Source organism: Bubalus bubalis, chromosome 7 (assembly GCF_019923935.1).
Source record: "Bubalus bubalis isolate 160015118507 breed Murrah chromosome 7, NDDB_SH_1, whole genome shotgun sequence".
Lineage (NCBI taxonomy): Eukaryota > Metazoa > Chordata > Mammalia > Artiodactyla > Bovidae > Bubalus > Bubalus bubalis.
Window position 1 is genome coordinate 15,468,867 of NC_059163.1, and position 241,906 is coordinate 15,710,772.

The window sequence follows — 241,906 nt, forward strand, 5'->3', positions numbered from 1 at the left end:
TCGGCTGCAGTGGGTCTTTGCCATGCTCGGGCTTGCTTTAGTTGCCTTGAGCAGGGGCTGCTCTCTAGTTGCTGTGTGCAGGCTTCTCATTCCTGTGACTTCTCTTGTTGCAGAGCGCCGTGCTCTAGGGCTCAGTGGTTACGGCTCATGGGCTCCAGAGCACAGGCTCAGTAGTTATGGCCCATGACATGTGGGATCTTCCTTGACCAGGGATTGAATCCATGTTCCCTGCCTTGGCAGATGGATTCTTAAACCACTGGACCACCAGAGAAGTCCTGAATTTTGTTTCTAAGTGGTGTATTTTCAGACGTGTATTTGATTCAATCTGTTCCTAGGGGCTTTATCAACCCTTCCCTGAGGGGCTTCCCTGGTAGCTCAGACAGTCAATGTAGGTGACTTGGGTTCAATTCCTAGATCTCAAAGATCCCCTGGAGAAGGGAATGGCTACCCACTCCAGTACTTTTGCCTGGAGAACTCCATGGACAGAGGAGCCTGGAGGGCTACAGTCCATGGGGTCGCAAAGAGTCGGACACAACTGAGCAACTAACGCTTAACTTCAGGGGCTTTATCATCGACTTGAACTTTAACTGGTTAGTTTTGAACGTTCACTGGTTAGTTGATGAGGCCCAGAAAACCCAGCCCATTCAGACCTGCCTCAGATCCTTTGTCCTATTGCTATCAGAGAAGGCAAAGCACCTTCCACCGTCCAGTGCTGCTCTGGGGCTGGACCTCCGAATCTCTCAGTGAGTGCCTTTGGCTCTTGTTCACGTACTGGTTGCTCATACACATACATACCCTCTCAGTTGTTATTAACATTGCAGAGGTCTCATACCTGCTTAAATTGTGGGGTTCCTGAAAAGCCTATTTTGATTAGGATATTATGCACAGGTTAAAAAATTTTTATCCTGCTTGCCCTGGCTGGTTTATGCTTTTGGAAGGGTGAGGATTAAGTGGTCAGAAATTTTACCAGTGGTGGTGGTTTACTTGCTAAGTTGTCTCCGACTCTTGCGACCCCTATGGACAGTAGCCCACCAGGCTCTTCTGTCCATGGGATTTCCCAGGCAGGAATACTGGAGTGGGTTGCCATTCCCTTCTCCAGAGGATCTTCCTGACATAGGGATTGAACCAAGAGCTTGAACTCTAGTCCCCTGCATTGCAGGTGGATTCTTTTACTGCTGAGCCACCAGGGAAGCCCTATAGTACTACGTCCCTCTGTGAAACTTATCTGTTGAGTATCTTAGTAGACCTTAAACTTTTTGGTCCCATATATTTGTCATGCCTAAAGTTTTTTCTCAAATTTAGATGGGGAGTTTTTAATTCATAAACTGTAAGTTTCCTTGGTATAGCTGTGTCTATTACTTTGTGCTTCTCTGCCCTGAATGTCTCAAGTATGTGATTTTATTATATACACCAGTACCTTTTAACAGCAGTGTGCTAAATCCCTTCAAAATACTGATGTAGATTCAGAAAATATTTGTGTTCTGCCTGAGACTTTGCAACTTCCCTTTGTTAAAAAAAAGTTTCTGCTTTGGCTTTTGGCCAAAAGTAATAAAGTTCCTACCTGACCATAAATTCCCTGATTTCCCCCTATTCGTCTGCAAACAATTATCTTTTTTCCTGTCTGGAGACCAGAGCTCAGGACTGAACGACACAGTGGCTATTTGTACTACATTCTAACACAGTCCTCTAGGTTCCTCCTCCTCGCTTCATTTCTTCATTATGTATTTTAATGCAGTACTAAATCAGTGTGCTTTCTTAGGAGCCAGATTTATTGAATTGTAATTCATATGATAAAAAAACTGACCCACTAGGTTTACAATCTGTGGTTTAGTAAATATAGAGTTGTATCAAATCAGGGCTTCCCAGGTGGCACGAGTGGTAAAGAACCTGCCTGCAACGCAGGAGACATAAGAGATGTAGATTCGATCCCTGGGTCGGGAAGATCCCCTGGAGGAGGGCATGGCAACCCACTCCAGTATTCTTGCCTGGAGAATCTCCATGGACAGAGGAGCCTGGTGGCCTACAGTCCATGGTGTTGCAAAGAGTTGGACACAACTGAATTGACTATCACACACGAGCCAACATCACCATAACCCAGATTTAGTTCACTTTCATCATGCTCCCCAAATTTTCACGAGCCCCTCTTGGGGTCAGTCTTCACTCCCTCCCTCTTCCTCCCTGCTTCTCATTCAAGGCAACCACTAATGTGGTTTCTGCCCATAAACTTGCCTTTTCTGAGTATGTCATGTAAGTGAAATCAAACTCTAAATATAGCATTTTGTACCTGTTTCACTTAGCATAATCTTTTGAGGTTCATTTCATCTGTACTGTAGTCGTTTTAATATTGAACAGTCTGTCTTACATTGTTCAGCCATTACCAGTTGATCAGTTTCCAGTTTGGGGCTATCACGCAGAATGCTGCCATGAATGTTCATAAACATGTCCATGTGAACATGTTTTCATGTATCTTGGGTGAGTCTACACAAGTGGGATTGCTGGTTTTTATGGTTATCCACAGGGGCTGTACTATATTATATTCCCATCAGTACAGTAGGAGGTTTCTGCTTTCTCATCACCCTCTCCAACACTTTGTCTCTTTGATTACAGCCATTCTCCCGGGTGTGAAGTGGTATCTCATTGTGATTAAACCAGTGTATCTAACAGCATTTTTTCCCTAAAGGAAATAGTTGTTGGTTGTTCAGTCACTTATTTGTGTCCGACTCTTTGAGACCCCATGGACTGCAGCATGCCAGGCTTCCCTGTCTTTCACTTTTCTTGGAGTTTGCTCAAACTCCTGTCCACTGAGTTGGTGATGCCATCCAGCCATCTCATCTCTGTTGCTCCCTTCTCCTCCTGCCTTCAGTTTTTCCCAGCATCAGGGTCTTTTCCAGTGAGTCGGTTCTTCACATCAGGTGGCCGAAGTACTGGAGCTTCAGTCCTTGCAGTGAATATTCAGGGTTAATTTCCTTTAGGATTGACTGATTTGATCTCACAGTTTAAGGGTTTTTCGAGAGTCTTCTCCAACACCCCAGTCAAAAGCATCAATGCGCTCAGCCTTCTTTATGGTCCAAGGAAGTGGCTGCTCTCTAGTGGTGCATTCCTCACATTGCACTTGGGGAAAGGGCATTAATAGGAGCTTGAACATGCATTTCAGGTTGTGCCTGCACCGTTTAGCTCACTGAGTGCAGTTTGAGGCCCAGGTCCAAAATGTTTTCCTAATTACCTTTTTTAATAATCTTCAGAACCTGGCTGAGGCTTTTTACTTAATCCCTGGAGGTGCATTATAATCGAGCCAAGTTTTTGTGCTTTGGATCTCATCTACTTTACATACTCAACATCTTGTGGCGTAAAGGTTTACACCTGCGGAGTGGCTAATGCCTGTTAAGATGGGGCGGAAAAGGCCAGAGACAGTTCTGTTGACTCAAACTTACCACATCCTTTCAAACAACAGCCAGAGGAGTAAACAATTCTTACCAGTGGAACGAAAGTAAATTCTTTTTAATGAATTGCACACAAATGGAATGTCTGGAGGTTCCTGGTATTTTCAGGTAACACTTTGTAAATATGCCTGTAGAGAGCTGTAAAACTTGAGGAGAATGGGTCTCAGCTGCCCCAGGCTCTTGGGCTCTCAAGCAATGAGAGCACTAGGCACATTAAAGATCGTGATGAAATTGAGCTCAGGAAGGAACCTGGCCAGCCACTGGATTAAGGAATGTGTATTTGTGAAGTAAAGATGTGGCTTCAGGAAATCAGGGTAGAAGGAACTCTTTGGCCAACCCAGTACATATGGAAGTTTGAAACTTCCCTAACCTTTTAGGCCTCAGCACAGTGCATTTACCCAACAGGACATTTTGCTCTCTTGACATGTTTCTAAAATGATCATGTTATGTGTCTGTGTGTATATATACATACACACACGCCTGAGTACAAAGCAGTAGAAGCATGATGGATGGTCCGGCCTGCGGCTGATTTACTGCTTCAGTCAAATGGAGAGGCCGGACCATCCACCTGTGACACTTGACTACACAGTAATTCTACTCTACAGTAAATGAAATTATGTTATCAGTTGGGTGGATAAGGGGGTATAAGATTTAGGGTAGGTGATACATAGTTTATTTGACTTCAGGATACACACTGGATAGGAGGGAAATTGATATTAGAGAATTAAAAGTTTTAAACATGCATCAGAACTTTAAAAATGTGGTGATTAATTGTCACCTTTCAAAGGATTCATATGTGGAAATTTTTATTAATCTGATGTCATCACTGCCAAAACAATTTATGGAGATACTATTATTCTATGAGGACAGTTTTTATCCTCTGCCTTTGTTTTGGAACCAAGTCTGGTGATTTATGTGAAGAGTATTGTTTAAGCCTTCCCAGAAAAACTATCATAAAGTAGGGTTGTGTGTATGCTTGCCTGTCTAGTTCTACAATTTTAAAGACGATTTTATAAACTTGTGATCAAGTGTGTTAGAACCCCACTTTATCCGCCCCCACCCTGATGATGATCTTGAAGGACAGTGGTCTTTTAACTCATGTTTAATAGGGAAATGTTTGATTATTAATATTTTTACTATGTAGACTTTAGGATACCATTTATTTCAACCCCTTTTTTTGATTACAGATGAGGAACTAAATATAGTACATGACATTCAGGTAACTTGAGAAGACAGATCGTGATAGTGGTTTTGCATAGACACTGATGAAAGTGAGCGGAGTCCAGCTGGGCCCAAGATACTCAAAGCCCTCAGTTTCTGAGTTAAAGGTTTATTTGGTCCCTTTACTGTGAAACTTGGAGGACCCAAGGGGAATTCATGCTGCTGCCTGTTATAGCTATTTTAAATTTGCTGGTACTTTAACCTTTACAGGTTACTTTACATTGTTCATGACTTTAAAAGTTTTATGCTAATTTCTTTAAGGGTTTATCACATCAAAGTTTACGCTCTTATTTTTTATTTAATTTATTTATACGCTTTATTTATCTATTTATACTCTTATTTATTACTCTTTTATTTTTTAAAATTTGGCTGTACCACTTAAATTATGAGATCTTAGTTCCCTGGCCGTGAAAGGGCAGAGTCCTAATCACTGGAGTACCAGTCCCTATTTCTCTTTATTAAGAAGAAAACCTGTCGATCTCAACAGTCACTGGAAGTATACTGCTGTCTTGACTAGTTCTGGTAAATGGTGAAAACCCACAGGACAACACGTATAGCAACATCAGACAGGGTCCCTCCTGTCGTGCTTCTTAAGTTTCTATGACGGCAAGATTCTCAGGACTTCCTGCTTTATAAAACCTAATTCCTGCTCACAATCCAGTTTTCCTTATTGTCTCTAGCAAAATTCAAAAATAGTTAAATGTTAACAGTGTTAGGATACTGGTTGTGGATGACATTTTAAAAGCTTATAAAAGTCATTTCCTTCAGTTCCTTCTAAGCAAAGTTTCTAACTTCAATCAAGATCCATATCATAACCTGAGTTTCATCTATTACTAGCTGTTTGACCATGGACAAATGAGCCTAAATCTCATCATCTGTAAAGCATGATAATGAAATGACTAATTTGAAAGGTTTTTAAAAATATACACCACGGGGCTTCTCTGCTGGACTAGTGGTAAAGAATCCACCTTCCAACCCAGGGGATACGGGTTTGATCCCTGATCCTGGAATATCCCACAGAGCAGCTCTGCCTGTGCACCACAGCTACTGAGCCCACATGCCCCAGAGCCTGTAACGAGAGACGCCACTGTAATGAGAAGCCTGCTCGTTGCAACTAGTGAGAAGCCCCCTCTCGCTGTGTAACTAGAGAAAGCCCGGGGGCAGCAACGAAGAACCCAACACAGCCAAAAAACAAAAACGACTATGGAAAGTACACGGCACACAAGGTTTAACACATGTTCTGACCATATTTCACTGTCCAGGTCTGTTGTGCAAAGGGGATGGGAAGGTATCATGGATGTAGTGAATGAAGGGGAAAAGGCAAGGTGGCTCTGCTTTGCTGTGAGGAATTCAGGACCAATACACAGGCATAAGAGGGCTGTTGTCCTCTGCCTAACAGATAAGCTGGCTTATGCCATGCTGTCCAGCTTGAAATAATCTCATCAGTGTAGCCACAGTGGTTGGCTTTAAAATAGCATCTAGGTTAGCAAGTGCCACTGAGGGCCAGGACAATAGATGTTTGAATGGAAAAATACTTGATATGAAGTTACCTGTCCCCCGCATGAAGAAGAGACATGACAGGCGGTTCAGAAGCTGGGCACTCTGACATACGCTTTATGCCAACGTGCATTCTGAATGGGTGGGAGAAAAATCTCACAGGGATGAAAGATTAGTCTTCCCTTTCACCTTTATTTAAAATCAAAAGAGTGACTTCCCTGGTGGCCCAGTGGCTAAGATGCCACACTTCCACTGCAACAAGACACAGGCTCAATCCCTGGTCCAGGAACATCCCAGGAAGATCCCACACGCTGAGGAGCAACTAAGCCCGTGGGCCACCTCTGCAACTTCTGAAGCCTGCTCACCTCGAGCCAATGTTCGAGAAGCCACCACAGTGAGAAGCCCACATACAACTAGAGAGTATATCCCACTAGCCACAACTAGGTAAAGTTGTTCTTCTGTGCAACGAAGAAGACCCAGTGAAGGAAGGAAAGAAAATAGGACTAGTCAAGTAAGGCACAGGAGTGACGTATCACAGTGAAATTTTAGACTAGATCCATGTGGGCCACAGAGAAACCTATGGTGAAACTCATCCTGTACCTCCAGTGGACTTCAAAACTTCACCAGTATTTTACAGCTTCTAGTTCCATCCAGGATGAATGGCATTTGCTTGTACCAAGAAATAAGTTTTAAAGATGAATGGAGCTTCAAACCCTAAGGACCCATGTCAGTGATGTGAATGGAGTCTCACTCACTCAGGCATTGGCCCTGGCCTTCAGTGTTAGAAACGATGGGAAATGCTGTAAGCAGCCCGTGATGTCTCCCGAGGTACAGGCAACAGAACAGATTTGGGAAGAGTCATGTAATCAAAAACCTAGTCCAAGTTTCTTAATTTACAAATGATTCTTAATTTACAAATACGAAGGAAAAGATAATCTTACAGAAATGAGCTAAATATAGGACTACACACTCCATAGAATCAAACGCCACATGGCCAAATAAGTTTGTGGCAAAATGGTTAATTTCAGATGTCAGAGAATGCAAATTGAGGTAGTAAAGACTTTTACTTTGCAATCGAAGTGGGCAAGAACGTAAGCTCATCCACAGTTGGTATAAGAGTTTTTGGGGATAAGTGGTTTGGTAACAAATTCTTTAATTGGTCTTTTGACCCAGACAGTCCCCCTTCCAGAAATTTATTCTGTAGTAACACTTGTAAGGGCTTCCCTGGTGGCTCAGATGGTAAAGCGTCTGCCTGCAATGCAGGAGACCCGGGTTCGGTCTCTGGGTTGGGAAGATCCCCTGGAGAAGGGAATGGCTACCCACTCCTGCATTCTTGCTTGGCGAATTCCATGGACAGAGGGAGCCTGGTGGGTTACCGTCCATGGGATCACAAAGAATCATGACTGAATGATGAACACATGCATGCATAAAGGGATGATAATGTTTAAGTAAATGATTTATCTTTACTTGCACAATATTTTACAGCCAAAATGGTTAACATAGATGACATAATGTGGGGAAAAGTCTGAATATAGTTCATCTAAATTTGTGTTTAAAAATAATGTTTTAAGTGCCCAAAGGTCCTGGAAGGAGATGCATCAGACTTGATGGTGGTTTACTCTGGGGAGGAAGGGATAAAGTTGACTTGCTCTTAGACTTTTTTTCCTGTATGTGGTTCTGTGTCATCTGACTATTTGTAAATCAGTTTGAAAACAAATCTTTTAAAAACTTACAAAATGGGGCTTCCCTGGTGGCTCAGTGGTAAAGAATCTGCCGGCCAATGCAGGGGACACGGATTCGATTCCTGGTCTGGGAAGACCCCACATGCGGGAAGGAACATAAGCCTGTGCACCGCAACTACTGAGCCTGTTCCCTAGCGCCCAGCTGCTGCAGCCTTCGTGCCTGGAGCCTGTGCTCGGCAGTGAGAAGCCACTGCAGTGAGAAGCCTGCCTACACAGCCGGAGAGTAGCCCCTGGTCGCTGCAACTACAGAAAAGCCCTCAGCAACGAAAACCCAGCACAGCCAAAAATAAATGTAAAAATTCCAAAAATGATACTTATAGATATGTAGGCTTCGGAGAGCTGCAAAACCACTCCACCCAGTCACTTATTCCCTTGAGATGCTTGTAAGTCCTCAGTTGTGACCTTGTGTACCAAGTCCTACCTGCAGGAGGAGGACTCTCTTTAGAGGCTACAGAACAAAGATGAGAAAGCAGGGAGTTGAATAGTTAACTAAAGACCTTTTCCTAAAGCCCATGCAACTGAGTACAATTGGTTTTCCAATAGCAGTGTGCAGATATGTAGAAATGTATGAGTGGCGGGGCTGGGGCACAGGTGATAATTTACAGGAATATTTAGCAGTGGAGAGATACAAACCCGTAATTGTTTCTGTCTCCTAGAGATGTTGGGGCTGGGCCCCGGTAGTAGAGAAGGGTGATAGAAAGCACTTATCTGAAGCAGGCACATGGTCTTTTCAAGCTATAATAGAACTATGTTTACAGAGTATTCAAGGCCCGCCCTCTAGTCTGTCCAAAGGGCACAGGTCTTTATTATCAGAGCCTAGATGTCTCGCTAGAGTTTTGGCTTTCAGCTGAGCATGGTCTGTGAAGAAACCACAAACACTGAAAGAAGCCTAAGACAAAATACACTAGATGGGTACAGTTATCTAATCACAACCAGAACAGCAGATAAACCTCTGATTATATTTGGGTAAAGACCCACTGGCCTTCAGAGCTGTTTAAAATGGATTGAAGAGTTTTGACCACCACTTAGGGGTCCTAATTTAAAGCGGCCTGGACTGTGACAAATCACATTTCCGACAATCATGGCAAATAGTGAACAAATAATCATTTAAATAGCTGAGGCTCCAAAAGTGCCTAAATACGTATGAAAAGACCAAAGGACACAGAGGGGTTTGTGTCTTACCTTCAAGTTGCTGCCGGTGATCAGGAGCAGTAAAATTGTCTTCCAGTGTCTGGCAAACTGTCCTTACATACCTTGAGATACCAAAAGCAGACTGCAAAGACGTTGGTATAAGTTGGCCTACTTAAGACTCAAGAAACTTTGTTTAAAAATGCTATAAAAACTGCAGAGCAAAAGATAATTTGGAGAGAAGTATTAACAACATAGTAAGAGGTTAACATCCTGAATATATATAATAAATCAAAAGGAAAAAGATGAATATCCTGGAGGAATAATTTGTTCCTTTGTTTTTTAAACTGCTCAGCATCCTCTTCCTTCATTAATGAAACCCTTCCTAGTGGTGAACTCATTCCATATGACTTAAATGAAAACTTACCCCGTATGTATCCAGCTAGGCTCTTGAATTGGGTCTCGAGTATTGGTAACCCCGTAACCTCTGCACTACAAATGGCAACTTCATTTGTAACGAAAAACGATATAAATGAAGATATCAGATTTCCCACCGATCAAACTGGGTCACTTTTTCCTTTTCATGTTTTCCAAACATAATGGCCATGGTTAGTAAAGGATCAGATTATCAATGTATGCTAAAACCTCTAAGTGAAGCATGGTTGGCACAGGGAAAAGCCCATATTTATGAGTGTTGACGATTGTATCCTCACCACAGACTTGAAGTTAGCAACACTAATAGGAGGACACGTAGGGAAAAACGAATTCAAGATGTAGGACATTGCATTTGGAAATGCACGCTGATGTTTTTAGGGGTGAAATATAAGATACATGCACCCATTTTACATAAAATATGGGGAAATACTGTTGAATCTGCCCAACTAGCGTGCTTCAGGGATGGCTGTGGAAGCATCCTTTATACTAACTCCAAATTAGAGGTAATCTCAGTGTTTAGCAGGGTAGTTGGTATTAAATAAACTGGCTACGAACATACAATGAACAACTACGGAAAATTCGTAAGAGACAAGCTATGACATGGCAAGGCTTTGTGAAAATTCAGACCCATGTTTTAAGGCCTAGTTCTAGCTCTTGTCTGAGCTTCTCTTAATCGGGGCTACATCACCCCCTTTCCCCCCACTTGCCACTGCACACTTACCACCGTCATTGCTGGCTGTCAACTCTACTGTAAGCTTGTCAAGGGTAGGTAAGTAGGTCCCTGTTTTTTTTCACGAGGACTGATAAAAGCAGAGGTCAGCCTAACATAAGGAGGAACAAAATATCAAAGTAGGAGAGGTGGGTAGCAAGGTCTTTATCGGTGTTCAGTCAGAGACTGAAAGGTCACCTGTGGGAATACTGTGGTACAGAGAGGGGAAGGAGGACGTTTAAAAAAGCCACCGGTCTGAGTGTTTACGGCAGAAGCACTAGACTAAGCACTCTCTGTACACCATCTAATGTGCTCCTACTACTAAGTAGATGCCAAATCGGTTCACATTGATGAGAAAAGCCCAGACAGGTTAACTAACTTGCCCGTGGTCACACAGCAGACCAGAGAGCCAGGATCTGAATTAGCATGTAGAGTAGTATTCCTTTTGGAGTGGCAAAGGGAAGGGAACCCAGATAGCCTTAAGAGTCTTTCCAATATCAACATTCTACAAATAGGTCCACCCACACCCTGCAAACTAAACAGGCCAATCTGGTCACTTGCACCTGGCAGCTGATGTTAGGATAAGCGACCTGACACCGGTGCTATGAGGCTCGTTTGTGAAGGAGATCTGTGAGTATGGGCAAGTTACTCCACATGAGACTCTTCCTGGGCTGTGAGTGGTAACTACCTACAGCAAGTTTAGGAATTCCTTTACAATTACAGGCAAAGTGAAAGCATGCATTCCACGCCAATGATTTCTCTAAATTTTTATTAATTTTTTTTTTTTTTTTTTTTTTACAGCTTGATCCTCTAATGAAAAGTAAAGAATCTGAAGACGAACAAGTCAATTACACGTTTTTTTTTTAAACAGCAATGAATCCTCATTACAGAGAACAATAAACAAAAGATCTGTGGCACATTATCTTTGGAAAGATCTTTTGCAAATTTTTCTTCTAAAAAAAAAAAAACAAAACTATAATTCTCACAGATCACGTATGTCTCTTTCAAAGGACTATACAAGGCAGCTAAATTTTATTCACAAAAGCCCCAGGTCGCAGTTCCATTGCTGAAGTAGATAAAACACACAGAGTCCTCCTTTTCTCTGTGTTGCACAACTTCCCACTGGGCATGTCACTGCTTCCCTATCCTACGGACAGAATCACTGTGTGGACTAGATAGCTGGCACCTTATTACACAATAATTAAAGAAAAGTTCATATTATTTTAGAGATAGACCAGTGATCTTCATTGATCGACTGGACGATTTATTCTTTTTTACACAATTTTAATAATACCAAGATTTGACTTTCCTCTAAAGTTACAAGAAAGCAAAAAATATATAATATAATATATAATGGTAATAAATTAAAAAAAAAAAGGCAACCCTGCTCAGGTATCATCCAAAACATGATCACATTCAGAAGAAACACACACACAATTTGGGACACACGTGTATACACACACACACCAACACAAACAGTGTACACTTGATATCTGAGGAGGGGGTGTGCCGTCTTAACAATACATGTCAATGGCCTGAACAAAAGGCGGATCCTGCCTTCTGTCATTAAACAAAAGTTAATTAACAGAAGGTAATACTGCCTGTATTAAGCATCACTTCAACATCTACTTTTGAGCAAAGCAAGTTACCTTGCTTAGGTCAGCCACTGCCTGGTCTGACCAGCACAGGGTGGCCACCCTCAGTGGTCTTACTCCCTTGTCCTTTCAGGCCGACAGAATAATAATATCTTGGCTCCAGGGGGCTCTAAGTTTCCTGCCTGTCCTCTTGGGCAGAGAAATACAGGCAACTTCTCAACCCATCACAGTACCTGTTGCTATCCAGCACACCACGGAACAGAATATAATGTCTTTCCCTGGGACAGTGGGAAATTTACAGCCACCTTAAGAGACGTGGTAGACGGTGCTTGTCAACTCCTCATAAATAAGAACTAATGAACATGGCCAGTGGTCACAATTCATTCTCAGATTTTCGGTGACTGACACAGGGGATTGAAATATAGTTGAAGTTTATATGGTAAAAATACCACTTGTCACGTTTGTTGGAAAATCCCCTATACCACTCTGCCACTCCACCTCCTCCCACCAACAAAATGACAAAAGAAAACTATAGGGGGAAAAAAAATCCACAAATTCTAAGTAGAACCAAAAACAAAAGAGGCAACTCACCAGAGAAAGAGAAAAAGGGACCAAGTACCGCTCTCGCCCTGACACCCGCCCCCACCACAATGAACATATCTATGCTTGTGTTTCTAAAAGGCAGCCAAATATTCCAGCAACATTTAAATACTGCTGATCGGCAGTAAAGTGTGTAATAGATGGAGTGACAACGTTTTTCACAGATTTTGTGTAGTGTCTGGGAAAATAAATCCTTGAGCAAAAAGTAGACTCTGGTGGGAGGTAAGGAATCAGAGCCTAATTTGATTCATTTACATAAAAAATGCACAAATACACCTCCAACTTTATGAGAACAGAAGAGAAAAAGGTGCAAGTGCCACCTGATGTCTCTTAAAGCCATGGCAAAATGAATATAGCATTTTTCCAAAATTCGGTTCGGTCAACAAAGGCACAATAAATATATCCAATTCAGCCAGCCTCTTACTCTCTGTATGCATGTCCACACACACATTTCCTTTCATATATTAGCGATAAAGAGTTCTGTTCATTTTGGAGGGCACAATGGTTTTTTTTTTTTTTTGCTTCTAAAAATTATTGAACAGGGATCACAAAATAGTAAGTTCTTCATCCTACTGACATTAATATTTGAGGTACCAATTAAGGCAAGTTTTTAGCCAGAAGGGTAGTTTCTTAGCTTCTCAACATCCCAAGATTTGGAATTAAAGGACACAGAATGAGGAAGATAAATGTGGTCCAATTTGTCTTGGGGAAATAGCTAAACATTTTGGTCAAAACAGACTGTAAAATAAAGGTCCTTTTGTTAAAGATGCTTTTTCCATTCAGTATTGAGGTTAAATCTCAGCATCAGATAAGTCATCCCTGCAGTAGCTCTACGCCTGATAACATGCCAGGTGGACCCTCCCATCGTCGACCATAGACGGCACATGGCCAGCGTTTTCACATTCTTAACCCAGTGTAATTTGGTAAATTTCAGGGAAATGTCTTTCATTGTTTATCAGGGCCCTCAGTCTGGCTAAAACCTTAAATTCAGTGATTCACATTTTAATTATCTCCAGGAAGGACAGAAACATTGAACGTTTTATAAGTAAAACAGTGTTCTTCCATTTCCTAGTAAAGACTGACAGACACACACACACACACACACACACACACAAACACGAAACTGTAGTGCCAAAGGCAAAATTTTTACACTCCATTTTCCACGCAAGATGTTTTGCATTTGCCTCACTGTGAAGTGTGTACTATTATGGTTGTTATGAGAACTTCACATATTCAAAGGCTTAATTTTATAATCTAGTCCCTTCAATTATCTACTGCAGTACAAATTTTGCCTTTGGGAAATTAAGCATGCAATGAAAAAGTGCATATGACTTAAAAATCCTTTAGGTTTCTATATACAACTGTAACAGTGAAAAGACATTATGAACATCAAGGATTTATCAGCCACTACCCTTTTACATACTCTATTTAAAAGTTGCCATTAAGAATTCTTCTGGGTACAATGCATGTTGCAGTTAAGAATCAGAAATACTCCATGATCAAAATAGTACAAACTGATCTCTGCAAGGGACAAATAAAATCTTCATATAAAGTACAAACTGATCTCTGCAAGGGACAAATAAAATCTTCATATAAAGGTCAGGGTGGAAAAGACACACACAGAATAAGGCCGCTGAAAAAGCAATCGCCTCTTTTAGAAATGGCTGGGAAATTGACTTGGAAATGTCTTCAGTTCGGGGGCACTCGGCTCCTGATGAGACACACACTCAGCGTGGTCTGTGTAGATCAAAGCCTGTCTTTAGGAACACACCCTTCTATACTGACAGGTGGCTTGTCCTGGGGAGTGATGAGGTGAAGGGGCCGGGAATGACCAAGGGAGTAAGACGGGAAAGAAGGTGTTTAGTAACCACAGAAGCCTGATTCTGGTGTCTCGTCTCCTACTCAGAAGAGATGGACACTCAGTGACGCAAGCACAAGACCTTCCAGGCAATTAGGTCATCTAACAGGCTGCTTTTTAAACGAGTAGTTCAAAAAGGACCACGGTTCTGCCTTACAGCAGCAGTAGATGACGCCGGTCCATCAGGATCGCGCATCAGTTATTACTGCTGCTCTAATTCTCTCACTCTAACCTAAGCTGGCCATAACCGAAGACCAGGCTGGATAATAAACGACATGGAAGGAACAGCTTCACACAAACAATTTATATTGCGAAAAATAAGCATCACTCCCGTCCTCTGTACATCCCTTTTACATAGTTATCAAATGACCAAGAAAGTTCTTACATTCATCGTATGGACTTTAGACCTTTTCATTATAAATAAAGATGGCACGCCTTTCTTCACTAATAAATAAATATGACAATGTCCAACACGCTTGCGAGGAAACAACACGCAGGGGAGTGGAATGGGATGAAGGAAGGAAGAAAAACCAATTGTAGCGGTAACACTCCTCAATTGTAATACATGTGCAAATTCTACTTCTAAAAGGGATAAAAAGAATTAGCTTCTAAAAATACTACATTCATAATAATGCTTCCAATAATAACCCTCAAAGTTTCAATGAAAAAAAAAAATCTGTGCTTATGGATATGTGGGAATTTCTGGGGTTTCTTATTTTTGTTGTTCTTTTTCCCCCCTACTTTCAGGTCATTCAAAATAAACGTGGCTTAATGTATAGAATCTGACAAAAACAACTTACAGGAAGGCCACAGATCCTCTTCAATCTAATCAAATCCAGTTGACAGTGTGCACTCTGGAGTGAAGGCATGCGGTGACTTTATTATTATTATTTTTTTTAAGTCTAATTAACTACCCCAAATCTCCACAGCCTCTCAGGGAGTTAATTTCGCCTAGACAAAGACAATCAAGGGCTCTCAAAGTCTAGTTTTGCTATAAATATAAAGTAATTCGTAGCAGAAAAATATAGCCTTTCTAAGAAGTAGATTTCCTTTTTCTTTGTTCGCTGACAAAACTCTGAGTCGGTTAGACAACGTAAGTTTCCACATAACTAGGCCACAGAGCAGCACCTCAAAATCCAGCTCTACTTCACAAAAATTAAGAAGCATTTCAACCCTCTGGTCATGGGTAAGTGCTGGTTCCCTTCTTCCCCAAAGTAGAAAATGCAGAATACAGTCAATGTGACTGCCTTTCGCTGGAGCAGGGGGTGGGAACGGCGGCACCAGGCCCTCCGCAGCACGCGGCACGTGGAGATGCGGGTGGTGATGGAGGCGGAGATGCGGGCAGAGATGCAGATGCTGTAGCTCCCTCAGGGCCGCCTTCCAGCACAGGAGCGGAGAACTCGGAGCCGGGCTGCACCGGCAGTGTCCAGGCAACGGGGGGTGCTTCCTACTTTGTATATTAGGACAATACCTGGTATCATCAGAGCCACTGTTCACTGGCAGAAAGGAGGTATAGCGGAGTCCTCCACAACTCATGTTTTATAGATGACCATTAGAATTTATTAAACAAATACTCCCCCCACAACTTAAAAAAACAAATTACCCACAAAACCCTATACCACAACTCACTCGTTTAAAAAAAAATTTTTTTTTCTTCTGGGAATGAACTAATGTGGCTACTGAGATGATGTGAATTTGATTTCAGAGTTGAAATTGCTTCTCCTCATTTCATTCGCATCCTGCTGGTTAAAAAAATTATGGAAATGTTTCTAGACCAAGAATATGCCCACTCAGGCTACATTGCACTTCCATCCTTTAGTTAGGAAAGGCAAGAGCATCTCTCAGGCCAGCCTCCTTCCTCTCTGCTTCTGCAAAACCATCCTGTCCAACCAACGATTACATAGTCCTCGAGTTTCAGTGAGCAAACGTCCTGGCCGTCTCATGGTGCTTCTCTTGAGTTTGGTGTTCTAAAGAGACAAATGTCTGGACTGTTTTGAGGCTTCCAATGTGCAAAATAGTTCCCAAGGCATCGAATCCACTTGGGCCTCCGTTAAGGTGTCTTGGTTACTTGTTTTAGCCGCTGGAAACCCTGTCTTGTATAATGCACCAGATCCATCAAACTGCTGTTGAGGGCCAGCGTGCACACACTTGTGCTGAGCTGAGCAAAGAATTCTGCAAACAAAGCAAACCCCAAACCACGTAAACACACTCGCACAGGCAAAAATAAAAACATAAAAAGTCAAAGAAGTCAAGGTTCCAGAAACGTGATCCCCACAGTACTCTGTACTTCCTCTAACACAGCAAAAAAAATTTTAAAATCACAATCTACTGTAATGGTTTGCTAATTCTCCACATCTCTCCAGTAGGAACTACGTTTGTTGCAGCGTTGACTCTATAATGCCTGGCACATCATACTTTTTGGGATCAGTGGATGCGTGAATGAAAACAAACAAAAATACCCAACATGTATATAAAAAAAATAAAAGCCTCATTAGTTTGCTAAGAAAGAAAATGAAGTTTCAAGAGGCTGTGAGGAAATTCAATGGCCACAGCCAGCTGGCTGACTGCTTCTCTACAGCCAGGCAAGATAAGTCCAGGCTTTCATCTGGCATTTACAGATATGCTTTTACTTAATGGTCACAGCCACCAAATAGTTCCTCTGATAGGATGATCGATCATCTCCTACACCTTGGATTTCTCCAAGGGCCTTCTTCTCAAACAAGATTCAAGACTGTTCACTAAGCCGTATTCTCCTATACCGCTGCTAACCGTCTTTCCTAACATACACTGGAAACAAACGATAAGCTCAGTATTGCAGGTGATGCCACTTCCCACGTCAAACGCGCTGTTCCTGCCGAGAGCTGATGCCTTTCCTTCTGCACTCGCTCTGCCCTTTTGCTAGCACTTCAGGTCAGGGGGAAATAATGACACCAAATGCTTCCCTCGTAGCTCAGCTGGTAAAGAATCTGCCTGCAGTACAGGAGCCCCTGGGTTCAGTTCCCAAGTCAGGAAGATCCCCTAGAGAAGGAAAGGGCAACCCACTCTAGTATTCGTGCCTGGAAAATCCCATGGACGCAACAGCCAGGCAGAGACCCTAGTCCAAGGGGTTGCAAGGGTCGGACATGATTTAGCAACTAAACCACCACCAGTGATATCAAAACTTCCAAAGGGGCACGGTGCAGAAGCCACTTCTAATTTAATTTTGCCAAGATCAAGTCACAGAAATCCATCTCAAGGAAGAACTGTGACAGAATGGAGAACATGTGAGAAGAGTAAATAGCTACAACTTCCTCTTCTTCAAAACACTGAACAGATGGTGGGACTGTGTTGGGGCAGTCACTGTGGCAAACAGTATGGAGGTTCCTCAAAAAGCTAAAAACAGAATTTCCATATGATCTAGCAACTCCACACCCTTGAGCATATATCCGGACAAAACTCTAACTCAAAAAGATAAATGCACCCAGATGGTCAGTTCATGATGATGCATGACAGAAATCAAACCAATACTGTAAAGAAATCAATCAGTTAAAAATAAATATTTTTCTTAAAAAAAAAAGATATATGCACCTAGACATTCACAAGAGCCAAAATATGGAAAGAAACTAAATGTCCCCCCACAGATGAGTGGATAAAGATGTGGTATATATTTACAGTGGACTACTATGCAGCCATAAAAAAGAATGAAATAATGCCACCCACAGCAACATGGGTGGACCTAGAGATTATCACACTAAGTGAGTAAGTCAGCCAGAGAAAGACAAACACCACATGCCATCACTTGACGTGGAATCTAAAATATGCCAGATGAACTCACCTATGAGACAGAACCAGACTCACAGACACAGAGAGCAGTCTTACGGTCGCCAAGGGGGAGGGGAGGGGAGGGAGGGTGGAGTAGGGGTTTGGAGTCAGCAGACGCAAACCATGCACGCATGCACGGAGACGGAAATGGCAGCCCACTCCAGTGCTCTTGCTGGAGAATCCCAGGGACAGGAGCCTGGTGGACTGCCGTCTATGGGGTCGCACAGAGTCGGACACGACTGAAGTGACTTAGCAGCAGACACAAACCATTACGTATAGCACAGAATGGATACACAACCAGGTCCTACTCTAGAGCACAGGGAAATATATTCAGCAAGCTGTGATAAGCCATAATGGGAAAGAATAAAATAAAGAATATATATATGGGTAACTGGATCACTTTACTCTACAGTAGAAATTAATACTACATTGTAAATCTCCTATAATTTAAAACAACAACAAAAAGGCCAAAACACCGAAGGGAACACGCAATGTTATGTCCCGCCCAATCCCCATGGCCCGGTAACCACCACCACAGAACCACTTACCTTTGTTCTTCCTGGTAAGGACCTCAGCCTGTTCCCACAGGTCAAAGGCGGTAAGGACGTGGGAAGTGATGCTGACATAGGAGGATGTCATGTTCTGGATGGTGACGGGGGTGCTGATGGTGGCGGGCAGCGCCCCGCTCCCCACGCTGCCAGCGCTTGACTGGGACCCTATGGAGCTGGCCGGAGAAGGGATCGGAGAGAGGGGGGACGGTGTGCCTGTGCTTCTGGGAAGTGGGAGGAAAGAGGACCGGTTAATCACCTGAACTCCTGCTTCTGGAACGGCAATCCCAGTCACCCGGTCTCTGTGTACCTGCCAAGATGCCAGTCACTTCTATGAGGTCAGAGGTGCCCTTCCCCTTCAGGGTGCTGGAAATGTATTTCCTAAAACACAGTGGCATAGGACCCTCCAAATGGAAGAAGGAACCGGGGAAGGTGGCCTTCCCTGGACACAGAACTGGGTGGGCGGATCTGTATTCCGGGTATTCCTGGGCCCTCTGTATCTGCTACGCCCATGGCCTGGACTCTCCTCTCCCCACCCTCTACTGCAGCTTCTCCTAGGAAGACAACACTTTCCCTGAGAAGATGGGCCTCATCTCTGATATATTCCTTCTTTCGTCCACTCGAGAAACATCCCTGAGCTCCTACTCTGCACCTGGCGCTCTCCCAGACCCTGGGGACACGTCGCAGATTCCTTCCTGTCGCCTGGCCTCGTCTCCTTGCATTTGTCACGTCTCCTCCTACTCTTCTATTCCTTCTCCTGACTCAAGCACCGTGAAGACAGGGACCGTGTCTGACTCGTCTCTGCGTGTCCAGCACTTAGCACAGCGCGTGCTCTGGGTAAACAGCTGCGGAGCGTGTGACTGGCTGAACAGGGGACAGTCCCCGAGGAGACTGGGCCCCAGAGACTCACAGCACGCCCTCTGCTCTCCTCGGGACCGTCCACCACACCCGCACGTGCACGCTGACACGATCAAACGAGGGAGCAAGTGCCGTCACTCAGACCTGAGGACTGAGGCACAGGAGCGGCCGTGCCCTGGCAGCGTGGTGACACCCGCCCTCGGGCTCTGTGGGTCCTCAGGGGTCCTAAGTGTCCCCGGCAGAATGCACACTTTGAAGGACTGGAGTAGGAGCCCCCCCAGGGCAGCAGTTCCTGTCTGCTTTGTTTACTGAGGCTTTCCTGCACCTACGACAAGGTCTGGTACAAGGAAGGTGCTCACAGATGCCTGGTGAAGGAGTGATCTAAATCATGTGACTGATACAGAGCAAAAAATAGCATAGAATATCCCTTATGTGTGGAATCTAAAAAAGAAATGATACAAATAAACTTAGGGACAAAACAGAGACTCACAGACTCAGAGAACACAGGTACGGGAGAGTTAGGGAGCTTGGGATGGATGTACACTCTGCTCTACTGGAAACAGACGACCAAGGGCCTGCTGAGCGGCACAGGGAGCTCCGCCCAATGCTGTGCGGCAGCCTGGATGCGAGGGGGTCTGGGGGAGAATGGACACGTGTGTATGTACGGCCGAGTCCCTTTGCTGTCCACCCAAAACTACCACAACACTGTTAATCGGCTGCACTCCAATAGAAAATAAAAACTTCAAAAAACAAAGTGACTGACAACCTATTATTTGAGAAGAATACCTCAGAGGTGGGAGCCATTTTCAGAGGTAAAGAAGTTCGTTCTCAATCAGGACTGTCTTTTTTTAAGAGAAGCCATGTGGGAATCTCCTCTTTTGAACCTGCTGGAAATGGGGCAGGCTTCTAGGTGATGCTCTTAAAATAGCAAAACCCATCAGAACTGGGAGCTTATCAAAGAGGATGACCAAATTAAAAAAAAAAAAAAAAAAAACTAGACAAGAAACTAAAGGGCAGGAAATTCTATATCTTCATCTCAGAAACACCTGCAGAAGGACTCTGCTTTTCGACAGTTCACGGGATAGATGAGCAGTTCACAAAGTGGAGGAAGGAATTTAGCCTGAATTGTTTTCTTTCTTTGTATCTGTTACAGATCCTGAAAAGGTGGCAGGCAACTGGTTCTGCACACTTCTCATTTAGTGAAATGCCCAGACGGCATGCTGTACAGAACAGTGGTCCCCAGCCTTTTCGGCACCAGGGACCAGTTTTGAGGAAGACAATTTTTCCACGGACTTTGGGGGGAGTGCGTGCAGGCGGGATGGTTTCAGGATGATTCAAGCACATTGTTTATTGTGCATTTTATTTCTATTACATCAGCTCCACCTCAGATCATCAGGCGTTAGATCCTGAAGGTCAGGGACCCCTGAAGGTCAGGTCTACAAGGATAAAAGACTTTGTCTCTGGTTCCACTGGCTTTGCCTGTTGCACCATTGGGCATATCTAAACATCCTCAGAGGTCTGAAATATGGACCTTGTATTCTTTTACAATTATCTCTTTATGTTGCCCAACCAGCAAATATCGTGATTTCTAACGACTCCTCAAAAAGGTAGAGATGTGCTGGTGATTTCAGTTGAAGGAGCAAGACTGCACATGGAGTATATAATTTCTGACATGCTGAAGGCACACAAGAGGCACATAAAGAGGGCATTTAACACTGGGAGTTATTTCAGTCAGGCTGGCCATTACCTTGCGATGCATGGAGAAGGTGCCTGGGCAACCTTGGAAGAAGTCTTGAAGAAGTGTTCGTTAAGCGTGCGGGAATACTTTATTGCCATATCTTTTTTACAACGAAACATTGCCATGTTCAAAATGGACTGGCAACGCATGCTGTGAACATAAACATAAGTGGAAATGAAGCACTGCCTTGGAGACATGCGTATCGCCACTACAGAGAGCGAGCCACCAAACCTTTTCCACCACTGGGTTTTCCTCAATTAACAAGAGGAAGAACATCAAGAACCTCCCTGTACTAGCATCAGAAGTAAACACAGGTGAAACAGCACCGATGTTTGTTGTTGTTCAATCACTAAGCTGCGTATGTCCATCTCTTTGTGACCCCATGAACTGCAGCACGCCAGGCTTCCCTATCCTTCACTATCTCCCAGAGTTTGCTCAAACTCATGTCCATTGAGTTGGTAATGCCATCCAACCACATCCTCCTCTGTTGCCCCCTTCTCCTCTCCTGCCCTCAATCTTTCCCAGCGTCAGGCTTTTCCAATGAATTGGTTCTTTTCCAATGAATGGGCCTCCTTCGGGGCTCAGATGGTAAAGAATCTGCCTGCATTCTAATGGTCAAACAGATACACAAGGATATAATTTAAGTCACAAGACCAAAGAATCTGAGTTGTCAGTAAAATGGCAGTAGGTGACATCTCATAATAATCAATCACCAGTGAGATTAACCCCTTGACACACATCCTCCCACTTTCTAGTACTGACTCCCCTTTCATTAGTATTTTCATTTTAAGAAAACAAGCTATCAAACTCTCTTGGTAACAATGAGAGATGCAAAAGCAAATGTAATACTCTTTAGACAAAGGGAAAAATACACACCATAGAACAGCAAATATCTTCTCCTGTGTTGGCGTTGTGGCATCCGAGAAGGATTTTAATGACAGTATGAACCTATAGGAAAACAGACATGTCCATCAAGTCAAAACAGGCAGTCAGAAAACTCCAGGCACAAAGACACCTTACGATGTCTGTCTTAGTTTCGTATTGATTTTTCCTAAGATGTGGCCACAGGACATCAGCACAGGAGACAAATGAGGCTTCGGCGCGACAAGTCAAGCCATTCTGAAGACGAGGCGAGGACATGCCTGCCCTCTCACCTGCCCACCTGCTTGAAACCAAGCAGACCTGTGCTCTTACCGAGTCCCCTGCTGAAACGCAGGTGATAAAGATGAGAGCTGCAGCGGAAACGAGAGGGCATCTAAGAAAGTCAAGCTGGAAAAAACCAACCCCCTCCCTAAAGGGACTGGCATTTCACCGTTCACTTGGCCGGATCGAGTTATTCTGGTCTAGAACTTCATCTGGAACACAATTTCAGTTTATGACCAAAAACAAAAACCAACCAACTTCCTGCATCAGTGACTTCTTAAAGACTCCCCTTTGTTAAGCTGTCCTCACACCGAAGTTCACATGGATTAAAGCCGTAAAGGAGAGGACAGGAAGTGCTAAGACGAAGACACAAGCGGGCACTCACTTAATGAGGTCCACGGTCTCCGAGTAGATGGAGTACGCCGACTTGGACGCGGGGCTCTCCGACTCCAGGGCGACGCCACACTCAATGAAGGACAAGGCAGCCTCCAGGTATTTAAAGGCCTTCCCTACCTTGTCCGTCTGTGGGCGAAGAGCACAGTCCTTGTCAAGCCTAACACGGACTTTTACTCAGCTTCTCACACATATTCTCTACAGAAACCGGCCCCCACCGTCTGAGCTGAACTACGGCTGGAGAGAAGTCGGGGACAGACTAACTCAACCATGATATCCAAAGCCCGTCCACTCTGACCTACTGAGAACTTTGTTCCAGCAAAAATTCAGTGGGAAAGAGAAGACAATCTCGTAATAAGATTCACTTCTCAAAACCTACTGAAGTCCATACTCAAGCTAAGGCACCAAGTACACGGTCCCCTCGTTACTAATGCACAGTTACCCGCTATATGATTTTCCTGAAAAATGAGTTACGCTATACATCTAGAATAATGCATTCACAGTTTCTTTGTATGTGCTGAACTTTCTCTCTTAACAAGTAAAAAAAATGTTATGGTTTACAAGCATCTCAGTTATCATCTCGAACAATAATCTTCTGATGTATTTTACAGCCCAACAGATCCCCTCTTTGGAAGCCTGGGTTAAGGGCACAAGGCAGTCCTCTGGGTCAACAGGGATAATGTTTCAGAGTCCCTCAACGGGAATGCAGATGTATGAAAGCAACCAGATACTGGTGGTCACTTAAGCCTGAATACACTTTTTGTCACTTAACACTCTTCTCAGTTGGTGGAATTCAGCCAGCTCAAGAGACGGGCGAGAGCCTCCACTTTCCTCTCCACGTGTGTATGCAGCACATGATGTAAGAGCAACTGGTCAACATGACGTGTGCAAGGTGTTTCTGCTAACGCCTCTAATTTGGTATGTTCAAAAGACTGAAAACCGTAAAGACGCAAGTGGAGTGTAAGAAGATGGTGACGAATCAGCAAAGAAACATGGTCTGGCAAAGAAAGATGGCTGCTACCTTTCATTTTAAAAAATAACTTGATTTTAAGACATTTCTTCTAGAGAACCCAGGCTCAGAAAATCAGTGACAGAAAGAATAAAAATCCAATCAGCATGCCCCAAATAATCAATAGTAAAGGGCCTTACTGGTTTGCTTCACTGGTAGGAATTTAACTCTTCCAATTTACTTATCCAATACCACCTCTTTCATGGAATTTTCAAAATTTATATTGGCCTCAGGGTAGAAACAAAAATAACTATACTAAGGCAACTTGCCCATTCCCACTTGTTTGAGAATTCTGTAAGGTTCCTAACGATAATATTCCTCTGATAACTCTGTGGGGCTCCTGGGACAGTGTTAAAGGTGATACGTGCTGTGCTCACGTGCTCAGTCGTGTCAGACTCTTTACAACCCCATGGACTGTAGCCCGCCAGGCTCTTCCATCCCCGGGATTTTCCAGGCAAGAATACTGGAGTGGGCTGCAGAGTTCTAACTTCCTTACCCAACAATAAGTAAAAGAAGAACAGAGATGAAATACACTCCTCTCTACTCAGTCATGCACTTAACTATTTGGTGTGAATGATGGACATGTTTAAGACATTGTGTGATTAAAGGAAAACATAACAGAGAGGCTGGTCATTCAGGTTTCCATCCAAACCAGCATATTTTGAGAGTAGAATGAGTTAATATTGTTTATTAAAACGGATGCAATAGCCATAGGTAGAGAGAAAGAAGATGTGCATATGTACAGATGAAATGCGACACACAAAAAAGTTCGCTGGAGTAGTAACCTTGTTTGAATAATGAGGGACTCGAGTGCTGAAAGTGCCCAATGTCAAGATAAGCTGTCGATGAGTGGCAGACAGACTCCCTAATATTTACTCTATTTCAAAAACCCAAAGATTCATACAGTTCTCACAACAGCCTCGGAGAAGGAAAAGGAAGAGGCTGGGGACACGGTGTTGTCTGGTGCGGCTTGAGGCATCTCAATCTGGCTCAGGTCATCCCGGTACAGTCACTTCGCAGATAGCGCCTAACTTTGCCTGTGACCCTCTTATAGCAGCCAGCGTGGGAAGGACTCTACCCTGATGAACAGGGACCTGATAAAAGGGACTTGGCCCAGCCCTCCCAAGCCTGAGAACAGATGCCAGTCCACAGACGGGGGTGCAGAACACCAAGCGGGCTGGGTGTGGATTCTGAGGCCACCACGGATGGATCCCATTCAATCCCCGTGGACTGCCGGAGTTCGTGGCTATGTCTGCATGTGGCAGAATCAAAGCAAAGGACGCTGTTGTGGTACAAAGTTCAACATACGGTCTCTGCAGGGGTTTGGGTGTGGGGAATACACCAAGTAAATAAAACCCCAGAGTCTTAGATGTTTAACTATGACAAAGGGCAAGCCTTATCTGACTATACTGCAGCGGAAAATTAAAAGCATATTTAATTATGTATGCAACTAACAAAAACTGCCCCCTTCCAGAAGGGCCAACAGCCACCAGGGAGAGAGAGTTCCCTGCTTGTTTACCAACAGAGCCATCGGCAGCCTCACTGTAAAATCTCCTCTGATGAGATTGGTCCACTGTTCACTGTTAATCTCTCTGGGGCTTTAAAATGATTTTGGAATGCAAACAGGCTACCTTACTTTTTGAAATGTTTTGGGGTGAACACAAACTGACCAGCTTGCAAAAAGCAAGAGTTGTGTTTCACATCCAAAGAACGGATTCAGTGGGACAAGGAAGCACTTGTGTGTATTACATAAAACACTGTCAGGCAGATCAACTTTCACTCATGTAGACATGAAACACGCACTGGTACTATCTGCCCACGATCAAACTGAACCAATGAAGCCACACTCGTGTTACTCCTCGAGTTCCCCTCACCCCTCCTGATTCTGACCCTGCTGATGCTCTTATGCCCCATGCTGCCCTGCCTTCCCCCACCAGCCCCCTCCACCGTTAGCGGTGTGGAATACGGCAGAATGAGACGGCAAGTATTTTATCAGAAAACATTCCACCCAAGGGAGAAAAAGCCAAGACGGACCACTAATTCTGCTTTGTCCTTCAACCTTTTGGCTTCCTTCAGGTGAAAATCGGCTTGTTGTCTGAAAGAGAAGAAAAAGACCAGGACTGGGTCACAGGAAGCTACAGGTACTGGACTAGAGGCGGGAAAGGACGGGGGGTCGGGCGGTGTGAGGAGGAGGCAGGAGGGGGAGGAGGGGCCGAGACGGAGGGAGCTGCACCCAAGGTCTTACTTGTCAAACTTCACGTGAGGCTTCCCTGGTTTGGAGTTACCATTTGGCAAAGAAGGCACTGGAAAACGGTTTGCAGTATCTCCAGAAGATCCCTTGAAAAAAATCATCACATCGATCACCCTTCTCACATTTGAGATCACTGACGCAAACCTACTCGGTTGGTGCAAACGTAATTGCGGCTTCGAACTGTGAATTTTAAATCATTATAACTAGGCTCGAACACATCTTTATTAATCAAAACAGGAACTACTACAATCAACACATTTTTGCCCATGAGAAATAAGTGTATTTATTCCCATAGTGTAAAAATCCGTGCTGTGGGATTCAATGAATTCTTGGAAAGCATTTTCTGACTCCTGCTGGTTGTGGAAGCATTTTCCCTGCAAAAAGTTGTTGACATGCTTGAAGAAATGGTAGTCAACTGGCAAAAAGGTCAGGTGAATATGGCAGATGAGGCAAAACTTTGTAGCTCAATTCGTTCAACTTGCGAAGTGTTGGTTGTGCGATGTACGGCTGGGTGTTGCTGTGGAGAACCGGGCCCCTTCTGTTGACCAATGACGGCTGCAGGCATTGAAGTTATAGGTGCATCTCATCGATTGGCTGAGCATACTTCTCAGATGTAACGGTTTCGCTGGGATTCAGAAAGCTGCGGTGGACCAGACGGGCAGGAGACCACCAAAGTGACTGTGACTTTTTCCTGGTGCAAGTTTGGCTTTGGGAAGTACATCAGAGCTTCTTCTTGGTCCAACCACTGACATCGCCAGTTGTCACGTACAAGCCACTTTTTGTCGTACACCACAATCTTATCAAGAAACGGTTCACTTTTGTTTTACAGAATAAGATGACACTTCAATGATTTGTTTGATTTCCGATCAACTCATGCGGCACCCACTTACCAAGCTTTTCCACCTTTCCAGTTTGCTTCAAATGCCAAATGACTATAGAATAGTCGACGCTGAGTTCTTCAGCAACTTCTCGAGTAGTTGTACGTGGACCAGCTTCCGTGACAGCTCTCAATCGGTTGTTGTCAACTTCGATGGCCGGCCATCGTGCTCCTTATCTTCAAGGTTCTCGTCTCCTCTGCAAAACTTCTGGGACCACCATTGCACTGTACCTTCATTAGCAGTTCCTGGGTCAAATGAGTTGTTGATGTTGCAAGTTGTCTCCACTACTTTACCACTCATTTTGAACTCAAATAAGAAATCACTCAAATTTGCTTTTTGTCTAACATCATTTCCATAGTCTAAAACAAATATAAACAGCAAGTAATAAGCCATTAGCAAAAAACACAAAGTGAGAAATATGCATTAAAATAATGTGTAACAGAATCACATTTAAGAATATATTTTAATACCAAATGGCAAATTTCAACAATGCAAAACCACAATTACTTTTGCACCAACCTAATACTATTTCTCTAAATTAGCCCAAAAGGAGCTCGAGAGAGAACTCAAACACTGCACACTTTGGCTTAGTCAAGCATTTTCTCAGTTAGATTCAACTGAAACTGTAGATTTTTATTGTATCAGGGACACAGAAAAGCCACAAGACAAGAATGTTCAAGGGAACAGATTATCCACAAACCAAATTTAACACTTACTCTTAGGCAACACACACACACACACACACACACACACACACACACTCTCTCTCTCTCTCTATTACCCATTCCAGATTAACAGGAAGAAAGGAATTTGTATTTGAGAAAGGAAATTTTTCCCATTATCACTAATAATGGAAGTATTTGAGATCAAACATCCAAGCCAAGAACTAACCAGAGTAACCATGTTTTACTGCAAAACTCTAGATAGAAAATTAACCCAAGCATGTATTCTGTATTTTCACGTCTGAACCATCTTAAGAATAAACTTCCAACTCAATGTTCATGTAACAGGAACTGTTTCTTACTCTCCCTCTAGAAAGTGGAGATTTAAGCACAAATTATTCATTCTGGCTTTTAAAAGTGATGAAATAGCTCTGAAATACCATCAGTCAGGACTTAATTGAGCATTTAAAGATACACCGACGTATCCCCTTTTCGACATGACCGTGTCCCTCCTTACTTTGTGCTCTGTGGAGCTTCCAGAGACCTTCCCCTCTGCTTTTCTGTGTTTGGAGGCAGAAGGGTCTCTGTGGCTGCCCTTGGCACTACCGGCACTTTTTGGGGGGTCCTGGCAGCCGGGGTCTTCCTGCCGTGGCCTCTTCTGTGCAGGCTTGGCTGGTTTCTGGGAGGATGAGGATGACACGAGTGAAGGGGGAAGCATTTCCTTCTTTGAGGGCTCAGAGGAAGGCCTGGACATCCTGGAATGTAACACGAGGCAAAACTAAGTTAAGGCAGAACATGAACCACACAGCTTCGTTGTTTGGCTTAAAAGGACAAAGTAGCTGTTGACACAAAAGATTAAGATATCACAGAGCATGAAATCCATTTTTGTGCAAAGGCCAAATTTCAGAGCCTTTTTTTTTTTTTTTTAAAAAAACCTTTGAAAAATCAAGTCCTACCTATGAGTAGTAAATGAGGTTGATAAATGTGGTTGTGTAACTTGTCACGAAGCTTGCAGAGTCTGCCAGTGGTCTTAACCTTTTACCCAAACAGCTCTGTCTGCAGCAGCTGCCGCACAACCTGTACCTCCTCTCTGCCCCCTTCACATCGGACCCCCTCCCCTTTCTCTCTCAAATCTCTGTTGGTTTACATGGTGACACGACTCACTCACTTTTGCCAAGGCTTTTCGTGCTTTTGATAAATCTAAGTTTGCTGCCAAACCAACTGTTCACTCCTCTAAGGTCCTCGCGGAGGAAAACAAAACAAATTTAGCGTGTCGTCAAAAGGAACCCCAAAGAGTTGACTCTTCTCTCATTCTATTGCAGAAGGAAAACGTCTGCCAGGGCACGTGATCCAGGAAGCTTTGATCACCTTTGCAGACTGTTCCTAGCCTCCATACTCACTTTGATTTGGAAGATTCCTTGTGGGAAGAGGAAGACGACGGCTGTGACTTGACTTCCTTCTCCAGCCTGACTTTCTTGCTATCGTGGTCTTTTTCTGCTTCACCCTATTATTGTATAACATTAAACTGTTACGAACACAACTGTACAGACAAAATAGAGGAAAAAAATATACAGCAAAGGCAATGAGAACAATGAGACTTGTGGGAACATCTAAACGCACATGGCAACCTTTAAGCATCTACACTGCGTTCTGGCAGAGGGAGGCGGCAGGCCCTATAGATCTGATGTGATTTATACTGAGACAGACCTGTGCATCAGGAAGGACTGTTTCTCAAACCCAGGAAAGAAGGATACCCGAAAAGGAAAGAACCAGGTTTTTCTCTTCCCAGGAAGCACAACAGTTGTGTTATTCCATGACAACATGTACATCCAGTTCACAGAGGGTCCTTCCCACAGGCCTAAGCTCACGCGATGGCCTGTGGGGCGGAGTCACTAGCTTCTAACAAGGACAACCAAGTGATCAGTGGGGGGTCCTTCAATCAGCTCAGGTGCATCAGGACTAAACTCCTCCGACAGCTCACCAGGAAAGAAATCTGGGACACCATCAGCCAATCTAGGCCAATCCCTAAAAAACCGAAATCCTCTCTTAGAGTCTTAACTGGGAAAAACATTTTTCACGTGATCCAACTGTGGGAGGCCCTGGTTTTCACCACAGTCTCTCTCTTGTTCTCTGAATGTCTCCAAGAAAAATGAATAAATTAAGATGTGTGGGCTCAAGCTGTGCTAATAAGCAGCCTGGCCTTGCTCAAAAGTAGGGAAAAGGCAGAGACACACCGTACCCTACCCGCTCCGACCCCCACATTCTCCAAGCACAGGTGCTTAGGAGTGTGTCTCAATCCAGCCCTTCACAAACTCTGCCAAAAACATTTATCTCTTGTTTCAAAAGATAAGGTGGCTTATAAGGATATTTGGTTTTCATCTCTTGGTGTGCGCACAGAAGAGGGGAAAATATGGGTGGAGAAAGAAACTCTGAGCCAAGGCTGGTACCCCTGGAGACAATCCCGTACTGTCTCACACTCTGTCCCAGAGCCAGACAGGCAAGTCCAGAGTGACAAGTGAAGTCAAGGACTTTGTGGAAAAACGGAGAATGTAATCATTTTTCCACTGATGAAATGCTGAAGTGCCAATATTTTAGATACACTGGATTAAACTATTTAAATTGCTTTCACTGTTTTTTTTTCCTTTTAATATTTTTTAACGTGGCTACTGCAGAATGTAAAATTATGAAAATGTAAAATTAGGTCGCATGATATTGCTACTGTTCTTTACACTTTTCTAGAGGTGACGTGCAAAATGGACCTTGAACTTCCAATGAGCTGAGGCAAATGAAGAACTATTCGATGTACAGGTTAGGTAAAAGAAAAACAAATCAGTTGCTCGTGATGAAAGACTGGGGGATAAACAGATCTTGAAGGACCTAGCAAGGAGCAAACATATAATGCAAATAAGCACATCCCACGGGCACAACTGAAACGCAGCAAGTGATTTCACATGGCTGTTTGTTTCTGAGTGGCAGCAGCACAAGCCCGCGGCACAGGTCAAGAGACATGAGGGGGGGCCCTGGCAGTGGCCGGGGCGCCTGCTGGGGCTCAGCATGTAACTCACCCTCCATTCAACAATTCACAATGGGAACACTTTACAGGTACTCTGGATGTTGGCAGAGAAAAACAGAATAAACTGGAAACGACTGGTTAAAACAGAACTCTACTCCTAGTGGGCAGCCTCATCACTACACCCACTGTGCCTAACAGGCTCTGCTACCAACGGCCCCGGTGAATTTCTCTTGAGTTTTAGATTCAAGGCCACACAGCTGGCACAGCAAACATTGCAAGAGGTGGGAAATTTATCTTTGGGAAAAGTCACAGAATGTGCTAAAATACCCAGACAGATAATTAACTCGCACACGAAGTTAATTACTAATTCAGCTGGTAAAGAATCTGCCTGCAATGCGGGAGACCTGGGATCGATCCCTGGGTTGGGAAGATCCCCTGCAGAAGGGAAAGGCTACCCACTCCAGTATTCTGGCCTGGAGAATTCCATGGACTGTCTAGTCTATGGGGTTGCAAAGAGTCAGACATGACTGAGCGACTTTCACTTCACTTTTTTTTTTATAGGGTTGTTTTGCTGTTTTCCCAGCCACGGCGCACGGCACGTAGCATCTTAGTTCCCTGGCCGAGGATTGAACCCTCATCCCCTACAGTGGAAGAGCAGAGTCCCAATCATAGTGTTTTTTTTTATTTATTTTTTTGGCTGTGCCAGGACTTCATTGGCACTCAGGCTTTCTTTAGTTGTGGCCAGTGGGGGCCACTCTTCATTGCAGGGATCGGGCTTCTCCTCTTGCAGAGCACAGGACCCAGGGCACTTGGGCTTTAGAAGTTGCAGCTCACAGGCCCCGCAGCGTGGGCTCAGCAGCTGTGGTGCACGAGCTTACTGGCCCGGCAGGAATATGGGATCTTCCTGGACCAGCGATTAAATCCATGTCCCCCGCACAGGCAGGTGGATTCTCAGCCCACCACACTACAAGGGAAGTCCTCATACTGCTTTAAATAGAAGGCATCTCAGGCAGTTACCACCACAAAGGATAAGTCCTGAAGACAGAGTTAAGTATAAATGGCCCACAAGGTTACTTTCTAAAGAAAACAGCAAACTCCAGAGGCAGAAGAAGAGTTAATTTTTGTTTGTATACCTTCATGCTGCTTAGGATGTGCTAGTTACAACCAGAAACCAAAGTGGCAGGCCTTACAAGCCACACATGAAAATATGATTCCTAGTGAGTCAATCCTCACAAACTGGTTTAACTCTGGCTTGTGCCAACTGGTGACTCAAGAGAACAGCCCAGAACCAAGGATCAACTTTCATACCAGCTTTAACTGGAATAACATGCTTTATACTGACACGCAGCAACTCAAAAGCAGTAATATTCTGTCAGCTGGTAGGAAGGGTTAGGTGCTCAGTCGTGTCCAACTCTTTGTGACCCCATGGACCGTAGCCCGCTAGGTTCCTCTGTCCATGGGCGTCTCCAGGTAAGCATACTGCAGTGGGTGGCCATTCCCTCCTCCAGGGGATGTTCCCAACCCAGGGATTGAACCCAGGTCTGCTGCACTGCAGGCAGATTCTTTACCATCTGAACCACCAGGGAAGCCGGGAAGCCATTACACCAATTAAGCAAAATTCCCTTCTGGTGACTGTGTCTGCTTTGATGGAGAGCACTCCTATGAGCCTGGGGTTGGTATTTTCATACTTGGAACCCTCTCATCCTCTGCAGGAACAGTCCCAGAGGCGTCCCTGGAGCAGGCACTCCTGAACTTTCTCCACTGGCACGGGAGCCAGCCTACACTACCTCTCGAAGTGGATCTAGGATTAGGCAAAGGGCCACTAGAGAGGGAGTTGTCTCATCGGGGCGGGGGTGGGGGGGACGAAGACTTGATCCAAGACCAGAAAACAGAAGGTGAGGAGTTTCCGAGATGTTTCTGGATCAAGAGACCATTTGAAAGAGAGGTAAGCATGATGCTTTTTTTCAGGAGGAAAAAGAGAGTCTCCTCTGCCCAGGGGCTTATCCACAGATCAAGTCTCAGGTCTGGGTCTTGGAAGCTCCCTTTTTTCAGAAAAACAGTGCCTCCATGGTGCCCACATCTCCACCAGGAGGAGGCTCCTCTTGATTTGACTTGTTGACTTTTCTTAACCTGTTGGCTCAGGAAGCCTCAGATTACCTGCCAAAGGCTGCTCCACCTGCGGCATGGAGCCAAAGGGCAAGAACGATGACCATGTAAGGAAGTGCTGGGGCTGTGCTCTGCTGAGCCGGTTTCTGGAGAGGAGGCCTCCAGGGCACTCAACTCACCAGCCAGGTACTGCAAGTAAAAGGGGAGTTTGTTGTCGCTAAGTTGTATCCGACTGTTAAGGCTCCTTTGTCCATGGGATCTCCCAGGCAAGAATACTAGAGTGGGTTGCCATTTCCTCCTCCAGGGGATCTTCCCAACCCAGGAATGGAACTCGCATCTCCCACTTTACAAGTGGATTCTTTACCGCCAAGCCATCAGGGGGAAGCCCTCAAGCCTTTCTGGATCCCATCTGTGAAAGGCAGCGGCTGAACAAGAGATACATGGGTCTTAGTGCTCCAGTCCTAAACTCTATCACCCTTTCCCGCGGGGAAGCGAATTGACTTGGTAGCACATGGAGCAGAGCAAAAGTGGAGAGGCAGCCTTTGGGGAAGTTCAGGTACTTAGCCAAGATCTGCCTCTGCCGGAGGCTCAGTGAGACGACGAGGCAGACAAGTCCAAGCTGACCCCAAGAATGAGGGTGGAGACTGAGAAGGCGGGCTATATTCACTGAGCTAAGCACCACAGAAGGGCAAAATGTATCCACTTTCCCCCTTCTTTCTCATCAGGGAAACACAGGCATTAGACTGGCCCTAAAACAGCTCTCCATATGATGTTTTTAGGGTAACTAACAGGCATGAAGAAATTAGATGTAAGTGGTTTTAGGAAATTATAGGGATGACTTCAAACCCTTGATTTTGAAGGATAATAACTGGGAATGTCTATCTGGAGAAACAACCCAAGAGAAAACAGGCTGATCTTGGATAGAAGGGAAGGTCTGAACCAACCATCAAGCAATAAAAATGCACATTTTCCCACCAGATCCCATAATTTCCCTCCCGCTTCTTCAAAACACATATAAACCATGCACTGCAACGTGCTTCCAAAAGTCTCCAGGCTTCTCGGTCAGTAAAGCAGTTATTTAGAAGAAGGGAAAGACCTGCACGAATGTAACCTCCCTGTTCTGGTATTTGTCTAAACAACTGCTGAGACAGTCTAGAGTTTTATTTGAAAGACTTCTGTAAGGTGACTCAATTAAATGAGATTATCTATGAGAGGTAATGAAGGACAGAGTCACCCTTGTAACTGAACACCAACATCATCTAGAAAAGTGCCTCGAGCAAGGCTTAGCTCTCTGAACGTTTGGTGTGCTTTTAGAATCCTTTCCTTTGTACCGCCTTGATTATATACTGTGTTGCGCCTCTAAACTTCAACTTCTCTTCCAAGTCTGGAAAACAGGAAGCTTAAAAATTATATAAAAGAAAATATAAGTTCTAGTTTAAATTCTAAACTGTAATCAGGTTGAAGAAATTCTGTAGTTTATGCAAGGAGGACCATGTAAGTTCATGCCCATTTGCCCTCATGATTTTCTCTACTTCTCATGAACTGTCCCCCCAACCTACTACTTTACAAAGTAGAAGAAAAAAATACAAATACACTTCTATAGGCACCACATTCAATGGGTTCATCACAGCTGTTAACCACCACTAACTCTTTAAATCATCTTCTCACACTTCTGAGTCTAAAATGGCTTCATGGATCTGTTGCGTGTGTGTGTGTGTATTTGTGCGCTCAGTCGTGTCCGACTCTTTGTGACCCCGTGGGCTGTAGCCTGCCGGGATCCTCTGTCCATGGGGATTCTGCAGGCAAGAATACTGGAGGGGGCTGCCATTTCCTTCTCCAGGGGATCTTCCCAACCCAGGGATCGAACTCGCATCTGCATGCATCTCTTGCATTGCAGGCAGATTCTTTACCGGTGAGCCACTGGGAAAGCCCCTCAAGAATCTGTTAACACTCTGAAAATACCTGTTAAATTTCGTGGCAAGAAAAGGATGGGAAGGAGCAGGTTCATTATTCAATTGCTCTCACTACTTCTTCATGGAGCTTTTTCTAGTGTTCACACTCGATATGAAGAAGATGGAAGTGAAAAGTGAAAGTGCAGTCGCTCAGTTGTATCTGACTCTTTGCGACCCCATAGACTGTAGCCTGCCAGGATCCTCTGTCCATGGGATTTTCTAGGCAAGAGTACTGGAGTGGGTTGCCATTTCCTTCTCCAGGGGATCTTCCAGACCCAGGGAATGAACCCGGCTCTCCCGCATTGTAGGCAGACGCTTTACCCTCTGAGCCACCAGGGAAGCCCTGAAGAACATGAACACTATACAAATATGGAAGAAAGCACCCAAGCTTAAAAAGAGACCTGGGTGGGACTTCCCTGGTGGTCCATTGGTCTGCGCTTCCAATGCAGAGGGCCTGGGTTCAATCCCTAGTCAGGGAACGAGACCCCACGTGCTGAAACTAAACATTCCACACACTGAAACGAACACCTAGCACAGCCAAATAAATTAAATTTAAAGAGAGAGAGAGGCCTGGGCTGCCCACGGAGCAGCTCCACTCATCAAAGCAGGGCAGCCACGGTGCCCTGAGCAAGCAGAGTCAGGGTCTTGGCAAGAAAGTGGGGAGCCTGGCCCTCACAGAGAGCACCTGAGGATGCAGTGTTCAGTCTTAACACCAGCTGGGATCCAGTAGGAAGTCAAACCAAGGACACATGGCTCTCTGATCCAGAAGTAACTACACAGTCGGCTGCTGTTTATATTTGTCTAAAGGCTCCTAAGTAATGTTTCTAACTAGTGACATACTTCAGACCAGGAATTCCTAGATCCATGATGTCTAAAAGCACCACCCTGGAGAGATTTCTCAGTCCAAACCACTAGCTCTGTACAATCCTGCCCTGGTGACAAGCTTCTGCTCCAGAGCCTTAGGTATTAGAAAATGAGGAGTTATCTGCCTACAGTGCAGGAGACCCAGGTTCGATTCCCAGGTCGGGAAGATGCCCTGGAGAAGGAAATGGCAACCCATTCCAGTACTGTTGCTGGGAGAATCCCATGGACGGAGGAGCCTGGAGGGCTACAGTCCATGGGGTCACAAGAGTCGGACACGACTTGGTGACTAAACCAGCACCACCAATCTGAGGAGTTAGAAGATACGACGGGAGCGGGAGGGCGGTTTAAGAGGGAGGGGCCATATGTATGTTTTGGTTGAAACCAACCCAACATTGTAAAGCTTATCCTCTAAAATAAATTTTTAAAATGTGGGGGAGGGGAGAATAGTAAGTAAAACAAAAAAGAAGAAAGAAAACCACCAATGGGGAGCATGCAGGGTGGTGCTCATCCCTCCAGCAGTAGCCAGGGCGTCCCCAGCAGACGGGGACGTACAGCCAGGGTTTGGAATGACCAGTTCAGACCCTGATCCTGTCACTCCCACAGCAAACAGGCAGGCTGTTCCCAAGGCCAGACCGCTCAGCTGTTTGCCAGAGGTTTAAAGCAAGCATGTACTTGCCTAAGATGAGGGGGTCATTACCTCTCTGTCCTTTGAACAGGAAGATGAATGAGCTGCCCTAGCAGAGCTCAGCCAAGGGCTGATAGCTGGCTTCCCTTGGTAGAGCTACAGACAGAGCTTCTAGACTTGCGCTGGAGGGTGGACTGTGCAGACAACCATCCAGGGAGACTCCAGTTCCCACCAGGTTAGTAAGCACTTTAGAAGCTAATACTTCTCCCCACTCGAGTTGATGCAGAAGGTCAGCCGTGGAGACTAGATAATATTGGGGCTGGCCAAAAAGTTCTTTTGGGTCTTTCCATAAGCTGTAATGGAAAAAAACTGAATGACCTTTTTGGCCAACCCAAGGTTATGGTAGCTGGGAGACAGGTGATAAAAGACTTCCCAGGAGGAGGTAAAAAGAGTGTACTTTTGAGGCTTTCTCGGGCATGTTAGGTGTAGGCACCATTTCCCTAGCCTGGTCCATCACAATTTTCTCCATCAAGTTTCACACCTCTTACATACACACATTGTTTCAGAAGTTATCAGGGGACTTCCCTGGTGGACCAGTGGTAAAGAGTCTGCCTTCTGATGCAGGAGATATGGGCTGGATCCCTGGTCAAGGAACCAAGATAAGATTCCACATGCCTTGGGGCAACTAAGCCACAACCATAAAGAAACTCCCTCTGCCTCAGCAAAGACCCAGCACAGTCAAAAAGAAGGGAAAAAGGAAAAGTTACCAGGCACGTGAAAATGTCTGCTTCGAGCTGAAACAGCACTGCCAGTCAGCACACTGGATCCCAGCCCCACTGGGCTCGTCTGCTGCAGTTATGGTTAGCAATACACACCCTCGCGGCTCACTGGACAAGGTGCTGGAGAAACCGTCCCCTTTACTGTTTGGTAAAGTCATGTTATATTTTTAACCTCGTGGAGTAATCAGTCAAATCAGACACGACAGCAGGCTTCATGATCTTTCTGTCCTTGCTATTCTTAGCTCAACTTCCATAACTGAGAAGTTTTTTATGTATCTGCAGGAGTGTTAAACTTTTTATTCCTTCTCGGCAGGAAAGAGTTGGCCCTTCTTGTGTCTTTCATTCTGAATCTTGGATAGGTTGGTTTGGGAATGTCACTGGGGCAGGGGGGGAATTCACTAATCTCTCATCACCCAGAAGCAGTGAAAAAATACATCGAGAGCTTAGTAATTTAGAATAAAAGTTGAAAGGACACTGTTCAAAATACCAAACACTACGCTAAATCACAGCCTACTTCACAGTGCACCCTGAGAGCCTGTATTACTCAAAAAGATGCCCTAACCATCTCTGTAATAGCTCTAAAACTTTTCCCCACAATGCCCTATTATTAAAAGTCATTCACAGAGGTCATAAATTCTTAAATATAGTGGTTTCAAATTAACGAGGTGTTGTGTTGCCATGAGTTAAAATATGGACGTAATATCAGTATTGAAAAGATCAAACCACAGAGTAACATTTAGTGTATATCACTTCTGTCAGTAAATGAGAATTAACATTTCATTTCATATAAGGTTTTCATTTCTAGAGGAAAACCTAATGGGCCAGCACTTCCCTGGTGGTACAAAGGATAAGAAGCGGCCTGTCAATGCCAAGGAACACAGGTTTGATCCCTGCTCTGGGACGATTCCACAGGTCATGGGGCAGCTAAGCCCATGCGTCACAACTGCTGAGCCAAGAGCCTGGGGCCTGCAACTGCCGAGCCAGCGCTTCGGAGCCTGCGGCCTGCAACTGCCGAGCCAGCGCACCCACTGCTCATGTCTGCAGTAAGAGAAGCCACCAGTGAGAAGCCCCCACACCACAATCAGTGAGGAGACGCTCGCTCTCCATAACTAGAGAAAAACCCATGCAGCAACAAAGACCCAGCACAGCCAAAAAAACATAAATAAAAATAATAAAAGACAAAACCCAGTGGGTCAGGTGGTAAACACCAATGTTATCCAAATAGATAAAACACATACCCTTAATGCGATATTATTCTAAAGCAGTGTGTCCTTCTCAATAACTGTCTCGTCTTTATTTCAGCTGAAGTCATCTGGCATTTCTTAGCACTTATCTACATGAAAGACTAACTGCTCCTAGTCACAAAAGCAACATGGAATCCAAAGATTTCCAGCCTCTTCTAAGACAGTTAAGGGTTATGTGAACATAATCTTCTAAGACAATCGAGCACCAAACAGCCCCTGGTGTGCAGCTGGCATGGTCCACGCTGGAGGGGAAGGTTAGTCTCGCACACTCACCTTTCTCTTTTTGGCCAACTTGCTGGAGTTTTCTGAGCTTCTCTTCTCAGGATCTGGCTTCTTCCCTGCTGGTGGCTGTTTGTCTTCTGGTTTCTTGGGGCGGCTGCCCTTCCCTGGGGGCTGGGGTATCCGAGACAGGAGGTCGAGTGTGATCTTCACCACCAAGCTTTGTGGCGGCGGAGCGTCCCTGAGCGGGGAGAGCAGCTTGGTGTCTCTCGAAGGCACCGGGGGTTTGTCTTTGCGGCGGTCCTCCTGGACCACCACAGCCAGCCTGCAGCCACTAGTCCTGGCGCCGGCGCCGCCGCTGCCACCGCGGACAGGGCCCTGGCTCTGCGTCAGGGGAACGAGCGCAAAGTGTTCGGGGCTCCGGTCCTCTGCGGCCGCGTCCTTCGGGGGCGCCTTCGGGGGGCCGCTGCGGTGCTTCTTCCGGTCGCTGGGGGTGGGCACCTCCGGCTTGGGCTCCCGGCTGTCTGCGGCGCGGGGCCGCCCTTTCGTCTTCACCTTGGGCTTGTCTTTGGAGGGCTGGTCCTTGGAGGCCGGGGGAGGAAGTCCGGGCTCGCTCTCCACCTGCAGGCAGGCGCGCGCATCTGCAGGCGCATCCGCGCGCCCGGGGGCGGAAGCCTTGATGGGCTTTTTGGGTTGTTTGCTTCCTACGGTTTGCCGCTGGGGGGGCTCCTGCTGGGCAGGGGACTTCTGACAGCTCCTCTTGCCCGGCTGGGGGCCTTCGGAAGGGACCCGGGGGGCTTTGCTGGAGCCTTTGGGGGGAGGCTCTTTGGACTCTGGGCGCTCGTGACCCGCGGTGGCACTGTCGCCGCCCTTGCCCTTAGTGTCCGGGGGTCGGGCCGGGGGCTCCGTGCTACCCGGGGCTTCGGTGGGCACCGCGGGCTGGCTGACTTTGGTCAGCCAGTTGTCCAGCTGCCATTTGTTGGTTGTCGGAGGCTCGGGCTACAAACAAGGAAAAAGAAGACAGGGTTAGCTGAGCAGTAACCATACTGCTTCTCTGGGTTAGTCACCAACTGCTACATGACTGTCCCGGGGAGATGCAGTCACTCCAAACCTAAGAATTCAGGCCCTTTTGATCCCCCTCTAATTGCAGATTAAATCCTATAACAATTAACTCTTAAAACAATCTTCCCATTGTTCATGCTGCAGGAATTCCAGCTGTAGCAGACACTGACTAATAATAGACCATTAGATACTGACCGGTGCTGACCACTGTCAACTGCTGAGAAATCTGTGTAATAAAGATTTTGTTTCACTGCTAATTACAGTATAATTTAAACAGAATTTTCATTCTGACTTGTGAACTATCCTATCAGGAAATGATAGGAAAGAATGAAGAGTGAAAAGAATCCTTTTATCAAGGATTTTCAGAAGAAGGTCAATGAATAAACTAAGTCTTAGTGGTTATGGATGGGTTTCATGGTTTATCCCTTTTTTTGTTTTTCTGACATACTCATCAATTGAAAATGACTTTCTTCAAGACTTGATTTCATTTCTCAATGTACTTAAAAACACTAATACATGACAGTTTATCACAGATACACTGTCTTCTGAATTTCAAATTTTACTTCTGGGTAAAAAGAACTAAGTGAGTTCACATTAGTCAACCATGAGTTCCCCCTTTGAATTCTTTAAAAATCAAACACAAAGACTCTTGTTACAGGTAGTCTGGTCTGAATGAGCACCTGTTTTTCTAAGAAACACAGGGAGGCCCCAGAGCACACAACTGAGAGCAGTGAGATTATACTGATTATCTGTGCGACTCACTAGGAGAATAAACAAAAGTCCCAGGTTTCTCCTGTTTTCCTAACAGCAGATATCGTGCTGAAATCTTTGCTGCTGACTACTGGTGCATCACATTCTCTCTCTCCCCACCTGGGCTATTAGATCTCATGAAAGGAATGATAAGGACGTCTTTATCTCCCAATTCTACTTTTATGTCTTGCACACAGTGGTGTACATGAGATATTTATTTCGGCACTTCTAGTGGTATCTTGGGGCTTTCTGGGTAGCTCGAATGGCAAAGAATCGGCCTGCGATGCGGGAGACCTGGGTTCAATCCCTGGGTTGGGAAGATCCCCTAGAGAAGGGAATGGCAACCCACTCCAGTATTCTTGCCTGGAGAGTTCCATGGATGTTGGTATATTACTGTACCTATAAATTTTATGTTATTTGGGAAAATATTCATGTGTGAACAGAGTAACTAGTGATTACTTTCTTTTTCAAATGGCAGTGTAGCACTGGCATGCTGCATGTTTTTCTTAAGATCCATTCTGACAGGTGGTTTGTATGACTAAATTATTTCCACAACACTCCGGGAAGTTAATTGAAAGATATCTCAATTTAACTGATTAGATTATGGATAAGGCAATCACTCTAGTGAGTGGATGATATTTTATAGGGAAGACTGCTGCTAATGATTTTCCCAAGTGGGATATCCCAAATGATTCAACTCATTAAAAAAAAAAATTCAAATGTAATATGTCTAAGATATGTAGATATAATGTAAAGGCTTTGGGGCCAGGAAAAATTTTTAGGGAATAAACTGGTCAGGTAGCTAGTTTGGGGCCAGGAAAAAATTTTAAGGAATAAACTGGTCAGGTAGCTAGTTTTGCCTTAGTATAATGGTAGTAAAACAGAACTTAAGAGGAACTCTAAGGAAAGAGGGCTACAGAATTTTGTTGTTGTTTTCCTGCTTAAGACAATGTATCTTCTTTGTATCTCCCTCCACTTATACCAACTCTATCCCCCATGCTCTCATTTGAATTTCAGAGCAAGGAGGGAGGGAAGAAGGAAGAGCTACCCTAACAAAGTCCCACATGATTTAAAACTGCACTCAATACTCTAACAAGACGGGATGATTGTTTAGGGTAGAGAAAAGATTCACACCCAACGTCTACTTGTCAGACACTGTTTCTTGCAAAGACTTGAGGGGGTGGTAGTTCTAACCTACTGGGAAGGAGCCAAATCCTTCAAACTGTTTCTCAGAAAAGGTACAGGGCCCCCTCATCAGGGCTATGCCGACAGCCCCACCACAGCCACGGACCCTCTTGCTTTCTAGAGGAGTGCTTATGCACGAACCAAAAGGGGAGGTCATTCCTGGTATAAATAACATCTGCTCCCCTCCCCCAACCCCAAACAGGGCACTTTAAGATACATTTAGTAGTCCCTAAAGGAATGTCCTGGATACAGAAATAAAACACATTTTCTTCCACTGTGGTCCTAAAAATGGCCAGAAGGGAGGCCTATGGCCCAATTGCAGGGCAGAACTGAGTATGTCCAGACAAGGGGAACGGGTAGGAGTGATCCTTTTGTATACTTACTATAACCACGTAAAATGGACAAAATTCCTTTAAGGCTAGGTATTATTTGAGTGCTGAGACAGGGGAAAGTTTTACATACGGGACTGACGAAAACTAGACAGGATCAAGGTTTGGACTTTTGTTTTTCCTCAGCCTTTCCTCATGCCCCACCCCCAATCTCCTAGGGCTGGATTAACCCTAACACTGCACAGAGGAGGTGCAAAAACATATGAGCCTTTTGATAAACGTTTGACTGTATGTCTCTTTACTTCTCACTTCTCAAGATGCAAATTCCATTTATTTTAGGATGAATTATTCTGAAAGAAAAGCTCTGAGCTATGCACAACATACATCCACTGTTTTTGTAAAACAACATAGTTGTTGTGACGGAGTACAACTCCAAGACTTAGAAGGAAAAAATAAAAAAACAGAGAGAAGTGGCATGGTGTTGTAAGAATAAAAGGCTTCCTAGTTAAATGGCTATGGGTTTCAATCTTAGTGTTAATACTTCCTTACAGGTGAAAAGAAAACTCCCAACCTTCTAGGGTTCATGGTCATATTACATAATTTATGAAGAAAGTATCAAGAGCTTAGCAGATAATCAACCATGGTAGTTTACCACCAAAGCATTGGATTAGAAAGAATTAGATTAGAAAACTAAGCAGATGCTTGAATAACTGAGAATAGAAGTCATTTTTCTCTGAACTTTACTTAAGCAGTAAAAGGTCGATGCATTCCATATATTCTAAAAAGCTGAGGTTTACATGTGACTCACTATGAAGCTGAGACTCAAAGTGGCTTTCCCCCAAGTTCACCACCAGCCTGTTGGCACACATATAACATTTCCTATCTCATAAGATCACTGGACTACTTGGTCAAATGAATTTTAAACGGAGACTTTTAAGAAGCGAACTTCTCAGCATTAAAAATAAAACATAGAGTGAAAAAGTTAAAACTAGTAACTACAGGCTATTATGGAATTCATGTAGTGCTCGACTAACTCAGTTTTACAATAATGCAGGTACTTATTTTAAAAGGAAAGAAAGGTTGTTAAATAACTTTGGGGAAAATTAAAGGTTTAAAACATAGACAAAGACAAAAACAGGTCTGAGGAAGCCAAGCCTTGGTATGTAACCAACAGACCATACTGAAGTCTAAGTTTGCATAGTAACAGAAATGTAAAATATGAGCCTATTTAGGAAAGCGATTTTTAAAAAGTAAAGTAGAATGGGAACATCATTTTCCAGCGAAGAGTCTCTAAATCTATTCTATTCAATAACCTCTTGAGCAGCAAGATACAACCATTGAGTTGGCTGGAAAGTTTGTTCAGATTTTTCCATCAGATGCTACAGAAAAATCCAACCAAACTTTTAGGCCAATCCAATGTTTCATGAATACAAATGCCAGATTAATTTTTTTTTCCAAGTTTCAATTATTCAGCCAAATCTGTGCCATTTCCATTTTATTTGAATCGAATTTTATGATTTAATTGGATTCTCTTGCTTATCACAGTAACCAAACAAGCATGCAGATTTTCCTTCATGAATAAGGTGAGACCTAAAGCAAAGACCTTATGAACAAGCACATAGTTTCTCTGTAGAGAATATTCAGTATTTTTCCCCCTGGGGCACAGGAAAATTACTTCAACAGCAACTAGTGTCTCACGAGAGATCAGCCCCCAGAAATACAGAGAGCAGCTTCTAAAATCTGAAAGGCATTTCAAGTGCAACTAATGTCGATCTATGTTTATTCACTCCAAAACTATTTACTGAGCACTGACCGCTATGCCAGACATTAACTCTCATCTAACAACAAGATGACACTCAGCCCGGTCCTCATCCTCCCTTGCCCTCAGACACTGTGCTCTTCAGTCAGGACACCATCTCCTGACGTGTCTGGCTAATGCGCTAACGCAGTGGCCTTGTTTTCTTAACAGCAGAGACAAATACCGAAAACTTCAACACTTTTTTAATCAGAAAATCTCATTTCCTGGGATTCCTACCCAAAATACACAGAACACTTTTCTCTATACAAGTGGGTCTGGGTCACTGACAATGCCTTCCCCGTGCAAACATTTTTCACTGCTCCACTAAGTTTAGAAGAGACTGGGCAACTCTGTTAATTGTTACTATACTTCTTGTACTCAGCAATCCAGTAAATAGCATATATCCTCCAGATAGATTTAGTGCCTGAGATTTTCAGTCTCCTCCGTTTATCTTCACAATACCTCTGGAGGGTGGTGGATAAGCAACTTGGGGCAGAGGGACCAAGAAAGATGGCTCTGGCAAAACTACTTTGCCATCCATTTAATACACAGGCTTTTAGTGATTCAAAAATAGAACCTCTGATGGCTTCTTTCTAGTTCACTGTTCCTGCCCTTTGCTAAAACAGGCTGCCTCCTTTTGACTGAATTCATGCATTCCTGAAATTTCAGAACGCTTTCTCATTAATATGAAAATAGCTGCCTACTGAAAACAGAGTCTTCGGTTCTCAAAAGAAGGGAAAAGAAAAGGGGGTGTACACGTTCTCAATGAGTTGCTTTTCAGAACGGCTCTGGAAGCCACAGGGAAGGACCTATCCTTTTCAACAGGAGGGAGAAGACCTCGCCCCCCAAGCTCCACCACCAGATGCCCGGTGAGCAAGTAAACACAAACAGGAAAGCGAGGCAGGAAAGCGCCGCCCCCGGGATGGGACGTGCGGCACGGGGCGGCACCCGGGCTTCCAGACCCGAGGTCGACGGCGCCCCCGTACCTCGGGAGCCGGGGCTTCTCGGGGTTCGTTCTCCTCGCTGTCACTGGAGCTGCTCTCGCTCTCTGAGTCCGAGGAGCTGTCGGAGTCGCTGGTGCTCTCAGATTCGGCGCTGCTGGAATGTGCTGAGGCCGCGGCTGCTGGCAGCGCCGGTGGAGCGCTGCGGGGAAGCGACAGAGGCAATCAGAGACCCAGGCGAGGCGGATTCCTTCCCTCATTCCTCACTCCGCTCTTTGCCCGCTCTTCTGCTACTCGAAAGAACAAGAGAACCTTGCAGGTCCTCCTCCTGTGTAGCGCACGGAACAATGCTCCATGTTCTGTGGCAGCCTGGGTGGCAGAGGAGTCTGGGGGAGAATGGATACGTGTATATGTATGGCTGGGTCCCTCTGCTGCCCACCTGAAACTATCACAACATTTATTGGCTATATCCCAATACAACATAAAAAGTTTAAAAAAATTTTTTAAAGTTTAAAAAAAAAAAATAATATAATATATATATATATATAAAATAAAAACTAAGCGAAACTCGCTCAGTCCTGTCGGACTCTTTACAACCACATGGACCATACAATCCATGGAATTCTCCAGGCCAGAATAGTGGAGTGGATAGCCTTTCCCTTCTCCAGGCGATCTTCCCAACCCAGGGATCAAACCCAGGTCTCCCGCACTGCCAGCAGATTCTTTACCAGCTGAGTCACAAGGGAAGCCCAAGAATACTGGAGTGGGTAGCCTATCCTTTCTCCAGTGGATCTTCCTGACCCAGAGTGTGCTATCAGGGCAGCCTTAACAAAAACTAATGCTCTATCCAAAAAAAAAAAAGGGTAAGCAACAAAGACCTACAGTGTAGCACATGGAAATCTGCTCAATGTTATGTGGCAGCCTGGATGGGAGCAGAGTGTAGGGGAGAATGGATACACATACATGTATGGCTGAGTCCCTCTGCTGTCCGCCTGAAACTATCACAACTGTTAATCAGCTATACCCCAATACAAAGTAAAAAGTTGGAAAAAAAAAAAAAAAAGATTACCTTGCAGCACTACAGTGCATGACCATGATACCCAGTTGAGAGCAGGGCCTATCCATGGTGGCTTAAAAATCAGTGAAAACCCTTGAAACGGTTCACCAGATAATTGCCTAACAAAAGCCTGGGGGATTTTTCTGAAGAACACGGCCAGCTATGTAAACTGCAAGATGCCAGCTGCTCCAGATCAGGCGTTGACAAACCATAGCCTGAGCTGGCTGCCTGCTTTTCTAAATAAAGTTTTATTGGAATACAGCCACACCCCTTTATTTTCTGCATCCTTTCTGTACTACAAAAGCAGAGCTGAAGAGTTGCAGCACAGGCTTTACGGCCTACAAAGCCTAAAACCTTGACTTTCTGACCTTTTAAGTTTGCTGAGGCCTGCAATATAAAACCCAAAGAAGTTGACTTATAAAAGAACAGCCAATCCATTCAAGTGTCCCTGCATGCTTGATATGAGAACCAACTGCAGAGTAGCTAGAGGCTGCTGAATACAAATGGGGTTCCTTTGGAAAGTGATAATCCACTCACACTTTTTGGGGAGATGATAAAATGGACTTTCTTTATGAGAGATCATCCCCAAATATCAGCTGAATATCAGAGAGAATAACAACTGTTAAGTTTTCAGAACAGGGCAAAAACCTTAGGGCTCTGAGAAAACACAGTGATCATACTGCTGGACAAAGAATGGCAACACGTATCTTAAAGCCTTGCCCCGGATGGAATTAGCCAAAGCAATTAATAACTACAACTGTGAAAGCCTCCAAACCTACCCAGAACATTTTCAAAATAACCAATACATTAAATAACTATATTAGAATAATGAAAAATTATTAGACAGTAATAAAATCACTAGTTGAGGCGATTTTTAAACAACACTATATAAAAACAGAATTTTCTCATTTCAGATTTGTAATAGCTAATGAGCTTAAGCCAGTGAGAGTCAGAAACAGATACACTTTCAATATTATTCCTGCCTCTAATGTATCCTCCACTTTGCAGGGATTTTTTTTCTCTCTCTCTCTTTCCTCCCCCTCATCTACTCCTATAACAAAGTTAGGTTACTTTGTCATATTTTCTAAGTTGTTAGAAATCATGAGAAATGACTGAACAAAATGAGCTATAAATAAGCAGAGTTTATGAATCCTTAAGATCTCACATAATTAAGTGACCTCCCCCGTCATTAACAGAAAACTCAGCTGGATGAGAGGTTTTCAGCAGTGAGCTTGTCTCAAAATGGATGACCACCTCTCAAGGGACTAAAACAGCTACGGGGTAATTGAACTCTCTGTCCATGGAGGTCAGGTACTGGCCTATTAAATCATTAAATTCAGTATCAGAGGATATGGTAAATAAAGGTAGTTCAGAAAATTTCCATTTTCAGCAATGAAAGCATTACATTTTCTAAAATATGGTTGTTTACAAAGTGAAAAGGGTGCCATTTTCTGTCACACTAAAATGTATTGCAGTTCATTTTAAAAAGCACCTAAAGCAATTGGAAAATCGACACAACTGTGAAGACAGGGACTATGGAAAACAACTTCTAGAAATAATTTGGCTTTAGTTTTGCAGACATAGTAAACCTGTCTCTTTCATAAAAACACTGGGCTCTTCAATATGACTTCTCAAATGCTGGTTACATAATACTGATGGAAGTGATTGAAGCTTATTTTAAAGGCTCAAATTTTAAACATACAAAGCCAACTAAAGATTCAGGTGGACACAGGGATTCTTTCTGTTTTATAAACAACCTCTCGAGGGCTGACTTAAGCTTCCGCAATATTAAACAGGTCCTTTCTTTTACCTGTGATCTTCCATCTCCTCCCATGAAGACGCCATGAAAGTACTACATAAGACTAATTTTCCCATTTGGTAGAAAAAAGCAAACATTCTGTATAGATGGGGAGAAACCAGAACACAATACCTTGGAGGTGCAGGTGCGAAAGGAGGCTTCTCTGAGGTCTGGACATTCACAGTAAGGGGAAGAAGGACCAGGAAAAGAACAAAAAAACAGGGTAAGTGGCTCCGAAATACTGAGGATTAAAGGAGTCTTGGTATGATGGGGTGTACAGAACTTACTTGATCGCTGTCACTGGCCTCACTGTCACTGAGCTGAAGGTCATCTCTGAGCATGCTGGGACAGGCAGGGGCAGAGACATTGCAGAATTTAAAATAATGTCTAAAAACCTTTTTTCACATATAAACAGGAAAAAGTGCTTAATGAAAAAAGAGGGGGTGGGACAGGTATAACTTTTCTTTATTCACCAAATGCTTCATTTTCCTGGAAATGTTAAGTTTTACAATTTAAACACAGAAACCTGTTCAGTCCAAGCTCCTTATCATTTCAAAGCTGACTGTTTCACACATTCGGAGCGTTAAAAGCAGAACTACAAGTTCTACAAGGGGTTTGTTGCCAGCCCTGAGACTTAAGTTCCCATGTCCACACAAAGAAACAACAACAAAAACAGTGCCCGACACTTCAAAAGTACCATTATTAATTTAATACCTATGTAATTATTTTAATACTTATTTTAATAATACTTATTATTAAATTATTAAATAAAATATTATTAATTTAAAAGTACTATATTAATTTAATAAATATAGAATAAGATGTATGAAGCTTATTGAGGCAACTGTCACCAAACAATTACGTTACATCTTTGTCCAAAAGACATTAACATTGAACTTTTTCACACACACACAAACCTCTTCTTCTGTCTGCTTGAACACTAATCAGTAGACAAAGCAGTAGTAATGCAAATAGTACTGTTGTCTAAAAAATGATTAACCTTACTGCTATCATTCAGATAGAAATATGAAAGAAACTCAGTTCATGTCCTCAAAGTTATATTAAGACTTATCTCTAGGCATTCAGGTTTATGATGAACCTAAATATCAAAAGCAAACATTTTCCAATCTGTACACGTTTACTCCGATCTTAGCCCCTTCCCTACCCGTCCTCTTCTTTACCTTCTTCCATGGAGATAGCCAACATCAAAGGAATAAATCAGTAATTGTTCCCTCCCACTTCCCCCAAATTTACAAGCACGACTATTTGAGGAAATGCTGTAAGTGAAATTATGGGAAAAAATAGGGAGTATTAGTGATGTTCCAAAAAGCAAATTATACAGAAGTTACAATCCTTCAGTACTTCTAAAAATACCTCTTCGATATTCTTACGAACAATTTTTATTGCAAACTCATTGTTCAGTTGCTAACCTGCCACTGAAGTAAGCAGGCATTATTTTTTGGGGAATCTATGGTAAAAAAAAAATCACTTTATTTTCTAATGAAAATAAAGGATAAAACTTGGCTCTTTCAAAATGACCACCTGTGTGCAATGTTGTAATTCTGCCAAGGACTTATTTTCACCAACAAATGCACTAAAAAACATCTTGTGATAAGTTTTTTCACTAAAAATGAAAACTGTTAGCCACTTGTAAATGTAGACCTTGCTCAATATTTTTCTATGTGTGTTCATTCGTGTCTGACTCTTTGCAATGCTTCAGACTATAGCCCACCCTGGACCTCCAGGGTCCATGGGTTTCTCCAGGCAAGAACACTGAAGTGGGTTACCATTTCCTCCTCCAGGGGATCTTCCCAACCCAGGGATCAAACCCGAGTCTTCCGCATCTCCTGCCACCTGGGAAGCCCAATATTTACCAAGCAGAAGCTAAATTCCTATTTTAGCAAGGATAGAAGACACAGCCTTCAGATGCAGAACTTGGCAGCAGCAATCATAATGATGTACAAGAAAAAGTCACTCAACAGGTTTATTGCTTTAAAAACAGCCTGGCTGGGATATACACAAGCAGAAGATAAAAGATATATCTTTGTGTAAAGCAATTATCCTTCAATAAAAAAAATAAATTAAAAAAAAAAGATATATCTTTAGAAGAAATGTTAGATACAATATACCTAGGGGGAAAAAAAAACCTGGCAAAGTATATTCAGTATAAACCAGCAACAACAAAACCACAGTAAATGGACCTCTTTGTTTCCCAGTCATTGGGTTTGTTTTGTATAAAGCTGATTTGCCTTAATTTCCTGAAACATCAATGATCATGTAATCCAACCACACTTCCTGTTGCAAGCAGAGGACTAACTAAAAACTTTGTTTGCTTAGCTACTGAATGCCGAGCTTCTGTGCATATATACTCTCAAGTCAGAAAGTATATAAGATACTGTATGTTCAGTAACTCAGAAGGTACTTGTTCTGACTTTTACTCTACTTGTTGAGGGGATAAAAAGGGACTGTAAAAATGCTCATAGATCCTTCTCCCCTTCAGAGCATTTGGTAGGCAGATGATAACAAAACAAGCTTGCAGGTTATTCAAGACCGAAAGGGCTGACCGATAGTGACCTGTAAAAGAGACTGCTAAAGATATCTCCAAAGAAGCATTAACTCAAAAAGAAAAAGAGAGACAGAGAGAAGAAACCAATAAGGTCAAACAGAACCAAACACTTAAGTAGGATGTAATAAGGATTTACACGTGGTATTAGGTTAGCCAAAAGTTCCTTTGGGTTGTCCATGCCGTCTTACAGGAAAGCATGAATAAACTTAATGGCCAATCCAACATTTCACTTAATCGAAATTCATGGGCATCATTTATTTGACACAAGAGTCAGCAGAAACAGTGTATTATGTCTTGCAACTCAGCCAACAGTAGCCACAGAATCTTCCAGAAACCAAGGTTTAGTCTATCATTAGCGATGGGTAGCTCAATATAAATCAGTATTGGGGAAAGAGATATTTTCTCAAGTTTCGGATAACAAACACATATTGTATCTCTAAAAAGAAAAAAGGTTACTTAAAAAACATGACTAAGTTTTGTTAATATAGAAAATTAAACATCAATGCCATTATAATTTTTTAAAAAAAGAATCTATATAGTTGGGAAAAAATGTAACTTGAAGACAGGTAAAGGTGTTATGTTTAAAGGGATGAGTTGCTAAACTCCTCTACTTGTGCCACAAATATCTGAATTTGAGGCCATGCATATCACTAAATTACCATACTAGTTATGTTTTAGGATCTTCATATAAGATATATTACTATACTATGCTTCACATACTATACTCTATTGATATGCAATAGACTGGTCTTTGAATGTCAAGATGACAAATTACAGCACATTTGGGTGAGCATCTTTGCACCGACTAAAAGAGAAGCAAACCTCTTAGATCTAGTCTCCTTCATACCAATAAAACCTAAGTTAAGAAACATAAGACCCAAGGGCCATACTGAACTGTAAGCTTTTCTGAGGTAGGATCAAGTCAGAAAATATGAAGGCGAAAATATGATTTTATCTAGAAAATATATTTTATCTAGAACTTGGCAGGCAGCCTAAGAAACTGGCTGAATGAACAGCATCCCTTTTGCTGATTAAGTAACAGTACCACATAGCTGTGCCCTTTCTGTGATCTGAACTTGCAGTGATTTTATGCACAATCCCATGGGCTGGCTCTGATCACCCCCTCACATCCTAAGGGAGGAGGAAACAGCTCAGAATAGCCACCTAACTTGCCTAAAATCATGAAGTTGGTTATATGCTGGAGCTGGCATGCAAAAGCCATTTCATTGGATACCATCTCCTAGCTCTGGCCAACATAGGACAGTGGTTAAGAAACCAACTGAGTGCATGAAAACTAAGTGCCAGAAGCCACTGAGAGAAAGACTCTGGTTTAAAAGAAAGTAAGAACTATACTGCTGAAGTAAAATGAATACACTATTCTCCTCCTGCCTTCAATCTTTCCCAGCATCAGGGTCTTTTCAAATGAGTCAATTCTTTGCATCAAGTGGCCAAAGTATGGGAGTTTCAGCTTCAGCATCAGTCCTTTCAATGAATATTCAGGACTGATTTCCTTTAGGATGGACTAGTTTACATACTATTCAAACTGGTCAAATAACGAATTTCATTTCCAAACTCTAAGGGGGAAAAAAAAAAAAGTTATTTCAAAGCATAAGGAACCATATGGCCAGGCCTGGCACTGTTCAAAAGAAAGCAAATGCTCAGGTAAAGCGACTCTTTGAACTACCATGTAGGTTTAACCACATTTTACATGATCAGTTACGAGAACTTCTTACTGAAGGGTTACAAACAATCCTCAAGCCCCTTTGAAACAAATGCATTCTTCAGACAGCTGTTTTGCAAAGCTGAAAGAGCTGCATGCAGGTTCCAGCAGGCATGCTTCAGCAGCTCAGAGCCTGATGGTTACTGTGTGAGGACACACCAGACAAGCCTTTATTCTTTTACTATCCCTTGTACTAGGCTTACCCAAAGCTTCCACTGCCAATACACTGTAACATCTTAATTCAGAACCCCAAACTCTTTCAATACGCTGATTTCTTAGCTTAACATTTCCTATGATCGGGCCATACCTTTGATTTGGAAAAGAGCAAGTGGAGGCAAGCTCAAAGTAGTTGCTTATGATTAATAAGTCACAAACCTGGCACTAGGCGTGCCCACAATGGCAAATGAAGTGATATGTACTTTTCAAAAACCACTAATGAGCATGTGAGAACGTGCAAACCTGCACAATTCTCATATTTCCCAAATGTTTAAGTTACATCAGGATTTGATTTCTTTTTTGGTGAAGGGCAGAAATAAGGACTGCAAATGCTTTGTGCAGGAGGTGATGGGAGGTGACAAGTTATTTAGAGGGCTCCACATACCATTAATTTTTTTTAAATGAAAAAGCGGAGCCCCTAAGACACTGTGACACAGTATAAAACTGGAGACTCTCCAAATGGTGACAGTAATTGGCAGAATTCAAGTTTAGGAGAGACCGTCTATGGGAGATGGTGGGCTACCAGGGCAGAGGGATAAGTCACTGGGTACATGATTCACCATAATATGTGACCTTAAGGTTAATAAGGCAAAAATTATAGAGGTGTGAAAGATTATTTAAACTTCATGGATGAAGTGAAGATTTTCTGAAGTCAAACAAGGACATGAGAAAAATCACAAGGGTATAAATGAGGGAAAAGTTGAAGTCTGTGTGTGTTAATAGCTCCATCATGTCCAGTTCTTTGTGACCCTATGGACCATAGCCAGATACGTTCTTCCATCCATAGGAGTCTCCAGGCAAGAATACTGGAGTGGCTAGCCATTCCCTTCTCCCGGGGATCTTCCCAACCCAGGGATCAAACCCAGGTCTGCACTGCAAGCAGATTTTTCACCGTCTGAGCCACCAGGGAAGCCCATTGAAGTTAATAAATAAGATTAAGTCATTAAGTATGATAAACAAGATACTAGTACAAGATGACATACTAGACAACAGGAAACAAAATCTAGAAGAATCATTACTGAAAATGATATTCTATTAAACATTGCTTACAGGTATTTAATCAAGTTATGTGCAATGTTTTCTCCTTCCGTATTTATTCTGAGTATTTACTATGTGCCAGGCCCTGCTCTGGACTTTATGGATACAACTCTAAGCAGACAGAAATCCCTGTCTTGTGCGCTCAGAGCCCAGGGGAGGCAGGTAAGTAACCAAAGCACATTCTTTCTGAATGTGTAACAAGCCTGCAGAGGGGAGAAAAGCATAAGAGAGAAAGTGGCTATGGGTTGTTCTTCTACATCAGGTTAGTCAGGGAAGACTGGACTGATGAAGGGATGACATTCAAGGAGGGCGCACAGTGCAAGAAATGCAGGAGAGTGATCAGGGCACAGGAAACAGGAGAGAGGTCAATGTGGCCAGAGTGGGAAGTGTGTGTGTGTGTTTGGGGTGTTGGGGGAGCATAAAGAAGGAGGTGAAGAGGTAGGTTATAGGTTATGGAAGGCCTCAGAGGCTTCTGCAGGGTAGCTGAGTGGGCAAACTCTGGGGTCACTTACTCAAGTAAATTAGCAGTATGATTAAAAATAAGACTTAAATAGACCCTTAAGGACAGACACCCTTCCATATTTGTCTTCCATATGCATATAATTATTTCAAAGTAGTGACTTCCACTAGACCCTAGATAGCATATTAAAAAGCAGAGACATTACTTTGCCGACAAAGGACGGTCTAGTCAAAGCTACGGTTTTTTCAGTAGTCATGTATGAATGTGAGAGTTGGACTATAAAGAAAGCTGAGCGCCAAAGAATTGATGCTTTTAAACTGTGGTGTTGGAGAAGACTCTTGAGAGTCCCTTGGAAATCCAATCAATCAATCCTAAAGGAAATCAGTCCTGAGTGTTCATTGGAAGGACTGATGTTGAAGCTGAAACTCCAATACTTTGGCCACCTGATGCGAAGAGCTGACTCGTTGAAAAAGACCCTGATGCTAGGAAAGACTGAAGGCAGGAGAAGGGGATGACAGAGGATGAGATGGCTGGATGGCATCACCGACTCGATGAACATGAGTTTGAGCAAGCTCTGGGAGTTGGTGATGGACAGAGAAGCCTGGTGTGCTGTAGTCCAGGCGGTTGCAAAGAGTCGGACACAACTGAGTGACTAAACTGAACTGAGTCACTTCCAGTAAGAATTGTTGCTGCTCAGTCGTGTCCAACTCTTTGCAACTCCATGGACTGCAGCACACCTGGCTCCTCTGTCCTCCGCTCTCTTCCAGAGTTTTCTCAACTCACATCCATTGAGTCAGTGATGCTATCTAGCAATCTCATCCTCTGCTGGCCCCTTCTCCTTCTGCCATCAATCTTACCCAGCATCAGGGTGTTTTCCAATGACTCAGCTCTTTGCATCACACGGCCAATGTATACTAGAGCTTCAGCATCATTCCTTCAATGAACATTCAGGGTTGGTTTCCTTGGTTTTCAAATGCCTTTAGAGCCTGCAGCCCAACAAGCCTCTTTTAAGGTGGCAAGTATTATCTGCCTCCCTCTCACCATTCAGGTTCCAGATCAAATGCCACCATCTCTGAGAGACTTTCCTGAGCCTCCCAGAAGTATCAACATCACCACCACCCCAAATGCCTCCTCAAGCCTGTCCCTATCACATCACCTAGTTTGTACTTTCTGCCACCTGCATTTAGCTACAAGACATGGAAGACAAGGACTTTATCTTGTTGGCTACTATTTCCCCAAGCATCAGCCACACAGCATGTGTTTAAGAATTAAGTACTGAATGGATGAATGGGAGGCAACTTTTGGAAGCATCTCCAAATTGCCTGGCATCAAGCCCAGAGAATAATATTTATATAATTGGGGTCAAAGCATGTTAAAGAATGAGAATGATTTTTCTTATGCAGAACATAAACAAACTCATTTACGTAACACCTTCTGTACAACAGGCACTTGATAAACTTATTCTTCTTGTCCATTTTTTTTGACCTTTGGTCTAAGACCAAGTATATATTATCCCGGTGCTCCCAGAATAGTTCAAGCCATCATTTGGGAAATATATAGAGATCCAAGGAGAATACTTTGGAGAAGATGATTGTCCAGCACTTTGGCAGTATTTTTTATAATTATTTAAAATATGCTTTGGACTTCCCTGGTGGTCCAGTGGTTAAGAATCCATTTGCCAAATCAGGGGACACAGGTTCAATAACTGGTCCAAGAGAAGTTCATATGCCTTGGGGCAACTACTGGCCCACATGCCGCAACTACTGAAGCCCGTGTGCCTAGAGGCTATGCTCTGAAACAAGAGAAGCCATCGCAATGAGAAGCCTAAGCACTGTAACTAGAGAAAGCCCACGCACAGCAATGAAGACCCAGCACAGCCAAAAAGTTAATATAAAACACATATATGCTTCACTTCACAGCTTCACCAGAATATCCCTTCAATATTATGCAAGTCCCTAGCATAACTTTGTATACAATGTTAAGTTAAATACTGTCCTGCAAGAGATCCTAGAATATGGTCTATTAAAGCCAGAAACCCAAGAATTAAATTGACTATTCCAAAAGACTGTTGATTCTACCATGAAAGGAGGTACTTCTGCCTTTGGGAGTTTTACCATTTTCTAAATATTGATTTATGTGTTGCGGTAACTATAATTCTGAAATAAGCAAATTTTTCAAACACTGTTCAGAATGACCATTTGTTTCCTTTCACCCAAGCACGGAAATTTTTCAGTACCCAGTATTATAAACTCTGACGTCTCCTAGCATGGCTAATAGTAACTCATTAAAAAAAAAAAAAAAAAAAAAAAAGCTTTATTCTCTGTCATTTAATACCTCTACTTTTTTCTCTTGAAAAACAGAACATTTTCTTCTATATCTACGTCACTAAAATAATTATGAATACCAGTAACTTTGGATTCACAATTACTTATTCAGTTGGGAATAAAAACAGAATGCATCTTTTTCTAGCAATGCCAGATATTTGAGAACCAAGAATTATTATTATTAATGAAGAGCTCTTTATTTACATTCTGGGAAGCTGAAGGTTTACTGTAGACGTACAGATATATCACTGACCAGCACAAATATATGTTCCTTGCTTTCAAAAGAGCTGAAGAACTGTGAATAAGGGACAGGGGTATACTCGCAAGGACAAATAATTTATAAGTTTAGCCCCTTGGGGTAACTTCTACTATTAATACTTCTTCCAAACATTTATCAGCAAATAGCCCTTTAAGTCAGAGCTGTCAAGTGAAATAAAGATCTCAGGTGAGACACCTTCATAAAGCACAACCTTTTTTGTTAACTGATGTTCAGCTGACTTATAATGTTGTGTTAATTTCTGCTGTACAGCAAAGTGATTCAGTTTTACATATATATATATATAAGTGAAAGTGTTAGTCACTCAGTCGTGTCTCTTTGTGACTTTATGGACAGTAGCATGCCAGGCTCCTCTGTCCATGGGATTCTCCAGGCAAGAATACTGGAGTGGGTTGCCATGCCCTCCTCCACAGGATCTTCCCAACCCAGGGACTGAACCCATGTCTCCTACTTGGCAGGCGGATTCTTTATCACTGAGCCACCTGGGAAGCCCAAAGGGCGTAACAGCGGTACAGAAAAAGGAAATGCTTTGTACTGTGCCCGGAGAACTCAACAGACCTAAGTTTTGGAAAGGCAGAGAATTCCAAAGCTAGGAGCCCTTAAATCAACATCCCCTCCCCTAAACTTGGGAGCAAATAGCACTGGATTCCTAGCTAATCCCTTCCCTGTGGTGCGTGGTAGAACGAACTCATCACTTGACAGCTAACTAGAGTTTCAACTACAGAGATTAAACGTAACAGATTCAAAACATTTCTTTCACACTTACATTCTTCTACCACCTGGCTACCGCCCACCCGCACCCAAGTCTGGACAGATGTTAAAAGTTATTAATATCCACAGCTTATTCTCCAGGGCCAGGTCCTCTTATCCCTCTTTGATAATAAGCACCACTCTGCTTTTGTAAGGAGGCCCAAATACTAGGAACTCTGAAAGAAAAAGTATTAGGACCTAGATTGATTTTTAAAACCAAAGAACAAATGACCCTGAAATTAACATCTTCTTTCCTGACATCCAAAGTGCATTAGACGGTCTCCCTGCCAGGCTCTGTGCCATTCAGACAGTTTAACTGCTTGTCAAAGAACCCTCAGGCTGACCTAAGATCAAACGAACCTGTGAGCGCTAAGAGATCTGCCATGCTAACTCTGAAACAACACTTGCCCTCGACAGAATTAACTGGGACTCTGCTGTCATCCAATCTCCATAAAAGTGATTCTATTCCCCATAGGGACATTTCATTTTGGCGCTAATCAATACTGCCAACCCCCTGGGCATACAACCCACCGTATTCATCCAGCCTCAAGATTTCTCTCTCCTACGTCACTCTGGTCCTCTCTACCTGCACCAGGCCCTGCTTTCCTCCCTTCTCCAAACCTATGTTCTTCTCCAGGTTAATTTTATACAGGGCAAAGCAATAGTTTTTATCCAGAAAACACTACAGGGACTTCCCCAGTGGTCCAGTGGTTAAGAATCCACCGGCCAACGCAGGGGACACAGGTTCAATCCCTGGTCCAGGAAGATTCCACAGGCCACACGGCAACTTAGCCGGCGCTCCACAACATTTGAGCCCGAGTGCCGTAGAGCCCATGCTCTGCAATAAGAGAAGCCACGGCAGTGAGAAGCCTAGGTACCACAACTGAAGAGTAGTCCCTCTCGCTGCAACTAGAGAAAGCCCTTGCACAGCTACGAAGACCCAGGATAGCCAAAAAATAAATACACATATAAATTATCCAAAATTTTTCATATTAAAAAATAAAGAAAACACTACACGTGTCACAGGATATGAGCATATCTGTTATAAACTTGCAGGCACCTCTGATTTCAGTGGTTTAACTCACTTCATCAGGAGAGCAACCCCGAGTAGCAAAATGGTCATAGAAAACGCTCTGAGTCCCTATGAACGACCTGTCTGAAAGCTGATGGAAAATGGAGTGGGCAGGGGCAGCTGGGACCAGGTCAGATCCAGGGGCCTTTCTCCCGCTACACACCGGCCCAGGACACAGCCCCTTCCTTCCTTTGGTGCAGCTGCCCCACTCGCTCTGCTGCTCAGGGCGCTCCTTGTCTCTGTTCTTATTGCCAAGTTCTTGTAGGGCTGAAAGCACTTCAGCTTGCCTTCCCTCGCTGCCCCCAGTAAAGACAGTAGCTGGGTCCTCTTATGGTCTGTGTGGCTTTACTACCAACCATTATACCACGAGCACAAGGTGTACAAGCTGAGGGCAGCCACAGAGCATCCACAGGGTTATTGCAAGTGTGGTCCCTGGAGGTGTCCTGTCAATCCCTCACCAGCCACCAACTGGCTAAACCAACCGCCTGCACCCCTAAATGCAATCTAATGCAGTGATTCTCGATCTTCAGAACACAGGAGTAAAAAAAACTTTTTTTTAAGCAAAAAGAAAGGGAAAAAGAAAATGCAAAAACAACAACAACAAAAGGCAAAGAATAACTACCATTGGGTTAATTTTTTTTCTAGTAAAGGAGAATAAAGCAAAAAGTCATCAACAGATTTTTATTATATACCCAAATCCAACCTGGAAACTATAATAAATCTATCTTTTCAACAACAACAACAAAACTATTTTTTTTCTTACTTTACCATCAAGAAGTGAAAGTGACTACATCAAGGACCTGGCTCTGGAAATAGTTATTTCACCCAGTCTCATATTCAGTCATGGTGAAGAGAGAAAACAACCTCTGCTTCAACTATCTAGTTTCCAAAATATTCAATCCAGCACAGCACTGCCTTCCAAAAATGCATGGGACAAATCCTAGGCCTTAAAATGAGAAGAAAGTTGAAGTCCTCGGAGACAAGCAATGCTGTGTTAGTAACTGATCAAATATCTGAGGCGAGAAAGATCTCCTCACTCACTAGCTGAACCACTACTAGTCATGAAGAGAATTATTAGTTCAGTACCACCAAGAAATGACAAATTAGTTCAAAATGCTGGTACGTATTTTCAACTGTTTGAAAATACAGTTGAAATATTCTCTACTACGTATTTTCAACTGTTTCAAAAACCCCAAACATATCTGGACTTACTTGGTCTTAATAAAGAACAGCTGGGCAGCAAGACATTCTTTATTAGTTAAAATGAGGCCAAAAAAGTGGCAGAAAGTCTAAAACTGTGCACCTCCCCCCAAATTTGCTTCCAAAAGCTAAAGCTACTTAAGACTGAAATTTATAAAGCTAAAACCTTCTATTTTCCAGAGTTAACATGTAAATAATGGCTCAAATGCCTTTCTTTTTGAGAAAACCCCTTAGCAAATGCTGAAGGTGCCTCGACTTTGAACGGGAGAACCTAACCCCAATAGAAATGTAGGTCAGTTCTTCCCTTCACAACTCAGCAGTGTTTTATGAGTCATATTCTGAAAGCAAGTGGGGGGAAAAAATCTAAGCAACAGATTTACATGGGAAATTATAACATTATAAACTTTTAATAAACAAAAAACATGCTACTTACGATGTTCCCTGCTGAGAATTACTGTGAGTTTTTGAAGATGTATCATACTGTTCTGTGGAGGAGGGAAAAATGATCAGATGAGCACAATGACAAATGCATGAGATTGTTAGTTATAAATCCCCTCTTTTTTTTTTTTTCCCTGCTATTTCCCCACCACCTTTTCACCTAAAAACACTTAGTACACTTAAATTTTGTCAACAGAGAGCTATTATAAAATAACATTTATGTTACATCTTGAGAGAGGGCTTGCTCAGAACTGGAAAACCCTGAGAATGCTGCCCGGCCAGCCGACCCCACAGAAGACTCTCTTCGGGGTCCACTGAAGGGGGCTCCTGTGGAAGCACCACCTGGTTTGATGTCACACATCCATCAGCCGCACTCTCTTTCACAGCCTCTGTCCTTGGCCGCCTGTGCTCCCACCTGTCCCCCCATCATTCAACACCCCTGACTCATTCGTTCAACTGCTGGTCACAAACTGCCTCTCATAGACACCAAGATGCTCAAGACATATGCCCCCGTCCTCGATGAGTGTACAGCTGACCGAGAGACAGCAAACAGGAACAGCATCTACAGCCCTAGGCTGTGAGAGATCCGCACACAACCCATCATCTAGAGGAAACGTCCCGGGAATCTAGAGATTCACCACACCACTGGGCACGATGAAAGCAGGCAAATCAGAAAAGAAACAAAATTAGGTGTGTGTGTTGCAAAGGATGGGTGAGATTTTTGACACAAATGACTGCGGGCAAGAGGGAGATGAGGGTGAAGAAGGCCCTCAGGCAGAAGGGATGATGTGAGGGAAGGCAGGAAATGTGGGAGCAACTGAAATGCTGCAGATGAGAAAGGGGAAGGCTGGGGTGCAGAGTGTGTGGAGGGCAATGTGAGGGGCCCTGGGGAGGTCAGAGGGCTCCGAGTGCCATGATGGGACGTTAATACTTTGAGATGCCACCAGGGCACGATACAGCCACCAGGCACCATACAACAATTTCTCAGAAAGAGTAACCTGCTGGTGCTACCTGACATAACCCAGAAAGGAACAGGAAATGTTACGTGTAGAGACTGAAGAGGAGCTGGGAGACTGTGTCTGTGTCTGGACCTGACGCAGAAGCTGAGTGGCAACATGGGTGCCTTTCAGACAGTGGGTGGTAGAGTAACCACAAATGACCCCGGAGACCTTTAACTGCAGTTCAGGGCTTCATCCTCATGGGGGCAGCAGCTCTTACCCGGTATTTTTAGATCGTTTCCCCTTCTGGCTAGCAAATTAGGGCTGGGATTACAAATTAAAGGGGCTGAAGTCCACACACAGGGGCTCCCACACAAACATCCTGACCAGGTCCTAAGCTCCACGAGGCTCTGGTAATCCTCAAGCAGCTGTGTATTTTTTGAACATGTGGACATAAATCCTGGGACATACAGGGATGTATATATGGGATACACTTCATTCTCTGTGTGCATGCATCCTAAGTCGCTTCAGTCATGTCTCAATCTTTGCAACCCCATGGACTGTAGCCCGCCAGGCTCCTCTGTTCATGGGATTCTCCAGGCAAGAATACTGGAGTGGGTTGCTGTGCCTATCTTCAGGGGATCTTCCTGACCCAGGGATGGAAGTCACATCTCTTTTGTCTCCTGCATTGGCAAGCGGGTTCTTTACCACTTCATTCTCTACAGACTCCAAAAGCCTAATTTTTCATGAAATTTGAATTTGCTTGTTGGGCATACGTTAAGAAACAGATGTCACCCTTCACTTCTCTGAAAGCTATTATCTGCACATACTCCACTCCATCTTCAACCAGCACACAACCAGACCCCTCTTGGGTCCAACTAGCACCCCTCTCTCACCCCCGCCCACATTCTCACAGGGGTAAACCAGCTTTTCCAGAACCAATAGACAGAACAGCAGCAGCATAAAAGACCCCAAGGTAATAAGCATCTGCTGAGCCCAGACCTATGGATGACCTGCCAGCATCTGAAAACTTCTCATCAGAGCAACAAGGACTCAGTCTACACTGTTCCACAGGCCTGGAGGCCCTCCACCCCTGGCGAAGTTCAACTGTATTGTGCTAAAAGGAGAAATCACACAGTTTAAAGGATCACAGGGTCTTTTTAAACCAGGAGGTAGCAATCATGCAAGCTGTGAGTGACTCAGTGGAAGGCATATAATATGCATGACTGGCAGCCCTAGAAGGTGGGGGGGAGGGAATTGAGGAGTGGAGGAGCAAGAAGGAGAGGGGTGCATAGCAGTCCTGTTCACAGCTGAGCTGTGCCACTTCACTTGTTATCTATCTTTGGATAGGCTGCCAAGAGGTTGAGAAAGATTTCCCAATCTCCCCAATACCAGCCAAGATGGTCAGGTCCATATCTCTGCATTTGGGGGAAATTTAGGAGTTATTTACAAGGTCTTACTCAGTATCTGTAGAGCAGGGAGAAGCAAACTTTTTCTGTAAAGGTCTGATGGTAACTATTTTAAACTTCGCTTGCTATATAGTGTGGGACATGATAATAAATGAATGAGCATGGGTGTGTCCTAATAAAACCTTCTTTACAAAACTAGCTGCACAACAGATTTGACTCTTAGGCTCTGCTGCTGCTGCTGCTGCTAAGTCGCTTCAGTCGTGTCCGACTCGGTGTGACCCCATAGACGGCAGCCCACCAGGTTCCCCCGTCCCTGGGATTCTCCAAGCAAGAACACTGGAGTGGGTTGCCATGTCCTTCTCCAATGCATGAAAGTGAAAAGTGAAATGAAGTCGCTCAGTCCTGTCCGACTCTTCATAACCCCTATTCTAGAGAAAGGCTATTCCATTTCTTATTTTTCCTCATCTCTTTTGTTCTCCTTAAATCCTTGCAATTGAAATAATCAGATAATCAAGGGAAAAATATAAGTGAGGGAAAAGAATGAGATGGAGAGATCTGAAGAAGAGTTACCTTCATGGAGTATCTATGAGCAACCTTCTCTCACACATATAAACACACCACGCACCTTACTTTGGTCTCCCTAAGCCCTGTGAAGACCAATACATTGTAACTTGGGCACTCACCATATGTTGATGAACTAAATGACTGGAAGTACATCAGTCATTTTTGTAAGGCTTGAAATGCCTTGGATATAGTTGGGAAACAAAGAATTTAGTGAACCAAAGGGTTACGGATGAAGAGAGAGGCTAGATCCAGTTACGGTTCTGTTTCCTCCTGAATTCTCCAGTATTTACAATCCATTTAAAAGAACTAAAAATGAATTATATGGCCAATATATACAGAAGGTCTAAAGAAGCTGTGTGTTCTCTTCCTTGTAGAAATTTCTTTTGTTTAAAATAAATACAAGAAACACAGAACATACTCCAATCTGTTTTTTATACAATTCCTGGATAATTGTATATGCTTTTAGAGTCACTCTTGAGATATTTATCGTATGTCAGGTAATGCCAAATTATATTTGTTAGGTACTTTAGTAAGACACTTTCATTAACTCTTTACATTAATCTGAAATTCCACCTAGAAAACAGCTTTATGTTTGCCCTTCCTAGCTTTAACCTCATCTCTGCTGAGGTTAACCTCATCATTTTCCATGAATATTTTCTATATTAAAACAGTAAAAAACATGCTTTATTCTTCAATGCAATAATCAGTTCCACATATTTACTTACTTTGGTTTGGGACTGCAGAACTGATATGCTGAGAATCCTAAAAAGAAAAATGAAAATCTCTAGTTAATAAAATATTAAGGTTTGTAAATCCAAGGTTGTGCCACTGCTAAATCTGATAAATACTGATATATCTAATTTTTACATAAAATGGGTTTTATTTCTTCTGCTGTTCCCTACAGTTCATTTTTCCTTCCAAAGTATAATGCTTTATCTTAAAATCAATAATGAATTACATTTTTTAAGAAAAAAATTATCATTAGAAAATATGTTTAGTATATAACATAGCAAATTCTGGTTTGGGTAGATTAAAATCTCAATAACATCATGGAAAGGAATAGTGATAATATGTCAACAATATGCATGTATACCAGGCTGGATTGAACACAGATCTGAGGTGAGATTTCTATATTCTGAAGGTTATCCAAAAGTACAAAAACCAAAACCAAAAAAAAAGGGCAATGTTTCAAATATATTGTTCACAAATACTTCAACAGAATCTTCTAAGTCGGCAATTTACCTTGCTATTAAAACCACCACAAATGTAGCTGATCACATTAAACTTTTAAACAATACAGGAGGTATGACAAGTGTAAATGTGTGTCTGTATGTGCCTAAATTCTGAATTAGGATGCAGACATGCCACCTTACTTTTCCCTCTGTACCTTTGGTGTTCCCCACTAAGGAAAAGACTCTTAAAAAAAAAAAAAGAATTTATTATGAAGTCTTTATTACTTTCATACTCTACAAAATCCTACACACATGTAAGACATTCATATTGACATAATTGAAGAGTTAAGAAGCATTTGAAAGCATTAGGAAGCACTTTAGGAGCTAAATTAATTGCAATGTTAACCTATTCTCTGAAGAGTTCAACAAATAGTACTTGATTAATCCAGCGCAGAGCAATACTTCAGACCTTGTCACTGGTGTGGATGCAGTGCCTACTAGACTTGTAAGGAATTACCTTTGTGGGAAAAGGAAATTTGGAGGGCTCAGCTGTACTAGGCGTGTGTATTGCTGTCAAAGGAGGAGGCCATGAGTGGGTCATTTCCTGGAAAGAGATTTGGAACGGGAAGAAAAAGTAAATTATAAATAGAACATTTATTGCTACTTAAGTCAACTTTTTAAACGGAATGCACAGTGGAGTGATGGTAAATGGAAAGTAAAATCTTAAAAGTTATTTCAGTGACTTAAAAAAAAAAAAAACACTCCTACTTGGTGGGCTCTGTTCAAAAGCTGAAGCTCTCCAACAAACAAAACTGAAAAGAGATCAGTTTGAAGAAGAAAAACAAGAGCATAGAACATGAATGGTCTGAACATTCTGAACAGCGTGAAGCATAAAAAACGGTAGTAGGTGTTACCAGCTTATGTAACTATGAACACTCAGTCCTGTCTCAATGCTTTCTTTCTCCCTCAGCGTCTTTATTGCATTTCCTGGAATTATTTAAGTTCAAAGGAAGAAGAACTTTCCTGTTTGACTTAAGCAAACAAGTAATTCAGGTCACTTGTTCCACTTGGGAGAGTTTTAATGGATTTGACCCTTCCCTGGTACACATTATTAGGATATAAGAACTTTTGCAGAGAAGGCCTTAAAAAGCCACTGGCCCTTTCCATTAACAGAAGTTTCATTTCTATTCACTTTTTACATGGAAGATTTCTTTTACAAATTAATATGTTTCTCTTGAGTCCTGTTTTTCTAAGCTCATTCACTTGCTAAAAAACCAGTGGGTCTGTGACAACCTAGAGGCATGGGATGGGGTGGGTGGGAGGGGGATTAAGGAGGGAGGGGATATATGTACACCTATGGCTGATTCACGCTGTTGTACTGCAGAAACCAACACAACACTGTAAAGCAATTATCCTCCAATTAAAAATAATTTTTTTTAAGTGAGAAACAAAATATCAGATGAAAGGTGTCTAATTGCAAATATGCACACACAACACACATGCATGCACACACTTTGTCCAAGAGTTCAAATGGCCACTGGAGATTACCACCAGACCTTTCCTTTCACAGCTGAGAAAAACGAGGTCTAAAATGTCAGGGGCAGGTCCCCCAGGAAGCTGAGAGCTGCGAGCACAGGGAACAGCCCCTCCGTGTTCGAGTCCAAGTCTAAGAAAGAATCCCATCCCCGCATGGGTCAGACCTGCCAGGGAAACTGGCTGAAGGTCTGGCAGGCAACCCTCTGCTAGTGGGCTGGGGGCCCCCAGACGCCGCCCGTGTTGCCTCACTGTACAAGGCACTGTGCTTTTGCCCCAAGCTCTCTACCCCCCGCAGAAATGCCATCTGATCCTTGTGACACCTGGAGATGAGCTGGAGGCAAATACAGCCCCATTGCCCACCTCCACCCATATCCTCCCCACCAGTCCCTGCAGCCGCCCTCAGGCTGTAGAGGCCCAGAACAGACATAAACAAGCTGGCACAGTGACAAGCAAAGTAACCGATGCTGGCTTAAGTAATTTTTGTTAACAGTGATATCATGCCCTCACTCACTTGACTAACCATTGTTCAGTACAAAAGAGGAAATCTATACGAAAATAGAATGGAAAGAGTAACATAACAGCTCTGGAGTCAGAGTCCCGGAATGGATCTTAACTCTGCTGCTCAGGTTAGCCTGAGGGGTTTGCGTGCTCCAAGCCTCAGTTCTGAGGAAGAGGCAGGCGAAGATCATTTCTTCTCTTTTTTCCAAAGTATAAAGTGCTAGACGGACGGACTTTCCTGGTGGTTCAGACTCCGTGCTCTCATGAAACTCTGCTCAATGTTATGTGGCAGTCTGGATGGGTGGGGAGTTTAAGGAAGAATGCTGCTGCTACTGCTGAAGTCGCTTCAGTTGTGTCCGACTCTGTGCAACCCCCATAGACGGCAGCCCATCAGGCTCCCCTGTCCCTGGGATTCTCCAGGCAAGAATACTGCAGTGGGTTGCCATTTCCTTCTCCAGTGCATGAAAGTGAAAAGTGAAAGTCAAGTCGCTCAGTCATGTCCAACTCTTTGCGACCCCATGGACTGCAACCTACCAGGCTCCTCCGTCCATGGGATTTTCCAGGCAAGAATACTGGAGTGGGGTGCCGCTGCCTTCTCCGTAAGGGAGAATGGATCCATGTATATGTATGGTTGTGTCCCTTTGCTGTCCAACTAAAACTGTCACAACATTGATAACTGGCTATACCCCCAACACTAAATAAAAAAGTTAAAAAAAAAATGTACCATAAAAAGAAAAAGAAGACTCTGCTTTCATAGTAGGGGGCACAGGTTTGCTCCCTGGTTGGGAAACTAAGATTCCCCCAAGCTATGTGGCCAGAGACAAACAAGAAAACCATAAACCAAAGAAACAAAAATAAAGTGCTGGAATATATGATCAGAGAAAGCAATTAAAAGCACTACATCTTTTAACTAAAAGCCTAGATTTTAAAGAATTTCAATACTGCACCAAAGAGTTTCCTGCTGTTTTATTTATCCGACTATAGTCTAAGGTATGGGACCATAAAAACAATGGTTACAATGTAAGAACATGTAATAACTGAGGCGTCTGAAAGTATCACCCTTCAGTCTTCCAAGAATTTCTTTAGAATGCCAACAGTGTCTGTGACTTTTAGTCACCAGTGATTCCCAAGAAACATCCATTGTCTTCTCAGCGCCTAAGGCTGCTCCCAACTATTAAATCAGGCAGTTGGAAAAGTGCATAAACTCTTTCAGGCCCTAAGTGGTTTGATGGGAGTGTGAAAAGAATTTATATAGTTCCCTAAACGCTGAGCTTACGAGAAGCTAGGCCTTGGGAGGATTGGAGCCATAAGGAGAGGCGGCTGCCCAGAATCGCGGGGCCCTGAATTAACCCCCTGCTTCACCAACGGCTTATCATGTGAACGGGGGTGAGTCACTGAGCATCTGCTTCGCTCCCACCTTCCAGGTGCCCTTGCTGCTATCTCCCCTCACCCTGCACCCTGTTCATTTTGCTCCAGACTCAGCGCTCCTCTAATTCGCCAACCTGCTCCCACCTCAAGGCTTCTGCCCTCTTTCCTCTGCTTTCTCGTCCATTCACTTGCCTGCTATAAGACTCACAGCACTTACCAACAGCTGACACATATTTATCTTCCCCGACCATGATCTTCGCAAGAGGAAAGGTCTCCTATTCCTACAGCATTTATTCTAGTGCCGAGAGAAGTGTGTGTGTCTTCACAGATACTTGCTGAAAAAATGATTGAGTGAACAAATCATGGTGCTACCACTCACTGGACCAGTGTCCCTGGAAGGCGGCACTGAGATAATGTAAAAAAACACTGCAGAAACTTCCCCAAAAGGCTCTCCAGGCTGTGGCACTGGAAGTGGAAAACCTGAGTCGCTTCACATGCCCGCTGGGTGCACCATCCCCGTCTGGACCCTTGTTGATAACCAACCCCCAGTTTCTGATAGAGTCTGTCTGCTACTTTCTCACCCTGCCGTCTGCTCGAGTCATAGGCTACCACGGCCCCTTCAGTAAAAGACTTCCACTCTTAGTATTTCCACCAGAGAACCCAACAATATCGGGGACTAGTTTCTATCACCCGTCAGGAAGATCTTTGTTAGGATTCCTGGCAGTCTTCGTAAATTACTGGTGGGAGATAAGAACAGGAACCACAAGTCAGAGGGAAGTTATCTGCATGGATGACAAAGAGGGAGACTGCATTTGGCCCTGGAGTCATCTACTATCTGCCCGCCTGGGGCCTCCACTTTCCTCATGAGGAAACCGAAGTCCAGGAGGAGTTCAGGATGGACTTAATGGAGGCAACAACAGAGGAGAAGAGGCCATCCATGTCCCTCTTCAACCAGCATATTCTGCGATTTGCTTTCTCTATTATGATCTCCAAATGAACACACTCACCCATGGCTTGCATTAACCACCTACTTTCAAGGATTTCCGGGTAAGCAAGAACCCATTAACATGATGTTGGCAGAGAGGCGAAGGAGGATGGACGAGTTTATTAAATCTAAAGTGCCTGCCTGATGGTCTCATACCATCACCTTACATAAAGGACTCGACAAGTCATATAGCACATCAAACCACAAGAGAAGCGTCTGACACATGCAGGAGATAAATCATCAGTATTGTTGCATTTACTTTTGAAACAACCATGGAACAGATCACACAAAATTTCAGAGAAATTGCTAAGGTCATATTTTACAACTAAGACATTTATTACTTTTAAGACTCATCAAAGAATTTCAAAAATACCAGAGGGAAAGGGTAGAGCAAAAGCCCAATCAAGAGTACTTATTAGTACTTATTTGCTGATTGGCAAAAAATTCTCATTTTCAGACACTACAAAGTATGTTTCCTTAGAGGTATTTCTTAGAAAATTCTAACTATAAAAGTAGGGGACCAGAGATGGTAAAACAAAACTAATGGAACTGTCTCCCAAACATTTGGCTAGATACCACATTTGTCAACAATTGTACAAATGAGAAGGTAACCTATATACTTAATTACTGGTTTCAGCACCTACTCAATACTTTATAATGAAAAATTAAGCCAAAAATAACTAGGTAAACATATATTTTGAGGAGAAAAGGATACAGTAGAGATAAAAATTAATAGGTACGAGTGTCACTTTTCTTCTACTTAAAAAAGAAACCAACCAAAAATCAGTAAGAGTATCAGTAAAAGAGTATCATCAGTAAAAGAGTAAAAGAGTATCACTAAAAGTTACATGGAAGAAAATTAAAAGCCAGAGAGGAGGAATGAGAAATAAACAAACAAAACTCTCAGTTATTACAGCTACTGTATTTGAGCATTAAATTTAGCTCTAAATTTCCTGGAAATTAAAGCCAAAATGGGAAACATAACAGTTTATATAATTCTCTGATAAAAAGAAAGCATGCTGGTCATGAGGAGAATTTTTTTTTTCCTGGAGCTGAATTCTAGAAGGAATTGGTCATCCGTGTGCAAGGAAAACTGAACAAATGGATAATGGCTTCAATGATGTATTTGCGGAGGCAGCACAAATGTTCCTGGCATGGTCTCAATCAACAAGAGCAAAAAATAACCCTTTCAAGGGAGGTCTAAAGATGTCCACATACTTTCTGTTTTTCTTTTTATCCGTTTAAAAAATTCATGGTTGCATTGAAGATGGGCCCACACCAATGAGGTGTTTCCTATAAAACACCAAGAGGTGAAAACCAAGCACTCCTTAACCCGGGGCGCCTCCCGCTGCAGCAACACAGGGAGTCTCCTCTCTATGGGGTGGGGGTGGGGGATGTGTTGGTGAGTGATTCTCTGGAGTCTTCTATCAGAAAAGACTGCGAGAGAGGTCAATAAAACTCTGGTCCAAATGTCATGGAGTTTGTAGAGTTCATTTCAATTAAAATCTGTCAGAGACTCTGATGGTTTCCTAAGACTCCCTTTGTTATTATTCTGATTAATTTGCTTTGGGAGGTATGATAGGGAGGAGGCAAACTGTTTAAAGGAGTTCAGAATATCAACTGTTCATTCAAGTCAAAGAAAATGAATATATGTCTGGCTACTTAACTGTGTCTTCAAGTGAGAAATAATTATCAATCAACTCACCTTCAGAATCTCTTCAACACAATGGACTTCATTGGAGTAGGTCTGCTGTAAGGGAAAAGCAAGAAAAGGTTAGCAAGCAAAACAAAGATTAGCACACAAACAAAAAACAATTCGAGTGCTGGTCTTAGTGAATGCCATTAGTACTTATAGCAACACTTCTTAAGGAGAATCACCCCAGGGCCCCGCTTTTATTACTGCTCATAGCTAAGTATGAGAAACTTCACATTCTAGATGAAATAAAACCAGAGAGATAAACCTGACCTAATTGGGAAAGAAAGGGTTCTGCTGGAGACAATGACAGATGAATCGTGACCTGCAGTTCAAGAGCTTCTGATGGAACATGTGTATATCAAAGAAAATGAGTACATTAGTTAATCTAGGGGAATAATAGATATACCAAGAGTGGAGGCAGAAAGGGAAAACCTGTAATTTTCCTGCTTTGCAGCAACATCTGTCCAGTGAGGCAAGTTACACGAACACAAAGATGGCGATCATCCTGAACATCTTACTGAGCCCACAGTAAGGCAGTCAGACTCCAACCAAGCATCGATTTTAGGGTGAGAGTCTAACCTGCCAAAAATAAGCCTTAAAGTTGGATGTCTCTAGCCCTACTTGAGGTCAGCATTTTCAACTGTACACACACACATAATATTGCCCCAGAGACAGACCCTAAGAAGAGAGATTACCTAGCTTCTCAGAGGAAAGACCCTCTTGCTTCTTCCCAGGTAAACAAACCACAGCTGCTGTTGCTAGTATCACAAATGCAGTGTTTAGGAAGTGTCACTTTCCAGTCTTTATAAAGTGCAAGACAATGGAAAAGTAAAATCTTTAAAAAAAAAAAAAATTAATTTTTCCTTAACTAGAGATATGGAACAAACTCCCTGACTTCATGGTTTTCAAATGGAATAGCAACTTTCTGTGTCAACCGATGAGCCAAGTGCCCTGGGCAAATCCTCCTATACAAGCCCCCACACCCCAAACCAACAATACACACACTTTTACTGCCCCTGTGGAGCAGAAAGTGCTGCTCTTCCCAGTCAGTTGGTCCAAGGTTTGCCTCACAGCCAGAGTGTAGATGGAAAATGGTTCTTTTCAGGGCGCTCATTTCTCATTCGAGTGTAATTTAATACGGCACTGGTCGATAATTCCTGATCTGGGGTTTACTAATCCACCATCTTCCTCATTCCTGTTTCCTTAAGGAAAAGGTAAAGTGCATACAGCATTCACACTGTCCTGGAATTGAATCTAGAGGACATGTCAAATTTCAAATGCAATTTGACCTGCCTGGGTCTGGTTTTAAAACATGTAAATTTCACAAAGACAGTTTTATTGAAACATTTACAATTTGTTATTTTTGAGGTAGGGGTCTGAAAGTTAGGAGATACAGGCAGAGTCCAGCGTATCCCCTTTCTCTGCTGGCCCAATGGGACCTGCCCTTACGCACTGTGCATGTTAACAAGAGGACTTGCTTATCCAGTCTTCATTTTTCAAGACTATTAAGGAATGTCTAAAACCTGGACCAAATATTATAGCACAAACGTCAGAAACAAATGAATGCTGTTGTGACCTGAGGGTAACATGCAATTATATCCTATGGTGTTAATTTTTCACATGTGTCATTAGCAACAATAACAATTAGGAATTGAAGTGAAATCAACAGAACAAAGCAGAGGACTACTGACTCTGGTTAAATAGTTGCCACCATCCTTTCTGTTACTGGAATGAGAATTCAATTAAAATATCTGGCAGGACTTTGCCGGCAGTCCAGTGGTTAAGAATCTGCCTGAAAATGCAGGGGACACGGGCTCGATCCCTGGTCTGAGAATATCCCACATGCTGTGGGGCAACTGAGCCCACGTTCTGCAACAAGAGAATCCTGGGCACCACAATTAGAGAGGTGCCCCTGCTCACGGGGGCCAGAGAAACTCGAGAAAATCCACTGGAAGCAAAAAAGACCGAGCACATCCAAAAATAAGAAAGGAAAATAAATTAAATATCTGGCAATCGGGGGGGGAGGCAGCTGCTGGAAGGATGGGGTGGGAGGTTGGAGTTAGCAGGTGCAAACTATTATATACAGAATGGATAAGCAACAAGGTCCTACTATATATATAGCAGAGAGAACTATATTCAATATCCTATGATGAACCATAAGGGAAAAGAATTTAAAAAAGAAAACGTGTGTGTGTGTGTGTATATATATATAACTCAGTCACTTTGCTGTACAGCAGAAATTAACACAACACTGTAAATCGACTATATTTCAATTTTTAAAATATTAATTAAAAAACCAGCAATCAATGAAATAGTGAAGCACAGCTGAAATGAGGGCAGAAAACAATTGCCCCCTGCTTCGAACAGAATGGGGTCAGGAAGCGAGCATGTCAGAAGACTAAAAGGCTTTCTGATCTTTGTAATACTACTCAAGCCATCAACCCTTAGCCAAGATGTTTGATGTCACTAAAAGATTTGTTTTTTCCTAAAAGTTTTATTACATGAGATGAGCCAGAATTGAAGAAATTTTTTCTATGGATTATTGTTTATTGGTATCAGAGTAAGATAAATAGTGCTAAACAGTCACCATTTAACCTGCTTAAAATTCTAACTAAAGCCTAAGATTCAAGCATGAATTGGTTAATGTACTGTAAATTCTCATATCAGGTCCATTATGAAAGTGGGGTTATATTAAAAGGGTGCCAGAATTCTATTCCAAATACATGAGGAGATATCATATTTAAAGATCTCCAAGAAGCACTGTTTACAATGGCAAATAACTGGAAATGATCAAATGCCCAAGAACAGGAGTCTAACTAAAGATTTTCACAGAGCTCCCATATAACAGTATGTTATAAATAAAATGGACATCAATATACGTAAAATGATGTAAATGCATGTGCTGGCATGGAAAGATGCTCAAGATATTTTCAACTTTTTCTTTAGAAAGAATTTCACACTCATAGAGAAAATAACAAAGACAGTAGAGGAAATTCCCACAAACCCTTCACTTGGATTCTCCAAATGCTGGCATTCTACCACACTCACTTTATATTTTTCTCTCCCCCCTTCCCCACATCTACACTGAGCCATTCAAGAGTGTGAGAGAGTGAGAGGTAATGTCCTTTTATCTCTAAATACTGTTGTGTGTACCGAGGTGTGCTTTAAAGCTTTATTTAAAGAGGGTTGTATTAAAAAAAAAGAAATAAGGGGAAAAACAATAATAAAGAGGGTTGGTTACAAGATCGTCTGTATAGTATGAGCCCATTTTATGAATATGCTCCATCTACCCGAGAGGGTATGTCCACTCTTCTCTGACCCAAATTCAAGTCTCTTAAACTAGAGCACAGTAGGTATTTCAGCTGTGCTTGCAAAGAAAGATCCATACGGACAGGCTGCCTTGTTTTTAAAAAGTACAATTTGGCACCTCCAAGTCTGCCACTGGAAGGAGAATTTCCAAAAAGGGAGGGGTGCTTCAACAAAGCATTATGGCTTAATCCCCTTCCTTGAAATCCACTTTGCCCACAGCCTATCCAGCTGAGTCCTGCCACCCCTGCTCAGAGAAGCCAGGCTCTCCCTTTAACACTGGGGCCAAAGAGTAAACAAGCAACATCTCTGAAGCACGGCCAAGCTCAGGCTGGACATCTTTAGGTAAGATTTCCTCCAAGAACAAGAGGTGATTCAAAAGCAACAACAACAAAATTGATGCTAACTGCATGAATGCAGCTCTGGTTTGTGGGTTCTTTCCTGTCTACTTTTCCTTCTATGGCAGGAACACTGACTTAGCACTTACACCCCAAATCACACGGCAGTCTCCCACCCTTAATATCTAGGTTCCTAGAGGAGACCAACTTCGCTCCTCTATACATCTCTGTGTGTTTGCGTGTGTTAAGTTGCTTCAGTCAGGTCTGACTCTTTGTGACTCTATGGACTGTAGTCTGCCAGGCTCCTCTGTCCATGGGATTCTCCAAGCAAGGAGTGGGTTGCTATGCCCTCCTCCATGGGATCTTCCTGACCCAGAGATAGAACCTGGGTTTCTTAAGTCTCCCCACTCTGGCAGGTGGGTTATTTACCACTAGCACCACCTGGAAAGCCCTCACACATCTGGGGGTCCTGTATATAGACAGATCTCCCGATGGAGCCCTCACTTTCCCAGGGAGTATGGCCTTAACACAGGAACCAAAATCCAGCTCAACTTAAAAAACAGTAGCTACTTACTGAATACACATTGTACTTGTTATTGCATTTAACTCATATTATATTATTTCATAACATGTTATAGAAATATGGAAAATCCCAAACGAACTTTTTGGCCAACCCAGTATTATTTCCTCCATTTGATATCATCTGAGGTGCACCCTCATTAGCTTGGCAGGGGAAAACATTAAGACACGAAATGTACTCATCAAAGTACTCATCAACTGTAGATACATTTCTTATTACAAAGGCTGAAAAATGAAATAAAAATCTGAGGGAATTCTGTATAATACTCTTAATTCTTACATCAATCTTGTGGTATTACCCCACTTTTAAAAATGAACACTAAATTCTAAAGAAACTAACTTAACATGTCCAGGGTCACACAGTGCACTCAAGTGACTGAGCCTGCTTTCCTAATATTGCTACAATACTGTCCCCAAAACCTCAACTTCAGGCCAGACACAAATATACCAGTATTTAAGGAGAAGGGGATATGATCCCAGTTGTTGTATGCAAAACCAAAACCATTTTTCAAAGAGTACTGTTTCCCTTGGGCGTGTGCAAAGAAGTGGGTAATCAGCCTTAACTGCCTCTTACTACTGGGGGTACTTTAGACCAGTAAAGCAGTGATGCTGGCCTCGGTCTGATTTCTCACTCCTCCTGGAATGACATTGTGTAATCCTAAGGAAATGCACTGATACCAAAATAAAAGATGTCAGTAAATGTCCCCTAAGCATGACACAGTTTGTTTTAATAAGCTAAAAAGAGGCAGATGGAAGAAATATACCTCACCGCTGAGACCACGGGGCTCTGGCAATATTGTGTTTTAAGTCTCTCAAGTTTCAACAGAGCAGCACTTTTTTAAACAATGCTGTTCTCAAAAAAGGCTTAGTTATCACTAACCAGAACTGCAGGGAGCACAGAGGCAGCATGCTGATGAAGGCGGCCAAGAGATCTTGGATCCTAGTTCTGGCTCCGCTGAGGATCGGGTCTTGCGATGCTGGCTAAGGTTCAACTTCTCTGGAACTATCTCCTCGTGGCAATGAAGGGATAATATTACCAATCCTAACCACTTTGCAGGGTTGGTATGAAGGTCAAATGTGAAACTTTAAAAACTCTCACTGATACATGAAATCAACACACAGGGTCAACATTATCAAGGCAACCTTCACTGGCATGACAGCTTTTAAAGAAACCCCAATGGTTCTCTGTCTGTGTATGTTTTTAGACGATTAAACAAAAGCTCATGCTATTTTTCTTCAAACACAGTGGGTTGACCAAAAAGTTCATTTGGGTTTTCCCTAAGAGCTTATGGAAAACTCGAATGAGCTCTTTGGCCAGCTGAGTGTGTCACCCCTCGGCCTGTGGTTCACTCTATGGCATCTACTATGCTGCTCGTGCATATACACGTGTGCTCAGTCGTGTCCGACTCTTTCCAGCCCCGTGGACTGTAGCCCGCCAGGCTCCTCTGCCCGTGGGATTCTCCAGGCAAGATGACTGGAGAATCTCCACTTCCTCCTCCGGGCGATCTTCCCGACCCAGGGATAGAACCCACGTCTCCTGTGTCTTTTGCATTGGCAGTCGGCTTCTTTACCACTGGAGTTCACCTAGCTCCAACTAACTAGCTAAGTTACACTCCTCCTGCCCCTGTGGAACCCCTTTCCCTCTCCCACCTGTGTCGGGATGAGTCCTACTCAGAGTCTGAGTTGCAGATTAAGAACCACCTTTTGGGAAGCACTCCTCGATTCCCTCACTCCTGAAACGGAGCAAGTGTGCCCATGGCTGTGTGTACTTTTCCTGCCAAAGCTCCCCCCATCCCACCATCTCTGCTTCTTCTAGATCACCCGTTCCAGGACTGCAGGGGCCAGGTCTGCCTTCTGAATCACCAGTCACACACTGCCTGCTGCACAGAGGCCGCCAATCAACATTTGCCGTTGTGGTTTTCAGCCTCTGGACTCAGAATATGAAAACAGATGTCCAATTTGTAGAGCTTTAGAGACTTTCTAAATACTGTAGCTTCTCTGAATAATAAGCCAACATCTTAACAAACAAACTACACAGAAGTAAACATACCAGAGACAGAAAGGAAACTGTTTTTCATTGTTTTCTCCTTCCACACATTAAGATAACTCTTAGAAACTATTTTTCACATATCAGATTGGCAAGACAAAAAACGAAAGAACTGACAATACTCTGTCTATGAGACAGAGGTGGGGAAACAGGCACTCAAATTCCAGGGCTGGTGGGAGGGTAACACAGCACAATCTCTGAAGACAGCAGTTTGGCAAAAGTCACCAAATTCTAATTTCCCATACTCTGACCCAGCAATTTGAGCTCGAGCACTAACTCCTAAGTGCACAAAAAGATATGTGCACAAAGTTATTCATTTCAGCCTAATTTGCAAATAGTTAAGGTACTAAAAAAAAAAAAATCTAAATGCCCATCTCTAGGTAGTTGGCTAAGAAAACTGTGTTACATGCCCCTACACAGAAATACATGTAACCATGATAAAGGATGAGGGCGCTCTTCATGCACTGAGCTGGGTAATCTCTAAGACGTATTGTTAAGGGGGAAGGGGAAGGCGCAAGTGCAGCATCTGCCAGGATTTGAATACATGAAAAGGTGATGTCAGAAGAGAACATAATGTCAAGTTACTTATGATCCATAAAATACCACTGGGAATAACACAAGAAGCCTTTAACAACAACTACTTCTAGAAAGGAAAATTAACTTGCGAGAGGGCTAGTATAATGGGAAGATTTTCACTGTATACCTTTTTACTGTCTTAAAATTAATTAATTTATTTTTATTTTTGGCCATGCAGCATATGGAATCTTAGTTCCCCAAACAGGAATCAAACTTTTGCCCCCTGCCTTGGAGGCACAGAGTCTTAACCACAGGACCACAGGGGAAGTCTGTTTTTTTCACTTTTTCAATTCTGCATTAAGATATATATCATGTATTCAGAAATAAAAACACAAAAATAAGACTGAGATTCTTTCTTTAAAATATAGGAATAAACATTTTTTTCTCAAAAGTACAGCCCAAGGTTTCTGCCACATGTGTGCTTACTCTCTATTAGCCTTCCTCTATGTACCGAATATGGAGAAGGCAATGGCACCCCACTCCAGCACTCTCGCCTGGAGAATCTCCTGGACGGAGGAGCCTGGTGGGCCGCAGTCCATGGGGTCGCTAAGAGTCGGACAAGACTCAGCGACTTCATTTTCACTTTTCATTTTCATGCACTGGAGAAGGAAATGGCAACCCACTCCAGTGTTCTTGCCTGGAGAATCCCAGGGATGGGGGAGCCTTGTGGGCTGCCGTCTATGGGGTCGCACAGAGTCGGACCCAACTGAAGTGACTTAGCAGCAGCATGTACCGAATAACTTGCCTTCTCCCAAACACACATCTCTATGAATCTGTCCACAGCTTCCTCCCTGGTGCTCAGGGATTGCCCCATGTAACACTCAGCACACAGAACTGTTCCTAGATTTACTGTCAGCCTTCCTGTGAGGTGCTCCTGGGGAAACCTAGGACTTGGTGTCCCGCCCAGCATTTGCTGGCTACTTCACTCTTACTTCCCAAATGAGACGATTGCAAAGTCCTTGAAAGAGACATATCTGGGGGGTGGAGGTGGCCTCTCTTTTAATCAGTCATGCTTATTACATACCAGGCAGATCCACATGACGTAGACAAAGCCTTACAGGATTGTTGTCGAGACAAAATAAGACAATGCACGTTAAAGCTAACGCCACACAAATAAACCTAAGCATTTATCATGAAGATGCCACGATCAGCATTTCCCAGAGATGGATTAGAAGAGGAAACCAAAAGGCCTGCCTGAGCAAGGTTCTGACATAAAATTCATTTTATTCTGTAAATACAAAGTAAATTACCTACATAGCTAGGGCCATTCCAAGAACTCGCTCATACCACTGGGGTGTGCCTACTTGGGCTGGAAAACGTACAAGGCTGAGCAGTATTATTTCTTCAGAAGTGTCATGCCCTTCGGGGATCTATCTAAACATCGACTTCCACACCCAGTATTCTAGCTAAGAATTTTTTTAAGTCCCTGGACAGATTTATGGAAACACTTACAGTACAAAGATGGAGAAGGAAATGGAAACCCACTCCAGTATTCTTGCCTGGGAAATCCCATGGGCAGAGGAGACTGCAGTCCATGAGGTCATTAAGAGTGGACACAACAGAGCATGAGCATGATAGCACAAAGAGGAAAAAAGGGAAACTGTGGATTGTTAATATGGAGGGAAGGATAAAGGATTAGAAAACAGAGAACAAGATACCCTTCACAGTTTTCCTAAAGACGAGTAGTTCAGTTCAGTCGCTCAGTCATGTCTGACTCTTTGCAACCCCATGAATTGCAGCATACCAGGCCTCCCTGTCCATCACCAACTCCTGGAGTTCACACCGACTCACGTCCATCGAATCGCTGATGCCATCCAGCCATCTCATCCTCTGTCGTCCCCTTCTCCTCCTGCCCCCAACCCCTCCCAGCATCAGAGTCTGCAATGAGTCAACTCTTTGCATGAGGTGGCCAAAGTACTGGAGTTTCAGCTTCAGCATCATTCCTTCCAAAGAAATCCCAGGACTGATCTCCTTTAGGATGGACTGGTTGGATCTCCTTGCAGTCCAAGGGACTCTCAAGAGTCTTCTCCAACACCACAGTTCAAAAGCATCAATTCTTTGGCGCTTAGCTTTCTTCACAGTCCAACTCTCACATCCATACATGACTACTGGAAAAACCATAGCCTTGACTAGACGCACCTTGGTTGGCAAAGTAATGTCTCTGCTTTTGAATATGCTATCTAGGTTGGTCATAACTTTCCTTCCAAGGAGTAAGCGTCTTTTAATTTCATGGCTGCAATCACCATCTGCAGTGATTTTGGAGCCCCCAAAAATAAAATCTGACACTGTTTCCCCATCTATTTCCCATGAAGTGATGGGACCAGATGCCATGATCTTCATTTTCTGAATGCTGAGCTTTAAGCCAACTTTTTCACTCTCCTCTTTCATTTTCATCAAGATGAATAGTAGTATAATGCAAACTAATTTTGACATCAAACTCTTCCTTTAAAAAATGAAACACCCTCCAGCTCTACCCAAATATTTTCAAACAGCAGCAAGGGTCAGAGTAGTATTTTTCTTAAAAAGGTGATTAAGCGGCAATATGTAACAAAGAATTACTCACATGTTCCCTAGAAGCCTACTCTGTAATGTCAAACTGGTCTGTTAGGTGTGGAGGATACCACAATTAATGTTACGCTAACTGCAGATATCGCTATAGTTCTCCAAGTAAATGTTTCAAGGAGAAAAGGAAAGACTGATGAAGGACAAGTTTATTTTCAATGAAGAGGAATCTATAGGTCACCTACAGCTATCATCCAACAAAAATTTACTGTGGAAAGCCCAAGCAATCCTACTCACATTGGAAGATCTAGGAAGGGGGCAGCAGAGTGGAAACCAGGGTGTCGCAAACACTGGTTGCCCATCCCTGGCAGTTCCTTCCCCTTGACTTGGCATCTGCCTTCAACTCCAAACGGTAACCCAGGCTGTTCTGTCTCCCCCAAACTGATTTCCCACGGGCAGTGCATGCATACTCAGTCACATCTAACTCTTTGCAACCCCATGGACTGTAGCCCACCATGCTCCTCTGTCCAACGGATTTCCCAGGCAAGAGTACCAGAGTGGGTTGCCATTTCCTACAGGTAGGGTCTGGGTTTATTTAGGCCCCAGTATCTCCTAGGGCCTTGGCATAATTCTGGAATAGCACAGATACACAAGTTATATTTGTCCAATGAATAAATTTGATTTTGTCCTCTCACAGCATCTTCAACAGAATTCTCAAACATGTTCAGTTCACTCAGTCGTATCTGACTCTTTGCAATTTGGGGAGTTTCTCAGACAGCCAAGTTTCTGATGTGGCAGTAACATCAGAACATGATTGTTGGAGGAGGGCTACACTGGGCAGGCTTGGGTGGGGTAAAGGAAGGTTATATCTCTCCTTGAGTCTGGAGATCAAGAAACAGTCTAGGATGGGGACTCCTCTGGTGGCCCAGGGGCTGAGACTCCTCGCTTCCAATGCAGGAGGCCTGGGTTTGGTCAGGGAACTAGATCCCACGTGCCACAACTAAAGACCCCACATGTTGCAATTAAAACTCAGCGCAGCCATACAAATAAATAAATATTTATTTAAAGAAAAAGAAACAGTTCAGGGTAAATGCAGAAAGAGGATGCTGGAAGCTTGGGAGATGCACTAGCACCCCAACTCACTTTATATTAAATGACAGCTTACATCCACAAATGTCGATAAAGTTCACTTTTAGGTAAACTGCTCCTTTATAAACTCCTATATCAACTGTTTGTACTTCACCAGCTAAAGCAAAAACAGGCTAAAAAATGGAAAAAAAGATCCTAAATATCATTACTGAAACTTATAACCCCTTACAGGAAGGAGTATTTTGAATTATGTGTAGTTTATAGATCAACCTGAGTAATTAGAGCCTTCTATTTCTTTACAGGCACTTTGATTGTTACCAGTGAAACAATTTGCTTTAATTAGTGTCATAAAGAATTTATTTTTCTAAAGTATATAAAATTTATAAAAGCTCATAATTTATATTAACTGAACTACTTAAAATATTCTGGAAATTCTGTTTTGATCTCTATGAAAAGAGGGCATCTTTTCATTATGAAACCCAGGGTATAGTTCTTAAGATCTGGTTTAAGTAAATAAAACAGGAGCTGTGAATAGCTGTTTCCCATATATATAACACTTACTTTATATAAACATACAGATGATATGAAGGGACTAATAAAAGTGCTAGTTTCATTTATTTTATTACTACTAAATTTCCTGAGATCACACAAGTATAAATTTTAATATATTTGTAAGGCTTCTACAGAGTCACATGAAAGTTTTTATTTTAAAAATACTACTTATGTTGTGGCAATATATGCAGAAATGTTTTCAGTAAACATTCTTTATGACCATAGGTCAACTAGCTTCTTGGTGTTAAAGTTACGAGGGGTGGGGTGTCCCCAAGGGGGGTTTAAACAGACTTAAAAACAAAGCAAATGCAGAGAACTTAGCATTGTTTGACAGTAAATATGTCTAATCCCCGTTACTCGCCAACTTTCTCACTTTTTGACTGTGAACCATTACCATTCTCCGTGTTATAAGGAATCAGAAAGCCCCGATGGTCTAGGACTTGAAAACACTGCGCCTTTGACGGAAGATCACATGAGACCCCACGAAGCCCATTGTGGGCACAGCAGCCATGAATGATTAAGACTGGCTAAAAGGCACTGCTTTAAAAAAAGGAAAAAAGGCCTCACAAAGAACAAGTCTAGACACTGGTTCCATTCCAGTGATAATAAACGGACAAGTTCTTTCTTTCAAACGGTCCCAATTCTATGACCTAACTCCCCTTCCACAACCTATTCTACTCACTAAGACAACATTTAGAGTTGGTTTTTGTTTTTAAGAGGAATTTCATTTTCATTTATGGGTGGGTACATGAATTTGCAAAGCATGAGCCGTCTTCATCCCTTTCGGGGAGGATGTTAAACTGGAGTGTGACGGTGTTTTGTGACCACGCTCACCCCATTCCCATCCTGCTCGGCTCCTTCCCCACCCTCGCACAGACACACACACACACACACAGACACACGCGCACACACGCACTCTCTCACAAATCATATTAAGTGATGGTTCTGAGTCTAAAACAATACTACGAAGTTACTTTGTCAACCATGGCAGGATTTATAGACGCATAAACCTGTGTTACTGCTCCTTTTTGAGTGTATGTGTCCATTGAATTTAAGTGACGAGCAATGTTCAGGAACCATGTCTAATTCAGTGTTTCATAGGGTGCCTGGACATTTTTTTTAATCGTTGGCCAGTAGCGAAGACTAACGAGGCACCAGGAAAAAAACCAAACCTTTCCACCAGTTTCTGGATGAGGTTGAAAGCAAGTGAAGTCATAAGAATAAGATAAGTCATCTAATCCACTCTTTGTCTAAAAGGACATAAAGATTTTTATCCTGGGCTTTTTCCAGCAATAATCTCAACAGTCCCCCCTGGGCTAGGTGTTGGTTGTCTGTCTCCTGGCATCATGATTTTTAAAAACAAAAAAACAGAACTGGGAGTGTGGGGGGTGGGGGGTGGGAGGAGAGAAAATTACTGAAGCGGTAGACCAGAGGCAATATATATACTCTGAGGAAACAATCTGAGCTTCAAACTATCTTGGGGATTACTGATACTATAATAAACACAGAGGAGAGAAGGCAAATAAAGATGACCTTCCCCTTTATACCTTAATTCTGAATTAATAAATACCTTTTTTTTTTTGGTTGGGGGTGGGGTGGGGGGGGCGCGCGTCCTTAATATTGGGTGCTAACAGGTTACTTACCAGGGTCTAGAAAAAGGGCCAAAGATCATTCAAGAGAGTACAATTATTTAATACAACATTATGGTGGTTATAAATCACATACTTAATCATGTTAAAGAGCACCTTAATTTAAGAGACTATTGCTTCTCTGTCCATGGAATTCTCCAGGCAAGAATACTAGATGGGTTGCCATTTCTGGATCTTCACCACCCAGGATCGAACCTGTGCCTCCCGCATTGCAGGCAGATTCTTTACTGTCTTTACCAGGGAAGCCCATTTTCTTTTCTACAATTTACTAAAAACCAGATTCATTTTAGAGAGGAAAAAAAAGACCTTCTAATTCCACTGACTCTCAGGTAGGCTTAATACTGTCTTATTTTCATGGACTATCTTGGTATGTAAGTACACACAAACTGTATGAGACTTCCAGAAAGTTTATCTCATAAAGTGACTGAGTGAACTGGCAAAAGTGAACAGGTTTAATAGCAAAGTTTTGAATAACAGTCACTCAGCAAGTGCCAGTTTGTTTTTAAATAAATACAAGGGACAGGCTAGATAAATATATATGAAAGAATTATTCTTGAATTTATTTTAAATGGGTATTTAATATGTGCCAAGGAGAAATTTTCCTTTGCTTATAAAATAAATGTGCTCTAATACCTGCTGAATTTGAAAGCATTAACCATTTGTACATCCACCACAATTCTACCATATCTAAGACCACAATTCTAAAAGTTATCATAGGAGACAATAGGTTTATGCTCATTTTGAAAACAAACAGCAGTGAGTGACTCTCTGCCCATCTGTTTCCATCTCAATAAACTTCTCTCAATCCTTCTGACTCTCATCCCCTCACACTAACACACATGCAATGAAGTTTTAAAAGTACTCTTTTGACTTTAATCCAAAGCCCTTGACCCAAGACTCCAACTGACTTCCCTAGTAGCTCATACAATAAAGAATCTGCCTGCAATGAGGGAGACCCAGGTTGGATTCCTGGGTTGGGAAGATCCCCTGGAGAAGGGAATGGCAATACACTCCAGTACTCTTGCCTGGAAAATCCCATGGACAGAGGAGTCGGGCGGGCCACAGTCCACAAGGTCTCAGAGTCAGACACAACTGAGCGACTAACATTTTCCAGGCACTCAACCACATTCGTCCTAACTCCCAATATTCCTGCCTTTACTGTCACTCCTGTGTTCTCCTTTTTCTTCTACACATTCTAGAATGCAGACTCTAGGTGCCAGAGAAGAGAGACTATGAAAAATAGGCCATCATTCTAATAGGAACAACAAAAGCAACTCCGCTTGAAAACTGCCTTGAGGAGATGGGAGGGCCAATCCACCAGAGGTAAATTAAGTCTCAGTTGTGCACCAATCCAACTGTGGCCCCCATGACTATTCCACACACCTGGGCCAAGCCCCAACGGGGAAAAGGCTCCTGGAACCTGCTTCACTTTTTCCCTGATATTATCATAATCACACTGCCAGTTTGGGGGAGGGGCACAGGCCCTTGGGAGCCGGGGCGGAGTGTGTGTCGGGGAGCGGGGAGGGGGCGGGGGGGTCCTTTCAATAGGTTCTTTAATTGGTATAAAAAAAGTGAAAGTGTTAGTTGCTCAGTTGTGTCTGACCCTTTGCAACCCCACAGACTATAGCCTGCCAGGCTCCTCTGTCCATGGAACTCTTCATTCAAGAATACTGGAATGGGTTGTCATGCCGTCCTCCAGGGAATCTCCCCAACCCAGGGATTGAACCTGGGTCTCCTGCATTGCAGGCAGATTCTTTTACTGTCTGAGCCATCAGCCAGCCAAATCCTCTGTAAAAAAATAAGCAGTGTTATTAATATTGTCACGATAATGCTGTCTACCAAGTAGCATTAAATGAACCTGAAAAGCTTTAGACTAGCTCCTGAGCAGGTAAGTCTTATCTGTTTTCCTCTTTTAGTGAAACTTTTAAGAAGCATCTCAATGTCAAAAAGTTGATTTCTTTGTAAGATTCTCTCAAAAGCTTTTTGTAAGACAAATAAACCAGTTTTTTCTGGACTTAACTAGAACACAACCTTGAAAAACAAAAACTTGTGAGGAACACAAAGCACTGGGAAACGCTCTAGCTTCCTAAGTCTGAGGGTCAACACACCTCCAACTCGGCTTCATGACATAGCTTCTACTTTGAAAAGCCAAAAGGCGTAATCTAAATTTAAACCAATCAATAAAGAGTTTGCACGGTAACAACTTGAGGGTTCTGCCTGCTTTCTCATTATTTCTGCCCAATTTCTGAGCTCTCTCACTGAGAGAAGATTCTCTACTGTCTAACCTTAAACAAATTTTAATTTTTGAGGGAAAAAAGTGGAAACACCGTCATGTTCTCTAGCCAGCCTTTCATCAGATAAATTTATACCCAGAAAGATACAGACTATGTGATTGTACAAACTATGCTGATCAAGTTCACTTCAGTCGTGTCCAACTCTTTGGGACCCCGCCAGGTTTCCCTGTCCATCAACCAACTCCTGGAGCTTGCTCAGACTCATGTCCATCGAGTCAGTGATGCATGCTGATCAATGAAACCCACAAAACTACAAGAACATTAAAATGTATCTTCTAGGGTTTCCCTGGTGGCTCAGTAGTAAAGAATCTGCCTGCCAACGCAGGGGACAAGAGTTTGATTCCCTGATCTGAGAAGATACCGCATGCCGAGGAGCAAGCAAGCCTGAGTACCACCACCACTGACCCCCCGGCTACAACTACGGAAGCCCACGCGCCTCGAGCCTGTGCTCCACAACAAGAGAAGCCCACACACTGCATCCAGAGAAAAGTCACGAAGCAACGAAGACCCAGCACAGCCAAAAATAAATAAATAGAAATTTTAAAATGTATCTAGTACACCTGCTTGCACTAAAGTAAGATTACTTCTAAATATTCCTAGACTACTAAAAATCAATATGACATATGTTAAAACTTGGGTAGGAGCTCCACAATCTTTTATTATATTTGACTTAAATTCCGTTTGTCTGCTGAAAAACAAAGCAATAAAAGCCAAAAGGGAGTGGAGGGGTGGGTAGTGTACACATGTATAGACAAATATTCAAGCTTTTATGATGCCAGTGTCTTTGATCTGTACCTTTACTCTGGGAAGACAAAAAAAAAAAATCTAATTTTTTGCCAAGTTTGGTTTGCCAAGTGATCCAGAAGTTCAAGATCAGAGTTTGAAAGTTGGACAAAATATCTGACTAGTAAGTAACTGCTTATTTTTAAATGTTTTTCATTTCTTTCAAATGCACTGCTTTAAAAATGCTGTGATTTAAAAATTGTCTGTGAAGAGACAAAACACAACTGTGATACTTCCTCCGCTTTTGCCCCATTATGTCATTAGACAGAGACATGGAGAGAACGGAAAATCCATAATCCAAACCAACAACCATGCAAATCTCAAGAGGTAAGGCGAGTCTCCAGGGCCAGCCAAAATGAAAAAAAAAAGCCACAGGGCACCACCTGTCTGTTACCTATCAAGTGTACACCAAGGGAGGGGACAAGGGGAGGGACTGGATGCCTGAGTCCAGAAGGCTTATTTACACCTTGTTTGTGAGGTCATGCACACAGCAGCGCTCACCTACACGGTTTATTCAGATCCTTCACTCCTTTGATGTCAGCCCCTAACAGAGGAGGCAAAGAGAAGAAAAGGAGGGAAGGAGGAAAGAAGCCAAGTGGGGAAGGGAAGAAGCAGGAGGAGGGGATCAAGAAGGGGAGAGAGAAGGCGGTTTTCCTTAGAGGGCTCGGTCTTCCCACCTGAACCTCAGTCTCGCGCTCACTGGTACTTACTGCGGGGCAGCTGTGCCTGGGGGCACTTACCTCTGTGAACATGTCTTACTGCCTTCCTACATGGCCAAGAGGCTTTCCTGTCTCCACACATCCCCTGGCCAGCCCTAATCGGTGCCACTGGGTCACTGTCTTTTGCGCTGGCAGCTGCAATGGCGGCCCTGACAGGAAAGAACTTTTCATCTCTTCCCTTGGACTGAGCCATAGGCAGCAAGCAGCGAGCGCTCCCAGGCACAACTCCCCTGGCTCTGCTCCGAAAAATGCTCTCTCAAGTACACCGTTGCTTAGCAATATTTGCCTTCCCCCTGTACGTCTGAAATTGGCAACATCTGTCCCTTTGGCAGTTTTGACTTGTGCACAGCGCCATGCTCATAGTTTAAAAACACATTCCGCTTGATGACACGAGCAATCCTCCACTCTTCCCATCTCCCCGCAAAACCACGAATGTGGAAACCCCCCCGCCCCCAACAAGGTTTAATCTTCACTTGGTTTTAAAGATCGACAATCTAAACGTCCACAGGATTCAAAATACTGAAGCTCAGTAGGAGTTCCTATTACACCCCACCTATATAGTGCTATCTGCACAATTACACCTGAGGGTGTGTCTGAACTAAAAATCCCCTTTAGTCTGAAATTTTTTTTAATGCAACATCTTCTATCATAAGGTATTATGCATAAATACTTATTAGTTAAATAAGATATAAAGGCAATTCATTCATGGTGTAGGGAGGGTAGGTTTCATGCTCACACTATAGCCCAACCTCACAAACAAAGATACAGACACACACACACACACACACACACTGACACAGATCAACGGCAGAGGAATCTAAGACGTCTAGAGAACAAAAGCAATTTACATTTAAGCAATTACAACGTGATGAATTTCAAAACAAACGACCTCAAGTTTCCTAAATTTTTTATGCATCCCTCAACACAGCCATCTTAGTGATTTACTGAAGTTACTCATTAACACTATAAAAGTAGTTCATAATACTGTAATTTTATACATAGGGGAAAAAAAAAACTAATAAAAATAAAACTTTATGGGTAGTATATATGTTCTGCATGTAATTTTACTTTTTATCTAGCACATCAAAGAGCAATAAAAGTAATAATATTAAAAAGCATAAAAATCCACTAAGAACTGAACCACCATGCTATAAGCCTTCAAACTTGGGCATGTAGACATTTTTGTTCACTTAAATCAGGCTACAAATTTCTTTTTCCCCAAACTAATCTTAACATATTACAAACACATGTTCTCAAAAACATTTTAAAGGAACTGAGTTCCAGCTACAAAGGGCAGGCTGACCTAACACTCTCAAGTCTCTACCCAGAACTGAGAGAAGCACAAAAGCCTGGGTGATACCAGTGGCCGCTAAAAATACATCCAAAAGGTCCTTAGCGAGGTTTAACAATAGCCCTAAAATTCCATAACGTGCTTAGATTCATAATCCTGCTTTAGCCCCAAATGTGAAGTCAACACCAAAGAACATGCTTCTCACCAAGGCTCATCACTCACTACTTGCCCAGGTCCATACAATAATTCCTGTGAAGTCAGGCTTTTTTTTTTTACTTCAGTTTATGGGAGAAATTTGTTCAGACTTAGCAAATGGGAATTCTCAAAACTCTCAGATATTCCTCCACTTCATCTTCAGTGGTTTTGGCCTGCAGGGTAGCGCTTATGAGCAAAGTTCCGAGTTGGACATACCAGTTTCGAGACACGACCCTGCCAGGGACCAGCTATGTAAGTTCTCTGCATGGAAAGAGCTTAAGCACAGTGCCTGGTACACAGTACATTCTCAGTAAAACACAGACATCATTTTCACTCAGATACGAATCTTACCATGATACAAAGGCCTCAGTCTTTCTGTTTCCCCTCTTTCAATCTGCTAACCTTTCCCGCTTCTCCACCCCACCACCCAAACACAACTTTTATTTAATGAACATCTATGAAAACTTCCTCTGGAAAGGGGACATGAATGCTGAAGGACTGAAAAAGTGAAAGTGAAAGTCACTCAGTCATGTTCGACTCTTCGCAACCCCACGGACTGTAGCCCACCAGGCTCCTCTGTCCATGGACTTCTCCAGGCCAGAACACCAGAGTGGGTTGCCACTGATTCTCCAGGGGGTCTTCCCAACCCAGCAATCAAGCCCAGGTTTCCCGCACTGCAGGCAGATTCTTACAGATTCTCCCGCATTGCAGGCAGATACCAACTGAGCCACCAGAGAAGCCCGCTAACGGAAAGAACAACAAATGAGAATCTTTCAGTAACTGTTTAGTACAATCCTTGTTGGCGCCTCTCTGTGATTTCTCTTTAAACAGCCAGTCTCTTTAGCTCTGAGGGAGCCATCACCTACTAGACACCTGTGTCTGCAACAGGTTTCTAATAAATTCTGAAGTAATTAATGTGGGGAAAACAGGATGATTTGTAGAGGCTGGGAGACCCAGCCCTGGGGACTAGGAGAATGGTGAGAACCAGGGCAGGGCTGTGGTGCTGTCCATCCGGCAAGTGCTGATAAGCCTTGGGGGTTTGGTTGAGACTGCCTCCAGGAGACCCTCACATCAAGCCATTTATGGGACAAGAAGAAAGTGCAGAACACACATTCCCTGAGATGAGTTCCAGGCCCCAACAGGGAAAAGCAAGAACTGGCCATTTAGCACTGCCCTTCTACATGACTGTCCCTTTATGGGGCCGCAGTGGGCCACTAGAAAGCCAAATCTTGGGCTTTACTTAACCAACCACTAGAGCATTATTGAGAATGTCTCCACTCGGAGGTTTCTGGCGTGAGACCAGCTCTTAAGAGTGAATGCCACAATCTACCCCACGTGGTCAATCAATAAATATCAGGTCTGCAAGCAAGGGGACTAAAACACAGATTGTAATGCTCTAATCAAAATCAGCTCTATCTTCATTACCACGCAGTGATGCTTCTACCCTAGTCTGACATTCTGAAGAAAATCGATGGCCCCTCTACTGTTTTCACTTCTGAAAGTACTCAATCTTCAAACGGTCCAGCCCCATTCTTCTTCAAATCCTACCCACCCAATAACTTGCACGACAACCTGCTGGCATAATCAGAAATACATTTCACACAGTATTATCATAAAAGCCTTCTGAAAGATACTCCTCACTCAAAAATGCCGACCATATGGCATTCGCAGCAGGAAGAGAAGTAACAGCTGTCAGTAGTAGAAACATTTATTAAGCACCAGTTGGAAGGAGAAGCAGAAGAACAGGGGAAAGAAAATGATGAACAAAATTTGGTTCTGAACTGAGGAAAGTTTTCCAAGCATGAAAAGTTCCCTCACTGATGAAGGCAAAGAGATGTCTTAAGTCACATTGAGGCATCAAGCTTATTCTGTGACACTGCCCCATCTCTAACTGAACTTCCTAATTCTCCATGACTCAAAGTCTAGTCTGAAACAGTTTTACCCAAACTTCAGTCAATTTCACACTTCCTGACAGTGATATCATATTATAATACTACCTGTACTGTTATTTTTTTTAATCAACTTATGATCAATCCACTTTTTTACTTGGCTTCATCTTAAGTAATATTTATGAAATTCTGGGTTTGATGTGCTGGAGTAAATATACTTTTTGAACTCACATTAAGATACATAAAAATTTGTGCCCATATATTCTTTCAGAGGTTCATGCTCTAATCAATACTATTTAAACCAAACGCTGAATGAATATCTTGGGACATGTTGATGATTTTGGCACCCCACTCCAGTACTCTTGCCTGGAAAATCCCATGGACGGAGAAGCCTGCGGGGCTGCAGTCCATGGGGTCGCAAAGAGTCGGACACGACTGAGCGACTTCACTTTCACTTTTCACTTTCATGCATTGGAGAAGGAAATGGCAACCCACTCGTGTTCCTGCCTGGAGAATCCCAGGGACGCGGGAGCCTGGTGGGCTGCCGTCTACGGGGTCACGCAGAGTCGGACATGACTGAAGTGACTTAGCAGCAGCAGCAGCACTGATTCCCTACCTTGTAAAATCATCCTACTTTATTCGTTTAGTATAGTGTTGCCTGTCCCTCACAAATTACATGAAAACAATGGCCTACTCATGCCTTTCCTACCTGAACCCAGAACACCAATTAACACCATATGATGTATGGCTCCGTAATCTTTTTTCCATATGTTCCATGATGCCCAAATATCAACACAACTGGAAGCCCTGACAAGTTCTCACAACAACCAATAAAACCCTGGAATCCTGAAAATGCAGCAGGACTCAATACTTAATTAGCAGCACAAAGTATTTATTCAAGCCTCTTATTTTAAAAAGCACACTTTAAAACATGAGTAAAATTAAACCCATGGTATAGAATTTCATTACATCGCCAAAACAACTGAGAAGAATATCATCAAATCAACCCCAAACATTAGGATATCTCTTAAGACCCTGGTGACTACTAAATATAATTGCAATGTCAATAGAGACAACCTGAAGATGGGTAGTGGACACTTCTCCCACAGTGTGAATTTGCTTTTACTCTCAAGGGAAGGTGGGATATCCCAGTTACTATATGCTAGGCTAATATATTCTATTTCATCTTCATAAAAGCCCTGTGGTTCAGGTACAATTGTCCCACTTGTAAGTAAAGGGAAATAAGCCCAGACAGTCTCACTCTACAGTGTTATACATTAGAAACATTCAGTTCAGTTCAGTCACTCAGTCGTGTCCGACTCTTTGCGACCCCATGAACTGCAGCACACCAGGCCTCCCTGTCCATCACCAACTCCCGGAGTTCACCCAAACTCATGTCCACCGAGTCGGTGATGCCATCCAGCCACTGTTGTCCCCTTCTCCTCCTGCCCCCAATCCCTCCCAGCATCAGAGTCTTTTCCAATGAGTCAACTCATCGCATGAGGTGGCCAAAGTATTGCAGTTAGAAACATTACATCCCATTTAATATTTCCTTTGTTGTTGTTCATTCAGTCACTAAATTGTGTCCGAGTCTTTGCAACCCCACAGACAGCAGCACGCCAGGGTTCCCTGTCCTTCACTATCTTCACTTCAATTCACTTCACTTAACTATCCTTCACTTCAGTATTCACATCAAATATTCCTTAAATATTTTCTTAAGGCCTTAATATTCAAAACTTTTCAACTACCTCAATTTCAGATTATAAGCTGAGACAAATACATAGTGTTAAAATAACCATGATAATGGTGTGATACACAAGCTATTTATAAATAATTACTATGTGCCAATCACACATCTAAGAGTTTCACAAACATTTTCTTGTTTAAGCCTAAAAACTTAGAAATATTCTATTACTGTTTCTGTTTTATAGATTAGAAACTGAGGCTTGAGCAGTAATTTTTAGTAGTTGAGTAATTTGCCTGTAGTCTAACTGCTAATTCAAGGTAAAAATAAGATTCAAACCCAAATCTGCCTTAATCCAAAACCCACCCTCTTAACCACTACCTATAAGGCCTGAAAGTTCTATTGGATTAGTGCCTCAGCTCACCCCATCCCCCCCCAAAAATCTTCAGGTGTATCTTCCTACCCTCCAACAATATCCAGAGTGCTTAGCATTCCATGGATTACATGCCCTGTTATATATTTATTATTCATCCCTAGTTATAAAATTATTTAGACATCAAAATGCTCAGCAAGGATATTGCTAGGAGTAAAAAAGATGACATCCAAGAAGAAAGAACGGTTTGGAAATTCTCCCCAAAACAGTCACAGCCCACCAGGCTCCTCCGTCCCTGGGATTCTCCGGGCGAGAACACTGGAGTGGGTTGCCATTTCCTTCTCCAATGCATGAAAGGGAAAAGTGAAAGTGAAGTCGCTCAATCATGTCTGACTCTTAGCGACCCCATGGGCTGCAGCCTACCAGGCTCCTCTGTCCATGGGATTTTCCAGGCAAGAGTACTGGAGTGGGGTGCCATTGCCTTCTCCCCAACAGTATGCTAGCTATACTAATTAGGGCTTCCCTGGTGGCTCAGCTGGTAAAGAATCCACCTGCAATGAGAGAGACCTGGGTTCAATCCCTGGGTTGGGAAGATCCCCTGGGGAAGGGAATGGTTACCCACTCCAGTATTCTGGCCTGGAGAATTCCAAGGACTGTCTAGTCCATGGGGTCACAAAGAGTCAGACATAACTGAGCGACTTTCACTCACTTCTACTAATCAAGGATACTTGTACAAGTATAGACTATTCTACTCTACAGACCCTGGGCTGTAGAGGTGGGCTTCCCAGGTGGCGCAGTAGTAAAGAATCCGCCTGCTAATGCAGGTTCAATCCCTGGGTCGGGAAGATCCCTTGGAGGAGGAAATGGCAACCAGAATTCTTGCCTGGAGAATTCCATGGACAGAGGAGGCAGGCTCTAGTCCATGGGGTCGCAGAGTCAGACATGACCGAGTGACTGAGCATGCACAGACCCTGTACACTATAGAAACTTAAACGTGAGCTGTCTATGTAATTCCAGGGTCAAAATTGATAAGACCAGCTCTGGGGGGTGGGGGGTGGGGGTGCTGGTGATGGAATCTCTGGAGCACCCCCTCCCCCACGTCAGAAGTCAGAGCTTTATATCCTCCCCCTCTGATGCAACCAATAAAGGCTGTTCACAAGACGAAAACAAAAACACACACACGTTGCTAAGATCAAAGGAAGGAAAGCAGTTCTTGTTTGCTGAATGGGTGTTGAAAACCAACTTCCGATCATTCACTGTAAAAACAAGAAAAGTAATTTAGAATAAAAGGTACTAAAGGGTATGCTAATGGACTTGATACAGGAAATAGCATCACAGTTCAATTGTGAGAATTCAAACTCTTTTTTAAAAAGAAACATAATATTCTGGAGCAGAAAAGAGCATAATGATTCTCCACCCCCTCATCACACACAGAAAAAAAACTAAGAAAAGTGCATTTCTAGTTGGTGACAAGGAGAGCAAGAATCTACATTCCATTGTTTATGGTAATAGCGAAAACTTGGAAAAAAAAAAAGGGGGGGGGGTGGGAATTCTCAAGTAGCCTAACTTGTGGGAGTTTTTCTTCAACTAAAATATGAACAAGTGTCTAAATTACACACTTAGGGGTTTATAGGAAAACATCTTCACATTCGGACACAAGGGCGAAAAGATAAAGAAGACATGTACGACCTACTTTATGGTCTTTCATTTAAAAGTTTGCAAATCAACCCCTTTTCATTTCACTGTGTGTGTGTGTCTGCGTGCGTGTGCATGTGTGCTCACACATGCGCTCAGGGGCTTGAGTTGTGTCCAATTCCTTATGACCCCATGGACTACAGCCCGCCAGGCTCCTCAGTGCACGGGATTTCTCAGCCAAGAATACTGCCGTAGGTTGCCATGTCCTCCTCCAGGGGATCTTTCCAACCCAGGGATTGAACCAGCATCTCATGCGTCGCAGGTGGATTCTTTACCCACTGAGCCACCTGGGAAGCCCCTTTTAGTTTCACCAAGGGACTTCCCTGGTAGTCTAGTGGCTAAGCCTCTGGACTCCCAATAGGGGGCCTGGGTTCAATCGTTGATCAGGGAACTAGATCCCACATACCACAACTAAGATCCAGTGCAGCCAAATAAATAATAAGTATTAAATCTTTCTGAAAAGATGTGTCTTTTGCACATCTGGGTTCTCATCTCTCATCTCCCTCTGCCCAGAGGGAGGCACAATCACATGACAGAGAGATGCTGTACTTCACAGGGAGAGGACACCCACATTCCCAGGGATGGGGCAGATGGCAGGTGGGGCACAGGAGCACTGGGGCAAGCCGGAGCATGCTCCCTAAAAGGCTGGCTAACTGCTGTTCTGCAGAAATGCCAGTCTTACGTTGCCAATGCTTCCAGTACTTTAAGGAAAAAAAAAAAAAATCAAACTCTAGATTTCAGTGTGATACCTACCAATTTTCAGATGCTGTAACGAAATTAACACACCAGACAAGATGTGTCACCCCTCTGGGTGAGCGCCCTCACTGAGTTCCAAGCTTCCTTCTCTCCCCATAGAGGGAATTGGTAACTGGGAAACATGCCCATTTTGAAGAGAAGGATCTTTTTTATCCTGAAGATAGCCCCATATGGGGCTTCGAGGTGATGCTAGTGATAAAGAATCTGCCTGACGAGGCATGAGACCTAAGAAATTTGGGTTCCATCCCTAGGTCGGGAAGATCCTCTGGAAGAGTGCACGGCAACCCATACCAGTATTCTTGCCTGGAGAATCCCAAGGACAGAAGAGCCTGGTGGGCTATAGCCCATAGGGTCGCAAAGAGTTGGACATGACTGAAGCAACTTATCACACACAGCCCCATACACAGAATGGACATCTCACCTCCAAGAGATGGTGAGAAGCATGAGGCAGGCTCACTGCTGACCTGGGATGGTCTCCTGCCAGAGCCTTGGGCTCGCTGCAGCAGCCTGACAGATCGCGAGAAACATGAACCAAGGAAGCAAAAAACAAACCACCGTGCAGTTATTTTATATGACTTGCACGAAATAAATCTGTGAACTATAGGTGAGTCATAATACAATAAAGGACTCAATTAGGTTCAGAACAACACACCAGTGTTTTCCCTCATCTTAGCAACTAGTTCACTGGAATCCTGAGAGAACATAAGGGACATAAAGGACCTGGTGTCTGTTTTACCCTTTACTGCAAGATAATTAATCTTACTAGAAAATTAAACCCAGACTGCCAGTCGGGCATTTTCAGGGTCAATAATTCTTAAGTTACTAGGATACCCATTAATGATACCCAAGTGGTATAGAGGAGTTACTGCCTCTACCCAAAATGGCTGGCTTATTCCCAAAAATGTGATTCATTCAGGGCAAAATATTTAAATCTGCAAATCCTTGGAGATTAACAGCAATTTTATTGTTTAAGTACCACTTCGATATTTTAAATACACACACACACACACACACACACACACGCGCGCGCGCGCGCGCGCACACACAAAAGGAAGGGCTTCCCTGGTGGTTCAGACAGTTAAAGAATCCTCCCGCAATGCAGGAGACCTGGGTTCGATCCCTGAGTCGGGAAGATCCCCTGGAGAAGGGGATGGCAACCGACTCTTGCCTGGAGAATCCACATGGGCAGTGGGAGCCTGGAGGGTTACAGTCCATAGGGTCTCAAAGGGCCAGACACGACTAACACTTTCACTAAAGGAAATCTGGAGTCTTAATTAAACTAGTGCAAAGCACTTATATACACAGCAGATACATAAAAATCATTACTTTTCAATTTTTCTAGTACATAAACCACCTGATTAATCTCTAAATTCAATACTGAAAAGCACAGCAATTTAAGGCTGGCACTCTACTAAGAACACCTACTAATCGGATTACGCTGCTTATTTTCAAATCCACACCCAACAATGCCTAGAATGACCTGGGAAATAAACAGGCTGGAAATGGTAATTCGAACAATTCCGCTAAAAAAAATTATTGAACTTAGTGCCTGCTGCCTGTCTAAGTGTCCTAAAACAGGAAATTCGGTGCCATAGCGAACTGTTTTCCGCTTCTCCTCCAACAAACACTTATTAGAGGTGATCTTTCGGACCCCAGATCAAAGTAAACTGGATAAGAACTCTCAAGCTGAGCATAGGCAGGAAATTGCCCTGTTTGGCTCCAGTCCTCACCTGTGCTGAACACAAAGGACAAACAAGCATATGAGACCAGTGACCCCACCCTCAAAAACGAGGCCAAGGAGAAGTGCTGAGGCTGGAGGTGTGGGCTCTAGGAGCAGAAGGGGAAATTCTTGCTCAAGAGCCTGGATAACAGTCTCCCTGGGTTGGGAGGCACGGTTGGGAGGGCCCCAGCCCACACCTGGAAAGACAGGTAAGAAGGGAACTGGAGGTTCTTTTTCTGGAGGCAATGGAGAGGTTCCAAGGGATCTTAAACTAGGACAACTTGATCCGGCTTTCATATAATAATTATCATGTGGAACAGTGTGGCAGATGGTTTGAAGAAAAAACTCAGGAAGACAGGTTAGAAGGAAGCTGCGAGAGCTCAAATAAGTGACAAGAGGCTCAACCATAGGATGTCCCTGGTGGTTCCATGGCTAAGACTCTGTGCTCCCAATGCAAGGGGCCTGCATTCGATCCCTGGTCAGGGAACTAGATCCCACATGCCGCAACTAAGAGTTAACATGCGGTAACGAACTAAAAAAAGAAAGAACCCACGTGTAGCAATGCAGATCAAAGACCCCAAGTGCCACAACGAAGACCCAGTGCAGCCAAATAAATAATAAATAAATTTTTAAAAAAGAAAAGCTAAACTCTAAAGGGGTGGTGAGGAATGCAGAAAAGGAAAAACTTTCAACGGACATTTAGAAAGTAATCCCCGTACAACTGGGTTGCCAGGGGGATAAAGCAGAAGATACAGAAAGGAACTGAGACAGACAACCCAGGAAGGAGGAGAAAGCTCAGTGTGTGTGTATGTGAAGCGGTCCAGGGGAGGCAGATGTGAAACCTGCCACGCTCAGGTTCTCTGTGAGATGCTGCTGCGACATGTATAAGAACCACCTAGTGAGCAGTGGACATAGAAGGAGGCAGAGCTCAGAAAACTATGGGGAATTTCAGGCTGGAAAAATCAACCTGGTGGTCATCAGTGGTTCAAGAGTTGAAGCCCTGAGTGGAGATGAGACTAACCAGAGAAAGGCTGAAGAAAGAGAAAGGATGGTTGAGGGCAGATCCTGAAGAAGGGGCGGGGCAGGCAGCTTCTGGAGGAGACTGGAGCATGCCCGAAGAGGGGTGGCAGAGGATGAGATAGTTAGAGAGCATCACTAACTCAATGGGCATGAATCTGAGCAAATTCCAAGAGACAGTGGAGGATGGGGGGCCTGGCGAGCTGCAGTCCACGGGGCTGCAAAGAATCGGACACCACTTAGCAACTGAACAACAACTGAAGAGGTAGAAGAAAGAGTAGAGAACACAAACGGGCAGCACATGCGGAGCTGGCGGCCAGTAATGTCAGACGTCACAAAGAGGTCACGCAGGCTATGCTTAAGAGCACTCCTGGACCTGGGCATCTAGGAGGCCATCACGGGGGACCCGGGCATGGAGGGTAGAGGGTGGAGGCGCACAGCCTGCAGTGGGTTCAGAAAGTGGATGGGAAGAGAGCAAGCATGCAGAGTGTTTACCTACTTCTGTCTCCAGCGCTTGAGCTGCGAAGGGAACAAGAAAGAAGCAGTCGGAGTAAGACACCGCAGTGAGGAAGGGTTTGTTTTGCCTTTTCAGCTAGGAAAGGTCTGGATGGAACTACAGATTGTTAGGAAAGAGCCAGGTGACAGGAGAAAGATGTAAGGCAATCAGAAAGGGTGTGCAGGTGGCCGGGCAAGAGGAAGAACACCTCCTTTTCAGAGATCAAAAGGAAAGAGTGAACTGGTGGGTGTGGATGTGGAATTTTTTTTTTGAGTCATCGTAGGTGGAAGGGACTGAGATTTATGCCTGGTGACTGCCTCCTCTAAACAGTAGAAGCAAACTTAAAGGCCTCAGAGCAAGCCACATGGCTGCCACCATGTGAGCTGGAATCACCTTGTCGTTTGAATCATCTGTGCCACCCAACACGTGCATTTGTCAGATGCCGACACGAACGCAAGGCCAGGCAAAAAAACAGAGCACTCCTAATGCATTGTTCAAAGTGTTACACAAAGGGTCATGACTCCAGAGAAGACATGTTGTGTGGCAGAAAGAGTATGAGAACCAGAGGGCAAGGGTCCTGGTTTCATGGCCCCCGGCTCTGCCACTTACGAGCTTAGATCATTAAACTTCTTAGTAACTTGGTTCCATGGCATGTTAGATGGTGGTTCGTGCCAACTGCCCTGCCCGGCTCACAAGGTTGGTGTGACAATCGAGAGGAAACAAATAAACAAGGGCTTGGGGAATTAAAAGGGGGTGGGGTGGGGGAGGCAGTCAAGTATTTCCGAGTGCATAAGCTTTTTAAGGGCTTCCCTGGTAGCTCAGCAGTAAGGAATCTCCCTGCTAATGCAGGAGACGGAGGTTCAATTCCAGAGTTGGGAAGAACCCTTGGAGGAGGGTATGGTAACCCACTCTGGTGTTCTTGCCTGGAGAATGGAGAGAGAAGCCATGGCTACAGGCCATGGGGTCACAAAGAGTCAGACACAACTGACGTGACGACACACACACACACACACACACACACACACACACACGCTTTGTAAAGTGAAATATTTACACCAGGTGTTGCCAAACTCTGAGAAAGGTGGCTGCTCAGGGGTGAGCAGGATGCTCACCTTGGCAAACCAGCTTTTAAAAGCTCAAAAAACCCCAAGCAAATGCTCTCTTTCCCCAGGCTCTTCATCTGTTGAACATTAGAACATCAAATATTTAGGGCTTTATTCACCTCAGAAAACCGTACCTGGGCACTCCTGGTCCCTCTGATCTGATCCCACCTACACACTCAAGTTACACTCCAATATCCAGGAACATATTCTGAGTCTTCATGACTCCTCAACACTAACTTCTCACCTTGTTCCTGAAAGTCCAGCTCAAATTTCAACTCTAATCACACCTACCACCACTTACTGAGCTCTTACTATGTATCTAGTACTGGTTTAAGCACTTCATAAGGACGGCCATCCATCCATGGCCCCACTGTCCAGAAGAATAAACGGACAACACAGCAAGGTCGAGCTCCTTTGCCTCCAACCAATCTCCTTGAACCAAAGGTCCAGCTACTTCTATTAGATTTCACACCCTTTCCTGTCTTGATGTCTTCTCTCTCCTTAATCCTTGAGCTTGGAATATACTTTCGCCAATACCCAAAGTGCTCCAGAAGTCAACTCAAAAAAATAAATGTGCAGCTTCCTCTTTTCAAAGTCAGTATAACATAGGTGTCACAGTTAAGGGCGTCGACTCAAGCTGAACTACTAGGATCTGAATTCTAGATCCAGCACTCACTGCCCAGGTGAACATGGAACAAATGAATCTCTCCGCATCTCTATAAACCTCTCACTAAAAAGGGACAGTGACGGTGCTCACACATAGAAAGCGTTTGGAGCAGAGTCTATCATAAAGTGTGAACATTACATGACGGTAATTAGTAATTCCATATTCTCCTTTCATACTGGTGATACTTTATATGTTTTATGGCATGGAATCAATGGACTGTCTTTTACTTATTTTTTATAAGTAAAAAAAAACTAAAAAGTCTTTCTTAGCAGCTCCCCTTTGTATCTAGAGGGTGTTCCAACATGGTCGACTAAAATGACAGAAACCTAGAATGTAAGAAGTGAATCCTTCTAGGACTAAATTGTTCCTGACAGAAAAGGTTTTTAACATTTTGCAAGAATGTCCAGACTATCTGGCAATAGGAGAAATAATTTCTTTTTTTAACAAGTTAACATGTTCTCAGGCATGTGAAGGAAAAAAATGCTGGAAGTAACATAAGAAACTTTAATTATAGCATAAGATTCTACTAAATGTTTTCTCTCTCTAAAATGCAATAGCAAACATTTGCTTTGGGGTGGAGTGCTTTAAAAACTGAGCTGTAAGGGAAAGGAGAATCCACAAAGGGACTTGGAAGGGCACAGCATGCTCTTTCTTAATTCATTCAATGCAAAGCTTTAGTCTCGCCCAATATGAACTTTTGGAGTTCTTTTTTTTTATAAGTTGGAACAAAAAAAAAAACCCTAGGGTGATTTATCTAAAGGACAGAGCTAGAAGTAGGACCTCTAATTACTTAAATACTGAGGCCTCTAGATTAAAACATTAAACCTCAAAAGCTTTCAGCCGAGGGGATTAAGGAGATTAGAATGGGCTTGACAAATTACCACAGGGTTAGGGGGTTGGAAAAAGGCAGAGAAAAAGTAGGCCAAGCTTAAACAGGGAATAAAATGAGGCTCAGGAAAAATCTAATGATGTGTGTGGACCCTGAGCATCTGTGTGGGGCATGGGGGAAGGGAGTGGGGGGTGTGCAGGGAGGAGAGGAGAATGGTCGACCTCAGGATTTCAACAATTAAAAAGGAACAACATTCATGTAGAACTGCTTAGAAAGTTCTTGGAAAATGTGAACGTGCCGCAAAGTTAACCTTGGAAAATGATTTTCAAATAGATCTTGGCAACTAGAGAGGAGAAATCCAAGGCCAAAAACTAAGCTTGTTATGATAACATGAAGCAAGATCTTCTCTTTAAAGGCATGCTGCTTAAATATCTCATGCATATGGGCCACTCCCTCCAAAACAGCCTCAGTCAAGATCGCTCGCTAACTGGGTCATCAACAGGACTCCCCTTGGAATATCTGGTTTTCTGTCCCTGAAGATTATCAGCTGGCTGAAAATAAAACACAATTAATCTAGAGAAGAGCTGCAATGACTCGGGTGGCTATGTGAGAGCCTGGGAGAACACACAGCCTGGAAAGATTCTAAAGCAGTGAACGTCTCCACCTTGGCAGAGGCACAGCGTGAGGGACCCAGGGGGGATCCAATAACCCTCCACAAACATTTCAAGTGTGAAAACAACAAAGAGGAACAGGAATTTCTTATCCTGGTACCAAATGTACTTCTGGCATCATGAGAAGGAAAGTAAAACCTACGAAGAAAACAACTCCAGTTAATACCACCCAAAAAGATGTTCCAGGTTCAATCGTAGGCTTTCTTCTTGCTCTGTAAGCAATTCTATTCTTTGCACCAACTCACTTCTAGCAATTTTAGAGTTCTTTTTTCAAAAATATTTTGCTTCTGTTATATAAAATGTTTCCTTCAGAGTTTAAAGAGGTTCTTCAAACTAAAAAAAAAAAAAAAAAAAAAAGCCAGAATCAGGAAATTAAAGGTGGCAGCATCTACTCAGTTCTAGCTGGCAAAACAGAAAATATGATTTTTCACCAGATTTCTCCATTTTGTAAACACTGTCTCAAAGGGGAGGAAAAAAAGAAAACACACATTATATAGGCAAAACAAAATAGTCTGCAGGTCCAGCCTAGCCCTTGGGCTGTTTGCAGCTTCAACTCAAACCTGTCAGTCATTTGCCACTATTTTTAAACGTCTATATTTAGATATTTGGGGATCTAAAATTTAGCCAAGCAGATACAGGTTAGTCACTATTCATTATTTCTCATAAATAGAAGGTACTCTGCCTCAGCCTCTCAACGTCCTTGAAGAACTGTGCTCACAACCTTTCTCGCTCTGCCATCATTTTCCTCACAAACATGTACGTCACATAGGTCTGCCCAAGTTAACTGAGTTCCAGCTCATGGAATCTAACTTAAATCTGCAATAAAAGAGCTACTGTAATACAAATATTTTTAGCAAACTGAATGGGGCTAAATAAGTTTGTATCAGAATCTTACTTTCCCCCATGAACTTGAAAATGTTGGAGATTCAAGGAAAAAAGGGCTTCCCAGGTGGTGTTACCTGTCAAAAAAAAAAAAAAAAAAAAGGAGACAGAAGAGACATGGGTTCAATCCCTGGGCAGGGAAGATCCTCTGGAAGAGGGCATGGCAAACCACTCCAGTATTTCTTGCTGGGAGAATCCCATGGAAAGAGGAGACTGGTGGGCTTACAGTCCATAAGATCACAAAGAGTTGGACATGACTAAAGTCACTTAGCATGCAAGGAAAACAAGAAAAAAAAAAACACACATACACATGAGCTGTAGAGGAAGCGTGTATGTAGGCTTGGGGGCCCTAGTCCCTTATTTCTTCCCTGTGGTTCCTCTCATGTCCTGCTCAGCACAAGCAGACTCATCAATTCAGCAGATCTTTTGCTCTCAGGGTCCACATGGGAGACCCCAAAACCAGGGGGCCTTTCTTGAACTTCTTGCGGCTTGTTATCAGTCCTTCTGAAACAGTTTCATTTCCAGGCTCTAGAAGAAACCTCATGAGAATCAGCTACAAACACTTGAGTCCACCTGTACACTTGCTGAATTTTCTACAATGGGGCCCAGGAATTTTTATTTTTAGACATTTGTATTTTTAACCAGCTTCCCCCAGGTGATTCAAACCTGCCACTGAGTTTCAGAATGAATGCATAAAATGAATGCACAAATTCCCTTTGATCTACAGTCCAGGGTTTATAACCCAAGAAAACTTCTAACAGTCTCTGTACATCACGCAGCATAAACCACTGGCACACACTTGCCCTCTGCTTGGAATACTGATACGGTTTAACTCCTAACACACCTACTGTATAGCCTGGATGCTGATGTGCCCCCAAAAGTCAGGCTGAGATCCTGTCTCCCAAAGGTGATGACAGTAAGAGGTGGGAGCCTCAGGGAGATGCTTAAGTTGTAGGGGTAGAGTCCTCCGAAATGGAATTGATGCCTTTGAAAAGAAGTTTCAGAGAAAGTCCTAGTCCCTCCCACCACATAAGGACGCAGCAAGAAGGCATGGTCTGGGAACTCACAAGAAAGCCCTCATGAGAACATGACCATGCTGATGGCCTGATCTTGGACTTTTAGCCTCCAGAACTGTGAGAAATGAATGTCTATGGTTTACAAGCCATTCAATCTGCAGCATTTTGTTATAGCGGGTCACATGGTCTAAAGTAACTCCTCACTTTTTTCAGTCCCACTCACCATTCAGATCTCACTCAATACTTCCCCTGAGGATTCTTCCCTAAGCACCTACACTCTAAGCCACAATCCCCCTTTATGGTGATTATAATAGTTTTTGTGTTGTGTTATGTCACTTCAGTTGTGTCCCACTCTTTGCAACGCCATGGACTGTAGCCCTCCAGGCTCCTGCCATCCATGGGATTCTCCAGGCAAGAACAGGAGGGGGTTGCCATTTCTTTCTCCAAGGGATCTTCCCAGCCCAGGGATCTCTTATATCTCCTGCACTGGCTGGTGGGTTCTTGACCACTAATGCCACAGGGAAGTCCCAATAATAACAGTTTGCAAATTCCCTTATATTATAGAATTAGATTAGAGTCCCTTATATTATGGGGTTAATGGAACCTGCCATAGTTCTCACACATTGATCTGAGTGGTTATTTGAATAGTGTCAGTTTCTAACTAGATAGCTAAGGTCCAAGAGGACAGACATCACCTGGGGTTTGCCCACCACTGTAGCCCCATCCTCAGCAGCAGGCTTGCCATATGCTAGGTGCCGAAGATATATTAAAGTACGGAACTAATGATGGGACATGGAAGCGGGGGAACGTAACAATACTCTGAGTGAAGCATCAGCAGGATATACACCATCGACATAGCAGAAGTGAACCTCTTAAGGGGTTAGATCATTTCATAACGGGGAAGTTCCTCTTTTCAGGGTTTAAGATAGTAAGAGAGCTGAACATGAAAGTAGGGAAGACTGTATGCACGAACGCAAAGTGAATCATTATCACAGTTTTCCACTATGGATTACTCCACAGTACAAGGCCGGCAGTTTCCTTAAAATGGGAGGTGTAATTTAAGAATCGCATGCATTAAGGTAGTCCAACAATGAATTCACAGCTGCAGGTGACACCTGAGTCTTGAAAGGAGGTTGAAGGATTTAGTATCAGAAAACGTTCCCAAATGATGTCATGAGAGGCCACAGCAAAGAGCAATTGCTTTGCAGAAATGAGAAACTCATCAGATTTCAAAGCCAGATTTCTCCAGAGGGGAATGACGGAGGACCATATGAGGAGGTAGAAGCAGAAGCAAATTTAAACTGACAGTGAAAAAAATAAATAAATAAACTGACAGTGAATCTTGCTGGGTTCCAGGGACTTATTTGCACAAATTAAGATACTTGAAATATTTACACATACACATCAAACCTTGAGTGAAAAAAAACAGAAACCTATCATTTCCCCTCATCTATAAGCAGAGTCTCAACATTTCCAAGATGATCTTTGATTTTTTGTTTCCAAAGACCCAGTAGGACCCCATTTCCTCCCACCCCTGAGCTTGCCACAGCTTGCAGAACTGACCCAGGGAGGGTCTGGTTGCGGGCCTCTTCAGCTGCACCTGCCTGGTCCCCAGACTTCAAACCCTCACTCTACGCAAACACAGACCAAATTGATTTCCAGTGCTAAGATGAGATTTCTTTTGTGTTATGATTTCCATTCATCTTGTGTGAAACTTCCAGGATTTAAGCTATGTCAAGTGGTTCAAAATGGAGTCCCAGTGACCAACGTGAACTCCTGTATTAGTTGTTCTGAAAAGTCTACCATAGAATCATGAATGTCTTAAGAGCAAGACCATGACACCCACAGATAAATTCCTTAAAATGAGCCCACTGAGCCAAGCAACTAAAGGCTCTCCCCGGGAGGACCCCACTCCCCTCCTGAGAGCCGGTCCCTGGCTGCTGGAGGCTCTGTCCCAGCAGAGGGCAAATTCTGCTCATGCTTGTCCTGAGACCCAGGGCTGAACCAGAGGCCACTACTCATGCTAAGATGCTGCCTTTCTGGACTTCTTGGAGTGGTTTGTCATCCCCTTTCCTATTTTCCCCATTTGATTGACCTGTGCCATGTGCTTATCGAATGCTGGCTCCATTTCATTTATTTCCAATCCTGTGATTCTTACCCCTCCACAAACACCCAGTCTTAATGTCTTCTCTGGGCTGGTCTACTACTGACCATGGTCAATGTGTCCTGTCTACCTAGATACTGAACGGTATCTCAAACATAATGCACCATCTACCCAGAGCTCCTGGTTTTCCCTCCAAACCTGTTAGGCCCAGGTCAACTCCATCTCTGGAGCAGGTATCATCTCACCATCCAAACCCTTCTAATAGGGCCTTCCTCAGGACTTCCCTGGTGATCCAGTGGTTGAGACTCCAAGCTTTCAATGCAAGAGACAAGGGTTCAATTCCTGGTCAGAGAACTAAGATCCCATTTTGTTGAAAGGTATTGCCCCCACCCACCGCCCCACAAAATAGATCCTTCCTTGATGTCTCACTTTCACTCACACCTCAAGCCCATTCACATCTCCATTCAATCACAAAGCCCTGCCCGTTATATCTGGAATCTGTCTGCGTCTCACCACACCCACTGCCGTTATCCTACTCCAAGCCACCGGCATCTCCTAGCCCCACAGTCTGGCCTCCCCACTTAGGTCACCTTTGTCCCTCCAAGCCATTCTCCACCCAGAAGCCAGAGTGATCCCTTCCAAAAATAAAGAAAGTAGATATATCATTCTCCTGCTCAAGACCCTCCAGTGGTCTCCGTGAATATTTTTTTTGTGAGGGAGTATAATTGCTTTACAATATTGTATTCATTTCTGCCGTACTATTAAGTGAATCAGATATATATATATATATCCACTCCCTCTTCACCTTCCCTCCCACCCCAACCCACCCATGTAGGTCACCACAGAGCACCAAGCTAAGCTCCCTGTGCTATACAACTGCTTCCCACTAGCTGTTTTTCACAGGATAGTGTGAATATACATCAATCTTAATCTCCCAATTCACCCCACCCCTCTTCCCCTCACACATCCATTCTCTCTGTCTGCATCTCTATTCCTGCCCTGCAAATAGGTTCATCTGTACCATTTTTCTAGATTTCATATATATGTGTTAATACACGATATTTGTTTTTCTCTTTCTGATTTACTTCTCATTTTGACTTGGGGCTTCCTTGGTGGCTCAGATGGTAAAGAATCTGCCTGCAATGCGGAAGACCTGGGTTCCATCCCTGGGCCGGGAATATCCCCTGGAGAAGGAAATGGCAACCCACTCCAGTATTCTTGCCTGGAGAATCCCAGGGACAGAGGAGCCTGGTGGGCTATAGTCCATGGGGTGGAAAAGAGTCAGAATGACTGAGAGATATCTTATTTGATTTTGCAAGGCATTGCCCCCCCCCTCCCCCCCCCCCAAATAGATCCTTCCTTGCTCCATGCAGATTTAAAAAGCAGAAGTAGAAAGACGGTAGAACTGAGAGTTCTAGCTCTGGCTCTGTAGCAAATTTAAGTGCCTAAACTGTAGCAAAATTAAGTGCCTTCACCCTTCTATGCTTTATCTGCAAGGCTGTAGGTTTAGTCATAAAATTCTAATATTCTGAATCCAGTACACAATTTAACATGCCTACCTCCGCTTACTCTAATTCTCCCTTTCAGTAAAATGTCTGTTTCCTAAGTCCTGCCTCTAAGCCCATCTCCTCCGGCCCAAGGTCCACGCTTAGGAACACTCACACAGAGATGCCTTGGTTTTCCTCTCACTCTCATTTGTTCACTTCGGGTAGAAAAGCACTAGAAAGGAATCTCAGCCTTGCATCTGGGCAGCTCCATCTCTGAAGTGGCAACTCCACAGCTGGAAGGCATCCACACGCGATGGCAGAGTTCTGGCTGTACCCTCAGATGGGTCATTTCAAGCCACTATACATCTTCCAGTTGACACAAAACTAAAACCAACATGCCCAGAGAAAAACCCAGCACAGACTGTGTGCTCTGGCCTCTGTTTAGTCAGAATGTTGACCCTGTGATAATTTTTTTCCCTGTAGGATTTTAGGAAAGACTAAGTTTTAACCATGAGCATGACTTATTCAAGAAAGGAATACCATCTTCTAGGAGAACCAACTAAAATATACAAACCCAGTGTTTCCCATGAAATGGAAGGACAGAAATTAGTAAGGAACTCATATGTATGTATGTGGTTTGAGAATAAAGGACTCCAAGCAGACAAGATGACTTTCCCACTTAGGTCCATTTTGAACAACACGGTTTGATGGAAGCAATAGGGAAGGGGGAACAAAGAAACAAACTGCAAAACCCTCATGCTCAGAAAGCCAGGAAAGGAAGCCTCCTCCGATCTGCCTTAGGACAAATTCAGCAAATAAAGGAAAACCACTTAGCCATGCCCATGTCCCTTCCCGTAGCTCTATCAACAGCCAACTTCCCCTTCCGCCCTGGTCTTCTCTGTGCTTCTGCACCAAGGCCACAAACAGCCCAAGAGGTTGCTTATTTTCTTGTTCTACATTCAGAATTTGCCTGCTCTGGGGTTAGCTCCCTGCTTTTTTTTTTTTTTTTTTCCCTGTCCCCCACCCTCTATGCTTTTCTTTGATTCACCAGAATACTAAAATTTGAGATTTTTAAATCCAATCTATATGTCTTAAAAACCATAAAGAATTGTCATCTTATTGGGTCTATGAACAGAAAATAAATGGTAAGTCTGTGAAATGCAAGATCTTACTTAAAAGAGCTAAAAACAAATCTAAAATCTAGCCAGAGCGCACCAGTATTCCTGCTCCCCAGACTGACTTCCCTTCATTACAAGTTCTTTGCCCAGAGCCCTCCACCTGCCCAAGCCTCAGCTCCACCTCCCATGCCACCCACACCACCCGGGGGCTCCAAGGGTTGGCACCACAGCTGCCACCGGCCCGACAGCCCTGCTCAGAGGCTGGACGGAGCCACTATGTTAAAATGAAGGCTGACTACAAACACAGGCTGAAGACATCTGCTCATTGTTGATAGCAGATCCAAACAAACAAAGAAAATCCCGTTCTCTTATCACCAAATCTATGGAGGATTTTGTTCGTTCCAAACGCCCACTCAGAAAATATGCAAGAATACGTACACTTACGGCAGATTTGTGTTGTTTTAAGGCAGAAACCAATACAACCCTGTAAAGCAATTACCTAATTAAAAACAAGTTAAAAAGAAAATATGCAAGGGCCATCTAATGCGGTCCTATGTTTGAAATATGTATTAAGTCCAAGGAGCTTTAAGACCCTGGAGACATCTCAACTGGCCTTATCATTTTTTTTTTTTTCTTTAAACCAATAAAGCAAAACGTTATCTGCCACCCTCTCACCTAAAAAGTCTACAGGAAAACCTGTTGGCTGAATTTACATGGGCTCACAATCTTAAGGCTGAAGTGTGAGACTTTCTCTATGTACCTAGTAGCAGACAGCTCCTGAATTGTGTCGTGTGTGTAGGCTGACCTTCATGCTAGCCTGCCTTCTCTCTGGGGCAGGGACCCACCCTGGGCTTACCCATATGACTGGGCACTTGGTAGACAATGCAAATACTTGTTAATTTGCCTTAAAATTGTTTTAAAGCAAATTTAGTTGCTTAGTTTTCTTTTGGAAGGAAAATAAAAGTCAAATTGTCTCCTTAACTTTAAAAAAAAAAAAAACTAGGAAAATATAACAGACCTTATTTGATAAATAAAGGGAAGAAAACTCCAATACGTTCTTTCTGAATTATAAGGAGGGCTGACTGACCATAGGGGTTTACCCGATGGCCCAGTGGTTAAGGATCCCTGGGTTGGGAAGATCCCTTGGAGGAGGAAATGGTAACTCACTCCAGTATTCTTGCCTGGATAATCCCATGGACAGAAGAGCTTGGCGGGTTATAGTCCACAGGATCACCATGAGTCAGACATGACTGACCATAGGAGAGAAGACCTCTATTCTTCTCCACCTTCATTCTCTGCTCTTCCCCACCGCTCATCCCAGCACAAAATGTTCAATAAATGCCTCACAGCAGTGAATGTGTGTAACTTACAGGGTTAAAGGGAAAGTTCTACCATCTTGGTCATTTCTACCATCCTCTCCACCAGCCACCCACCCCACCCCCGGCCATTTCTAATTTTTCTTCAACCTGAAAACCAGTCACATTTTGAAGATATCCAGAGACACTCCAGCTCAAGAGTTAACTGTGGCCAGAACCCTAACCTCTTCTAAACCAAAAGCTGAAGTCACAAAGAAACAGATTTTCCTCCTTCAAGATAAGGGTTATCTTTCCAGCTGAGGATCCTGGAGTCATTTTCTCTTTTTTTCTTAACCTTCCAACACTATGTAAAACTGGTATGTGGACGCACGCGTGCGCACACACAGGCACACGCACACACGCACACATCTTTGGGCAATGGATATGCAAATTAGAATGTCTATACATGCAACCGAACCACAGGTTTTACTTTAACAGAGAAGTGCTAGAATAAATTCACTTCAAACATTTCACTTTGCACTACGAATGTGAACTTGAAGAGCTGGTGCTAATTTAGAACGGCAGTGCTAGGACGGGCGGTCCGATTCTCCTCATTCAAGCACCGCACTGCCATTTGTCAAAAGAGCATAAAAAGGAATTTTTCCTTTGTTGAAAAAGACTGAGTGTTTTGGTTTCGTCAAAAAGCTATCGCTGAATACCATTCTGTATTATATCTGTGACTCACTCTCAAATGAGATGTCACCACACCCCCACTCTTCTTTCATAGGTGATAAATAAAATAGAACAGAAATTTAGTTTCAAAGTTTCTTACCATATACAGGGAACAAATCTTTAAAAATTAATACTTTGCCTTCAACATTTTGACCTCTTGCTTTCCCTTTTTTATGGTTTGGATCTGAGGAAAAACTAACTGGGACAGAGGATCTATCAACCAGAACAATTTTTTTCTTTATATTTTCTTTAATGAAGTCAGTGCCACACCCCCACGCCACAAAGTCAAAAATATCAAAAACAGCTCAAAACCTTTCTGAGACTTTCATGATACAACTGTCCTCTGCCTTGACTGGGTTGTGGGTTGTACAGGCATATACATTTGTGAGGTGTACACATTTTTCAAAACAGAGTAAGCTGTCCTCTAACCAGCTCTATATTTTACTGTATGTAAATCACGGCTCAATAAGAAGATTTTTCAAAACCTCCTACAAATCACATTTCAGTATCTGTCATCAGTAATCCACCTCAGACCTGAGTTTTCTGCGTGCCAACAAGATCCTAAAGCCAGGAAGGAATCTCCCTCTACAAAGGCCACGGACACCCCTGCCCTGAAAACTACCCCCCTCAAATCTTCCTTCCCACAGGAATCGCCCCAGATGTGGACTTCCACTCACCTCGACTGACTGAGAAGGCATTTTCAGCTTCGTGAGCTTGGCTTTGGCAGGCACTTTTAAGTCTGATTTCTCAAAGGTCTGCTGCCGGTACTCCTCCGGCAGGGGTTTCAGTTCAGGAGACTCGCTAGGAGCCTGGTCTTGACCGTCCATGGGCCGGACATAAGCCGTGGGCTTCTGCTGCATTGCAAGGCTTTTTGAGGGGAGGGAGGGCGGGGGGAAGGTCTGAGAAGGTGGCTGAGGAGGGGCTACCCCAAGGCTGGCCACTGCCACTGTGCTGTCTTGAGGGGTCTCTTTATCGTGCACCTTTACCGCTAGGTCCTTGGGAGACTTGGCCAGGCAGTAGCCTTTATTGCTACTGCTACTGCTGGGAACTTTGCCGCTTCCTTGCGTTCTGGGAGCAGTCTGCTGGTTGGAATGTACAGGTGACAAAGGGGGGACTGGGGAAGGCAAAGAGAACAGAGGCGAAAGTTCCCTCTCCGGAGCGGAGTCTGTCGTCAAAGCACAGTGGTCTCCATCAGCCCTGCGGTCACCCTTTTTGTGATGACTAGAGCCGTACCCCTCCTGACCGAGGCGCTCTTGGGTCAGGTGCTGGCTGTCTGGTGGGCCATAGCTTTTGGCGTGGAGACTTGGCATTGGTTCCATTCTTGGCTGCGCCATCTTTGGGTGGTGGCCGATGTTACCAGCAGGATGTGGTCCACAGGCAGGAGTGTTAACGGGCTGGTGGTGGACACTGGTGTGGAAGGAGTGGGGTGGAATGCTGCTCCCCTTCTCAGGAAATAAAGGGTATCTCGGCTTCCCCAGCCTATTTTCGGAAGCATCCAAGCGCTGGGGGTGGGACTTGCTACTAAGGAACTCCTTCATCTCTTCATAGTTTCCCAACATGTTCTGTATCCGACTGGATAGCTCATCACCTTTCTCTGTCTGAAAAAAGAGAAGACAACAGAGTTAGATACTAAGGGACAAAAGGAGAAGAGAAATCACCATTTAGTAAACCACGTTACATAATGCCGTTAGAAAAGAAACATCTCAATATAATGTGTAACACAGAATTTAACATGCAACTTTAACTCAATTCCCCTGTTGAGAAGCCTGCCATGGACAAATATTACTAAATACAGGAGACAAACATTACAAAAGAAAACCACAAACTTTGATCAATTTGATTAATGAGGTTCAGAGGACTTCTATATTTTGTCTTCAAAAACAATCTCTAGGATAACTGTCTTATTTCCACAGTTGCGACCCTTGTTCAGACTCACTTTCAACACAAAGTCAAACATGCTGATAAATCAGACTTTCCCGTATTCAAGAAATACCTTGTATGGCTCTCCAAAAAGGGGGATCTTTTCAGAAAATGCCTCTTTATCTTGGTGAGCTTCCTGGTTGCGTCTTTCCTTCTCTCTAATTCGAAGCAGGTTTCTGTCTTCATTGTACAAGCTGCTTCAGACGCCACAAAAGAACACAAACAAAGTTCATCAGTATCCAAGCTTTGCTGCGCACGCCCGTTTGTGAGGGAGGCAAGGACAGCTCAAAAAGCTGTGGCAACAGAGAGCGGATTTAAAGAAAGCCCAAGGGAACCTCCCTGGAGGTCCAGTGGCTAAGACTCCAAGTTCCCAATGCAGGGGGCCTGGTTCGATTCCTGGTCAGGGAACCAGATCCCGCATGCCGAAACAAAGAGCCCGCATGCCAAATAAATAAATAAAAACAAATCCTAAAAAAAGAAAGAAAGAAAGCCCAAGTGTCTCATCCTGCTCCTAGATTAAGGCCACAGTCAACTAACTGGCTGTGACCCCCCAGCTCCGGTCCTGGCTCTGGTAACCTAAGCATTCATTTTGCCCGCCTGCCTTTGTGGCTCAGGACTGACTCCAAACGGAACAGTCTTTTATAGTCAGTGGGGGAACTGAGACAAGATTAATGATATTTTTGCTTCCAGTCTGCAAAATACCAGGTAGAGGTGGAAGCTTTTCATCTGAAGAAGTCAGCAGGATGTGAACTTTATTCCTGGATCAGTATTGTACATTTTGGAAGATTAAAATCAAAGGGCTTATTTCATAATTAAAAGATTACCAGGCACCCAAAACAGCATTTACTTTCTTTTCAGCCCACTCTCCTGGAAGTGTCTCAGCATGTAAACTTGAAAAGATAATTTTTATTTCTCATTTCAAGTGTCAAGGATGGGAAAATCCGATTTTAGATGTCAGCTCTACCACGGAGAAACCTATAATCTGATGGCCCAATTTAAACCACATAAAAATGTATCCTAAATCATCAGCCCTGGCACAGAAGGGGTTAAGATCTGTCAACCAAATCACAAAAACTGGAAACCCACAAGAGTGCAGTTTTAGCGTATAAACCAGAAGTGGGCTTGCCTTAGGTCAGAACTGAGGCCAGGCCATCCCAACCCCACATGTGATATGTAAGAATAATGAAAACAAGAACTGGTAAGAAGGGTCTTTCCCTGGTGGCTCAGTGAAGAATCCACCTGTCAGGTGCAGGCGACATGGGTTCAATCCCTGACCCAGGAAGATCCCACGCGCCTCGGAAGGAAGCCCGTGGACCACAACTACCGAGCCTGTGCTCTAGGGCCTGGGAGCCACAACTCCTGGAGCCCAAATGCCCTAGAGCCCGTGCTCCACAACAAGAGAAGCTACTGCAATGAGAAGCCCACGCACCACAGCTAGAGAAAAGACCATGCAACAACGGAGACCCCGCACAGCCAAACAAAACAAAACAAAAAAATCTAGGGGGGGAGGAAAAAAAAACAACTATTGGAAGACTTCTGCCCTCATAGACATGCTTTAGCATATCTACTGAAACCCCAGTTTATTATCTGAATAAATCAAAAAATATTCAGCTGTCTCTCCAAGGCACTATGTGCCTTAGGAATTCTAGCCTTGCTGTTGGACACCCTACCCTCCATCCCCTTCTCGGCCTCTCTCAGGACTTCTCTGATTTCCCCAACCTGAGCCTACTTACTGGTCTCCCTGCCTCCCCTACATTGCATCCCTCTAATTAGCCTTCTTACAGAAAGAAATAGGACCTAAGGCTCTGGTTCTCATGTCACTACCCGTATTTTAAAATAACAAGTGTTCAACAGCCCTTTGCTGCTGCAGAATCAACTCTCAACCCTTGCTTTGGCATTAAAAACTGCCCCATAATCTAGATCGACCCCAAAAATGACCTTGCTGCCTGCCAGCTGGCCCACCGTGTGCATTCTACCTGACAGCCTTGTCCATTTCCCAAACACACCTGGTCAAGGGCACCCTCCTGTTCTAATCCCCCCACCCCCAGAACCCTCTTTCACTGAAGGATAACAATTCTTCCAGGTCCAGTGTACCCACAAAGTATGATTCTCCTGCAAATCACCTCTATATTCCAGGCACATCAGACTACTCCCTGCTCCTCAGTGATATTGTGGACTCTGATGCTTTCATTTCTTCTGCTTCTCTCTCAACCACATACACTAGCCCCGATTTCCAACTACCAGTAACTATCTGGAGTGACTCCAATTTCACCCACCCTCAAGGCTTCCTCCAATCCACCTGATGATATGTCATGTGGTTCTCCCTCTCTTTTCCCCTTTCCCCTTGAAAAGAGGAAGACCCGTCATAATAGAACCTCTCATATTTTTCTGTCTCCTGGTGCTAATGCAGAGCCCTCTGCATAAAGCTAAACACTCAATGTTTTTTAATTTAAAAATAGTCACTATGCTTATAGTGCATTACTTGTAACTTTTAAAATATAACTCTGAAAGACATGTGTAAGAACAGTGTTTAAAAAATTATAATCACTACAAAATGACTCTGCTGTTTCTATAGGCTTTCAATCTATAGGTTGGGGCGGGGGTGGGGGGTGGCGTGGCAGGGGCTAACCTACCTGGTTGAATTCACTGGGATGTAGTAAAGAATTACCTGCTTGGACCACAATAGCACAAACTTTTCCTAGATGATGGGGTATTTTGATATCCGATTTTAAGAGAACAATAATGTGAACAATTATGTGAGTCAACATACGGAAAACTAAACCAGAAACTGGCTTCTGGAGTCTTCTTTAATAAGAGCCTGAACCTCACACACGTCAGACATACTTATTTCTGGGTGACAGCGGCACAATGGACCTTTTGGCCACTCAAGAATTCCTGCAGTTGGTTTATGATTTTGGTGATCCTTGTTGGCTGAAAAACAGCAAGAAAAAGAACCATGTAGCATTAACATCCAACTATGGGAGCCAAGTTTAAGAGGGTTGATGAGAAAGTAGCTTTTCCTTCAAACTTGCTTCACAACCACTTTGTTTGCAGGGAGGGTTGGGGCATATCACAAGTCCTCGATACCACTTGAATTCCCAAGCTTCTCTTTTGCAAAGCTACCTGATACAGACACCCTACACGGGTGCACAGAGAAGGGGAAGCAGCTCTGCAAGGGTGTCTGCTTTGCTATTCTCCTCACACAGGGAGTTCTCCCTTGTCTGATTCTGCTGGTTACATCAGTGGAGTTTCTAGAGCCTGATTTGCTTATGAGTGTTCACGGCCTGTGGCTCTGTTATAAGAGCTCTGCCCACTCCTGAGTAACTGCTACCTTTGTCTTAAAAAAGGGAACCCTAAATGACAAAATTCTCAGTCCTGGATTGAACACTGAGCATGTGTAATAGCAGTGCCTTAACTTGTAGGCTGCTCAGGGTCCTTGCTTACGTTTCCTGTCAATTGCACGCACGTGAAGACAAGCTACACTGGTTTACAGTTACAAAAGTGTTTTAAATCGATCATCTCAGTCTTATCTCAGCAGTTAGTGTTTTTACCACGCTTCTAAATTTTTATTCCAAAATAATACAAGCTGCTACATAAATAATGAGAAGAACCCGATTTTACAAAATTCCAAACACTGGCTCATGATTCAAAAACTGAGGCGCATAACTCCTACTGGGAAGAAATTCTACTAAAGATTCTGCTTAAAGGTTTTACTTCATTAATTAAAAAAAAAAAGTTCAAAAGACACACCCAGATTTCATTGGCAGACATATGTAATATTATAGCAATTTTTTTTTTCCTTTAGGCTTTTAAAAGACTTTAATGGGTGCTTTTTTTTCCCCCTATGTCAGTTTTGAGATGAACTTTTGAGTATTTTTTTTTCTTATTCACCATCACCCTTCAACTAAGAAACCCCAAAATAGTGAGGTGGGGAAAAGCCATCCCAGGTGTCACCGGTAGGATGAGTTTTATGAGGTCTAAACTTGGTGAGAGAAAACTCACTCTCATCCACACTGTCTGCTGGGCAACTCCCTCTTGGGTCTTGCTCACCAAGGCCCCTGGGCAGGGCAGAGGAAGGCAGAAGAGACAGGAAGTGACCAGTCTAAGCCCCAAGACAACACAGGGCAAACTGTGAGCCCTCATTTTTCTAGAACGTCTACTTTCTTGTAACTAACAGGATTTTGCCAGTCACACCGGTGGCTTTCTGGTTTACTCGGCTTTTACTTATTAAGTTTGCAGCTGGAAAAGACCCCGATGCTGGGAAAGATGGAAGGCAAAAGAAGAGGGGGCAGCAGAGGATGAGATGGTTGGATGGCATCACTGAGTCAATGGACGTGAACTTGAGCAAACTCCAGGAGATAGTGGAGGACAGAGGAGGGTGGAATGCTGCAGTCCATGGAGGCACAAAGAGTCAGACAAGACTTAGTGACTGAACAACAGCGAAGTTTCCAGTGGCTTAAGGAATGATTTGTTAAAGTCGTCGGGCACATTTTCTCATGAATATCTTCTTTTTCTTGGTTTCCTGTTGAAATCGGGGGAAGTTTACATTTTAAAAATATTAACTCAGTGAGTAACATGAGTAAACCATTGTTCAGCATCTTACACATCACTGGTTTTAAATCAAGGTGCAAGCAAGGAGGGGGTGGATGGAAGAATTTTAAATGAGGGGATTTTAGGAAGCAGTAAATGTCCTACGTGATTCATAAACTCTGTAATTACCTTTGAATAATTACAAGTTGACTACCATTTCTCTTAATTAAAGGTGGCAGTTTTTCCTCTGGCATGAAGTGGGGGGAGGGATGCATTCTTGCTCTCACAGGATCACTTTATCCCTACATCAGTCTTGTTAGACTTGATCACTATTCACATCAAGTGCCTTAGAGCTGGTCCTTCGTGTCTGGAGATGAGGAACTCTCAGACTTGGAGGGACCATAGGAGGCCATTTTCTATGAGGGACTTGAGCATCAAGCATTTTGATACCAAAGGGGGTCCTGGCACCACACCCAGCAGACACCAAGGGACGAGTCCCCCTTCAGTGATTTCTTCACGCCTCTCTGCATTAGACAAGAGGTACTCAAACTTCAGTGAGCGTCAGAAGCACTGGGAGGACTTGTTCAAACCCAGACCTCAGAGACCCGCCCCCAGAGTTTCTGATTGAGTTAATCTGATGCGGCACCTGAAGCCTGCACGTTGAACAAGTTTCTACGTGGCTCTGGAGAATATGAGAGAGCACACTCTTTGGAGGCTCTATAACTGCTTCAGGTTCACCCAGAGAAATAACAGTGAGGCTGAGAGGGGCAGAGCCAAGGACAGCCCTCACAGCCCAGGCCAATCATCGGGCACCGCTTTAGTGACACTGCATCAGTCTATTTTATATTCACAATTGCTCTATGAGAAGGAGACATTAACTCTGTTCCCCAGGTAGAAAAAAAAAAAGTGTTCAGAGATGATCTTGCTATTATTAATATTAAATGGTAGACCTGAAAATTCAAGTACAGGTCACCTGATACCAAATCCTGTGCTCTGAATTACTGTTTTGCTAGCAAAGCTTTCAGGCTGCTTTCAAATGCACAGAACAAGAAGGCATGCTAAACCGTGCTAATTTATAAGTAGTCATATCTTCTTACCGGGCTTCCCAGGTGGCTCATTGGTAAAGAATCCACCTGCCATTGCAGGAGACACAGGTTCGATCCCTAGGTTGGAAAGATTCCCTGGAGAAGGAAATTACTACCCACCTTCAGGATTCTTGCCTGGGGAATCCCATGGACAGAGGAGCCTGGCAAGTTGCAAAGAGCTGGACATGATGGAGCACTCTTGAGTACGACTCATTGGAAGAGACCCTGATGCTAAGAAAGACTGAAGGCAGGAGGAGAAGGGGTAGAAGAGGATGAGATGGTTGGATGGCATTACCAACTTGATGGACATGAGTTTGAGCAAGCTCTGAGAGTTGGTGATGGCCAGGGAAGCCCTGGGAGTTGGTGATGGCCAAGGAAGCCTGGCGTGCTGCAGTCCATGGGGTTGCAAAGAGTCAGACACAACTGAGCGACTGAACTGAACTTAGCATGCATGCATCATGCATAATTTCTTATAATCCCTTAGTCTCAGAGAGGTACATATCAACAATTCGGGTATTATGCCTACCGGTGGAACATCTTGGAGCCATAAAACACATGTTCAGTTAAACGTATTCACACACATCTGTCCCTTCCTAAGGAAAAAAAGGTGGTGGAAGGGAGAATGCCAGCATGAAGTTGCTCTTCAAATTATAAAATCTGTGCTACAATGCTTATGTTAGAGCCTTTTTTAATTTACAGATTTAAGGTCACTGACCCTATAAAAACCTCTGGATTCTCAAGTCATCTCTAATGTGTTCAGGGGCTCTTCATGTTAATTTCTTTCAAGAACAGGCTGTAAATAAACTTGCACTAAAGTAGCCATTATATGCCCGATCCTGGGCTCCACTCCCATTAACTTCTGGTCAGGTGACCTAGGCCATGTTCCTAGGGCCTCAGTGCCAGCTTTCTGGTCAGCCCAGGAGTCCCCACCTGGGGGGCGAGAAACAAGTCACATGGTGATTAGAAGTGGTTGACTGCATTCGAAAACAAGCCCACGTGCTGAAGTGCCCCTGAGGGGGGAGGGTGCAAAGTCTGACCACCCAGCAGATATTCATGAGTTCCACCTCAAGTGTGCAAAAACATTCCTAGATAGGGAATTACTTAGCAGTAGCCAAGTTCTTGGGGCTTCCCTGATGGCTCAGTGGAAAAGAAGCTGCCTGCCAATGTAGCAGACGGTGGTTCGATTCATGGGTCGGGAAGATCCCCTGGAGAAGGAAATGGCAACACACTCCAGGATTCTTGCTTGAGAAATCCCACAGACAGAGGAGCCTAGGGGGCTACAGTCCATGAGGGTCCCAAAGAGTTGGACACAACTGAGCGACAACAAGCAGCCCAGTCCTTGGGTCACGCACTACTGTCCACTGTCTGAAAGGTTCGACGCGAATGTCTTAGAAAGATTTCTGCAAATGCATTAAACCACCTCCTCTATAGCATTTTTTTTTTTAATTAAATGAACTAGAAAGACCGCCAGAGGAAGAAACCACAGGCTTCAATTTCCAGCGCCTGGCGAGAGAGCAGTGACATATGAGATCCACGAGCCATTGCTAAGGTGGGCTGCATCCCCAATGCTCTGACAGAATTCCAGCCCTCTCCATCAGGAAGGAGCCCAGGAACCTAAAGGAAGCTGGGAGAGCCAAAAGCTGCCAGTGTGTGCTCACTTCCAGAGAGGTTGGGGAAACCCCTGAGGAAGTCAGAGCTGCCCAGTCAGCACCCGAAAGTAGCCACTCGGTCAACCCCACGCTGAGGCCTGTCAGGGCCGACTGACTCCCACTTTTCAAATGCTTCTCCTTGGGGGTCTGGGCCCCTGTGTTAGAACACGGAGATAGAAAAAAGAAACCACAGCTCCAGAAGGACTGGTGAGAAGTGAGCCTCCTCTTTCTCGCTCCCTGGCACTAAAAGAGGAAAAGAGCCTGCCTATGTGGAAGAAGGGGATGGAAGACCTGGGCTGGGCCTGGGGTGCCAGGCACACTGCCATCGTCTGGCTGGAGGCACCTTCCCTGGCTGAGCCCACGGCCCTGCTGCTAATCTAGGTTAGGCACGCAGGGGGCCGAATGCCACCGGGCGCTGCCATGGCAACTCGGCCCATGGGGCAGGCTATGCACAGCTGACTACCCATTTATCACCCTTGACTGGTCACTTCGCACAGACCTCCCTGTGATGGATGTGACCAACTCACGTTGAAAGGTTTAATTCTCCCTCAGAGGACAGAGCGCCGTTTCTCCTGTGTATTTATCTTCCTGGGTGTCGAAGAGGGAAATCCGGAAATCGATGGGGTGTGTTCATTCTCGAAAGGAACGAGCCTTCTCACTGTTTTGCAAAGCTCTATGCCCTTCTGATTCGAACATACAAAGGACAGAGCAAAACGCACAGAAGACAGGCGACTGGCTTAGAGAGCAGAGACCTCTGTCACAGACGACGGGCAAAAAAGACAGCAGACTTGGATGCTTACTCGTTGTGTGAGTGACTTTTGGGGGTTGCCCAAAAAGTTCGTTCCAATTTCTAACATCTTACACAAATACCCAAATTTTTTGGCCAATCCCATTGTTTGAAAGTCACCCCTACTGATTTTCGAGTCCATCTTCTGGCCCTCTTGTTTCCATGTCCTCTATTCCTACAATCCGGGGATCAGAGAACAGTTTGAATGTCTCGCTTTACAAACCAAATGTCCAACCTTTTTCTTGTCCTTAAACCATACCATAAAGACCTTTTTCCCCCCATAGAGACATTTTAAAGTGAGAAATCAAAGTGGCTCCACGTATTAAGGTAGAAGAAATTTGGCCTCAAAGAAAGAAGCACGTTTTCATCGCCCTCTCTGTGCACGTGGAAGAATTCACAACAGGCTTTCTCATAATAAAAATCACTCAGCTAAACTTTGCAAGGATTTCCCCTTCGTTACCTCTCCTACCACTTAACACACACAATAAACGAAAAAAAAAAAAAAAAATCAGAGACTTAATCCTAAAAGAAAATCTGTTTTTATATTTTAAAAAATCAGTATCGGCCAAAGTGAAATGACAAAAGAGCACAATGTCACAGCTGTTTTCCTGGGGATCATCTCAAACTGACTGCTTGCCACAAAACACTCGGCCTCATTAAAATACCGAAAGAGCTGCATGTGTTTCCATTTTGCAAAATTCGATCAACCTTTAAGATACTTTATATACCTTAAAGACACACTCTTCGAGTTTTAGATTGAGACGGCCTTGGATGGGCAAACTAGGAGGGAAAAAAATGACTCAATCCACTTCTCTGATAAGAGACATGCTAATTTACTTTTCAAAATTGATCTGCCAGGTGCTTCTGCAGGCATGTTAATGTGGAGCAAAGGTCTGAAAAGATACACTTTACAAAGTTCTATCCAGAAGGAACACCAGATCAGGGTTGGGAGGGGAGAGGAAGGGGGTAGTGTTCAGGAGGTAGTGGGATAGGGTTTAGGGAGTATCTTGCTTTAAAATTCTGTTTTAACATGCTTTTCACAAGGAAGTATTCATTAATCATTGTATAATTAAAAGTTCTAATTAAAACCAAAAGAACCTCATAACCATATACCAAATCAAGATCAACAGTAAAGAAATACTGGGGTGGTGATCTTTTCGGCAATAACCCCTCCCTTTGCATGAATGCTAAGTCGCTTCAGTTGTGTCCGACTCTGTGACCCTATGGACGGTAGCCCACCAGGCTCCTCTGTCCGTGGGATACTCCAGGCAAGAACACGAGTGGGTTGCCATGCCCTTCTCCAGTAACTCTCCCTGGAACCTCTGAAAACTCACTTTGGATCCTGGATTAAGTCTCAGATAATGCTAAATAAGCATTACTGATGCCTCCTCATAAAACTACGTTGAAGACTGTTTCAAAATTCAAATACCAGCAGCTGCGATTTTTTACTTGGAGTACTGTCAACTATAACGCATTTTGTGCTTACTAAGTCATAGAGGGAATTCCCTGCTGGTCCAGTGGTTAGGACTCCAAGCTTTCATTGCTGAAGGCCCAGGTTCAATCCCTGGTTGGGGAACTAAGATCCTGCAAGCCCTTGCAGCACAGCCAAAAAATAAAAAGTAAATAAATCGTATAAACATATTTTGAGGGGCACTGTTTTACCCTGTAGATGGGAAAGAACAGGAGGCTGCCTTTCTCACTAAATGGTCTTAAAAGGGGTGTGGGGAAAAAAAAGGGGGGGTGTTCGGGAAGCTGTATGGGAAGGGATGCACTGCCCCAACCAAAGCGGGATGAGGGGTGAGGAGACAGAGGGGCTAAGGCACTCCAAGCCCGTACCTTCCAAACACATTTTCAAAATAAAAAAACTGGTACTGACCGAGGAAGGCCATCATGTCAATGACACAGTTACACAAACCATACCACAGAAGAGAAATCACTCCCAAGCTCAAAGATTTTAACGATGCACATCATCCAGCCGTTAAACTTCTTAGTGTTACTTGAAACGAGAACAAATCTTCCTGTTACTGAAAAATCTGAGTAAGCTCAGTCTCTAAGAAGTGTTTCCGAAAATGCCGGCAGTACTTTGTTGCTATTGACTTGCTAAGTCGTGTCCAACTCTTTAGTAACCCCGTGGACTACAGCCCACCAGGCTCCTCTGTCCATGGGATCTTCCCGGCAGGAATCACTGGAATGGGCTCCCATTTCCTTCTCCAGGGGATATTCCTGGCCCAGGGATTGAACCCGTGTCTCTTGCATTAGCAGGTGGATTCTTCACCACTGAGCCACCAGGGAAGCCCAATAAAGTATCTGTTTTTAATGTTACTTGAGAACATGTTTCCCTGGTAGCTCAGACGGTAAAGCATCTGCCTACAATGCAGGAGACCTGGGTTCGATCCCTGGTTCGGGAAGATCCCCTGGAGAAGGAAATGGCAACTCACTCCAGTACTCTTGCCTGGAAAATCCCATGGACTGAGGGGCCTGGTGGGCTACAGTCCATGGGGTCGCAAAGAGTCGGACACAACTGAGCGACTTCACTTTCACTTTCTGAGAACACATTACTAACAAATTTCAGGAAACTTTGTCTCTGAGCAGGGTTCCCTAAAATGCTGACTGAGTGTGTGTGTGTGTGTGCGCGCGCGCACATGCGCACGCTCAATCATTTTCGACTCTTTTGTGACCCTATGGACTGTAGCTCACCAGGCTCCTCTGTCCATGGAATTCTCCAGGCAAGAATACTGGAGTGGGTAGCCATTCCCTTCTCCAGGGGATCTTCCCAACCCAGGGATCAAATCCAGGTCTCCTGCATTGCAGGCAGATTCTTTACCATCTGAGTCACCTGGGAGGCCCTTGACAGAACTTAGCTGAAGTCAATTGGAAGGACACACAGAAAGTACTCCTGGCTCCAGGCTCACTAGAGAAAAATCTGCCAGCTGACTAGTTATTTACGTCTCCCTCTTTCGTTATAAAGACCACTGATCTGACCACAGATCAGAGCCCCTCTGAAGGCCTGCTGGCTGGCCCTGAACATTTGGCACCCATCAGACACACGGGTAGAAGCTGCAGGCTGTTCCACTGCAAGTCTGGTCTGTACTAGGACCAACCAGAGCTCTGGCCTCATTCCCAGGCCATTCTTCTTACACACTCAACTGACCATGAAGGACCACATCACATACCTATAAAATAATGAGGCTGGTCAACGTCTGTATCATTACAGCCACAAATTAAAAGAATGCTGTGGTCACAGACTAGGAAAGAATGCAGACAAGCAAGCTTAAAAAGTTCTGTTTTGTTTTTAATGCTTGCCTCATTTAATTCATACTCAACTTAAAAAAGAAAAGTCTGGGACATTAAATCAATTAAGCATCCAAAATTCAAAAGAAGTGTTGTGTGGACTTCCTCACTTCTCATCCTGGGCTACCCAGCTCCACAAAGCTGCCTCTTTCTTAAAAATCATGAATCTGATCTTGTTATTCACCCCTTTGATAAGCCTTCTGAGCCTACAGGATTAAAGCTGATAGGTGGGTGTGCCAAGCAACTCTTCACCACTTGGCCTCCACTGGTAAGCCTCAACTCTCATGGACCAGAAAAAAACACCCTTTCCGCCCCCTGCCTCACTTCTCACCCACCTTGGGCACAAGGAACTGGGAGAAAGCACAGCCCTCTTCTCTCTGCCAGTTTCCTAATGAACTCCTAACCTGACTTTTAAGGCCTTCCAAAATATCACTGCCTCTTGTCTCAACCTCTCTCAACCTCTGGCTGTGAATGACTTCTTTCTCTGGGGTACCTCTGTTACTGCCAGCCTGCCCGTGTTTACATTTACAAAACCAAGAAGAACTGTACATGTCTGACAGGTGTCTCTGATTCGACTGTGAGCTCCTTAAGGACAAGGACTATACCTGAGAGCTTAGCAAAAAGTGATGCTTAATACCCTTCTTTGGACTTCCCTGGTGGTGCAGTGGCTAAGATGCCACACCCCCAGTGCTGGAGCCCAGTTTTGATCCCTGATCAGGGAGCTAGATCCCACATGCCTGCATTCGCCTGGCACAGCCAAATAAATAGATAATTTAAAAAATAATGCATCTTTGACTAAAGCGATTCTCTCCCAGGCGTTACTCAGTTGCAAACAACCCAGAATTCTGTGGAATTCTGCCAGTCTTCCTTATTATTTGATGACAAAATATGATTCATGGTCTGATACCTAAAACCTATTCTACCAGACTGTTGTACCCATCAAGTGACTCAACCTAGAAGGAAACTGACATCATTCTTTCCTAGACCAGCCATGAAAGCTGCCTGGGCGAACACCGTATGTTTATCAGCTAATGTTACAGGTTTTATGCTTTAATTAGTCATAAAAGTACACTACACCAAAGGGGGGGGAAAAAAAACTTGAGTAACATTTATAGCAAATACACATTTAATTAAATCAACAAGAGTCAGAGTAAGCTGTCTCTAGGAGTAAAAACATCAGCAACAAAAATCCCACAAGGAGAAACCTCTCAATGCAGCTATAAATGAATCGTGGGGAAAACAAAGAAAATACAAGATCTAGAAAAGATAATTTTAAAACACCAGAGTCTGTGACTTCTTCCACTGCTGAAAGCCCCCCTCTTTAGGCTTAGCATTCAAGACTGAAATCCTGAAGCCTGGCCTGGACGGCTCCATCCCCACTGTCTCTCAACTGCTACCTCCCAGACCTACTCCCTTCCTCAACTATTAGTTGCTCAGTCCTGTCCGTCTCTTTGCAACCCCATGGACTGCAGTCTGCCAGGCTCCTCTGACCACAGAATTCGCCAGGCAAGAATACTGGAGTGGGGTGCCATTTCCTTCTTCAGGGGATCTTCCCAACCCCTTCTTCAGGGGATCTTTCCGACCCGATCTTACCTGGGTCTCCCACACTGCGGGCAGATTCTTCACCATCTGAGCCAGAAGGAAAGCCCCATCCCCTCCCCAGGCCTTTCCTTAACTACCAAACACACCAGCCTTTCTCCACGCCCAGGAACAGGTCGAGCTGTGTGTTGCTGATCCCAGTCTGGGTGATGGTCCCTAGAGCTGAGGACAATGTTGTCAGTAATATCTTCCAGTGTTTATCAGCTCCTCATCCAGGTCCCAGGCCTAAAGGGCTGCTGCCCCAGCCCCACAGGAACTCTCTAGCACTTCACCCTGCTTTGTCTCTCTTTATCCTAAAACTGTCTCGTCTCTTCATTTATCAGTTTAACTCTGGCGCCCCATCCTCACCTCCATGAAGAATGTAAGCTGTAGAAGGCTAGTCATCTTGTCCCTCTTGAGCCTCCCTAGGTATACCCAGCTCTAACCCATTAAGCTGAATAGATACTGGGTGAGTGGATGGAAGTCTGTGTACAGTCGCAGAAGCAGTAGTGGCTTCATTTTAACTTAAAATCACAGAACTTGAACTTAACAGAAACATTTCAAAAGATATTCATTTTTAAAAACTAGGCAGTTTTGAACAGTTATGAACAGCAACTTCTAAATGACTGATTAATACATCAAATTTTCAAGTACCATATACTATAATATTAATAGAAAATGAGATAATTAATTTCCAAATTAATCTTGTGTTTCACGACATGGCTAAAATGTCCCTGAAGGGATTTTAAAGAAGCAACTCTTCTTTCAGATTATTCAGGAGCAAGTTATTTTTTGCTTTTTTAAAGAAGAAACCACTGTCATAAGAAATCAAGCATACTAAATAGATACCTTTTGTCAGAACAGCTTGAACACCAGGTAATTCCTAACACACAACCAAACTGGACAAATCACCTCCTATAGAACATCCTGGAAAATGGTACAGCATCTACCATTCCAAGAGGAAGAATCCCTCCAATGACTGAACTTCTAACACACATTCCAGAAAACCAATTGCACCGCATACGATAAGAAGAACCATTTGAAACTGGGCCAGCGTACCAAATACAGCTTCAGCCAGAACAAATGCTCAGGGTTGAGACTTGCTAACCAACAGCAAAAAGCAACAGGAAAAGGCTTACACTTGGAAAATGAAAGGAAAAGCAATGTCTGGGTATTGATAAGAAATGTGGAGCACAATGGGATAGCAAGGAAACCGGCGAGATGCCATTTATTACTCTAAAGAAGAAAGTATTCAGAAACATTTACTCTTTAAATGAGTACACAGAGAGCCAACACGTTTTTCAGTTACTGAACCAACCTCCTCCCACCCTCAACTGTACGGGCTCTTCCTCCACCCATTTAATGAAGCTCATTCCATAAAGGGAAAGGATCTCGAACACTAAATTCAAGGCCTCTCCATCCCCTCATCAACATACAAATTCCAGTAGAAGAAATCACTGCCAATTATATTGTGTTGGCCAAAAAGTTCTTTGGGTTTTTCCATACCATCGTTTGGAAAAACCTGAACGAACTTTTTGGCCAGCCCAATTATTTTTAAATAAGCCTAGTTAAAAAGGCTGCTGTGGGCACACATACGAAGAACGCGATTTTCTGGAAAAGACTTAGAAAGTTTTCAGGCTCTAACAATCACATGGACTAAAAAAACAACATGGCTGTCTAATCTCACTTGCATATTACCAGATGACAAAAAGTGTAAGAATAAAGTGTTCTATCAGCGTTTCTACAGAACCATCAGCATTTTTTTTTTCCCATTTACCTCTTGACTTAGAATTCTCTCTCCTTTTGGTTAACTGCACACATCACGCTTGTTTTCACAGAAAGCTTAATGTCATAAAAGCTAGAAGCAGTCTCATTATTCCATTTCATTCCCCAGACATTTTAAGAAGGAAGAACAGGGCAATCATTATAGGAGGAGCAAGCTGGAGACATGTATTGGTATTTTATACGGCAGCAAGCAACAATTACATGTTTCTAAATACTCTCGTTTTCACCCTCACCCCAGCTCACCTCCTACCACCCGCTATAATTGGCACCACCTTAAAGCTAAACAGTCAGTCATTGTTTTTCTGCAGAAGTCTCCCTTCATTTTGACCTCTGCTGAGTAGTGTTATGAGCCTCACAAAGCTTGTCAGGATTCTCTGGGCTGGACTGTGGCCCAGCCATGAACATTTATACTCAGACTAGATCACTGCTACCAATGGGCAGCTCACGAGCATAAGACAAAGAATACTTTTCCAACTTAATAAAGTCTCCGGCCACCTTCTTCAATGCTAATAAATGAGGATTTGAGAGCTCAATTATTTAAAAAAGAAAATTGCACTTCAGGATTTTTAGAGTTGATGTCCTTTATAATGCTTTAATGTTTTCATTTTTAGTCTTTTCATTTTTGAAAAGCAGAAGTTAATATATCTACTGGGGCTTCCTAGGTGGCTCAGTGGTAAAAAGAATCTGCTGGCCAATGCAGGAGACTCAAGAAATGTGGGTTTGATCTCTGAGTCAGGAAGGTCCTCTGGAGTAGGAAATGGCAATATATCTACTGGAAGGAAATAACAAGTAAACATTCGAAATGACCAAATACACTGATCACACATTAAAGACCTCTGATCATAAAATATTTCCTTCAAACAGAATTGCATGTAAAATATATGCCGCCTGAAGTTATCTAAGAGCACTAACGCACTTATCTGTCTATGGTTTTTTGCAGTCTGATTTAAGATCTTAATCCTCACTGACTGGTAACAGAAGACCTCTTTGTTTCCAGCAAATATTGACTCCTCTGTGCTAGACGTAGGGACAAAAGAAGTAAGGAGGCCACAATTTATTTAGGGGGAGAAATACAAAAGGGGGAACCACTGAGAGGCTGGTTACGAGTGCCAAAGATTAGGGAAGAAAAACACCAGTCTAAATGCAGGGGCCTTGGATGATTTAATTAGAGAGACCTGCCATCTAGGACTTCCCGGGGGTCCAGTGGCTAAGACTCCACACTCCCGACGCAGAGGGCCGGGTTCGATCCTTGATCAGGGAACTAGATCCCTCATGCTGCAACCAATTTATTTATTTATTTACAAAAGCAGTGACATCTGAGCTTGAAGGATGAGCAGAAGTCTAGAAGAGGAGATGGAACCCTCTCCACCTCCCTACTGAGAAAGGGGACCACTGGCCAGGGGTGTTTGCACCCACCTCACCTCATTCCCCAACTCTGAATTTCTCATGGGAAGAAGTCAAAGAACACTGGGTTATTTCTGGGGGGTGACAGTTTTCTGCAACCATCCTCCCCACTGAGCCGGCCTAGGCCTCGATGACCTTTCTTAGGGCGACAATCCCCTGTGGGAGAATATGGCCTGTGGACTTTCCTCACTATGAAACAAACCATCTCAAATACCACGTACACCAAAAACTGTCTGGAGAAGAACAGAGTTTAGAACATCAAAGTTTAGAATGCCCATGGACTTAACTGGCTGCAGAGGATCACAGAAACAATAGGGATCACTCTTTCCACACCCTTTTTCCTCCTCGAGACCCCAAACAGAGCAGTTAGAGCACCAGCCCCTGTTACAGAGCCTCCTCTGCCAAGTCTGGTCTGATTTCCTAAGGCAAATGATTTTACTCTATTCCCATGACCTCCAATGTATCCTTCTGTTTGCTGAGCCAGCAGTCACAATTCCAGGGCTGAAAAAGTTCCCTAGTAAATTAAAAAGAAAAATTAATTGAACATCCCCACCCCAAACTCTTCCTTGGTTTAACATGATTAGCCCAGAAATTTCTGAGTGGTATGTAAAATTAATGAAAGGAAGCCAGGGTTACCAGTGGCAAGGGAAAGACTCTCTTTTTTAAACATTCCTGTTCAACATTAATCAACGTTTAAATTCCAATTTATAAATGTACAATGAGCAAAGTTAGCAGAAACAAAAAGATGAATTCGACAAAGGGTTGGCAAACTGTGGCCTGTGGGCCAGTGTGGCCCAGGTGCCTGTTGTTGTAAACATTTACTGGAACCCCGCTCATCTGTTTACATAATGTCTATGCTGCAGAGGTCCTGAAACAGCAGAGGTGAGTGGCTGCAGAAGCAGGTAGTGGCAGCCAAGAATGCATGAGCAGTAAAGCCTAAAATGTTTGCCATCTGGGTCTTTACAGAAGAGGTTTGTCAACACCTGAATCATAAGAGAGGAAAAATAAAGGGTGAATTTTAGAACTTCATTTTGGGGACTTTCCTGGTTGGGAAGATGCCCTGGAGAAGGAAAAGACTATGGACTCCAGTATTCTGGCCTGCAGGATTCCATGGACTATACAGTCCATGCAGTTGCAAAGAGTCGGACACGACTGAGTGACTTTCACCTTTCATGTACCGGTCGTCCAGGGGCTAAGACTCTATGCTCCCAATGCAGGGGACACACGTCTGATCCCTGTTCAGGGAATTAGATCCCACATGCCACAACTCATGAAGTTTCAGAGTTCACGTGTGGAAACTAAAAAAAAAAAAAAAAAAAAAAAGATCCAGAGTGCTGCAACTAACACCTGGAGCAGCCAAATAAATGCTTTTGAAAATAAAGTGCATTTTTGGAGTGTTTCATTTAAAGGCGTGCCTCTGAAATAATTTCTTCTGGAATACACAAGTCTTTCAGTAACACCAAATGTCCCTCTCATTGCCTTCCCTGTCTTGAGGGAAAAGGTAGAAAATCTCTTTTCTTATCTCTAATTAGCTCATGTTAAACCTCATTCTCTTATTTAAAAAGATTTAACATAAGGTAGTGGGTGGTGAGAAGTGTCCCAAGTGGGTAGCCTGTAGACTCCAGCGCCACCCACTCTACAATGAGGACGTTATCCACTGTCTCCAGGACTCAGGTCCCCATCAGCAATACCAGGCCTGGCCGAATGGTCAACAGCCTCCAAAAAAGTGTATGCTGGCACTGCTGCACTCAAAATGCATCATCAACGAGGATAAGCAACAGTGCTACTGTGCAGCACTGGTAATTCTGCTCAGTGTTAGGTGGCAGCCTGGATGAGAGGAGCGTTTCAGGGAGAATGCATACATGTATATACATGGCTGGGTCCCTTTGCTGCCCACCTGAAACTATTACAACATTGTTAATTGGCTAGCCTTGAATATAAAATTAAAAGTTAACAAAAAGCAGGTGTTGGTGGACGTTCAAGAGCTGTTATGACGCATAAAAACCATGCCAGCACCAGTTCCAGCTGCACCTTCAATGGAATAATGGCCTTCATGCTACAATTCTTTATAATTTGAGGAAATAAATGGAAAAGGACAGGATGTGAGGGCGATGGCGGGGCAGAAGAAAACATTAGGAGAAGCTCTGGGATTAAAAACTCCCAAGGCACAGTGAGTCCATCCAACTTCCCTGAGCTATCTACTCTAGCAGGCGGGTGTGGTTTCTGGAAAATATGAAGAATTAAGCCTGTGGCTGCTATAAAAGGTCAGAACTTACTGTTCCTCAAATGTCCTGGTTCTTTAGAAGTCTGGTGGGAGAGTGCACCACTAGATTTGAGTACCTCTCTTTAAAAATAAAAGGACATCTGTTAGGTTGGCCATGGAAGAAAACTGGTTGACAGCCTTGATGAAATTAAACTGATCTTCAAATGGAGGTAGAGTAAACCTCTTGTTTGAGGTCTTCTTCCTTTTTATTTAAAACGTCTCAGGGGATCTCCCACCAATTAAGGCTGCTACACCTCCTCTGCCCTCAGGGGGATGTTGCCTCCTTTACAACTTTGGGCCAATCATACATTCAACTACAACCTTACAATGAAATAGCTGAAAAATGCTGGGAACATGGACAATAGACTCTACCAAAAGCTGGAAGATAACAGAAGAGAAATAAGTAGGTACCATGCAACCAGGCTGTTTGATTGACAGGTTACAACTTGTCTCACTTTAGCTAGCTGTCCCTGAAAGTGAAGTCGCTCAGTCGTGTCCGACTCTTTGTGACCCTGTGGACTGTAGCGTACCAGCCTCCTTCTTCCATGGCATTTTCCAGGCAAGAGTACTGAAATGAGTTGCCATTTCCTTCTCCAGTGGATCTTCCCAACCCAGGGATCGAAACCGGGTCTCCCGCATTGTAGGAAGATGCTTTACGGTCTGAGCCACCAGGGAAGTTGCTGTCCCTGGTTATCTACAAATCCACTGCCAAGGAAGACTTGCCATCAATCAACCCCAGACTTCTCTCGGGGGAGGCCTCTCTCTGCCGGCTCAAGAGGGCCCTGCAAGATGAGGACCATCCCCATCTCCCTCCCTGTGACTTCACAGCACAGCCCTGGAAGAACACAACCTAACCATCCTCTAACACATCGCACATACGTGTGTGTGTGTGTGTGTGCGCGCGCGCGCCTTGCTTAGTTCCCCAACCACGGTGGATGTGTGTCTGTCTGTCTGTCTTAGTTCCCCAACCAGGGAATGACCCCAGGCCCTCAGCAGTGAAAGCGTGGAATCCTAACCTGGACCACCAGGGCATTCCTGAACACATGCATTGTAACGGAGGTGGGGGGGTTGTTTACTTGCATTCTTTCACAGGCATTTTACTGTTACTCAGAAGTAGGAAGATTTAAAAGAACGGACAGGGTCTCACAAAGTGTCTTCACTGGTTGGAGGGCTGATGCCAAAAAATAGTGTCTTTAATAATTTTGGAGTCAGATTTAAAAGCTCAAAGAACTCTGTAAAGAAGGATTTGCTTATTTTCAGGAAAGCAGTCACCATATCCCCAGCCACAGACATAGAATAAATTTTATTTTGTAACAGTCATGGGAGAAGTCATTTTCAAAACAATATTCAACATATCTTAGAAGGATCAAAATCCCAGAAACTCAATAAAACAATCCAGGAGAACTCTTAGAGGAAATCTAGGCAATGAAAGACCTACTGGAAGGTTTTGGTCTGAGACCTCGAGAAGCTGCCTAAATAATCTCAAAATGAGATACTATCAAGCACATATAGCTCACCTTACAATTAAAAACAAAACAAGACAAAACAAAAACCAGGAATGACACCCTGAAAGAAGGAAAAGATAAAATGGAAGTGTGTCTACTTACACATCTTCCCATCATTTTCCCACATCCACAGAAAAAACTAACCCTAAGATTAGTTCTGTAACTTAACAGGGGTCTGGGTGACACAGACACACACACTGTCAAAACACACCAGGACAGCAAAGATTTGTCCATCTTGTGGCATATAAGTTTTGTAGCAGAAGGGGGAAAAATGACTGTATATAAATACTTGAATTAATGATATAACAGCTAAAGTATTTAGGGGAAAGTATGTTGATATCTGCAATTAATATAAAAAGCACAAAAGACAGATGATTGGATGGATACAACATGAAAAAATGAATAGACACATGGTAATGCAATAAAGTGGAAGTCACTCAGTTGTGTCTGACTCTTCATGATCCCGTAGATTATACAGTCCATGGAATTCTCCAGGCCAGAATACTGGAGTGGGTAGCTGCTCCCTTCTCCAGGAGATCTTCCCAACCTAGGGATCGAACCCAGGTCTCCTGCATTGCAGGGGGATTCTTTACCAGCTGAGACACCAGGGAGTCCCTTGGACTGCAAGATCAAACCAGTCAATCCTAAAGGAAATCAACCCTGATTATTCATTGGAAGGACTGATGATGAAGCTGAAGCTCCAATACTTTGGCCACCTAATGCGAAGAAATGACTCACTGGAAAAGACCCTGATGCTGGGAAAGATTGAAAGCAGGAGGAAAAGGGGACAACAGCGGATGAGGAGGTTGGATGGCATCACCTACTCAATGGACATGAGTCAGAGCAAGCTCCGGGAGTTGGTGACGGATAGGGAAGCCTGGCGTGCTGTAGTCCACGGGGTGGGCAAAGAGTCAGACACGGCTGTGGGACTGAACTGAACGCAAGCAGAACTGTTAATAACATAACCTGGGAATAAGGCTTTTTACTGTGGAATTCTTTAAACTTTTCTGAATGTTTGAAAACGCCCCTGTTATAACATTAAGAAAAACCACCGCAAGAGTGAATAAACATGGTAAGAATCCGAGAGTCTGGCCATGTGCCACGTTTCATTAGACACGTTCAGAGACTTGTGGGGCAATCTGAAGTTTTATCAGAAAGGAATATTTACGGAGCATAACGTTCATCTGAAAAATAGCATGGTGGACTCTGGAAGGAAAAGAACTAAAGCGTGGTCCTGAGCTTGTGAGACACAGAACTCTCTCTGCTGTGAACGGAGTTGAAACAGCTTGGGCGTCTGTGCGCATGCTGCCGTCTTCGCAAGCACACTGAGCGCAGCCTTTTTTCTCTCCTTCGGAGGCAGGCCCTGGCCTCTGCCTCTACTGAGAAACGACAAGCGATCCAGCAGAAATACACACACCATTTGCAGGAGTAAGTTTTGGCTTCCATGGCTCCCATCTGCAAAGCTCTCAGGGTGGTCTCCCAGGAACCACGGTATAGACAATCACCTTTCCTGCCTCCCTCCTCCCATCTTCAACTTTAAAAGAAAAAAAAAAAAAAAAAAAAATGTTGACTTTCCTGACTTGAGAACTAGGCTGTTTGGAGGTTTTGGAAAGTTAATCTTTGATTCTTGTCCTATTTCTTCATGTACTGATGTAGTGCCTATAAATGAAACCCCATAATCACATTTCCTTCTTCATATTTCAGTGTTTCTCTTGCAAGTCCTTCCCTACAAAATTACCAAGCCAGAAAGCTTTGGGTTTTAAAGAGGTCTTGATTCTACGGTTCTATTTTACCCAGTTTGAGTTGATTCTATGGTTCTATTTTATCTAGTTTGAGTTATGTTTGATATCTAAAGTACAAAAGGCCCATATTTTAGAAATGCATTTTACACAATTGAATCTGTAATACAATAGGTGGTTTGTTACCTTATACCTACCAATCTCCCTTTCTGTATATTTTTTTCCCCGTGAACTAATTCAAAACGCTGCTGCAATCAATCACATCTCTGCCAGATACACTGAGGCTCAAGTCACTTGGAACTTTTTCCTTGCTCCTTTAAAAGGCTCACCTTAGTTCTCTGCTAATGGGCCCTGAGCATCTCTGACTTCTCTACCACCTCCAGCTATGGAGCAACTCAAAGTCTGGCCACTCAAGGACTCCAAACAGGGACCACAGCTTTGCTGAATTGGGGGAAGGCAAAGAGGAGGCTGAGCAATACACGACCGGATGGAATACTCTGGTGACTGGCATAGTAAGCTGGTTAAGAGCATGGTCTCTGGAGTTCGTGGGGTTCAGACTGGGCTCTGCCACTTCCTAGCTGTGCTCCTTTGGGGAAGTCATTTAACCTCTCTGAGTCTCAGCTCCATCGGTTGTTAAAAGGGATGGTGCTAATGATAGCGGCAATTCCCTAAGATTAATATGAGGACTCGGTGAATTAATGACCGCTAAACTGCATAGTAAACAGAGCACTCAAGTGGATAAGAAAGAAGCCTGAAAACACCTCCCAGGTGTACCTCCAGCCTAAGAAGACTATGTTCTTTATCCACTCGGGTGGACACTTCCCTAATTTGCAACCTGGAGCCACCCAAGCCCTTGCCGGCACCATAGCCCGTTTCAACAAATCTTCTCCTTCCCACACTCACAAGTGTTTCTTCCATTTTCTGAACTTCTGTGAGAAGCCTGACCATTTCTCCCTTTTCCACAGGACAGTGTAATCCACCCAGTACTCAGCAGGGTCTTGTGCACTGTGTCCCAAACAGGCCAAACAACTCCCATTTGGGGCCAGCATCGAATGAGCTGGAGTCTGATTATAGCCTAAGGTGCTCGCTGAATCACAAGTACCCCCAGATCTATGCACTAAGGGGGCCCTGCAGAGGAGGGATCCTCCACCACAGCACTATCGACATTCTGAGCCAAGTCATTCTTCGTCGTGGTGGCTGTCCTGTGCATTGTAGGAAGGTTAGCAGGGTCCTCTGCCTCTATCTCAGAAGATGGTAGGTAGCACACCCTAAGAGGATCAAATATGTTTCCAGAAACCGCCAAATACCCCTGGGGCAGCGAGGGGTGGTAAAAGACCCTCAATACCCTTCTTTCCCTTTCTCCCTTACATTGAGAGCCACTGCTCAAGAGAATGGAGAGAGACCCCAAGTTACTGTCTTACTTTTCTACTGAGAAAGCATACCGAAAACAAACAGATCTTTCCTAACTAACAGCTGCATTTATGACTGGCACCTTCGAGACTGTCATGACTAGCTACTTTCAACAGAGAAAGTCACAATCACTAAGCTCTGGTTCCTCTTCTTTAAGATGGAGATAACTATACAAAGGTTTAGGACTGTTTTAGGCATTCAGTTACCTGATGCGTACATAAAAAGCAAGGTGGCCCATTGTTAAAGAATCAGCCTCCCAACCAGGCGAGTAGCGTTCAATCCCTGGATTGGGAAGATCTCCCTGGAGAAAGAAACGGCAATCCACTCCAGTATTCTTGCCTGGAAAATTCCTTGGACAGGGGAACCTGGAAGGCTACAAAGAGTCGGACATGACTTAGCGACTAAGCAACAACGCATACCTAGTGCTTAGCCCAGTGCCTGGCAAATAGCAGAAAGTAAAATCATTCAATTAAACATGATACAATGGTCCCTAGAGCCGAAAACATTCCCCAGAACAGGTAGAAACAGGAGAAAACAAGGACAACCCAAGGATGGCATGAGAAGCAGGGGCAAGCAGGTCCATGCATTTCATACTAAAAAGAGGCAGAAGGGTGTCTGTTTCACTCACAGTGAGTTTCTCATAAGGCTTCACATTTTATCCACGAAGGTTCCACCCACATGTATCTCCCCTTCCAAATCCTACAGGAGTTCCCTGAGTTACAAACACCCCACAACTTCAGACGGTTGCATCGTCTCTGTCTAAATCCCCCATGGGGCAAGACCAAGCTGTGAGGAAAACGGTGCTATTAGGGCAGACTGACCTCAAATTTCTTTTGCACGTTTCATCACCCTGATAGGAATTTTACAAATACCGTGTTTCCCTATTCTCCCTCCCTTTTCCTGTTTCAGAGTCACAGTTCATAAAAAAAAAAAAAAAAAAAAGACACATACAATCGTGTTCCACTTTTTCCATCCATCTTTTGTTCCATTAGTAAACCAAGGAACACTGGCCGTATGGATAAGTGTGTGAGGATAAAGACAGTTATCCTGGAAGTCTGGAGGAGCTCTGTAGAGGCAGTCACTTGCTGGGTGACCAGGGTCGGTCAATGAATGAATCTCCACTAGCCTCAGTTTTTTCATCTGTGCAACAGGATCTGTGTACATCTGTGTACATCTCTGCCATACAGATGCAATGATCTCAAATATGCAAAGTTCCTGGCTCAGACCATGTACATCCATGTGTTAGTCGCTCAGTCATGTCCAACTCTTCACAACCTTATAGACTGTAGCCCACCAGGGTCCTCTGTCCATGGGATTATCCAGGCAAGAATACTGGAGTGGGTTGCCCTGCCCTCCTCCAGGAGATCTGCCTGACCCAGGGATTGAACCTGCATCTCTTACATCTCCGGCATTGGCAGGTGGGTTCTTAACCACTAGCATAACCTGGGAAGCCTCAGAACATAACAGAATAAATGACTGTTATTATCACACACCAGAACTATACATAAAGCCTCTATCCTTCAAAGTGTCCAAGTTTACCAACAGGAATGCTCCCAAGATAATTCATTTTTTCCCACATTCTCCCCCTGCCTCCGACACTGAACTCAAAGATCCCTTATACCGCTCCTCCCTCCTGCCAAAACAGACAAACAAAAACCTAACTGGAGTCTAGGATAAACCACCCTATTCAAGCATGGTTTGTATGTTTCGTTTCATCAGCTGCACTGTTTTCCATGATTGTTCCAAATGCTTGACATTCTGGCAGCGTGAGTGAAGAAACACTGGGTTCAGCCTGGGGGCTTAACCTTCATCACATGAGTTTCATCACTGTTCCTGCTGCTTTTTCTGTTCCAAACACATTTGGGGGAGAAAAGCAGTTAATAATAAGGAAACTATCTATGCTTTTTAAAAAAAAAACTCCCAATACCTACTGAAATAACCACTCACTCTTATCAGCTCAACTATGAAAATACGGTGGAAAAAAGTCATTTCTGAAATAAATCAGAAATGTTTTCCTCAAGTAAATGAGTAATTACAGTGACTCTTACTGTCCCATGGTTTGGGCACAGTTTTGAAAGGAATTCCATAAAAATATATCTGCATTTTCCATTCCTATATACTTAAATGAATTTGTTTAAGACTTACAAAGTTAAAGGCAATTGTCAAAAATCTGTTTATTTTCTTATTGATTTTAAAATAAGATTGATAAGAAAAAACAAAAAAGGCAATTTTTCAAACTAATATTTAAAAGCATGCTTAGAACTAATGATTTCAGCCTGCATGTATGATTCCAACTTCTACTGAGGTAATATTTGGGTTCTGTGTGAGCATGCATGACCAGTATCTGCAAATGTGAATAGAAAAAAAAAAAAAAATATCCCACAAGGGGTCATCAATTATTACAAGTTTGTGCGCTATACTAGCTCTTCAACTATGACAGTCTGGTAAGCAAACACAAATGAGTGAAGTTCATAAACATGGTGTTCAGGGTAATTTCCATAACCAGAACCATGAACAGGCCGTAACAGCCATTAAACCAAAGTGGCAGTGTCAATACCTCCATTCCTACCTCGGCTCGTAGCACAACATATAAAATAAAACCTTGTTGTAGTCAATGTTAACTGGGCTATCTTCAGCTTTTAAAAATGTATTCTTAGCATGGCATTTCTAAGCATAGAAGATCTGAAAGTCTTTATCTGTTCCTTCTCAAATTTAAGAGAAAAATGACAATCTCAAAAATCACAACAGCCTAAAGTAACCCCAATCTCATCATCTTTTCCACTGTATGTTGAATAAATCACTTATCAGATGTATACAAAGAATAATTCGATTATGTGAAAACATTTAAGGTGTAAAGAAAAAGCTGAAAAGGAACACCAAGAAGAAATTTGGTCAAGCTCTTGAGATTTAAGAAAGATATTTCTCTCATTTTAATTATAGTTAACTTTAAAAAAATGTTGCTTTTACTTTACTGAACTTCAAAAAGATTTTAAAGTGCCTAAATTATATCTATTATGGACTAGGAAAAGTGAAAGACCAAAAACTGCTAGAAAGTGAGATGCTATCCACAGCAAAACAGAGATGGCAGAATACCCCTTCTGCCCAGAGCCAGATGTAAATCACCTACAGAAATAAGATTCCACTGAGAGTTACACTAATAATACATTCATTCCTGACAGAAACAAATGCATGTTTTCACTTCTTTCTGGAGAAACTGAGGCATTCAGGATTTCCCAAATGTCTCCAAGATGAATGAGTGGTGTCTGGCTGATGATTCACGAGTCCCTGGCACTCAAACCTACCTTTTTTTTTCCATTCCGTGAAAATCTACAAAGAACACAGAAATCCTGTTTAAAACTTTAATCCTTCTGAAAAACAGGATGAGGCTTTATAAGTTTGCTAGGAAGTCTTCCTACTAAAAACTACCAGTTTTTGACAAACTACTCGAGTTGATCTTGAAAAATATACATGAGAAAATATTCATGAAAATTCTGAAAGCATGAATGGGTAAAGAAAGGAGACCAGCTCCATCACGTACCAAAACACATTATAAAGGTACAGTCATTGAGATGACGGTGGTTCTTGAACAGAGAACAAAATGTTTCGTCTGAGGGCAGGAAGGTGGAACAGGAGTGGGCTGGACCACCCCTCCCACTCCTTAAACCAAAATAAAATATACAGGAATGAAAAATGTAAATAAAGATACATCTTTTATTTTCACAAAATGTCACTGATACTCAAAAGAAACTTTCTGGAAGTATCTATAAAAAACTAATACCTTCAAGGGGAGTGATCTAAAATGAAACAGAACAACTGTGAATATTCATGCAACGAAAGCACTGCATCCACATTTGTAGAGCAGAAACTTAAGAAGATGGTAGGAGAAACAGAAACTCTCTAATTGTATGAGACTTTATTCATCTCTCAGTCCACAGCAGAATAAATGGACAAAGAGTATAGAAATAATGGAAAATAGACGTAATGTGCAAACCCATATATAACTCTGGACCCTGAAAATACGAATATACCTTCTTTTCACATGTTCACAATACAGTCATAAAATTACCATCTATTACGCCACAGAAGGTCTACAGCTAAATACATGAAATGAATGCATGTATGAAAGTTATATAAAGTAACTATAAAATGGAGGTACAAGAGAGATGAGGTGACGATGAATCTAGGATCCTTGAAGTAACTCTACATAATTAAATAGAGCCCTGACGCATGAAGAGGGTAAGAGCTTTCAGTTCCTCTAGTTGTTTGTTGTGATCACTTTTTTTTTTTTTTTAAAGAAGCCACAGAATCCCTTGAGAAAAAGGTACTTAAAACCATCTGGTACTTCCTAAAATAGCCAAGGTAGAGGATTATCTATTTCTTTATATAAACTAAAAGAACACCACCTCCTACTGTATTTTCATGTTTAATTAACTTCAATGACAAGCTCATTCCTGGGCTTTGCTTAAACTTAATATATACAGATTACTTCTTCAAGATCTGTTTTTGACAGATATGGAGGCCATCTTTCACCCCACTCCCCATAACAGCCTTTCACATGTATAGAACGATGCTTTGTAGATTGCCCTTATTAAAACAGCCTTCTTACAGTCTACATCTTCATTCCCTGATGACTGTCCTCACTGAGCTGGGACTACATCCTTTGTTTGATGGCTTCCAAACCAAGAAAACGTCCTTGAAGGTTTCTGTTTCCGTATGTTTAATTTGTTTATATGTATGCACTAACTAACGCAAAGTCTTAGAAAACATAATCTCTGTTTTTAAAGTTCAAGTTACATTGTTATGGAACTCATTTTGCCTTCACTAAAATAAAATTAAAAAAAAAAAAAGAAAAAAAAACAGGGCTGAGTTTTGATAGAATTAATTCACAACCAAATTTTATTTTGAGAAACTGCTCCATGATGGTTATTTCCTAAAACCATACTTGCCCTGTTTTAAAAATGCCATCCTCCTCACCAGCGTCACTTATTTGCATGCACATTCTGAAAGGACAATTAATTCTAACTTGTCATGATTTGCATTTTCTCCATTTCAGGTTAACTTCCTTGAAGGTCTTCACAGCCCACATGGGACCAAGTTGCCCACACTCCCTTATTCTCTGGCCTGGCTCGGTTTCTGTCATAGCACCTAACAGAGTTTGCTGTTGCTCTGCAGCCAGTTTGCTGATCTTCTGTCTTCCTGCGGGAAGGGAGATCCTCATCTGTCTGAAGCAACACAGGGCCCTGCTCACACAATGCTGGCTTGGAGTGAACAGTGAGGCTCCATCAATTCAGGATACAGAGAACCAACGTTTAAAGCGCTGTCCATGCATGGGAATTGGCCACAGTCACTAAGCTATTAATACTGACAGATAATCTTTAAGTGGGCTTCCCAGGTGGCGCAGTGGTAAAGAGTCCACGTGCCAGTGCAGGACCACACAAGGGTTGAGGGCTCAATGCCTTCAGGAAGATTTCCCTGGAGAAGGAAATGGCAACCCACTCCAGTATTCTTGCCTGGGAAATCCCATGGACAGAGGAACCTGGACGGCTGCAGCCCACAGGGTCGCAAAAGAGTTGGAGGCTACTGAGCGCATGCACACGCACACGCGCGCACGCACACACACACACACACACACACACAATCTTTAAGCAGATTAATTATTAATAAATTAATACTCAGAAGCAGTGAATTCTGATAACATCCCATAATGCACTGATGCCTCCAAAGCAGAAAAACACACCAGGCAAATTCATTCAGTCAAAGCAGCCATGCAGCAGCCAATGAAGCAGGGCCTCATAGCTCTTTTTGTTTTTGTTTTCCCAGAACAGCTGTCACTACCATCACACATGCACATACAGACAACTTTGGAGCATGTCATGAAATATTTCTGTTTGTAAAATAGGTCTATCTTTTCTAGAAGGCTGGAGCACACCATCAACTGAAGGCACGCAGTCACCATCTTTCCTGGCAGGAACCCAATTCTAATAATTTCCAGAAGCTTCATTTCATTAACGTATCTTTGCATGTGAGGGTGTACTAAATAAGACAAGCTAATTTCTGCCTGAATGTTTTTTTTTTTTTTTTTTTTTTACTAAGTGCACTGAAGTAACAACTACTAGGGCCATTTTGTAGTTATGAAAGAAAGGGTACATATTTATCCTTTATTGCATATTTGATATATATATATATTTATATATAACATATATCCTATATTACATATGTGTGATATTTGAGTTGTGGGTTGGAACTTTCTTCTGCAATTTTAGCAACAGCTGATGCTTTAAATTTGGTTTTCTTTCAACATTCCTTTTCATACTGGAGAAAAAAAAAAAAGGAATGTTGAGCACCAAAGAATTGATGCTTTTGAACTATGGTGTTGGAGAAGACTCTGAGAGTCCCTTGAACTGCAAGGTGATCCAAACAGTCCATCCTAAAGGAGATCAGTCCTGAATATTCATAGGAAGGACTGATGCTGAAGCTGAAACTCCAATACTTTGGCCATCTAATGTGAAGAGCTGACTCACTGGAAAAGACCCTGATGCTGGCAAAGATTGAAGGCAGGAGGAGAAGGGGACCACAGAGGATGAGATGGTTGGATGGCATCACCAACTCAATGGACATGAGTTTGACCAAACTCCAGGAGTTGGTGATGGACAGGGAAGCCTGGCGTGCTGCAGTCCATGGGGTTGCAAAGAGTTGGACACGACTGAGCGACTGAAATGACACATTCCTTGATAAGTTTCTTTTACAAATCAGATCAGATCAGATCAGTCGCTCAGTCGTGTCCGACTCTTTGCGACCCCATGAATCGCAGCACGCCAGGCCTCCCTGTCCATCATCAACTCCCAGAGTTCACCCAGACTCACGTCCATCGAGTCAGTGATGCCATCCAGCCATCTCATCCTCTGTCGTCCCCTTCTCCTCCTGCCCCCAATCCCTCCCAGCATCAGCGTCTTTTCCAATGAGTCAACTCTTCGCAAATAGCCCAATCAATTTAAGAAATACCAAAGGGATTTCTTTATAGAAAAAAAAAGTTGTAGTTTTAAGTCATATATAAATTTTAAACATTTCCTAATAATCAAATGCAAAACTGATCACATCTCAGAACCACTACTTTCACAGCCACAACCACAACAGACCATGAAGATAGTACATAACTCACAAAAAATTGAATGAATGGGCTATGGGTGAGCATGTATTTTGAAAATCAGTTTGGTGGTTTCTCCAAAAAGTTAAGCACAACACTGTCATAAGACCCAACAATTCCACTCCTAAACAAGAAAAACAATCTACACAAAGGACCTGCAAATACTCTGAGCAGCATTATTCAAGTACCCCGCCCCCACCAAAAAACAAAAAAAGGCAAAACGCCGCAAACAACAAGTCTATCCTATGCACACAATGGAATGAATCATGCAGCAAGGACAGAGCTCCTGACACTCGCTATGCCACAGAGAAACTTCAAAAAATTCCATGAGTGAAAAAAAGCCAGGTGCAAAAAAAGCCAAGGTTCCATGCACATGAAGCACCCACAAAAGGCAAACGTATACCCAGACAAAAAGTGGATTAATGGTTGGATGGGGCATGAGGGGAGATAAAATGTTCTAAAATTGATTAAAGAGATAATTGCATTATTCAGTAAAAGAACTAAAAATCGCTTGAAAAGGCCAACTTTTAGGATCTGCATTATATGCCTCAAAATGGTAAAGAGAGAGGGGGGAAAAAAAACCTTGGGCTCTGAAGAAGCATCCATAAAATGAGAAGTAATGTGGGAGATAAAAGATCTGGGTGACAGTGAACATGTCTTGATTAAAGCTAACCCCTATCCATTTGTAAAAAAAAAAAGTCACTTACCACGATACCCAGAAGACCAAAAGGAGTGGAGAAGCTTCTACTTTGGTCTTTAAAATAATAGATAATACCATTAGCTTAGGGATTTCACCACAGAATTATGGGTAACCTCAAATAGAAACCAAGTTTCATTCTAGGCTAATCATGACAACTGTCAAGACTTTTAAAAGCCCACAAATTAAACTCACATGAAGTAAATCCAATGATTTCCAGTTAATCCTCAGAAAAACAGGACTGTTAAAATATGTTTGTAAGATGTTTGTAAGAACAGGTCCCTGTCATGAGGGTTTAAACAAAACTCCTACGTTACCAGCAATATGATAGAAATTATCAAATTCAATCTTTTATGACTTCCCACCTAGGGCTTTTTGTCTTCCAGGCAGTTTCAACTCAAAAACAAAAATTAAGTTTAATTGGTTTACTCTGAAGTTTACTGAAACCAAGCGACACAGACCACACTGTTTATTCGTCTCTACATCTTCAGGTACCAGAGCCTCATTGTGAAACATACTGGGTTTCCTCCTACCCTTTAAGTATCCTAATGTTTGTAAATGTTGCTGCCTGATTTTTTCCATGTGGTTCAAAGTTTGTATTCACACAGCCTTTTTTTTTTTTAATGAAGCACTAGCACAAGTATGCCTGAACTCTAAGAGGGAGTTGAGAGAGAAAGGCAGATATACAGACTATAAAAGAATAACAGAAAAATGGAATTACTAAAAATGTAAAGGCTATGTCAAAATTACTCAGAAAAAAACATAAAATGAGAGTTTGAGCTCCTGTTTTACAGTCTAGAACTTTGAATCAATAAGTATTTTTAATCAAAAAAACAAAACAAAAACAAAATCCTATTTTCAAATGGTCTATTAACTCAGCAAAAGCTATTTTCCTTAAAAAAAAAAAAAAAAACCTTAAAATCCTAAGATCATGAACTCAAATTTTTATCAGTGCTAAAGTTACCACCTTACTAGGCAGGTCATCTCACTTAGAAATACTGAAGGTAAAAAAACATATATATTACTTTGTCAATCATGAGACAAAAATATATAATGCCTACAAAGCTGGATAGTTTTATACTTTCACACAAAACAATGGGAACTGGTTAATTTTATACCACTTTCCATAAATTCACATCCCGAGAAAATCAGGTACACCTGTATTTTTAAAGCAAAGAGAATGGGGAGAGGAAAATCATTTAGCAAGTTACCCAGATGCACAGCTACCCAGGATGAAAGCCACAGGACTGTCTCAGCTCTTGCACCACCACCAAAACATATGCCCCACATCAAAATTTAATTACACTGCACAACACTTTGTGAATTGAGCTTCATATTTTTATCGACTGCTCTGCTTTTGACAGGACAGTTTCCTGAAGGAAAGTTCCAAGAATTGAAAAGTTCCAACACCCACATACCAGAAAGCGTTTCCTGAATTTTGTTACAGGAACTGACTTCTGCTGTAATTTTAACATTTACTTTCCAGAGGAGTTCCATTTAAAAATTTTTGTTGCAGATTCTTTGCTCAACACCTAGACAATGCTCTTGCTTAAAAGAGTGGGGGTGGGGGGGAGAAAAAAACAAACTTTTATTTCAGTTTCAAAAGTTGGGATGTGATTGACTGACTCACTTGTACAACTGACTCAGTTGTAACTTTTTCCCTGGGACCAAAAACAACTGCCACCTGACAGGGGACAGGGGTGGGGGCATGGAGTTAGCAATTTTGGGAGGGAGCCCAGAGTAGACATGAAAGGGTTGATTAGGTAACCAGGTCCTTAAGAAGTAATTCTTGGGAAAGCTCGGCTTGAGCAAACATTGGAGGTTGCTTCTTGGTATCTCCCTTTTCGTGTTTTAAATATAGGTGCATTTGGACATTTGAACTCATAGAATTTGTAATTGATATGTAAATTTATAAAAGTAGACATCTTCCTTCTGTACCAACCTCTTGTCTATTTCATTGGGGGGGAAGGAGGAACACGTGCACCGATGAACATATATTAAATCAGAATGTAACGGCATTGCATGATATAGTTTATATGACACTATATCTCTCTCACACACACCTGATTTCACCAAGAGTGGTAGGTGACCCTCTGGCCTCAGACCCAGCAGGGCTCCTCTACCCAAGCTCAACCCTGGACCTACCCACTAGGAATCTCTGGGTGGGGGTGGGGGGAGTGTAGAATCTGCCTGTTCAGAAGCTCTCGTGGTGCTTCTTGTGTCTAGTCCGGTTTGAGAACCTTGAGCTTAATATAACCACCCTGCCCCTAAAATATTCCTTCACTTTTATTTGTTTCATTGCCCAATTGAGTGGTAAGCAATACTGGAAAGAAAGGCAAGATCCTTTGTGGGTAAAACACCGGCAAGCCAGTGACTCAAGAGTCATCTCCTGAACTCTCCCTGGCCCACCCAAACAAAGGATCAAGTGGCCCACAGGCCTCCAGGGGTTCACCATCACATGAGCCATGGGGGAGGAAGGACAATCCTTGGTACTTTCAGGACGTGGGGGAACTGTGGGTGTCCCTCTGGAAACACGACACCTAATCCCCAAATCAAGACAATTTAGCTGTCAATAGAAATACAATCTATTCCCCCTTCTGTTTGCTGCGGTTCCTTTTGACAAGATGTCACTACTGGGATTTCCTCTTAATATATTAAATCTGACATCAAATTACTGCTTTGAGTAACAGCCTTAAGAACCCGACAGGAGTTCCAATCTGGTTAAATTAAAAGAGAAGCCAATAAACCAACGCAAGAAAACAACAGACGTTCACCAGAGAAAAAGACTCGCAGGATATTAAGTTGGCTGGCTTTGTGGCCCTCAGGTTAAGCTTTAACTCGCTATGGGTAGATAGGAAAAGGGGAAAGTTTGCACAGGGGCGGGATTCTCAACACTGATCGCTGCCAAGACACAAAAAGTCAGCGCTGGGATGGTTATTAAAGTTAATTTTTACTTTTGGGTCTCCAAGGGCATTAACACCAAAAGTTATAAATCTTATCCACCTCCCTCCCCCAGGGCCTAATGCTAAACGTCATCTGCGACAGACATACTCGAGCAACATATTATTTTGTGTTCTAATTGCTGTTTTATTTCGAGCAAAGGAACACATTTACATTTGTACAAAAATGAATGAAGGGGGATTTTCCTCGTGGCACGGTGGATTAGAATATGCCTGCCAAAGCAGGGGACACAGGTTCGATACCTGCCATGGGAAGATCCCACATGCTGCGGAGCCTGCAGCTACAACCACTGAAACCTGCTGCCTAGAGCCCGTGCTCTGCACCTAGCGAGCGGCCCCTGCTTGCTGCCAAGTAAAGAAAGCCTGCACACAGCAACGAAGACCCAGCACAGCCAGAAATAAATAACTTTTTAAAAATATAATGAAGAACAATCTGAAGCAAAGCTAAAATACTACAATCTGGCTCCCCCCAGTTTTTTTCTCTGAAGGAAAAAGGATAGGTAACCATTTAAGCCGTAAAAGTTATGCACCCAACCCGTATCAATAAAATGAACCACAACAGAGAGGTAATGACACCCAAGCTTGGTATGTTTGTACTTCTGAGCCAAGAAAAGTTGTCCTCAGGGTGCCGACTGTATTTCCAACTGGTACGGAAGGTAAAGTCAGAATACACTGTAGTTGGTAGGCCTTTCTCACCACCATGTCAACGTACAGGACTTCCCCTTTCAGAGGACAGATTTTGGAAATACATTTATCGTCCTATCTCGGGAAGAAAACGAAATGGAGAACTTTGCTAACAGAAAACTAAGTTCAGATATTTAGAAGCAATCAAGTTGTATGTCACAACTCAAAGCAGTTATGAAACGAACCAGCTTTATAATTTCTCCATTTTACAACTATTAAGTAAATACGTAGATTCCCATGCTCAAAACAAGGGATAGTACCCAGATAAGGGTGATCTCTCTTATTGATGATTAAGATAATGAATATATTTGACATTTACGTTGCTTAAATGAAGCATTCACTGAATTCCATTTTCAAAATGGTATAGAACCAGTTAGTGAACACCCTTTCATGGTACAGTATGGAATCCCCTAAATCTGGTGAGACCGCTTGAGTCCATTTTGCCAAAGAAGATCCCCATAAATCAGCTGATTTAAAAAAAAAGACTCAATTCTCCTACCACCTTCATCATGGTAGAACCTGTCGTCTGAGCCAGGAAGCTCAGTTGGGCTCTCAGGATGAACTAGAAGGAAATCACTTAAGGGACCTGTCTGTCTCTCTTCTGTCCAGGACACAGTTTACAGTGGTGTCATGAGGGAAAAAATGAAGGCGTTCACTGGGGCAAAATACTGCATAAATTATTTCCCTCTTGAAATCACTTCCTTGAACTGCACTTTCCAAAACACCATTCTTCTTTGATATTTGCTCATATTTAATCAGAGTTTTTTTGCTTTCATGAATTTTCTTCCAAGGCAATCTTTACAAAGCTCATAAATCGGGGGTGGGGGCAGAGGATGGGGCAAAACTGGTTCCATACCAGTTTAAGGGCCCTGCCTTTTGCAAGGGAAAACTTTCCCCGCCAGAGTCAGAGATCCACCAAAAACCAGCTTCATAATAATCTTGGGAACAATCTGACTTTCCTCTGTTTTTTTTTTTTTTTAAACGTCATTAACTTTAGGCAAATTCAAACAAAAAACCTGTGGGAGAGTTCACTAAACCTAATTTCCTTTTGCAGTTTGTCTGAAAACTTTTTTTTTTTTTTTTTTGAGATGCTCTCAGCCACTAAAGAAGCAAGTTCAACTCCCCCAATCTCATTGGAGCACCCCAGCCCACCCTACCCTGGAGGTGGGGGCGGGGAGAACAGACCAGGGCTTCTCAGGTAGCGCGAGGTGCATTTAAAACCAGTTAATCCCTACCGGTAGTTGAAGATACATATATATTCCTTTCTAATATTCAGGGACTGCTTCAATGAAAGGGTTAGCAGAGATGAAGAATCAGACAAAGCCCTCTTTTCTCTTTTACCCATCAACACATTCCTCAATATAAGGCAAGCTAATCCTCATAGAAAAGGATAGATCTACAAACTGATAGGATTTTATACCTTCCCCTACCCATCATAGGGTTTACCAGTCCACAAAAGATGGTGGGCCAGGCTATATAGGTCTATGAAAACAGTTTCTAAGAGCTTTAGGGCAGAATTTGGAAACTAAAGCCACAGTCTGTAACTATTTCACATTAAAGGAAGCAAGTTTGTTACAATTCTCACAGGAAGTATCATCAATGTATCTGCTCTGCTTACAGATTCCCAAGAACTGCACACACTGATCTGAGAGAGGAGGCATCGAGTATGCTCTGCTTTAACAACCTTGTACTTTTAAGTAACTGCCTTTCTCCACAATTCTGAAAAGGCAAACCATATATTTGACGTTCTCAAAATACTGACCCAAAATCTAACTTTTAAAACTTAGGCAACTGACCTTTCATTCAGTAAATGTCTTCCATATCTAGCAGAAGACATAACACAAAGCAAAACAAAACAATCAATTTGGTACTTTCTGCTTTAAAGTGAAGGAGAGAATTATGCAACCTTAACTGATGAAAGTTCAGAAGCCAGAAGATACTTAAGTAGTCTCTCCTTTGTTCAAAGTACTTCTAGCTTATGCAGGGGACACTAAAAATATGAGACAGTATCTTAAGGAGCTGACTACAGAGAAGAAATATACATGAAAAATTAGTCATACACCATTCAGTGCTACAAAATGCAACTTCATCTAAGTTTCCATCTACCTCTTCTACTCAAAAAACAACAGAAAACAAATTATTTAAGCAGTGCACAATGAAACTATTGTGGTTAGAACAAGCTGAGCTATTAATGTTTAGATCCAGTGAGTCCAAGAATCTAAATTAATTGTTTCAAAAACCAACGGGTGCGGCAAGAGGCACATGGACAGGATGTCACTGCCCCAGACTGTGCATCGCAGGTGACGGCTCCTTTTCTATTAGCACTGCTTGGGCAGCGGGGCCCAGCTTGAGGGTTTCCAGAAATCCAAGAAGACTTGCAATCTTCTCCATCTGTTCTCTCTCTGGATGTCGGAGAGACACTGCCCCACAAACACAATGTCTAAGTGAGCTTGAACCACATTCCAGCTATAAGTGAAGACAATGTGTATTCACCATTTGTAAAACACGGCCCAAAAAGATACATGCACCCCGATGTTCATAGCAGCACTGTTTACCATAGTCAAAACATAGAAGCGACTTCAAAATCCATCAACAGGGGAATGGATAAAGATGTGGTGTGTGTATATGTATGTATGTGCGTGCACGCATGTGTGCTAAGTCACTTCAGTCGTGTTTGGCTCTTTTCGACCCTGTGGACCGAAGCCTGCTAGTTCTTCTGTCCATGGGACTCTCATGGCAGGAATACTGGAGTGGGTTGCCATGCCCTTCTCCAGGGGATCTTTCCAACCCAGGGATCAAACTCATGTCTCATGTCTCTTGCACTGGAAGCAGGTTCTTTACCACTAGCGCCACCTGGGAAGCCCCTGTGTGATATGTATAATGTGTGTGTGTGTGCGTGTGTAATGGAATGTTACTCAGCCTTTAAAAAGAATGAAATAATGTTATTCACAGTAATATGGATGGAGTCGGACACGACTGAGCGACTGAACTGAACTGATACTGAGTGAAGTCAAACAGAAAAAGAAATGATATTGCTTACATGTAGAATCTTTGGAAAAAAAATACAAATGAACATAAAACAGAAACAGACAACAAACGAACTTATGGTTGGGGTTGGGGAAGAATAGTCAGGGAGTTTGGGATTGACATGCACACACTGCTATATTTAAAATGGATAACCAACAAGGACCTACTGTATAGCACAGGGAACTCTGCTCAAAGTTATGTAACAACCTAAATGGGAAAATAATTTGAAAAGAACAGATACATGTATATGCATAACTGAATTACTCTGCTGTACACCTGAAACACAACATTGTTGATCAACTGTACTCCAATATAAAGTTTATAAAAGCAATAAACTACAGGAAAGTTAAATAAATTCTGATGTTCCAGTGTACTGAAACACTGGGAGTTAGACAAAACAGTAATTTTAAAGAGTAAGTAGCAGTTTAGAACAATGCTTATCATATAATATTGCATGAAAACAAAACTCAGATTATATCTGTGATGAATGTAACTAAAATGATTTCTAGACCCTCTGCAGAAGAAATACAAAATAAATAAAACACAGTTATTGATGTGGTAAAAAGAAAGAAGGCTTCCCAGCTGGAAGCTAGTGGTAAAGAACCTGCCTGCCAGTCCAGGAGACCAAGAGATGCGGGTTGAGTCAGAAAGATCCCCTGGGGGAGGGCACTGCACCCCCACTCCAGTGTTCTTGCCTGGAAAACTTCAGGGTCAGAGGAGCCTGGCAGCTTACAGTCTATGGGGGTTGCAAAGAGTTGGACACAACTGAGCATGTGAGTGCGTGCTCGCACACACACATAGGAAAGAAAAGAAAATGCACATTTACTACTTGTGAGAGACACTCCCACAAAGCAGACATAATGCAAACAAGACATCATGGCCTTGTGGCTTTGTTCCTAGTTCAAGGGCACCTCTGAAGGCCAGGTAGAAGAGCAGAATGTGTATAGTCTTCCTATTTCAATCACCAGCAAATTGAACGACCATGCTGATAACTCGGAGTTCTACATCTTGCAGCAGAGTATTTCTGACAGAAACTGCTTTTTTGTGCCTTTAGATTGAGGCTCTGCAGCTCCCCTTTGACACCTCAGCTCAGCATTAAAGAGGCAGCCTGGAAGTGAGGAAACGCTGCAGGCTGCTCAGGAGTCGGGCACTGCTCCACCTGGGTAGCCTCAAGCAAGAAAAGACTGACTGGGCCTCAGTTTCCTGAACAAACGTGGAAAAGAAACAGTACTTACCTATTTAAGTGACTGCAAAGAGTCAACTAGGTAATCCGATTACAGCCGCTGTGCCTGGCACACAGCCATGTCCAATTTAGCTATTACCTCATTTTACTCTTCATTAGTTTAAGGGCACAGACACTGAAATCACTCACACCTGAGTTCAAATCCCTGCTTTCTAGCTTTGAGCGCTGTTAGATGCTATTTAATTTCTTAATCACAATGTCTTAATCCAAGGTTTTGATGCCCTGGACCCTTCGGGCAGTTTACATTTCAGTCAGGACTAGTAAAAATCAAGATGCAACTGTAGTTTCTCAGCAAAGTTTTCCTACAACACGGCCCCAAGAACCTCCTTCTTAGAAAAACCAATAAAATGGGGGCAGGGGATAAACCACTAAGAGGAGAGGATTAATTATATACAGAGCACATAGGAGAGGCTCTATAGAGTGAAGTTCTCTTCCTATAAAGTTCTATCTCTTAGGAAAAAAATGTAAACTCATCAAGACTACACTTCAACAGGAAAGCATCTATTTCTCTGACATATCTGGGTCTTCAGACCCGACTTGTGTTTAGCCTTGTAAGGTTCCCCCAAATGACTCTACGACCTCAAAAAGCAACTTGAGGAGCCCTCCAATTATTTTAAACGTGACACCAAAGGACTTTCTAATAAAACTGAAAGTTAAAAAAGACGGCATATCTAAGTTCTTAAGCCTCCTTTAGCCCCAACTGCTGTCACTACTAAAATGACAGCCACACAGCAGTCTGCATCTCATAATCACTGACGCCTTGTCATCGCTCTTAAAGGCTCATTTACCAAAAGGAAAAAAAAAAGAGGTAACAAACCAGGGAAAGTCAGAGCTGGAGGTTCTTACTATAGCGTTCCTCTGACAGCAACTGCTGTTCATTATCCTCTCCCTTCACCAGCGCCGGTACATTCCTGGTCTTTGCCTACTCAGCAGATTCACGAAAGCTGTGCCGTTTTATGTGCGATCGTACGTTTGGGCAGTAAAATTTCCAGTCACTTACCAGGCAAATTCTCAACCACCAACCCCCAAGGCGAACTGTTTCGCGTTAATTGATTTCCAAAATGCTGCTCAAGGCATTACCAGAGGGAGGGGGGAAAAATCAGGAGAACCTAAATGAGGTGCACAAAGAAACTAAAGGACGATTTGGGCAAAGGCAGACAGGTTAAGCCAACTTGATCTCCCCGAAAATAATTATGGGGGTTGGGGGGCGGCCAGAGAAGAGAAATCTAACTTGAACCTTAACTTTAACTCGACCCCTCCTCCTGTCCTCTGCAGAAATGGTCTAGAACGTCCTCCAGACTTTTTTTTTTTTTACTTTTTTAAATCTGTCATAAATAACGATGAGAAAGCAATGACAAAGCTGCTTCCTGCCCGTCTTCTTCACAGCAGCCCAACCCTTCCCCTGCAACCTTCCATCCCCCTCGCCACTCACACACATTTGGAAAAGTTTCTCAGTGCCTGCCTTACCTTGACTGGGCTGCCATAATTCAGTCTGTAGAGCTCAAGGTCTGCTGTCCATCAGCGCCTCCAAGCCGCGGCCCTCCTGCCGGAGCCGCGCTCACCATTTGCCGGGGCCGGGCGGGGACGATTCCCCAGCGCGACTCCCCGAGGTGACGGGACTACCTGCTCCTCGAGCCCGGGCGTCCTCAGCGCAGCCTCCGGCTCCGAGAGTATTGGCTCGCGCTAATCCTGATAGACATCCGGGCACTGGGGCCTCTGCAGGCGCGCTCCACTCCGGACCGGCCGGGGGAGCGTCGCGTCCGAAGCCGACAGCGACCGCGATCCCTGCGGGCGACTCCGAAGGAAGGGACGCCGCGAGGGCTCCCTCGGCGCCGAGCCCACCAAAGCGCAGCTCCCGCCAAGCGGCGCTGGCACGCCGGCCCGCGTTAGCAGGGTAAAGAAAACCGTCCTTGGGCTCACCTCGAGGTGTCTGAGTTCGCCCGGACACCCCCGCCCACAAAGTTCTGGTGGTACGGCCCGACTCCTTAAAAGGGCAGGGCGCTCGGCCCGGCTAGCCCGAGGCTGCGCCGGGCGGGGGCGCCGAGCCCCGAGCGCCGACGCAGCCCAGCTGGCCCGCTCGCAGCCGACCCCGCCTGCAGGCTCCTGGCGACCGCTCTCCTGCCAAGGTTTTAGCAATGTACACACACGGCCGGAACACGCAGTACCCCGACGCTCCGAACTCCAGCCCCGGTTTGAATCGGTGTTGAATATTGGGGCCCCAGAACCTGAAGTGAACTAGGAATTAAAAAAAAAAAAAAAACAAAAAACACAGCAGCAGACCAAGTTCTCTACTTTTGATCGTGCCAACGCTTGCAGTCAGGAAATGTGTGACTACCGTACACTTGTTAGACTTTGTTGGCTTTCAGTTTTGATTTCGTTTCACTGAAACAAATGTTTACAAAACACCCTCTCTGTTACTGGACAACATGCAGGCACGAAAAGGCAACAGCAACTCGTTTGGCACCGAAAGACGTCATTAAGGAACTGACCAGTTTTTAGAAAATAACTTAGCATGCAAGCCGACAATATATTAAACGCTATAAGTACAAACGAAACCGTGTCCTACCAGGGGGACCAGGGAAGGCATTTAAACTCTGCCTAGAGCTAAGCAGGAGACAACGTCGCCGAACAGGAGGAAAGGTGGGCTTCAGCATCTCAATGGGGACCCGCAGCACGCTGTCGGGAGCTGAAAACTTAAATGCATGTCCCCCTGCCGCCTAGAATCATGACGATGTCACCAAACTCGCAGAGCTACTCCAGACTGTATTACTAAGGAGCCATGGACAGAGAAATGTTGACATCTGCCTGAAAACTGCAAGGCTGTGGGGTGGGGGCTGATGGGGTAGGAGGAAGGCACAAAAGCATCTTTATAGTGGTTCTCAAAGTGTGATTCGTGGTCTCCTGGGAGTCCCTGAAACCTTCTCAAAGGTCACAGCTATTTTTAGAAGAACACAAAGACATTGTCGTTTTCACTGTGCTGACATTTGCATTGTTGGTGCAAAAGCAATTGTGGGGAAACTGCTGGAGCCTTATCACTCAACGAGGCAGCGGCTCTTCACCACACAGTAGCAGTTAAAAACAAAAGTGTTTACATATATCCTTAATGAAATGACCAGTAGTAGGGATTACTACTTTTATGAAATCTTGACCCTTGCATACAGGTCATTTTCGTGTTCTTTGTGACAAAATGGGAAAGTAGTCATGTATGGATGTAAGGGATGGACCAAAAAGAAGGCTAATCACCAAAAAATTGATGTTTTTGAACTGTGGTGTTGGAGAAGACTCTTGAGAGTTCCTTAGACTACAAGGAGATCCAACCAGTCAATCCTGAAGGAAATCAGTCCTGAATGTTCACTGGAAGGACTGAGGCTGAAGCTGGAGCTCCAATACTTTGGCCACCTGATTTGAAGAGTCGACTCATTAGAAAAGACCCTGACGCTGGGAAAGATTGAAAGCAGGAAGAGAAGGGGACAATAGAGGACAAGATGATTGGGTGGCATCACCATCTCAATAGACATTGAGTTTGAGCCAACTCCTGGAGATGGTGAAAGACAGGGAAGCCTGGCATGCCACAGTCCATGGCGTCACAAAGAGTCGGACTTGACTGAGCAACTGAACTGACTGACTGACTGATCTGTTACCTGGCAGTCATTTTCACAAAAATAAACAAAGTGAGTCTGTTTCTTCCAGGAAAACAACTGACAGTATTTATTGCCAATGATAAAATTTGAGTTTTGAAGCATTTTGGAAAACTTGACACCTGTCTTGGTGAGCTTGACAGCTTCCCAATACTTAAAGTCGTCCCTGATGAGGTAAGGACAGTAAGGACTGTGGCTTTAGAAGACCTGCCTGACCTAGTGCCCCAAATTTTCTAAATAGTACAAAATCATGCATGGGTAAAAGATCCACTGAAAGTGCAGGAAAGACCAATGGATTTTAATATATGAAAGTTTAAAAACAGTTCAATGAAATGACTCCAGATTCTACACTGCAACTAACCTTTAGGAAACTATGATTGTAGAGTTTTGATATAATATCAAAAAAGGTATTAAAGTACTCCTTCCTCTTCCTATGTGAGGCTACATTTTCTCATTTTCTTCATAGATTTCAACCGAAATAACACTGCCACACACTGAATTCAGAAACAGATGAGAATCCAGCTGTCTTCTATTAAGCTAGACAGTAAAGAGATTTGCATACCGCTATTTCTCTTACTAAAGTTTTTAATTTGGGAAATACTTTTGTTTTTCTCAAAATAAAAACATTATTTAACAGGTAATGGGTTAGCTGTTAGCCCATCTTTCTCACAGTTCTTCTAAATACCAACCATGATCATTTATGCTTTAAATTGGTATCAGACATATAAAAGCAGCAGAAACAATACTGCATAATGGCATTTACTCACAAAATTTCCACTTATCATTGGCTAGTAATGTAAAATCACCTATATTAAAATTACATTTTCCCCTGTGAACTGTGTTGTTCTTTTCCACTAAAGAGGAGGAAATGAAAGAACAGGGCAAATATTCACATGCAAGGAAATATGAAGTCAACAGATCATCAGTACACCTGACATTCCCAGAGCTCTCAAGATCATTTGTAATGTAACTTACTGAGGGTAATTTGAAACTGAAGTGGGATTACACTCGATTTGTAATAGATCTAACAAAACTATAGGAAAGTGCAGGAGAAATGATTCTGGAATTGGATACTGCCTGTGGCTGAAGAAGTAGTGCAGTACACACGTGGGCGTGATTTTCTCCAAGTGTTTTGAAAACACCATTGTATCCAACCTACAGTCTTGTTCAGCAGTGAAAATGAACAAAAGACATTCCTAACCTTTTGGGGGCACAGAATTCCTTGGCTTCCTGATGAGACTTGAGGATACAGATCCTTACACACAGTATTTGCGATACTTTGATGTTTAAGGTCCCCATGCAGCCCACTTAGGGAGGATCGGAGGCTCCATAGACTTCAGGTGAAGAATCCTTGGTCCCTAAGGTTCACTCAAACTGGACCAGCTAATAAACCCAATTTACCTTACAAATAAGGAGTATGTTGTTGTTGCTCAGTTGCTAAGCAAAAGTGTTAGTCATTTAGTCCTGCCTGACTCTTTGCAACCCCATTAACTGTAGCCCTCCAGGCTCCTCTGTCCAAAGGATTTCCCAAGAAAGAATACTAGAGTGGGTAGCCATTCCCTTCTCCAGGGGATCTTCCCAACCCAGGGATCAAACTTGAGTCTCTTACATTACAGACAGATTCTTTACAGTCTGAGCCACCAGGGAAGACCCAGTATGGCATATACTCATAGATACTTACTTCATCCTTTGGGCTATAACCCAGTACTCCACAATGGGTTTTACTGCTCAGATTGTTCTGGCTCTGGCCACTGGAAGCCCTTTCCCATCAGCTCCTGATTCCTTTGACTTGCTTCCATCTGTTTGCCTTTTAAACACTTCCTTACTTTCTGGTACTATGAGGCTCCAGGCTCACCTTCTGTTTTCTCTGCCATGGCTTTCTCTAGAATCGGCTATTTCCCCCACACATCAGTCTCTTAACCTTACAAGCTACTGCCCAATCTCCTGCCACCACGGCCAAACTTCCTAAACAAACAGTGGTCAGCTTGCTTTGTGATCCCAGCTTCCTCAAAACTCTCCTCTGTGGACTTACATGATACCTCTTTCTCTATTTGGGCGGAACTCATTGTGCTTTATAATTCTTTCTGCTCATACAACCAGGAACCAATATAAGATGCTAGAAAATGTCCCTTATCTCTCAGTCTGTATGATATCTTGGATAAAAACATCAGTGACCCTTCAGAACTGTAACTCCAGCACAAACCTCTTCCCACAAAGCCAAGTTCATTCTTCCCAGCTGCCCAAAAACACTTTCCTGGGTATAAAAAAGGCACTTTGGGAGGCTGTACCCAAAGGACTATTCACTTAGTGAAACGAATCACCTCAGAAATGCCAAGAGCCACCCATCATTCAAACCGAGCTGCTGCTTGGATCTGCAAAGGGTGGTTTCTCTAGACAGGGAGGGGACAGTCTCACCTTCACCAGAGAAGGGATGGGTTGTGGGGGTGGGGGTGGGGGTGATTGTTGTTCAGTCACTAAGTCTTGTCGGACTCTTTGCAACTCCAGGGACTGCAGCATGCTAGGCTTCCCTGACCTTCCCTATCTACCAGAGTTTGTTCAAACTTACGTCCATTGAATCAGTGATGCTATTTAACCATCTCATCCTCTGCTGCCCTCCTTTCCTCCTGCCTTCAATCTTTCCCAGCATCAGGGTCATTTCAAATGAGTCAGCTTTTTGCATCAGGTGGCCAAAGTATAAAGAGTTTCAGCATCAGGATCAGTCCTTCCAATGAATATTTAGGGTTGATTTCCTTTGGGATTGATGGGTTTGATCTCCTTGCAGTCCAAGGGACTCTCAAGAATCTTCTCTAGCACCACAGTTCAAAAGCGTCAGTTCTTCTGTGCTCTGCCTTCTTTATGGTTAGCTGATTCCATTCTTGGGAATAAAAGCAGAAGACAGAATTCAGAGAACTTTAAATTAGCAGATCAGGGGGGGATGCAGAAGCATATTTGACCCAGGAGAGAAAAAGCATTTTGGGACTGCTGCTGCTGCTGCTAAGTCACTTCAGTCATGTTCAACTCTGTTTGACTCCATAGACGGCAGCCCACCAGGCTCCCCCGTCCCTGGGATTAGTTGTACAGATTTAATCAGTCTCAAAATGCTTTTTCTCCTCCTGGGTTGAAAATGCTTTCATGCTTCTGTTTTACAAAAATATTTTATGACATGAAAAGATATCGTATAAGGTTAAAGAAAAGTTGTTATACAGTGTACTTGTTATGAACCCACTTCATCAAAATTGAAAATAAATGTGTGTATTCAAAAGACTGAGTGGGTCTCTGTACCAAAGGCTAGCTACAGGTATGCCTGGCTGGGAAGGATGGAATGGCTTGTCTTATTCTGGGCATTTAAAAATATTCTAAGTATAAAATGAACATTTATCTGTATTGTTATTTATTAACTTATCATTTTTGCAATATAATAATTTATCATTATTGTAGAAAATAAACTATGACCAAATCTTAACTCCAGAAAGGAGACCAAAGGAGATCATCTAATCCACTTCTCCATGCAAGAACGTGCTTTCTCTTCCTAAACTGGCCTGTTTGCATATCTCCAGGGAAAACTTCTTTAAAGAAGGCTGAGGGCCAAAAAAAAAATGATGCTTTTGAATTGTGGTGCTGGAGAAGACTCTTGAGAGTCCCTTGGACTGCAAGAAGATCAAACCAGTCAATCCTAAAGGAAATCAACCCTGAATATTCATTGGAAGGACATGCTGAAGCTGAAGCTCCAAGACTTTGGCCATCTGATGAAAAGGCCTGACTCATTGGAAAAGACCCTGATGCTGGCAAAAGCTGAAGGCAAAAGGAGAAGGGGGTGGCAGAGGCTGAGATGGCTAGAGAGCACCACCAACTCAATGGACATGAATCTGAGCAAACTCCAGGAGCTGGTGATGGACAGGGAAACCTGGCGTACTGCAGTCCATGGGGTCGCAAAGAGTCAGACACAATTGAGCAACTGAACTGAACTGAAAACCCAGTCTGCTGAGTCTTTGCCTTGTACCTGATATGTTTATTCATTTATCTTAATTACAGTTGGGCTGAAGTTCTACCAGCTCGTTCTGTCTTCCATTTGTTTCGTTGGGTTCCTCTGCTACTCCAGGCCTGCATTCCTTTGCTAACCTTCAGGCCCCACCCAAACCTACAGAAGCAGAAACTCCGTGGGTGTGGTCCAACAAGCCCTCAAGGTGATTCTGTTTCACACTCAAGTTTAGATACCACTGCTCTGTGGCCAACAGTATGCATCCTTAACTTACCAACTTATATTTAATGAGTCAATATTGTACCAATTTGCTGAGTCTTCCATCATCTGATTCCTATTGGAAATCTGAAATAACCATAATGTCTTTCATTCTTTCTAGAACATCTACCATTCTCTTCGTTCAGGTTCTTCATTCCTCATCATGCTTTTTCAATAGCTTGCTGCTGCTGCTGCTGCTGCTGCTAAGTCGCTTCAGTCGTGTCCGACTCTGTGCGACCCCATAGATGGCAGCCCAACAGGCTCCCCCATCCCTGCCTTTCTCCAGGAAAGGATACTGGAGTGGGTTGCCATTTCCTTCTCCAATGCATGAAAGTGAAAAGTGAAAGTGAAGTTGCTCAGTCATGTCCGACTCTTAGTGACCCCATGGACTGCAGCCTACCAGACTCCTCCATCCATGGGATTTTCCAGGCAAGAGTACTGGGGTGGGGTGCCATTGAAAGTATCTCCTTAGACAAGTCTCTCTCCCCACTTAGCCTTCAGTCCCACTGCAAGAATACATTGTTCCTAAAATACATATCAGATGTTACTCTCTCACCAAAAAAAAGAAAGGGGGAAAAAAAAAAAGAAACAATGTATCTTCCCTGCCTCCTAGCAGAAGAATAAACTTGTTACAGGGGCATCTAATACCCTTCCCAATTTGGCCCAACATCAGTAGCTTGCTTTCTCATCCACCAACCACCCTCAGTACCCTCCCCACCCTATTACTACAAGAGCCCTCCAGCCAGATACTTTTCCAGTGAATCTCTGCACAGAGGATTTCCTCTGTTGGAATGCCCCTTCCCTCTTCCCCAGTTGGAGACACCCTGTGCTGGTGGTTTAGTCACTAAGTCGTGTTCGACTCTTGCAACTCCCCAAGGACTGTAGGCTGCCAGGCTCCTCTGTCCATGGCATTTTCCAGGAAAGGATACTGGAGTGGGTCTCCATTTCCTCCTCCAGGGTAATATCCTGACCCAGGGATTGAACCCAGGTCTCCTGCATTGCAGGCAGATTCTTTACTGACTGAGCCACCAGGGAACAAATCCAACCAAGGCAGTTCTTCTCAGAAGACTTCTCTGATATCCTAGTCACACCCTTTACCTGCTAAAACCTCTTAACTCTCAGGTCTATCAAGTCATGAGGCTGGATGTGATTGAAGGGAATGTCTGTTTGTTTATGGGAAAGGCAGACAGAAGATAATGCAGATAATTAAGGAACAAAACTGTGAAGAACTCTGCTGGAGGGGTAGAAGGCAAGAATTCCTCCTGCCTCTGAATGCCCCCCACACAGCCAATCTGAGGCACTCTCTCATCATGCAGTCACTGGACTCTGACCTGGCTCCACCAACGAAGCAACTAGAGACCACTGAATTATTTTCAACATTTCTGAAAGTCCAAAGGAAATCACATATTTGCCCATGGAAAGTGTGTGAATGACTACTCTGCTCTGGGCTTTTCTGGAGCTCATGCCAACTGAGTGTGGCAACACCGACTGTTAGCTCATGCTGATCCGGAAGTCCAGCTGACAACTGTATGTGGTTGGACTGATTTAAAAATAGAAAAACAAACAAAATTGTTTTAAATGGAGTTTGCTTGGTAGAGGGACCCTTTCAAAACATGAGATTCAAAGGAAAAGAGGATAAATTGAAAAAAAAAAAAACTCCCACACAGAGGATATCACTTTGAAGGCAGGTACTTCCCCTTGGGGAACAACAGCTTCCCCTTGGATGTGAAATATGTGCTGTGTTGCTTTATTGCCAAGTGGTGTCCGGCTCCTTGTGGCCTCATGGACTGTAGCCCACCAGTCTCCTCTATCCATGGGATTTCCCAGGCAAGAACAGTAGAGTATTGAACAGGCGTCTCCTGCATTGGCAAGTGGTTTCTTTTCTGCTGAACCAGCAGGGAACTAATGAAATCAAATCTCCAGACTGGGCAGTGGTTTACAACCTTGGCTACACATCTGAGAATTACCTGGGGAGACTGATCAATTCCTGACACTCAGGCCACATCGCAGGTCAGTTAATCTCTGGAGGGGGACCCATGCATCTGTATTTCTTAAAATGTCCTCGGGTAATTTAATATGCAGTCACATTTGAGAATCTCTGCTTTTGTGCCTTGATGAGCCTTGATCCTCCGAGTGAGGGCCACAGAGTCAAGACTTGCAGCGCCCTGCATGGGATACTTGTTAGAAATGCAAACTCTTAGGTTCCATCCCAGATCTACCAAACCAGCATCTGCATTTTAGTAAAATCCCTAGTGATTTGTAAGCCCATTAAGGTCTGAGAAACATTGCCTTATAAAATACATTTAAGACTTGCCTAACCCAGCATTATTTACAGTTGCCAAGATATGGGAGCAACCTAAGTGTCAATCAACAGCTAACTAGATAAAGAACATGTCTAGTATACATATACAATGGAATACTACCGAGCCATCAAAAATGAAATTTTGCCGCTTGCAGCAACATGAGTGGACTTGGTGGGCATTATGCTAAGTGAAGTACTGTATAAGAGCACTTATACAGAGAATCTAAAAATTACAACAAACTAGTGAATAGAACCAAAAAGAAACAGACTCACAGATGCAGAGAACAAACTAGTGGTTACTAGTGGGGAGAAGGTGGAGGAGAGGGGCAATTAGGAGTAGAGGATTAAGAAGTACAAACTATTATGTGTAAAATAAGCTACAAGGGGGATTTCCCTGGTGGTCCAGTGGCTAAGAATCTCGCAGAAGGCCCAGGTTCAATCCCTGGTCAGGGAACTAGATTCTATATGTTGCAAATAAGAATTCACATGTCCCAACAAAGATCCTTCATGCTGCAACTAAGACCTGGTAGAGCCAAACAAATGATAACTATTAAAAAAAAAAAAAGCTACAAGGATATATCATAAAACACAAGAAGAACAGCCAATATTTTACGATAACTATAAGCTCAAATGTTGAGTATAACCTTTAAAAATCGTGAATCGCTTTATTGTACACCTGTAAGATATAACCCTGTACATTAACTACACTTTAAAAATATATTCGTATTCATTTAAACCATGTTAAAGTATTAAGGTATCATCAAATTAGAATATCTTTCTTAAAGTAATTGACTAATTGGATTTACAAATAAAATAATAATAAATGGGAAACTCGACAACAACAAAATGAATTGCTTAACCTCTCAAAGACAAGTGACTGATATTCCCTTGACCTTCAGTCTAAAACATGAATCTCTAAACAATGTTTTGCAACAGTTCTCTTTGTTGCTGGAGCCTTTACTACCCCTTCAAACTACTCTCAAATTTTCCTGATTACATGTAAGAAAAGGGGAAGATGTAAGAACTGGAAGAAAGAGGCTATTTCCCAGTCTTTCTTTGAGGGGCTGTTTTTTCCTTTTGTGAGGGGGAAAAAAGTTACATACACAGACAAGCCACAATGATCAGTAAATTGCAGCTTTTAAGTTACAGTAAGATCTGATCTCTCCATACATAAAAGAGATTACGTCAACTGATGACATTTCTTATGATACCCAGGCCTGTTCTAAATGTGCTCTTTTTATCCCCAGCAAATGTTTAAATTCCACCAACTCAAAATCTAATTTGGGGTACCAACTTTACTTTCCATTTGAGGATGGAGGATTTCCTCCCCAAAGTCAGGGAAGTTTTATTTGAGGTTTATTTACCATGAGCTCTGTCTCCTACATGAGCTTCCCTGGTGGCTCAGACGGTAAAGAATCCGCCTGCAATGCAGAACATCTGGGTTTGATCCCTGGGTCAGGAAGATCCCCTGGAGAAGGGAATGGCAACCCACTCCAGTATTCCTGCCTGGAGAATTCCATGGGGTCACAAAGAGTCAGACACGACTGAACGACTACTAGGTCACAGGCAAAATGGAAAAATTAAGATGAAATCAAATCAATATTTATTAAGCACATGTAACATCCAAAGTCCTATGCAACCCTATAAAAGAGGTTTTGGGGGTTATAATACTTGTCTTTTAAGAGCTTACTATAACCAACAGAAAGAGCTGCTCCATTTTCTAAGTTCTAATTATCTTGAAAATCCAGTTGACTCTTGAACAACTCAGGGATTAGAGGCACCCTTCCCCCTTTGCAGAAATACCATGTACCACTTAATAGTGCGCCCTCCATACCTGAGGTTCCTCCATATCTGAGATTCCACATCTGCAGATTCAACCAGCCTGGGATTCTGCAGTGCTACAATACACGCTTATTGTCAATAATCCCAATACAAGTAGACTTCAACAGTCCAAACCCCTATGTTCAAGGGTCAACTGTAAAACAAATCTAAAGAACACAAAGTTGATTCATAACAAATTAAACCTTTACCTAATCAAGGACCTATAAGTTATTGAGCTAATTCAATAGTTTTAAGCATAAGGATGGATTCATTAAAGAGAAAACCACAGCAGTGAGAGTTTCCTAACCATCCGGTGGTTAGGACTCAGCATTTTAACTGCCAGGTCCCAGGTTCAATGGCTGATCAGGGAACTAAGATCCCACAGGCTGGGCAGTGTAGCCATATAAAAAAAAAAAAAAAAGGAAAGAAAATTACAGTAATTTTAGTTTACAGTATTGCCTATGTTCTCAGAAAGGAAAGGTCAAGTTGAGAATTCTGAGCTGGGAAGCTGTGAGTGCCCTGGACACCTCAAAGCCACTGGCCTCATGCCTTCAAATGCTTAACAACTTAACAGGCTTAACACTTTTCACTTGGAAATTCACAGAAAAATGACTTTCACCCAAATATGAAAGTATTTCTCAGTACGTGTATTTGAGACACTTGCTTGGCCACAGTGAAAAGCAAGATACTGGGAATCATTTTGCTAGTGATATGAACGGCCAGTGTTTGCTGATTGCCCACAGTATGTCTGGCCCTGCTCTAAGTGCTCTGCTGATATTAGATTAATTCCCACCACAAGCTGTTAAGCCAAGTACAGTATTACCATCCTGCTCTGCTGCTGCTCCTAAGTCGCTTCAGTCATGTCCGACTCTGTGCGACCCCACAGACGGCAGCCCACCAGGCTCCCCCGTCCCTGGGATTCTCCAGGCAAGAACACTGGAGTGGGTTGCCATTTCCTTCTCCAATGCATGAAAGTCAAGTCGCCCAGTCGTGTCCGACTCTTAGTGACCCCATGGACTGCAGCCTACCAGGCTCCTCCATCCATGGGATTTTCCAGGCAAGAGTACTGGAGTGGGTTGCCATTGCCTGCTCTACAGGTAAAGAAAGTGAAGTCCAAGAAGTCGGGTGATTTTCTCTAAGTCATGCAGCTGTAAGTGGTGGGACTGAGCTGTGACCCTAGCACCCTGGCTCCAGGGTCCCATTCTCAATCACCGTGCCCTGCAGCCTCTCCAGAGAAGCTACCATTACCCTCTCGAGGAAAACAGTCATAGGATGACTTTTGCAGTCTTTAAGGAAATCATTTTTCCTGCCATCTAGCTGTGTTTCATCACACTCACTCCCAAATTTGACTTCTGAGCCCAGCTGGACGGCTTCTGCAAAAGGCAAATGGTCATTTATTATCATGGTTGGTCGGTCTGGTTTCCTTTAGGAGTATTTGGGGTCGAAATTCAATGTCTGGGACCAGAACATCTGCCATTTTTCTATGACTATTTACAAAAAGCAATTGGAAGTAAACATGGAACTCTAGTTCCATGCTTTTTAACCTGATATTTCAGGTACCATGAACACTAAAGTCCCCGACCAGAACTCACAAGTCACATTGAAGATGTCATTTTCACCCTTCAGAAAAACAAGGTGGTGGAAAGTCTGCAGAGCTGCAAATTAATATGACCAAGCCTGGGCAGGGCGGGGGGATGGGGGTGGGGGTGGGGTGGGTGGGTAATAATTATTCATCTAGGCTCACATGTGACCCCATGGACTGTAACCCACCCAGTTCCTCTGTGCATTGGATTCTCCAGGCAAGAACACTGGAATGGGTTGCCTTTCCCTTCTCCAGGGGATCTTCCTGACCCAGGGATTGGAACTTTGTCTCCTGAGACTCCTACATTGGCAGTTCAATTCTTTACTACTGAGCTACCTGGAAAGCCCAGTGTCATCTAGGACAACCTTTTCTGAACAGAAAGTGGTTTTGGAATAAAAGCTAACTTGGCTGAAATAATTTCAACTAACAGCAATTCTCTCCCTCTCTTTAACAAACATATTATTGCAAGGGGCCATACAGGTAGGCTGGAGCTTTCCAAGAACCTCATATAAGTGGATCACAGCTGAGAGACCAAGATAAAATAATAAACAAAAAACTATTTTCTACTCAAACAATTTTTCTAATACTCATACATTTATTTATCAGAGTTGAATCAAGTTCCTGGGAAATACTCTTTCTGGCCAGACTCTTACTGCATACGTGCAATGTAATACTTAAGCCCGAGTTTTTCAATAAACTTCGATGATGTCTATAGCATGCTACCCAAGATACCTTTGGCAAGCACCTCCCTGGTCTATGCACACTTGATACCTAGCAGTTGGTGGCTAGTTGTTCCTGGAGGGCGCCCTTTGTGTGGGCAGTCTGAAACTGCTCTTGGGGAACCTGGGGTTTCCAGAACTTGTTGTAAGCTCTGGCACACAGCTCTTGGGAGGTGAATTCCATGGCCCAATGTTTTCTTCACATCTCTTTAATGTTGACAGTCAACCAAGGCTCTTTGGGTATTACCAAAGCAAGGGTTGGAGAGGGAAATGGCAACCCACTCCAGTATTCTTGCCGGGAAAATTCCATGGATGGGGGAGCCTGACAGGCTGCAATCCATGGGGTCGAAAAGAGTCGAACACGACTGAGTGACTTTCACGTCACTTCAAGGGTGCCATGCCTCCCTACCCTGAAGGGATCCTTGACCAGGAGAAAAGCTCAGAGCAGCTTCCTAGGGTTGATTGATAATTCAGCCCAAGCCATGGAGTTCCTGCTCCAGCCCATTCCTCCTCCACACTCCCCCTCCCACCCTGCCCCCCGAAAGAGGTACACTGATTAAATAAATTTTGAGTACAAGCAACACCATGGCTTGCACATAATAGTAAAAGATTTGGGGAAGAAAAATCAGTGGGAGTGGCTATTACATAAGGAACAGAGAGAAAACAGAAAAGACATTCAATCCTCTTCCTTATTTCATAGGTAAGAAATTCAAGCACCAGGGGTTTCCAGGCTTAAATAGACTTTAATTTGAAGACTTAAACACACACACACATACACAATACTGTTACCCCCACCTAAAATGTTTCCTTTAATCTTAATTAATATTTATAAAATTTTCTTTTGCTAACCTCAAATATCCAGTTAGTCTTCAAGTTTAATTGGTGTGCCCAGATCTAAACAGGATCCCCCTTTTTTTTTTTTTTTTTAAAGTTGCTGAGTCGTGTCCAACTCTTTGACACCCATGGACTATATAGTCCATGGAATTCTCCAGGCCAGAATACTGGGGTGGGTAGCCTTTCCCTCCTCCAGGGGATCTTCCCAAACAAGGGATTGAACCCAGGTCTCCCACACTGCAGGCGGATTCTTTACCAGATGAGCCACCAGGGAAGCCTCATATGCAACACAAGTATACATAAATAACATATACCAAAAAAAAATACCTAAGTAACTTATATGGTTATCGGTTTATAAAGAAATGAACAAAATAGTAACACTAATATTGAGTTAGTACCCTACGATTTGAAACAGTCATATTTGAAAACTGAATGACTTGACTGGGTTGGCCAAAAAGTTCGTTCAGGTGACAGACCCGAACGAACTTTTTGGCCAACCCGGTACTTGTTTTAGAAAAAAAACTTTCTACGAGTTCTTTAAATGGTGCTTGACTTCTTCTTGCCACATTAACTCACAACACAAAGCAAGCATCTTTTTCCATACCTTGGCAAACCGCCATATTCATTTCTAAGTATGCCTCAACTTCCAACATTTCGTCCTTTGCTCTTCAGGATGGTGAAATATCTCCAGGACTTCTTTTAACATGAGTGCTTTTGAGGCACTGCTTCCCTTGGGACATCTTCATCCTTTCCATCTCAACCTCTTTCCTTCTTTACGTCGGTAAGTTACTGTCACTCTGCTCATTCAGGGCTGCACACGCCCAGTAAGCTATTTCATTTATGCTTGATCAGAATTCCACTCCCAGCATCGTCACTTTTTGTTTCTTTCCTGTACTTCTGTCTTTGCTGGCCAGTTCTCCCTTTCGATTATCCATTTATGGGAAATGTCATATTGGTTTATCACTAGGACACTTGGAGGCAACAAACTAAGATACGCTTTGCTATCTCTGCATGAACTAAATGAGCAACTCAGTGACCAGTCACCAAAAGGCTTTAAAAAAAGTGATATGATTGGTTATGGATCCGGAGGCCATTTGTTATTTATATAGTTATGTGTGGAGTAATGAGCTAGCAGCAAAGTTTATACTTTGTGAAGTTGCTGGGCTAACTGAAATCTGAACCACTGTGTTGGGGGACTGGTGTCACTTAAACCACGTAAATAAAGTTGGTGCATACTGGAACTGTGCGAAGTAAGGACTATGATTCCTCTCGATAAACATAAACCACCTTCAGACACTATTAAATCCATCTGTTCATTGTTGCTTTCATTTTTTTAAAGCAACTCCCCCCTCCAACTTTGATTCAAGTTTTGGTTTATAATTATGTGTAGCATCTAGTAGTTCCAAAGTGAGCCACAAAGCAAGGGACCTTCAGGAGAGTTTAGCGTCTGTTTTTGTCCTACCATCAATGTTTGGTTTATCCTATTATCCTATTAATATTCTTTAATATAAGCAAATACATATACATTTTCATATTCTTCCTCCCTTCCTAGGTAAAGAATAGCATAATTATACATACTATTTATTCTACATCTTACTTTTTCAAATAATATATCATAGAGATCAAACACCAGTTTAAAAAAAAAAAAGAGAGACAGTCCTCATTTCTTTTTTATAGTTGTATAATCCTCCATTGTGTTGAAGGACCAAATTTTTTATTTTTAATATTTACTTATTTGGCTGCACTGGTCTCAGCTGCAGCATGTGGGATCTTTAGTTCTGGAATGCAAACTCTTAGTTGTGACATATGGATCTAGTTCCCTGACAAGGTATTGAGCCTGGGCTCCCCGCATTAGGAGCGTAGGATTTTAGCTACTGGACCACCAGGTTAGTCCCAAAGAACCAAATTTCTTTACTTTTTAAAACCAACTCCCTATTGACATGTGGATTACTTCCAGTCTTTTGCTATCACATAGAGTCTGTAATGAATAAACTTGTAGATATCTTTTTCTTATTTTTGCCAGTATATCTTGGGGATAAATTCCTAGAAGTGAGCTGGCTAGATCAGAGGTAAGTGCCAATGTAATGGTGCAGCCTACTGCCAAATTCTGCTCATAGGGTCATTCGTTTCACATTCCCATCAGCTGAGTGAGAGCACAGCACTTTCCCTCCTACAGTCTTATCAACAAAACATGCTGTCAAAAGCTTGTGCTTTTTACCACCTTGACAGCCGAGATATGACGGAGTAGTGTCCTTTCATCTCTCATATCATGCATGACTGAGCATCTTTTCATCATAAAGGGACATTTGAAAATGTAACTGCTTTGACAGGTTTGATATTTTAGAACAAGAGTTTTCAAAGACGCTTTCCACAAAAATAAAGAACTGTTAAACATAACCCTTAATTCTGAGTCATCTAAATACACCCTTCCATACTCACATACACACACACACACAGGCTTTATTCATGCCAGTTTATCTAATCAACACACATTTGAGGGGTCTGGTGCCCCGGAACCTGGTCCTGCTATGCTAACACACGTGGGCAGAGGGTATGGGAAGGCCAAGGATGAACAGTTTATTTGGTACCCCAGTGGTCTGCACAGCATTGGAGTTGAGAGATTCTGATACAACTTTCAATATGGAGTAGTTCATTGGGCTAAAAGAGAAAGGGTTTTCTAGGCTTTAGAGGTAGTTTAAGGAAAGAGTAATAAACGGTCACAGCAGAGCAAGCCTGCCTTTTCCATTAAAAAAAAAAAGGGGGGTGGAACAGCCTACAGGTACCAGAGAATTATGGTGACAAAAGCAGAGAGAGATACAAGCAAAAGCCTGCAGGCATGCTAAGTCGCCTCAGTTGTCTCCAACTCTTTGCAACCTGACAGGCTGTAGCCCTCCAGGCTCCTCTGTCCATGGGATTCTCAAGGCAAAAATCCGAGTGGGTTGCCATGCCCTCCTCCGGGGGATCTTCCCAACCCAGGGATCGAACCCACGTCTCATTGTTTCCTGCATTTGCAGGCAGGTTCTTTGCCACCGGCACCACCTGGGAAGCTCAGCAATAGCCTAAGTGAAAGTGTTAGTCACTCAGTGGTGTCTGACTCTTTGGAATCCTTGGACTAGCCCAAAGTCTCCTCGGTTGGAGGGATTTTCTAGGCAAGAATACTAGAGTGGGTTGCCATTTCCTTCCCCAGGGGAGGATCAAACATGGCAAAAACCTAAAACTAGTGTAATAAAAACCTGTAACTAAGTGCTTCTAATCTAATACCGAACACTGATTAAGGAGTCCAAGAAAAAGTCGTTCAAAAAATAAAGAATCCAGGAAGGTATTTTGTCCAAGGCCAAGGATATTGCCCCCAACCCACATGGGTGGAATCCTTTCTATTTAGGATTACAATCTGAGAAAGGAGCAGGCTTCCTGTAAAACTTTACACTGTGCAATTTACTAGACAGAGTCTGTCATGATATAAACATGAAATGTAACAATGAGAAATGAGCTACCACCACCAATGAGACAGCATTAAAAAAAAACAAATCACTCAGAGATTCTTTGATCAAAGTCATTAAACATCTAAACAAAAACCCCAATACAACTAAACCACTTCATAGCTTAGTTCTCATTAAACCTATCAGCAACCATTTACCTTTTCCCTCACACCCACAATTAAGATTGTAAGAGTCAACACAACCCAGGGCAGGATACACGGCTGATTCATCTTCGTGCCCCCACACCACCATGTGTGGTAGGCACTCAATAAATATTTGGTGTATGAAAGAATGAAAACACCCTGCCATAGCAACATGCCCAGACTTTTCCATGGGAGGCTCTTTCTCCTGAAATTATAAGTTGGGGCAACTCCCTAATAAACCTTTCAAACAAATGCAACAAATACTCCTGAGGCACCCAGTATGCCCAATGTTGGGCACTATTCTTGGCACTGGCATGTAAAGATGAGTAACCCAGAGTCCTTAACACCCTGAGGGAACTCAGTCTACTGTGAGAAATTCAAACCATAAAACACAATGGGAAAAGGCCACCGCAGAGAAAAAGCATTGTGGGAACACAGGTGGAGGAACAAGTAATTATGCTGGGAATGAGGGGGAAAGGTGAGCTCAGAGAACCCACAAAAATTCAGCTCCAGCCCCTTCCTCCCCGATACACACGCTCACACATGCTCACACTCCCTCTAAAATGGCTTGAAAGAGAGACCCATGAGCGAGTCACTCCACTGCAAATAACCCTTCAAGGTCTACAGTAAGTCAGTGCAAATTCACGCCCACCACCCTGTGTGCTAGACACGGTTCTGAGCATTTTATTATAAGTACTTAATCTTTACAATGACCTGATGAGGTTGCTGCTACCATCGTCTCAGTTTTACAGATGAAGAAACTGTGTTACAGAATTAAAAAAAAAAAAAAAAACAACCCTGTCCTAGATAGTAGGCATGGGCTGAGCTCTGAACCCAGCTCTGGCACTCAGGATTCCTTTTGTAACCACCTATTTCTCTGCCTCAAGTCCTGCCTCTGGGCTTTTTTGCACTATAAAGCTTGGACAATATCGAACTACTTTAAATTCTGTGAACACAACTCAAATTGCTTCAAACCTTTGCACTTCTGCATGGGAAGCCCGTCAGCCACCCCTCACCAAACGCTTCCACTGCATCGCGATAAAAACTGTGGGTGCCCCTCCCATGATCAAAGTATCTTTTGTTACATCTCTCCATCACTGAGTGTATCACAATGGATTATAACACATCAACTGTATTTACATTCTACCAATAGGTCTTCTCTACTTCAGTTCAGTTCAGTCGCTCAGTCGTGTCTCTTTGCAAACCCATGGACTGCAGTATACCAGGCCTCCCTGTTCATCACCAACTCCTCGTTTACTCAGACTCATGTCCACTGAGTCAGTGATGCCATCCAACCATCTTATCCTCTGTCATCCCCTTCCTGTGATAATTAACCTTTGCTATCTTTACTGGAATTATTTTTTTTAATGTCTTTTTTAAAATGCCACCTCCTTAGAGAGGTGGCATTTTTATCATTTTATCTAAAACTGATTTTCCAGGAGACTTCCCTGATGGTCCAGTGGTTAAGACTCCGAGCTTCCACTGCAGGGGGCACAGGTTCTATCTCTGGTTGGGCAACTAAGATCCCACATGCCCAGCAGCACAGCTGCTTCAATGCTTCAAAAAGAATTGATTTTCCTACTCACCCAGGTTACTTGCTTTCTCAGATCAATGGCTGTCCCTTGCTCATAGTATGTCTCACAGATCCATTTTTAAAAGTTGATGTGTCTCTCCCACTAGAATATATGCTTCATGAGGGGCAGGAAGTGTAACTCTTTTGTCAGTATATTTTCAACACCCAACCCTAGGACATAGGAAATACTAACAAATACTTGTCTATCTGCCTCCTTACACTATTAAATCCTTTAAAAAGATAAAGACTGTCTTAATGAGTTCTGTATCCCTGGCACACAGGAAGCCCTCAATAAACTTTTGTTGAACTGAAACCAAATAAAGGCTGCTGCTGCTGCTGCTAAGTCACTTCAGTCGTGTCTGACTCTGTGCGACCCCAGAGATGGCAGCCCACAAGGCTCCATCCCTGGGATTCTCCAGGCAAGAACACTGAAGTGGGTTGCCATTTCCTTCTCCAATGCATGAAAGTGAAAAGTGAAAGTGAAGTCGCTCAGTCGCGTCTGACTCTTAGCGACCCCATGGACTGCAGCCTACCAGGCTCCCCCGTCCATGGGATTTTCCAGGCAAGAGTACTGGAGTGGGGTGCCATTGTCTTCTCCGAAATAAAGGTTAAGGTAGGATAAATAGAATTTCCCTAGGAAAACAAAGTAGCGCTGGAAGAGGACTCCTGGCCTGGGACCAACATGGTCAGAAACACAGGAGACACGAGAAGACATGGCTTTTAGGGAAAAACAATGAAAAGTCATGCTGCACTAGAAGCAGCTCAGGAGAAAGGCAGAGAAAGCACGAAAGAGGTGGGTGCCCAGCAGGCTGCAGATGCCTGCAGTATTTTTCTTTAGGCAGAAATGACCGAGTAAGAGTTTTCAAAGCAGTAATGGTTTTAGAAAGATCCTTCCAGTAGATGAAGGGGGTGGTGGCAACAGGAGTCAGCTGGAGGTATAAGAACTGGAGCCGACTGGGAAAACTCCAGGACGGACTGTCTTTATATATATATATAAATTTGACCATGGCATATGGGATCTTAGTTCCCTGACCAGGGATGGAACACATGGCCCTTCCATGGGAAGCATGGAGTTTTAACCATTGGACTACCAGCGAAGTCCTCCAGGTGGGACTGTCAATAGCATTCATAAGACCGGGAAAGAAAGGGGGCCTGGAATCTGAGACCAGAAAGGATGGCAGAATCCCCATACCACAACCTGCTAGCTTCATCTTTGTGTTGTGACCCTCATCTTGAGCTAGTCAACAAAGTTCTTTTCTGAATGCAACCCATGTGACCAAAACATTACATCCAGCTTTTTCTTTTAAGTGTATCCCAAATGCTTTCCTGTGGTTTCACATTGCTGGCTTTCAAGATACTCAATATGAATACTGTTAATTAGAAGACACACCACCCTTTCAGGAAATCACAAGTTAGCCATTCTTGATGGCATTTCCTGTCTAATCCCTTCATCTGCAGTTAAAATCTTAGAAGAAAGGCGACCTCACAGCAACCAAAATGACAACGGTGGGAATGCCACAAGGAGGAGTCTATATTTAATATAAATCCCTGCATTTATAAAAACTCTCAAGTTTAAGTAGGACTAAGTGGAATTCTGCCACAGCAATGCCTCAAACAAGATGGTATGAGGCCAAAGTACCCCCGCCCCACCACCCAAAAATGAAAGCAAAAATGAATCAGGAGAATCTTGGTTCTTTGCAGAAAGACCACACACACAACATGTCAGCTCCTTCTGTGATCCTGTAACACTTTATCAACACTTTGTTTTAGCATTTATCACAGTTTCATAATTCATGTGTGCACCTATCTTCCTGCTCAAACAGACAGGGACCCCTCATATTTTGATCATCTTTGAGATACCAGATTTTAACATACCATCTGACATAGTAAATATTCCATAAGTACTTGCTCAATGAATGAATCAATGAAAAACCTCCAAAAAAGGGGAGGGGGAAGCTTTCATAATAAAAACTTTCTTTTTTCAACCTTTTTAAAAGTTAATTTTATTATTTTTGGCTGTGCCGGGTCTTTGTTGCTGCTTGTGGGCTTTCTCTAGTTGCAATTCACCGGCTTCTCATTGCATTGGGTTCTCTTGCTGTGGAGCACACACTCTAGAGCATGGGCTTAAGTTGTTACGGCACTTGGACTCAGGTGCCCTGAGGTATATGGAATCTTCCCAGACCAGGGATGGAACTTGCGTCCTCTGCATTGGCTCCTGCTGCTGCTGCTGCTAAGTCACTTCAGTCATGCCCGACTCTGTGCGACCTCATAGACGGCAGCCCACCAGGCTCCATCCCTGGGATTCTCCAGGCAAGAACACTGGAGTGGGTTGCCATTTCCTTCTCCAATGCATGAAAGTGAAAACTGAAAGTGAAGTCGCTCAGTCATGTCCAACTCTTAGCAACCCCATGGACTGCAACCCACCAGGCTCCTCCGTTCATGGGATTTTCCACGCAAGAGTACTGGAGTGGGGCGCCATTGCCTTCTCCTCTGCATTGGCAGGCAGATTCTTTACCATTGGACCACGAGTAGAGTCCAATAAAAACTTTCTTAGTCATCTTCTGATTCTAGGAAATAAAGCTAAGCAAATCTGAGTTGGAAATTTCCCATCTCTACCAAATCAATCTCCTTCCAAAAATAATAAGGAGAAAGGTAAGCTGCTGTGCTAGTCTAAATATTTGCATTAAAATTGGAGGGTCACACCATAATTTGCACACCTTTTTTCCCCTACTGCAAAGGGTGCGGGAATTTAAGGGGGGAAAATGGGAATTTGGAAAGCCCAATGTAAAATTCAGCATAACTTACTAAGCATTATTTCCAGTGTATCACACTTTCATCCTGACCCCTCCTCCCAGAGGCTGCAGCTGCCAGGTGTGATGGGGGCATAGGACCCAACCTAACTGGTCTCCCCGCCTCTGGCCTCTGCCAGCTCCACTTTTTGCTGCCAAAGGAACCTCCCTACAGCAAGCACAGCCTGTGATTAACAGGACCAAAATGAAATCATTGTCCTCCTCCCTCCAACGCCTCCGTGCCACAGAGCACTTCTTCAGGTCGATTGCAACATCAGGGCCAGATGCCTCAGGGGTGTCTCTGACCTCCCAAAACCAGTAAGTGTAAATCCTACAGCTTGGTCGTTCCCAGTTTTCTTCCATCCCTTCCTTTCTTTCCATTTGCCCTGCTTTTACTCCCACTTCCAAGGCTACCAGGCGGGCTTAGCCTAGATCAGCTGTGACCAAGAGAATACTGGCAGCTACAACTAGCAATTTTAAATTGGCCAGGAGCCACATTAAAATCGTAAAAAGAAGCCAGTGCGGTAAATTCTAAGTATGTTTCATTTAAAACCAATATATCCCCAAAGTGTTTTCATTGTTTAACTTGTAACCAATCTAAATGATGAGATCTTTGACATTTTTCTCCAGACCAAGTCTTTGAAATCTGTGCGTACTGTGCATTTTCAGGACATCAGGACTGGTCTCTGTTCAGACCAGACACACTGCAAGGGCACAACAGCCACACGTGGCCAGCAGCTATTGTGTTGAACAGTGATACGCAAGGCTTAGATGCAATGAACCCATTGCACCACTGCCTCCCTCTTTTCTCCTCTTGAAGATCCTTTAAGCGTTAGTTGCTCAGTCGTGTCCGGCTCTTCGCGATCCCATGGACTGTAGCCTGCCACGCTCCTCTGTCCATGAAGTTCTCCAGGCAAGCATACTGGAGTAGATAACCATTCTCTTCTCCAGAGGATCTTTCTAATCTAGGGATGGAACCTGGGTCTCCTGCACTGAAGGCAGATTCTTTACCATCTGAGCCACCAGGGAAGACTTTAATCCAGATGAAATAGACCATTCCCCCTAAACCTCTTTCCTTCCATGTCACTCCACTGGCTGTCCCTTGAGCAAGGCTTTTCCCCAAACTTCAATACCCCATTCAACTGCTACCTCCTTCATGAAGCCTATCACATACCCTCCCTTCCTAACCCATCTTTCTCTCCTTTGCACTTCCAGGTCATCTGTGCGTCTCTGTAACATCTGTGCTTTTGCCTGTCATACCCAACAGACTGTAAACTCCTTGAAGACTTAGTATTGCCATAACTCTGAAAGAACACAGTGCTGTGTTTTGTTGTTGTTGTTCTCTTGTTTTTATTGGAGTATAATTGCTTTACCATGTTGTGTTAGTTTCAGCTACATATATACATATATCCCCTCCCTCTTGAGCCTCCCTCCCACCCCTCCTCCCATCCCACCCACCTAAGTCATCACAGAGCACTGAGCACCACTGCCTCCCTCTTTTCTCCTCTTGAAGATCCTTTAAGCGAGAGTTGCTCAGTCATGTCCGAGTCTTAGCGACCCCATGGACTGCAGCCTACCAGGCTCCTCTGTCCATGGGATTTTCCAGGCAAGAGTACGGGAGTGGGTTGCCATTGCCTTCTCCCATCATATACTAGGAAATGGAAATTCTCTGGCTGGATACCCTTATCTGTGTAACAGAGTTCTGAAGTGACAACTAGAAGTCAGGACCTGATCCCTACTCTGTAATGTTTTATGTTCCTGTTGGGTCTCCATATGGCTCAGTTGGTAAAGAATCTGCCTGCAGTGCAGGAGACCTGGGTTCGATCCCTGGGTTGGGAGGATCCCCTGGATGAAGGAAATGGCAACCCGCTCCAGTATTCTTGCCTGGGAAAACCCATGGACAGAGGAGTCTGGTGGGCTACAATCCATGAGGTCGCTTGAGTGGGATACGACTGAGCAACTAAACCACTACCACCAAACCTTAGACTTTCTGTGTGAAATGAGAGGCAGAGACAGTTTCGCCTAAGCTGCTTTTGCTCATGCCCACAATGGAGACATTTAGTGCTACTCCTCTGATGAAAACACTCAAATGGTTTTCCAGTCTCACTTCCAACAGCTACCAGGGTCTCTACAATCTGGCCTCCTGCTAGCTGTCTCATCCAACCACACCCACCCCCCTCACCCTGGCTGCCTTGCAGAGTACACACTGTCTCAGGGCCTTTGCACAGGCTCCCTCTACCTGAAAAGTCTTCCCCACCCCCAACTTCCTAGTCTGGCTTATCTCCTTCAGGTCTCTGTCTAAATACTGCCTGATCAGAGAGCAGGCCTTTCCTGATGACCTAAAAGAAAATAGCATAACTTTCCCTCATAGACCCAACACTAATTACCCTCACCAATCCTGCTTTATAACCTGACCTGTTGCATATTTACTCTTTGTCTCCTATGGACATGAGCACCAGAAAAGTAGAAGCATGTGGGTTTTATTTACTGCTATAGCCTCATCTCACAGACCGATGCCTGGAATACAATGGGAGCACAAATATTTATTGGATGAATAAATGAATGTGTAATATTTTAATTTTCTTAAGGAAGTGGCAGGATGAGGGACCATTTCTTCGGTTTTTCAAATATTTCAGAAAACATTCATTAATATCTTAAACCTGACTACAAAATTAATACATGCACATGATGAATAAAAAATAATTCCACTAAGTCATTTCACTAAGCAACCAGAATAATTCTATTCTCAAGAAAATTAATGTTGCAAGGGTTGGGGCTTGTCCTTTCAGATTCATTTTAATGCATGTTTGTCTAGATAGATGCATGCATCCTCAGTCACTTCAGTCGTGTCCAACTCTTTGCGATCCCTTAACCATAGCCCACCAGGCTCCTCTGTCCATGGGATTCTCCAGGCAAGAATACTGGAGTAGGTTGCCATTTCCTTCTCCAGGGAATCTTTCCAACCCAGGGATCAAACCCACATCCCTTACGTCTCCTCCAACTGGTAGGGGCGGGGTACTTTACCACTAGAGCCATAGATAGAGCTCTATACTTCTAGCCATAAAAACAGACAATACCTTGGATTCTATTCCATAATTTAGGTAGTATATTATGCTATGTTGATACACATAGAATTATCTGATCCTTTTTAATAACTACTCAATTTTCTATTTCATAGATCTAGCTAATGTAGAATCCAATCTCCTACCAAGGAACTCATTCGAGTGTCTTTCATTGCAATACAAACAACAACAAAAAACAACTCAGGCCAAATAATTCACCCTGTAACTAAGACATGAGAATCTCACCTACACATCTGGAGCCAGAGCAGAAACCTACCCACATTAATGAAGCAACGGAGAGGCACTCTATGCAGAGGGCACCGTGTGAGAGCTGAGGCCGATAAATGAGATCTTCTGCTTCTACCAAATGGCTCCTTCTCCCTCCGTTGATTCGGCAAGCACTTATGAAACCGCAGATGATTCTGGGGCCCACCGTGCCTTCTCTCTGTCCTCTGTCCTTTTCCACCTTCTGAGAGATGGCTGATCACAACCCAGACTAAGCCCCATGCAGACTTACTCCTACCAATTCTCCTTAACCCACGTGTTATGCGAAAAGGGATCCATACAGGGTCCCCCTGAGACCCTCCAGGGCAGACTGCATTTCCTGAACTGCCTTTGTAATTTACACAGCAGTTTCTCCCACTCTCCCATCCCCAGCAGCGGCTTTCCAGAACAGGATGTGGCTCGTAAATCTTTTCCCTCAGCTTACCTACCACCCACCGATTAGCTTATTTTCACAAGACCTGCCATTTCCCAGACTCCCCTAGTGTAAGCCTCCCATGGAAGGTCACAAGAGCATGGTTCCTAAGACAAATACTCTTCTGTTGCCACTTCTACATGGAATCTAAAAAATAAAATGAATATACATGAGGAGGCAGAAACGGACTCACAGATAACAGAAGACAAACTTGTGGTCACCACTGGGGAGAGGGACAATGGGAAGCAAGATAGGGGTAGGGGATAAAGAGATACAAAGTACTATGCATAAAACAGATGGGCAACAAGGTTGCAGTGTACATCACAAGGAAACACAGCTACTGTTTTGTAATAACTTTAAGTGGAGTATAATCTATACAAATAGTGAACCAGTATGTTACACCTGAAACTAATATCGTAAATTAATTATTCTTCTGTTGCTTAATCACTAAGCCACGTCTGACTCTTTTGAGACCCCATGGACTGGAGCCTGCCAGGCTCCTCTGTCCATGGGATTTTCCAGGCAAGAATACTGGAGTGGGTTGCCATTTCATTCTCCAGGGTTATCTTCCCAACTCAGAGATTGAACCCACATCTCACGCATCCCCTACATTGCAGGCATATTCTTTACCACAGAGCCACCAGGGAATCACCTATGCTTCAATTAAAACAAAAAAAAAAAGAAGCATGGTTCTTGTGATGGGCAAAGACCACAGGGAAATGTCATACATCTGCCATTATGGGTGTAGGAAATTCTACAAGGGGCTATGAAGGAATGTTGACATATTTAAAAGCACGTCGTAAATTTTCCGGAGAGAAAAACGTCAGGCAAATCGCTAAGAGGCATTACCATTTCTTGATGGGTAGAGGCCAATTCTTATTATTTATCTTTAAATGATTTAATTAGTTCCTTGAGTATCTTCTGAGTCTAGGTACAATGCCAGCCCTGGGAGGCACAAAGATGGCGGCTCTTAATCATGTTCAATGATAGAATCTTGTAAGAAAGATAAACATAAAAGCAATTGAAGAAATGAATGACAAAATATTGTATCTTTGAGAGGCAGAGGTCCATTAATGCTGGCAAGTGAGAGAAGAAGTTGCACAGAAGGGGTCACTGAAGCAGCAGCTGAATAGCATCAGATGCTCTGAACCACTAGGGTCTCTTCTCTTGGCCTGCAAGGTAATAATAGTCTCCTGGTTTTCCTCCCACTTCTCTGACGGTACCTTTCAATCTTCTTGAGCTTTCTTGCTGATTAGTTTCCTGTTCTTAGGCATTTTCACCCTCTTACTCTCCTTGGGAATCTCATGTAGAACTCTGATTCAATTTCTATGGAATAATATACATCCTGAGCCCAGATCTTCTCCAGTGAGCTCCATTCTTGGATAACCAATTACCCACTTAACATTTCCACTTGCAAGAATTTTCACAGGCCTCTCAAACTACACTCTCCCTCAAAGAACATGTAGCATCATCTGTCTTCCTCATCACTATCATAGCATCTCCCAGGAACAAAGCCAAGAGGTTAGGACTTCTCTTGATCCTTCTCTTTTATACACCCTTTACATCCAACCACCTACATATCCTTTTGTTGCTGTTGCTGTTATTTCCCCCCAATTATCCAGAATCCAGTCTGTTCTCTCCATCTCTCCTGAGGGACTACTTAATAGGCCCCTCACTGGTTTCTGAGCTTCTACTTCAGCCACACTAAACTCCATTCCCCACTTAACAAGTAACCTTTAAAAGCAAATCTACCATTAATCTACTTAAAATTCTTTGATGGTTTCCCCATAAAGTCGAATTTTTTAGCATGCCCTCCAGATCAGTTCCTGGCCTGGTGATCCACGTTCCAGCAGCACTTAAGTTCACAAAGTTCCTCCAAAGAACCCTGTGCTTTTTATCCAAATCTTCAGAAGTATAATTCCTTTCCACCTGGAATACATTTGTCTCCTCATTCTACCACCCAACTTTTTCAACTGATTAATGCCTCAACATACATTAATTTTCTGCCTAACCATCACTTCCTCCAAGAAGTCTTCCCTGATTATTCTCTAAATCTACATTTAGGTGCCTGCCCTTCCTTTGCGATAGTCCCTCAGTCGTGTCCGACTCTTTTTAACCCCATGGACTGTAGCCCACCAGGCTCCTCAGTCCATGGAATTCTTCAGGCAAGAATACTGGAGTGGGTAGCCACTCCCTTCTCCGGGGATCTTCCCAACCCAGGGATCGAACCTGGGTCTCCGGCATTGGCAGGCATATTCTTTACCATCTGAGCCACAAGGGAAGCCCTTCCTATATGCTCCTGTAAAGCTCTGTACCTCCCTGACAGGACTTACAAATCAAGGAATGAATGAATGAAGCAGGGATGGGAGGAAGGCATAGCATATGCCAAGGCCTGGTATTTGAAACAGCAAGGTTTGTATATGGAATTGTGAGAACTTCTGTACAGCCAGGCAGCAGGGCTGGCAGAAAGACAGAAGTGATGGGAGATGAGGCTTTAAGACTGAGGGGGCTTTCCTGGTGGGGAACCACTGGTGGCTCAGTGGTAAAGAATCTGTTTGCCAAAGCAGGAGACAGGGGTTCCATCCCTGGTCTGGGAAGATCTCTCAATGCTGTGTAGCAACTATTGAACCTGTGCTCTAGAGCCTGAGTACTGCTTCTGTTGAGCCCATGTGCTGCAACTACTGAAGCCCGAGCACCCTAGAGCCCTTGCTCTGCAACAGAAACCACCACAAAGAGAAGCCTGTTCGTTGCAATAGAAAGTAGCCTCCACTCACCACAACTGGAGAAAGTCTGTGCAGCACTAAAGACCCGGCACAAGCAAAAAAAAAAGAAAAGACAAAGCTGAGGCCCAGAGGATGGAGGATTTGAATGCTCTATTAAGGGATTCAATCTCTAAACTGTAGGTCATAGGAAGCCCTGCAGGTTTTTAAAGTAAGGAAGCAATGAACATAGGGGAAACCTAATATAATCAAGTTTCTCCCATTGAGGAACCATCAAGTTAGGCTGGGAGATAACCACTAGCACTTAGAGGCGGAGAGGAAACCACTCAGGGAAGTGATGGCACTCCGGAAGTAGCTCCTGGCACAGAAATCCAGAGATGGGAGGACGGGGGTGGGGCTGGGGGGGGTGGTGGTTGTGCAGAGAACACTTGTGGCGTAAGGAGGAACCGAGTCACAGACAAGAGGTCTGAGAAGTGACAGCTTTTTATCAGGTGGGAAAAGAGGGAGTTTCACACAAAAGTGAAAGAGGCCCATCAGAATGGTAAGGAGCTTCCAAGCTAGGAGGAGTACCCAAGAAAGGATCAGGGAGGGAGGGGTGGAATATCCACATCGTGTGTCCAACTTACTGTGCAGCACTCCCACACACTAGGTGCTCAGCATTTGCTGACATGCATGTAAGTCTGCATATAAGTCCCAGATTACTAAGTCACTCTCTTCAGAAACTGTCACCTCGGGGAGATGGGGAAGATAAAAAGCACATCCACCCAAAACACAGTTTTATTAGATTTCAAAAAAAAATCACACCCACTCCCTAATTCAAAGGATGCCAGGTGTGAACCCTTTTGAAAGGAGACCACAACATTTTCTTCATACAAATTATTACCCTCTACTTTTTCACACTGGGGGTTTTAACATATCCTCTGTCTTCAGAGAGAAGAGAAATGTTGTTTCTCATGTGTAAAGGTCATCTGCGTTGGTGCGCGTAGGGGACGATGGTTCCAAGAATTGGGCAATGACAGACAAATGCTGATGGAGAAGATTGAGCAGGGGCGAGGGAAGGTAGATGCAAATACCCAGGAGCTGAAACGGGCACCTCTTAGAGGATCAACCAGCTGAATGGCTGAACCAGATAACTCTGTGCTGGTGCTCAGTTGTGCTCAACTCTTTGTGACTCTATGGACCATAGCCTGCCAGTTTCCACTGTCCATGGGATTTTCCTGGCAAGAATACTGGAGCAGGTTGCCATTTCCTCCTCCAGGGGATCTTCCTGACCTAAAGACTGAATCCATGTTTCCTGTGTCTCCTGCACTGCAGGCAGATTTTTAATCTGCTGAGCCATCAGGGAAGCCCTGAATTCACAAATGCCCATTAGCCACATAATGATTCCCCATGTTAATATTTCCTTTCTTGAGCCACAATGAAGTATCTATCTCCAAAACGCAGCCTATCCTCCAGGTCCTCTGGCGGCACTGCTTTCCTGGACACAGATTTATGATGCCAAAGGAGGAGAGACCACGTTCTCCCTATGGGCTACACCACTTCTCCCTGGCTCCTAGGTTGAGAACTGGCTCAGCAAGTACGTGTGTAGAGCCTCACACGTCTGTTTCAAAACAGATGAAAACATTGCTGCAAGATGACTTTGACAGATTAGCCTGAAAAGTGAAATACAGGTGACTTTTTAAGCATCATTGCTTATAAGGCTTGCTGTGCTTTGAAGCCATTTGTTTTTAAAAGGTCAACAAAGACAAATCGGTAGCAGTAAATTACTGTTTACACAATTCTGAAAACTTTATACACGGGCCTTAAAGTGTAGTTTTCAACACTTGGGTCAACAAGCCAATTGCCTCAATAGCTACGGGATCTCACAGAAACACCGAGTTAACCCATTAGTAATAGAGCAAGAAGTTTGGGCTGTTTTTCCAAGAAAGGGCAAATAAATACCCATTATAACCATCATCCATCCTCCATCCCTATGACAGCCATGACTACAACAGCCACAAAGTCAATCACTCATTAAATGGCTGGTTATTTGCAAAGCACAGAGATAATGCGCAAAGATTAAACAGACCTCCAGTGTGAAAGAAATACACAGTTTACACAGATGTGTGATGTAACACTGAGACTGAGAGAAACAAGCACCAGAGGTCATATTGGCCGAGGCTTAATCAGCAGAGAGAAACCACACAATAATCTGAACAGAACTGTAATACAAAAAATGCTGGGGGACTCCCCTGGTGGTCCAGCGATTGAGAATTCGCCTTCTAATGCAGGGGACTCTGATCGATCCGTGGTTGGGGAACTAAGATTCCACAAGCCGAGGGGCAACTAACCCAGCCACAACTAACTACAGCCAACTAACTACAACTAACTAACTAAATACTGTACAACCTGCAGCTAAAGAAGGCTGTACACCCCAACCAAGAGCCCCGGTACCACAGTGAAGACCCCGGGCAGTGTGCCCCCCACACACACACGAAAATTAAACCGTGATGGGGAAAAGGCCTATCCTGGTAGCCCACTGGTAAAGAATTCACCTGCCAGTGCAGGAGACTTGGGTTCAATCCCTGGGTCAGGGAGATGCCCTGGAGAAGGAAATGCCAACTCACTCCAGTATTCTTGCCTGGGAAATCCCATGGACACAGGAGTCTGGTGGGCTGCAGTCCTCCGGGTCGAAAAGAGTCAGACATGACTTAGACACTAAACCACCGCCGCCGCCAGGGACTTTAAGAACATCATTGAGTTCAGGGACTTCCCTGGTGGTCCAGTGCCTAAGACTCCACATACCCCCAATGCAGGGGAGCCTGGGTTTGATCCCTGGTCAGGGAACTGTATCCCACATGCTGCTACTGAGGGCTCCTGTGCTGCAACTAAGATCCTGCACGCCATAACTAAAGATCCTGCATGCCACAAGTGAAAGAAAAAAAGATCCCACATGCCACAACTAAGACCCAGCACAGCCAAACAAATAAATATTGGGGGGAAAAAAGAACATCACTGAGTTCAAATTCTAATTATCAAAGGCGGGTCAACAGAAAGGGAAGGAAACTACTATTTATTAAATACTGATTCAGTGCAGGTACTACGGTTTTAAAAAATACATTATCTCATGCAGTTCTCATTATATTATTTTATAGATGAAGGAAGTAAGAATTTGGAGAGGGTCAGTAAATTCCCAGCATTACACATCTAGTTAGGCCTGGAGTTCAAGCCCAACTCGCACTGACTTCAAAATAAACTCACTTTCCCTTGAACTGGGATGCCTCTCCAGGTGAAAATTTAAGGGTGGAATCTCAGCGAGCCTGGAAGAAGTGTTCTACTCACCTGAATCCCTGCTTTGAGCTGGCAACAGGAGAACAGAGAAGAAAGGTAACACTGATATTAAAAACTTTTCCAAGTGTCTTCTCATTTCATTCATTGCCTTGACTCCCAACTCTTTGTCCTTCACAACGAACACATATTTTCAGACATGTTTTCTAGACAAATAAGGTATATTCCTTGCTCTCATTTATTAAATATTCTCTGTTTCTTTGAATAGCAACACCTCCATTCTTAAATTAAGGGTGATTTCATATCTCAGTTATCAAGTGCGGAGGGCATGACATTTCTGCTGGATGTTAAAGATAACTTAAAAGGAGAACTGCTTCAGCTTCTAACCGCTGAGAGCTTGAGTTAGGCACAGGGTCCCCACCTGACATGTGTGCAATGCTCTACAGACTGCAAAGTGATCCAGGGGCAGAGCACACACGTCACCACCCTGAGAGCACAACAGCTCTAACTCGTCTCAGGATGCACACCACTTCCAGCTTTCAATTTTAAAATTAATCCATCCCTTTCTGGTCAGCAGCTCATGAGTCATCCCTATCCCTTGCCATCCTTCCTTGTCTCCACCCCACCTTCCACACCCCAGTAGAAAAAGACTGGCTTTGAAGACGTCCCTGGTGGTCCACTGGCTGGAACTCCGTGCTCCCAATGCAGGGGGCCCAGGTTCAATTCCTGGTCAGGGAACTTGAGCCCATATGCTGCAACTAAGACCCAGCACAGCCAAATAAAATAAACATAAGTATTTTTTTTTTTTAAGATATTGGCTTTGGTCCTGCAGGAGAAAAGGATGCATGTTTCTCTGACTACTGGAGCCATGCTGAAGCCATCTCCCAGGAAGGTTTTATTTAGTACTCCTTTACAAAGTCAGAGGGTTTCCTAGGTGGCTCAGTGGTAAAGAATCCACCTGCCAAGCAGAAGATGCGGGTTCAATCCCTGGGTCGGGAAGATCCCCTGGAGAAGGAAGTGGCTGCCTACTCCAGTATCCTTGCCTAGGAAATCCCACGGACAGAGAAGCCTGGTGAGCTACACAGTCCATGGGCCGCAAGAGTCGGACACGACTTAGTGACTAAACAACAACGAGGCCAGAAAAGAAGGTCAACCAAGAGGATTTCTGGCCAAAGCCTCAGTTTCAAACCAGAGCTCATAAAGGACTTCCCTGCCACAGGCTTCTAGCAAGACAATGCAGAACAGACTTGAAGTCTGCTGTTGGCATCTGAACCCACAAAGCCGTGTCAACAAGGAGCGTCCCCCCCATTCACACCACTCCGTATCTCAGGGAAAGAAGTCCTTAGACGTTCTCTTATCTCTACTTGAGAACGGCTCAGCTGGAACAGAGCTCCTCTCTACCCCTCCAGCTGTGACCTCTGCTCCTTTCTCAAATCTTACAACTTGTTTAGAAGATATACTCAGAAGGTGATTACCAAACACTTGGGAAGTGAGTAAACACATTAGAATTCTTGGGTGCCCAAAGCCATATAGGTTCCACTCGGGTTACAAAGGGTCACTCTGGCCCCCCATCTATTTAAAATCTGGCTAAGGCTTGGACCGACTGCATCAAAGAAGCCAAGGGAAAAAACAGCAAGAGAGAGATAAGCTTGATGGGAAGATGGGGACACTGGAAATAAAGTTTATTCGAAGGTGGACCTTCAGCTGCAGGGTTGAATTTAAAGAGCAGTTTCTAGATCTTGGGTCCATAAAATGCTAGATTTCTCGTGCTAATAACAGTGTTTTAATAGTATTGCTTTCAGTATAAATGGTGAACATGAAATGTTCAAATACGGTAATTTTGGTTCAAAGTTTCAATCCAATGCCAAGCCTCGTACTACAGAAATGAAAGGAGTACTAACTTGAAATGTAAACTTGAAAACAACAGTCTTTGGACTTCGGTGCAAAGTTCTAGGAATTTACTTTAAAACTGACCTCTTTCTGCCTTGCATGGGAGGAAGGCGTTTTTCTCTTGATGCTGGGTGGGAAAAGAACAGAGGAGGGGTTTAAGCCCTCAGTCTCCCCTAGAGAAAGAGGGCTCAATAGTTTCTGCCCTGTTCCCCCTTCTGGCAACAAAAATAAAGCTGGAGCCAAGACTTCAATCTTCGACCTCACAGGGTACCTGGAGGGGGGCGGGGGCCGGCGGTGGGGGGGAGGGCATTTTCGAACCCTGGGTAACACAGGCTGCCTCTCTGCAACCTTAACAAAGATCTCCAGTGCGAGCCGTCAAAATTCGAACGGAGAGCAGACCCACGGCTCTCCGCTAGGAAACCCTGTTTTCTTTTAATTAAAAAAAAAAATGTCGAGGTCACCCCTCAGCTTTGTTTACAAGTAATGAGTCCAGCAGCCCCCATTAATCACCCCTGGAGATTCTTTTACACTTTGATGTGAAAAGAGGCAGGGCCCATTGTGATGTCCACGACTCCAACAGCAGCCCTTTCACTTGCAAACGAAGCTTGGGCCCCCAGTAAGAACTGATTGTCAGAAAAAAAATTCATTGCCTTTCCTTCCAGTGATTTATCAGAGATGGGGGGAAAAACGGTGGCTTTAAGACAACTTTCCAGAAAGGGTTCCCAGCACACCACTATTGCATTCCCAGCCTCTGCTGGTTCTTTCTGCCCTGCATGCCCACTTCTCAGAGCCTGGGAAAGGCAACTTTCTTCTCTGGAAGCCATCTCATCTGGGGGAACTTTCCTTCCCTCTCCTGCAAGCTTTCCTGGGGGCCTGAGCTGGGTGTGCTCAGTCGTGCCCGACTCTGCAACCCTGTGGACTGCAGCCCGCCAGGCTCCTCTGTCCCTGGGATTCTCCAGGCAAGAATACTGGAGTGGGTTGCCATTTCCTCCTCCAGGGGATCTTCCTGACCCAGGGATCAAACTCATGTCTCTTTCATCTCCTGCACTGGCAGGAGGGTTCTTTACCACTTCAGGGCCACCTGGGAAGCCCTTCAGCGGGGCGGCGCGGGGGGATCCTAATGGTACTTAACCATTCTGGTGTCTCCAGAACAAGGTTGATACCAGCACCTGGTTTGCCCATAACAGATTAAGACCGTCTCAATAATTAAGGCACAAGGCATCCGTTTCCCCCATCTTTACCAGTCTCTTACATTAAAAGGAAAGAGGATTAAAGATTTCTCTAAGAATCTGAGGTGGTAGTCAGAGGAAGGTTCAACAGAAGGACTAGGAAGATTTTTTTTCTTCAAGTAAACTTTTAAAATTAGAATAGAACATGCACTGTATAAAGTGCTCAGCTCACACATGTTATTTTCACCAGGTGACATACCCCTGTAACTGGCATGCAGATCCAGTCATGGAAAAATAGCAGCACTCTTGGACTAGACAACTCTTTTGAGCAGAAAGACTATGTCAAACGTTTAACTGAGCTTTAGCGCTCACACCATTCTACAGGAAATACCTGGGACAGAAGCACATAATTCTCAAACTCAGCACCAGAGACATAAGGAGACAGAAAAGTATTTGTGGTGAGGGCCACTCTGAGAACTGTACAGTGTGGAGCAGCAGCCCCGGCCTCCACCCAAGAGACTATGGCAATGCCAATCTCCCCAGACACTGTCAGATGCGCCCCTACCCCCACCTCCAGGGAATAAAATTATTCCAGGTTGAGAACCACTGGTCTATAAGAACAAAAACACATTAAGAGAAGCAGTCAGATAAATCCACAAAGTAAAACATACATTCAACTCAGTTTCCTCAAACAGTCAACTCCACCGCCTGCCCCCCACCCAGCATCCCCACCAAATAAGCAGGGTAAATGCTCTAGGTTAAGACTTGACAAAACCTAACACAATATATAGGCTTCCCAGGTGGTTCAGCAGTAAAGAATCCACCCGCAATGCAGGAATGCAGGGGAGATGTGAGTTCAATCCCTGGGTTGGGAAGATCCCCTGGAGAAGGAAATGGCAACCCACTCCAGTATTCTTGCCTGGACAGAGGAGCCTGGCAGGCTATAAGTCATGGGGTAGCAAAGAGTCAGACATGACTGAGCGCACGCCCGCGCATATGCACACACGCGCACAACACACACACAACACAGTCAGCATTTTAGGGAACCCTTAGCAGCTAAAAAACAACAGCAAGGCAGGATACGCACTTTGATTTGACTGAGTCAGGATGTAAACAACTTGAACAGACATTTTAAAACAATCCGAACAGTGTGGAGACGGGCTAATTCATAGATGAATCTAAAATGTAGTTTTATTAGGAATGAGACTGGCATGCAATTATGTAGGGAAAGAAATCCCCCTTTTAAAGGAGACGCACATAAGGTATTCCAAAGTGAAAAAACAGATGTCTGGGATTGGCTTTAAATCACTCCAGCAAAGAACAAAAGGAAAAGGATACATTTTTTTTTTTTCCTTTTAAGTGTGGCAAAATATTGAGAAATGTTAAATCTGGAGAAAAGGCTATTTGAAAGTTAATGAAATAATCTACTTCTTCTGTCTATGATAAAATTTTTTCTTTCCAAGTGAAGGGAAAAGAGTGGAGGCAAGAAGTATGATAAGATCTATACTAAGTTAGGTTTTCATGCCCAGCCAGGGCCAATATTCTTTATTGCTGTTACAATGCACAAAATTTCTGTCTTTCTCTTGCCCCTTCATCCCATTTCCCTCCTTCCCAGTCTCCCTCTTTCTCTTTTCCTTCAGACTGTCTCCCCCTTAACAAGAAGTCTGGGACCACCTCATACTTTCAGTAGCTTTAATAAGACCTGTTCACTTAACTCTGTCTATTAACATCTTACCTATATAAACACATACAATCCAATGTCTGAAATCATTTTAAAGCAACAGAAAAGGTGACACTCTGCCTTTCAGGTTAAGAAGAAAGCATTATCTGATGAAAAGCACCAAAACTTGGTCAAAGGCAGAAATTGCCTAATAACATGTTAAATGTTGTTTGGTAGAGAAAAATTTTCTACCAAAACAGACCAGTTACTCCAGCATTCCCTATAGCTTGATTCACACATTCAACTATTAATTTCTCCAAGCTTTTTCCTCCTCCAGTACAAGGAGCCAGATTACCATCTAATCTAACTACATTACAGGGTTATCATGAGAGACAGAAAACAAGACTCAGATTCTGAAATAATGTCCTCCAGGCTTCTGAAAAAGAGGAAACTGAAATATTCATCTTAATCCTGTTCCACAGATTCCCAAGGAGGCTGACGGCTACTGCTTTAGAAGAAAAGGATTGTTATAACTGAAGCCTCCCAAAAAGAAAAAGGTTCTTCCCCTAATCAGGATAGTATAAAATTAGTATTCATACAAAGATGGTATGAAAAGTGAAAAAGTGAAAGTGATAATCACTCTGTCCGACTCTCTGTGACCCCACGGAGCCCGCCAGGCTCCTCTGTTCGTGGGATTCTCCAGGCAAGGATACCAGAGTGGGTTGCCAAGCCCTCCTCCAGGGGATCTTCCCAACCCAGGGATGGAACCCATGTCTCTTATGTCTCCTGAATTGGCAGGCACGTTCTTTATCACTAGCACCACTTGGGAAGCCCTATTCCTGGAGTAGCTCACAAAGGAATCCTTTCCACCCAAAGAGCTGTCTCTAAACAAAGTCTTTCTCTTTTGAGGTCGAGTTGTGGAAGGTACTCATTCTCCTGAAACCCAGCTCCCTACTAGTATCACCAGAGCAAGAGAATTAACGATTCATGAAGGAGTTTATCTCAGGCGCTGGGATAAACACTTTACATACATTATTCTCGGTATCCTCATCTTAATGAGGCTTAAAAGTTGAGCAATTTGTCCAACGTGTCAGAGATCTAAACACAAGTTACCCAGCCCTGGAGTCCCACACGCAAGTCCGCTACATCACTTAGGCAATACAAAGTCAACTGGACTTTTATTTTTTTTAGATAAATTGTTCTCTTTATTTATTCATGGCTGTGCTGGGTCTTCACCTCTGCTCAGGTTTTTTCTCTGTTCTCAGAGAGCAGGGCTCCTCTCTGGTTGCAGTGCACTGGCTTCTCTTGTTGCAGAGCATGGTCTCTAGGGTTCGTGAGCTTCAGTAGTTGAAGCATATGGGCTCAGTAGTGTGGCTCCCAGGCTGTAGAACCCAGGCTCAATAACTGCAGTGCGTGGGCTAAGTTATTGCTTGGCACGTGGGATCTTCCCGGACCAGGGATCAAACCCGTGTCTTCTGCATTGACAGGCGGATTCTTTACCACTGAGCCACCAGGGAAGCCCCTCAACTGGATTTTACTGGTGAAAGTACTCAGTACGTCTACAGCTGAGTCTCCCCTACTCCCTACCACACACCCACTCCCCACCAAATTTAACTGTCCATTTGGGAAATAACTAATTCTGAAAAAGATTTCCTCAGGCCTGAGATAAGTCTGAAACCAAACTCTTTTAAACCCATCAAACCGAATGACTCCTCTTAAACTATATATGACAACGACACACGACGAGCAACCATTTTCTAAAATAAAGGGAAACCATGCATTCTGTATAAGAAACATTATTGCGCTTGTAAATCAGGCCTAAAACAACTTGCTGGGGAAACACAGGAAATTTCACAATTCCAGGTGTGGATTATTTACAATGCCCAGGCCAATCACAGTTTCAGGAAAACACAGCTTACAGCCATTAATCTCTCTAGTGAGCATCTGGAAGTCAGGCCCCTGATTTACTCACACAAAGAAAATCTGTCCATATAATAGGTGTTAATCAGCTTAACACCTTGTAGCTTCCTCACTAATTGAGGGCTCCCCTCAATTAGGAGAGGTAAACGTTATTTCAGACTCTCCTGGGGAAGGAGAGTGTGCAAGAGTATAGCATTATGGTTCAGGGTTCAAAAAATGCAATCACTCAAATCTTTCCCCCAAACTGACAAGCATATCAGCAGATTTCCTAACACACACTGAAGGGAAAGAAGGGGGACAGGGTAGTGACCTTGCAAAGGGGCATGTTCTCTCTTTCAACAAGGAGAAAGAAAAGTAATTTGAAACTCCAGGAAAAATAAAAACACCATCCAAAGATGAGGCAATTTAAAATGTGGCCTGAATTTGAGCAATTCACTCAGCTATAGGTGTTCACTTGTCCTGATCAATATGAAATGTGTCAAGTGGTACTTGGGTTGACTTTGAACCCATAGAGAAGAAATAAAACCCTAAACACTATTTTGCTTCCCAATCAAAATAGTGTAAATAGTGCTTTTTGGTTTTTCAGCTTTTATTATTAAAAGACAAAGCTTGCAAAGGCACAGATGCTTATAAAATGTGCTGTCAACCTGGACAATTTAAAACTAAAAGCAGGGGACTTCCCTGGTGGTCCAGTGGTTAAGAATCCACCTGCCAATACAGGGGACATGGGTTCGATCCCTGGTTCGGGAAGATCCCACGTGCCTTGGAGCAACTAAGCCCATGTACCACAACTACTGAGCCTGTGGGCCCTAGAACCCACGCTCTGCAACAAGAGAAGCCACCACAATGAGAAGCCCGAACACCACAACTAAAGAGTAGCCTCTGCTCTCCACAACTAGAGAAAGTTCTTGCACAGCAGCAATGACCCAGCGCCACCAAAATCATAATTAATTAAAAAAAAAACCTAAAAGCAGAGCTAACAGTTGGAAGGTAGAGGAGAGAGAAGTGGAAAAGAGTAAGGATAATTATACTATCAGATTAGACAATGAAAAGTTGATGGAAATTTTTAAAATTTTAATATTGATTATATAGTAAAATACAGTATATTCATTTAATATGCCTTATTATAAAGGCATATAAAGATATATCAGTTCGTGAAATAAAAGAAAAATGACAAACATCTTTTTGCCTGTTCATATTGTTCATGGGGTTCTCACAGCAAGAATACTGGAGTGGTTTTCACTTGAGGACCACGTTTTGTTAGAACTCTCCACCATGACCTGTCCGTCTTGGGTGGCCCTGCATGGCATGGCTCATAGCTTAATTGACTTACACAAGTCCCTTCGCCCGACAAGGCTGTGATCCATGAAGACTGGTGTGCTGCTGTCCATGGGGTTGCAAAGACTCAGACATGACTTAGTGACTGACTGACAATAACATAAGCATCGAAACTGAATAGACACCAAAAAGAATACACTACTTGATTATTTTAAAATAAAAATCAAAAGCAGGCAAGACAAATGCAGTGTTAGAAGTCAGAATAGCAGTAGGCTTTGAAAGAGACAGTAGCTAAGAGCAGACAGGAGGGGCTCCTGGGGAGCTGGTATTGTTGTTGCTTGATCGGTTACACAAGTGTGTTCACTTTGTGAAAATGCACTGAACTGTACTAATAGTGTCAGCCCTTTTCAGTTTGTTACACTCCAATAACAATTTTTAGAAAGAACAAAAAGGGGAGGGGAAAGAAGGGGAGGAGAAATATAAGTACATCAGATTGAGTACCATCAAATGTTGATAAGTCTAGGAGCCAGGGGAATAAGCTTATTTGTAAGAACTAAAACAAATATTGTCTTTACACATGATATTAATATTCTGCCATGCTGATGACTTCTGGTAGCCCTGAGCAGACTAAGGATTCACACTCAGACTTCTATGTAGTTTGCGCAATTAATACCTGCCTGCTCAATACACATCTATTTCCTTTAAAATATGTGCTAGTCCTGGACCAGTTCCACATGAATTTGTTTTTTGGGGGGGATGGAGAAGACTCTTCAGAGTCCCTTGGGCTGCAAGGAGATCCAACCAGTCCATTCTAAAGGAGATCAGTCCTGGGTGTTCTTTGGAAGGACTGATGCTAAAGCTGAAACTCCAGTACTTCGGCCACCTCATGCGAAGAGTTGACTCATTGGAAAAGACTCGGATGCTGGGAGGGATTGGGGGCAGTAGGAGAAGGGGACGCCAGAGGATGAGATGGCTGGATGGCATCACCAACTTGATGGACATGAGTTTGGGTAAACTCCAGGAGTTGGTGATGGACAGGGAGGCCTGGCGTGCTGCGATTCATGGGGTTGTAAAGAGTCGGACACGACTGAGCGACTGAACTGAACACGACAAAATATTTAAACAAGTGAGCTATTTGGTATATGCTAAAAATAGAGCTCTATTTAGGATTTCCTCTAACTTACTACTTGTACTGGGTATTAAAAGGACCACATCAGGGAGTTCAAGAGCTGAAAAGACAAATGTAACAAATAATAAAAACAGCTCTGTAATTGCTAGAATGCTACTACAAAGGGCAATTAGCTAGTCTAACAATAGCAACAACAGAAAACAAATGTAAATAATAGAGTACCAAATATCTTTTTTAATCTTGCCACTGATGATACTGTTCAGTGTTATAATTATTATAAACTATGATTCTTCTTCCAGAAATTACTCTGGATACAATGTGAGTAATCAGAAATAGCTGAAAAATCATACCTCCAAAAAATCTTAGAAATTTAAAATTTCTTCACCCCGATACATTTTCATTAACCTGATATTTAGATTCCTTTGTAGAAAGACCCAGTTTTCATATTCTATAGAATTCAACTCTTAATTGATTAATTCAAACTCCAATCAAGATGCCAACAATTTTTCTAGAAAATGACAAACAACTTCAGAGTACATGTGGAAATGTAATCAGATGTGACTAGCCATAAAAATTCTAAAAATGAAAAGTATTGACAAAGAATCTGCCTAAATATTAAAATCTATAAAAACACTGAAATAGTTGGCAGAAGAGACAACTGATGGCACAAAAGGGTCCACCAATAGACTCGAGAATGTGATAGGTTTTGGACATGGCATTCAAATCAGTAAAGATAGATGGTTTAATAAATTATGTTGGAACAACTGGCCAGCCTTTTGCTTAAAAAAAGGCTAACATCCCCCAGACTTTTTCATTTTCCTATTAATACGGAAATTTACAACACACACTTTACACTAAAATCAATTACAGATGGATCAAAACACTAAAAAGTCAATGATCTAAAGTGGGCAGCAAATGAAGAGGGCAAAGCATCTAACTCGTCTGTGAACCCAGCTGTGTGGGAATTGTAGTGAACTAAAAAGGATCCGTGCTTCCCCAGCTTTTCATTCTTTCTTTTTAAACATCAAGTCTCCCTGGGGCAAGCTGACATAGCAGATGTCTGTCTGTAAGAGGAAATCAGGTGGGTGTTTGGGAGTTCTGGTCGGGGAGAACTAAGTCTCAGCACACCTGAAAAGTAATGGCACACCACTTGAGAAGTTTTGAATTAGAAAGCTCATGACTTCTCAAAAAGAGCAGGAGCCAGTTATTTGATTCCATCTGAGGGGTGCTCTATGGCAATGCAAAGCCCGTGCTGTTAAATTTTTCAAGAGAAGATGGAAGTCTAGATCGTTATGTAAAAATCATTGGCAGATATATATATATATATTTAGGACACTGTGAGAGGCCAAACAAAACCCATCTGTTGGCCAGATCTGCCCCACAGGCCACCAGCGTACAAGTTCTGATTTAAATGCAAAAAATGAAACCTTTAAGTGCCAGCCGAGAACACGTGACATTATTGTCTCAATCGTGGAATAGGAAAGACCTTGCGAAGCACGATCAAATCCAGAATCCATAAAAGACCAAGACATTTAACTACATAACAATTTAAAACTTATGTGTAACTGAACATTATGAATAAGCCTTAAAAAAAAAAAAAAAAAAAGGATGCTAACAGTTTCCCCTCTGGCTCTAGCAGCACGTGGACTGTAGCAGCCTGGGCCACATGCCTTCCTCTGTGGGGGAGGAGAGTGCACCAAGTTCAACGCCAGGACCACCTGGACCACCTGGAGTGCAGGAAGAGCTTCCTAAATGAGCCAGAAAGGAGGAGGAAGTAGGAAAGTACCAGAATGGTCCAGAGTCACAGTCCCCATCATCTATTACTCAAGAAATATTAACTGAGTATGTTTGAGTCTACACATCTCCTACTTTCATAGGTATTTGAATATCTAATAGTATAAATAAAAACTGATCAGGGATATTAAGAATTCCTTCTGAATAGCAAATTGGTTATTCTTAATAACTGCTTCAGAATATAAATACGCTGCCTGCAAGGAACCCTGATCATATGCGATATGCAAGAAGGCAGTCAACTACGTGTACAGAGTTGGAAGGAGGGATGTTGATTGTTAAGTATATCTGACAGAATTCCCTCCTCCAAGCCTCTCACAACAAGGCCGATTTCCTCATATCTGTTTCAGCACAAACCAAACAGGTGCACATTTTCCCAAATCAGTGTGACCTGGGCCAGTTCCTAGAACACAGAATTAAGATGCTTGATCTAATATAATATCACATCCACATGTTAAAGAAATGAGTTACAAGACTCAGAGAGTACTAGATTTAAAGAAAATATGTAGCCAGTCTAACAGGTTTGATTTCATCCAGAGAAGACAGAAATTTTCACACCTTTTCCTGCACCAGAGAGTCCATAGGTCACAAAAATAAAAAGGACCAACCTTATTCTTTGAAAAATTGATTATAAAATTCAACATCAAGGAATCTTTGCATCATGGACCTCATGGTTACCTGTTGCTGCTGCTGTTGACTCTTTCGGTAAACGCCATTGCTGCCAATTAGTGGAAAGCGATGAGTCTGCTCATCTGAAAAAGAAACAGCAGCCTGTGAACATCAGCACATAAATAACTAAACTAATTGGTACACCTGAACTGGAAGGCATCTTACTGGACACAGAACTCAAAGTTCTCATTAGAATAATAGACTGGTTCTTCACCAACTCTCAAATTGTGTGAACAAACCGGCCGGCATATACCAAAGGCCAAATGCATTTTTAATTTTAAGCCTGAAAACAATTTCAGCCAGGAAAAATATGTGCACATGTATGTTTATCATGAGGCGGGAGAAAGGAAATAACATTTCCCCAGTGTCTAGTTTTTGCCAAGCCTTTAAAAATGACATTTCATGTAAACATTACAATACACTTGCAAGGTACATACTAATACCTCATATACTAAATAGCCCATTTTATATATAAGAAAAGTGAAACTCAGTTTTAAATAATTTGCCTAAGGTAATAGGTTGTGTCAACAATCTCACTAGAATCAAAAGGGGGAAAGGCAAAAGTACAGACAAGAAAGAAAAGTTGATCTTCAAGGCTAAATAAAAAAGTGAGCCCAGTAAAAGCCAATATTGAGATTTTACTTCCACTCATAAAAGCCACTTAACCCTAAAGCAATTCTGGAGAGTTCTCTTAAAACAGTACTGGTTAAAAAAAAAAGTTGTTATCCAACCTGGGCAGACTGGCCTTGGTACCTATCTTGTATATCTCTAGTAACAACCTTTCTCTCTGTGTCTAACACCATCAACAGCTGTTTCCTTTTCCCTTTCTTGTGTGTATTTGTAAATTTACTGCTCTTATCCTAACTTGCTTTAAATAGTTTCAATTTTTTTCAAACATCCTTAAGGCAAAAGGGTATGTTACTAAATTATCTTAGTACCAATTTAACAAACTATCTGATACAAATGGAAATAAATACAGATGTTAAATTTGTAACAACTTTTAGAGTGCCTGCTACTTTAAGAGATTAACTGTCATACTTTATGCCTGAGGCTGAAGAAACACTAGAACTGAGTCCTTCAGCTTTACACTGACTCTTGATAAGGTCTTTTATCTCCCCTCTCCATGACTACAATGTTTCCTTATTAGTAGATAACCGTTTGTCAGTCTATCTCCTCCCCCAGAAAGAATGCAACATAGATGCTACAAACATTCTAATCAGACTCACCTTAGCAGAGCTCTAAAATTTTGAAGGTCAAACATGCTTTGGAGTAGGACACTCCTTCAGCTGGCTATAGTAGCCCTAGGCAAGTTTTCTAAATTCTCCAAATCAAATCCCCATCAGCACTCCCCTTTAAAGAAGGTAAGTAAAGTCACTCAGTTGTGTCCAACTCTTTGAGACCCAGTGGACTGTAGCCCACCAGGCTCCTCCGTCTGTCCGTGGGATTTTCCAGGCAAGAGTACTGGAGTGGGTGGCCATTTCCTTCTCCAGGGAATCTTCCCAACCCAGGGATCGAACCCGGGTCTCCCGAATTGTAGGCAGCTGCTTTTACCACCTGAGCCACCAGGGAAATCGGAATAGCGTCCATGATGATGGTCCCCAAAACAGTCCTCCCAATGAAGATGCCCCACCTGTTAGCTGCTCAATAGCCAAGAGCACCCGCCCCAGGGCTGACTGCTGCAGAAAGGAGGAGGTGGAGAGCGAGGCTATTGAGGGAGTCTCATGGGCTCAGAGGTTAAAGCGTCTGCCTGCAATGCGGGAGACCTGGGTTCGATCCCTGGCTTGGGAAGATCCCCTAGAGAAGGAAATGGCCACCCACTCCAGTACTCTTGCCTGGAAAATCCCATGGATTGAAGAGCCTGGTGGGCTACAGTTCACAGGGTCAGCAGAGTCGGACAAGACTGAGCGATTTCACTTTCACTTTCACCTAACAAAAGTTCTGAGTTTCCTAGTTTGTTCATTTACTCACTGGGCCAACCAAAAAAAAAAAAATTTTTTTTTTAAGATTTTTGGGGTGTGGACCATTTTTTTAAAGTCTTTATCAAATTCATTACCATATTGCTTCTATATTTTTTATATTGTTTTATATTTTGGTTTCTTGGCCAAGGGGCATGTGGGTCCAAATCCCCTGCATTGAAAGTCAAAGTCCCCACCCCTGGACCACCAGGGAAGCCCCCTGAGCCAACAAATATTTCCTGGGCATCTACTGTAAGAAGAGGAGAGTGAAGGAAATGGGCACTTACCATCACTGAGCTTACAAACTACAGAAGGCGAGCAAAGATGAAGCATTCTATACAGATGTTCCACTTGAAAAAGTGTCATAGAAAAAAACTGAGAAGTGCAGAGGGCCAGAGAGGAAACAAGGTAAGGTGCTGCACTTTTATATCAAGTGGTCAGAGAAGGAAACATCTCAGCAAGGGCTTAAAGGAAGTGAGGAGCAAGCTGCACTGAGCTGTAGTCAAAGATGGCCTAGCACTCAGGGTGATGAGGTGTCAGGGCTCATGTTTGTCAATGGTAATAAATGTACCACCCCAGTGGGAGATGCTGAGTGGGGGAAAGCTGGGGGTGGTGCCGGGGACAGGGAGGTCTATGAGCAATCTCCGTGCCTCCCATTCAGTTTTGCTATGAACTTAACTGCTATAAATAAATAAATAAAGCCTTTCTTTTAATGGTCCTAGCGGAGAAGGAAATGGCAATCCACTCCAGTATTCTTGCCTGAGAGATCCCATGCACAGAGGAGCCCGGTGGGCTACAGTCCATGGGGTCGCAAAGAGTCGGATAGGACTGAGCAACCAAACAAAATGATCCTAGGAACTTTGAGATGTCCAAGACAGAGGTAGTCAGCTGAATCCCGGGTCTCACAACTGGTTTCTTAGGCAGGTGAGTGAAGTACAAAGTGAAAGAGGCATTCTCTGAGCGATCTGGCCGTGGGCACAACCCAGGACTTGTATGTGCAACTTAGACTCATAACCCTACTTGGTGGCTTGATCCTTTCCACAGAGGCAAGGGCAAGAAGGCTGCATCACCACCAGATTATTGACTCATGTCTCCCAGAAAAGATCAAATTCAGCCTATCCTTCACCAACTCCCAGAGCTTGCTCAAACTCATGTCCAGCAAGTTGGTGATGCCATCCAACCATCTTATCCTCTGTCGTCCCCTTCTCCTCCCGCCTTCAATCTTTCCCAGCATCAGCGTCTTTTTCAATGAGTCAGTTTTTTGCATTAGGTGGCCAAAGTATTGGAGTTTCAGCTTCAGCATCAGTCCTTCCAATGAATATTCAGATACAAGGTTAGTTAGGTTAGAATGGAGGCTTACTGTGGTTAGGAAAATTATGACCCTAAAGTGCTGCTAAGGAAGGTCACTAGTATATGCTTCAGTTAATGTCTCCTTCAAAGAATCTTTCTTAAAAATAGCCACATTTGTACAAGAAGGTTTCTCCAATAAAATGTTTGTAATAGCAAGGAAACTGGTAACAACCTAATACATACCAACACAGAAAGGGTAAATTATGATACATGAAACATGGTGACATGGTGTAACATCAAACAGGTTTATCCAAACAAGATGCTGAGCAGAATGTACACTGTGAGCCAATTTGCTTGAAAAGAAAATGTTTTCTTTTGATATTTATGCATAACACACACACACACTCAACTGTTGATAGTGGTTTCTCTGGAAAGCAGCACTTTCAGCTTTTATTCTGTATGCTATGAATCCTTTTATTATCTGCATAAACATTTTCTTCTCTAAGTATAATGGTTGGGGGTGGGGAATTTCCTGACCCATCAATACTGAAAATCAGGTCTTCCTGAAGTCTTCGTACATTTTTATATTATTTTCACCAGATTATAAAGACAAAGCAGAAAAATAAGTGGGGGTGGGGGAGCCAGTTTAAAATCCTCCCATTAAAAAAAGTAGGTAAGGGACTTCCCCAGTGATCCAGTATTCAAGAATCTGCCTTGCAATGCAGGGGACATGGGTTCAATCCCTGGTCAGGGAACTAAGATCCCCCATGCCTCAGAGCAACCGACTGAACCATAACTACTGAACCCACATGTGGCAACTGGAGCCGGCACTCCACAATGAAAGATCCTGAACGATGCAATGAAGATTCTGTGTGCCACAACTAAGACCCAACAGCCAAATAAATAAAATAATTTTTTTAAATGTAAAGCAGGTAAGATTCCAACGTGGCTCTATTTTAAAAATAGAGTAATGCTGTACAGCAAAAAAATAAATAAATAAAAGGAAGCTTAAGCAAGACAGGTGATCACTTTGGGCAAATTAAGCTCTACCAGCCTCAGTGCTCCCACCTGTAAAATGGAAAAATGGCCTATTTTACAGAGTCACCGAGAACAGTGCTTTATAAATCTAGCTAAAATGCCCTGCACACTGACACATCATGGACATTCAGTATACAGCAGTTCTTATTTAAATCAGCAATGTCAATCTTACCTTTTATGTAACTGACACAGACTGTTTCATGTAGACATGCACTCTGTCAGATCTATTTAAGTGACCCTTCCACAGTCCTTTCAGCCTCTTGCAATGCAAATTTATTCAGAAATAAAAATGTCACATACATCAAACTGCTTTTCTCCCCAAAATAGAAGGAAAACATTTCAAGTAAAAAAAAAAGTTGGTTTTTTTTGTTGTTTTTTTTTGAAGTTTTACAGACACTCACACCATACACATATATAATTACAAGGAAAGAAGAGGAATACAAAAAAAAAGACTCAGGATATTTTCAAATATTCTGTTTTATGGTGTTTGTTTGTTTGTTTGTTTTTTACATTTTATTTATATTTTAAATTTATTTTTAATTGGAGTATAATTGCTTTAAATACTGTGTTGGTTTCCACCATGTATCAGCATGAATCAGCCATAGGTATATGCATGTCCCCTCCCTCATGAACCTCCCTCCGGTTTTAGGCCATTAAGTGCTTCCAAATCTAGCATAGTCCTGGGAACCTACTCTCAGGGGCCTTTGCGAGGATGTGCTGGTTTAAAGGCTTTGCAACCTCCTAGCTATATGACCTCAAGGTCTCAGCCTTCTTATCATTAACATGGAGCTTCCTGGGGGTTGCTGGAGGGTTAAATGAAATGCGTGTCATATTTTTAGCACAATGCCAAGCTCATGGTGAACATTCCATAGTAGTAGCTGTCCTGGTCATTTTTCTGCCAACCAAAGTACATGTTCAAGACAATCCATACATTAGAGAGAAGCTTTTCTACTGGACAAACAGCTGCTAAGTAGGTCCCAAAGCCCCATGACCATGACCCAGTTTCCAGAGAATATGAGGAAAACAACTGCCCAGAGGCCTGAGGATGTCTGGTCTGGTCTGGTCCCTGGTCAGCTCGCCTTCCCCTTTTCCACACATACCCTCCAGGAATAACAGCCTCTTGGTAACTGGCAATGTGTCAGCGGTGAGTCATGGGTCATACACTGTTTTCATCTGAATTCTCCAGAACTCTACCCCAAGCAGTTCATACTCTCAGGGCCCCCAACTGACATGATCGCCTACAGTTCCTTTAGCTCTCCAGCGCCGAATGAAGCCCTCAGGACATTCATAATGTAACGCGATTTCCCCAACGACCTCTTCTCCATTTCAAACCCTCCGTTTCAAGGTGGACACCGCCTTGAACAAGGTTCAGGCCCCAAACTCAAGTCCACATCCCACAGCCTGTTAGCTCCCTCCCATCATTCAGCTCAAATGACACGTTCTCCAAGAGCCCTCCCTGAATGCAGCAGCAAATGTAGCACTGATGTGCCTCCAGCCAACCCCTGCGCTATTTCATTATATTCTATATGGGTTCAGAATGTGTCTAGCTGCAAGTAATAATTGTTTAATTAACAGCGGCTTCTAATATTTCTGGACTCCCCTGGTGGCTTAGTGCTAAAGAACCCACCCGCCAATGCAGGAGATGTGGGTTCAATCCCTAGGTTGGGAAGATCCCCTGGAGAAGGAAATGGCAACCCACTCCAGTATTCTTGCCTGGAAAATCCCATGGGCAGAGGAGCCTGGTGCGAGCTACCATCCATGGGGTTGCAAAGAGTCAGACATGATTTGGCGACTAAACAATTTCTCCAGACCCTGATGCTGGGAAAGATTGAAGGCAAAAGGGGAAGAGGGCGGCAGAGAACAAGGCGGTTAGATAGCATCACCAGCTCAATGGATATGAATCTGAGCAAAGTCCGGGAGATAGTGAAGGACAGGGAAGCCTGGGGTGCTGCAGTCCACAGTCAAACACAACTTAGAGATTGAACAACATCAACAATAGCAAGTTTAAAGGAAGGTGGCTAGTGGTATAATTTTAGCCATACAATGAGGCCATTTGGAACTCTGGGTCTTCCTGCTCGGCCACATTTAGCGTGTGGTCTTTAGGCACATCATCTCTTTGTACAAAAAGGTTGCTGGTCATAACCAGACATCTTTTCAACATGCCAAGCAGGAGGAAGATGGGAGGAGGAAGGTGTGGCTATGTCAGCCACATCAGGAAAGTCCTTCCCCAAACCTTTACTACCTGAAAACCAAAACGAGGTCACATGGCCTCCTCCAGCTTCAGGGGAAACAGGTAAATCAAGATACAAATTGTTATCACTGGCTGAGAACAAACATGATGTCACCTAAGGCTGCGCCCAGTTTAATCCCATGCATAATCAAGGTTCTCTTAGCAACAAAAAATGGGAATGAGCACTGGGGAGGAAAAGAACAGTGTTGGCCATGCTTATCTTTTCACAGTACTTACACTATCTGAAATTGAAGTGAAGTCAAGTCACTCAGTCATGTCTGACTCTTTGCGACTCCATGGACTGTAGCCTACCAGGCTCCTCCATCCCTGGGATTCTCCAGGCAGGAATACTGGAGTGGGTTGCCATTTCCTTTTCCAGGAGATCTTCCCAACCCAGGGATGGAACCCAGGTCTCCCATATTGCAGGCAGACACTTTACCATCTGAACCACCAGGGAAGCTTGTATCTGAAATTAACTTCTGCTAAATAAGCAAATAAATATGTAAGTGTTGATGGCTCATACCTCAACAGAATGTAAGCTCTGTATCCAGCTTTACATATACATGCCCAGAGCCTGTATTGTAAAATTACTGTCAACTTTCTCACATTAGGCAGGTATTATAGGTAGTGGAATACAGTAAGGGTAGTCTAGGTTATGATGGGCTTCCCAGGTGGCTCAGTGGTAGGGGACTCTCGTTCAATTCCTGGGTCAGGAAGATCCCTTGGAAAAGGAAACAGCAACCTATTCCAGTATTCTTGCCTGGCAAATCCCACAGACAGAGGAGCCTGGTGAGCTCAGTTCTTGGGTTTGCAGAGTCAGACACGACTGAGTGAGTGACTAAACAACAATAAGGTTATGCTACTGTGGCAAATTAAGCCCCACATCTCAGTGGCTTGATGGCACAAAAACTTATTTCCTGGTCATTCTTTGTGTTCATTGCATATGGTGGAGGGGAGGAGGGGAGGGGCTAGGGAGGAGGCAGGGAGCTTCACTCCACACCGAGAAATCTAAGCTGGAAAAAAGCCAAGTTGGAAACTCCACGATCTCAAAACGTGGCTGCAGAGTTGAGTTTACTATAGTAAACGAGAGGTAGACAGCCACTTAAAGGCTTCAGTCCAGAAATACATGTTACTCTCACGAACAGCCCCCTGGACAGAATTAGTCACATGATTCGTGTGCCCTAAGGAGGTGGAGAGCACGTGAATGTGGGTGGTAAATGTTTCTGCCTCATTCCCCATGGAATGGTAAAATATTGTACAACGCATCATCCCTATTTTAGAATTTAGACCCATCAGAGAAATGTCTTAGAATGAACGTAAAGTTAGGGATACTCAGTAAAACAATTATTTCATCTTATAAGGCAATACATACCATTAAAAAAAAATTTTTTTTTCCCCTTCAGGAGTAATAATAGGAAATACTTATACAGCACTCATTATGTTCTGCTTCAAGTACTTGCCAAATCACATTACCTTTAATCAACCCAACTACCCAGAAAAGGGCGATACAATAGTATCTTAAACCCATTGTCTAAGGGAATGGGAGAGTGTCAGACGCCAACTCTCCATGGGTCATTTCTGCATATCGTATAAGCAGAGGCACCAACCACCTTTATTCCAGATGATCTTTAAGGATGCTTATATAGAGAACAGCCTTGAAAAATATATCTCCCTATGGAGCAAAGGGCAGGTGTGCTAACTGCCCATTATAAAAGATTAGGATTCCCTAAAGATGTGGATTTCTCTTAGTATTATCCACTGTGTTTGCAGGTACCATCTGACTCTTTCCACATCTCCCCTCTTTGGAAACTAGGTCTTAGGGAGCCAGTGTAAGAAAATGGTAATAGTCTGGCTATAGCCATTATTACAAGTAATAAAGCCATTCCCAAGAGTCCATGAAACTGTGGCAGGTTAGTTTCTGAGCTTGAAAGTGGGGTAAAATGTCAGAGCCTTCACAGTTCTTGACAAGAAGTTAAGTAATCTGCCTGACAGCTAGAGTAGGTGGCATATCTAAGATTCAAGCCCAAGCTGTCTGGCTTAGAAACCATGCTTTAAAATTCTCTGCTATACTGCAGTATGCCTCAAAGTGTAATTCCAGAACTAGAAGCATCAATATCACCTGTGAACATGTTACAAGTGCAAATTCTTGGGCATTACCCCAGACCTACTGAATCAGAAACTGTGGGGGTGGGAAAGGGAAAGATATATGTGTATCTTAAAGGTTTTTCAGGAGATTCTGATAGTTACTATAAGTTTGAAAAACACCACTTTACTGCATATATTCACCATATCCATAACATAGAAGGAAATGGTATGAGTTATATCCTGATTTACATAGGGATTTGAATTGACCTTTCGTAACCGGAATAATAGATTTGAAGCACTCACAGAGATGGCTCCTAAGCCCTTGCATTTAATTTTTAGGAAGGTAAGGGTCTTTATTTGGTGCAAATAAGCACTGCATATCTGTTTAATAGGGCTGCATACTCTGCTTTGGAGTCACAAATGTACATCCCAAATGCTAAATTAAAATACCTGCTTTTTTATTCCCATAATGATTAGAAAGAATTACTTAGCCAAGGAGAAACACTATTTATATTTGAGAGTCAAGCTGTAATTCTTGAAAAACAGGAAACCACATATCAACATGGCCAACACAGTGTACCACAGTAGAAAGGGCACCAGGCTTTGAGTCACAGAGTCAAGTCACTTAACTTCTTCAACTCAATTTCCTGATTTTAAAATGGAAAATGAACTCCAACTTCAGAGTTGCAATTAGGCTTAAATGATATGTCATGTGAACACCATTGGTAAACAGCTGTTGTGCTACGTGCTTTGTGGACGTAAACTCCACCTGCATGGGCCCTTTCTCTGCCTTAACCTGGTGTTATCAGCTCCTCCAAAGCGGAGAGCACTGTCTGGCACTTAGAAGATACTGGATTCTTACAAGGTATCGCGAATGAACATGAGGTATTACATTAATGATGTAATTGGTTTCTCTGGACTCCACTTGTCACAATAATCTCAGTCATTTAATAGGAAAAACTTGCTTGAGCAAGAAATCCTTAGTCATGTTTTAAATGGGCCAGATAATTTAAGAAAATCAGCTGATTTTCTTCCCCTGGAGAACACTACTGAAAGAGTTCTGTCCTAAGGCATAAGACAGAAATGCCTATTAGCAACCCTCAAGGCCTGACGGCCTCACGGTTCCCCATCTACAACAATCTCTTATGCTCTTATGAACAGCCGGGAATAAAGATGTGCACCTACAAAGAACTAAATATTTCACATTTACTTCTGCATGGTGGTAGAATTTAGTAAACAGATGACAGGGTTTATGTAATCTCTTGTAATAAAATCTAATATTAATTCAGCAAATATTAAATAAGCTACTGCTGTGTCTAAAAAGAGACTGCTGGAAAGCCACGGTCAATTAAATATCATTGAGAATAGGAGTCATTGTTGACTTTATAATTTAATGAAAAATATAACTTATTTACAAAACTTTCTATGAGTATGGTAAATGCAGTTCCTTAATTTGAACTCTCTAACATACTTTCTCAATCTCCTGAAAATTTTGTTAACGGTCTAGTCTTAAAATAGGGGAACTCTGGGCTTTTACCTTCAACAGAAATACTAAGATAGCAAATGAATTCAAGGACATTTTTCAGGGTAGAGATTCAATAGTAAGAGTTTTCTAGCTATGATGCCATACCTTAAGGGACATCTGCAGGGTATATTGTCCCCTGTGTATGCTTATAACAATCCGGATATTTATATATAAATTAGTTCTACCCTTTCCACAAGTGACAGTGCAAATCTATCTTAAGATTTGGAATTTTAATAATGGACTAACTTCATAAAGTCAACTTACTTGCATTATGCACATTTGATCAATGAAAGCACAGATTACAGAGTTGAGCATGAAATGCCTTTTGTTTGCATCTTTAAAAATATGGAGAACAAGTCTGCCTTTCCCACATTTTTTTTTAATGCATCTTTTCAACCCCCAAAGCACTATAACTTCCACCAATCACATGGCTCCAGTGACTTATAAATGTTCCTAATAAAGATGCAACTCATATATATATATGTATCTTAGACAACTCTTCCATGTAATCAAAGACAAATTAAGCAAGTATTTTAGTCAATAAAAATAACTTCTAGCTCCACTAACTCCTTGTAAAATTCAGTTAAACAAATAGGAAACAGAAGAGAAAGCCAGTTTTGACACAGTCTAATTACTAAAGGTCTCATAAACTCACAATGAAACAGTGACTTCTGGTGGAAATGCATGCATATTTTACATCTTGTAAGAGAAAGCAATGTTGAAAATCACCTCATCTTTACTCTTGTCATAAATTCTCTGCCCCTTGACGATTTCTGTATTGAAAATTAACACAATGTAAGTCTTGAAAATCGTATTTTTAAGAGGTTGAAGAGTTAAGAGCATTTTTAAAGAGGTTGAAGAGTTAAGCAAATGCCAAAGACACTACAGAAATTCAATTGCCACAGTGAATGAATAAAACATATTAATTCTGATATGTAGCAGTTCCTTTTCTTCCTGCAAAGGGTCCACAGCAACACACCTCCAAGTTGCATATCTCCAGCCACATCATCGCTGTCAGTTCTATTTAGAAAAAGAAAAGAAGGGGTGGGGGGGGGGGGCGGTGAGGAAGTCCCCAATATTTAAATTCATTTTTTTTCTCCAAAACCTTGTGTCCCACTCTTCAAAACCTCTTTGTCCTAAAGTGACCAAACGCGTCTCAAATTCTTTCCTTGGTCCCCTCTCTCCTCAGTTAGCTGAATTAAAATTAGCTTTTTAAGTACTAGTTATCTAGTCTCCTACTTTCCCTGTTCCTTCATTCTCTTGAGTCATTATCTCTTAGTTCTCCCCATTCCTCTTCTGCATATTTATCTTCAAATACAATACTTTCCGACCTTGGCAAACAGACACTACCTCTAAATGAAAGCAGGCAAACCATTCAGAGTTTTCAACTCTCCTGTGAATTTCCAGAATATCCACTCAAGGAACCCTTTCCACTAAAGATGAAAGGCAAGCTAAGGAAATACATTAGACAGAGGAAGTAAACATTGAAACAGGGCATGCCTAGGTATTCTTAAGCCTCTAAGCAGAACTAGACTCCCGAGTCCCAAGGTCTTTCTTTTTCGTGACTTCCGTCGCTACTCGGAGTCTGACACCAGGTAGGTCCGGGAGCAGGGTGGAGGGTCCCACCACCGCCCGTAACTTCTACCACCTCTGCATGACCTTGTTCTGAAACAATCTTCCACAAGCAAAATCACCCACATTCTCAAGCCGGTCCCTTGCCTGGCGTTTCTCTGCCTCAATTACTGAGCTCTTCTCACCTGCCAAGCGTCTGAAGGAACACCCATGGGTCTTCGCCTTAATGTACGGTTTCACCTTTAAGATTTAAATCTGTCTGGTTTCTTGATGGTAGGTCATCCCTCCTCCCCGCCCCCACCCCCTCCTACAACTTGCACCAACTGGGTTAAGATTATCCCACCCCACTGTTTTGTTTTGTTAAAAAAAAAAAAAAAAAAACTTCATCTGCAAGGCCTTCCCCACCCCCACTTCGACACCCACCCGCCCCCAACAGAGATGGGCTCCCGGAAGACCGGACTCATCTCCACCTCCAAAGCCAAGGGTCTTCCCAAGGCAATTTACATAACAATACGGGGTCTGCGGAAACTCCAAGGAGACCAACCGAGGAGTAAAGTCGCAAGATCCTTGCAGGTCCCTCGCAGCTTCATTAACGTAACTCCCAAGCACCTTAAGGTAAAGGATGATTCCTGTAACGCTCCAGGTCCTCTCCCTCCTAAATCGCCAACCCCGGCGCTCGCAAAGTCGGGGGGCTAGCGTGTGGCGGTCAGAGGATCATACATCAAGATGAATGTATCACCGAGGGAAATTAACCAGTTCCACGCTCTGCAGACGCCGTCTCCCTCTGTGCCAGGAGCAGGTCCCGGAAGGTGCCTCCAACTTTTCCCCTCCCTCTCTAGAGTCTGCGGACCACCGCCGCACACCTCCATCTCGATCACAATTTGAGGAGATTGGAACCACTAATCTCTCTCCTAGACGTAGGGGGGGAGGGGTGACGATGAAGGGGGGAGGGGGCCTCGTAACGGAGGGGAGAAAAGCCCCGCTTTTACCCCCACTCCGCGGAGAAACTTCTGGGACTCTTCTATTACGCAACCCCAGGACCAGGTTCCAATACACGAACATCTTTCCGCAAGACGCGGGGCGCACGGGCAGACGTGGGATTCGGTGGAGTGAGAGAGGTGGAGAGGAGGACGGGTCTCTTCTTGCGCTCCCCTCCCCAGTTTTTCTAGACGCTACCTGCCGGTAATTGGTAAGGGCGGTAGAGAGCTCGGCGTCTCCCTCGCCGGTTCTCCCCGAAGGTTCCCACCGGAAAAGTGGGAACGCCAAGCGACTTGAGTCAGCGTGCTGGGAAGCCGCCTGCGAGGCGGGAGAGCCGGGGCTTCCCAGAAGTCAGCGGCCGCGGCGCCGGGACCAGGATGACCACCCCAACCCCCCCACCTCCAGCTCAGGGGAGCGGGGCGCAAGATTCCGCTCACCTTCCAGACCTGGAGTCCTCCAGTCTCGGCTCGCGCGCCCTCGCCGCCTCCACCCGCCCCTGACCTGTTGCGGTGAGGAAGGGGCGCAGGTGCGGGGAGCGCGGGGCGCTCAGCGACGGCTCGCGCGGGACCCGGCGCCCAGCCGCGGAGGCGAGAACGCAGCTGTGCCAGCGACGCGCGCGGGCGGCGGCCGAGTGCGCAGGGGCCGCGCGCTCGTCCGCTGGCTGGCTGGCTGGCTAGCCCCGCGCGCCGGCGGCCCCCGGAACGCCCGGGAGGCGAGGCCCCGCCCTTCCCCGGGAGGCCACGCCCCACCCCGAGTTTCTCGGCCCCGCCCTGCCCACGCCCTCTCGCTGGCACCACCCTGATGAGAGGAACTGCGCGGGCCCTCCGCGGGAGACCAGTGGGAGGACCCAGGGCCAGCAGCCTCTCGGAATGAATACTGCAGTGACCGTACACCGGCAGCGTGGGTGACCCTGCCCCGGCCTGGTGTGGGGCACCGCAACCCTTTCGCTTTGCAGCGAGAATGAGCTTAGGGTCAAGTTTTGACTAAAAATGTCAAGGAGTCTTTTCTGCAGTCTCCTATTCTTTAGAAAGACGATAATAACTAACATCTGGAGAGGGTTAAATGGTTTGTAAAGGGCTTTTCGCACTCAAGCCCAGCTCATCGTCATAACAGCCGCATGAAACACACACAGTATTGCTGGCATCTCCCAAATAATGAAACCGAAGGGGTAGAAATAGTGTGCCCAGTGTCCGCAAGCTAAAAAGGGGCACGAGAAACCAGGCCTCCCAAATCCAGCCTCCCCAGCTCTTGCTCTTCAGCAGCCCAACATCAGAAAATTCTAATGGGTATTGGGGCTTTGGCAAACAGATCCAAAAGAAGGCTACTGCCTGGTTGCTACCCAATCCCTTGTTGAACATAGGAAAGAAAGCGTCCTCCTGAACTCGTAGTGGCATCTCACCTTCCTCCCTGAAAAGGATGCAGGAAGATATCATCAAACGGCCCAGACAGGATTTTTCCCATGTCTTAATGGTTTAAATTTTTTTCAGATTTTTTCTTTTTTTAATGTGGACCGTTTTTAAAGTCTTTATTGAATTTGTTACAGTATTACTTGTGTTTTATGGTTTGTCCTTTTGGCCATGAGACACGTAGGATCTTAACTCCCTGCCAGGTATTGAACCCTGCCTTCTGCATTGGAACCTGAAGTCTTAACCACCAGACCACCAGGGAAGTCCCCTCTTAATGGTTTCAATGGGTGAAATCATTTGGATCAAGAAAATCACCTTTTTCATATGCAATAGAATGTAAACTAATATAATGTATGAAATAACTCCTCTTTCTTGCTCTGTTTTTTCATTTGTTCTTATTGTTGCTCTGCCCCTCCTGATTCCTTCATTTTCCACATAAACACTGTTCGAAAACCTAAGCGATAGATATTCGCATTTCCAAATTAAACTCTTGGCTGCTTGATCCCATGGATTGTTTTGCAAAATATAACTCTTTTCCCTACTCCCTATGCTTTCACAATTATATTGATTTACCTTAACAGCTACAATAATTAAGGTGCCCCTGATGAGATCTGCCGTGCCTCTGGGTGAAAGCTTTGGAGGTCTTCCCTAGGCAGGTGGGACAGCCATCACCCCAGACAGATGCCAGTTTGCACGCTTCTTAAATGTTTCTAACAAAGATTGATATCTATTCTAATCATAATGAATATTTTAACCTTTTTGTTATGGAATTAATATATTTCATTGTAAAATATGTATAAGCTTATATATAAATAAAAATATATAAGTCATATTTTAATATAAATTTATTTTAATTGGAGGCCAATTACTTTACAATATTGTATTGGTTTTACCATGAATCTGCCATGGGTGTACATGTGTTCCCCATCCTGAACCCCTCTCCCACCTCCCATTTTTTTATTTTTTAAACACTTTATTTTATATTGGAGTGTAGCTGATGAACAACGCTGCAACAGTTTCAGATGGACAGCAAAGTGACTCAGCCATACATATAAATGGATCCATTCTCCCCCAAACTCCCCTCCCATCCAGCCTGACACATAACAATGAGCGGAATTCCCTGTGCAATAAAGTAAGTCCTTGTTGGTTACCCATTATCAATATAGCAGCAAGTACTTGCATGAGTGCCTGCTAAGTTGCTTCAGTCATGTCCAACTCTGCGACCCTGTGGACTGTAGCCTGCCAAGCTCCTCTGTTCATGGGGATTCTCCACGCAAGAATACTGCAGTGGGTTGCCATGTTCTCCTTCAGGGGATCTTCTCGAGCCAGGGATTGAACCCACATCTCTTGCATCTCCTGCATTAGCAGGCAGATTCTTTACCACTACCACCATCTGGGAAGCTCAGTGAGTACCTTATCCATCCCCAATTCCATAACTATCCCTTCCCCACATCCTTCCCCTGCTGGCAACCATAAATTCATTCTCTAAGTCTGTGAGTCTGTTTCTGTTTTGTAAATAAGTTCATTTGTATAATTTTTTAGATTCTGTAGGTAAGGGACGTCATGTAATATTTCTCCTCTTTTTGACTCACTTGACGTAGTGTGACAATCTTTAGGTCCATCCACGTTGCAAACACAACTGAGTGACTGAACTGAACTGAAATAATGTTGTTGCAAATAGATTATTTCATTCTTTTTAATAAACCTAGTCATACTTTATAATCTGAAGGGTTTTTTTTTTTTTAATCAATCTAAAACTTTTTCCCTTGTTGTATTCTTAATCCAATAAAGTCTCCTAATGCCTTCAATCTGTAGTCAATTTAGTAAATAACATTGACAGTGAAAGTTTGATAATTTGACTTTACTGCTTTTGGAGGTGAGGGATGCAATGTTGCAGATTTTGTTGTTGTTGAAGATGATGTAGCTTTGGTTCAGAGGATAGCTCATGACATTGATAGAAATATCTTTAAGGCAATGTGCTAGGGAATGGCCATGTCAATGACACAGAGCACCTGTTTTCATGAGCTTCTGGTGCCTTGCAGAAACAGGTAGGTAAATAGACAATTCCTATGCATGTTTCTATTAATTAATTTCTGGAAAGGGTAGTTCAGTTCAGTCGCTCAGTCATGTCCAACTCTTTGCGACCCCATGGACTGCAGTACACCAGGCCTCCTTGTCCATCACCAACTCCTGGAGTTTACTCAAACTCATGTCCATTGAGTCAGTGATGCCATCCAACCATCTCATCCTCTGTTGTCCCCTTCTCAACCTGCCTTCAATCTTTCCCAGCATCAGGGTGTTTCCCAATGAGTCAGCTCTTCACATCAGATGGCCAAAGTACTGGAGTTTCAGCTTCAACATCAGTACTTCCCATGAACATTCAGGGCTGATTTCCTTTACCATTGACTGGTTGGATCTCCTTGCAGTCCAAGGGACTCTCAAGAGTCTTCTCCAACACCACAGTTCAAAAGCATCAATTCTTTGGTGCTCAGCTTTCTTCATAGTCCAGCTCTCACATCCATACATGACTACTGGAAAAACCAAAGCCTCAACTAGATGGACCTTTGTTGGCAAAGTAATGTGTCTGCTTTTTAATATGCTGTCTAGATTGGTCATAACTTTTCTTTCAAGGAGTAATTGTCTTTTTATTTCATGGCTGCAGTCACCATAAAGGAAAAGCAGTCATTCTTGTGAGTTTTTAAGTTGCTTTTCTGCCTTTTCTCCAGGTCACAATGTATATAATCAGTTAATAAGCAGGTTGTTTTAAATAGTGATTGAGTGCATGCTAAGTCGCTTCAGTAGTGTCCGACTCTGTGCAACCCCATGGATTGTAGCCCATCAGGCTCCTCTGTCCATGGGATTCTCCAGGCAAGAATACTGGAGTGGGTTGCCATGCCCTCCTCCAGGGGATCTTCCCAACCCAGAGATCGAACCCAGGTCTCCTGCCTTGCAAGCATATTCTTTATCATCTGAGCCACCAGGGAAGCTATATCTAAATTTTCAAAAAATGTATGACATAATTGAAAAGCCATTATGCAAAGGAGATGCAGACATTACACTTTGTTAGCTACACTCTCCTCTATCTTCATTATAGGAATTCTTCAGTTACATTTTTAGTTCACTGGCTGAAATTCTAGCACTTTCTTCATCTTTACAACTTAGTCATTTTATTTCTGATCATGTTTCTGCTTAGGTGAAGTATGTCTCTGACATAAGTGATCTTTTTTATAACAGAACTGAAAAAAAATTTTTGCCCCCTTTTTTTTTTTTTTGTAATACAACTATGAAACTTTTTCACCTGCCTCTTTGTGTAAGGACTCCTGGGGTTTTACCTGAAAATTTTCAGCCATGATTCTACTTAAATTTTGCAAACAAACAAATGAATCTCCAGGGACTCAGAGAAGCTCATAGGCTGTATTCTCAGAGTTCCTGAACTGCACAAGGCAGGGTGGGAATACATGTTGAGATTGAGGCTGAAGGGAAATGAGCCTGCATCACAACACTGACAGCTGTTTGCTTGGGCAGCCTGGAATATTCCTAAACTCTGTAGTCAGCAAGCCCTGAGTCTTGTAAACCAGCAGTTTAAATGACGTTACTCCAAAATTACTGCATGTATATTTCAAAGGGAATGAATTACTTCAACGTGTAAGAAAGTCCTAACCAAACTGGCAGATAAATCCTAACCGAGCATACACTTGGTTATAAGTATACACTGGGTTGAAAACTTCAACCCAGATGGGGGAAGGTGGTGTAGACGGGGAGCAGGGAACAGTGAAAGGGAGGAAGGAGGACTGGCCTGAGCCAGGCAGAGGGCAGGGGAGAGAGCCAGTTTCCAAAAAAAAACACAAAAGAAAGAGGAGAAGTAGGATCTCCAGCAAAGATTATGAAGGGCAGTGATGAGAACATAGGAAAAATCAAAGGCAAACTGGTGGTGAAGGGCCCTACGTGCCAACCTAGGGAGCATTCTTTTCATCCTAAGTGGAGGTTGATTTGATCAAGTTGCATTATAGAAAGACTACTGTGGCTGCCAGATGAAAATAAAGATGAATAGGAGACAGTAAGGCTGTCGTCCTAATCCCTGAGGCCATGGGAGAAAGTGTACTGAGAGCTGGGCATAGATTGTAGGCAGACACAGAAATTCCCAGCTTTTACATATCTACTTGGGAGGAAGATATGCAAATGTAAACCTGCTATCTTTTGCTGCAAGAAGTGCACAACCATTGTAATTAAATTAACTGCATTTTATCATGAACACTTTGCATAAAACATAGTTCTTAGTGACCTGACCTTTTATTTTTTTCTGACCTCATTTTTTCTAACAAGTACAATGAGTTTTATATTATGTGTAAGATTTTATTTATTGCTACTATACACTATTTCCCAATCCCAAAGGGATTATGAATATTTTTTAGTTATATGATAGTACTGTTAATTGATTTAGTATCTAAAATTGTAATTTGGAAAATGCTAGTGAGGAAAACAACAGAATGGGAAAGACTAGAGATCTCTTCAAGAAAATTAGAGATACCAAGGGAACATTTCATGCAAAGATGGGTTCGATAAAGGACAGAAATGGTATGGACCTAACAGAAGCGGAAGATATTAAGAAGAGGTGGCAAGAATACACAGAAGAACTGTACAAAAAAGAGCTTCACGACCCAGATAATCACGATGGTGTGATCACTGACCTAGAGCCAGACATCCTGGAATGTGAAGTCAAGTGGGCCTTAGAAAGCATCACTACTAACAAAGCTAGGGGAGGTGATGGAATTCCAGTTGAGCTATTTCAAATCCTGAAAGATGATGCTGTGAAAGTGCTGCACTCAATATGCCAGCAAATTTGGAAAACTCAGCAGTGGCCACAGGAATGGAAAAGGTCAGTTTTCATTCCAATCCCAAAGAAAGGCAATGCCAAAGAATGTTCAAACTACCGCACAATTGCACTCATCTCACACACTAGTAAAGTAATGCTCAAAATTCTCCAAGCCAGGCTTCAGCAATACGTGAACTGTGAACTTCCTGGTGTTCAAGCTGGTTTTGGAAAAGGCAGAGGAAGCAGAGATCAAATTGCCAACATCTGCTGGATCATGGAAAAAGCAAAAGAGTTCCAGAAAAACATCTATTTCTGCTTTATTGACTATGCCAAAACCTTTGACTGTGTGGATCACAATACACTGTGGAAAATTCTTCAAGAGATGGGAATACCAGACCACCTGACCTGCCTCTTGAGAAATCTGTATGCAGGTCAGGAAGCAACAGTTAGAACTGGACATGGAACAACAGACTGGTTCCAAATAGGAAAAGGAGTACGTCAAGGCTGTATATTGTCACCCTGCTTATTTAACTTATATGCAGAGTACATTATGAGAAACACTGGACTGGAAGAAGCACAAGCTGGAATCAAGATTGCTGGGGAAAATATCAATAACCTCAGGTATGCAGATGACACCACCCTTATGGCAGAAAGTGAAGAAGAACTAAAAAGCCTCTTGATGAAAGTGAAAGTGGAGAGTGAAAAAGTTGGCCTTAAAGCTCAACATTCAGAAAACGAAGATCATGGCATCCGGTCCCATCACTTCATGGGAAATAGATGGGGAAACAGTGTCAGACTTTATTTTTTTGGGCTCCAAAATCACTGCAGATGGTGACTGCAGCCATGAAATTAAAAGACGCTTACTCCTTGGAAGGAAAGTTATGACCAACCTAGATAGCATATTCAAAAGCAGAGACGTTACTTTGCCAACAAAGGTCCGTCTAGTCAAGGCTATGGTTTTTCCTGTGGTCATGTATGGATGTGAGAGTTGGACTGTGAAGAAGGCTGAGCACCGAAGAATTGATGGTTTTGAACTGTGGTGTTGGAGAAGACTCTTGAGAGTCCCTTGGGCTGCAAGGAGATCCAACCAGTCCATTCTGAAGGAGATCAGCCCTGGGATTTCTTTGGAGGGAATGATGCTGAAGCTGAAACTCCAGTACTTTGGCCACCTCATGTGAAGAGTTGACTCATTGGAAAAGACTCTGATGCTGGGAGGGATTGGGGGCAAGAGGAGAAGGGGACGACAGAGGATGAGATGGCTGGATGGCATCACTGACTCGATGGACGTGAGTCTGGGTGAACTCCGGGAGTTTGTGATGGACAAGGAGACCTGGTGTACTGCAGTCCATGGGGTCGCAAAGAGTCGGACACGACTGAGCGACTGAACTGAACTGAACTGAGTGAATCTAGAGCAAAATATAAGTCCAAATCCATATTTCCCTATAAATAAAAAATGTAGGTATTTGTGAATACCTACAGTTTACTATGGAGAAGGCAATGGCACCCCACTCCAGTACTCTTGCCTGGAAAATCCCATGGACGGAGGAGCCTGGTAGGCTACAGTCCATGGGGTCGCTAGAGTCGAACACGACTGAGCGACTTCACTTTCACTTTTCACTTTCATGCATTGGAGAAGGAAATGGCAACCCACTCCAGTGTTCTTGCCTGGATAATCCCAGGGATGGGGGAGCCTGGTGGGCTGCCATCTCTGGGGTCGCACAGAGTCGGACACAACTGAAGCGACTTAGAAGAAGAAGATGAACAGTTTACTAAACATTTCATAAATAATTTGTTTTAAATTCCCTTGAAAATATGTGTATAGCTCTAGTTCCTGTTTGAAGAAGGAATAAATTCAGAGCGATTATTCATCTCTATCATGATTATACACTTCAAATAGCAGAGACAGTATTTGAATCCAGCTTTTCTGGGTTCTCAGGGTTATATTCTTTGTCGTTGTTGTTCAGTCATTAAGTCGTGTCCAACTCTTTGTGACCCCATGGACTGTAGCACGCAAAGTTTCCCTGCTACTGCTAAGTCACTTCAGTCGTGTCTGACTCTGTGTGACCCCATAGATGGCAGCCTACCAGGTTCCCCAGTCTCTGGGATTCTCCAGGCAAAAGTTTCCGTATCCTTCACCATCTCCTGGAGTTTGCTCAAACTCATGTCCATTGAGTCGGTGATACCATTCAACCATCTCATCCTGTTTCCCTCCTCTCCTCCTGCCCTCAATCTTTCCCAGCATCAGGGTCTTTTCCAATGAATTGGCTCTTTGCATCAGATGGCCAGAGTATTGGAGTTTCAGCTTCAGGATCAGTCCTTCCAATGAATATTCAGGGTTGATTTCCTTTAATATAAACATCCCAACCAATGTCTATTGCAGTTAAATCTATATCAGCAAGCCTGAGGGAGTTGGCAATGGGTTTTCATTCTGACAGTTACATCTAGAGGGTTAAATAGGAATAGGATAAGTAAGCTGAGAGATGATGGGAAAATCAAATATTTGGGAAACGAAAAAGGGAAAGAAATAACAAACAGAACCAGAATACAAGAACCAAGTTATGCTGAGGCACCACTGGGTGGTGAGCTCCCAGTGGAGCAAGATTGGGGGTAAAAGGGTCCTGAAGACTATGGTACAACTTTAACTACACAGTTCACCACAATCCATCTCTCTCATCTGAGTTCCAAACTGTCACTCTCGTATATTTGCAGGAAATTTCCACAGGGTTGTCCCATAGACAAAACATACTCAGCATACCTAGTATGAAGCTCATAGTTTTTCACTCTGTCCATTCATTCTTCCACAACCCATCCAACTTAATTCCTCCTATTTGGTTGCCAACTTTGGTTGCTGGTACCTTTAAAGACCCAGGATTCAGGTTCAAATGTCCATTTCCAAGGGAACCCTCCTACACTGTTGGTGGCAATGCAAATTGGTGTAGCCAACATGGAGAACAGTATGGAGGTTCCTTAAAAAACTAAAAATAGAGTTACCATATGATCCAGCAATCCCACTCCTGGGCGCATATCTGGAAAAGAGGAAAACTCTAATTAAAAAATGTGCATGTACCCCATGTGCCCTGTAGCAGCACTATTTACAATAGCCAAGATGTGGACACAACCTAAATGTCCATCGATAGAGGAATGGATAAAGAGGGTGCACCACATGCAGATACAATGGAATACTACTCAGTCATCAAAAAGAATGACATAACACCATTCGCAGCAATATGGATGGACCTAGCGACTTCACTTTCACTTTTCACTTTCATGCACTGGAGAAGGAAATGGCAACCCACTGCAGTATTCTTGCCTGGAGAATCCCAGGGATGGGGGAGCCTGGTGGGCTGCCGTCTATGGAGTTGCACAGAGTCCGACACGACTGAAGCGACTTAGCAGCAGGAGCAGCAGCAGCAGCAGAGACGATTATACTAAAAAAGCCAGACAGAGAAAGACAAATATCATATGACATCGCATGATATCACTTACATGTAGAATCTGAAAAACTGATACAAATGAACTTATTTACAAAACAGAAATAAACTCACAGACATGCAAAACAAATTTATGGCTATCAAAAGGGAAAGTGGGGGGAGGGAGGAATAAATTAGGAATTTGGGATAAACAGATATACATTACTATATACAAAATAGATAAACAACAAGGACTAGCACAGGGAACCATATTCAATATCTTGTAATAACCTATAATGGAAAAGAAATTGCAAAAGAACATATACATATATAACTGAGTCACTTTGCTATATACTTGAAACTAATGCAACACCAGAAATAAACTATACTTCAATTTAAAAATAAATAAAAATCAGATCAGATCAGTCACTTAGTCGTGTCCGACTCTTTGCGACCCCGTGAATCGCAGCACACCAGGCCTCCCTGTCCATCACCAACTCCTGGAGTTCACCCAGACTCACGTCCATCGAGTCAGTGATGCCATCCAGCCATCTCATCCTCTGTCGTCCCCTTCTCCTCTTGCCCCCAATCCCTCCCAGCATCAGAGTCTTTTCCAATGAGTCAACTCTTCACATGAGGTGGCCAAAGTACTGGAGTTTCAGCTTTAACATCATTCCTTCCAAAGAAATCCCAGGGCTGATCTCCTTCAGAATGGACTGGTTGGATCTCCTTGCAGTCCAAGGGACTCTCAAGAGTCTTCTCCAACACCACAGTTCAAAAGCATCAATTCTTCAGCACTCAGCCTTCTTCACAGTCCAACTCTCACATCCATACATGACCACAGGAAAAACCATAGCCTTGACTAGATGAACCTTTTTTGGCAAAGTAATGTCTCTGCTTTTGAATATGCTATCTGGGTTGGTCATAACTTTGCTTCAAATTGTAGAAAACTGAGTTTACTACATTAATAAAATTAAAGTTTATTAGTTACCAAAAATAGTCCTTTACCCGCCAAGTCATATTTAAGTTTCCTTCTAAGTATTTCCCTTCCCTACAAGTTCCCTTCCTGTTTCTGTTTCATTTCCCCATTCTTTTACTGAATGGCTACTAAGTGTCAGTTAAGAGTCTGCCTGCAGGGCTTCCTCGGTGGTCCAGTGGTTAAGCATCCACCTGTCAATGCAGGGGACACAAGTTCGATTCCTGGTCCAGGAAGATCCCACACACTGCAGAGCAACTAAGCCCATGTTCCGCAACTGCTGAAGCCCGTGTGCTCCAGAGTCCACCAGCCACAAGGGAAGCCATCACCATGAGTAGCCCTCACACCACAACTGGGGAGTAGCCCCCACAACTACAGAAAGCCCACAAACAACGAAGACCCAGCTCAGCCAAATATAAAGAAATAAAATTGTAAAAAACAAATAGAAGAGTCTGCCTGCAATGCAGGAGACCAGGATTCGATCCCTGGGTTGGGAAGATACCCTGGAGAAAGAAGTGGCAACCCACTCCAATATTCTTGCCTGGAAAATCCCAGGGACAGAGGAGCCTGGTGGGCTACAGTCCATGGGGGTCTCAAGAGTTGGACACGACTGAGTGAATAAACCACCACCACTAAGTGTCAGGTACTAATTCTGTTCAATCACAGGAATACAAAGACAAATGAGAGACTATCCTTGTCCTTGGAGAGTTCACATCTCAAAGAAGAGTGTAGAAGGCAGAATTCTTTTCTAAAAATATTTGTTTTATTTGCTGCACACAGGGTCTTTGGTGAGGCATGTGGGATTTAGTTCCCTGACCAAGGATCAAACTTGGGCCTTTGCATTGGGAGCACCAAGTCTTAGCCACTGGACCACCAAGGAAGTCTCCGATGGTGGAATTCTAAGGTGGCTCTAAAGATTCCCTCTCCTGTTGTGTATCTGCTGTTTAATTTCTTCTCTTTGAGTGTGGGTAAGTCTTATCTAACCAGGCAAGCTCTTTGATAAAAGAAGATATAAGGGCCAAAGGAGGAAGTCTGAGAGGTTCAAAACTATAGCAGATGCTTTTCTTCAGTTTCAAAGGAACAAGCCTGACTTCTGTCCATGGGGTTTTCCAGTCAAGAATACTGGAGTGGGTTGCCATTTCCTTCTTAATCCCTGGGCTCTTCCCAACCCAGGGATTGAAACCAGATTTCCTGCACTGAAGGCAGATTCTTTACCGATGGAGCTACCGGGGAAGCCCTCTATGTTGTGGAGAAGGCCATAAAACAAGGACCTGAGAGAGGTTTCTGGGAACTGAGAGTGGTTTTTGGCCTCCAGTTGGCAAAAAAAAAAAAAAAAAAAATAGGACTCTGTCATACAACTGCAAGGAAATGAATTCTGCCAAGCAACTTGGCAAGGGATCTTTCCCTAGTTAAGCCTCCAAATGAGGATGCGTGTATGCATGCAAAGTCACTTCAGTTGTGTCCATCTCTGCAATCTTGTGGACCATAGACTACCAGGCTTCTCTGTCCATGAGATTCTCCAGGCAGGAATACTGAAGAAGGTTGTCATGCCGTCCTCCAGGGTATCTTCCTGAGTCAGGGATCGAACCCATGTCTCTTATGTCTCCTGCACTGGAAGACAAGCTCTTTACCACTAGCGCTGCCTGGGAAGCCCAAATGAGGATACACCCAGACAACACCTTGACTTCAGCCAATAAGGTTGTGAGCAGTGACCCAGGTCAAGTACACTGGCCTTCTGATTTACAGAAGCTATAAGGTAATAAATGGGTATTGTTTTAGACTTCTAGGTTGTGATAATTTGTTCTGCAGCAACAGAAAACTAATACACAGCAATAAAAGGATAAATAGATCATTGTCACAGAGACTGCTCAATGCTATGGGACAGGCATGCAGAAGGATGCTCTCAGAGCCTAGACAGGGGCATCTAACAAAAACCGGTGGACTCAGGGAAGACATCCTGCCAGAGGTAGAACCTAGGATGATCATAAAGTGAAAGAGGGAGTTGGAGAATGTGTGTGACTGGGGATGGCTCCGTGCTATGTGCGTAGAAGGAGCCAAACATGTACAAGTCCCAGAGTGACAGACTTCCTGGTAAGTTGTAGAAACTAGAAATACGTCAACACATCTGAAATGAAAGGAAAAAGAGTAAAAGTTGATAGAAAAGTAAGATACGGTAATAAAAAAAGTAACACTTACCATTCACTGATTGTATGCCGTTTAGTAGTTCAGGATGTAATCTCAACTGAGGTGTTCACAGGAACCCTCTGTGTGCTGGTGAGTTGCTCTTTTCCCTCATCCAGCCCGTTTCTCCTCTACTGTGCTGTGAATCACAGGGGGTTGATTCTCGCAAAGCACCTTTTGCAGATTTCTTGCTGGGAGATGGACTTTTGGTTGGCTCGAGCCAATGGATGGTGCTGGGAGGAGCCTGGAGGCAGGAAGAGAGGAGACTCCAGGGTGTTGCTCCTCTCTCTGACCCTGAGGCCACCCCTCCTCCCTACCACCATCTCCCACAGACCCAGATGAGTGACTGTGCCTCCTGGGCTCCAATAATGCTTCCCCCTCAGTCCCAGCCTTGGGTGTGGCTGTTGTTTCCTGCAGTTGCTTAATCCCTTGATAGTCTCACCTTCCCTGGTTGGGTCTAACAGCTAGCTCTCCAGTCTGTACCTTTTAACTAGTTCCCCTATTAAATTCTCTCTACTGGCAGGAGGGTTCATTTCCTAGTTTCATCCAGACTGAATCACCATATTTTACAGATGAAGGGACTCAGACTGAACAACTTGCCCAATAATTCAGTTAGAATATCGTGAGACTCTGTGTCGATCAAGTCTGCGATTCTGAAATGGATGACTTTCTGACAAGCTGCCTCGTCTCTCCAAATTTACCACCCCTGGATTGAGGCAGCTTCTTTTCATTTCACTACTCCAGCAGCCTCTGAGCAGTTTCCTACCTCTCTCTCTCTAATCTGCTATCCACAGTGCCGCCACATGGGTCCTCTGTAAGCATATTTCTGGTCACGTGGCATGTCTGGCAATTGCAAAGAGACCAATTCCCCATTCTAGACTCAAGACTCCCTGGAATAATTCTTAAGGCAGTCTTTTTGGCTTCGCTTGTGTTAAATATTTTGCTCTACTGAAAATCTACCCCTGATTTTCACTTTTTTCTCTTTGCTTATTCTGTTTCTGTTCTCTTTAGCTAGAATGCTCAGTTTCTACCTTTTGAAAATAATCCTTCTGTTTCACCTTTTGAAATAATAATCTGCCTTTCAAAGGCTATTCATCTATTCATTTATTTACCAAAACTGGGCAAGGAACATTTAGGTCTTCAGGACAGAAGGAACAAAATTATCCCTGCCCTCTAGATTATGGGTTGCCAAATGTTTTCCATAAGGAGCCAGATGGTAAATATTTGAAGCTTTGTTGGTCACATGGCCTCCACTGCAACTACTTAATTCTGCCATTGTAGCACAAAAGACAGTACATAAATGACTGAGTCTGGCTGTTCCAATAAAACTTTATTTACAAAAAACACATGGTAAGCTGGATTTGGCCCATGGGCTGCAGTTTGCAGACTTCTTCTAAAACTCACAAACAGAAAAGCTACCAGGAGGTGATAAAGAAAAAAACATAGAAAAGAAGTACAATGTGCCAGCATCTATGTAAGAGGAGTTTCAAATGACAAAATTAAAAAGAACAAGGAAGAGGGGATGTATTTGAAGGGAAAAAAAGTTAAATTTCTTACAACTAATGAAAAGATGAACGCTTTCAGGTCATAAAATGCCAAAGAGAAGAGATAAGGAAAAACCAGACCTATACATAATGAGAAAACCCTGAAACTCTCTAGAAAGAGAGGACATGTGATCTACAAAGGAACAAGAGTCATACTGACATTAGACCTCTCAACAGCACACTGGCTGCAGGAAGACAAAGGAGTAATATATACCAAGTACTGAAAAAATTGTGAGGCTAGAGTCTTGTATTCAGCCAAAGTGTCATTCAAAAGTGAGAGCATAGGAAAAGTGATATTGGCCTCAGGCAAACAAGTTCTCAAAAAATATGCCACACAAAGACCCACATTGAAAATATATTTGAGGAAGTACAGAAATGAGAAGGAAAAAAAGAAAACTGGTGTGTTTAAGAGATGTCAGTGGAATTCCCTGGTGGCCCAGTGGTAACGACTCTGAGTTCTCACTGCCAAGGATCTGGGTTCAGTGCTGGGTTGAGGAACTAAGATCCCACAAGCCAAATGGTACAGTATAAATTAATGAATTAAAAAGAGATATCAGAAGTAAGAGAATTAAGAATACTATAGGATTCCCCTGGTGGTACAATGGATAAGAATCCACCTGCTAATGCAGGGCACATGGGTTTGATCCCCGGTCCAGGAAGTTAGCTGTGGAGCAGCTAAGCCCGTGGACCACAACTACTGAAGCCCACACCTCTGTGTTCCACAACTAGAGAAGCCACGATGATGAGAAGCCAGTGCACAGCAAGGAAGAGTAGTCCCCACTCACTGCAACTAGAGAAAGGCTGCGAGTATCAACGAAGACACAGTGCAACCAAAAATAAATAAACAATTTTTTAAAAAGACTATTATATACTTTAGTAAGCCTCTTGTAACCTTAAAAAAGAAATAGCAAACTAGGGCCAAAGAAAAGAGAAAAAATATATCCACTACAGTGCAAACTAAAATCCTGGATATTATTAATACGATAGATGCTCTGGGAGAAAATGAAAGGGACAGGAGACCATACTAATATGTACTTCTTTTGTTAGGGTAATTATATAGATGTGATGCATTTAATAAATAAATAGGGAGAAAATAACTATGGTTATGGTTGTATCGGTCAGGATACAGAAACCACACTAATGATTTATCAGGGAACACTTAATGTAACAGGAACTAAGGGAAGGTGGTTCAACTTTTAACAAAGTTTATAAGACTATTGAGAGAGGGAGAAGACAACTGTGGAATAGAAAATGCAAGTAATACTACTAGCTCTGAGGTTGAGGAAGAATACTCAAGGGAGGAACAAACTCTGAACAGGCCCTGGCCCCAGCAGTGATTTAAGCCTCCTTGGAGAGGGCGAGGTCGCAGTTCACTAGATGGCAGAATTTCACTGGAGAGCCGCAGCTCCGAGCTGGGGTGTGGCCCGCAGATCGGGGTGGTCAGCTGGAAGCTGTCCACTAGGGTAGTGGTGGGATTTGCTGGAGAGTGAGTGCCACTGGGTCTCCATACGAGACATGACAGAAACTGAAAGATCCAGAAAGGGCAGCCACCTCCTCTGCTGGGCCTTGCGGTGTCTCTCCAGCGCCCTCTGTTGATAAGGCCTAACATTGAACCAGCTGGCAAATCACAATGTTCACAGAACGTCCATCTCCAGGAGGCACTGGAGTTGGCAAACAAGACATGAATACCTAGGACAGTCCTCCTCCATTTTTTCCCCCCACTCAGTGCTATATTGTCAATATTCATTAATGTTTATGTGTGTAGTTATTGAATATTCTTCCTGGTTATCTTTTCCTTAAGGGGGCTTCCCTGGCGGGTCAGTGCTAAAGAATCTGCCTGCCAATGCAGAAGACATGGGTTCGATCCCTGGGTTGGGAAGATCCCCTGGAGAAGGGAATGGCAACCCATTCCAGTATTCCTGCCTGGGAAATCCCATGAACAGAGGAGCCTGGCAGGCTACATACAGTCTACAGGGTTGCAAAAGACTTGGACACGACTTGGCGACTAAAGAGCAACAACATTCTTTTCCTTCCATTGTTTTTGGACTGTTTCGCATACTATGTAAGTTGTAGAAAATGAGGAATAATGTAAACAATTTTAGGAATGGAAATGAATTGTGTCCAGTGAAATACAATTGATTGCCTTCCTGTGGGTGCACCATTTTCTACCTTTTTGTAAATTCATCCCAGCATTCTTAGTTGCCTATCTGTGTGCTTTGTTGAGTTCTTCTGTGATCTAACTGTAACATCTTACTGGTTTCCTCATTAATTAATGAGGCAAGTAAAACCTCTGACATATAATCTTTTTATATTTGTATGAGAGTTATAATCTTAACTTTCGAAAAAATCGTATCTTAAGCCAATCCTAGAGCAGTCAAGTTCATAGAGATAGAAAGTAGCATAGTGGTTGCCATGGCTGAGGGAAGGAGGGCATAGACAGTTATTATTTAATGGGTACCAAGTGTCAGTTGGAGAAGATAAAAAAAGTTCTCAAGATCGATGGTGGTGAGGGTTGCACAAAAAATGTGAATGTGTTTGATGCCACTGAACTGTACCTTTTAAAATGGTTAAAATGATGAATTCTGTGTTATGCATATTTTATCACAATTAAAAAAATTAAAAATTGTATTTTAACACTAGCTCAAAATCAGTCACAATCCTAATAAATATTCTATTGTGTTGGCCAAAAATTCCTTAAGAGTTTTTTTTTCTCCCCCTTTCTTTTTTTTTTTAAATTTTATTTTATTTTTAAACTTTACAATATTGTCCTTAAGAGTTTTTCCATAACATCCTAATGAAAAACCCAAATGGACCTTTTTTTTGACAACCCACTATTACCTAAAGACTAAAAGCAATTGTAAAGTTAACCTCCAGAAACTTGTATGGAAAAGAATAGGAAAAAGAAGAAAATATTTAACATTAACAAATAAACACATACACATAACAAGCAAAGAGGAAACACCCAAAGTCCCTCTTATCCTTGATTTTGTAACTGGTCATGAGCCATAGTTGGTATTTACGACCCCCTTCTTTCACTACCTAGTCCATATTTCCTTTGCTCTCAGCTGAGATGGGAATACCAGGCCACCTTATCTGTCTCCCAAGAAACCTGTATGCAGGACAAGAAGTAACAGAACCGGACGTGGAACAATAGACTGGTTGAAAACTGGGAAAGGAGTATGTCAAGGCTGTATATCATCACCCTGCTTATTTAACTTATATGCAGAGTACATCATATAAAATACCAGCCTGGATGACTCACAAGCTGGAATCAAGATTGCCAGGAAAAATATCAGCAACCCCTAATGGTAGAAAGCGATGAAGAACTAAAGAGCCTCTTAATGAAGGTGAAAGGGGAGAGTGAAAAAGCTGGCTTAAAACTCAATATCCAAAAACTAAGATCATGGCATCTGGTCCCATCACTTTATGGTAAATAGATGGGGAAACAATGGAAACCATCAGAGACTATTTTCTTGGGCTCCAAAATCACTGAGGACAGTGACTACAGCCATGAAATTAAAAGATGTTTGCTCCTTGGAAGAAAAGTTATGACCAACCTAGACAGCATATTAAAAAGGAGAGACATCACTTTGCTGACAAAGGTGTGTACAGTCAAAGCTATAGTTTTTCTGGTAGTCATGTATGGATGTGAAAGTTGGACCGTAAAGAAGGCTGAGGACCAAAGAATTGATGCTTTTGAACTGTGGTGTTGGAGAAGACTCTTGAGAGTCCCTTGGACAGCAAGGAGATCCAACCAGTCAGTCCTAAAGGAAATCAACCCTGAATACTCATTGGACGGACTGATGATGAAGCTTAAGCTCCAATACTTTGACTACCTGATGCAAAGAACTGACTCATTGGACAAGACCCTGATGCTGGGAAAGATTGAGGGCAAGAGGAGAAGGGGACAACAGAGTATGAGATGATTGGATGGCATCACTGACTCAATGGGTATGAGTTTGAGCAAACTCCGGGAGATGGTGACAGGCAGGGAAGCCTGGCGTGCTGCAGTCCATGGGGTCACAAAGAGTCAAACATGACTGAGTGACTGAGCAACAATAACAAGCTTAGTTGGTCGGTTTCCTAGCAGAGTGAATTCATCTTGAAGAGTATCAGTTTTTTATACTCCTGCCTCTTTTTGGTTTTATTTCCTTAATTCATACTTACTATTGAGCAAGGAAATGTTAAGCAATATGCCAGGAAATTCCCTGGGTTCCAGATATAGTCCTGTTCATACTCAGTGGTTAGCAGCAATCTGTTTCCTCTTGGGAGTCAGGATCAATGAGTGCAGAAGCAGAGACCTTTTTTTACTGCCTGTCACTCTGAGACATAATAAATCCAAGATGGAGGCCAGGTGGCAGCCTCACTTTCCAATTTAGTGCATGTGCTGTTGTGTGGAAGCATTTCTCCTTTGAGAACAAAGATCCTTTTTTTTTTTTTTTAAACTTTTTAAAACGTTTTTGTAACTTAATTTTTTAAAATAGGAGGATAATTGATTTGCAATGTTGCGTTTGTTTTTGCTGTACAACAACGTGAATCAGCCACTGTTATTGTTCGGTTACTAAGTCACATCTGACTTTTTGAGACCCCATGGACTGCAGCATACCAGACTTCTCTGTCCTTCACCATCTCCTGGAGTTTGCTCAAACTTATATCCATCGAGTTGGTGATGCCATCCAACCACCTCATCCTCTGTCGTGTCCTTCTCCTCTTGCCCTCAATCTTTCCCAGCATCGGGGTCCTTTCCAATGAGCCGGCTCTTCGCATCAGGTGGCTAAAATATTGGAATTTCAGCTTCAGCATCAGTCCTTGCAATGAATATTCAGGGTTGATTTCCTTTAGGATTGACTAGTTTGATTCTCCTGAATCAGCCGTGAGTACACATACAAACCCTTCCTCTTGAGCCTCCCTCCCACCTCCCACCCCTGCCAGAACTAAGACATTCAAAGCAACAAATCTCAGAGTTGCCAGGATGAGAAGCAAAAATTTGTGAGTGGGTTACTGAATACAACAGTGAGAGAAGCCACTCCCACTTACCCCCTCTGATTCCTGAATCCATGTGTTCTGGGACATGGAGACAATACCACTACATCATCTTGCAAGACACAATCCTGTCTTTAAAGGTGTTGTCTCACAGCTGACACCATAACTGAGTTTCCAGTAAGCAATTTCACTGTGAAGCTAGAGCAGCCTCTTCTAGATGATGGAATATATGGCAAGATCTGTTAATTTACAGGTGTAAGTTCACTCAGTTCAGTTCAGTTTCTCAGTCGTGTCTGACTCTTTGTGACCCCATGGACTGCAGCATGCCAGGCTTCCCTGTCCATCATCAGCTCCTGGAGTTTACACAAACTCCTGTCCATTGAGTCAGTGATGCCATCCAACCAACTCATCCTCTGTTGCCCCCTTCTCCTCTTGCCTTCAATCTTTCCCAGCATCAGGATCTTTTCAAATGAGTCAGTTCTTTGCATTAGGTGGCCAAAGTGTTGGAGTTTCAGTTTCAGCATCAGTCCTTCCAATGAATATTCAGCACTGATTTCCTTTAGGATGGACTGGTTGGATCTTCTTGCAGTCCAAGGGACTCTCAAGAGTCTTCTCCAACACCACAGTTCAAAAGCATCAATTCTTCGGCGCTCAGCTTTCTTTGTAGTCCAATTCTCACATCCATACATGACTACTGGAAAAACCATAGCCTTGGCTAGATGGACCTTTGTTGGCAAAGTAATGTCTCTGCTTTTTAATATGCTGTCTAGGTTGGTAAGTTCACTGCTGCATTTCTATTGCTGTGAGATGAATTTCTTGATCAGAAGCAGTGCTGATGTTGCATAAGGCATTCTGTGAATCTACTGGTAAGAAGTCCTGGCAGAATGGTTACAAGTAGAGAAACCAGCTATACTCAGACTATGTGTGTATTCTAGTGAGGAAGACTTCTCTGCCCTCTCAACAATGGAAAAGTTCCAATGTAATCAGCTTGCTACCAGGTGGCTGCTGATCACCCTGAGCAATGGTGCCTTATTGGCGGCGGGATGGGGGTGGGGGATGTCTGGGGCTGGTGCTGGTCTCTGCTGTTGGCAGATAAGGCACTCAGTGATAGCATTAGCCAGATAGATCAGCCTTGGTAAGGAGAAGTCTGCGTTGTGATGTCCATGGCTACCCTCCAACCCTGACAGGACCGTTTTGTTCACTGGCCCATGAATAAGCACTGGGTGTCTGAAAGAGGTTGACATCCACAGAGCATGCTGTTTGTCCACTGGATTATTAAGTGCCTCCTCTGCAGAGAATCCCTTCTGGGGAGCATTCATATAGGTAGACACAAATATCTTTACAGTCTGTGTCCTTTCCAAGAAGCTTGTCAACGTTCTTCTTCTCTGTACATCTCTATCCCCACTTTTCAATATGCTCGCTTCCCTAACCATCCAGCCAAACTGTTAGCAACAGCACATGAATTAGTGTACATATGTCTGTCTTCTCCCATCAGATAAAGCAGATATATTAGTTTCCTAGGACTGCCAAAACAGATCACTATAAATTAGGTGCCTTAGAACAATAGAAGTTGTCTCATAGTTCTGGAGGCAAGGAGTCTGAAATCAAAGTGTCAGCAGGGCTCTTCTTTCTCTGAAAGCTCTGTTGTTATTTAGCCACTCAGTTGTGTCTGACTCTTTTGCGACCACATGGACTGTTGCCCAAAATGCTCCTCTGTGCATGGGTTTCCCAGGTGAGAATACTGGATGGGTTGCCACTTCCCCCTTTCAGGGATCTTCCCGACCTAGGGAAGGAACCTCAACCTCATATCCTGCATTGGCCAGCGGGTTCTTCACCACTGAGCCACCAGGGCAGGATTATTTCTCACCTCTCCCTTGCTGCTGGCAATCCTTGGTATTCCTTGACTCGTAGATGGATCATTCCAATCTCTGCCTCTGTCATCACCCAGCGTTTTCCCTGTGTATTGTATCCAAGTTTCCCTCCTATAAGGACACCTGTCATTGGGGTAGGACCTACCTTAACCCAATATGACCTTCTTAACTTGATTACATTTGCAAAGATGCCATTTCCAAATAAAGTCACATGCCCAGGTCCTGGAGGGACATGCATTTGTGGGAGAACCCTGTTCAAGCCAGGACAGCAGATAAGCCTACTGGGAAGATCTCCCTTTGCCACCATCCATTAGGGTCATGTCTGGCCCTTACCCACTGCAATGAAGCTAAAATTTAATTACAAAAGGATAGATACAATTCCACCTATTCAAAAATTAAGGTATGTATTACTGAATAACCTTTAAGTTGAAAAGAAAAGTGCAGGACTTCCCTGGTGGCGCAGTACAAAAGAATCTGCCTGCTAATGCAGGGTACACAGGTGCCAACCCTGGTTCAGGATCCCACATGCCTCAGAGCAACTAAGCCCAGTGCCACAGCTACTGAGCCCATGCTTTATAACTCTAGCCCATGCCTAGAGCCTGTGCTCCACCAGGGAAGCCATAGCAATGAGAAGCTCATGCGCCACAATGAAGTGTGGCCCTCTGCTCACTGGAACTATAGAAAGACCTCAAAAAGCAATGAAGACCCAGTGCAGCCAAAAATAAATAAATAATAAAAAGAAAAGGAAAGTGCAAGAAAAAAAGAAAAGAAAACAGGAAAGTACAAAGTAAATTGATAGCTTAGAAATAAATAGCAATGAGAACAATACCTACAAATACATATATTTATTAAGAAACAAGATAGTTTGAAAACAAACAGTTAAGAATTTAACTATGGTATTGGAATAAAAGAAATATCCAAAGAAACAAGAAAGAAGCAAAAGACAAACATCAGTTCAGTTCAGTCGATCAGTCGTGTCTGACTCTTTGCAACCCCATGGACTGCAGCACGCCAGGCTTCCCTGTCCATCACCAACTCCCAGAGCCTACTCAAACTCATGTCCATTGAGTTGGTGATGCCATCCAACCATCTCATCCTCTGTTGTCCCCTTCTCCTCCTGCCTTCAATCTTTCCCAGCATCAGGGTCTTTTCCAATGAGTCAGTTCTTCACATCAGGTGGCCAAAGTATTGGAGCTTCAGCTTCAGCATCAGTCCTTCCAATGAATATTCAGGACCGATTTCCTTTAGGATTGACTGGCTTGATCTCCTTTCTGTCCAAGGGACTCTCAAGAGTCTTCTCCAACACCACAGTTCAAAACCATCAGTTCTTCGGCTCTCAACCTTCTTTATGGTCGAACTCTCACATCCATACATGACTACTGGAAAAACTATAGGTTTGACTAGATAGACCTTTGTTGGCAAAGTAATGTCTCTGCTTTTTAATATGCTATCTAGGTTGGTCATAGCTTTTCTTCCAAGGTGCTAGAGTCTTTTAGTATCAAGGCTGCAGTCACCATCTGCAGTGATTTTGGAGCCCTAATATAAAAGGAAGAAATAAAAACAGCAATATTTTGAAAAGATAGGAAATAGTAATGAAATAATAAATAAGAAAGGCAAATCCATGGCAAGATTGATGAAAAGAGGAGAGAAAATACAAATAAAATAACAATATGAAAAAGGGAAATTAACTGCAGTCTCAACAGAAATCAAAACTGTGCAAAACAGAATTGTGAATATTGGTGTGTAAATAAAACTGAAAACCAAAATTAAATGAACAAAATCTAAAGAAGAAACACAAAACAACAAAAATATTGCAAGGAGAAAGAACTTGAACAGACTAATAAAGATTAAACAAAACAAAAACCCCTCAAGGCCTAGAGGATTATGCAAACAATTTCTTTTTTTTTTTATGCAAACAATTTCTATCCAAGTTTTAAGGTATAATTAATGGGTATTATATTCTCAGCAGTGCACATGAAAGCAAATGGAGAAATCCTAATGTATGCCTTTGAGATCAGGAAAAGAATGTCCAATATTACTGGTGTTAATTAGTACAGAATCACTGGTCTTGGCCAATGCTATTAGGAAATTTCTGACATCTGAAGGAATATAAGAGAAAAGATACTGCAATTTTTCCAGATAATATGATCATATTTAGAAAACTACCAATGGAGTCAAATCATAAACTTACTAGAAATAATAAGAAAGTTGAATAATAGTTTTGATACCAGCACAGTGTTCACAAATTAAGTGCTTTTCTCCCCATTGACAATAATGAACCGGAAAATGGAATTTTTAAAAAGGCACTATTTAAAGTAGTAATACATGTATGAAGAAAAACATAAAACTACAATAGAGAGCATAAGGCATGATCTGAACAAATGAGAGGACATCCCATGTTTTGGGGTGAGATAACTTAGTACTACAAAGATATTAATTTTCTCAAATAATCTATAAATTTGATATAAGCCCAATCAAAATTTTGGTGAAAAATTGAAGGAGCCTGACAAACTCATAGAGAGGAGTAAAAGTCTGTAAATAGCTAAGTTAAGGTTGGAACAGTAGAATAAAAAGTATGTCTTGCTTCATCAGATATTAGAGCATATTACAAAAATATAGGAAAAAATACTGGATGTTGTTGGCACCAAAATAGATAAGTGGGAAGCTGGATTGCCATATGGAGACAATAAAACTGGATCCCTTCCTAATATTATGTACAAATTTACAGATGACTGAAGAACATAAATGTGAAAGACAAAACTCTGTATTATTAGAGAAAATCTAGGAAAAAAAAATTTTTTTGAATGTGAGTGTTAAAGGGTGAAAGCTAAACATAACCAGTAACAATAAGGATGAAAAGGTCAGATGGGAGATATTTAGGCAGTTCACTTGCTCATGTACTGCTATCTCAAAGTTCAGAAAGAAAGTGAGAATGAAAGTCACTCAGTCATGTCTGACTCTTGGTGACCCCATGGAAATCCCCCATGGAATCCATACAGTCCATGGAATCCTCCAGGTCAGAATACTGGAGTGGGTAGCCTTTCCCTTCTCCAGGGGATCTTCCCAACCCAGGGATCAAACCCATGTCTCCCGCATTGCAGGTGGATTCTTTACCAGCTGAGCCACAAGGGAAGCCCCATAGTTCACAGGAGCTAGACAAAGTGTGTATAAAATGCACATACATTTCTTTTTACTATGCAGTCACTTATGATAGTTTTGTGGCACAGTCTTATAAAGGGGATAAAATTTGGAGTCAGAAGACCTGAGTTTAAGTCATGACTCTTTCACTTACTAAGTGGGACCATGAGCCTTAGTTTTCTTATCTCCATAGAGCACATGGTCAAAAAAGATAAAACTTGCAATGTACAGTTACTAAATATAGAGCTCAACCCTACCACGGTATACTGTTTTAACACTTGCACAGCCTCCTTCCTGTTACAGTTGGTCTTTGGTTTATGTCTGTACCTGAGAGTATTCTTTCCTTCACACATTATAGATAGGTCAACTCAAACAGGATCGGACCAACCAAACAAACAAAAAAAATGAAAAGAGGAGGGGGACTTATTAGCTGTTGTCGACTTAGCAACTGAAGAACAAAAAAAGATGTGAAGTCCATGAATAGATCTAACTTCCAGCATGGCTGAACTCAGGTGCTCAAAAACGTGTTGCAGGAAGCTGTCTTTCTCCATCTCCTGGCTTGGTTCATCATGGATCAGGTGTGCCTTGTCTGGTGTCCCCAGTGGTTTCATGCTTGTGTGTGTGTGTGTGTGTGTTAGTCACTCAGTCATATCCAACTCTTTGTGATCCCATCGACTGTAGCCTGCCAGGCTCCTCTGTCCGTGGAATTCTCCAGGCAATAACAGTGGAGTGGGTAGCCATTTCCTTCTCTAGGGGATCTTCCCAACCCTGGCATCAAACCCAGGTCTGCCATATTGCAGGCAGATCCTTTACTGTCTGAGCCACCACGGAAGCCTTCATGCTTATAGTGTCACAGTTTCAAGAAGAGCTTCTTTTGTTGTAAACTCTCACAAAAGTTCTAGGATATATATGCTGGCTGGGTTAACTTGCTTCCTTTTCTCGTCTTTGAGCCAATCACTCTAATCTGTAGGCACAAAAGTGGCCACTTGCTTTGATTAGCTGAAGTCAGTGTCAATGATCATTCTTAGAATTTGGAGCAGGGTCAGGTGCACCCACCTTACCTGCCTCCTGAGAAACCTCAGGTCAAGAAGCAACAGTTAAAACCAGACATGGAACAACAGACTGGTTCCAAACTGGGAAAGGAGTACATCAGGTTGTATATTGTTACCCTGCTTATTTAACTTATATACAGAGTAAATCATGCAAAATACCAGACTGGATGAAGCACAAGCTGGAATCAAGATTGCCAGGAGAAATATCAATAACATCAGATATGCAGATGACACCACCCTTATGGCTGAAAGTGAAGAGAAACTAAAGAGCCTCTTGATGAAAGTGAAAGAGGACAGTGAAATAGCTGGCTTAAAACTCAACATTCAAAAAACAAAGATCATGTCATCCTGTCCCATCACCTCATGGCAAATAGATGGGGGAAACATTGAAAACAGGGACAGACTTAAATATTTTCTTTGGCTCCAAAATAACTGCAGATGGTGACTGCAGCCATGAAATTAAAAGACGCTTGCTCTTTGGAAGAAAAGCTATGACCAACCTAGACGGCATATTAAAAAGCAGAGACATTACTTTGCCAACAAAGGTCCGTCTAGTCAAAGCTATGGTTTTCCCAGTTGTCATGTATGGATGTGAGAGTTGGACTATAAAGAAAGCTGAGTGCTGAAGAATTGATGCTTTTGAACTATGGTGTTGGAAAAGATTCTTGAGAGTCCCTTGGACTGCAAGGAGATCCAATAAGTCAATGGTAAAGGAAATCAGTGCTGAATATTCATTGGAAGGACTGATGCTGAAGCTGAAACTCCAATACTTTGGCTACCTGATGTGAAGAACTGACTCATTGGAAAAGACCCTGATTCTGGAGAGATTGAAGGTGGGAGGAGAAGGGGACAACAGAGGATGAGATGGTTGGATGGCATCACTGATTCAATGGACATGAGTTTGAGCAAGCTCTGGGAGTTGATGATGGACAGGGAAGCCTGGCGTGCTGCAGTCCCTGGGATCACAAGAGTTGGACACGACTGAGCGACTGAACTGAACTTAACAGGTGCACCCACTATGAGGGCTAAAAGTGAGTTGGGGTAGTTTCCCAAGGAAACATGGAGTTCTGTAATAGGAGAAGAGGAGGTGCTTGACAGAGAAAAACAATAGGTACTTACTATAATAACTCTTCCTTTTCCTGTGTCTTTACTATTTGTTCTGACAAGAAAACATATTTACATTATGAAACATATTTACATCCTGAAACTATTACAGGAACCAGAGACCTGGTGGTTAGCCCTTGAGGAGGACCTTGACTTGAATTCAAGGATAGCTTGGTATATAAGACATTGAGTTGCGGTAGGAGCCCGGAGCACCCTGTATCATGCATTGAACCTGGGCTGGTGATTCATTTCACATATGATAATATACATGTTTCAATGCCATTCTCCAAATCGTCCCATCCTCACCCTCACCCTCTTCCCAGAGAGTCCAAACGACTGTTCTATACATCTGTGTCTCTTTTGCTGTCTCACATACAAGGTTATGGTTACCATCTTTCTAAATTCCATATATATGCGTTAGTATACTGTATTGGTGTTTTTCTTTCTGGCTTACTTCACTCTGTAGGGGCTTCCCTGGTGGCTCAGAAGTTAAAGCGTCTGCCTGGAATGAGGGAGACCCGGGTTTGATTCCTGGGTTGGGAAGATCCCGTGGAGAAGGAAATGGCAACCCACTCCGGTACTCTTGCCTGGAGAATCCGAGGGACAGAGGAGCCTGGTAGGCTACAGTCCATGGGGTTGCAAAGAGTTGGACATGACTGAGTGACTTCACTTTCACTCTGTATAATAGGCTCCAGTTTCATCCACCTCATTAGAACTGATTCAAATGTATTCTTTTTAATGGCTGAGTAATATTCCACTGTGTATATGTACCACAACTTTCTTATCCATTCATCTGCTGATGGACATCTAGGTTGCTTCTATGTCCTGGCTATTATAGACAGAGCTGAGATGAACATTGGGGTACACGTGTCTCTTTCAATTCTAGTTTCCTCGATGTGTATGCCCAGCGGTGGGATTGCTGGGTTGTATGGAAGTTCTATTTCCAGTTTTTTAAGGAATCTCTACACTGTTCTCCATAGTGGCTGTACTAGTTTGCATTCCCACCAATAGTGTAAGAAGGTTCCCTTTTCTCCACACCCTTTCCAGCATTTATTGCTTGTAGACTTTCGGATCGCAGCCATTCTGACTGGCGTGAAATGGTACCTCATTGTGATTTTGATTTGCATTTCTCTGATAATGAGTGATGTTGAGCATCTTTTCATGTGTTTGTTAGCCATCTGTATGTCTTCTTTGGAGAAATGTCTGTTTAGTTCTTTGGCCCATTTTTTTGACTGGGTCATTTATTTTTCTGGAATTGAGCTGGAGGTGTTGCTTGTATAGTTTTGAGATTAATTCTTTGTCAGTTGCTTCATTTGCTATTATTTTCTCCCATTCTGAAGGCTGTCTCTTCACCTTGCTTATAGCTTTCTTTGTTGTGCAGAAGCTTTTAAGTTTAACTAGGTCCCATTTGTTTATTTTTGCTTTTATTTCCAATATTCTGGGAGGTGGGTCATAGAGGCTCCTGCTGTGATGTATGTCGGAAAGTGTTTTGCCTATGTTCTCCTCTAGGAGTTTTATAGTTTCTGGTCTTATGTTTAGATCTTCAATCCATTTTGAGTTTATTTTTGTGTATGGTGTTAGAAAGTGTTCTAGTTTCATTCTCTTATAAGTGGTTGACCAGTTTTCCCAGCACCACTTGTTAAAGAGATTGTCTTTTCTCTATTGTATATTCTTGCCTCCTTTGTGAAAGATAAGGTGTCCATAGGTGTGTGGATTTATCTCTGGGCTTTCTATTTTGTTCCATCGATCTATATTTCTGTCTTTGTGCCAGTACCATACTGTCTTGATGACTGTGGCTTTGTAGTAGAGCCTGAAGTCAGGCTGGTTGATTCCTCCAGTTCCATTCTTCTTTCTCAAGATTGCTTTGGCTATTCGAAGTTTTTTGTATTTCCATACCAATTGTGAAATTATTTGTTCTAGCTCTGTGAAGAATACCCTTGGTAGCTTGATAGGGATTGCATTGAATCTGTAGATTGCTTTGGGTAGTATACTCATTTTCACTATATTGATTCTTCCAATCCATGAACATGGTATATTTCTCCACCTATTAGTGTCCTCTTTGATTTCTTTCACCAGTGTTTTATAGCTTTATATATATAGGTCTTTTGTTTCTTTAGGTAGATATATTCCTAAATATTTTATTCTTTTCGTTGCAATGGTGAATGGAATTGTTTCCTTAATTTCGCTATTTTCTCATTATTAGTGTATAGGAATGCAAGGTATTTCTGTGTGTTGATTTTACATCCTGAAACTTTACTATATTCATTGATCAGCTCTAGTAATTTTCTGGTGGAGTCTTCAGGGTTTTCTATGTAGAGGATCATGTCATCTGCAAACAGTGAGAGTTTTACTTCTTTTCCAATTTGGATTCCTTTTATTTCTTTTCTGCTCTGATTGCTGTGGCCAAAACTTCCAAAACTATGTCGAATAGTAGTGGTGAGAGGGCACTCTTGTCTTGTTCCTGGCTTTAGGGGGAATGCTTTCAATTTTTCACCTTTGAGGATAATGTTTGCTGTGGCTTTGTCATATATAGCTTTTATTATGCTGAAGTATGTTCCTTCTATTCCTGCCTTCTGTAGGGTTTTTATCATAAATGGATGTTGAATTTTGTCAAAGGCTTTCTCTGCATCTATTGAGATAATCATATAGCTTTTATTTTTCAATTTGTTAATGTGGTGTATTACATTGATTTATTTGTGGATATTGAAGAATCCTTGCATCCCTGGGATAAAGCCCACTTGGTCATGATGTATGATCTTTTTAATGTGTTGTTGGATTCTGTTTGCTAGAATTTTGTTAAGGATTTTTGCATCTATGTTCATCAGTGATATTGGTCTGTAGTTTTCTTTTTTTTGTGGGATCTTTGTCAGGTTTTGGTATTAGGGTGATGGTGGCCTCATAGAATGAGTTTGGAAGTTTACCTTCCTCTGCAATTTTCTGGAAGAGTTTGAGTAGGATAGGTGTTAGCTCTTCTCTAAATTTTTGGTAGAATTCAGCTGTGAAGCTGTCTGGTCCTGGGCTTTTGTTTGCTGGAAGATTTCTAATCAGTTTCAATTTCCGTGCTTGTGATGGGTCTAAGATTTTCTATTTCTTCCTGGTTCAGTTTTGGAAAGTTGTACTTTTCTAAGAATTTGTCCATTTCTTCCAAGTTGTCCATTTTATTGGCATATAATTGCTGATAGTAGTCTCTTATGATCCTTTGTATTTCTGTGTTGTCTGTTGTAATCTCTCCATTTTCATTTCTAATTTTATTGATTGGATTTTTCTCCTTTTGTTTCTTGATGAGTCTGGCTAATGGTTTGTCAATTTTATTGATCTTCTCAAAGAACCAGCTTTTGGCTTTGTTGATTTTTGCTATGGTCTCTTTTGTTTCTTTTGCATTTATTTCTGCCCTAATTTTTTAAGATTTCTTTCCTTCTACTAACCCTGGAGTTCTTCATTTCTTCCTTTTCTAGTTGCTTTAGGTGTAGAGTTAGGTTATTTATTTGACTTTTTTCTTGTTTCTTGAGGTATGCCTGTATTGCTATGAACCTTCCCCTTAGCACTGCTTTTACAGTGTCCCACAGGTTTTGGGTTGTTGTGTTTTCATTTTCATTCATTTCTATGCATATTTTGATTTCTTTTTTGATTTCTTCTGTGATTTTTTGGTTATTCAGCAGCGTGTTGTTCAGCCTCCGTATGTTGAAATTTTTAATAGTTTTTCTCCTGTAATTGAGATCTAATCTTACTGCACTGTGGTCAGAAAAGATGCTTGGAATGATTTCAGTTTTTTTGAATTTACCAAGGCTAGATTTATGGCCCAGGATGTAACCTATCCTGGAGAAGGTTCCATGTGCACTTGAGAAAAAGGTGAAATTCATTGTTTTGGGGTGAAATGTCCTATAGATATCAGTTAGGTCTAACTGGTCTATTGTATCATTTAAAGTTTGTGTTTCTTTGTTAATTTTCTGTTTAGTTGATCTATCCATAGGTGTGAGTAGGGTATTAAAGTCTCCCACTATTATTGTGTTATTGTTAATTTCCCCTTTAATACTTGTTAGCATTTGTCTTACATATTGTGGTGCTCCTATGTTGGGTGCATATATATTTATAATTTTTATATCTTTTTCTTGGATTGATCTTTTGATCATTATGTAGTCCTTCTTTGCCTCTTTTCACAGCCTTTGTTTTAAAGTCTATTTTATCTTATATGAGTATTGCTACTCCTGCTTTCTTTTGGTCTCTATTTGCGTGGAATATCTTTTTCCAGCCCTTCACTTTCAGTCTGTATGTGTCCCTTGTTTCAAGGTGGGTCTCTTGCAGACAACATATAGAGGGGTCTTGTTTTTATATCCATTCAGCCAGTCTTTGTCTTTTGGTTGGGGCATTCAACTCATTTACATTTAAGGTAATTATTGATAAGTATGATCCCGTTGCCATTTAATTTATTGTTTTGGGTTCAAGTTTATACACCCTTTCTGTGTATCCTGTCTAGAGAAGATCCTTTAGCATTTGTTGGAGAGCTGGTTTGGTGGTGTTGAATTCTCTCAGCTTTTGCTTGTCTGTAGAGCTTTTGATTTCTCCTTCATATTTGAATGAAATCCTTGCTGGGTAGAGTAATCTGGGCTGTAGGTTATTTTCTTTCATCACTTTAAATATGTCCTGCCATTCCCTCCTGGCCTGAAGAGTTTCTATTGAAAGATCAGCTGTTGTCCTTATAGGAATCCCCTTGTGTGTTATTTGTTGTTTTTCCCTTGCTGCTTTTAATATTTGTTCTTTGTGTTTGATCTTTGTTAATTTGATTAATATGTGTCTTGGGGTGTTTCACCTTGGGTTTATCCTGTTTGGGACTCTCTGGGTTTCTTGGACTTGGGTGATTATTTCCATCCCCATTTTAGAGAAGTTTTCAACTATTATCTCAAGTATTTTCTCATGGTCTTTCCTTTTGTCTTCTTTTTCTGGGACTCCTATGATTCGAATGTTGGGGCGTTTAACACTGTCCCAGAGGTCTCTGAGATTGTCCTCATTTCTTTTAGTTTGTTTTTCTTTTTTCCTCTCTGTTTCATTTATTTCGACCATTCCATCTTCTACCTCACTTATCCTATCTTCTGCCTCTGTTATTCTACTGTTGGTTCCCTCCAGAGTCTTTTTGATATCATTTAGTTTGAGTGAACTCCGGGAGTTGGTGATGGACAGGGAGGCCTGGCATGCTGCAATTCATGGGTTGCAAAGAGTCAGACACAACTGAGCTACTGAACTGAACTGATTGCATTATTCATTATATATTGACTCTTTTTTATTTCTTCTAGGTCCTTGTTAAACCTTTCTTGCATCTTCTCAATCCTTGTCTCCAGGCTATTTATCTGTAACTCCATTTTGTTTTCAAGATTTTGGATCATTTTCACTATCATTATTTGGAATTCTTTATCGGGTAGATTCTTTATCTCTTCCTCTTTTGTTTGGTTTGGTGGGCATTTATCCTGTTCCTTTACCTACTGGGTATTTCTCTGCCTTTTCATCTTGTTTATATTGCTGTGTTTGGGGTGGCCTTTCTGTATTCTGGCAGTCTGTGGAGTTCTCTTTATTGTGGAGTTTCCTCTCTGTGGGTGGGGTTGGATGGGTTGCTTGTCAAGGTTTCCTGGTTAGGGAAGCTTGTTTCGGTGTTCTGGTGGGTGGAGCTGGATTTCTTCTCTCTGGAGTGCAATGAAGTGTCCAGTAATGAGTTATGAGATGTCAATGGGTTTGGTGTGACTTTGGGCAGCCTGTATATTGAAGCTCAGGGATATGTTCCTGTGTTGCTGGAGAATTTGCATGGTATGTCTTGCTCTGGAACTTGTTGGCCCTTGGGTAGTGCTTGGTTTCAGTGTAGGTATGGAGACTTTGATGACCTCCTATCGATTAATGTTCCCTGGAGTCAGGAGTAGGTGTTCTCAGGACTTAAGCCTCCTGCCTCTGGTTTTCAGTCTTATTCTTACAGTAGCCTCAAGACTTCTCCATCTATACAGCACCAATGATAAAACATATAGGTTAAAGATGAAAAGTTTCTCCACAGTGAGGGACACCCAGAGAGTTTCACAGAGTTACATGGAGAAGAGAAGAGGGAGGTGGGAGATAGAGGTGACCAGGAGGAGAAGAGGGGGAATCAAAAGGGGAGAGAGCAAGCTAGCCAGTAATCACTTCCCTATTTACTCTCCACAGTCTGGATCCCTCAGAGACGTTCACGGAGTTACACAGAGAAGAGAAGAGGGAGGAAGGAGACAGAGGAGGCCAGGAGGATAAAGGGGGAATCAAAAGGAAAGAGAAAGATCCAGCCAGTAATCAGTTCCCTAAGTATTCTCCACAGCCCAGAGCATACAAAGAGATTCACAGAGTTGGGTAGAGAAGAGAAGGGGGAAGGAGGAGATAGAGGCGACCTGGTGGAGAAAAAGGAGAGTCCAAAGGGGAGAGAGCAGTCAAGCCAGAAATCTCGCTTCCAAGTAAAAATGGGTACTGAAGATTGGGTTCTTAAAGGTACAAAATTGATAACAAGTACCAAAAAGCAAAGATTAAAAATCCAGAGTAGAGGTTGAATTCTCAAAAATACAACATTAAAGAAAAAAACAAAGTCACAAAAATTATAAAATATATATATATGAAGTTTGCTTTAAAAAATAGGGTCTTTTTTTTTTTTTGCAAAGTAATTAAAGGAGTATTAGAGGACTTAATAATTAAAAAAAATTTTTTTAATTTAACAAATGATAATAGCAAAAATATATCTAGGACTTTCTCTGGTGTTGTTGTAGACAGTGTGGGGTCAATTCATTTTCAGATAGTTCCTTGATCCGGCTTATACTTCTCAAGATCTATAGGCCCCCTCCTATGTAGTGTCTCGGCCATACTGGGTTTACCCCCACTCATTGTGTGTGCTTTCCCTATCTACGCTGCTTAGGCTCTAGGTTGCTCTGCCGGGAACTGTCTGAGGCTGGCCCTGGGTTGTATGCAATTCCCAGGTCTAAGCCGCTCAGGTTCAGGTACTCAGATAGTCCTTAGAGGTGCAGACTCGGTTGGGCCTGCGTTTTGTGCCCTTCCCAGGTCCAAGCAGCTCAGGTGACCAGGTGCTTGGCAAGCACAGTCGCCCCCAGTTGAAGGCTGGGACTTATCGTCTCCCCTGTTCCTGTCGCTCGGTTTTCTGGGTGTACAACTGGCACACCATCATGTGTCTCTTGTGGGAGCTGATCTCTGGCTGCAACCCTCCTGGCGGATGTGGACCATCCAGAATCCCAAGAAGTCTTGGTTAGCAACAAAGCCTGCTTGCAGTTTGGTAGATGATGCCTCTCTGGGGCCACGATTACCCGCTTCTGGCTCTGGCTTCCCTTGCCTGCCTGTCTTTGGCAGGGGATGGGCCAGTCCGCAGTCGGCTAGCTCTGCTCAGCCCTTTGTTCTGTGAGCGGGCCTGGCGGTGTCTTAGGTTAGGGCTTTTCACGGGATAGCTATCCCACAGTCTGGTTTGCTAGCCCAAGTTAGTTCCCTCAGATTGCCCTCAGGGCATTCAGGCCCGGTCCTTACTCTAAGCAATGCAGCACGCGCCTCCCTGCCCAGCCCCTGCTTGCTAGTGGTGGATGCGGGCTTCTGTGCTGCTTCTCTGCTGGAAGTTACTGTTGGGCACGTAATTGTGGGTTTTAATTATTTATTTATTTTTCCTCCCGGTTATGTTGCCCTCTGAGGTTCCAAGGCTCGCCACAGACTCACCAGTGAGAGTGTTTCCTGGTGTTTGGAAACCTCTCTTTTTTAAGACTCCCTTCCCAGGACAGAGCTCCATCCCTACCTCTTTTGTCTCTCTTTTTATCTTTTATATTTTTTCCTACCTCCTTTTGAATACAATGGGCTGCTTTTCTGGGTACCTGATGTCCTCTGCCAGCATTCAGAAGTTGTTTTGTGGAATTTACTCAGCATTCAAATGTTCTTTTGATGAATTTGTGGGGGAGAAAGTGGTCTCCCCGTCCTATTTCTCTGGCATCTTAGGACCACCCCCCTGGTTTTTAATGTAGAGAGATATAGACATGCACATGTGATGTACCCAGTAATACATGCATTTATGAGTATGTGTTCATAAATACAGGTCCATATATACATAAATGCACATATACATACATGTATTGATTAGCTCTGTCCTCTGAAAGAAACTGGGAGTAGAGACATCTCAATAGCATCGAGCAAAACTGGTACCAGACAGTGATTTCTAAATACAGTTTTGACAGCAGCCAAAGCATGCGGGTCATAGATGAAGGGAGGCATTGACTGCTGGGAGACCCATCCATTCCTGGAGGGCAGAGTGAGGAGCCACTAAGAGTGAGAGCACAGGGGTGGGTAGTGGTTTGGGGAACCAAGCTGTGGGTCCACACCAACAGTGACCAAGATTTGCTAACTAAGCAATGTATCAGAATCAGTTCCCTTAATATTTTCTGAGCCTCAGCTCATTTGTAAACAGGGCAGTACAAGGGTTTCCCTGGTGGCTCAGCAGTAAAGAGTCCATCTGCAATGCAGGAGACACAGGAGACACTGGTTTGACCCCTGGGTTGGGAAGATCCTCTGGAGAAGGAAATGGCAACCCACTCCAGTATTCTTGCCTGGAAAAACCCATGGACGGAGGAGCCTGGTGGGCTACTGTCTGGGCGTTGCAGAGTCGGACACGACTAAGTGACTGACACATACACAAGGGTAGAAAGGGACAATTAAGTCAAATACTTGGCATGTTATGAGCACTCAGTATTCTGAGCATTTAGTATTCTTCCTAGGAACACCAGTGAGGCACGTTGCG

General features: G+C 43.2%; 1 protein-coding gene across 11 annotated transcripts; it reads right to left on the reverse strand.

Moving 5' to 3' along the window:
• Positions 1-10,924: 10,924 nt before the first annotated feature.
• Positions 10,925-207,351, reverse strand: AFF1 (AF4/FMR2 family member 1). 11 transcript variants are annotated; one of them, XM_044945672.2, is made up of 21 exons: positions 207,090-207,351; positions 193,989-194,062; positions 110,903-111,023; positions 109,587-110,507; positions 69,465-69,509; positions 63,890-63,976; positions 62,926-62,962; positions 59,285-59,336; positions 47,516-47,570; positions 47,361-47,428; positions 44,419-44,575; positions 38,363-39,307; positions 28,907-29,010; positions 28,024-28,261; positions 25,961-26,052; positions 25,750-25,810; positions 22,699-22,835; positions 22,047-22,118; positions 21,180-21,320; positions 18,575-18,798; positions 10,925-16,397 (listed from the first exon to the last, which is right to left on the reverse strand). In XM_044945672.2, exons 2-21 carry the CDS (start codon positions 194,024-194,026, stop codon positions 16,276-16,278), a joined length of 3,717 nt encoding a protein of 1,238 aa, XP_044801607.2. In that variant the 5' UTR covers positions 194,027-194,062; positions 207,090-207,351; the 3' UTR covers positions 10,925-16,275. The 11 variants fall into 11 exon arrangements, with proteins under 11 accessions (XP_044801607.2, XP_044801605.2, XP_044801608.2 ...); XM_044945670.2 differs by having other exon boundaries at positions 110,903-111,026; XM_044945673.2 differs by lacking the exon at positions 207,090-207,351 and adding an exon at positions 195,206-195,393.
• Between the last annotated feature and the right edge of the window lie 34,555 nt (positions 207,352-241,906).

Coding starts and splice junctions, on each gene's coding strand:
- AFF1 (XM_044945669.2), bottom strand. CDS start 150,489: ATGAACAGCAGTTGCTGTCAGAGGAACGCTATAGTAAGAACCTCCAGC. Junction 28,262..28,906: donor AAGGAATCTTCCAAATCAAA/GTGAGTATGGAG, acceptor GTTACATTCCAG/GATGTCCAGGCCTTCCTCTG. Junction 18,799..21,179: donor CCTTCTCCATGCATCGCAAG/GTAATGGCCAGC, acceptor CCCACTTCCCAG/AAGCACAGGCACACCGTCCC.